The sequence below is a fragment of the Macrotis lagotis genome, chromosome 2 (assembly GCF_037893015.1).
Source record: "Macrotis lagotis isolate mMagLag1 chromosome 2, bilby.v1.9.chrom.fasta, whole genome shotgun sequence".
NCBI lineage: Eukaryota > Metazoa > Chordata > Mammalia > Peramelemorphia > Peramelidae > Macrotis > Macrotis lagotis.
The window spans coordinates 234,934,157-235,207,138 of NC_133659.1; the positions used below are offsets into that span (position 1 = coordinate 234,934,157).

A 272,982-nucleotide genomic window follows, 5' to 3' on the forward strand; every position below is an offset into this window, starting at 1 on the left:
TAAAACTAGCTTGGAAAACAGCAGGGCAAAAAAGCACATAGCTTGAGACAATGTCCCACCCTCACCCTGAAATGCCTGGAACACAGCCCAATTCTAACAAAGTTCAAAATCCAGAAATAGGGACAAATAATGAGAAAACAAAACCTGACTATAAAAAGGTATGATGCTGACAGGGAAGATCAAGATAATAAATTTGGAACACAATGAAGTTAAAATAGCTATTACCTACAGGCTTTGAAGAAAAACAGTGCAAATTATACTCAAGTACAATAGAAAATCTGGAAAATTATTTTAAATTATTTAAAATTTAATTATTAAATTATTTAAAATTTAAATTATTTTAAAAAGTCAAGTCAAGGGGCAGCTAGGTGGCACAGTGGATGAGCACCAGCCTTGGAGTCAGGAGTACCTGAGTTCAAATCTGGCCTCAGACACTTAATAATTACCTAGCTGTGTGGACTTGGGCAAGCCATGTAATCCCATTGCCTTGCAAAAAAAAAAAAAAAAAGAAGAAAAAGAAACAGAAAAAACAAGTCAAAGAGGTAAAGGGAAAATTGAGTAAAGAAATGAGAGTAGGGGAAGAAAATGGTGAAAAGACAATTAACTACCTGGTAAAAAAGACACCAAAGATATAGAAGAAATAACACTTTAAAAATGAAATTTTCCAAATTGAAGAGATGACAAAGAAAATAATTCCCTAAAAATTAGAATTTGGCAATAGGAGTTAATGACCCCATGAGACATCAAGAAGTAAAATCAAAAGAATGAAAATTTTGAAGTATGAAATATCTTGGGACGGCTAGGTGGCACAGTGGATAGAGCACCGGCCCTGGAGTCAGGAGTACCTGAGTTCAAATCTGATCTCAGACACTTAATAATTACCTAGCTGTGTGGCCTTGGGCAAGCCATTTAACCCTATTTGCCTTGCAAAAAACCAAAAAAAAAAAAAAAAGAAATGTTTTATCAGAAAAAACAAGTGTTGTGGAAAATAGATCAAAGAGAGATAATTTAAGAATTATGGATTACCTGAAATCTATGATCAAATGAAGAGCCTAGACATCATATTTCTTTTTTTTTTGCTTATTCCATCAATTTATTTTAGTATTTATAGAACTATACCAAATAATTGTGGTGACAGTGCACCTTATCTTATTTTAAAAGTCCCATTGGGTCTTTCCCCTTTAAAGATAATGCTAGCTCCTGATTTAAAAATAAAAAGTACTAATTTAAATAAAAATTTGCTAAATGGGTAATTTATTCATATTTTATTACTTCCAGTATTTGGTCAAATGCTTTTAGAATCCTGTGTTTTTGAAATTTTATTTAAATAGTTCATTATAGATCCCAATTTATTTTGATGCAACAGCACAAGCTTGATTCAGCAGGTAAGGCTGAACAAATATTTGATTGTAACCATGTTTCCTTGGGCTATGGGCAGCAGCACTGAATTATACAAGTTAACACATTATTCCTTCCATTTCTGGCAAAACTTTTATAGATGAGGCAAAAGGGATAGGCAACTAACTACTAAGAAATGATGGAATAATAGGTAGGTAATTAATGACTGCTAAATCTTGGACTGGCTCTCCTTTTTTCTTGGGTTTCTAAAACTTTCACAGATTTGTTTTCATTCTGTTGCTATTACTAGATCAGGAAGCCAAATTTCCTTCTGTTGCTACTGTTTTTCCTATTGATTTATCTATTTATGTTCACATCCTTTAAGGTTTCTTCCTGAAATTTTGGGCAGTTTTATTTTAGCTTTTCCCCTCTTTTCAGGTTCTATTGGTGCTACAGTATTTTTGGTCCCTTGAGAGCTTTGCAGTGCTAAGGTTCTAGCACTTTGGCCCCTGGAAGGCTTTTGACCCTATGGAGCAGTACCATCTGGTTGTTATAGAACAAGAGAAATTCCTAAAACCTAAAATTAAGTCTTCATGGCACTGGAAAGAGGTATAAGGGATCAGGCTGGGGGTGTATGCTTTGTTGTATGCCTAGATTGTGTTCTTGGATCTGCTAGTGCAGCCTCACTGCCAGTAACATTGGAGATAGGTTAATGAACATTAATTCATTAATTCTTTGAAACTTTTTTTTTGTAAGGCAAACAGGGTTAAGTGGCTTGACCAAGGCCACACAGCTAGGTAATTATTAAGTGTCTGAGACCGAATTTGAACCCAGGTACTCCTGACTCCAGGGTTGGTGCTTTATCCACTACGCCACCTAGCTGCCCCTGAAACTTTCTTTTGACTTTAGGAAAGAAATCTAGAACTATTCCCTCCTTCTCACCCCCTCCAAAAAAAAACCCTATAAAATTGCATATGCTGACTGGATTACAAGATGTTTATCAAAAAATGTAAAAAAGACAGGAAAAGGACTGATCTGTAAAATTATTCATATTAGCTCCTTTTACATTTCAAAGAATTAGAAACTAAGGAGGTGCTCATCAATTTAGGAAAAAACTGAACAAGTCTGGTGTATGAATTTGATGGTATATTATTTTGCTATAAGATACCAATAATTTCAGAGAAAACTGGGAAGATTTCTACAAACTGATGCAAAGTGAAGGGTGTGGAATCAGAACTACTGATTCAATAATAGTGATAGTATGACAAACAATTTTGACTTAAGAACTCTGATCAACAGCAAGACCAATCATAATTCCAAAGGACCAAAGATTTAAACATGCTATCTGCTTCCAGATAGAGAATTGATGGACCCAGAGGAAAGACTGAGGCATTTTTTGGAAATTCTATTAAAGAATTTTTTGGCATGACTATACATATTTATAATGGGTTGGTTTTCTGGTTTACTTAAAAGGGACCAAGGAAGTGGGAGAATTCAGAAATGAAAATAGAATTTAAAAACAAAAAGAATATGTAGATATGATAGAAACAAAATCTAAGAGTTACAAGGGATCTTGCAGGGCATCTAGACACAGCTTTCCAATAAAGAAACCAAATATAGATTCCTTGAAAGAATGTCATAGGTTGGGTGGCTAGGTGGTCCCACTTACCTTGCAAAAAAGATCCCTAAAAAAAAGATGTCATAGGTTTCTCTAGAACACATCTAAGTATTTTGAACTCTTGCTAAAATTTGACAGCTAATGTTAGAGAGTTCTAGCTCTATAAAGTTTGTCAGTCTTCCACTGAAACTAAAACTGTCTTCCTGCTACTTCCCACATTTGGTCCTAGTATTGACATTGAGAGGTTAAGAAAACAAAGGTCTCCCTTTTCTTCCCTTTAACCTTCCAAATATTTGGAAAAATACTAATGGATTCATTTCCTCTAGTTAAGTGGACTTACCTTCTTAGTGTCAAGCACATAGTAGATACTTATAAAAACTTGTTGACTGACATTTTTTTCTTCAAAACATAGAATTCTATAGTAGATATAGTGCCAAGTTTGAAGCAGAGGAGACCTAGATTCACATAAGACTTTGACACTTAATAGCTTTGACTCAGGGCAAAACACTGAGCATCCATATTTTTCCACTGTTGCCATTGCTGATCGCAACTCCCTCCTTTCTTATTTCTCCACTACCATGTACTATATTTTCTCTCTCCTTTCCCTCTGACTCTGCTGTAGGTTAGCTAGGTGGTGCAGCAGACAAATCCCTGGCCCTGGGGCCAAGAGGCCCGGAGCCCCCAAACAATTTTGCTTTTTTAAAGCATTCTTCTCCTTGATAACTTTTCGTACTGTTTCATCCATTTGACCTAAGCTGGTTTTTAGCACGCTATTTTCTTCAGCATTTTTTTGGATTTCCTTGACTAGGCTGCTGACTTCATTTTCATGTTTTTCCTGCATCTCTCTCATTTCTTTTCCCAGTTTTTCTTCTAATTCCCTCATTTGATTTTCAAAGTCTTTTTTGAGCTCTGTCATAGCCTGAGCCCAATTTGCTTTTCTTGCAATCTTTAGATGCAGGAGCTTGTGCTTCCTCATCTTCAGACTGAGTGTTTTGATACTTCTTGGGCTGACAGGCAAAGTATTTCTCAATGGTGTTTCTCTTTTTACTCTGTTTACTCATTTTCCCAGGCTGAGCCTGGTTTTGGGGTGCTTCCTGAGCTTTTAGAACACTACCACAAGGATCTCAGTGTGTGAGACTCTATCCTCCCTCCTGGTCTGTGAATGACCATAAGTGCCCCCCTCTGCCACAGGGCTGAGGTGTGTGTGGGGGGGCTGTTGTTTTATGGGGGGGGGGTCTAGACTGTGATCAGGATCTGAATGTGGTCAGAACCCCAGAGTCTTGTTCCAGGGACAGAGGACAGACCTTGCCAGTCTCTCTTTGCTCCCTCCCTAGGTTCTGCACTCCTGGCCTGGCGGTTCCTGCTTACCAGCTTCTGCTTCCTGTTCCTGGATCTGGGCTGCTGCGGCCATGCTGCTCACTGTGTGCCCTGAGGGCTGGGCTTCACGTGCTCGCTGTGGCAGAGGTCCCCCTGCTGTTCCCCCAAGTTGTGTCTGGTGCTCCCCAGGGTGCAGCTCAGGAGACTCCCCTGTTGCTGTGAGCTGCAGCTCCCAGCGCCCTGGGAGTGAATTTCTTTCACTCTGATGGGCCACCCCTCCAACCCCGGGGAGCAGAGCCTTTCTGCTCCTTTCCAGGTTACCTTGAGTAGGAGAACTTCCTCACTGGGTCCCTCTGTGGGTTCTGTCTCTCAAAAATTAGTTAAGAGTCCTTAGTTTGTAAGTTTTATGAGAGAGCACCTAAGAGATGATCCTCTCTTGTCGTCATCTTGGCTCAGGCCCTTGTATTCTCTATTCTTAACAACATTCCCTTATTCCTATTCTCCTCAACCTAAGGCTCTGAAGTTATCCAATACTTTCTTTAGTCTCAGCTGAAGGGCCACCTCTGCAAGAAACCTTTCCTTATTCTCTTAATCTTGATGCTTTCCCTCTCAGACTACTCCCAATTTATCTTGTGTGTATGTACAGGTGCAATTTTTACATCTGTTTACATGTTTTCTTTCCTTTGATAATGTGAATTCTGAGAGCAGGAACTTTTTTTTTCTTTATCTCTAGTGTGTAGCACAAAGTAGGCATGTAATAAAAACCACATAATCTGTCTTCTCCCATAGGAATGTTAACTCAAAATTCATTCCTTCCCTTCTCCCCACAACATACACTTGGGAGCCAAGAGCCTCCCTTGCCCATTCCTCCTACTTTGCTTCTGCCAATTATCTTTCTCTAGTTCTTTGTTCTATTGAGAGACTCCATTATTATTCACTCACAGACTTAATTTGGTTATATCACAATTCTCCTGGTTTATCAGGATCTCCTAATCCATTTTTGCTCCATCTTATTCTATTTTGATAGATTAATTCACCTGCTTCTTCAATTTCATTTCTTCCTTTAAATTGATTTAATTTTTAGCCTCATGTACTTTTTAACAAAAATCCCTTAACAGTCTTCTTTTTTAAGTTAGTCTATTTTTTAATGATTTCTTGAGACAGTAATAAATGATATTTTTTCCCTTGGTAATTTGGTCTTTCTTATGCTTCTGTTGTTTAGAGCAGAGATGTTAAACAAATTCAAACAGAAATAGAACCTCTAAAAGGATCAAAGGTTCACTGCTGGCCACATATTGACTTGGAAAACCATATACTATCTATGTTCTGAATTTTTATTTTGTTAAACATTTCCCAATAACCAATGATATTTTAGTACTCATTCTAATTTAGTAGTATTTTGGTGTTATCTATGTTAAAGCGTAATTTAAAAATGTTTTAACTAATATTTTCTGCTTCATCTGCATCACAATATCCCCTTCATCTCTCCCCTTACTTCTCCAATATGACAAACAGTATTTTTAGAGGAAAAAGTCAGCATAACTCATCAATACATTGAAAATGTTCACATAGTAAACATTATCTCATTTCTCTTACTTTGAGTCCTTTTTGATCTTTATAATTTGGTTATCATTTACTTTTTTGGTGTCCCTATTTGTACATTGTTGTAGTGAGTTGTAGTGTTTTCTTGGCTCTGTTTACTTCTATATGTATCATCTCATATACATAACATGTTTCTTTAAAGTCATTACACAAATAATTTCTTACAGCACAGCAATGTTCCATTGTATCATGGACCACAATTTGCTTAGCCATTCACCAACTGATGGGCATCTACTGTGCCCGATTCTTAGCTAACACAAAAAGGGCTGCTATAAATATTTTGGAGTACATGAAGGTTTTATCTTCCTTGGGATATAAGTCCAGTAATGGAGTCTCTGGGTCACAGGGTATGGAATTATCAATATTTTAGGTCACTTAGCACTGAGTATGATACTTTGTACATAGTATGCACTCAATAAAATGGGAATAGATGCAGAGAAGGCAAATAGTGATGCAATGGTACAACCTGACTGGTTACAAAAAAATGAGGAAAAAGGATTCAAGAATAGCTAATATGTATAGTTAAACTGCTCAACCACCAGATCAAAATTGTTGAGAAATGAGGAAAAAAAGTGAAACCAGGGCGATGGCCTTGGAGAACAGGGATGTGTGGAGAAATGCAACATCAAGGTAAAGATAAAGAATAGTTTTAGGAAGAACAGAGGAGACTATCTATTTAAAATTTCTCACACAAATAAAAATCAATACAGCTATAAATAACAGACACTCTAGGAATGGAAGGGTTGGGGTGAGTGGAAAAAATTAGCATTCAGTATAAGATTCCACCACTTTAAGATGATTGTTGCTAGGGGCGGCTAGGTGGCGCAGTGGATAAAGCACTGGCCCTGGAGTCAGGAGTACCTGGGTTCAAATCCGGGCTCAGACACTTAATAATTACCTGTGTGGCCTGTGTGGCCTTAGGCAAGCCACTTAACCCCATTGCCTTGAAAAATCTTTAAAAAAAAAAAGATGATTGTTGCTGTTGTTCAGTCTTTTTTTTTTTTTGTCCATTCTTCATGACCCCATTTATGGTTTTCTTGGCAAAGTTCCTGGAGTGGTTTGCCATTTCCATCTCCACCTCATTTTACATATGAGGAAACTGAGACAAACAGGGTAAAATGATTTGCTTAGGATCATACAAGCTAGGCAGTGTCTGAGGCCGGATTTAAACTTAAGAAGATGAATTTTCCGACTTCAGGTCCAGTACTTTTATCTATTGCATCCCTTGGCTGCCCAAGATTACAGAAATACAAAATTAGAATTTGAAAAGCCCTTAGTAACATCTAATTCAACCTCCTAAATTTACAGATGAAGAGACTGTGGTCTAATGAATTAAAGCAAGGCCTCAAAAAGTGAAGTTCTAATTCTGAGAACTGACAAGAATCTACAAGATCAAGAGTCATCCTTAGAGATGTAGGTTCCAAGTCAGATGATAGGATTTTAATCTTGGCTCTGCTTGTCTGGATCTAGTCTTCGGTAAGTCATCACATATTTCTTGGCCTTGATTTCATCTTAAATAAATGAAGAGGTTGGACTAGAGGACAACTTTTAATCTATAATTTTATCAATAATTTATTTTAAAATAAATGCAAGTTCTAAGGGTCTAAAAATTGTTTTAAAATCAGTAGTAAACAAAGAAATACAAATTTAAAAAATTTCCAAGCTGGATCTCATACCATCAATTGGCTAAGATATGAAAAGTCAACATTATCAAAATTGTCAGGAAAAAAAACATTAATACAAAACTGGCTAGTTAGAAAAAAATTGTTAATAAAGAGAAGTTACTAAAGGGTCATGTCATTTGACCTAGAGACAATATACAGAATTTATATATAAATGCATAATATATGAAATTTATATAGCATTTACAATAAAAAGATGTTAATTTCAGCAAGAGGACAGTCATATATATAAATAAATTCATAGCAGTACTTTTGGTAATCATTTTAAAAATTAGTAACATAATGCTTTCAACAATTGGGTAATGTGTATAAAACTAGGGGATATTAAAGTTTAAATATTATTCTATCAAAAATAAAATGCTAAAACTTCAGAGCTATGTAGGAATAACTTGATCAAGTCATGCAGAGTGAAGAATGAAGACCCAGAAGAAAAATATGTACAATATATACATAAAACCCACACTAAAACATAACAAAATTCAGAAATATAAAATTACAGATTTAAACTTTGGAGGAACCTGCAAAGTTCTAAGGAGTTAAACGGCTGAGTTCAGATTAGGTCAGAATCAGGATTAAACCCCAAATCCTTCCACTCCAAAACCAACATCTATTCCATTACTACCAAGTTATAGGTTGCCAAAAATAATGCATGGAACTTAACCAAATGTATTCTGTGGGAGGGTAAAATGTTTGCCTCAGAATAGTTAAAAAGTCTTCTGAGGGCAGGATTGATTTTTAGTTTATGCCTTTCACTGTATTTCCGGCCCTTAAGACAAACTCATGGCTCCTCTTTACCAGGTGAATATATGAAGAATCATGCCACAGGGCAAAAGCAAATAAATAATCAAATAAATAAAAAAAAGATATTTTTCACCTGAAAAGAAAATTTTCTAAAACAAATATACTATAATGATGATGTATCACAACTGTTACTCTTAATAAAGGAAAATTTACCAAATTAATTTCTCAATTTTTATAATATATTCATAAAACAATCATTTTAGATGAAGCATACCACTAAAATTTATAGAATTACTTATGTCAAATAAATTTTATAATTAAAATATGCTATAATTAAATTCTATAATTTTCAATGTTCTTATTCTCTCAATTACAAAAGAAATTCTAAAAACAAAATACATTTTTAAGGCATTTGCCAAGTCAATATATAACTACTTTCAACCTAACACAAAAAGTAATTCATTATGGTGTATATTTTGTGTCACTGAAATTTTCATCAAGCTTGGCATGACTTTATAAAAAATTTCCAAAATAAGAATTTAAAATGAATGAAATGTATAGCTAATATAGTAATTAAAATCATATAAACTATATGTGTGTGTGTATATATATATATATATATATACACACACACACACACACACTTAATACTGATATAAACTATACAGGCTGCTATAGAAAACTATATATAATAAATAGTACATGAATTAACAGTTTACTGAATAAACCAAAATAAACACCCCACTAAAATTACTTAAATTTAACAGTACTGACAAACTGGGTATGGCATATAATTTTATTTCTTACTTATAAATTGGGTGAAAAATTTCACCTTGAAATATAGTGTTTTGTATAAAGAAATTATTTATGAAATGCAAGCCAACAGTCAACATAACCCTTATTTTAGCTAATTTCCCATCTTCTAAAATCCTATTCAGTTTTGAGGCAACAATATTAAAAAAGAATCCTGACAGATTTTGTGCCAAAAGTAATATCTTTTTTTCAAAAGCAATGTTTTTGTTTAATGGGAAAAATCTCTGATTTTTTCTACCTCGATATATTTACTCAATTCAAAAAGGATCAAGACATTCTCTTCAGTTGTTCCTCAATACAACACAAGCATTGCTTTACTATATCTTCAAGACATCTGGTCATCTTTAAAGTTCTGTGAGGATGGAAAAAGTTTCACATTAAAAATAATAATATTCATACTTTTAAAAGGTATCAAAGGACAATGGGGGAAAAACCCCATAAGGAGAAATGGCTAACCTTAGCACAATGCCTTGCACAGAGTAGGTCTTTTAAAAATGTTTGCTGCCTAAGGTAACCTATTAAATTTTCCCCACTTCAGAGAAAGCTCTGTTAATTCATGAATGTATAAGTTTTATACTCATACAACATATGCTCTGTAGTTTAGAAATTATCATTAACTGATATTGACTGTTGCTTTATTCATAATACTATCAGATTCTACTTAGGTTACAATAATCTAAACTATCTATTACATAACTTTGGTCAAAGATTTATTAACTTGCTACTCAAGGTCATTTTACTTCTAAGAAAAATTAGACATTTTATTCAGGAAAAGATGACAATATCTACAAATGATATAAAAATTACAAGTTATCATTGAGAGTATACAGAAACTACATGAAAATATTACCTTCTAAAAATTTTAATATCTCCAATAAAATGGAACTTTAAATTTAAAGACATGATCCTATTTTTTCAGTTTGCTCTTTACTAAGACCCCCAAATATTATTATAGTATAAAAATTCTTCAAAATAGTTTACCTTCATATAAATGCTACATAATGTAAAGCAATAATTTTCATAAAAAGTAAAATTAGTGTTACTGTTGAACTTCAACCAGTGACCTGACAAAACACTAGGCAACCATTTCTCATTCACTGATCTGCAACTACCATAGAATGTTTCCAATGGCTTCCCCCAAATTCTTAAATCAAAATTAACCCATACTATATAACTTTAAATAAATGTAAGTGTAGTTGCAGTGTGCAGGGCAATTGTACTTAATAGAACTAAGCTGTCACATTTCAAAATAGAGATCACTGCATTAAATGCTGACTAGGTTATGATTTTTTGGTACCTAAATGTTATTCCACCCAGAAAATACTTACTTGTCTCAAAAACTGCTTTCCAAGGTAAGTGGTAGCCATGCTGGTTAAATTTCTTTGATTGCCTACTTTGCATCTAATGTAGCCATATAGGTTGGCACCTTGTAGTACCACACCCATGGTGACTACTGCCTGGAAAAGGGAGAAAAATCATTTGATATACTTCTCAAATAATGTTTAAAAAACAACAACTTACCTTCATGTCATGATTACAAGTGGGTTGCTTACAAAACAGAAGGTTACCCAAGAGTTGATTGTGAAAAGAATTAATTGAACATGTAAAAAATTCAGTTATTGACTTGGATTTCCTGATGTTACCATCAATGAAACAACTCATCAAATGTTTACACAGATAATCATACAACAAATGAACAAATTAAGATGAGGATGTCCAGGTGAGACACTGTCTTGTTTTCAGTAGTTTATAACCACTATATTCAGTAAAAATGGATGTAAAGTCTAGTTTCTGTGTTTTCTTCCCTGACCAAAACATCCTTCTTTGAAACTCCCATAACAAAATAGTACCATATGTAAGCTCCTTGAAGGAAGGGCCTTCTTTTTTCTTTTAGTATTCCCACTGCTTAGCACAGAAGTTGGCACATAATAAACAAGTAGTAATGATTCTACATTCATAATATTCAATACCTCAAAGCTAAGAGTTGATTAATCAGTATGATTGGATTACTGAAAGGTAGAAAAAAATTAGGTTTTTTGTTTTGCTCTGTTTTGGAGTGGATTAGTCAGTCATCTTTAAGGGTTATACTTTCAAGCCCTCTCAACAACTATGACTATATGGGATTTATACCAGGAATGCAGAGCTGATTCAATATTAGGAAGCTATTAGCTTAATTAACTGTATCAATAACAAAAGCAACAAAAATTATGATTATCCCATTAGATGCAAAAAAGCTTTATTAAAAACACTGAAAAACACATGAATAATGAAACTTTTCCTTAAAATACTAAGTAGTATTGAGGCAGCTAGGTGGCACAGTGAGTAGAGCACACCAGCCCTGGAGTCAGGAGGACCTGAGTTCAAATCTGACCTCAGACACTTAATAATTGCCTAGCTGTGTGACCATGGGCAAGTCACTTAACCCCATTGCCTTAAATAAATTTAAAAAAAAATGTTAAGTAGTATCTATCTAAAACCATTAGCAAGCATTTTTTGTAATAGGAATAAGCTAGAGGCCTTACCAATAAGATCAGAAGTGAAGCAAAAATGGCCCACTATACTACTTATTATTCAATATTGTACGAAAAATGCTAGCTATAACAATAAGAGTAGAAAAAGGAATGAGGGAGCACTGGCCTTGGAGTCAGGAGTATCCGAGTTCAAATCCGGCCTCAGACACTTAATAATTACCTATCCGTGTGGCCTTGGGCAAGCCACTTAACCCCCTTGCCTTGCAAAAACTAAAAAAAAAAAAAAAAAAACCCAAAAAACAAAAACAAAAAACAAAGAAAAAGGAATGAGAATGGACAAAGTGAAAACAAAACTATTACTCCTTGAAGATGAAATGATGATATGCTTAGAAAATTTTAGATAATCAACTTAAAAACTAGTAGAAATAATTAACAAGTTCGGTAAAGGTACAGCAAAGTGATAGGAATAAAGCCCACATAAATCATCAGTTCTTTATATTACCAAGTCCAGCAGGAAGAGCTAAAAAGGGAAATTCCATTTAAAATAACTGTACACAATATAAAATTATATATATATAATATAAATAATATAAAAATATAAATAATATAAAAATTTGCCAAGACAAACTCACGCAATCATAAAACACTTTCACATAAAGTAGGCTAAAACAAATGAAGAAATATCAATTGTTCATGGGTAAGTTGAGTCAATAGAATAAAATTCTACCAAATTCAGTGCTTACCAATTTAAGTGCTTATTCAGTGCTATGCTAATCAAATAATCAAAAAAATATTTTAGAAAGTTAGAAAAAATTCATCTAGAAAAACAAAAAGATTTGAAATATCAAGGGAATTAATGAAAAAAATGTGAAAGAAGGTAACCTAGTCATACCTGATCTCAAACCATATGGTAATTGGTTATCATCAAAACAATATGGTATTGTCCAAGAAAGAGAGAGTGGTAGATGAGTGAGATAGATTAGATAGATAATGACCAGAGTAATACAGTGTTTAATAATCCAAAGAACCAAGTTATGGGGACAAGAACTCATCATTTGCAAAATTTGCTGGGAAAACTAGAAAACAGATAGAAACTAAGTATAGATCAACCTTTCATATCATAAACTGAGATAAGATCAAAATGACTTCATGAATTAGATCTGAATGGTTATAAGCAAATTAGGGGAGCTTGGTTAATGCTTGCAAACAACTGAATAGAAGTAATTCATATACTACAGTCACCTGGCAACTTCTGCTAAAAATCAGAAGAGATCTTGAAAAATATAATATTCCTAAAGATTGGCAGTCAAGAATAACTTACCTAGATAAACTGAATAGAAATTCTAAAGGGGATAAATGGCCTTTAACAGAATAGAGGATTTCAAGCATTTCTTATGAAAAGAGCAGAGTTGAGTAGGAATCTTTGAAATACAAAGGCAAGAAAGTATAAAGAAACAATGAAAGGTAAATTTATTGGAAGGAGCTGTACACAGTGTTAATACTCTAGTAGGGAGAGAAAAAACAAAGGCTCCTTTAAAACCTTCAAGGCCTTGGGCGGGGGGAGGAGTTTGGTTAAGTCTGTGGTTCAGAAGTGGGAAAAGAGAAAAGAGTGTAAAAGGAAGATAATATAAGAGGGAGGGAAGAAATTTATTATTTCTCTTAGCAAGCTTAAATACATTATAATGCAATTAATTCACTGTTTATTAGAACAGTGTATGTCAGTGATTTGCTGAATTAAAGAAATGATGTGAAGTGGGCTGTTTGAAACAAAAAGAGGTTAAATGACTTACCTATGGTGATATAATTAGTTGGATGAACCCAGTGATTCCTGATTCCAAGTCTATATACTCTAGCTAAATTACCAAAAGCTAAAACAATTCTGTGTATCTCCCTATTCTAAAAACTGGGTGGGACAGAACCTTTGATTATTTATTAGAGTTACAAGATGGGAATAGGTAGCACCCTCACAATGCATATAATGGTTGTTTTTTAAATAGCTACAAAGAAGGCAGAAGCTTTCTTGTTCAAAATGTGATTCACAAAGGATGCAGTTAGGTGACACAGAGGATAGAGCATTGGTCCCAGAGTCAAGATGACCTGAGTTCAAAGCCATTCTCAGACACAATACTTGCTTAACTGTGTGACCTTGGGCAAGTCACTTAACTCCACTGCATTGTAAAAATCAAAATGTGATTCACTTTATCAATACTTACCAACCATTTCAATTTGAAGGAGAAGAGAGCACTAAAGGCAAATATCACCCAAATAATTGGACAGGAAATTAATCCTAACCAAAATATTCGTGACTCAGCTTCTGAGGAGGTCCTTTTCTCTTGATTCAATTCCTAAGAAAGAACTTGAATTCAATAGTGTATTCTGTAGTATTTATTATCAACAAATACAGAACTGATAGGAAACACCTTATCTAAAAAGACAATCATATAAAACAAAGGCATTCAGAACACTACCTGGGGATCTATCACTATAAGAAAGATCAAATGATGATAAGGTAAGTTTGGAAGGTCCTAAGCCATAGCTGTAAAAAGTACAATATAATGTAATTTGCTATTCAAACTCATATCTCTCTAGCCTCAGTTCTTCTCAAACCCTTGACGTTTTTATCCTAAGAGAGTTCTGTGAAAAGAAACCAGAATAGGGGTGGTTAGGTGGCGCAGTGGATAGAGCACTGGCCCTGGAATCAGGAGTACCTGAGTTCAAATCCCACCTCAGACACTTAATAATTACCTAGCTGTGTGGCCTTAGGCACATCACTTAACTCCACTGCCTTGCCAAAAAACAAACAAATAAATAAATAAAAGAAAAAAAAAGAAAAAAGAAAAAAATGACAAAGAATAATAATGAAGAAGTTTACCTTTCGAGCCTCAAACACCCAGTGACTCTTTCCATCATCATCTATATGGTTCCACCAGCGCAAGCCAACCATGAGTCTCCCTGTTATATTCTGCAAGAAAAAAAAATATATTTATATATGTATGTATGTATGAAAAGCTAAGTGTTTCATAGCTGATCATCTTAAACTGCTGTTACTTTGTACATAGTATATTACACTTTGCATCAGCTCATGTAAGATAAGATTTTTCTGAGGGTACCTTGGCTCATCATTTTATAGCTGAATAAAATTCCATCATAACCACATACCACAATTTGTTCAGTCATTCCCCAACTGATGGGCATCTCCTCAATTTCCAATTCCTTGCCATCAGAAAAGAGCTGCTATAAATCTCCATGTCCATATAGGTCCCTTTCTTTTATGCTTTCATCTTTTTTTAGAATACAGGATTGCTAGGTCAAAGGGAAGGCATGGTTTTAGAGTCCTTTGGGCAGAGTTCTAAATTGCTATCTTGAATGACTGAATCAGCTCACAAGTCACCAAGAGTGTATTAATGCCTCATTTTCCCTATATCTCCTACAACATTTATCATTTTCCTTTTCTGTACCTAATAGGTACAAGGTACAACCTTAGAATTGTTTTAAATTGAATTTCTCCAATTTATAGTGAGAACTTTTTTTTTAGCATGGCTATAGATAACATTCCTCATCTGAAAACTGTTCACATCTTTTGATCATTTATCAATTGGGAATGGTTATTTTAATAATTTGACTCAGTTCTCTGTATTTGAGAAATAAACCTCTACCAACTTGTTTCAAAAATATTTTTTTCATAGTTACAATCCCTAACTATATTTTCCTCCATCCTATTTCTCCCCTCCACCATTTATTCCTTTGCCTCTCTCCTTTCACCCTATCTCTCCTCAAAGAGTTTTGTTTCTGACTAGATCCTCCCTCAATCTGCCTTTTGATCACCCTGCCCCACTCCTTCCATTATCCTACTTTCCTGTAGGATAAAATAGATTTCTATATTCAATTGTGTTATTTCCTCTTTGAACCAATTCTGATCAGTAAAGTTCACTCACTCTCCCTCACCTCTACCTTCTTCTACTCCACTGTAAAAGCTTTTTCTTGCTTCTTTTATAATTTACCCTATTCTACCTTCCCCTTTCCCTTTCTCCCAGTACATCCCCTCTCCGATTTTTTTTAATGTATCATCCCTTCAAATACAACTCATACCTGTACTTCTAACTGCCCTAATAATGATAAAATTCATATGAGTTATCAGTATCATCATTTACCTTTTCTCTAAGAGTATACTTGATTTTACTGTTGTAATCCAAGCTCTTTTGCCTTCTGAATATCAATTTCTAAGACCTATGATCCTTTAATAATGTCGAAGCTGCTAAGTCTTGTGCTATCCTGACTGTGGCTCCATGATACTTAAATTGTTTCATTCTGGCTTCTTGCTATATTTTCCCCTTGACCTAGGAGAGCTCTGGAATTTGGCTATGATATTCCCGGAAGTTTCCATTTTGGATTCACTTTCAGAAGGTGATCAATGGATTCTTTTAATTTCTATTTTACTCTCTGTTTCAGAATATCAGGGCAATTTTCCTTGATAACTTCTTAAAAGATGACATCAAGGCTCTTTTTTTTTTTGATCATGACTTTCAGATAACCCAATTTCTTAAATTATCTCTCCTGTAACAGCAACATAGGGGCAATGATCAAGCTTGATGGACTTGCTCATTCCATCAGTGCAACAATCAGGGACAATTTGATGCTCCCTGCAATGGAGAATATCATCTGTTTCCAGAGAAACAACTGTGGAGTTGGACCAAAGACTATTACCTTAAATTTAGGGGGGAAAAAAACTGATATCTTTTTGTCTGATCTTGCTGTCTCTTATACTTTTTGTTTCCTCCTTAAGAATATGGTTTCTCTCTTATCACACTCAATTTGGATCAGTGTATACCATGGAAACGATGTAAAGACTGACAAATTACCTTCTGTGGGGGGTGGGGGAGGGAAATAAGATTAGGGGAAAAACTGTAAAACTCAAAATAAATAAAATCTTTAATAAAAAATAATTTTAAAAAATTATCTCTCCTGGATCTATTTTCTGGGTCAGTTATTTTTCCAATGGCATATTTCAGTCTTCTGTTTTTTTTCCATTCTTTTGGTTTTGATTGATTCCTGATATCTCATAAAGTTTATTAGCTTCTCTTTGCTCAATTCTAATTTTTAAGGAATTTTTTTTTCAGTGAGTTGTAATGCCTTTTCCAATTCTATTTTTTAATTAGTTTTTGTCTTCAATGAATTTTTGTGCCTATTTTTCCATTTGGTCAATTCTGCTCTTTAAGACATATTTCTCCTAAGCAGCTTTTTGTATCTCTTTTGCCATTTGGCTTACTCTGTGCTATTTTCTTTATTTTTTTTTTTTTTGGTCTCCTTTCCATCTCTTTCAAGATTTTCCTTTTCTTTTTGCTCTCATTTTTATTTTCTTATTTATTTACACATTATTAAACATTTTTAAGAGTAAACATAATACCCCCTCCCCCCACAAAAATATAAAACTTCATGAGAAATAAAGTGAGAGAGGAAAAAAAATGCATTTTAGTCTGTTCTGATACTATCAGCTCTATCTCAGGTGGATCAAATTCTTTATCATAAGTCCATCCTAAAAGTTACTTCCATAGTTTTCCACAGTTGTTGCTGACTATAATTCCTTCCATCCATTATAGTTTCTCTCTCCTTTTACTCTGTCCCTCTTCAAAAATGTGCTATGGGACAGCTGAGTGATGCAGTGAACAAAGCACCAGTCCTGGGGTCAAGAGGCCCCAAACCTACATCCCACCCCAGAGACAAAGCAACCACCCAGTCCCTGGTCCTAGACAGGCTACCCAATCCTACCACTTTGCAACAAGTAAAAAAGAAAATGTGTTATATCTGACTATCCTCTTCTATGATGTACCCACTCCTCTATTACCCATATCCCTCCTCTCTTCCCACTGTCCCCCTTCTCTCCTTTTCTTTTAGATGTCTGTATATCCTATAGTGTATGATATTTCCTCCCTGAGTCATTTCCAATGAGAATGAAGGTTCTCATCCCCCCTCGCCTTCCTCCCTTCCATACCATTGCAAAAGCTACATGAAATATCTTTTACATGAGATATCTTAGCCTATTCTACCTCTCCTTTCTCTTTCTCCCAGTACATTTCCCTTTCATGCATTGATTCTATTATTAAAATATATTATACCTTCAAATTCAGCTCTTTCCTGTGCCTTGTCTACATATGATCCTTCTAACTACTCTAATAAATGAGAAGGCTCATATGAGTATTATCAGTATCATCTTTCCATGAAGGAATACATGCAATTCATCATCATTAAGTCCCGCATAATTTACCCTTCTCATCTACTCTCTCTATGCTTCACCTGAGTCCTGTACTTGAAGATCAAACTTTCTGTTCAGCTCTGGTCATTTTAAGAGGAACATTTGAAATTCCCATTTCACTGAAAGTCCACCTTTTCCCTTGGAAGAGGATATTCAGTTTTGTCGGGTAGCTGATTCTTGGTTCCATTCCAAGATCTTTTGCCTTCCAGAATATTATATTCCAAGCCCTACAAGCCCTTAATGTAGATGCTACTAAGTCCTAGGTAATCCTGACTATAGCTCCATGATATTTGAAATGTTTCCTTCTGGCTGCTTATAATATTTTCTCTTTAACTCGGGAGTTCTGGAACTTGGTTAAAATATTACTGGGGGTTGGGTTTTTTTTGGCTCTCTTTCCAAGGGAGATCAGTTGATTCTCTCAATTTCTACTTTACCCTCTGCTTCTAGGATATCAGGGCAATTTTCCTGTAGAAATTCTTTTAAAATGAAGTCAAAGGGGCAGCTAGGTGGCACAGTGGATAGAACACTGGCCCTGGAGTCAGGAGGACCTGAGTTCAAATCTGTTCTCAGAAACTTAATAACTACCTAGCTGTGGGACATTGGACAAGTCACTTAACCCCACTGCCTTGAAAAAACAAAAATGAGGTCAAGGCTCTTTTCCTGATCATGACTTTCAGGTAGCCCAATAATTTTTAAATTATCTTTCCTGGATCTGTTTTCCAGATCAGTTGTTTTTTCAATGAGATATTTCACATTTTCTTCTAGTTTTTCATTCTTTTGGTGTTAAATTGTGACTTGATTTCTCACAAAGTCATCAACTTCCTTTAGCTCCATTCTACATCTGAAGGATTTATTTTCCTCAGAGAGCTTTCTTATCTCCTTTTCCACCCGGTCAATTCTGCATGTGCTCCCTGACCTTGTGCTAGCAACAGGAACAGGGATTTCTACCTTGTATTGAAGTCCACGGAAAGGCTCATGTCCTACTGCTACAAACATGCCCATGTCTTCCCTATCCTGAAAAAAAACTTGCCTGATCTTTCCATACCTGTTAACTACCACCCTACATCTCTTCTGCTCTTTGTGACCCAATTCCTTGAAAAGGTCTTATATAATAGGTGCTTCTACTTTCTCTCTCACTCACTTTTTTAACCCTTTATTTTGTTCTGACCTCCTCATTCCACTGAAACTGTTCTCTCCAAAATTACCAATGATCTCCTAATTGACAAATCAACTGGCCTTTTCTCAATCCCAATTCTTCTTGACTGCTCTGCAGCCTTTGTCACTATTTCTACCTTGATATTCTCTTCTCTCCAATTTTTTGGAACAACAAGTCTCTCCCAGTGATCTCATTAGCTCCCATGGATTTAGTTTCTATCTCTATGCTGATGATCCTCAAATGTATCCTTGCCTATCTGCTGATCTCTAATTTCACATCTCCAACTACTTTTCAGATACTTCAACCTGGCTGCCCAACAGGCAACTTAAGCTCAACATATTCAAAAATAGAACTCTGTCTCTCTCACTAAACCTACCTCATTCTAAACTTCCTTACTACTGGTGAAGTAGTGTAGTAAAGTAAAATAGTGTAGGAAAAGTAAAGAGGGCCCAGGTCAGAGTTCTTGTGGGATGTCCATAGTAATTGGGTATGATCTAGATAAGGATCCAGCAAATTTGATCAAGTAGTCATTAAAAAAAACCCCACAAAATGTTTAAATATTACATTATAAGAAAAACAGATAAGATGATGAGATGTATCCTTAGAACTCTACCATCATTGGAGAACTAAGTAGGGAGTGTATTAAATCTAATTGCATTGCTTTCTTCTTAAGAGAAAGTGAGGTTTGGAGGAAGAACACACTGGGAAAGTGGGGGCTAAGGGAGAAGGATTGGCAAATTATCTCACACAAATGAGGTACACAAAAGGAAGATTTAAAAAAAAGGATGTAATAAGTGAGAGGGAAATAACTGACCTCACTTTCATATAATTTTTATAAAGGTTTCTTTATTTTGTCTACAGGGGAAGAGAACTATGGAAGATAAGGAAGGTGAAAGCCAATCAGAATAAGCACATTGATCTGTTCTCTCCATTTTACAATATTTGCATTTATACTACTCCTCCCATACTTTCCTCTAGTCTTAGAGACAAAGGTGCCTTCTCTTTCTTCCCAGTCTCAAACTCTATTCATTCTCCCTCAAATTCCACATCTTCCTTAAACTTTCCTAATGGCCCACCCACCTACCTAGGTACTCTGAAATTCAAAGAAGGCAGTTTTTCTGGAGTCAGAGGCTTGGGTTCAAACTTCACTTTAATTCATACTTTCAGTGCCTGTTTGACCTTGGCCAAATCATTTGACGTCTTTAAACTCTGGTTTCCTCACCTATAAAATTATGGGACTGAACTAGATAGCTCTTGACATCCTTTCCAGAGAACACTAATGAATTATGAATTTTATCACTCATTTGGTTTTTATACCTCATCTTATACTATTTCAGTCACCTTTTTAAGCAAGCATGTCCTCACCTGAATTAGAATATAAGGCATGGGTCATTCCTTAGCTTCCTATGGCATCTAGAAAATGTCTCACATATAGTAGGTGCTCAAAAGCCCTGTTGAATATTAAGATCTTCTGGAATCTATTTGTAATTATGATGTTTCCTAAATCACCAACATCACTAAAAGCAATTGAAATAATCAGACTGATTCTGTGACTTTAAATTGATCCTATTTTAGTTATCTGACTTTGTTCTGTAACTAATTCATGATTCTTTGTCTCTGAATTAGTTCAGAAATCTTGTATTGAGTTAAGGTTAGAAATCTAGTTCTCCTATAATCACTTTTCTATTCTTATGTCCAGAATACGTATTACCCTTAAAGGAGGGAGGTGTGATTTTAGTATCTTTATACCACCAAGTGTCTGGGGTGTCTGGTCTAGTGTCTTTACACCAAACTATTCTATTCTTCAAGGATATCTGATTTGCAATCCCTCCAAGTGGGCTTGTTATTTCTGTCCCTGTAATTGCAGCTGAATTCAAACAATAAACATTTCTTAGTCACAAAAGGGAGAAGGGAGTTGTTTTTAGCCCTTATTCCCAATTTCCATTCTTATTATATTTTCTTTAGTCTATGAAGCTGGCCTTCCTATTTTTCCCCTACTTTCCAAATTTATAAAAGAAAGTTGTCTTCTTCATTCAGGGTCTTGATTTTGCTGAGGAAGTTGAAATCCTATTAGTAAGTTTGTACTCTACTAATAAACTGTGCTCAAAAGTTTCTGTCTCAGTTTATAACACAACTATGGGGCAAACTTTAAGTTAGTGGTGCTAAATATGGAGTTTTTTTCTGTGTGTCTGAAACAACTAGATCTATCTAGAAGCAGGAAATGAGGTCCTAATCTTCAAAGAAAATCGCTATTTTATTTTTTAAGGCTAGGAAGAGACTCATGTTACAACCAAATATGAAGGGCAGTGTTCAATTAACTATTTCAGTCGTGAAATCCTTTGGGGCTCAAAATATATTGGTGAGATCCATAAATTTTAATCTGGACAAGACAGAAGAAATTTTGGGATAAATAAAGAGAAAATTATGTCTATTTTTATAACAAGAAACATTAACAATATTTTAGATGAAAAAAAATCACCATTCTGGAACATCACATTTCCATGGAAATCTTTGAAAATCACAGCTGAAGGAGTAATGTTCTACTTTATCTCTGCTTTTTTGGTATAATTTAATATGGAAGAATAATTCTAGCAATCAACTCCACCCAAAAAGATCCACAAAAGTCTTAAACTATATTCATTTTGGCAATACATATACTAAAATTGGCAAGTCTCATGTCCCTTGATATTTTATAACAATTCTGCTTTATCAAGATGAAATGAACTCTGAACAATTCAATAGTCCTAAGCTCCTGAGGATAATCCTCCCTCTGACTGGAAAGGGTGGAGAGCAGGCATTGGAGAAATCCTCTCAGATCTTCCACCATTAAAGAAAGGCAACCAGAGATTTCAACTCATCATTTTCCACTGAGCTACTTTCTGAGATTTCATGACCACCAGAAATTCACCATTCCACAAGATAAAATCAACTCTGAAACTTTCACTTTCTCAGATCATTTCCCATAGTGGTAACAGGATTATAGAAAAGTAAACTCCTTCTCCTCCTTCCCTAACTTTTCAGTTTATCTCTTTGAGACTGAAGACTCCCTGAGAGCACAGTCTATTTTATGCCTTTCTTTGTATTCCCAATACTTAACATGATGTCTGACAGGAGTTTAACATTTATTGTTGGATGAAATGTTGACTATTTAAAAATAAGGCATACCTTAACTGTCCAAAAGTCACATGATAATAACAAGATAATTGTCACCATACAGGCAATAAAGCTGCTGCTTAGCAATTCACACAGAAGATAGACAATTATTGCACCGATTCGAAAGAATAAATGGAAAAACGATGCCACAGGGTGTCTGTAAAAAAAAAAAAGCATAATACAAAGTTTATCTATATTACCTTGTAAAGTGAGATAAAAAGAACATTCAAAAGTTTAAAACAGAAGTAATTATTTCAATCATTAAAAAGAACAACATAATATAAAGTATTTGGGCTTAAAGTAGCTAGCTCCTGTTTCAACAAACAATTCAACAAACACTGTAAAAGAGTGAGGATATCTCTTTTCAGCAGTAACATTTCACTGGTATAAGGAATTCTCAATGAAGAAACCACCAATCTACATCAGGAATTGTAATGCAAATTACAATCTTAAAAGAGCAGCCCAGGGTAGTGGTCTCCAAAATGGATCCAGGACCTAAGTGCTATGTAATCAACATATGGATGGTGGGAAGACAGATCACATCCTCTGACCCTCAATGAAATAGCCAATCATCATGGGATTTGTCTCTTAACAAACAATTAACCTATACCCTCTATTGTACAAGTTCCCAATCATCTCTAATATGACTAGATGTTGGTCCCTGAAGTCATGCAAATTGCTCATCCTTCCAAACTTTCCTATTACTTCTGAGAAATCCATTATCCTCTCAGGCATCCAAGTTCTCCTATTCTCAGTGTCATTTTAGATTCCTCTTTTTCCTTTATCCCATATCCATCTATCTCTCAGTTGCCAAATCTTACTATACATCTCTCATATTCCTAGCTCAGGTCTTAATCATTTCTCAACAGGTGTTCTGCCAATAGTCTTACTCTTTTAAAAATAAATTTATTGTTTATTTATTTTGCATTCTTAAAAAAAAGTTCTCTCCCTCCTGTTCCAACCCCACCCATCAAGAAGGCAAGAAATGTGATATCAATTAAAAATGTGATCTCATTCAAAACATTTTCATATTAGTAATGTTAAAAAAAGGCAAGAAAAATATAGTCAGTAAAAAAGTTATGCTTCAATCTATACTCAAGACTTCATCAGTTTTGTCTTTGGAGGGCAACAGTATTTTTCAACATGAGTCTTTTGGAATCATCTGGGATCATCACCACACTGTTGCTATTACTGTGTACAATGTTCACCTGGTTCGGCTCACTTCACTTTGCATCAGTTCAGATGTCATCCCAGGTTTTTCTGAAACTATCCCACTTGTCTTTTCTTACAGTACAGTAAGATTCCAGCACAATCTTTTACTTCCAATTCCTCAATTTCCACTTCTTTGCAATCACAAAAAAAGATCTACTTGGGGGGTGGGGCATATAGACAGGTCTTTTTCCTTTTATCACTTTGGGATACAGCCCTGGTGGTAGTATACCAATGGCTGCCTAACTATATTCACTATCTTCAGTCTCCTTCCTCCCCCCTTCTCCATCACTGATAACAGCTGCCAAAGTGATTTACCTGGTCATCATTCATCTACATAAGAGAGAGTAGTCTGGAGAGTTAACAACAATAGCTAATACCAAAGGGAAGAAATTGGGTCTGGCTCAAAAGTGCTGGAGCTGAAAAGTGACCAGACACCATCTACCAGTGCAGGGTCTTGAGAAGGGCAAGTTAATAAATTTGCAGAAGTGCCTTGGGTCGCCTAGCAGTCTCAAAGTGGAGACTATCTTGCTACAGAAAAAATATACCAGGTCATCCTGTAAAGTTTTCTTTGCCAAGACCCTCTCAAGATAGGTTGTACTCGGGCAATACATGCTTAATGAAAATGGGGAACACGTCTGGACTGCATCAATAATGTCACTCATGTGGGACACATAACGTGATCAAGGCTTCAGTGAAACAGATGGAATTGCTAAATACAATTTCTCAATTCCTCCATTACAGCATTGTTGATTATGCCAAATGCCTTTCTGAAATCCTGCCAGAGAAACTGTTTGCTATTTTGCTAATTTAGGATCTGAAGCCTTACCATGCACCTGGTGCAACAATACAGAGATCACCAAGATGTAATCACACTTGATCATGTTTACCATGGTCGTGTTTCTTCCTTGATTAAAATTAGTTCATATAAATGACAAAAGGGCAAAGATGACAAGAAAGAATTTGTGCATATAGCAATGAGCCTGGATATCTACCTAGGAAACTACAGGGAGGATCACCCAGATGAAGAAACTGAAGAAACCCAGAAAAGTAAGCAGAAAATTACTGCCTTTTTTTTTTTACTGAGACCATGCAGAGTTCTGGAGGTCAAATCCTCTTACCAGAAGGCTACTTCCCAGAAAGTGGCAGAATATTTCCACAAAACAGGGGATGTGTATTTATAACTGATGGATGAAGTTTTCAAGTTGATTTTGGTCAAACTGGGGAACATTTTTGAAGCTTCCAAATGCATGATGAAGACTTTGGGTCAGATATTGTTACCGTGGGTAAACCAATGGGCAAAGGAACAATCACTGTCTTGTATAGTGATAACCCAAGAAAATGCAGAAGCTTTCAGTGCTTCTGAAATGAAATATTTTAAGCTTTATGGAGGAAATTCAGTGTCTTATTCTTGGCTTGGATGTCCTGGATGTTACTGAAAAGGAAGATCTCCAAAGAAATGCCATTCGGGTTGGAAATTACCTGAGTTGCTGAATAATCAAAAGAGCAAAACATTCATTTATAGGGGATATTATCAGGAGCATTGGCTTGTTTATTGAAATTGACTTAGTGAAGTACCAACAGAAAAGGACCCCAGCCACCATAGAAGCATAACATATCATCTACAAGATGAAAGAATAGGAAATACTTATTGGTGCTAATAGTCCCCTTGGGAATGCTCTTAAATTAAAACCACCAATGTGCTTTACAAAAGAAAATGCTAAGTTCATGGTGTAACAACTAGATAAAATTCTATTGGTTTTAGAAGACATGGGACCCAAGACTGAAAGGTTTACTGAAGTAAACTCAAATAGTGCTGGTGACAGCACAAGTCAGTCAGGGTGAAAACAATGAAAGAAACAGATCATACACAGAAAAACATAGGGCCTGGGGAAAGGATTTGAATGTGAAACTCATGGCTGAACACAAATCCAAGGTTTTTCTGCTGCTAACAGCCAGTGTACTTAATGGGGACATGAAGTGATCATTCACTCTGTTGGATTTGTAAATAATCCACTCATGTCATAAGCAAAACCCAACAGTCCATCAAAACAACTGTTCTAGGAAATCTTTAATTGACTTTTATGAATCAGTTCTTGTAAAACTTAAATATATAAGTAAATTTCAAGTATACTGTTCACTTTTTAATGATTAATATTAGAAGACAAAACACCATAAGTTTCTCAGACTTGGAGTTTAAGGGATCTAAATAAAATTTAACTTTTAATAATGAAAAAAAGTGATTTACCCTCAAGTGCAGGTCTTATCATAAGTTTCCCCTATTGATTCTAGGATCAAATGTTACTCTACTTTTATCTCCATATTTTTATTACCAGTTTTATGTTATATATATACACAAACACGCACACATATTGAGAGAGTATGTGATCAAAATTTTTCTTGTTGATAAGGGTGTAAGGTTAAAAAAGTTTGGAGACCACTGATCTTAGAGCACTGAGAGATTGACTTGCTCACCATTCACAGTATTTGTATTTGTCACTATCACAATATTTGTCAGAGATTTGAAAGTAGTCATCTACTTAACTTCAAGGCAGGACTTCTAGCATACCATGTTCTCTCTCATTATGAACAAATTCCAATTTCACAGAAAAATATAGCATTAAAATTTTTTGTATAAATTTTTACATTCATTAAAATTACTACAAAAACTTTAAGAAATGCCATTTACCTAACAAATAATTTCTGAAATTTGAGACCTATAAACTCAGAGACCAATATCCTAAATCCTCAGAATCTTTTTAGACAAAGTTTACCAGAAACATCTTACTTCACTAAAAAGATTAAACAGAATAGACAATTTTAAGATCCTGATAATTTGCAAGTCCATGATTTTTATAACACAATTTCTATATAGCTGTTTTTTATACTTTAATCAATCAAAAAGCATTTATCAAATTTTCAAGTACCTAATTGAGAATTGTGCAGGGCAACAGAGACAAAAATATAAAAATGAAGCAGTTCCTGTCCACTGGGAATACTAACATATTGTAACATATTCACAGTGGTAAAGGCATTAAAAACCAGATGGAAACAGAAAATATATTTTGAAGAGGATACAATCTGGGATGACCCTTGAAAGGAGACAGAGGTTCCAAAAAGTGAAAAGGAAAGAGCATTTTGGGAAGGAGGAACAACTAGTGCAAAAGTAAAAAAGCAGGAGCTGAAATCTTATCAACAAACGACTAAAAAAACTGGCTCAAACAAAAAAAAAATGAGTAAAAGGGAATGAGTAACAGCCTGAAAAGTACGACATACTTTGTCCAAAACTATCCTTTCCTTAAAAAAATCCTCATTTGACTTTAATATGGCCTCAAGATAAAGGCCTCCTTTATCTCTTTTCCCCTCTTCAGCCAAACTTCTAGAAAAAAACTAGTTTCTTAACTTTCTCTCTGCAATCTTTTGCAATTTTACTTTTTGACCTAATCACTAAACTAAAACTGCTCTCCAAAATTATGTCTTAATTTCTTAATAATCTCTTAATGGTAATATCTTAAATTCTTAGCTACTGTCAAATTTTCAGATCTAATGATATTTATCAGTCCTTATTTTTTTTTTATTTGTCTTTTGCATTTGAACTATTGACTACTCTCCACCCCCCCACCCCCCCCACTACTTTTGTAATCTCTCCTTTGAGATCACTCCTATGAGCTGGTTGGTTCATAATTCTTATGATATCCCTTAATTACTTCTCTATACATTTCTTTCTCATGATCAACTAATCAATTTTCATGGGTTTAATTATCACATATATTTAGCTAACACACAATTCTAAATATCTAATTCAGTCTCTTTCTTCCCCGATTTTCATTTTTGAAATCATATTAATCATTTCAAAAAGAATGTCCCAGAAACATCTTTAACTCAGCATTCAAATCTACCAATCAATAAGAATTTATTAATATTACTATTATTTACTATTGAGAAAAATACAATTAGGCACTTAGAATACAAATATCAACAATGAAATAATTCCCTACTTATAAAGGAACTGACATTCCAATAGAGAAATAATTACATATTTTTTTTTGCAGAATAATATAGCTAGCATTTAAATAATGCTTTAAGGTATAAAGCACTTTACAAATTATTACTTTATCTTCACAACAACCTAATCAATAGATGCTATGGAAGTTAAATGATTCTTCCAAAATCAAGAGCTATTAAGTATACAAGATCAAAATTGACTTTAGGCTTCCTAATTCCAGGTCCATAGTTCTATATATACTATGCCATTTTACTTCCCTTTAAAATGAACTACATTTATTAGATACACAAATATAAACACTATAAAAAGAATAAATAAAATGTGTATGGAAGGAAAGCAACAGCAGTTGTAAGGAATCAAGAAAAGTTTCATTTAGAAGGTAGTGTTGTGCTGTATCTTAAAAGAAAAGGATTCCATGAGGTAGAAGTGAGAAGATATTATATTTCCAAACATGGGGAACACCCAGTTCAAAAGAATGAAGAACAGAGATGGAGTTCTGGGTGTGAAAGAGAGAGGTCTGTAAATATAAAATGCAAACAAGGGAAGCAGCAAGCACAGAATTCATCTTTTCTCCCAAAACCCTTTCTTTCTTTCAAAGTTTTGTACTTCTGCCAAAGACATCATGAGTTTTTCTTCTTTTTTGTAAACTAGATCTCCTATCTCAACTTAGCTGGAAGTTACTAAAGGTCTAACCCCATGACTGGTACACAAACTTTGATCTATTCCTTTTCCAGTCTGGGACATTTGCCCCTTCTCAGACAGTCCAGTGGTTCCCAGACTCAGTATAAATATCTAAGCAGTTTTAACCTTATTGAACTCAAGCCAGCTGCACCTTTAACCTCCCCATAGAAGGCATTATAGGTGTTTGCCACTGTCCTGAAAAAACAATTTTTTCCCATCTCCTAGGTTTAAAACTTTGGAGTATCCTCAACACCTCCCTACATTATTCAAACTCTTGTCAAATCTTGTACATCTCTTCTCTCTAGTCACATAGCCATCAATGACTCTCATCTAAGCTGTTGCAGTGGCCTTCTAATTGGTCTCTGTACGTCAAATCATATCTACTGCAATCCATCCTCCACAAACTGGCCACAGTGATTTTCTTTTAAGTGCAAAGTTGGGTATTTCAGTCTTCTACTAAATAAACTCCAGTAGCTCCCTAAACCACTATGATAAAATATAAACTCTTCCACTTTTAAAGCCCTTCACAACTTACCTTACCTTTCCACCTATTTATAAATTTCTACTTTTTGCACACTATTGTCTAGCCAGTCTTTCTTTTTCACACTGTACGCCACCTCCTATCTCCATGACTTTGTTTCTGGAATGCAATTCTTCAACTCCATCTCAGAGACTACCTCTCTCTTCCTTCAAGAGAAAGCTCCAGTACAACAATTACCTGAAGATTTTCTTTCTTTCTCAAACAACTATTATATGCTCCTTCTCTCACCCTACTTTGTATTTAGTTTGTATATATTTATTCTGTGTGTGTGTGTGTGTTGAAATCTCCTTCAAAGTAGACTTTGACTCATTCTCTGTATTTAAATTCCCAGTATCTAGCACATTGTAGGCACTTAATATATACACTTATTTGATAGGAAGCAAATGCTTTGTTCCTGAATTTTGTAAACCAATAATAGTTAAATGCAATATTGGAGCTTCTTTTAAAAAACACTTTTCTGATTTATTAAAGATAGAAAATATTGAGCACATAATTAGCATGCAATAAGGAGAATTATAAAAGTACAGTATGTTTGAGCTGGAAGTGACCTTTAAAATTCATTTAATCCAAATCATTTTACAGATGTAAAAAACAGATGGACTCTAGGGTTTCTTACAACTCTAATCTATAATCCCAAGAACCAGAAAAGTAAAATGATTTGTCCAAAGTCATGGCTACTCACCTGAAAAAACCAAGACTGAAACCAAGGCTTCCTGACTATTAGTACAGTATTTTTTATACTTCACCGAACCCTGACTGAGCATTCCCTGAATCAGGGACATAGCCTTGAGTACTCCTTACACATCTGTCAGCATGATCAAAATCTATCTATATTTTCTCTTCTAATGCAACTTATTATTCATTCTTTTATATAATCAAATCATCTCCTAATTTTTTATACAGATTTTATCATGCCAGATTTTATCAGCAATGCTATTCTCCCCAAATCTAAAATATAAAGTTTTATAAACTAAAAATAATACACAGAAGTATATTTCAATAATCCTTACCCAACCCTCAATGCAACAGAGACCTTCACTATAGGACAGAACTTCCCAAGACACCAATACCACACATATATATTCATACCTGATTTTTGCCTTCTTTGGCTTCCTGGCTGACTCATCATCACTGGCATCAAACAGTGAGACATCTTCAGTGTCATCATTACTGTCCTAAAAGGAAAATGCTCTAACTCAAAATGCAAAGCAACATCAGAATCAAAATTCAACTTTTCATTTATACTAATACTGATGAGACCAATAAATAGTTGACTGCCAAGACAACCACACTTAGTTTTAGGTAGACATAAGAAATGCCTTGGAAGTATGGATTGGAAGGTGACACTGTGGACTGGACCTGGAGTCCATTCAAACTGAAAATTCAAATCTGACCGCAGACACTTACTGTGAGACCTGGGACAAGTCACTTAATCAGCTTCTTCAATTGTAAAATACAGCAAACGAAGTCACACAGTGTTAAACACAACTAAAAAAGAACAATATATTTTGGTCCTCTTTCTCTTGGTTGTCTCACAGACAAGAAATGGTTTATCAGACGATTAAAAGCTTAGAGGAGGAAGTGACTTGGAGGCCAACCTCCTTTTAGATGAAGAAATAAGGCTGAGGCAAGTTAAGTGATTTGCCTAGATCACACTGTTGGGTCTAAATCAGAATTTGAACTCAGGTCTTTCTGATTTTAGGCATAGGATTCTATCCACTGTAACACTTAGTTATTAAACAGGGTGGACCAAAGAGGTGAAGATTACCCCAGTTAACATTTCAATAATCTCCCTCCTTTCAAGAAAGAAAAGTAAGAAACAAGTTAAATTCAGGGCATTTTGTTGATTTACTTTCCCCCACCTTTAGAAAAATGGATTTTATTAAAACAGACTATTAAAAATAAGGCACATATGTTATAGACTGCATGGTCATTTGATATGGCAATGTTCATGATGACCATAAGCAAAAGGAATAACACCAAGACAATTTCAGTTTGGACAGAGGAGAAAGCAGAGAAATGCTGCCAAAACAAAGAAATAGAAATGAAGTAAATGTCCTTCAACTGGGGGAATGGCTTAGCAAACTGTGGTATATGTATGTCATGGAACACTATTGTTCTATTAGAAACCAGGAAGGATGAGAATTCAGGGAAGCCTGGAAAGATTTACATGAACTGATGTTGAGTGAGATGATCAGAACCAGAAAAACACTGTACACCCTAACAGCAACAGGGGGGCGATGATCAACCTTGATGGACTTGCTCGTTCCATCAGTGCAACAGTCAGGGACAATTTGGGGCTGTCTGCAATGGAGAATACCATCTGTATTCAGAGAAAGAACTGTGGAGTTTGAACAAAGACCAAGGGCTATTGACTTTAATTTAGAAAAAAAAACCTGATATTGTCTGATCTTGCTTTTATACTTTATGTTTCTTCCTTAAGGATATGATTTCTCCCTCATCACATTCAATTTGGATCAATGTATACCATGGAAACAATGTAAAGACTGGCAAATTGTCTTCCATGGGGGGGGGAGGAAGTAAGATTAGGAAAAAATTGTAAAGCTCAAAATAAATAAAATATTTAAAAAAGAAAAAGAAAAAAAGAAATGTTGCCAAAAAACCAAAACAAAACCCTAAACTCCCAATTAGATCCTCAAAATTAAATCAACATATGGTTTAATAGAATTAACTACATTGACTTTAGTGCAGAAGTGGGCAAAGGGAAAAACAGTGAAAAGGGAAAAAATTTAATATATTGCTCATGATTAAGAAAAAAAACAATGAGCTGCAGATTACATGGAAGTACCACATTCATAGATCATGAGTACATTCAAGGCTAGAAATGATGAGCACTAAATAACATCATACAAAAAGAAATTAAATATATTTTAAAGCAATTGATGAAAGTTGTCAATGTAGAACTGAATTGGTTTTGGGTCCATAGAAATAATTTAAGAGGGATAACATTTTCCCACTATTATTATTTCTACATTAAATAATAACTGCTTTCAGAATAAGCAATTTTTGTGGTAAACTAGCCTCCACACCAGAGGAGAAAGAACAGATCATGAATAAAGCTTATGTATGTTATTAAGATTATCTAAAGAATATGCTTTAGAGACAGGAATATTTTAGCATATTGAAGATAGGAGTGCCTTAGTTCCAGTTATTCCTCTAACATATTAGCTGTATGTCTCAGGCCACAGGGACTAAAAGTCATTTAATCTCTCTGTGTTCAGGCAATTCTATATTCCAAGAGTAGGCAAATTCTGCATTGATAGCATAGCCTCTCACAAAAAATTCCCTGTGCCAAGGTAGTCACAGGCCCAGTCAAATAATAATGAAAATAATAATTTTTAGTACTAGCCATTATATTAGTATCTAACAATTTAAAATGAAATGGGATCTACTGTGGTCTTTCACTTCATGCTGCCACAGAAAAGCCATAACTAAACCGAAGGACATAAACATGAGTGGTGTAATTAACCACAAATCATTGCACAAGAGTTGACTGCTTAGGAAGAGTGCTATTCCTTAGAAAAATAAAATGTCAAATGCAATGTTGTAGTAAGCTAACACTGGCAATTTACCTGGAACTAATTTCAGCATGAGATGGACCATCTTTTACTAAAGACCCCACAATCATCCTATCTTCTTGACTTCATTTTCTCTTTTACTCTTTCTGTCTAAAACCATTCCTTTCTCACTACACGTTAACAAATAAGCTTAGGTCTCTCATACCCTTAGAAGCCCTGCCTTTCACTCTATTGATCCCCTAAAGATATCACCCTTTATCTTCCTTTAATTCTTATCTTCTAGATTACAGGATCTTAATAACAAGTGTGGACTTTAAAAAATATTTTGTCAATCATATTTCATTAATTGATTTCCTGGTCTCCTCTGTGATCCTAGCTTGTACATTCAAAAATATTATCAAAACAAGGTCGGTACCTATTCTTATTTTAGTTAATAAAAAGTATCTGTGGTTAAAGCACAATTATTGGAACCAGATTTTTTTCCCCAAAAAAACATATTAATGCCTTCGCCAAATGAATATAGGCATTAAATGAGATTATGTTCGGTGCCAGAACCTTAGATTTGAATTCTAAGATCCTGGGGTCAAATTCCGGACCTGCTGTTTATTACCAGAGGGACCTAAGCAAGTCTCTAGAGTTCTCTAGTCCTATTTGTTCGACTGTGAAATGAAGAAGTCGTAATAGATTAAATAAATGGAAGATCCCTTTCAGCTATAAACTTCTGACAGCGCTTTAAAGGTACGAAGATATATTTCATATACATAAAAGGTACATACACGTGTATCTGTATATGCGCAGATACACAAATATATATGTATCTTTAATCACAGAGAGATACACATATATGTGCGTGTGGATGTATATGCATTTATATAATATATATGTGAAGCCATCATTATCATCAAAGCCCGGCTAAGGACTGCCCCCTCCACTCCCCCCAAAAAGTTGATTTCCAGAAGCCGTTACTGAATGCAAATTAGAAAACAGTCGTCTCTTTGTGCGCGCCTTCGCTCCGGGGTCCCCGGAAGTTCCTCTGTTTCCTCGGGGTCATCCCGCCACTGCAGCCCAGCCCTAAGACTATCTGGACCCTCAACTCTTACAGAATAACTCAAAGAACTCTCACCTGATGCAACATGGCCGCTCCCGTGGAGCCAAGTCACTTCCGGGGAGAACGTCACCACAGACGCTACCACACTACCGGGGCGTGTAAGCACGCACGCCCATACGTCGGACCGCCCCAGCCCACGTGCCGTAGGGAAAACAGGAAGGAGAAGGCGGAAGCCGGAAGCGAGAGCGCAGTGATAGGGAGCTGAGCTGTGGAAGAGCGCTTGGGAGAGGCGGCACCGGAAGAGGCGACGCCGGAAGAGGCGGCACCGGAAGAGGAACAGGACTTGCGAAGGGGTGGAGCTCGGCGGCCCCGATTGAGTGCCCCCAGAGCGGTTTAGGCGCTGTGATGAGAGGGGACAACTCTCGAGAACCAGCTCAGTGCAGTGGAGAGGACGCTGGGCCTGGAGTCGGGCAGATTCGTCCTCCTAAGTCCAGTTGGTCTCAGATACTCAGTAGCTGTGACCTTCGGCAAGTAACGTGACCCTATTTGCCTCAGTTTCCATATCTGTAAAATGAGAGGGAAGTGGCAGTGGCTTTGTTGAGAAGCTCTAAATGCGGTTGGGATGAGTCGAACAAGACTGAAAAACCATCACCCCTCAAATGGAGAAACTGGAGGATGGGCCGGAGGGGGAAGGGAGAGCTAGTTGGGAATTAGAATGTGTGGTACGCGCGTTCAGTAGAAAAAGGAACTTTGCGGGTCCTCCTGGAAGGTACCACATCCGGGAGGTGACACTTCCTAGACTTGCAAATGAATTGGATTTGAGTGAGGGCTTGCAGTGCCAAGTCACCAGCCTCACTTTCTCGCTAGGAGCCATTCGGCCCCAAGGGCCAGATATAAATCAGGATATCTGTGTGGGAGACAATCAGGATTAAGTGACTTGCCCAGGTCACATAGTTGTCATATGTCCAGAGTCCTCTTGACTCCAGGGCTGGTGCTCTAACCATTGTACCATCTAACTGACCCATACAGGGAAGGATGACAAAGAGTTATATAAACCGATCCAGAGTGAAAAGAAGCAAAAAAGAAAACTATGCAAATTGACTACAACTGTGCAAATGGAAAGAACACACATATACTGAATTGAAAGTGAATGTGGCAAAATTATAAAGAAATAGGTATAGTTTGAAAAGAGATTGAGGGGCGGCTAGGTGGTGCTAGCGGATAGAGCCCCGGCCCTGGAGGTTGGAGTACCCGAGTTCAAATATGGCCTCAAGACACTTAAAAATTACCTAGTTGTGTGGCCTTGGGCAAGCCACTTAACCCCATTTTGCCTAGCAAAAACCTACAAAGAAAAAAAAGAGTTTGAGAAATCTTTACCAACCCGACTTTTAGAAGAAGGAAGGGAACAAATACTGAGGAAAACTACAGTGATGTAAAAAACAAAAGACCACAATAAAAATTCTTATTTAAAAATATCAAACAAACCAATTCGAGGAAAAAAGCAATGAAAATTTGAAGTTAATTAAAAATATTAAATGCAAATTGTTACTAAAAGTGGGCAAACTATTTCATAACTATTAAAGTACTTTTTGAGTATACCTAAATCCTCTCAGGCTATATAGTACTTAGGGCAATTAGGTGGCACAGTGGATGGAGTGCCAATTCTGGAATCAGGAAGATCTGAGTACTAATCCTCAGATACTTAATAGCTAGGTGATCCTGGGTACGTCACTTAACGTTGTCTCAGTTTCTTCATGGTAAAATGAGTTGGATAAGGTAATGGCAAGTCAATTTAGTATCTTTACCAAGAAAACCCCAGAAAAGGATCACAAAGGGACTGACTGAGCTTAAAACAACCAAAACAAGTACTATAACTGAATGAAAAAATTTGTTTACTACTCAATTGCCAATTTATGAAATTATTAGTTGAATAAGAATTTGAGAACACAAGGGATTTTCTCTGGGTAGAGTGAAGACAAGTTTGCCAGATTCTTTGAGGATTTCCTGGGAAAGGCAAAATGCCAGTAGGGATTAGGTTTCAATCAGTCTAATAAGAGACTGAAAGTACAAAGAAATGAGGTGATATAGAGCTAGACATTAGAATTAGGGATGAAGGGATGCAGGCAGGAGGAGAAAAGGATGGGAAAGGAGAGAGCATTGGAGTGTCAAGGTAACCATGGATTGGAATTGGGAACATTTGAACAAAATGCCCTCAGGGTAGGAGTTTGGGGGTCTAATTTTTTTTTTTAGGTTTTTGCAAGGCAAATGGGGTTAAGTGGCTTGCCCAAGGCCACACAACTAGGTAATTATTAAGTGTCTGAGACCGGATTTGAACCCAGGTCCTCCTGATTCCAGGGCCTGTGCTTTATCCACTGTGCCACCTAGCCGCCCAGGGTCTGATTTTTTTTTTACAGGAGACATACTGATTCTTACCTATGTCAACTTGGGTAAACTAAGTTGACTATTCCCATAATTGCCTCATCTCAAAGTTAGGGTGTTTTGAGGTATCTTGCATATTATCTAGAACTTATCTCAGGCTCATAGACCTTATATGAGCAATTAGAACCAAAGGCCTTATGTATAACCTATCTTTCTGATTTGGCACATATTCACAGGATGTGGTTTTTAATTAATTTTTGAGGGTGTTTATAAGTAACTATTATTTTATCTATGGGGTTCTGTAAGTGACTCAAGGTTCCCCTTTTCAATCTTACATGTGAAAATTAGGAGACAGTCCCTGATCTCAAGGAGCTTAAATTCTTTTTTTTTTTTTTGGCAGCTAAGATAATTGTTGTGTCTGAGATCACATTTGAACTCAGGTCTTCCTGGTTCCAGGGCCAATATTCTATCCACTCTGCCACCTAACTGCCCCAAGCTTAAATTCTAATAGAATATAGGAGGGTTTAACTACTAGACAGAAAGATCCTATGGTCCAATATGGGGAGGCAAAGCAGATGTTGTTATATATTCTTAATGTTATAAAAATCTACTCATGTTGAACCATTTATCAATGCCAAGGACTTAAGTGATAAGAACTTTAATATAATTTAACTAAAATATCCACAGCTGATAAAGAGGCAGGGGCTGTAGCATTATTGAAAGCATTTGCCATTTTTTTCCTCTCCACAAGGATTGTTAAGAAGGCAGTCTGGAAGCAACATGAGTTTGGGGATTAAGGGCCCAGGAAATAAGAACCACATTTGTTTTTATTTATTCCTTTCTGATCTTAGATGGATGAGTAAGAGAGTCCAAACAGATTAGGTTATAATTTTGTGAGTTTCAAAACATCAGAAAAACCATCAAAGATCTTCTATAGCCAGTAACAATAATAGTTGAGTATGGCAAGGAGCTACTTATAAGGAATGTCCTGCTTAACTCATCCCAACATTGATGTGGCAGATGAAATATGTCCTACAAGCAAGAGTAGCTTGTCTATCTTATAAAACATTAGCAGAAATGAATGAGGGATGGGAGATAGGAGGGTATGTAGACAGTGACTGTTCTTCTGGTTTGGGATGTTGTACTTTAGTCCTTACTCTCCTTTCTCAATAAATACCCCTTCCTAAAAGCTAATTGATATTAATTTGTTAAATATTGGGGAGATAATTCTTCAAATGAATGTTGGATTCAGAGGATACCAGTTTCTTTTGGGGGCCCAGAGATTTATTTTATTATTACTTTTTGCTTGTCAGTTCCATTGTTGGTCTTCTTGCCTTTATATTCTCACAACACAATATCTGAAAACAGCAATTTTTGAAGCTATGAGTAATAAGAGAGTCTGGAGACAAATCTTTTCCAGAAACTTAAAGTGATTTGCTCCTAGTATAGAGCCAAGCATAATCAATATGCAGAAATTTTCTTCCTTTTATAAGAGTGGGGATCATATGAGTATCTGTAACCACTTATCCCTGATACATTTTTGAGGTAACATCACTTGTCATTTGAATTAATCAAAGTCATTTCAATTTGGGGCAGCAAGAAGTCAAGTTGATATTCAAGGGACTTGTTCAGACATTAGTGAGTTGGTTTAGAATTGAGAATTTAAGAACATCTGGCACTTTAGTGATCAAAATCTCTAGCAATGCCCCTGAGAAGGAATCAGCTGGGAGGCAGAGAAATCTCCAGCTTCGACCTCATTCTGATGATGCCTCTTAAAGGGATGTTGAACTTTTCACTGGCATCCTAATTTTAGCAGTGCCTCTGGAATACCTAATGCAGTACCTGCTTTGATAGCTGAAGACAAAGCAGAACATTAGGAAAGAAGCACAGCAGAAAAGTCATACCATACTTTGAGGAAAAATCTGGGGGTGGGCTTTAGCAAAAGGACTTGCAGGAGCTACAAATTACCCTTTTGTATCAATGTGCTCAAAGCTTAAGCTCACATTCTCCTGTACACTGCATGGGTGGGAAAGTATGTCATAGATTTTTAAGATGTTTTGTTTTTACTTTATTGCCTATTGCCTACAAATAGGCAGTAGTTCATTCTAAAACTACTTAAATCTGTCTAATTGATGGACTATATCCTTAACAAAAAGCCCTCAATCCCTTCTATACCCTGGAAACCTGAGGGGAATGAATAGAGGTACTCTGGTGATCCAGTGGGGGTCAGGAGAGTAGAAATAATAGCTAACATTTATGCAGCTTTATGTGCCAAGCACTGGGCTAAATACTTGACAAATATCTCATTTGATCCACAACCACCCTGGGAAAAAAAACAAGTTAAATAACTCACCCAGAGTCACTTCAACTAGTGTCTGAGGTCAGATGTGTACAGGAGGTGAAGGGGTGAAGAGGACTTCACCCAGCACTCTATTTACTATACTACCTAGCTGCCCCTAACTCCAGAGCATGCTCTATTTCAGCTTAGTAGATCTTCAGGATCATTGTAGTACATAACCTGACAACAAAATAGTACTCATACCTTCTTTCTTCCTCCATTCCCCCAGAGAGATTATGATGACTACTTTCCTTCCACAGGAGTGGAAGACTTTCTTCCAAAATAATAGTTTAGCTTAGTTAACTTATAAAGCTTAATTACAACATTAAATTACAGGCTTTCAACTAAATTCAAGCCCTAAGCTACCTGGGCCAAGAGATTCAATCACAGAAAACATCTGCTCTAAGCATTCATTTCTGAAGTGTTTTTTTCCCTTTTACTAGCACATAGGAGCATCTTTGAATTCATGGTGGTGAATGAAAAACTCCCCATTATGGAAGGGGAAGTAATAACCATTTATATGTTACCTATATGTGGCACTGTGCTAAGCAGTTTATAAATATCTCATTTGATACTCATAACAATCTTGCAAGATGGCTACTATTATTATTCCCACTTTAAGAAATCAGAAAACTGAGGTATGCAGAAGATTTTGTATTGTTTGTAGAGAGACAAATTATCATTCCAGGGAACCCATCAGTCTTACTGACCTAGCTCTTTCTTCTGTCCTTGATTCAAGAGTAGAATGTCTGTAGCTCATATGAAGATGGCTAGAATTTCCCCACCTCAGAAGACCAATTGCCATGTAATAGTCCTAAACAACTAAAGCTCAAATAATGACAATTTGATTTTATGTTTATTTTAAAGGCAGGATGCTCTTTTTTTGTACTAACATTCAGATAAACGTGTTATGTCCAAATTCAGGGGCTGCAGTTTTCCCTTTCTTCATGAAGTCATCTATAGACAAACCTTTGATCTTCCTGAGCCAGGCTGCTTTGCTTGCTTTATCCGGATTAACTGTCCCAGTAGGTTTCATGTTCTTAAATTCCATCATTTTGGCTTCATTGTATTCTTTCTTTTGTTTCACCGTCAGTAGCATGAACCCTGTATTGACCCGATAGGGATTAGCTGTCACAGTATATGCAGATGGCTTTACTGAGTGATATGAGGACTCTACTGTGCTTCGAATCATCATACGATGAGGTTTGATAATTTGGGTACTAGTCAGGTTAATTGCCCTTTTATGCCCTCTTTCTTCTCCATCCTTAAAGGTTTCACAAGACTTAGGGCGAATGATCATGGGCTGTGGGATGTGAGAACTTATTTTAGAGCTATGTAAGGACTTCTTTAAGTTGGGCTTCAATTTTTGGATTTCAAATGCGATGCTAGTTCTTTTAAAACCTGGAGCAATACTAGAAGATTTCAACTTCTCGATTTGAGCAGCCTGTTCAGCTCTCCCTGGTAGGAGTGACATATCTTTTAAGTCCAGAAATTTATTTGAGGTTTCACGTTGTAGCACGTTAGGTGCCCAAGCATCACGGACACTCGCTCCTGGGATATTAGTGTTATTTGCTGTATAAGCTCTCTGCAAGTAGCTGACATCCAGGAGCTGATCAGGTGATGGAGGCAATGGTAAGCCTAGTTTCTTTACTCTCTGGAGAATTGCTTCTGAAGTTTCAGCAGTTACAGGTTGAGAGATTTGAAAGGTGTCACCTATTTTTCCAAGAAGTGAAATAAAGAAAAAAAGAACTTCATAATTAAGTGAAAAAGTCTTATGTGAAAGTCATTCTAATAACTAAAAACTGAAAGTTGTGTTTGAATTTATATAATTATATAATATTGTCATGAGATTTTATAATAGCAGCTTGTATTGTTATAGTCTTTTAAGGTTTGCAAAACACTTTTAAAATATTTTATGCTTTATCCCATTTTATAGGAGAGAAAGCTGAGGTAGACAGGTTAAGTGGTTTACCCAAAGTCATACATAAGTGTCTGAGATTAATTTTGAATGAGTCTTCCTTACTCTAGTAAAATGAAAGATGTTCCTCAAATTAATCACCTTGGGATTACTAAGAATATAAACTTATTCCGATCATTGAAAAATAAATATCCTAACCATTGTTTTAAATTTCTAGAATACCTCTTTTAGAATTGCCTTCAAGCTGCTTTACAAGCCACAGGAGAACACCAATCTGATGTCTTAAGTAGAGGTGTCAAACATTGTCAAAATACTCCTGAGTGCAAATTAAAAATGTAAATGGGAGATATTCGACAAAATAAAATACAATGGAATATAGTTAATGTTCTTATGTGATTTCTTGGTCAATATGCAACAGCAGGGATCCTTATGTAGTTTATTTGAGTTTGACATCACTGCCTTTAAAGTATTAAAAAAACAAAACGACCTCACTTAACCCATTTTGTTTCACGTCTTATGATTTTTAGGCTTTTCCCAAAAATCAGATCCAGTCTCAAAATATTCTCAAACATCCTCAAAGAATGTTTTGCAGGTTTTGAAAATAAGTCCTACAGTGGAGGTCAAAAGCAGTAGGGAACATTGGGAAAAGTATGTGGCCTCTCAGAATGACTACCTAAAGAATATATGCATTTTGGTGCATAATTTGTGGAATATTTAAAAATAAATTAATTATATTATAGTCAAACCTATAAAACTTCTCTTTTCCTGAATAGAAACTATCTATGAAATAGTTTCTCATGGGAATATCCTAATACTATAAAATGGCAATCTAGGAAGAGCAGGAGAAGATGAGAACATATAAGTGTAACTTGACCAGGAGAAGTATGAAATGCTAAAAAAAAAAAAACCTAAAAGGATCTCTATCTTATCAAACCTTTGAATGAGTTTAAAGGAAGGATTGAAAGATCCTGAATGAAGTCAAAACCAAAAAGTGCAAGTGGAAGCTTCAATTTTTGACACCTAAAATGATACCTGGAATCCAGAACAAGGGCTGCCTACCTTAGAATAATGTGTATAGTCTATTTTAGTTGAACTAGTTAAAAAAACTGAATTTTGATTACCAAGAAGAACGAGTATTAGTTACAAAAAAGTTATAATACCTGGGTAACCATCTTTGCCTCTTTCATCCTCAAAAAAATCTTACTTAGTCCTTCTTTCCCAGCCCCACAATCATCCTTTTAACCCTTCTGTCCTTTGTGGCTACAATAGATCCTTTTTTTCCCCCCTCTCATTCACTTCTTAACCCCTAACTTGGGTTCCAACCTTACTTTTCCTCTAAAACTGTTCTAGTTAGGAATGCATTTTTTACGTGTTTTTTTTTTTTTTTAATGGGATTAAGTGGCTTGCCCAAGGCCACACAGCTGGTAAGTGTCTGAGGTCAGATTTGAACTCAGGTACTCCTGACTCCAAGGCTGGTGCTCTATCCACTGTGCCACCTAGCCACCCAGGAATGAATTTTTTTTGAAGCATACCTTTTTAACTTTATTTTTCTTGTTTATGTGTTTTCTTTTGCAACAATTTGTTTTGCATGATTTCATATGTATAATTGATATCAAATTGCTTGCCTTCTTGAGTGGAGGAAAGAGAAGAGATAATTTACAACTCAAAATTTTCTTTAAATATTAAAAATTTTAAATATAATTGGTAAATGTTTATCAAAATAAAATATATTTTTCAAAAAATTATGTATCTGAATTGTTAGAGGCACCAATTAAATCATAGGTATGACCAAAAAAATTCACAAGGCATCATGCTAGGTGCTAAGATTATCAAGATAAAAATGGAAAACAGTCCCTTTCCTCAAAGGATTTATATTCTTTTGGCAAATAATCTTAAGAGTTCAAAGGGATCATATGTAATCTATCTTTCTATCTAATCATAAATGCCCTCTTCAGTGCCTCTAAATCATCTCATTTCACTGACAAGAAGGTCACTATCTTTTAGAGTGATATATTTCATTTTGAAATAATTCCTGCTATAATATATCAGTTCTAATATATCAGTTCTAATACTTCCTTGTAATGGCCTTGCTTTTGGTCAGAGGCCTGCCTAAAATAAAGTAGAAGGAATCTGCTCCCTCTCCCACTTGGACAGGCTTGCACTCTACTTCCATTTTGATCTGACAATATTTTGTTTAAGTCTACCTAGTAGAAAATATGCTCCTTAAGGTCTAGATTGGTTTCATTTTTGTTTTCATACCCCAGTATCCAACACAGTGCTTAATACATAATAAATACTTAATAAGTGCTTGTTGAATGGCTGAATGAGTTTCTGACTGCATATGCTTTCTAGTCTTCTTACTCTTGACTCTTCTCCATTCAACTGACAGTTACATGAGCACAATACTCCATCATCTCTTGTCTCTACATCTTTGCGCTTCCTGACTACCATATGTGGAATACTTTGCCCTCTCACCTCTTAGTTTTCTTGACTTCCTTCAAGACTCAGTTTAGGGGCAGCTAGGTGGCCCAGTGGATAGACCACCAGCCCTGAAGTCAGGAGTACCTGAGTTCCAATCTGGCCTCAGATACTTAATAATAATTACCTAGCTGTGTGGCCTTGAGCAAGCCACTTAACCCCATTTGCCTTGCAAAAACTAAAAAAAACAAAAACAAAAAAAAACTCAGTTCAAAATTCAATTTCTGCAGAAGGCCTTCCCCAACCCCCAACTACTAAGTGCTCTTTTCTCAAAGATTATCTTCCATATACTTCCATCTACTTCTCTATATACTATTTATTTCTTAATAGCTAAATCTGATGACCTTTTCTCAACTCACTCCTCTTCACCTGTCTGTAGGCTTTTACACCACTAACCGTCTTTATTTTTTTCTCAATACTCTCTTCTAAGTTTTCAGAATATTGCTCTCCTGATTTTCCTACTAACTTGTCTGACCACTCCTCAGTATCCTTTGATTGATTATAATGTTTGCTGATATAGGAGGGACCCACATCCATAAAGCCAAAGACTACCCTCAGGCATACATCACCAAAAGTCCATTTCCTATTTCTGCAAGACAGTGAGAAGGATATCTTTACACAACATTCCTTTCACTATAATCAATATAACGTGTAAGTTATGCTATCATGTATTTGATGATATAATCCTCTTACTAAAACTACTATAACTATTACTACCTCTACTAACTATTCCTCCTTTTTCTTTTTCTCCTCCCTCCCTCCCCCTTCCTTCCTTCCCTCCCTCCCCCTCCTTTCCTCCTTCCTTTCCTTCTTCCTTCCCTTCCCCCTTTTCCCCCTTCCCCCTTCTTCCTCCTTTCCCCTTCCACTATCCCCTTCTTCCGCCTTCCCCCATTTGCCCCTTCTTTCCCCTTCCCTTCCCTTCCCTTCTTTCTGGATCCTCATTTAGGTCATGCCTTCTAACCATTGATGTCCTACTAGATTCTGTGCTGTGCTCTTTTCTCTTTCTCCTTTTATATTATTTACTTGCTGATCTCATCAACTCCATTGGATTTAATTACTATTTCTAATGATTCTCAAAACTATCTATCCTGTGCTGAAAAAGCTTTTGACAAAATACAGCACCCATTCCTATTAAAAACAATAAAGAGTATAGCAATAAATGGACTGTTCCTTAGAAAAATTAGCAGTATCTATCAGAAACCATCAACAAGCATTATATTCAATGGGGAGAAGCTAGAGGCATTCCCAATAATATCAAGGGTGCCCATTTTCACCACTGCTCTTCAATATCACATTAGAAATGTTAACTTCAGCAATTAGAGAAGAACAAGAAATTGAAGGAATTAGAATAGGGAAGGAAGAGACAAAACTCTCACTCTTTGCAGATGACATGATGGTCCACCTAGAGAATCCCAAGAAATCATCCAAAAAACTACTGGAAACAATTAGCAATTTTAGCAAAGTTGCAGGTTATAAAGCAAACCCTCATAAAATCCTCAACTTTTCTATATATGTCTAGCAAGATACAGCAGGAAGAGCTAGCAAGAGAAATCCCATTCAAAGTAACCTCAGACAATATAAAATACCTGAGAGTCTATTTGCCAAGACAGACTCAGAAACTTTTTGAAAACAATTGTAAAACATTTCTCGCACAAATTAAATCAGATTTAAATAACTGGGCAAATATCAACTGCTCATGGATAGGTAGAGCTAATATAAGAAAAATGACAATTCTACCAAAACTAAACTACCTGTTTAGTGACCTACCAATAAAAATTCCAAAAAAAAAATACTTTAATGAGTTAGAAAAAGTTGTAAGTAAATTCATATGGAGAAATAAAAAGTCAAGAATTTCCAGGAATTTAATGAAAACATGCAAAAGAAGGAGGCTTAGCCCTACCTGATCTAAAATTATATTATAAAGCATCAGTCATCAAAACTGTTTGGTCCTGGCTAAGAAATAGAGTGGTGGACCAGTGGAATAGACTAGGTGCGATAGCAGGAAATGATTATAATAATCTGCTGTTTGATAAACCCAAAGAGTGCAGCTATTGGGATAAAAACTCTCTTTGATAAAAAACTGCTGGGAAAACTGGAAGTTAGTATGGAAGAAATTTAGATTAGACCATCACCTCACACCCTTTACCAAGAGAAGATCCAAATGGTTACAGGATTTAGACAAAAAACAATAAGCAAATTAGAAGATCAAGGACTAGTTTACCTGTCAGATCTATGGAAAGGGGAGCAATTTATGACTAAGGAAGAGATGGAGAACATCACCAAAAACAAACTAGATGATTTCAATTGCATTAAATTAAAAAGCTTTTGGACATATAAAACCAATGTAACCAAGATCAAAAGAAATGTAGTAAATTGGGAAACAATCTTTACAACTAATGATTCTGACAAAGGACTCATTTCTAAAATATACAGAGAACTGAGTCATATTTTTAAAACAAAAAGCCATTCCCCAGTTGACAAATGGTCAAAGGATATGCAAAGGCAATTTACAGATGAGGAGATCAAAGCAATCCACAGCCATATGAAAAATTGCTCTAAATCATTAATTATTAGAGAAATGCAAATTAAAGCTTCTCTGAGGTACCACCTCACACCTCTCAGACTGGCCAATGTGACCAGAAAGGATAATGATCATTGTTGGAAGGGTTGTGGGAAATCTGGGACACTGTTACACTGTTGGTGGAGCTGTGAACTCATTCAGCCTTTCTGGAGAGAAATTTAGAACCTCGCCCAAAGGGCAACAAAAATGAGCATACCCTTTGATCTAGCAATGCCACTACTGGGTCTATACCCTGAAGAGATGATGAAACAGGGTAAAAACATCACTTGTACAAAAATGTTCATAACAGCCCTGTTTGTGGTGGCAAAGAATTGTAAATCAAGTAAATGTCCTTCAATTGGGGAATGGCTTAGCAAACTGTGGTATATGTATATCATGGAACACTATTATTCTATTAGAAACCAGGAGGGAGGGGATTTCAGGAAAGCCTGGAGGGATTTGCATGAACTTATGCTGAGTGAGATGAGCAGAACCAGAAAAACACTGTATACTGTAACAGCAACATGGGGGTGATGTTCGACCTTGATGGACTTGCTTGTTCCATCAGTGAAACAGGGACAATTTTGGGCTGTCTGCAATGGAGATACCATCTGTATCCAGATAAAGAGCCATGGAGTTTGAATAAAGTTCAAGGACTATTCCGTTTAATTTAGAAAATAAACCATCTTATTGCCTGATCTTGTTATCTCTTGTACGTTTTGTTTCTTCCTTAAGGATATGATTTTTCTCTCATCACATTCAATTTGGATCAATGTACAACATGGAAACAAAGTAAAGACTGACAGATTGCTTTCTGTGGGGGGTGGAGGGAAGTAAGATTTGGGAAAAAATTGTAAAACTCAAATAAAATCTTTAATAAAAGAAAAAACTATCTGTCCTGCCCTAAACTCTCTACTGACCTCTAATCTTCTATCTGCAATCTTCTGTCAGATATCTCAGATTGGATATCTAGTAAATATCTTGAATTCAACATGTTCAAAACTGAACTCATCTTTCCCTTAGCCTTCTGTCCACCCATGCTTACCCCCTTCACCTTCCATATTTCTGTCAAGGGCAACATCATCCTCCAAGTCTCTCACGCATTCCACCTAGGCATCATTCTCAATTTCTCATTCTCTCTCACCTCTCATGCTGTTGTCTCTATTCAATACCTCCATCGAATCTTTTGTCAAAGCTTTTCAATTTCACTTTTTCAACATCTCTCAAATATGTTTCCTTCTTTGATACTGCCACCATTATGGTGCAGGCCCTTATTACCAGTATTCTTCTGGTAGGTTTGGTGGGTTGTGCCTACTTCAATCTGCCCATTCCAATCTGTGCTACATTCAGTAGCCAAAGTAATTTTTCAAAACTCTAGGAGGACCATATAACTTTTCTATTAAAAAAATTCCAGTAGTTCTCTACCTCTTCCAGGGTGAAATTTTGAAAAATCCTCTAGTTGATATTCAAAGCCCTTTATAACCTGATTCCCACCCCCCCACACACACACACTCTTCTAGTTTTCTTCCTCACAGCTAGGTGGTGCAGTGGATAGAGCACTGATCTTGGAATCTGGAGGATGAGAGTTCAAATCTAACCTCTGACTCTTACTAGCTGTGTGACCTGGGGTAAGACATTTAATCCTGATTACCTCTCATCCAGGGCCATCTCCAGGCAATTCTTATTCATATCTGTTCACTGGACCCAGAAGGCTTTGGAGGAGCAAGTGAGGTGGGTGACTTAGCACAGCCCCTCACTCATTCAAATCCATTTTGCAAGCTTGTCATGACATCACCTCCCTGATGTCTTGCTTTTCTTTGAAAATGATGGACAAACATTACATTACTTCCTGCCACATATTCTTAAGTCCATTAATAATGGTATATTACTATTCACAAACAAGACACTATCTCTTGTCTCTAGCCATTTTCTCTGGCTGTCCCTGATGCCTGGAATATTTTCCCTCCTCATCTCTGTTTAATTGACTTCTTTCAAGTCCCAACTAAAATCCTATCTTCTGAAGGTAACCTTTCTCAACTCCTTTTAATTCTAATGAATTCCCTTTGTAAAATATTTCCTATTTTTATACCTCACTTATTTGTACATATTTATCAGTTCATTTTTCCTATTCTGTTGTTCATTCCCTGAGGGCAAGGATTGACTTTTGACTCTTTTTTGTATGCCCAGCACTTAGCACAATTCCTGACACAGTAGGCACATAATACATGTTTATTAGTGTTTCTGGATAGGTGGATATAGAGGTAAAAATAGAACTCAAGCAAAAGAATCATGGCTAAAGTATATAGCTTTTTATATTGGTTTTAAGACTTACAAAGTGCTTTATGTTATCTCATTTGAACTTCACAACCTCTTTAAAGTTGAGGAAACTGAAACTGGGTTGTCTAAGTAATTTGTCCAGGGTCATAGTGGCTAAAGCAATATTTGAACTCTGGTCTTCCTGACACCAAGTTCAATACTATTGTGCCATCTAGCTACCTAATCCCTATGCCTTGTAACACATTTCTCTGCACTTCTGCATTTTATTTTGCTTCCAATTGTTTATTCTAATTCCTTAGAAACTAAAAGCTTTTTAAGCCTGCTTTCTCTTGAATTAAAAAAGAATTTGGCAATGATGGTCTGAGTAAGTTATGGAGAAAATAGTCAGATTTTCTTAGGAATTGAACTTTTTTAGGATCAGGCTTGGGTTTATGAAAGAAGATACTCTAGAGAAAGGACTTTAAGATTTTTGTAATTCTATAAAACTTAAAAGTTGGGAAGAATTTCAGAAATCACCTATTTCATCATAGAATAAAGCTAAAAGGATTAGATTGAGTTTTAAAGGAGAGGTGAAGAAATTGAGAAGTCATTGGCATGGTAGAGCACTAACTTCTAATGTCTGAATAGTCTGTCTCTGGGAAAAAACCACCAGTGAGGATATTCCTTCTAAACACATTCACACTGGATCTATAAATATACACAAGATACATACAGACACACAGCATATGTTTGTGTATATAGGACATATATCTATTCATATAGGTATATATATGCCTCTATATATACATATATGATTAATCTATGCTTCCTTATTTTGTGTGTGTGTGTGTGTGTGTGTGTGTATATATATACACTTATGTAGAGATTGTTGATATATATCTCAACAAAGCATACATTATCAATCCATACAATACATATGCACTTATGGAGCAATCAATTAACAGTCCATACACAATTCCTTAGCTTGTATAGATTATTGAAATTGTGTGTTATAGGAGGGAAAGGGAATAAACTTTTATATAGTACCCACTATGAGCCAGCTTTTTTGCTAAGCCCTCTACAAACCCTTATGAGATCCTCACAACAACCTTTCAAGGTTTGGTGTTATTATTATCTCCATTTTACAGGTGAGAAAACTGAGGCAAACAAATTAAATCAATTACCCAGGTCATACATCTGGTAAGTGCTTCCTGATTTCAAGCTCAGTGCTCTGTATACTGTGCATCTAGATGCCTTGATGCCCTATAATAGTATCAACCTACTTCTAGTGAGACGCATATTAGGAGTTATCTTCTAAACTTTCTATCTTCTGCCACCTAAGACAAGTTCTCTACATAAGTAGATTATTAAGTGATGTTTGCTGAATTGTAATAAATTTAAGTATATCTATCTTCTTAGTGTTACTGTTTACATTTGCAAAAAGCTGCTAATTTCACATTATACTGATCTGAAGAAAAGAAAAAGACAAAGGTTCGCACAAGAAGTTCTGATACAGATAAAGGCACCAAACAAGAAGTTTGTGTAGCAGTTAGAAAAATATAACAAGAATAGTTGAGAACTAAGGATCTCAATAGTATATGGAAAGAAAAGATTTCTAATGATCTATAAAGAATGTAGTTCTCTGATTGAATGAAAGAAGGGCTTTAAGAGAAAAAAATCAAAGAAATAAACTGTCAGGAAATTGGAGGAAGATATAATAAAAGTAAGAAGAGACCCACATAATACCTTTAAGAGTCTTCCTATTGACAGTAGAGCCATATATGTGAAGAGGAAAAAACTTACCATGCTCCCCACAATGATGATGAGGATCCACAAGTATTAACAGAAGTAAAGTTGTCCAGGATTGGTCTTAGGAAAACAAGTCATATTGATTTGTGTCTCCCTGCTGAGGAATAATAAGGTGGTCCTGTTGTCCTGATATTGTCTTCTGGCAGCATGTTTAATAGCATGTCAAATGTAATGACCACTATTCACTTTAAATTATTCATATAGAGACAGTTATCATTTGATAACTTACAAAAAAATCTGAGAGGCCTTGGTGGAAAGAATATGAATATTTTTTAATTTACTTAAGGAGAATTGTGTAGTGTTATCAGTGCTGCTGATTGAAAACAGGAATTTCAAAAGAGAAAAATATACTTGGGAAATGAGCAACAGGTTAAGATTTCTAGACCTCTGGCCAGATATAGATGTGGCTCAAATGTACTAAATCTCATCTTAAGGTCCTCCTTTTTTTGTCTTTTTCTCATTATGTATCCTCCTAGTTTCATTCAGGCAGATTGCCAAATATAATTTAAAGTATACTTATATCTCGATTTCTCTAAATGTGGTTAGAGAAATCCTACTTGGTGTAAGCAAGCTAATAATTTTAGGTACAAGGGGGAAAAGTACAATCTTGGTTTGGGGGCATTGGCTGTAAGCTAATTACTCAAATGTTATTTGGTGGGGAATATACTAGTGGGAAGACTGATAAGCAACAAGCCTGGATACCTCAATCCCTTAAGGTTACCCCTAGAATCCTGGGGAAGTAGTTATGATTGCATTCTGGAAACACAATCACTTTGGAGTGAACCCCAAAGAGAGGTTATATATAAAAATTATGTATGTATGTATGTACATATATATATATATATATATATATATATTTCACAAAGTGAATAAGAATCACAACATACTGAAGAAAAAAATGTAACCTCTGACTGAGATTGTTCCTTTTACAAGGATGTTGCCATAGAAAATTGGTGGTCTGTAAAGTATTACCCTAAGTTCCCCAGGAGAAACCACATGCTAACTCCTAAAAGAGAAAAGTACAGCTTCCTGTCAGTCTCTTCTGTCAGTCCCAGCAGGGAGCTTATGAAGGGTATAATGCTTTCCCATCGAGGAGCTTACTAAGGGCATACTCTTCCCCTTCCACTGAAAGTGGGAAACTAGGAAACATCAGAAGCAATTACATCAGGAGTGAAAATAATATACTGACAAGACCAGGACCAGAATTAAGAGTGGGTGCACATTGAGAGGACTGATTATCAAAAGTTATCTTGCTTTTCTATGCTATTGATAGTGTTAAGAAATTATAGATTAATGTGATTTTTGTCTAAGCCTAGCAAATTATATATAGTCATGTGAGCTTGTCTAAGCCTATAATTTTGTGACTGGAGATTGAGAGAAAGGGGTAGCCAATCCTGAGAGAAGCAATTTGCCTTGTCCTGAGTCTGTGGAGGAGAGTAATTAGATAGTTTCTGCAGGGTGGGAAGTATAAAACAAAGATTAATTAACGGAATTGAAAGACAAAATAAATGAGATATTAGTATCTTAATTTCCTTGAATAAGTTTAAGTCACCAAGCCTAGATGAACTAAATGCCTTCCAGAATGTAGTTACTGAATCCATGGAATGGAAGAATCCAGGATTGGGGGGCAGAGAAATATTGCTTAAATTTTTTAAGGGAAATTATATTCTTCAATTCTGGGAGAGATTCCACAGTATTTTATTAAAGTGATACAATGTGAGCACTTAAAAAAGAATGCAATGAGAACTCAGAACCAGCACAAATTTATCAAGGACAGATCATGCTCCATTAAACTCCATTAAACATTTCCCTTTTTTGACAATGTTAGTAGAAATACCCAACAAAAATATACCCAGAATTCAGTTATATTAATTTAGACAAAAATAAAACTGATTCTCTGACGGGTGATACTTTGCTGATCTAGGCAGCAACAGAAAGAGAAACAAATGAATATAGGGTCAAGGGAATAAACATTTACAGTGTGTATCAAAAGTAATCCACTGAATCTCAAAACTACACTAAAACTTTTGGAATAACCTCTGTTAAATATTTACTATATATATAAGACACTGTATTTTAAGAATACCCTCTATTAAGCACTTGATATGTATAAATCTTTGCAGGGAAATTATTTTTTTCTTTTTCAAAGATAAATATAGCAGTGCCCTGATAAGTCTAATGGGAGTGAGGGGAATGCTATGAGTATAAATAAGCACTGTATATATAATAAGAGATTGTGATAAATACAAAGGATAATCCCTACGAGGGAGAAATCACTTTTTGGCAAAGAGAGGGACAGTTAGGGAAGACATCATGGAGAAAAAAAAATATATATATACATACATATATATATATATATATACATACATATATATGTATGTATGTATATATATATATAGTTCAGCTTTGAAAGAAACAGGCTTTAAAAGAAAAGAGAATGCAATAATGAATTCTAGATAGGAATATAATGTTATCAAGTTATGTGAGAGAGCAAGAGAAAAATAAGAGTCTGATTTGACTAAAAGAGAATAGATGAAGGGGAATAGCATGAAAAAACCCTGAAATAGAGCTAAGCTCAGAGATTGATTGTATAAGACCTTTAATTCCAGGGATAAGCATTTATATTCTATTCAATTACCTAATCGGGAGCTACTTGTTTTTTTTTTTAATAGTGACATGATCAAAAAGTAAATAAAGAATTTTACTTGAGTAGCTGTGTGATAAATTGATTGCAGATGAGATAAAGTGAAGGCAGGTAGATTAGTTGGGAATCTAGTAAAATAGTCTAGATTACACAATTTTATTTATGTGAATATTATAAGATTATCAGATGCCCTGATATCTATGGCATTCTATTGGCACATCAGTCATTTTGATAAACTGGCGTGTAGTTTTCTGAACAAAGAATGCTTACATATCACTCCTATAAGAAAGCAGGAGTGCCAACTTAAGATGTAATAACTATGTTTTACTAGTTTAAAAACCTAATTAAGGTACTGGTAATTTCTGTTCATTGGTCATGTAAAAGTGAAAAAAATTGTTCATAAAAATATACTATTGCATATCTGGTATTATCAGCATCTGATCTGTTGCACTCACTCTACTTTCCCCCAACTCAGGGAGGGAGGTGTTAGTTGGGGGTGATGAATCTCAAACTTGGAATGAACCTCAAAGGTCAGCTAGTCCAATTATCTTCTCAATAATATATTCAAGGTTATTCAACCTTCATTTCAAGATTTTTAGTGAGGTGGAACCTGCTCCTTCAAAGTCCATTCTATATTTCATAGCTCTAATTGTTAGGATTTTTTCTCCTTTATGATAAATTAGATCAAAAGCATACAGAAAAAGGGGTGGGGTGGGGCAGGCTTTAATTAAGACATTTATAAATATATTAAATATTTAGCTCAGGGATAAGCACATATACCTGGAGTTTCATTCCAAGTTGACATCAAACCATTAATGACTACTTTTTGGATCCAGTTATCCAACAAGTTCTGAATTTACTTAACTACTATGGGGTATCCTGCCATCATGCCTCCAAGGGAGAGACACCATCATCTTTTCCTAAAATTTAGTAAATGACATCTGAATAGTTCCCTCAGTTGGGGGCTGTACTTCTTTTCCTCTCGCTTCTTAACTCTCTTTAGTCAGACGTCACATCTGTTCTTATTCTAAACTTATCTTTCCCCTCAAACCCTTTCCTCTCTCTTAACTTCCCTCTTTTGAGGTACCATCATTAACTTTCAACCTAGTGTTATCCTGGACTCCTCCCTGTCTTTCAACTATCATATTCAAATTATTTTCAAACCTGTAAATTTTACCTTCATAGCATCTCTTACATATGTCCTGTTCTCTCTTCTGACACCCTGGTGCAAGCTCTCATTACCTCATACTTGGATTATTGCAGTAGTCTGCTGCCTGTCACAAATCGCTCCCTATTTCAGTTCATTCTTTACCCAACTGTCAGTGAGCTTCCTAGCTATGTCATTTCCCCTGTTTAATAAACTCCAGTGACTCCCTCTTACTTACAAGATTAAATATAAAATATTCTGCTTGGTATTTAAGTCCTTCATAACCTTTCATGAACCACTCCTTTCTGCCACACTCCACTTTTGTCATATTCTCATACCCAATATACTCCATCCTTTTCCCCATGAACTCTTACACAGTGTCACTGATCATCTTGCTGTTCATTGAACAAGATGCTCTCTATTTTTTTGACTCCAGGAATTTTCCCTGTTTGCCACTCATCTTGGAATACTCTCTCATCTCTACTTCCTTGCTTCCTTCAGGCCTCAACTAAAATCCCAGTTTCTATACAAAGCCTTTCCATAGCCCCCTTAATTTAAGTGCCTTCCCTTTGTTGATTATATCAAAATTTTCCCATGTCTAGTTTGTTTGTACTTGTTCATATATATATTTATTCTTCCACTCGTCTAGGAGTTCCTGGAGATGAGAGACTGTCTTTTACCTTTCATTGTTTATATTTTTTTTAGTTTTTTCCAAGGCAAATGGGGTTAAGTGACTTGCCCAAGGCCACACAGCTAGGTCATTATTAAGTGTCTGAGACCGGATTTGAACCCAGGTACTCCTGACTCCAGGGCTGGTGCTTTATCCACTGCACCACCTAGCTGCCCCCTTTCATTGTTTAACATGATCCCTGTTACATAGCATGAACTTAATAAATTGTTTATTTATTGGCTGACCTAACCAAAAAAGGAGTGGGGTTAGTCTGTAATGACCTGTCCTTGATACAGTCTTGAGGGCTTTTTGTGATTACTACGTCCTTTTCTTGATGTTCACTTAAATATCCCTTAATAATATATTCTAGAAATTTCCCAATTTCCCTAAGATGCCCAAACTTTTAAGCTTTAGAGTGAGTGGGACAAAGGTCCAGGACAGAACCAGGTGGTAGAAAGCAATTCATCATAATGTCTTTTGTGCTCTCTGCTCCTGTAGCAAACTACCCAGCAAAAAAGTGCTTCTTGAAAAAATATTTTTTTCTATACAAAATTATCCCAAACTACCCTTCCTCTATTGATTAGGAGAGTCATCTGTTACAGAGATCCCCTGCTAATTAGGATCTCACCCTTACCCTTATATTTCTCAAGTTTATCATAAGACAAAATTGTGATTTACCTTTGATATCCCTGTTGTTTTTGACTAGCTTATAACATTTTTAAGTGAAAAAAGACAGCATGGGATTTAGATCAAGAAGACCTAGATTTGAATTCTATCTTGCTATTTTTTGTGACCTTTGGCAAATTAATTCATCTTTTTTGGACCTTATCTATAAAATGAAATCTAAGATCCCTTCCTGCTCTGTACTCTATGTTTACCAAAGGCAATCTGTAAAGAATTTTTAACTTGCATATTTAATCTTTAACCATTTCTTGTGAACTGTTTTCTAAATCAATTCTGACAGAAACAGCATTTCTCTGATATACATTGCCTTGCCTTGTATAATCACAATTATTTCCTCCCTACAACAACCCCAAGAAAAAATTAAATATGATATCCCTTTTACAGACAGAAAAATATGGTTATAGAGTGGTTAGGTTACATGCCCATGTACTCACAGAAAGCTAGGCGTAGTTAGGATATAGATTCAAGATGTTTCACAATTATCTTTTTTTTTAAACATTTTTGCTAATATCAGTTCCATTATGGGAAATGACTGTCTGATGTTTCATTTTCTAGTATCATAGCAGCAACCACCTCACCAGAAACTGACACAAATTCAAAATCAGTAACCAACACTTATAGAACATGAAACAATTCTATCATTCTGTGACTGTTTTAATGAACCTTAAAATTCTGGAAAAGTTTTTTTGAATCATCTAGTCTCTTCCTCTCATTGATAGGGTGGAAAACTGAGATCCAAAAGAACTTAAGTGACTCTTATGATGGTACATGACTAACAGATCCAGGACCAGACCATAATTTAGAAAACCATGTTGAACCAAGGGCGGGGGGCTATCAAATTTTGGTGACTTGACAGGGAAAAGGAGGCAGGCAAAAGAAAAAGTAGGATGCAGAGGCACTGGATGATTTGACTTCATACCTTCCCATTCATTCATCTTGTATTCCTTTCTTATAGAGTTCAGGGAAAATTAGGAATATGAGAGCAAGGGTAAATAAGTACAGGAGGAGAGAACTGATATACTATTTCCTACACTGACCTTTAGCAGGGCCTCTTGTTCTTTAAGACCTCAAGGAAATGAAAGGCATGGTAGGGGAGGGAATGGAAGGGAATTTGCAACTCAGATTTTTTTAAAAAGAATATTAAAAATAATAAATTGAAAAAATATTTTAAAAAGAAGATTAAGACTGCTTCTTGACACCAGTTAGAACATGACTTTAAGATTACCTCTCTTCATTCTTTGTTGACTCTACCAATGCAGAAGACAAATAGTGAGTTAAGTCTTGACAGGAAACTTTGGTAAGAATAGATCTTAACTTGGGGGTGGCTAGGTGGTGCAGTGGATAAAGCACTAGCACTGGAGTCAGGAGTACCTGGGTTCAAATCCGGTCTCCAACACTTAAAAATTACCTAGTTGTGTGGCCTTGGGCAAGCCAGTTAACCCCATTTGCCTTGCAAAACCCGAAAAAAAATATATATCTTAACTGAATCATAGTGATAGGGCAGTTAACTAACAAATTCATAGGGCTTTTACCCATTGACTTCTATTATATTCAATATTATATAAAGCTAGGTCTGGAGCATTCTCATTGCTTAACAAGTTCAAGCCATCTAGCTTTCACCTAATGACCTAGCAGGAGACAGAGAGGCTTGTCTTATTCATTTTTCCTCAGTTTTAAAAACTGATTTCATTTCCTAGACCAATCCTGAAGGATTGTTAATTCTAGAGGAGGCTTTAATGTGACTGAGAAATATCTCTGCTTTGTAATAATGTATATGCCCCAAGGAAAAGCTCTACTGGTACTTCCACATTCTTCAAATAAATTTTCAGATGTGTGAGCATGATAAAGTATTTTCATGGGTCTTCCCTTAGAAAATACAGCTTGAGGTTGTTCATTAGGAAAAAGACCACAAAAAGTAACCTAGGTTATATCTCCAACCACATGGTATATGAATCACTAAAACAGACAATTCTATTCTAAGTAGAATGAGGAAAGGTCCTTCAATAAGCAGCAGATTTATCTGGTGAAAATAATTTTACAGCAGCCCCACCATCACCAACTTCCTATAAAGTTAGCCCCTCCCAAGCCTCTCTGTCTTTTTATTCACAAAATCATTTACCAGTATGTTTAGTTTCAGTTTCAAGTTGTATCTTTGGATGACTGGTTTTATGCTCCTCTGCAAGGTCTTCCTCTTTATTCTCTTTGAGATTCTTGATAGTTGATCTACTCCTGTCTGTGTAATACTGCCATTTAACCTTGTCAAACTCGAACATCAGAACGTTGCTCTCTGTATTGATCACCATCCTAAGACCAAAATAACACCTCAAGACAGACACATTTAACAAGGCTTCCAACAAAAGAGAAGAGCAGCAATATGAAGTGAAATTTACAAGATTTGTTCCACTTGAACTTAAAAATCTGAATGAAAATTTCTGAAGTATCTGTTTGGCAGATGTAGTAAGTGGGACCAAACAGTGAATATAGTCAGTTGAAATGATTCACAAGACTATAATTTGAGATGAAAAAGGACATTAGATTTCTAGTTTAATCCTATCATTTTGCAAATGAAGATACTGGTTCCCACAGTAATTAAGAGAGACAGTCTCTTAACCCAAGTCCTTGGACTAAAAATGAAATACTTAGTCATATTAGTCCTTTCTCAAAGATAAGTAAGCATGCTTTGCCTTCATCAAAAATAGGTACATGAGAGGGGTGGAGCCAAGATGGCAGCATGAAGGCAGCATTTCCCGGGAACTCCTCCCCACCCCCAACTCCAAAAGCCAACAAATTATGACTCTAGCCAAAATTTAGAGGGGGCAGAACCCACAGAAAGACTGAGTGATACATTTTCCCAGTCCAAGATAACTTAGAAGTTCCGCAGGAAAGGTGTGGTTTCACCAGGACTGGGGGTTGGAAAAAAGCTGGGGCCTCAGTGCAACCCAGCCCAGCCCAGAGATTACTGGCAACAGCTTGAAGGGGCTGCAAGAGAATTCTGCTACACCAGAATGGGTGTGGAGTGAGGGAGCACCAGCCACAGAACCTGCAGCGAGAATCTGGAGAAAGCAGCCTGCACCCCCAGAGACCATAAGGAAAGTCTGAAGAGATTTCTCTTCTCTCCCTCAGGGTAGGATTCTGCTGCTAGCCTACACTCAGATCCAGGTTGCAATTTGGGCTTCTATACTAAGTAGCCAAGCTGGATGCCTCCTTATGGCTCTAGGGCAGAGGGAAGTAAGGGGGCTATCTACATATCAAGGCACAGGCAAGAGAGTTTAAGACCTTAGAGGAATAAAGGTATCAGTGGGGTGACCACCCCCCCAAAAAAAAACCCAAAGCCTTGGGAGTGCTTTGGATTGATCTTGGGCTGAGGAAATGAGGAAACAGCAGAAAACAGAAGAATCTGAACATAGAGAATTACTTTAGTCCCATAGAAAATCAAAATATACTCAGATGATGACAAAATTGAAGCTTCTGTATCCAAAACCTCTAAGAGAAATAGAAAATGGGCTCAGACTATGGATGAGCTCAAAAAAGACTTTGAAAAGCAATTAAGGTAGGTGGAGGAAAAATTGGAAGGAGAAATGAGAGTGATGCAGGAAAAATCATGAAAACCAGATCAGCAGCTTGGTGAAAGATATATACAAAAAAATACTGTAGAAAATGATATGTTAAAAACCAGTTTAGGCCTAATGGAAAAAAGCAAAACAAAAGGCAAATGAGGAGAAGAATGCCTTAAAAAGCAGAATTGGCCAGCTGGAAAAGGATATAAAAAAAGCTCTCTGAAGTAAATAACTCCTTCAAATGCAGAATGGAATAAAGGAAGCTGATGACTTTGAAAGAAATCAGGAAGAAATAAAACTCTTCCAAAGAAAGTCAAAAATTAGAAGAAAATGTGAAATATCTCATTGGAAAAAAACAACCAACCTCAAAAACAGATCCAGAAGAAACAATTTAAAAATTATTAGGCTGTCTAAAAGTCATAATCAGGAGAAGAGCCTAGACTTCATTTTTCTAGAAATATTACAGCAAAATTGCCCTGAGATCCTAGATGCAGAAGGTAAAGTATAAATTGAGGAAATTCTCTGGTCACCTCCTGAAAGAGATCCCAAAAGAAAAACTTCCAGGACTATTATAGCCAAATTCCAAAACTCCCAAATCAAAGAGAAAATTCTAAAAGCTGCCAGAAACAAATGAGTCAATTACAGAGGTTCCATAGTCAGGATTACACAGGATATGATAGCATCTATATTAAGGGCTCGTAGGGATTGGAATATGATATTCTGGAAGGCAAAAGATCTTGGTTCGCAACCATGAATCAACTACCCAGCAAAACTGAACATACTCTTTCAGGGGAAAAGATGGACTTTCAATGAAACGGGACTTTCAAACTTTCCTATTGAAACAACCAGAGCTGAACAGAAAGTTCGATCTCCAAGTACAGGACTCTGGTGAACCATGGCGGGGAGGGGGGGTGGTGGTGGAAGAGAAGGACTAACCATGAGGAACTTAATGATATTGAATTGTTTGTATTCCTGCATGGGAAGAAGATACTCTTATGAACTCTTATGAACTTTCTCATTTATAAGAGCAGTTAGGAGGAACAAGGCACAGAAAGGAGCTGAATATAATGGCATAATATAGTAAAAAGATGGAGTGAATGGATAATAAAGGAAAGTACTGGGAAGAAAATAAAAGAGAGGAAGAAGAGGCTAAGATATTTCACATAAGAGTCAAGAAAAATCTTTTTCAATGGAGTGGAAAGAGGGAAGGCAAAGGGGAATGAGTGAGCCTTCATTCTTCATTCAGAAATGGCTCAGAGACGAAATAACATACATATTTAATAGGGTAAGGAAATCTATCTTACCCTAGAGAAAAATGAGAAGAAAGGGATGGGATGAGGGGAATGGGGGGGAGGGAAGGGGGGAATAGGTGATAGAAGAGAGGGAAAATCGAGGGAGAGGGTACTCAGATTCAACACACTTTTGGACAGGGCCAGGATGAAAGGAGAGAGAGAATAGAATAAATGAGAGTGGGAGGAATAGAATGGAGGTACAGCTAGTAATAGCAGTTGTGGGAAAAATATTGAAGCAATTTCTCTAGTGGACTTATGATAAAGAAAGCAACTCACCCCAGAGACAGAGCCATTGGAATCTGAACACAGACTGTTTTTTCTCTCTCTATTCTTGTGGTTTCTCATCTTCTTGGGGGGCAGCGGGAGGGGGGGTTATGTTTATTCAGTTTTGATCAATGTATAACATGGAAACAATGTAAGACTATCAGACAGCCTTCTGTGGGGGGAGGGAAGGGAGGATGGGGGAAAATTATAAAATTAAAAACCTTACAAAAAATGATAGGTAGATACTATTGTATATAATTGTAAAACAAATAAAATGTTAAGAATGTGAAAAAAATAGGTACATGGTATATTGGACTTGGGCATTTTCCCAGAAAGCACTAAATATCATAGGTAAGTATTGTGAGTTTTTAACAGTTTAGTTCACAATATTTTTAAATGTCTTTAAGTCTTCAGATGATTGTCAGATGCTTGAGATAGGAACTAGTACTAAATTGGAAAGTGCTGAGTACTAAGGCTCAGAAATATATCCTTGTAGCCTCAGACTGAGGACAGCTGTACTAGTAAATGTTTATGAATTCAAGTATTTGTTAACATTACTGAATCAAGACTAGCATGTGATGGGCTTCTGAAAATTGTTGGACTTGATCAATTAGTGGCAGATCTATTTTTCTTATTCTACTTTTTCATTCTATCTTCTCAAGGGTAAATATTCTGCATTTTTAACAGAAGAGCATATATTTTTGTAAGGCATTACATCACTAAGGTCCCCATTGCTTTATACTATAGAATAGAGAGAAAATTTCTAAAACTTTATTTTTAATATTTGCTGACTGTAGTCATCATCAATTGACTTCAGGTGATATATGTTCAAAAATAATTTTTCTCCCTGGAAAAACTGGAAAGACATCTGGGGAACCATTTATATTGTTATGAAAAGTTCCTTTTGGGAAGTAATGTTTTATCAGTTAAAAGCAAATCATCTTTTAGGATCACAGATTTAGAGGTGCATGGCATCTTAAAGGCCATCCAGTATGATCCCCTCATTTCAGAGGAAAATGAGGCCCAGAGAGATTGTCTTGCCTAGGGTTATACAGAGAGTAAATAATGAAACTGGGTACCAACCAAAATTCTCTGACTACAAATCTACCATTCTTTTCACTGTACCACACAGCTTCCTCTTTACAAATGATAAAAGTTCAGCAAGTTTGTCACAATTTTGTAAGTTTTCATTTGTTGATGGTATTTTGTACATTTCTTGACTCAATTCTCTCAGCATTCCTATTCACTGTAAATGCCTACTCTTCCTACAATTCTTTTCTGATTAGAAGTGAGATTATAGTCACTTAGGACTGGTAGGTAACTAAGTGTATGAAAAATGATAAAGAATTTCTTGGTAATAAATCTACAGTATGGAGGAGAACGGTATTCTGTTCTATAAAGAAACTCCAACCCCCCCCCAAAAAAACAAATCATTTTCCTCCAAATCCAGAAAATCTTAGTAACAGTGATGTTTTTGTCTCCAAATGATTTCTAAGACTTTTTACATATCCTTTCTGACCCTCAAATTCATTATCTCATAATAGTTATAATCAGATCATATCTATACTTAAACTTTTAATAAAAAACCACAAAATTTCATAGTGAGAAAGGACCTCACAATTCATCTATTCCATCCCATTCTGGAAAAATAATCCCTACTTCAACATGCCAGAAAAATGGCTATCATTGGAATCTGAACATAGACTGAAGTACATGTTTTTTTCTCTCACTATTCTTGAGGTTTCTCATCTTCTTGTGGGAGAGGGGGGTTATGTTTACTCTTATAACAAAATTATTGTAATAATATAAAATAAACCAAAATCATACTTGGTAAAAAAAAGAAAAAGAACAATGGCTATCCAACCTTGCTTGGAGACCTCAAATGAAGTGAAGCCCACTTTTTCCCACGGCTGCCCATTCCATTCTGGGAAAAATAATTGTTGGAAAGCTTTTTATGTACTTCAGGTCAATATGTACTTCTACCCAGTTTCTACCCATTGCTCCTAGTTTTATACTTTAGGTCCAAATAGAATAATTCTAATCCTAATCTGTTTTCCAGCTCACCCTCTAAATGTGAATAACTCTAAAGAGTCTATCCTGGGTCATTGTTTTCTTCCCTCTAAACTCTCTTTTGGTGAGCTCAGCTATTCCCTCAAGGGATTACTTCTACCCACATTCCTCCCCCAATTTATATAGAGAGCTCCAGTCTCCCCAAAAATTTAGTCTCACAGCTAGTATTGCCTGATGGACATCTACAATAGAATATACTGTCAGAACCTCAAACTTTAACTTATCAGCCTTCTACCCCATCCAAACTTACCTTTCCTTTCAAAGATCTTTTTTAAATTAATAACATTGCCCCTTAATATCTATGTTTGATCCTCCAGAAGTCTCTTTAGTTCTTCCTTCTTTGTCACTCCCTATATCCATTTAGTTGCCAATTTTCATTAATTCTACCACTGCAGTATCACTTTCATCAATCCCCTTATTAGCAAATTGAAGGAAAGTTTCCCAGATTTCATTAATATTTGATAATGTGTCCAAATTATTGTGCTAGACTCTGAGGGAATACAAAGATGAAACAAGACATATTCTCTGCTCTCATGGAGCTTACAATCTAATGGGGGATAAAAATGTAAATAAATAACTAATATTTGGAAAAATATAATTAGTGCAAAGGAGAGATCCAGAAAAAAGTGCTGTGAAAAGTCTGAAAAGAGATGAATAGAATCATCCAAAATAGAATTGCTTACCTACCACCCACCTGTTGTCCTCAGTAAAGAAGGACAGCACTGGGTCACCTTTGCTATTGGCTTTAATCACCCTCAGACAGGACCCATTCAAGAAATTATATATGCGAATATTCCCATCAGCACAGCCACTGATTACCCGGAGATAGAGAAAGGCCACGCAGAGCACCTCCCTAAAAATTAAATAAAACAATGAGGATAATCCATTCTCTAGGAAGACAGCTGTATATAAAATATTTTAAAATAAGGAATGTAAAGAAATTATTTCCTCCCTCTTTTCCTTTCCTTTTACCTCCTTTCCTTTCTTTTACCTCTTACAATGAAGGTAAGTGTCTAGATGTGCTTTGGGTTGATTAATGTGGCAACAGAAAAGATAAAGGTTTGCTGGTGCCAACTATTCCTTCAGGAAATTAGGCACCTAGTGCCCCAACTAAGACATAGATTATATATAGCAATGAGAAGCACTGACTTCTTTCTCTCTACAAACCCTATTGGTTGGAAAGAGAATAAAAGGAGTATGTGGAGAGGTTAGGAAATTTAACTTTATCCCTACACCAATATACAAGGTCAAATAGGTTTAAAGAAAGAATTCTTAGCCTGGAAGGGAGGAGGCCATTAGTTGAATAAACCTAAGACAGGTATATGCAAGAGTTTTTTGGATCACAATAAGGAAAAACAAAGGAACCACATTGAGAAGTTGTTGCTTTTGCTTCTGAAAATTTCTTAAGGTTAAGAGCAAGTCCTCCTGTAACTTGTCCAATTTTGGACTTGGAATCAGGAGATCTGGTTTTATATCCAATCCTGGTTCTTCTGCTTATTGACTATAACCTTGGACAAATCATTCTGTCTCTCTGGATTTCAGTTTCAACATCTCCCAAATCAATCAATCAAAAAATCATTCTTAATATGTGCCAAGAGCAATTGAGTGGTACAGTAGATAGAGAGCCAGACCTGGAGTTAGGAAGACTCATCTGGTCTAACTCACAAGCTATGTGGCCCTGGGCTCATCACTTAACACTATGTGCCTCAGTTTGCTCATCTGTAAAGTGAGATGGAGAAGGAAATAGCATGCCATGCACTAGGTTTGCAAGAAAACTCCAAATGAGGTCACAAAAAGTTGGACACAACTGAAATTACTGAACAAAACACCAAAGAACTTAGACTTAACACATGAAAATGACTTCACAGGAGTAAAATTCTTTGAGATGAAAAGCTGTTTTTAATATCTTTTTTTTCATGAAGACATATGGCTTGATGTCTTCACGTGATATATTTGGTTCAATACCCTCTTTAATTTGAAAGTCAAACTTAAGATATTTTAAGAGGGATTTTAATTGATTTAGCATTAAGATTAAGTACCTCTCTTAAGAATGTCATATTTCATTTGGATTACTTTTGGAATTTTTGTGTTGTTGGCATGTTTTGTTTTAATGTGAAGTAGTTTCCATGTGGATATTAAATATCCCTAACAGTCTCACTATTCTTGAATCTATTTTTTATATCTGAAGTACATGTTTAAACTGTTAACATAGAACTGTGTCAAATGTTTTGCCATAATCAACAAAGATAATATAAATATTAAGGCATTTTTAGCAACTTGCTTAATAATTACTTAACAAAAACAAGTTGCTTCTTATATTTCTGGGACTTTTGAGCCAATTCTCTTTACTCCTCAGTCCCTGTTATTATTTTCTTCTACATGTTTATAGATACTTTTGATGATACAAGTTGTGACTACTTTATATAGAGCACATAAATAAGTGCTGTATTTGATGGGTTACTGACTTCTCTTTTAAGAATATAGCAAAGTAAGGGCAGCTAGGTGGTGCAGTGGATAGAGCACCAGCCCTGGAGTCAGGAGTACCTGAGTTCAAATGTGACCTCAGACACTTAATAATTACCTAGCTGTGTGGCCTTGGGCAAGCCACTTAACCCCATTTGCCTTGCAAAAGCTAAAAAAAAAAAAAAAGAATATAGCAAAGTGATCTGCCAGTAATTAATATTCCAATGTGAAACACTTGAGTCAATAATTAATAATCTTATTTGGCCACATAACTTTCATTTGATAACTTATTGGAACTGTTATATCATTCATAATATTAAAGATGCACAAGTTTTTTGTTTCTTATTTGATAAAATTTACATTTTCCTTGTATTGGACTTTTTGGGACTTCACCAAAAAATCATCTATACCCTTTTTCATTGGGGATTCATTTTCACTCCTGAATTCTTTACTTCCCAAGATTCTGTAGTAAATTATATTGATTTGAATTGCTTATTTTGTTATTTATGCTGCTCTAACTACTTTTTAAATTTGTTTTTAATATTTATTTTCAAATGTTAATTAAGGAAATCTAGAATTTCTGATATGCTTTTGATTTCTAGATATTTCCCCACATATTTATTTTTGTTGCTTTTAGTTGAGAGTCAAGTTTTCAACTATATGTACCAAATCGTCATTAATCTAATTTTCATCTGCCTCTCTGAAACTTTCTTCAACAGCTCTTCCAAGTTGTTTCTGACATGTTCATATTAGATATCTATCTTTAGAGAATTTCCTTTTCTTCTGTGATTTTTAACATGGCAATGTCCACTTGCTGGGTACAAGGACTAAAATGTTTTTATGCTTTCTGCCAAATACTGTCACAGAATATTTTTCATTTTTTCCAATTTTTAAAAAAATTACTCTGCTTTAAAATAATTGTTTTCCTACTTGAATTCACAGAGTCAAACTCAAAAAGAGCTTTTCAAAATTTTTTAAAATTATGCCTGTTTTTGTAATTTGTTTTGTTTTTAGTATAATTTCTACTGTTTGTATTTTTGAGAATTTTCAATGATTTTAGAGTCTTTAACTTTTCACTTTTTAGATTTTAGTAGCCTCAATTTCATTTGAGCTTAGGTATCAAATCATTTTTATAATTACTGTACATTGGTCAATAATACACTGATGTTTCAAGCTGAGACTATAAAAAAGACCTATAAATATTATCATGTATTTCTAATTTCCCTCTTTTTTGTTTTAATAGCTCTTCGATTTCATCTAATGTAGGCCTTGGAATCAAATTGTTTTTGATGTAGTGAGTCATAGAAATATTTTTATTACAGAGAGGAAGGGGCTAATCCATTCAGTGATATTTTCAGAACTCACTTGGCCAGCAGTTCAGAGTTCCTGCCATACTTTTACAACTACCATGGTGGTTTCACAATGTGCACAAGTTCACTAGTGTCTATCACCCTGGTCAGCATTTTCTTTTTTCTGCTATTGTCTACCTGCTCTCATTATAATTACAGTGGATAATTAATTGAGGTTTTAATGGTGATGGTGAGGATGATAATATGAAAATGTTTGTATCACACAAGTGAGGGACATAGACAAACATTCTAGATTGGATGTCCATGTAATACAGACAACAAATCTGAGAGCTTTGGAGTTGGTGAAGCTATCCAAAAAGGATCATGTCAACGTTTTGAGAAATTAAGACACAAGGATCAGAGTTTCACTATGAACCAGAACAAGAATTCTTTAGAGAATGCCAGTGACCCTGACTTTAAAAGATTCCAAAATTTCTGTGGTCTTCCTGTTTTATATTAGGTAAATCCTAATCTCCTCTGTTAGGATTTTTTAAAAAATGAGTTTTATTGATATTTTATATTTCTTACAGCACCATGGTTATCTTAAGTATCTCCCTTTCATTTTCTGTCCCCAGAGAGCTCTTCCATATGTCAAATATTATTTTAAGAGAGGAATAAAAAAGGAAACACAATTGATACATTGAAAAAGTCTGAAAACATGTACTATGTATAAAATCTGGCTCCTCACATCTATTCAGTTTAGTTATTTGATCCTTTTTTTGGTAAATTTTATTTTATTTTATTTTAAACTTAAATGCAGAATGAGAAAAGAAAAAACCCATAGCAGACCATAAGAAATAAATTTCCATTTCAAGAAAATTTTTATAATATTACACATTGGTTTTTAAAACTGGCCAACTTTTCCTTACTTCTTTATTGGTTTTCTTTTGTTCTCTATTGTGTACTTTATACTTTATTTTTCCTTCTCCCCCTCACCCCAACAGCCTAAGGAAGGCTACAATTAAGCATGGATAATAATGTTTGTTCTTCATTTTTGAAGAAGACCACATTAGGGAGATGATGCTATGACAAGCACATGAAGGATCTGAGTGAGGGAATGCTGTTCTAAGTCACCAGCCTTACTTTCTCCTCCAGTCATCTGGATCCAGTGACCAGATATGAATCAGGATGACTGGAGATGGCCCTGGATGCAAGTTAAGTGACTTGCCCAAGGTCACACAGCTAGTAAGAGGCAAGTGTTTGAAACTGAATTCAACCCTCCATCCTCCTGAGTCCAAGGCTAGTGCTCTGTCTCTGTTACACCTAGCTGCCCTAAGCAAAGATAGATAGATTAGATAGATAGATAAATAGATAGATAGATATTATATACAATATTAATCTCTCTATATATACATACATGTATAGAAAAATGTTAAAATTTATCAACGTTCACATATACTCATACACATAGGTATAAGACCGTACTATGCTTATTTCCTTCTATCATTTGTTTCTCTGAAGATGAATAGCATCTTCATAAATCCAAGTCTTTTCATATTTTTCTAAATCAACTAGCTCATCATTTCCCACATCATAGAAATATTCCAACCCAATCACATCCTATCTGAGATTACCTGTAAGTTCCCCCCCAGTTTTCTGCATTCCTTCTGTTCTTGACTATATAGTTTTTATATACACAAATAAACTTTAATTCAAAATATTTGAAATTATTCTTTTTACATTTCAACACCTTATAGTTTTGTGTACCTCTTTCATTTTTCTTATAGTAAATAAATTTCTTATAATAAATAAATAAATAAAATAAAATCTTATAATATTTTTAAGGTGTTATGCTGCTGAATCTTTTTTTTACATGTTTTTCCCCTTGGTTTATTTGAAATCCCTTGCTTTTTATTATTTTTCTAACTTGGTAAAATAATTTTATAATAATTTAATTGGAGTGACATTGAAAAAAATAGATAAGTAAAATTGACATTTTTAAAGTTATACTGACTTTACCTACTCATGAACAAGAAATATTGCTTCAATTATTTAGATCTGAGTCCAAAGTGTTTTATGTTTATGTCATATCATTCCTGCATCTATTTTAGCAGGTATATACTCAGATATTTTATACTATTTAGGTATTTTAAATGGTTTAAAACAATATTGAATGATATTTCTCTTATATAGTGTAGTTTCTCTTTTTCACTTATTTGATTAAATCTATTTTAACTTTAACTTTGTATAATATCAGGATTATGATTCTTGCTTTTTTTAACATACTAAATTCAACTCTTGCCCTTTATATTTGTATGGATTTCTCATTTTTGTAATGTTTTCTGAAAGCCACATATTGTTGAATTCAAACTTTTAATCTGCTATACATTTCCATTTTATGGGTAAATTCATCCCTTTCACATTCTAAGCTACAGTTACTTGTATATTTTTCTGCTTCCTTTTTTCCTCTACAATTAGTCCTTCGGTACAGAAAAGGACCACACCAAGCAATCAAATGATTGCACAGTTTTGTTTATGTTTGCTCTGCAAGGCATCTTTCTCTTTTGCGTTTATCAGAATCTATCTACCCCTTGGCCTGATTGATAGGAAACAGGACTATTGGAGATGGTCTAGTTGCTCTAGGAGTTTCTTGCTCTGGAATTGATTTCATCTGGAGACAGAATGAGACTACCAGGTACATCCTATCCTGTTTCTTGATGGTCTAATATTTAGCAAATTCTTTCCTCTCGAATCTTCCATTTTTTAATTGTGAGCTCATCAGTATATTATAATTACCAATAACTTTGACATTAGGACAATGTCAATTTGCCCTTCATAGGACTATACTGCTCTGCTAGTACACTCCCTAGAGCTTAATCTCACAGGAACTGAGATGCTTTCCAAGGCACAGGCCCCTATCTCAGGATGGGGCTGGGGGAAAGCCATTCCAGGGTGGATCTGCTCCTCAAAAGGAAAAGAGAACTCTTTCCAAGGCTTCTCCAGGAACAGTGGAGTTACCTCACTGGACACCTTATAGCACCACCCATCATTCCGGATTGAGGACAATGGAGATCATTGCCTATTCTCACTTATCTCTCAGGACCAACTGACCCATGTCCACTATCCTTCCTCCCCAGGATTCAAATAAATTAACAACTGATTCTCTGCCCTAATGACCATTTTAAGTATACAAAAAGATATACCAAATGGTAGTTTAATATTTCAATCATTTACTACTAAAATAAGAAAAATGAAAGAGGTACACAAAACTAGATCATTATATTATAGTAAGTAATTGTGTCTTTATGGATTGAAAGCAGTCATATGACCACAGCAGTTAATGTTGGAACATATGTAGAACTATCCTTTTTTTTCCTTCTACTTCCATGGCTTCCAATATGGGAGATAAAATAACTCTTGAAATCTGTATTTCTATTGGTTTATTGCATCCCAGCTTCCTATTGGATTCACCATTCAGGGAACACCAATGCACTCATAATTTCTTGGGGGGATTTTGGGTGTAATATAAAGTGAAAACAAATGACAGTTTGTCCCCCTGGTTGTTTGGCAATTTTTTCTCCTTACATTATATTTCTGTTTACTGAAATGAGGGAATTAAATGTGGTATTTCATCAAAGGTATAAGGAGTTTTAAGAAATGAATAAATAAATATTACAAGCATAGTTTCATCAAATCTTTTTTCACCTATGGACAGACTGAGCATTACTAGGGCACTTAGAAAACATAGTTGCACAGATGAAGGTTAAAAAGGAGAAAGGAATGTAAATTTGTGATTTTTACATAGGGCAACTGCCCAGACGCTTATCTTAGAGAGAACCCTGATTACAAGTGCCATTTTAACAATCTGTTTACCAAACAACATAAAATTAGGATTCAATTCGGCCAAACCAATGTGAACTGGATGAATCCCACTACTGTTTCCTCTTATCCTTCTCACTTTATTTATCCTATCCCTTCTTTCTCCTCTCCTTTACTTCTACTCTCTACTTTGTCCTCCTATTCCATTACCTAACCAGCCCTCTCAAGAGTGCCTTTTTTTAAGAGTCCTCTCCCTTCACCCTATCTCCTTGCCCACTTGTTTCTGAATTTAGAGAATTTTTATGTCCTTCTAAATATATGTATATGTGTGTAAATGTTTAGTTTATATTTTTTCTGGATGTTTTATATCAAAATTTCTCTTAAGTTTGAGGGTTTTTGTCATAAAAATCCTAGAAAGTCTTTAAAGTTTGTTAATTTTTTTCCATTTTTCCCCCATTCAGGGTTATGTTTAACTCTGCTGGGTAACTTGGTTATAACTCTTTTGCTTTGAGTCTATAGTATTCCAAGATCCATAAACTTTCAACATAGTAACTACTAGGTCTTGTGTAATCATTATTGTAGCTCCATGATATTTAAATTGTTCTTTTCTTGGTACTTCCAATATTTTCTCCTTAACCTGGGAGTTTTCACACTTGACTATGATATTCCTATAGGTTTTCTTCCTGGGATCTCTTTCAGGTAGTTATTAGAGGATTTTTTTTTCCTATTTCTACTTTGCCTTCTTGTTCTATAACTTCAGGGCAATTTTCCTCAATCATTTCTTGTAATATTGTATCAATATTCTTTTTATCACAATTCTTAGATAGTCCACTATTCTTTTTTTTTGGCAAGGCAATGGGGTTAAGTGACTTGCCCAAGGTCACACAGCTAGGCAATTATTCAGTGTCTGAGACTGGATTTGAGATCAGGTCGTTCTGACTCCAGGGCTGATGCTTGCGCCACCTAGCTGCCCCAATAGTCCACTGTTTTTATATAATTTGTTCTTGATCTGTTCTCCAGATCAGTTTCATTTTCTCTTCCATTTTTTCATTCTTTTGATTTTGTTTTATGATTTCTTGTTTTCTTAGAATGTCATTAACTTTCCCTTGCCCAATTCTAGTTTACAAGGAATTTTTTCCCTTAAGTTTTTTTATTATTGTCTTTGATGAAGCATTTCAATCTTAAGTCATCAAAATTAGCTACAATTGCCTCTAGTTCTTAAGAAAACATAATCTACCAGTACCAGTGAAAGGTAGATGATCTGTTTTTCTTCTAATTATTTTGAACTGATCTTTAATATTAAAGTAATTGTGAAATGTGTTATACAGTCTAAGTTTTCCATTTTTCCCAAGAGTTTGAAAAAATAGAGTTTTTCCCTAGGTAATTTGTGGGGTTTTTAGGTTATTGAATTATATTGGTGCAGAATCTTCTTTGTCTAATCCATTCCATTGATTTATTTATTCTTTAACCAATACTAGATGGTTTTGATGACTTATATTTTGAGGATTAAAAGTGCTATTCCCCCTTTGTCCCTTCTTTTCATCATTAGGAGGATAAGCTTTTAGTTTTAGTTATCATTTCTATAGGAGTTTTTATTTCTGATTTATCAATTACCCCCTAAATTTTAATATCTCCTATTTTGTGCTTATTTGTTTTGTTAATTTTCTATTTTTTTAAATTACACATTCAGTTCACTAATAATCTCTACTTTATTAAGTATGTATTTAAGGTTATATTTTCTTTCTGAGGAGTGATTTAGCTACATACAAGAAATTTTGGATTATTATCTTTTTTTTATAAAGTTAGTTTCTATGACTTGTTCTTTGACTCTTTCATTTTAAGTTTTCTTAAGTCTCCCTTTGAGTCTGTAGTTTTCTTTGTGACCCCAAACCAATTTTTATTTTTATTGAATTATGGTCTGTAAAGGATACATTAGTGATTGTTGCTTTTTAATATTTGCTTGCAATATCTCTGTACCCTACTTGGTCTATTTTTTAAAAAGTTCTAAGGAGTATATATGAATATGGATAAACACATCCATACATATTTGTGCATTTATCCTTTTGCTTTTTCATTTAGAAGATATCATATGTCTTTTAACTCAGATCTCTCCAGCAATTTATTTAGTTCTATATTTTATCTTTTGTTAATCTTTCTGTTAGATTTATCCAAAACTATAAAAGGATATTTAAGTCTCCTATCACTACTGTATTACTGTCTATATCTTCTTGAAACTGATAATATTTTTTTTTACGAATTTGAATGCTAAGGTACTTGGAGTGTATATATTTATTGCTGATATAGCTGTATTGCCCATGTTTTTATTCAGCAAAATATAATTTATCACTTTTTATATTTTTAATATTTGTTTCTGTTTTTTCAGATAGCATGATGACAACTCCCACCTATTTGGATTCACTTAATGCATGGTAAATTTCTTTCTACATCCACTTAGTTATATTTTGTGTATTCTTTTCTTTTAATGTGTTTAATATAAGCAACAAATTGTAGGACTTTGTTTTCTTATACAATCTGTCACTTTTTATATCACTGGATTATTCAATCCATTTATATTTAAGAGATAAGATCTGCTTCTAATATTGATATTCCCCCCTTTTCTTCCTTCAATTATTTACTTCAACTTTTTTTAAGAGTCCAGTCCCTCTGATTCTTTCCCCTTTATTCCTAATCTTTTCTTCTTTTTGTAAACTTGGGAGGTTTGATTAATTTTTTTTCTCTCCTGCCTTTATCTGACTATATAATTCTTTCCCCTCTTTTTCCCCTCTCAGTCAAGTAGATTCTTCCTTCCTCTTCTCATTTTCAACTAGCCCCATTCATTAGTTTTCTAAATTTCGTTTTAAAAACCCCTTTCCAAAAAAGTTTCCCCCCACCTCATTTTCTTTCTTCTATCTCCTCTACTTCTAATTTCTCTAGACCCTCAATTTGGGTTAACTGTTATTATCTGGTCACTCTCTTTTCTCTGAATTCTTCATGCTATCAATGCTTCTAAAATATCTATTCTAGGCTTTTCTCTTTAGGTGTTTTCTGCCACTACCTTGTATGAATTGCCACGTGAATTTTCCTTTTCCCTTGTGTCTTACTTCCAGAACAATGTCAGTTATTGAAGATGTTGATGAGAATATTGAACCTCCACCATCAATGTCCCTGATTTTTTTTAGCCTATTACTGATCTATAAACTTCCTCTGGTTACACTTTTTCCTCCACACTTGCCTCAAAATCTTCTCCAAAGGTTTATGCTCTCCTTCCCCTTCAGGTGTCAATTGTCCTCAGGAGTTCTAACTCCCCATCCTCCCAAAGTAGACTTTTCAAGCCTTAAATCCTCTAGGCCTCAACCAACATAAAATCCTCATCTACCTTTATGGACCATTTCTCTATACCCATAGAAGCATTCATCAGAAGAACCCTTTCCTATCACCAAAGTAAGGCTTCCTTCCTCTTCTTTAATCTTTTCCTTTCCTCAATTCTTCCTGAAGTTATTCTCTTTCTGCTTATAGTAGTCACTTTCCCTTCATTGCCAGTCTTTGATTTGACTCTGGCACATCACATATCCTCTCTATCTCCCTGCTCCTTGACCCCACTTTCACATTCTATCCCATAATATCTCATCCATTCTTTCACTGATACCTCTACCACATTTCCCCCTTCATTTCTGTCTCATGTACATTTAGAAAGAAGTTTCTTAGTGGTCTCCCTGTTTTACTCTAGTGCTGTTGCTCTCTCTGCTACATTTATTCAGTCCTGCATTTTTATTGTTTAGGGTATTTGAGAAGCAAATAATCTCTTTCAAAATTTCTTATTGTTGAATATTAATCTTTTTATATATAATTAAGCTCATATTTGAAGAGTAGGTCACCCTGAGCAGGATCCTGAGCTCCGTTGTCTTTCAGCACATTTCCATTTTTCTCCTATGTTTTCTAGTGGGTGAAGAATAGTTTTGTTTTATCTAAAGGTTTTGTCCTTCATGTTGAAGCTCTTTCCTCCTGTTTGTTTACAGAACTTGTTTATGAATTTAATTGCTAATTTAATCACTACTTGTCTTGCAGCTTATGGGTTTTCTTTTTTCTGCAGATGATTTATGAATTCTTTCAAATGTAATTTCATTTTCTATATTTAGACATTCTGGGAAGTTCTCATTTATTATTGCTTTCATTATAGTGTTAAGATTTTTGTCCTGTTTTATTCTTCCAGGAGACCTTTGATCCTCTGTTATCTCTATGCATTCTATCTTTTAAATCAGAATGCTTTACTTGCCTGAAAAGCATGTTTTCTTTTATTGGTTTTGTTTTTGCTCCCCTTCTAGATTGTACTTTCTTTCAATATCTTTGAATTCTCAATCTATTATTTTGTCTTTTATTATTTTGGTACAGAGCCTTGCCATTGTAACATATTTTTCTATTTTTCCCATTGTTTTTGCTGTTCAAGTCATAAATTCAGTTTTCATTTTTCTTTTGAATCACTCAGGAAAAGTGTGATGTAATTCCTTGCTCTCCTCAAATTTTTCTAGGTCTTCTTTCTTATCAAATATTTTCTTTATTTTGAATTATTTATTTATAGATGTCCAAAATAATTTACTAGATTTGGAGCCCTTATTTCCTTATGTTATTACTCTTTTTCCTGATGATTTACTTTATTTTCAAAGTCTTTGAATTTTATCTTCCTGAAATCTTTGTTAATTTCAGCCCCTCCCTATTTAACTCCCTTCTTTTTGAGATTTTGTTAGGCTATGGATCTCAGTGTCTCAGCCTCCTCCACATGAGACAATTCACATTGAGTGGTCAGAACTGACTCTAGGTGGATGCTTTATTCTGGCAATTTAATACTGTTTCCCTCACTCCTCTGCTCCTCACCACCCCAGCTAGTTTCCTTGTCTACTCCCTCTCTTCCTTAGTTCTTTGACCTGGCTTCTGCAGTAGAGTTGGTACGCTGAATGGTTGTCTGCCTCAGCACTGGATTTGCTGTAACTACTGCACTGACACTTTAGAGTATAGTACTGCTGGTTTTACAAGGTTTTGACTCTCAACAAACCTACTGCTCCATAAGACATTTCATTCCACTTTTGGACTTAGGGGGAATTTCTTTTTACACAAAGTCTAAGTCTGACTTTCTCCAGTCATCATCCACTGCTCTTAGTTGCACAACTATGATTTAAATGGTCATAAATAGCTATTCTCCCTCTCCCTCCCCACTGCCAGTCTTCTCTTTCTTAAGATTAACATTTTTATTACCTTTAACCAGTCTTCATATGGCATAAAGTAGTACCAAGAGCCAAACACATTGCTACATATACAATCTGACCAGGGCAGAAAGCAGTGGGAATATCATATCTCTAGTCTGGGACACTTTGACTCTTTTAATGTAACCCAAGATAACATTAGCTTTTTATGGAGTATATATCACATTTGTATCACATATTGAGCCTACAGTACACTAAAACTTCTAAAAACTGTTTAGTGTCCAGTGCAGATAGGGTGAACTTTCAGCAGACCCCATAATGTGGAAAAGCTCTGGGAAAAGGTCTTTCATTCAGATCCTGGCTTCCTTCACAAAGTTTGAACTATAGTCTGCTACCTACCTTGGATGTTTGAACGCAATGAGGCATCGCTCATATTTCCCCACCATGCTCCAGCCCATAACAAAACCATCGTTGCTTCCTGTCAGGAGATGCCACTCATCAAAACACAGGCACTTAATTGGTCCTTCATGGCCATTGAGAGTCTATAATGAAACATTTCACTTTTTTTAGTTTTGTCTCTGACCATACTACAAACCTACAAAGGGCCGTGACCATATCGGTTCTACTAAATGTATCACAAATAAAAAATTCATGAAAATCATTGTGATTACCATAAGCACAGGGCAAGGAAACCTGAGGTGAAGTCCCCTTTCTTTCAGTTATATAAACTTGGGTAAAATTTTCTTAAGGCCTCAATTTTCTTATCTGGAAAATGGGGTTAATAATGCTTGCTTTTATATATTTCCTAGAATTTTAAGGAAGATGATTTATAACCTGCAAAATGTTATAGATATAACATAATTAATAATTACTGCTTTACTGGGGCTCATAACCCTAGCCATAATATTTTAAACTCTGTCAGACAGCTACATGCTCCCTTTTCAATAATCCTTATTTCACATTTCTTGAAGTAGAATGATCAGAGAGTAGAACTCTTGCTATTTCATTCATGGTAGGCCTGCTGATTGCCATCTAGGGATTATCACCAATTCTTTGAGTATACACCAAATCCTTAAACATAGGACTTAACCAAGAAGCAGACAGTCATAGAATCCCAAAATGTCAGCTTTCTACCCTTTAGCGAACATCTTTTCCAGTCTCCTATTTGACAGAAGATGATATTAAACAACTCAGACAAAAGAAATGACTTGTCAAAAAGAGGAACTAGGATTGGAACCCAGTGCTCAAGTTCTGTACTCTTTTTCACTATACCATGGTTCACAATATTAATTGTAAAAATGGTATCACACAATTATATGGTTGTAAGAGTTAGGGGTAGTTAAAAAATACTTTAGACTTAAGAAGTTTTTAACTTTTTTGTGTGTCATGTACCCCTGTGGCCTATGAGTACCTTCTCAGATTCTTTTTTAAATGTATAGAATACACTATATAGAAATGCAAAGGAAATAAATTCTATTAAATTCAGTTATTTTTTTAAGTTAAAAGAAAAGAAGTTCCTAGGACTCTAGGTTAAGAATCTTTGGTTTAATTCAACTCCACTTTACATATAAAGTTCATTTCTTAAAAAAACAGAACTTAAACCCAGGTCTTCTTATGCCACATCCATGGATCCTTCTAATACACTTTCTGTGGCCTTTCATTTTTTACAATCCTGGATCTATACAAGAGAAGGAAGTTCAATCTGATTACAGCAAATTATAAATGTTAAATTTATTAGAATATGGTATTAAGAAGACCAGTATCAAAGACTCACTATTAATGTGGAACAATAAAGCAACCTCTACCAAATAGTCACTACATCTATCAGTTTTCACAAACTTAAGTGTTGGCCACAAGAACCTCTCGCTCCTCCTCCTTTTATTCCAGCTGACCCTAGAGAGTTGAAGAAAGAAGAGATTCAATACAACCCCAACACTAGTACTCCAAAGATACTGGAAAAAAATAAGAGGATTGCCTCTTATACACTAAATAATAAATCCTCTATGAAGAATTTTAGGGAAAAATTTTAGGTCAAGAGTCAAAAAGTAGGCTAAGGCATAAAAAGACTAAACATCTGCAATGATGAAATCAAGTGCAGTCAGCAAGAGTTTATTAATGGCCGACTCTATGTCAGACACTGTATTAAGTGCTGGGAAAATAAAGAATGGCAAAAAGAAGTCCCTCCTCTTGAGGAATCCATAAACACCCATCTACTATAGTGACAATAGATGACTAGGATCACCACTGCCCCTTCACTACATTTAAAAAAGAATGATCTTTTTATTTTATTCACCTTCATTTCCAAATATATTCCCCTATTTACCTACCAAGAGGTAGGTTCTTTATAACAAAGAATTAAAATGAAATTGGGGAGGGGGCAATTTAGTAAACTAACAAATTTCCACCTGTATGATAATGTTTCACAACCATGGATTACCACATCACTAAAGATGGAAGAAATATGCCTTTTCTTCTTTTTTTTTTCTCCAAGGACAAACTTGGTCATTATATTGTTCAGCTTCATTTTTGGTAAATACTACATTTTTATTCCTTTAAATTTAAAGCTCCCCATATCCTCTCCTCACTAATCATTTGACTTTTGCTCTATCCTCAGAGAGAGTTCTGCCTATTTTAATGATCAGGAGCTGAAGGTTTTTGCATTTATAAATGCAATTAGCCCATGATTTTCCCTTTTTTCCTATGACCTCATCCATCCAAATGAGAGGTAAGTTTACTTTCCATCCTTTTGGGCTGCCTTTTGGGACTTTATTGTTTGATTTATAATAAGTGGGGGAGCCACAGGGTTTAATTTTGTCCACCCTTGTACCCTGTGGGAATGGCTCCTCTATATAGAGAAGGAATTAGTATTATGCAAATAGAGCTCTGTGATGAATATGAGAAGGAAACGAGAAAAAAAGCCTGGATTACCTTGGCCCTTTAACCTCAACAAGATCCTCTCTACTCCCCCCCCCCCCATTGTCCCTGATGGGCACACATTACCTTAACCAGTGTCGCTGTTGCTAAATGCCATACTTTAACCAGGCCTTGTCCACAGCCACTAACAATGTGAGTACTGCTAATCTTGACAGTCATGACAGAATCCTTATGTTTAAAAGTCTTTAAGCATCTCCCTGTGTCCATGTCCCACACTGAAAAGAAAAGAGGAAAAGGGGACCATAGTCAAATTTGCTCTCTTTATCTGGTCTGCACTTGTGAGTTTTATTGGTTATATATAGGTCAGTCATCCCCTGTGTTTGACATCTCTGTTCCATGGATAATTTTATGAAATTAGCTGGTTTCACTAGCTCAAATCCATAAGAAAAACCTTGGTCTTTTAAAATCACAACCAGTCTCATGTCTTGTTCTCTTTTTTTTCATCTTTCTTAACAAATTCCTCAAACCTGAAGGGCAAACTTGGTTTTGAAATAGCCCTCTATGGAAATATTAAAGAATTGAATATTTTTTGCATTGAGATTCAACATATTATCAATAATGTAAAGCTGTAAAAAGTAGAATGAAATATATAATCTAGAAAATATACAATCACAAAAGAAGATGACCAGTCATGTAGCCAAAGTGCAGGATCTTATACGGATGACATGAATACTGCATTGATACATTTTAAAATATTTAGAGGCAGGAATTCTTAACATTTTTGTGTCACAAACCCATTTGGAAGTTTGGTAAAGCCCGTGAATTCTTTATAATGATGCTAAAATTCTTTAATACTTAAATAAGTTTACAAAGGAAACCAATTACACAGAAATAAAACTGTAATTCTTTTTCCCATCCAAGTTCATGGATCCCTTGAAATCTACCCATAAACCCTTTCATTTACCCCATGCTAAGAATCCCTAATCTATAAGAATGCATTCAGGTTACTATAAGCACCCTCTATGAAGAATTTATAAGAGAACCTAACCTGGAATAATAAAATAAGAAGGCATGCGTAGCTGAAAGGAATAACTACACAATTGAGAGTAGGAATCCTTTAAAATTTTAGGGAATATGTTTTCAGTTAGTTTTTGAAATAACAATTATCTCAGTAATTCTTGAAAACAGACAAGGTTGAAGCATCATTATAAATCAAGCTCAAATTCTCATGATGTCAGGATGATATTCCTGACACTATAGCAGAACTGAGTTCAGTCCCTCTTCTTCCTTCAACCAAAGTTCCTCATGAAATAGAATGATGAACCAAGAGTCAAGATAGATCTGAAGTAAAATCTAACCTCATATACTTTCAAGATATGTGACCCTAAGCAAGTCATTTAATCTGTCTGCCTCAGTTTCCCTAGGTATATGATGGGGAAAAAAAGCATCTGTATCCCATGGTTGTTAAGAGGATAAAATGAAATATTTATAAGGTTTTTTGCAAACTTTAAAGTGATTTATTATTATTATTATTATTATTGTTATTTGTAAACCAAAAATATTTTTAAATGTTTTCAACTGCACAATGAAATTCTTGAGTACTACCTCAAGGACTACTCCCCTCAAATACGTGAGGCAACCAGACTAGCTACGTCCATGATCCCTCAGAGTTTTGGGACAATACCCACTCAAAACCATAGCTCATAATCTTCATCAAACATGTTTATTTTTTTCTCTAATTTATTCAAAGCAAACGAATTTGGTGTCATAGCATAGCATTCCCCCCTATAAATCTAGGTCAGACTCTTTTCTAAATACACTATCAGCAGGGAATGAACATCCATGGGAATTATGCATAAAACATGAAGAACACAAGGATCCAGCCCACATGTGAGAGTGAGAGAACCTAGCTGCACTCTTTGGGATTTTATCATGTCTTTGCAAATCTCATCATTCTTCAAGTTCACTTCAGCCTTCAGGCATGAAGGACAAATAGAGGTTTTTGCATTTGATCCTAGGACTGATGAAAACTGATAAAGTTAATTGAAGAGGGGAATAACATAATCAGATCTGTGCTTTTAAGATCATTTTGACAACTGAGTAGAAGTGGCAAGTAAACTTTGACTGCACCCCCACTGCTACTAGGGCAATCCTACAATACCTCCTTTATCATCTCACCCCAGAAGCCCTTTCAGACCTTTTCATTCCTCTCCAAATTTTCTGTGACTTCACCTCCAATCCACGCCCTTCTCTCAGCTGAGAAACGTGTCATATTTTACAGAAAATATTGAGAACCATTTGCTGTGAATTCCCTCTCTTTATCATCTCCTATTATTCTGATACTTTCTGCCACTTTCTCTTTCTTACTTAAGCTAACCCCTCTACTAGTTCAAGAGATTCTATTCTATCCTGTCTCCTCCCATACATTGTCCCCTGTAGCATCTACAGTCTTTCACTTTCACTTTCAATCTCGCCATGTCTACTGGTTCATTTCCTATTGCCCACAGACATGCTCATGCCTCCCCATTCTGGAAAAATATCTACTCAACCCTTCTATTTCTGCTAACTTTTGTCTAATATCTCTTTTTCCTTTTGTAGCTATCCTCCTCAAAGAGGCTGTCTACAATAGATGTTTTTATTTTATCTCCTCTTATTCTCTTTTTTAGCTCTCTGTAATCTGGCTTCTGATCTTATCATTCCATCAAAATTCCCCCTCCAAAATTACTAATAATCCTTTATTGCCACATCCAATGGCCTTTTCTTTGTCTCTGCAGAATTTGATATTGCTGATCATTCTCTCCTCCTTGACGCTCTTTTGAGTTGGTTTTCAGTATTCTTCTCTCTCTCCTACTTCTCCTCCTCCATTTAACTGCAACTTATCTCCTTTGCTCAATTCTCCTCCAAATCACACCCTCTAATTGTAGTGTCCCAGACCTGGGTCCTCTTTACTACTTCACTTGATGATTTTATCAGCTCACTCTACCTATTATGCCCCAAACTCTCTGCTGACCTCCTGTCTCTCACTTTCAACTGTTTTTCATACATTTCAAACTGAATTTCCAGCAGACATCTTAAATTCATATTTCAAAAACGGAACTCTTTTACTCCCTAAATCCTCCCCCCACACCCACCTGCAAAATTCTCCTAGACCCTCAGTCTCATAACCTGGATTTCATCTTGGATTCCTCACTATCTCTCACCCCTCATATCTAATCTATTGCTAAGACCTGTTGATTTCACCCTTGCAACACCTCTTGAATAAGCCAACATATCTCCTCTGACTCTGCTACCACTCTAGTGTAGACCTTCATCACCTCACATTTGGATTACTGCAACAGCTTGCTGGTGGGTCAGCCTGCCTCACCTGTCCTGCTCCAATTTATCTTTCATTCAGTCTCTAAAGTGATTTTCCTAAAGCCAGACTCTTATCTCCAGGAGCAAATATAAAACATTCTGCTTGACATTCAAAGACCTTCATTAGCTAGCTCCCTCTTATGTCTTACTTCCTGACACACACTCTTCAATCCAGTGACAGTGGGCTCCATACTGTTTTACAAATAAAACCCTCTGGGTCCAGGCATTGTTTGTGGTTGTCTCCCATGCCTGGAATACTCTCCCTCTTTCACTCAGACTTTTGACTTCTGTGACTTCCTTTAAGTCCCAATTAAAATTCTTCTTCAAGATACCTTCCCAACCCTCTTAACTCCATTATTTCCTATCTATCCAGTATATAACTTGCTCTGTATATATTTGTTTACATATTGTCTCTCCATTAGATTGAGCTCCTTGAGGACGGAGACAATGTTTTGCCTCTTTTTTTGCATCCCCAGTGCTTAGTACAGAGCCTGGCACATCATTGTTTGCTCATTGATTGATTGAGACCAACCAACAGGCTACTGAATTAGTACAAGTGTGAGTTAATGTGAGCCTTCAAAAGGGTATTGATGGTGACAGAGGAGAGAAGATACTAAGAACATACAAAACATACATACCTGGGATATTACAAATGCAAAATTGTCAGGCCTTGGCATAAATTAGATAAGAGAATGAGACAGTGAGGATGATACTTAGGTGGCAAACCTGAATGATCTGGTGATACCTTCAACAATAATAAGGAAATTAGAAAGAGGGGAAAATTCTGGGGGGAAAAGATAGTCATAGATTCTATGGGAATATTCAGTTTAAGTTACCTAATAAACAGTTGGAAATATGAGACTGAAAGTGAGCTGAAAGGTTAGAGTGAGAAATGAAGATTTGAGAATCAGCAGCATAGAGATGATAGTTGAATCCATGAGGGTTGATGAAATAGAATGGAAGGAGAAGAGAAAAGGGTATAGGACAGAACCCTGTGGGGCATGTATACTTAGGGGGCACTGTTTGAATTGCTCTGACAAAGAAGGTTGAAAAGGAGAAGTCAGACAGGTAAGAGGAGAACTGAGAGAGTAATATCCTGAAAACCTAAAGACAAAAGAGTATGAAGGAAGATTGAAAAGTTTTTTTGAGAATTTTTATTAGAAAAGGACATTAGATTTGACAATTAAAAGATTGTTAGCAACTCTGGAGGTGGAGAGTGAGAAAGAATAGAAATGTTTGGAAATGCCATTGTGATGTATTTAAATGAATCAATTAAGATGGATTGACTTTGCAGTGAGATATGTAACATAAATTTGTAATGGATCCAATAATGATCCACCCCCAGCTTTTGCTGAGCCTTTTGCAAATAGGGGCAAAGGCAAGTGGATGTTGGGAAAACTCCAGGCTAGGGACTTGTAAGAGAAGAGGACAAATGGTTCACTTCTAAGTCAAGATGGCTAGAGGAGGGAGAGAATAGCTAGTGAAGAAATTTGAAACTGAGAGTTGGAGAAGTAGAATGATAAAATACAAGGAAATTTCAGAATTGTGGGAATTTGTAGGAAATGACAATGCCAAGATTGGACTTAGTTCTATGTGTAATTGTAATTTGTCAGTTGTAGACTTTGGCATATTCTTTCAGTCTTGGTAACTATCCCCAAAAATCCCTTCATGAATTGACCTTTGTTGAGTAGTTGCTTCTACTGCTAACATGGCTTGTGCTAACATAATTTGCTCTGCTTAGTGTTCCTATCCTCAGCCAGATTTACTCAACAATAGCAGTCAGTTGGTAATAATTTATATAGTGCCTATTATGTGCCGGGCACTATGCTAAGAGCTTGGGGTACAAAGAAAGGTAAAAGACAGTCCTTGCTTTAAAGGAAGACAAGGTACAATGGAAGTAACTATGCACAAACAACCTACAAACAGGTAACTTGGAAACAATCAGTAGAAAGAAGCTGTTACAATTAAAGGGGATCAGGAAAAGCTTCTTGTTGAAGCTTTTTTTAAAATGTCAAATTTTAGCTGGACTTGAAGGAAGCCAGTAGGTGAAAATGAAAAGAGAGAACATTCCATTCATAGGATATAGCCAGTAAATATGACCACATTCCAGAAATGGACTATTGGTTTTGTGGAACAGCCAAGAGACCAGTATCACTGGATCAAATGGAGAGGAGGAGGAAAAGAATAATGCATAACAAGACTGGAAAGGTGGTGGTGGTGAACAAGTTATAAAGATATTTGAACACCAAAGAGAAGATCTGTTTAATCTTGGAAGTGATAGGGAATCATAGGAATTTATTGACTAGAAGAGTGGTGACAGACCTTTGTCCGATCTGTGACTTAAAGATCATTCTGACATCTGAGCAGAGATGTACTGGCATGGATTGAGACTTGTAGCAGGTAGACCAAACTTTCAAGCTATTGTAGTAGTTCAGGTATAAAATGATGAAGGCCTGAACCAGAGTTGGGGCAGTGTCAGAGAAGAGAAGGAAATATATGCGAGAGATTATGAAAGTCAAATTCAAAAGTCTTGGCAACAGGTTGGATATGAGGAGTGAGAAAAAGAGTGACAAGTTGAGGGTGCTATGTAAATTGTGAGCCTGGATGACTGGGAAGATCGTGGTACCCCAGACAATAATAAGGAATTTGGGAAGGGGAAGACTTAGTGAGATGGGTAAATCAGTAGTAGCCATCACTTACAGATTCAAATTTAGCTCAAGCAGAATAGGGAGGGTTAAGGATATATAAAACTCATGGTAAGGATAAGAGTATTTTTAAAATAAGTAAGGCAAAAGGTAGCATAGAAGGATAGGGAATTAAATCAAAGAAGGAAATTTGGGAATGGAATAGTCTGAAGATGATGCCATCATCTAAGTTATGAGCACAGTTGTGAGTAGTTGGAGCAGGGTGAGATGAGAAAGTTGAGAGATGAGAAAGTTGATGAACTGGAACATGTGGAGGAGAATGGACATGAGTCCTCTTCGTTCTGAAACATACTTTACCTAGATAAGGTGAATTCTGGAAAGAAAAGAACATACGGGGGTATAGGAATGGAAACTGAGTTTCCTTTCTTATAATAGGATGAAGAATAATGATACTATTTTAAAAGAGATTTGCACCATCTTGGAGATTTCCTGTCTATATAAGGAATGCTGATAAAAATAACCTTAGAAAAATATATTTCGTACAGGAACAACTGACTTTGGGAACTCTTATAACCCCAAGATTTGCCCAATTCCCTTATTTCCATTTTGCCATGAAATGTCACTGATTCTTCTATATTCTAAAATGAACCTAAAAAGCTATAAAATCCCAAGCTATATCTCTTTTTTTATTTTCTTTATTTTTTAATTTAATATTTATTCTCATTTTGTACAATTAATGTTATTTTTACATTAGTAAAATATTCTTGTTTAAGAGTAAACAAGATACCCCTCCCCCATAAATATAGACTTGCTTCAGCAATAAAGGGGAGAGAAAAAAAATTAAAATTAAAAAAAATAATAGTAATAATTGTAGGTATGGCCAGGTGGCTAAATGAACGGAGCACCAGCCCTGGAACCACGAGCACCCGAGCCCACATCCGGCCCCGTACACCCAACAATCACCCAACAATCACCCAGCCATGTGACATGCAAGCCACCCGATCCCCACTGCCCTGCAGAAACCAAAAAAACTCAGACACCCAAGGATCACCCTGCTATGCGGCCCCAGGCAAGCCACCCAGTCCCATTTGCCCTGCACCCCCCCCAAAAAATAATAATATTAAAAAATGTGCTTCAGTCTTTGTTCTACCACCAATAACTCTGTTGTGCATGGATCACATTCTTTATGATTAGTCCATGGCAAAAGTTACTCCATAATTTTCCAACGTTGCCATTGCTGATCGTAACTCCCTCCTTTGGTATTTCTCCACTACCATGTACTATATTTTCTGTCTCCTTTCACTCTGACTCTGCTGTAGGGTCACTGAGTGGCGCAGCAGACAGATCCCTGGTCCTGGGGCCAAGAAGCCCTGAGCCCCAATACCACCCCTTAGGCCCAGAATCTACCTGGCCCTGTGGTCCTGGACAGGCCATCCAATCCCAGCCCCTTGCAATATGTAAAAAAGAAAATGTGTTATATCTGAACACTCTCCCCCCATGGTCCATCCTCTCCTCCATCACTCACAACCCCCCTTTCCCCCTGTTGCCCCCTCTCCTTACTCCGAATGCCTATACCCTACTGAGTATATATGCTGTTTCCTCTCCTAGCCACCTCTGATGAGAGCAAAGGTTCCCTCATTCCCCCTTGCCTTCCCCCTTCCATATCATTGCAATAGCTCATTATAATAAAGAAAAGTCTTATTATATGAAATATCTTGGCCTATTCCCCCTCTCCTTTTGATTTCCCCCATTATATTTCCCTTTTTTCCTATTAACTCCATTTTTACACCATATTTTATCTTCGAATTCAGCTTTCTCCTGTGCTTCAACTAGAAAAGCTCCCTCTACCTGCTCTATTAGCTGAGAAGGTTCATATGAGTGTCATTTTTCTATACAGGAATACATGCAGTTCATCATCATTAAGTCACTCATATTTTCCCCTTCTCCTCCAATCTCTATGCTTCACCCGAGTCCTGTATCTGAAGATCAAACCTTCTGTTCAGTTCTGGCCATTTGAAATTCCCCTGGTTCATTGAAAGTCCATCTTTTTCCCTAGAAGAGGACATTCAGCCTTGCTGGGTAGTTGATTCTCGGTTGCATTCCAAGCTCTTTTGCCTTCTGATATATTGTATTCCAAGCCCTACGAGCTTCCAATGTAGTTGCTGCTAAGTCCTGTGTGATCCTGACTGCAGCTCCATGGTATTTGAATTGTGTCCTTCTGGCTGCTTGTAATATTTTCTCCTTGACTTGGGAGTTCTGGAACTTGGCTATAATATTCCTAGGGGTTGGTTTTTTGGGATCTCTTTCTCAGGGGGATTGGTGGATTCACTCCATTTCTATTTTGCCCTCTGCTTCTAGGATATCAGGGCAATTTTCCTGTAGTAATTCTTTGAAAATGATGTCAAGGCTCTTTTCCTGATCATGACTTTCAGGTATTCCAATAATTTTTAAATTATCTTTCCTAAGTCTGTTTTCCATATCAGTTGTTTTTTCAATGAGATATTTCACATTTTCTTCTAATTTTTCATTTTTTTGGTTTTGAAGTATTGATTCCTGATTTCTGGCAAATTCATCAGTCTCCCTAAATTCTATTCTTTGTCTGAAGGATTTGTTCTCCTCAGAGAGTTTTCTTATCTCTTTTTCCATCTGGCCCATTCTGCTTTTTAAAGCATTCTTCTCCTCCATAACTTTTTGAACTGTTTTATCCATTTGACCTAAGCTGGTTTTTAGCATGCTATTGTCTTCAGCATTTTTTTGGATTTCCTTGACTAAGCTGCTGACTTCATTTTCATGTTTGTCCTGCATCTCTCTCATTTCTTTTCCCAGTTTTTCTTCTAACTCCCTCATTTGATTTTCAAAGTCTTTTTTGAGTTCTGTCATAGCCTGAGCCCAATTTCTGTTTTTCTTGGAGCCTTTAGATGCAGGAGCTTGTGCTTCCTCATCTTCAGACTAAGTGTTTTGATCCTTCTTGGGCTCATTTGCAAAATATTTCTCAATAGTGTTCCTCTTTTTTCTCTGCTTGATCATTTTTTCCCATCCTGCGCCTGTTTTGGGGTGCTTCCTGATCTTTTGGGACACTCCCACAAGGGTCTCAGTGTGTAAGGCTCTGTCCTCCCTCCTGGTCTGTGAATGACCATAAGCGCCCCCCTCTGCCATGGGGCTGAGGTGGGGGGGGGGGCCCTGCTGCTCTTCCAGGGGGGCCTAGACTGCAATCAGGATCTGAATGTGGTCAGAGCCCCAGAGTCCTGTTCCTGGGGCTGAGGACAAAGCTCTGCAGTCTCTCTCTCTCCACTCCCCTCCCTCAGCTCAATGGGCTCATGCCCTGGGGACTCCTGCTTACCGGCTCTGCCAGCTTCTGTTTCCTGGATTTGGGCTGCTGAAAGACCAAGCTGCTGGCTGTATACCCTGAGGGCTGGGCTCCACGTGCTCACTCTGACAGAGGGCCCCGCTCTTCCCCCACTTTGTGCCCTTGCTCCCCAAGGTGCAGCTCAGGAGACTTCCCCACTGCTGTGAGCCTCGGCTCCCAGCTCCCTGGGGCTGCCTCCGGGAGGCTGAAGTTCTTTGGCTCTGGTGGGCCACCCCTCTGGTGGGCCACCCCTCCAACCCTGGGGAACAGAGCCTTTCTGCTCTTTTCCAGGTTACCTTGAGTAGGAGAACTGCCTCCCTGGGTCCCTCTGTGGGTTCTGTCTCTTGAAAGTTTACTTAGATTCCTTAGCTTATGAGTTTTATCAGAGAGAGCCTAAGACTAGATCCTTTATTGTAGCCATCTTGGCTCCACCACCCCCCCCCCCCAAGCTATATCTCTTAGCTGAAATCTCTCCTAGGTCAAATTGTCTTACTTAATGCACTAAAAAAGTTATTTTCATTTATTTCTGGCTATTCATTTCTTGACACCATGCATTCAAGCTTATAGATTGTATGGAGGTTGAAATTTTCCCTAGGCTCTCATGGAACCTAGTCTGAAAACTCACACAAAGCCAAGGTATTCAAAGAGACATTAATGTGAATACTGAGCTCAAGAATTGGCAAAGGTCTCATGGTATCGAGGTAGACTGTGAGCCAGATACAGAATGTGTTGAAAAGGAAGAAAAAAGTGACAAAAGATGTCAGCAATAAGGATTTGGAGAGAGCGGCAGAGCAAAGATGGTGGAGTATAAGTAGGGGCTCCCATGAACACTTCCCCAAACTACTCCAAATACTTTAAAATAATTATTCTAACCAAATTCTAGCGTGGTAGAACCCACAAAAGGACTAAATGAAACAATTTTCCAGCCTGAGACAACTTAGAAGATCTTCAGGAAGGGTCTATTGCACTAGAGTTAGAAAGGGCCTGCAGGACAGCCTGAGCAGAGTTTGCTGCTTACAGCAGATCAGGGACCCTCCCCACAGTTTCAGGGAAGAAAAGAGAGTTTGTTACCCACTGACCAGAGCACAGACCAGGAGAGCAGTCATAACCTCTCACGGGATCTTTGAAAATCTGAGAACTTGCAGGTCCCTGGAAGGTATTTCCAGAAACAACTGCAAAAACCCTTAAAAGTTTGAGAATATGTCCTTCACCCTGGAAGCAAAGCTTCACCTCAACAAAGTTAAAATCAAATCATAGACTGGGGAAATAATCAGACAACAGACAAAAAGATCCAACCATAGACAATTACTTTGAGCCTGAAGAGGATCAAAATATACACTCTGAAGATAACAATCAGGTCAAAATTCAAAGCTTCCAAGAAAAATATGAATTGGCCTCAGGCTATGGAAGAACTCAAAAAGATTTTGAAAATCAAGTAAGGGAGATAAGAAAAATTGGGGAGAGAAATGAATGTTGTGAAAAAAAAAATCATGAAAGCCAAGTCAGTAGCTTGGTGATGGAGATACAGAAAAGTAGTAAAGAAACTAGCATCGTAAAAAACAGTTTGGTCAAGTGGAATAAACAGTCCAAAAGGCCACTGAGGAGAGGAATACCTTAAAAGGCAAAATTGACCAAATGGAAAAGGAAATACAAAGAAAATAATTCCTTCAAATGTAGAAGCTGATGACTTTGTGAGAAATCAAAAAACAATAAAACAAAACCAAAAGAATGAAAAACTAGAAGAAAATGTGAAATATCTCATTGGAAAGCAATTGACCTGGAAAACAGAGCCAGAAAAGATAATTTTAAAATTATTAGACTACTTGAAAGTCATGACCAAAAAATAAAGCCTAGATATAATTTTTTCAAGAAATTATCCAGGAAAATTGCACTGAAAACTATCCTAGAGGGGCGGCTAGGTGGTGCAGTGGATAGAGCACTGGCTCTGGAGTTAGGAGGACCTGAGTTCAAATCCGGCCTCAGACACTTAATAATTACCTATCTGTGTGGCATTGGGCAAGCAACTTAACCCCATTGCCTTGCAAAAAAAAAAACCTAAAAAAAAAGAAAAAAATATTCTAGAAGCAGTGAGTGAAAAAGAAATTGAAAGAATCCATTTTTCACTTCCTGAAAGAGATCCCAAAATAAAAATTGCCAGGAATATTATAGCCAAGTTTATGAATTCCCAAGTCAAGGAGAAAATATTGCATGCAGTCAGAAACAAACAATTCAAATATCATGAAGCAACACAATCAGAATTATACAAGATGTAGCAGCTTCTACATTAAAGGCTTATAGAGTTTGGAATATGATATTCCAGAAAATAAAAGAGATTGGATTACAGCCAAGAATCAATTATCCAACACAACTCAACATACTCTTTCAGGGGAAAAGATGAACATTCAATGAAATAAGGGGCTTTCAAACTTTCCAGATGAAATGACTAAAGTTAAATAGAAAAAATTGTTCTTCAAGTACAGGACTCGGCCCTGGTGTCAGGAGTACCTGAGTTCAAATCCAGCCTCAGACACTTAATAGTTACCTAGCTGTGTGGCCTTGGGCAAGCCACTTAACCACTTTGCCTTTCAAAAATCTAAAACAAACAAACAAACAAACAAGTACAGGACTCAGGTGAAGCATAGAAAGGGTATATAGAAAGAGCAAATTATGAGGCATTTAATGATATTGAACTTCTTGTATTCCTGCATGGTAAGATGATACTGATGATTCATGTGAACCTTCTCATTTATTAGGGCACATAGGAGGACCATATTTATAGACAAGGTAAAGGAGAGAGTTGAATTTGAAGGTAGAATATATTAAAACATGGAGTTAATGGACGAGAAGGGAATGTACTGCAAGATAGGGAAAGGAGAGGTAGAGTGGGGTAAAAGATATAAGAAAAAGCTTTTGTAATGGAGTAGAAGAGAGGGGAAGGTGAGGGGGAGTGAATGAACCTTCACCCTTCATCAGAAGTGGCTCAGAGAAGAAATAACAAACACACTCAATTCAGTATAGAAATATATCTTAGCCTAGAGGAAAATAGGAGAGGAAAGAGATGGGAGAAAGGGGAAAGGGGGAGGGAATGGGGGTGTAGATAATAGAGAGAATAGATTGTGGGAGAGGCTTGTGAAGAGGTAATGGGTGAAAGGAGAGAGAGAATAGAATAAATGGGGGTGTCAGAGAATAGAATGGAGGGAAATAAAGCAAGTTAAAGCAACTGTGGGGAAAATATTGAAGCAATTTCTCTGATGGACTTATAATAAAGAATGCTATTCACCTTAAAGAAAGATGTGTTGGTGTCTGAAATCAGACTGAAGCTCACTCTTTTTTTCCTACACTTTATTTTTCTCCGGGGTTTTCTTTCTTCGTAGGGTGGGGATTATGTTTATTTTTGCAACATGACTATTGTGGTAATGTGTTAAATGATTACACATTTTTAACCTACAACAAGTAACTAACTTGCTCAATGAGGGGAGTGGGATAGGAGAAAGGGAGACAATTTGAAACACAGGCTTTTAGAAGTGAATGTTGAGGCTTGCTTTTGTAGCTGTAATAAAAAAAAATAAGGATAAAAAAATAAAAACACAAAAGAAATAGAAGAAATATAATTCAAATAACAAAAACTGTCTAAACATAGAAATTTCACCAATAATTCTTTACTATTTCTTATTTTTCTAATGCAAATGGATAAAAATTAAAAACAAACAAACAAAAAAGAAATACTATGGAAATGTTTAGCCCATCTCTCTAGGATCTTGCTCCTATCATTAATCAATGTAGTTCTATTAGCGCTGAGTAGTTAAGATGCACCATATGTCTTAGGCCCATAAATAGCTTTCAGGGCATCATGAAAGTACTTTGGTTTGTTACTATCTGCATAAAACTGAATTTGACCTGCCTTCTTACTGCGTCAAGAGTCCTGAATCTTCATAAGCTTCACTTATACTTTACTTTTAATTTTTTTTTAGTTTTTTTGCAAGGCAATAGGGTTAAGTGGCTTGCCCAAAGCCATACAGCTAGGTAATTATTAAGTGTCTGATGTCAGATTTGAACTCAAGTACTCCTGACTCCAGAGCTGGTGGTCTATCCATTGTGCCACCTAGCCACCCCCTGTACTTTACTTTTGATGAAATTAAATGCTTCCTTCTTACAAATAGATGAATTGTCTTGCAAGAGAATCTTGTAGCATTCTTTCTTTTTATTTACAGCTTCTGTATTTCCCTGTCATTTTCAAAAATCCAGTCTTGATGTGTGCGAATGTTGTGACCCAGATGAACAATGCAGGACTGTACACCAAATCTCCAAAAACTGCCCACTTCTTTTTTTCTGCTCCACTGTTGCCAACTGTGCATTACCTTAACTTTCCCTCCAAGTTAACATCAAACTGTTCTCACTGAGAGAAGCACTCTGAACTCTTGACATTAATTCTTCTAGTAGTCACTTTGCTTTGGGACCACCACTTTGGTTGAATGTGAATATTTATCTTGAAGAGGATGAGTCCATGATCAGTCCAGAACTCTAAACCACACATTGCCTTCATCACTCTCATATCCTGTCTTTCTCTTCTCCTTACAATCACATCATCTTTTAGATGCTAATGTTTGCTATGAGAGTGCAACCAGTTTTATTGCATTTAGGTAAATGGAAGTCATTGTGATGAGAAGGTCATGAGATGTGCAATTCTTCAGTAGTAGATGACCATTGCTATTGCCTTTTCCAACTCCATTCCTTCCAAAGACTGCCTCCACCATATCTGGTATTCTGAGCCTATTCTTACATTAACATCATTCAGAATTATAAGCTTTTGGTATATTGATAATACGTGTCTCCAGATCTTCATAAAATTTTTCTTTGACTTCACTAGGGTTCATTGCATTGGGAACATAGACACTGATGATGGTAGCATGGTAGTTTCTTTCAAGTAGCAATTTCATTGTCATGAGCCTGTAATTCACAGATTTTGGTAGGCATTCATGTTTGTTGACTACATTAGTTTTGATTGCAAAACCTACCCCAGTTTCACTTTACTCCCTTTCACTGCAACCACTGCAGAAAAACATGTATCCAGCTCTGACTTCAGTAAGATGGCCTTCATTTGCCAGTCTAGCTTCATTCAGGATTGCTATTTGGATATGAAACCTGTTGAGTTCTCTTGCAACAAGAGTGTTTGTTTTTCAGGTCTATTGGATCTTGTACTCTCTATGAATGCATCTCCATGCACTGATAAGTGGAATGTTCTTTGATGAAGTTTTTGTAAATTTTTTTGTGTTTCAACCACAGAATGGGATTCCCGCCTGCCATGGTAATCAGGCTAGGGTTGGGTAAACAGACAACTTTTAGGACACATTTTCTAAACCCTTTTTCACACCAGGAAGTGAGCAGTATGTGATCTAAGCTTAAAAGGGTTGCTCAGACACCAAGGGGACTGCTGAGTTCTACTGTTAGTTCCAGTGAGAAAATGACCCTATGACGTGGGTTACCTATATGCAGGGTTGTGACTACAGCTCCCAGTGTATCCACACCTGGTACTTTATTACTTGCCTGAGTGATTTCTTTTGATCCATGAGTAAATTGGATTTAAGTGAGGAGGAGCTACATGAAATCATTGGCCTCACTGTCTCTTCCACAGTCATCATATGCTTGGGGTAGACACCCTAGCAACTCATTGATGGATTTGAGATTCCTCAGTTACCCTCAACCTGGTTTAGCCTGAATGCTGAAATGATTTATCAGAATGTGGCTACTGTGCATGCTACAGCAATTTGTAGTCATAATTGAAAGATGGACATTAACTTGGTAGCCTGATTAGGGGAGGAGTAGTCAGAAACAAAACTATTTTGAGGAGAGAAAGGATGAAAGGAGAGAGAGAATAGTATAAATAGGTGGTGGGAGAAAGAGAAAGGGGAAATAAAGGTAGCACTAGTAACTGTGAAAAGAATTTTTTTTTACTTTTTAAAAATTAATTTATTTTTCCAATTATATGTAATGATAGTTTTTAACCATTCATTTTTGTAAAGTTTTTTTCCCTCCCATCCTTCCCTCCCCCTACCCTAAGATAACAAGTAATCTGATATAGATTATACATGCATAGTCATATTTCACATATTTCCATATTTGTCATGCTGTGAAAGAAGAATCAGAATGAAAGGGAAAAGCCATGAAAAGGAAAAAACAAATTTAAAAAAAGTGAAAATAGCATGCTTTGATCTACATTTAGATTCCATAGTTCTTTCTTTGGATGTGGATGACTTAGCCCAACTCTTCTGAAAAAATCCTAACAAAATGATAAAAGGAGCTAGAATTAAACAGTAGTGCAATAAAAACCAAAGTGGAAAAATCAGGAATCTCCTCCTTCTGTCAGTAAGTCAATACATGTTTATTAAGTGCCTACCATTTGACATCTAGATATCACAGAGTACCAGACCCAGAGTCAGGAAGACTTTTTGTGAGTTCAAATTTAGCCTCAGACTTTTGCTAGTTTTGTGACCTTTGTGACCCTGTTTGCCTCAGGTTCCTCAGTCATAAAGAAGAGCTAAAGAACAAAATGTTGGTAATCTGCCAAGAAAACCACAAATAGATCATGAAGGGTCAAAAACTGGGAGCAGCTAGGTAGTACAATGGATAGAGCACTGGCCTGGAGTCAGGAGGACCTGAGTTCAAATTTGACCTCAGACACTTAATACTTAGCTGTGTGACCTTGGGCAAGTCACTTAACCCCATTGCCTTGACAGAAACAAAAAAACAAAAAACAAAAAATCAAACACAACTGAAATGACCAAACAAAAACAACAAAGTACATTCTATATACTGTGCTATCCCCCATCAGGGGATACAAAGAAAGATAAAAATCTCCACACTCAAGAAGGTCACAGTCTAATGGGTAATAGCAAGCAAACAAATTTGTACAATTGAGCTATATACAGGATAAATAGAAGATAACTAAGAAAGTAGATGATATTAAGAGGGAAGTAAGAAGGATTGTGTAAAATTTCCTAGAGTGAATAAGATTTTAGTTGAGAATTGAAAGAAGCCATAGAAGTGAAGAGGCAGAGATGGAGGGAGAACATCCCATTCGTGGGAGGGACAGCCAGTGAAAATGTTCCAGAGTCCAGAGATGGAATGTCTTGTGTCTTATTTGTGGAACAGCCAGGAGAACAGATTAATTAGTGGAGGGTGCAGAAGTTGTTAGAAGGGCAGTAAACTGTAAGAAGACTCAGAAGCATGTGGGATAAGTTGTGAAAGGCTTTGACACTGGAAGTAATTGGGAGCCACTGAAATTTATTGACTTTATAAGGGTAAGCGAGTTGACTGGCACATTAGGAAAAATACATTGGTGGCGTGGGGACAAAGACTAGTGGCAGACAGACCTTTGTAATAGTCCAAGTTTGAGGTAATGAGGACCTACAATAGGGTAGTGACAGTATCAGAAGAGAAGTAGTATTTGAGAGATATTGCAAAGTTGAAATCAATAGACTTTGGCAACAGATTTTATATAGGGATTGGGATTGGAATGGCATGAGGAATAATGAAGAATCAATGATGAAACTTAAGTATCAAGCCTGGGTTATTGGGAAGATGGTGGTATCCCAAACAGTAATAGGGTCATTTGGAAGGAGAGGAGGTTTTTTGTGGGAAAGCTAATAAGTTCAATTTTAGACATGTTGAGTTCAAGATGTCTACTGGACTTCCAGTTTAAGATATCTGAAAGGTAAAACTGGAAATATCAGCAGAAAGGTTTGGACTGGATACAAATCATTAGACTGAGATGGTAATTGAATATATAGAAGTTGATGAGATTACCAAGTGAAGTAATATAGAAAGAGAAGAGAAGAGATCCAGGACAGAGATTTGTGGAACATAGATGTGTGACCTAGATGAGGATCCAGCAAAGAAAACTGAAGAGCAGTCAAATAGTAGGAGGAAAAGCAGGAGGTGAGTATCAAAAAGAAGAAAGTAACTGAGAGGGTCAAAGGCAGCAGAGAGGTCAAGAAGAGTAAGGATTGAGAAAGACCTTGAATTTGGCAATTAGGACTTCATTGGTAATGGGATAAAGCAGTTTTTGTTAAGTCTTGACATTAGTAGGAAGAATGTAAGGAGTTTAGAAGAAAGTGAGAGGAGAGGAAGTGAAGACATATACTGAGGTTATCCTTCTCAAGGAATTTAGCCTCAAAAGGAATTAGAAATAGAGGATAGTGAGGATGGTAAAACTACATAAATATAGAGGTAGAAATCTTCTGGTACTCGGGTCAGAGATGCAGTAGGGGAGCCAGAACTATATGAATACAATTACAAAACACTCCTCACCCAAATAATGTCAGATCTAAACAGTCGTAAAAATATCAGTTTCTCATGGATAGACTTAATGTAACAAAAATGACAATTCTACTAAAATAATTTATTTATCTAGTAATATACCAATCAAATTACCAAAAAATCTACTTTATAGAGCTAGAAAAATAATAACAAAATTTATCTGGAAGAACAAAACAACAAGAATATCAAAGATGTTAACAAGAAAAACAATGCATAGTAATAATGCCTAATCTGTACTAGATCTAACGCTATATTATAAAGTGACAGTCATCAAAACTATTTGGTACTGGATAAGATTAGTGGAATAGATTAGGTCAGGGCTGTCCAAAATGCAGCCTTCAGGATGCATGCTGCCCACTGGGTGATTTTATGTGACCTATCTGTGGATTTACTAAATGCTTTAGTAAAAAAAAAAACCAAGTTACTGCAGAGCTGGCACTAAAATGGCAAATCAAAATTATTGTCTATTATTTCAATAAAAAAAACATTTAAAAATAAGGTTGAACAGCCTTGGGCTAGGTAACAAAAGACACATAACCATAGTAATATAACCATAGTAAATAACTATAGTAATCTACTATTTGATAAACCCAGAAAATACAGCTTCCGACTTAGCCCAACTCTTCTGAAAAATTTTTAACAAAATGAAAAAAAGGAGCTAGAATTAAACAGTAGTTCAATAAAAACCAAAGGCTCACAATTTGACAAAAACTGCTGGAAAAACCAGAAAATAGTATGACAGAAACTACATTTAAACCCAACGTCTCACATCTTATTCCAAGATAAGGTAAAAGTGGGAGCATGATTTAGACATAAAGGGTGATACCATAAATTAATTAAAAGATCAAGGAATTGTTTACCTGTCAAATCTCTGTAGAGGGGAAGAATTTATACAAGAAACAGAGCAACATTATGAGATACAAAATGGATAATTTTGATTGAATTAAATTAAAATCTTCTATATTAAGTAGAATATGATGTTCTTGGAAGGCAAAACAGCTTGGAATACAACAAGAATCAACTACCCAGCAAAATTGGACATACTTTTTCAGGGGAAAAGATGTACATTCAATGAAATAGGGGACTTTCAAACTTTTATGAAGAAACAACCAGAGCTGAACAGAAAATTTGATCATCAAATATGAGACTCAATTGAAGTATAAAAAGATAAACAGGAAAGGCAAATCATAAGGACTCTAATAATGTTAAAATGTTTATATTCCTGGATGGGAAGATGATACTGACAATTCAAATAAACTTTCTCATTTTAGGACAGTTAGAAGGAGCATATATAGACAAGACATAAGTGGGTATTGAATTTGAAAGGATAATATATTAAATATAATATATAATGTAATAATATGATATAATATAAAAATAATATATTAAATAGATAGAGTTAATGGGTTAGAGAGGAATGGAGAAAGGGAAAGAGGAAGGTAGAATGTTTCACATAAAAGAGACAAGAAAAACTTTTGTAGTGGAGTCGAAGAGGGGAGGAGTTGAAGGGGAGTGAATAAGCCTTGCTCTCATCAGAATTGACTCAGTGAAGAAATAACATACATACTCAATAGAGTATAAATATTATCTTATCCTAGAGGAAAGTAGGGGAGAAAGGGGGCAGAAGTGGGTGGATGGGTGGGGGAGGGGGGCATAGGTTATAGAAGGGAGGGAAGATTGTGGGAAGGGGAAAATACAGTCAGCAATAGCAATTGGGGGAAAATAATGAAACAAGTTTTTAAAATTTATTTACACATTACTAAAATATTCTTGTTGTAAGAGTAAAAATAATCCCCCTGCCCCCACAAAACTATAAAATCTCATGAGAAATAAAGTGAAAGAAAGAGAAAAATTATGCTTCAATCTATGTTCTGATACCAGCTTTGTCTCTGGGGTGGATTGCATTCTTTATCATAAGTCCATCAAAGAAGTTACTTCCATATTTTTCCACAGCTGCTGTTGCCTTCCCATTACCATTTATTATATTTTCTCTCTCCTTTCACTCTGTCCCTCTTCAAAAATGTGATGTGGGTCAGCCAAGTGGCACAATGGACAGAACACAGGTGCCGGGGCCAAGAGGCCCCAAGCCCACATCCCACCACAGATAACCAGCAACCACAGCCCCCTGGTCCCAGATAGGCTACCCAAAACCACTGCCTTGCAAAAAGCAAGTGTTATATCTGAATATCCTCTCCCATGATCTACCCTCTCCTCTATCACCTACAGCCCCCTCCCCTCCCCCTATCCCCTTTCTCTCCTTTTTCTTCTAGATTTCTATACTCTATTGAGTATGTATGCTATTTCTTCTCTGAGCCATTTCCAATGAGAATGAAGGCTCCCTCATTCCCCTTCACTCCCCCCGCCACTTCCATACCATTGCAAAAGCTACATGAAATATCTTAGCATATTCTACCTCTCCTTTCTCTTACTCCCAGTACATTTCCCTTTCACCCATTGATACCATTTTTACAATTTTTATATCTTCAAATTCAACTCTTTCCTGGGCCTCTTCTATAAAAGCTCCTTCTACCTACTCTATTAGATGAGGAAATTCATATGAGTATTATCAGTATCACATTTCCATGCAGGAATACATTCAGTTTAACATCATTAAGTCTCTCATAATTTACATTTCTCATCCATTCTCTCTGTGCTTCACCTGAGTCCTGTACTTGAAGATCAAAGTTTCTGTTTAGCTCTCGTCACTTCAACAGGAATATTTGAAATTCCCCTGTTTCACTTAAAGTCCATCTTTTCCCCTGGAAGAGGACTTCAATTTTGCTGGATAGTTGATTCTTGGTTGCATTTCAGGCTCGTTTGCCTTCTGGAATATTATATTCCAAGCCCTGTGAGCCTTTTATGTAGATGCTGCTAAGTCCTGTGTGATCCTGATTGAAGCTCCATGATATTTGAATTGTTTTCTTTTGGCTGCTTGTAATATTTTCTCTTTGACTTGAGAGTTCTGGAACTTGGCTATAATATTCCTAGGGCTTATTTTTTTGGATCTCTTTCAGGAGGAGATTGGTGGATTCTTTCATTTTCTATTTTGCCTCTGCTTCTAGGATATCAGGAAAATTTTACTGTAGAAATTCTTTAAAAATGAAGTCTAGGCTCTTTTCCTGATCGTGACTTTCAGGTAGCCCAATAATTTTTAAATTGTCTCTTTGGATTTGTTTTCCAGATCAGTTGTTTTTTCAGTGAGATAGTTCACATTTTCTTGTAGTTTTTTTTTATTTTTTTGGTGTTAAATTATTACATCTTGATTCCTCACGAAGTCATTGGCTTCCTTTAGCTCCATTCTATATTTGAATGATTTTTTTCCCCAGAGAGCTTTCTTATCTCCTTTTCCATCTGGCCAATTCTGCTTTTTGAGCAATTCTTCTCCTCAATATCTTTTTTGTATTGTTGTATCCATTTGACCTAAACTGATCTTTAACATATTGTTTTCTTCAGCATTTTTTTTGGATCTCCTTGACTAAGCTGAAGGCTTGGTTTTAATATTTTGCCTGCATCTCTCTCATTTCTCTTCCCAATTTTTCCTCTCCCCTTGATTTTCAAAATCTTTATTGACTTCTTTCATAGCCTGAGCCCAACTTCTATATTTCTTGGAGTCTTTAGATGTAGAAGGCTGGACTTTTTCATCTTCTGAATGTGTATTTTGATCCTTCTTAGGACCAAAGTAATTGTCTATGGTCAGGTTCCTTTTTTTCTGCTTACTCATTTCCCCAGCCTGTCCCCTGGTTTTAGGGTGCTTCCTGAACTTTTGAGTATTATTTGGACATCAGTTTCTTCAAGGTCTGACAGCTCTGACTGCTCTCCTATCTGTGCTCTGGTCTGTGGATGACCACAGGCACACCCCTCTGTCCCAGGGTTGGGAGGAGCATCCCTGCTCTATGACAGTATGGGGGCCCAGAATGTGACCAGGATCTGAATATGTACAAAGCCCCAGTGTCCTGTCCCATGGACAGAAGAGAAACCTCAACAGTATCTCCTCACTCCCTTACCTTCTGTGGGCTGAGTGCTTTGGAAGCAGCTGCCAGGTGGGTCCCTGCTAGGTGGCTCTATGGACTTGCTTCTTTTGCCTAAGATCTGGGCTGTGTTGAGGGCTGTGGCCATGCTGAGGAGAGGCATAGTTCCAAATTGCTCTCCAGAATGGTTGGATCAGTTTACAACTCCACCAACAATGCATTAGTGTTCCAATTTTCTCAAATCGCCTCCAACATTTATCATTTTCCTTTTCTGTCATTTTAGCCATTCTGTTAGGTGCAGGGTGGTACCACAGAGTTGTCTTAATTTGTAAATCACTAATTAAAAGTAATTTAGAGGATATTTTCATATGACTATAATTAATCTCATCTGAAAACTACTTTTCATATCTTTTGACTATTTACCAATTGGAGAACGTCTTGTATTCTTTTAAATTTGAGACAATTCTCCATATATTTTAGAAATGAGACCTTTCTCAGAAACACTGGCATTTCCCAGTTTCCCAGTTTCCTTCTAATTTTGGTTCCATTGGTTTTATTTGTACAAAAGAATTTTAATTTAATGTAATTAAAATTATCCATTTTACATTTCATAATGTTTTCTCTCTTGTTTGGTCATAAATTCTTCCCCCTCTTCATAGATCTGAAAGGCAAATGATTCTTTGCTCTTCTAATTGACTTATGATATCACCCTTATGTCTAAATCATGTTCCCATTTTGACTATGTCTTGGGCTAGGGTATGAAATGTTGGGTCTATGCCTAGTTTCTGCCATACTATTTTCCATTTTTCCCAGCTGTTATCAAATAGTAAGTTCTTTTTTTGTTTGTTTTGTTTTTTACCAAGCAATGGGGTTGAGTAACTTGCCCAAGGTCACACAGCTAGGTAATTAGTAAGTGTCTGAGGTCATATTTGAACTCAGGTTATTCTGACTCCAGGGCTGGTGCTCTATCCACTGCGCTACCTAGCTGCCCTGTACTTAATCTATTTCACTGAACCACAGTATCAAATAGTTTGGATGACTGTCACTTTATAATATAATTTTAGATCTTGTATAGCTGTCACCTTACTTTGCATTGTTTCCCCATTAATTTCCATGATATTCTTGATGTTTTGTTCTTCCAGATAAATTTTGTTATTTTTGTTATTTGTTTGTTTGGTAAGGCACTGGATAAGTAAATGAATTTAGGTAGAATTGTCATTTTTTTATTATATTAGATCAGTCTATCCATGAGCAATTTTTATTTTTCCAATTGTTTAGATCTGACTGTGTGAAAAGTATTTTGTAATTGTAGTCATATAGTTTCTTGGTTTGTCTTAGCAAGTAGACTCCCAAATATTTAATATTTTCTATAGTTGTTTTGAAAGAAATTTTTCTATTTCTTGCTGTTGGGCTTTGTTGGTAATATATAAAAATGCTGATGTTTTATATAAATGTTAATGAGATTCACTTGGAGGAAAGTCTAGAACTCAAAGGAAAAGATTTTTTTTTAAAAAGCAGGATTGAAGAGGAAATAATGCTTCCAGACTTCAAATGTTAATGAGATTCACTTAGAGGAACAAAAGATCTGATATTTGTCCTTTGTTCTTGAAGAAGACTCTGATATCAAGGAGGTGATATCATGGTAAACACATGGATTGGATTTGAGGGGATGCTGTGCTGACCCACCAGCCTTACTTTCTCCTCCAGAGCTGTGTCAGGTCAACTATGAATCAGAGCAACTGGAGATGACCCTGGATCAGAGGCAATCAGGGTTGAGTGACTTGCCCAAGGTCACATTACTAAGTGTCAAGTGTCAGATTTGAATTCCCATCCTTCTGACTCCAAGGCCACTGGAGGTGGTGCCACCTACCTGCCAACAAAAGGTTTAAATCTCAGAGGAAAAGATTTTTTAAAAGCAGGAATGGAGAGGGAATAATACTTCCAGATTTCATATTGTATTGCAAAGTAGTTTTCAATAAAACTATTTAGTACTTGCTATTATAAAAGAGAAAAATACATCACTGGGGAAAAATCAGAAACTGAATTCATTGTTCAAAAAAGAGTCTAAGTTACTTAGGGTAAATTTTTCATATTTTACAACTCTGAGAAAACTGGAAAGCAGTTTGGCAGCAATTAATTTCAGACCAACTCCTTAAACTATATATATATATATATATATAGGTATATATATATATATATATGTATATATATATATATATACCTATATATATATATATATACACACATATAAATTTTCAATTTAATATATATTCAAATGGATACATGAGCTAGTATTAAAAGTCACACCATTAAAAAATATTGTAGCCTTTAATACTAATGTATACCCTCTTCTCCTTGATACTCCACTCTGTGGGTTTTGGGGATACTATTCTCTCCTGGTTCTTCTTCAGCCTATCAAATCTTCTCTGCTGGATTGTCATAGAACTCATACCTCTTACCCTAAGTGTCCTATATGTTTCTGTCCTGGGCCCTCTTTTATTTTCCCTCTAATTCATTTAGTAATCTCACCAGCTTCCATGGATTTAATTACTATCTCTATATTGATAATTCTCATTTCTATCTATTCTGTCCTAATTTCTCTCAAGCTAGATGACCAATAGACAAATTAATATGTCCAATATTGAATTCATTGTTTTCTTCTAAACACTCTCCTCTTCTAAACTTTCCTATTGCTATCATAAGCTATACCATCCTCCTAGTCCCTTAGGTTTGCAACCTAGGTATCATCCTTGACTCATTTGTTCTCATTCCCCACATCTAATCTATTGCTAAGGTCTTTTGATTTCACATTTACATCTCCTGAATATGCCTCCTCTTCTGTGATATTATTGCCACCCTGGTGCAGGCCCTCATTGCTTCATGCTTGAATTAATGTAGCAGATTGCTAATGCCTGTCTTGAATCTTTCATCACTCCAATTCATTCTTCATTCAGTTGTCAAAGTGATTTTGCTAAAGCTTCAGTCTGACCATGTCATATCCTCACCCTACCCCAGCCAAAAGCTGCAGTGACTCCCTATCTCTCCAAGATTAAATACAACCTTCTACATAACCTTCTCGTCCTTCCTCTGCTTTTCTAGTCTTTTACTTTACACTACACCACTTTAATCTAATGACACTATTCTTGCAATTCTTTGAAAGGATGCTCCATTTCTCAGCTCTGGACATATTCACTGGTTGCCCCACATGCTTGGAATGCTCTTCCTCCTCATTTCTGCCTACAGACTCCCTTGCTTTCTTCAGTTCCTGACTAAGGTTCAGGTTCTTCAACAGGAAGCCTTTTCCAACCCCTCAATTCTAATGCCTTCCCTCTTTTAATTGTTTCTGATTGTTTCTATATATAGCTTGTAAGTATATATTTTTTTGGTTGTTTTCCTCTTTAGATTGTGAGCTCCTTCTGGCCAGAGACTACCTTTACTTTCTTTTTTGCACTTTCTATCACAACACAAATCCTGGTACACAGCAGAATCTTTTTTTTTTGTTTTTTGCAAGGCAATGGGGTTAAGTGACTTGCCCAAGGTCACATAGCTAAGTAATTATTATTAAGTGTCTGAGGCCAAATTTGAACTCAGGTCTTCCTGACTCCAGGTCAGCGCTCTCTCTAATCACTGTGCCACCTAGCTGCCCTACAGAATGTTAATGTTTATTGACTGATTGTATGCCTATAGATGTATAAAATGGAATATTACTATGATCTAAGAAATAATGACTAAGATGTCCACTGAAATGCAAATAGAAAGATGTATAAAGTGAAGAAAGCAGAAACAAGAAAACAATATTCACAATTACTAAAACAATGTAAATGGAAAGAAAAAACATCAAATAAACTGAATTCTTTGTAATCATTATCACTAAGCTTCCCAGAAGAACTGAGAAAATGTATCTCTCTACCTTCTTTGCAAATTATGAATGAAAAACATTGCATATCCTTTCAGATTTAGTTGCTGTGTTGGGTTCATTGATTTTCCCAAACTACTTTTCTCTTTCTTTATTTTAAAAGAATAAAAATGGAGGTGATAAAAAACCAAGAGATATTAATAAATATTCTAAAAAAAGATCAAATTCATGTCTTTCCTATAAAAGGGATCCTAGACTAGAGCTCAGCCTACAAAAATTACAATTCTTGGACTCTAAATTAAAATTATTAATTAGTTAATTTAAATTTTTTTAAAAATCTGTTTTTGATAAACTCAACAGTAAAGGCTTCAGAAAGAGTGAGACTTAGTGGAACAAAAATTGAGTTTGAGTCAGGAGACTTGATTTCAAGTCTTACTCTGGTATTTCCTTGATGTGAGCCCTAGGACCAATAATAATTCTGGTTTTCAACTTTCTCACTCCTTAATAAGGGGGAGATAGACTCTAATATCTCTTCTAGAACTAAAACTATGATTATCTCTTAGTATCTGCCATAAATCCCAACCTCAGAGGCCTAATGCTAATGCTCATGCTTCTGTCATTCATTTCCTGTTAAGTTCCCAAGTACTGCCTTGCTATCCCTGGGTCTATGATTTTAATCTGACACCTCCAGTCCTTCCTATTTTATCCTTCAAAATGGCCATAGCAATGACCATTTGGGCAAGTTGGGGAAAGGGGAAATTAGAAATGAAAATGCACATTGTAAGATGTAGTCCTAATTGTATATGACATGCACATAGCTGTACCAACTATGATGCAAAAGAGGATGATAAATAACTCCAAGATCCAACTCTAAGATTTTGATTCTATGAATCTATAGCACCTTGTTTTACAATGTTATAATTCACATACCAAATAATATGGCATGCTATAATTGTCTATGTCTGACTTCTCTTCCTACTAAAATAAAATGTAAACTCCATGAAAATAAGGACTTTTTTAATTTTAGCTTTGTGCCTCTCCCAGTCCTTCCACAAAATACTGCACAAAATTATTGCTTAATTGATATCTGTTGAACCAATCAATCATTGAGAAAATGAAAGATGATAATGTAGGAAGAATCTGAACAAATATGATAGATCTGAAACTTGGAAAAAAATTAAAGATCAACTTAAAATATGCATTTCTGACCTTTCACCTGACAATCCTTTGATCCTGATACGAGTTTGTTCTCATATAAATCTAAGCAAGTGATAGTGCCTGTATGGCCATTAAAGATTTTTGTACAAAGCCCAGATCGTATGTTCCAGTATCTGCAGAAATCAAGCCAAAAAAAAGAATATTTTAATGTTTTTACAGGAAAATATTCACTACATTTTTTTTAAGGCTGATAGTTTGACAGAGCCCTTGAATTATCAATAACACATTTGACTTGAGAAGAATCTGATTTTCATACAACAATTGTAAAACTACAAATTTTCTTTTAAGAAGCTAATATGTTGTGTAAATTCTTGCAATATTGTTGATAGGTGGATAAGAAAAAGTATTATTAACTTTATTCTTGAAGTAAAATGAATGGACTCGTCTAATGAGTCAACCATAGAATACATTAAACACAACCACAAATACATTAAATGTGAAACCAGAAAAATCCTCCTGATACTATTAACTTAGATATTCTATGGCAAGTTGCTTAACCTCTCTGGATCTCAATTTACTCATTTGTTTAAAAAAAGGGTTAGATGAGCTTATCACCCTCAGTTCTATGATCATATGTCCTTTCACATTCCCCTGACAGAATCTGAGGTCAGCACTACTGTCCTCTCATACTGAAATGGAAAGGATATTTAGCTTTTAATCAAAAGACCTGATTTCTTTCAGGATGAGAGGTGGGGGGGGAACTTCATTTTTATTTTTTTCAATTTAATGTAAACAAAAAAATTTAATATTTGCTTTTTAAAAATTTTAAGTCCCTCCCTCTATTCTACCTTCATTGAGAAGGTAAATAATTTGATATAGATTACTCATTGCATTACTCCATATTAGTCATGTTGCAAAAAAAAGTACAGATGCTAAAAACAAGAATGATAAAGAAAGGTAAAAAAGTATGTTTTACTACATTAAGATTCCATCAGTTTTTTCTCTGGAAGTGGATAGCATTTTTCATCATGAGTCTTTTGGAATTGTTTTAGATCATTACATTGTTAAGAATTGTTAAGTCATTCATATCAGTTCATCATAAAATAATGCTGTTACTGTATACAATGTTCTCCTGGCACTGCTCATTTCACTTTGATCAGTACATGAAAGTAGAAGACCTGGTTTCTATTCTCAGATCTTCTACTAACTGTCAATGTGATCTTCAAAAAATCTTTCTGGGCTTGAGTTCCCTCATCTGTAAAACAATTATAATAATATTTTTATCATTTATTGTAAATATTCATTGGGACTCATATGAAATAATGCATAGGAAAGTGCAGCCTAGCTATTAAGTACTATGCAAGTGAAAAAAGCTATTGCTATTCAGCTAAAAGGTGGAAATCCAATTTTTCCTATTTGATGTTTTCAAGATACTCACTATTTGGCTATACCTCAGTGTATCAATGAGTAAACTGCAATTCCTTATAATTCCTTAAAAGCTTACTATAATTCACTTTAAGTTATTCTAGTTTTCTGGAAGAATAAATATCTTTCTTGTCACCAAATTTGCCACCAAGGATTGACTTGGACATAGAATCATTCTTGGTTTTTATTATCACTGGGATCACTTACCTGATACTCAAATCATGGCTTCCACTCAGTAGAAAAGATTCTTCCTCACAGAGTATTAGTGCCCAAATGCTCCCTGAATGTCCTTGGAAATAAGTGGGCACCTTCTTTATATGATTGATATCAAGAAGCAATATCTTCCTGTGGATAGTCATCGCAACAAATTCTCCACCACAAAAGTGAATAACTCTGGAGCTGTCCCACCTTGATTTAAAGAGAAAAAAAAAAACACCATCATCTGTAAATGAGATTATATAGCACTACAAAGATTGTCTAGGAGAATGGAAGTACTTGGGAAGTACCTGATTTCAAAGCAAAGAATTTGAGCAATGAAACAATTGGGGAAAATCTATGCCTTACCCTAAGATTATGGATCACCAAGCAGAAGACAAATGCTATTGTGTGTTGAAGACTGTCTAACAAGAACTGCTGTAGCCTTACCCATCAGAAGCAAGCAGAAAAAACTAGCCTCAAAAATCTGATGAAAGCAGAAGCAGTTCATTTCCATGTTTCAAGCATGCCATCTGCCCCCTACCTTTTTACAACTATTCTTCTCTATTGCTTCTATCCCTCCCCACCTCTGCAATGTTACAAAGTCTACAAAGGAAATAATTATTTTTATACATCTGAAAAGGTATTTTACAGATCTGAAGTTGTAGTAAAAAATAAAGTGAAAAATACCTAAAGAGTCATCCATCCTACTTGCTAAGCAAGAAGATTGTTTTCTGTCTTTCCTAAAACTTGACCTTCTAAGTATATGATTTGAACATTTATCATGATAATAGTGGCAGTTAAATACAAAACTCATTTGAGTATCACAGCAACTCTGTAAAGCAATTATTACAGTATTATTGTGAAGTATTACTCATTTTACAAATAAGTAAGTTAAATTATTACATCTTGATTCCTCACGAAGTCATTGGCTTCCTTTAGCTCCATTCTATATTTGAATGATTTTTTTCCCCAGAGAGCTTTCTTATCTCCTTTTCCATCTGGCCAATTCTGCTTTTTGAGCAATTCTTCTCCTCAATATCTTTTTTGTATTGTTGTATCCATTTGACCTAAACTGATCTTTAACATATTGTTTTCTTCAGCATTTTTTTTGGATCTCCTTGACTAAGCTGAAGGCTTGGTTTTAATATTTTGCCTGCATCTCTCTCATTTCTCTTCCCAATTTTTCCTCTCCCCTTGATTTTCAAAATCTTTATTGACTTCTTTCATAGCCTGAGCCCAACTTCTATATTTCTTGGAGTCTTTAGATGTAGAAGGCTGGACTTTTTCATCTTCTGAATGTGTATTTTGATCCTTCTTAGGACCAAAGTAATTGTCTATGGTCAGGTTCCTTTTTTTCTGCTTACTCATTTCCCCAGCCTGTCCCCTGGTTTTAGGGTGCTTCCTGAACTTTTGAGTATTATTTGGACATCAGTTTCTTCAAGGTCTGACAGCTCTGACTGCTCTCCTATCTGTGCTCTGGTCTGTGGATGACCACAGGCACACCCCTCTGTCCCAGGGTTGGGAGGAGCATCCCTGCTCTATGACAGTATGGGGGCCCAGAATGTGACCAGGATCTGAATATGTACAAAGCCCCAGTGTCCTGTCCCATGGACAGAAGAGAAACCTCAACAGTATCTCCTCACTCCCTTACCTTCTGTGGGCTGAGTGCTTTGGAAGCAGCTGCCAGGTGGGTCCCTGCTAGGTGGCTCTATGGACTTGCTTCTTTTGCCTAAGATCTGGGCTGTGTTGAGGGCTGTGGCCATGCTGAGGAGAGGCATAGTTCCAAATTGCTCTCCAGAATGGTTGGATCAGTTTACAACTCCACCAACAATGCATTAGTGTTCCAATTTTCTCAAATCGCCTCCAACATTTATCATTTTCCTTTTCTGTCATTTTAGCCATTCTGTTAGGTGCAGGGTGGTACCACAGAGTTGTCTTAATTTGTAAATCGCTAATTAAAAGTAATTTAGAGGATATTTTCATATGACTATAATTAATCTCATCTGAAAACTACTTTTCATATCTTTTGACTATTTACCAATTGGAGAACGTCTTGTATTCTTTTAAATTTGAGACAATTCTCCATATATTTTAGAAATGAGACCTTTCTCAGAAACACTGGCATTTCCCAGTTTCCCAGTTTCCTTCTAATTTTGGTTCCATTGGTTTTATTTGTACAAAAGAATTTTAATTTAATGTAATTAAAATTATCCATTTTACATTTCATAATGTTTTCTCTCTTGTTTGGTCATAAATTCTTCCCCCTCTTCATAGATCTGAAAGGCAAATGATTCTTTGCTCTCCTAATTGACTTATGATATCACCCTTATGTCTAAATCATGTTCCCATTTTGACTATGTCTTGGGCTAGGGTATGAAATGTTGGGTCTATGCCTAGTTTCTGCCATACTATTTTCCATTTTTCCCAGCTGTTATCAAATAGTAAGTTCTTTTTTTGTTTGTTTTGTTTTTTACCAAGCAATGGGGTTGAGTAACTTGCCCAAGGTCACACAGCTAGGTAATTAGTAAGTGTCTGAGGTCATATTTGAACTCAGGTTATTCTGACTCCAGGGCTGGTGCTCTATCCACTGCGCTACCTAGCTGCCCTGTACTTAATCTATTTCACTGAACCACAGTATCAAATAGTTTGGATGACTGTCACTTTATAATATAATTTTAGATCTTGTATAGCTGTCACCTTACTTTGCATTGTTTCCCCATTAATTTCCATGATATTCTTGATGTTTTGTTCTTCCAGATAAATTTTGTTATTTTTGTTATTTGTTTGTTTGGTAAGGCACTGGATAAGTAAATGAATTTAGGTAGAATTGTCATTTTTTTATTATATTAGATCAGTCTATCCATGAGCAATTTTTATTTTTCCAATTGTTTAGATCTGACTGTGTGAAAAGTATTTTGTAATTGTAGTCATATAGTTTCTTGGTTTGTCTTAGCAAGTAGACTCCCAAATATTTAATATTTTCTATAGTTGTTTTGAAAGAAATTTTTCTATTTCTTGCTGTTGGGCTTTGTTGGTAATATATAAAAATGCTGATGTTTTATATAAATGTTAATGAGATTCACTTGGAGGAAAGTCTAGAACTCAAAGGAAAAGATTTTTTTTTAAAAAGCAGGATTGAAGAGGAAATAATGCTTCCAGACTTCAAATGTTAATGAGATTCACTTAGAGGAACAAAAGATCTGATATTTGTCCTTTGTTCTTGAAGAAGACTCTGATATCAAGGAGGTGATATCATGGTAAACACATGGATTGGATTTGAGGGGATGCTGTGCTGACCCACCAGCCTTACTTTCTCCTCCAGAGCTGTGTCAGGTCAACTATGAATCAGAGCAACTGGAGATGACCCTGGATCAGAGGCAATCAGGGTTGAGTGACTTGCCCAAGGTCACATTACTAAGTGTCAAGTGTCAGATTTGAATTCCCATCCTTCTGACTCCAAGGCCACTGGAGGTGGTGCCACCTACCTGCCAACAAAAGGTTTAAATCTCAGAGGAAAAGATTTTTTAAAAGCAGGAATGGAGAGGGAATAATACTTCCAGATTTCATATTGTATTGCAAAGTAGTTTTCAATAAAACTATTTAGTACTTGCTATTATAAAAGAGAAAAATACATCACTGGGGAAAAATCAGAAACTGAATTCATTGTTCAAAAAAGAGTCTAAGTTACTTAGGGTAAATTTTTCATATTTTACAACTCTGAGAAAACTGGAAAGCAGTTTGGCAGCAATTAATTTCAGACCAACTCCTTAAACTGTATATATATATATATATATATATATATATATATATATATATACACACATATAAATTTTCAATTTAATATATATTCAAATGGATACATGAGCTAGTATTAAAAGTCACACCATTAAAAAATATTGTAGCCTTTAATACTAATGTATACCCTCTTCTCCTTGATACTCCACTCTGTGGGTTTTGGGGATACTATTCTCTCCTGGTTCTTCTTCAGCCTATCAAATCTTCTCTGCTGGATTGTCATAGAACTCATACCTCTTACCCTAAGTGTCCTATATGTTTCTGTCCTGGGCCCTCTTTTATTTTCCCTCTAATTCATTTAGTAATCTCACCAGCTTCCATGGATTTAATTACTATCTCTATATTGATAATTCTCATTTCTATCTATTCTGTCCTAATTTCTCTCAAGCTAGATGACCAATAGACAAATTAATATGTCCAATATTGAATTCATTGTTTTCTTCTAAACACTCTCCTCTTCTAAACTTTCCTATTGCTATCATAAGCTATACCATCCTCCTAGTCCCTTAGGTTTGCAACCTAGGTATCATCCTTGACTCATTTGTTCTCATTCCCCACATCTAATCTATTGCTAAGGTCTTTTGATTTCACATTTACATCTCCTGAATATGCCTCCTCTTCTGTGATATTATTGCCACCCTGGTGCAGGCCCTCATTGCTTCATGCTTGAATTAATGTAGCAGATTGCTAATGCCTGTCTTGAATCTTTCATCACTCCAATTCATTCTTCATTCAGTTGTCAAAGTGATTTTGCTAAAGCTTCAGTCTGACCATGTCATATCCTCACCCTACCCCAGCCAAAAGCTGCAGTGACTCCCTATCTCTCCAAGATTAAATACAACCTTCTACATAACCTTCTCGTCCTTCCTCTGCTTTTCTAGTCTTTTACTTTACACTACACCACTTTAATCTAATGACACTATTCTTGCAATTCTTTGAAAGGATGCTCCATTTCTCAGCTCTGGACATATTCACTGGTTGCCCCACATGCTTGGAATGCTCTTCCTCCTCATTTCTGCCTACAGACTCCCTTGCTTTCTTCAGTTCCTGACTAAGGTTCAGGTTCTTCAACAGGAAGCCTTTTCCAACCCCTCAATTCTAATGCCTTCCCTCTTTTAATTGTTTCTGATTGTTTCTATATATAGCTTGTAAGTATATATTTTTTTGGTTGTTTTCCTCTTTAGATTGTGAGCTCCTTCTGGCCAGAGACTACCTTTACTTTCTTTTTTGCACTTTCTATCACAACACAAATCCTGGTACACAGCAGAATCTTTTTTTTTTGTTTTTTGCAAGGCAATGGGGTTAAGTGACTTGCCCAAGGTCACATAGCTAAGTAATTATTATTAAGTGTCTGAGGCCAAATTTGAACTCAGGTCTTCCTGACTCCAGGTCAGCGCTCTCTCTAATCACTGTGCCACCTAGCTGCCCTACAGAATGTTAATGTTTATTGACTGATTGTATGCCTATAGATGTATAAAATGGAATATTACTATGATCTAAGAAATAATGACTAAGATGTCCACTGAAATGCAAATAGAAAGATGTATAAAGTGAAGAAAGCAGAAACAAGAAAACAATATTCACAATTACTAAAACAATGTAAATGGAAAGAAAAAACATCAAATAAACTGAATTCTTTGTAATCATTATCACTAAGCTTCCCAGAAGAACTGAGAAAATGTATCTCTCTACCTTCTTTGCAAATTATGAATGAAAAACATTGCATATCCTTTCAGATTTAGTTGCTGTGTTGGGTTCATTGATTTTCCCAAACTACTTTTCTCTTTCTTTATTTTAAAAGAATAAAAATGGAGGTGATAAAAAACCAAGAGATATTAATAAATATTCTAAAAAAAGATCAAATTCATGTCTTTCCTATAAAAGGGATCCTAGACTAGAGCTCAGCCTACAAAAATTACAATTCTTGGACTCTAAATTAAAATTATTAATTAGTTAATTTAAATTTTTTTAAAAATCTGTTTTTGATAAACTCAACAGTAAAGGCTTCAGAAAGAGTGAGACTTAGTGGAACAAAAATTGAGTTTGAGTCAGGAGACTTGATTTCAAGTCTTACTCTGGTATTTCCTTGATGTGAGCCCTAGGACCAATAATAATTCTGGTTTTCAACTTTCTCACTCCTTAATAAGGGGGAGATAGACTCTAATATCTCTTCTAGAACTAAAACTATGATTATCTCTTAGTATCTGCCATAAATCCCAACCTCAGAGGCCTAATGCTAATGCTCATGCTTCTGTCATTCATTTCCTGTTAAGTTCCCAAGTACTGCCTTGCTATCCCTGGGTCTATGATTTTAATCTGACACCTCCAGTCCTTCCTATTTTATCCTTCAAAATGGCCATAGCAATGACCATTTGGGCAAGTTGGGGAAAGGGGAAATTAGAAATGAAAATGCACATTGTAAGATGTAGTCCTAATTGTATATGACATGCACATAGCTGTACCAACTATGATGCAAAAGAGGATGATAAATAACTCCAAGATCCAACTCTAAGATTTTGATTCTATGAATCTATAGCACCTTGTTTTACAATGTTATAATTCACATACCAAATAATATGGCATGCTATAATTGTCTATGTCTGACTTCTCTTCCTACTAAAATAAAATGTAAACTCCATGAAAATAAGGACTTTTTTAATTTTAGCTGTGCCTCTCCCAAAAAAAGGAGCTAGAATTAAACAGTAGTTCAATAAAAACCAAAGGCTCACAATTTGACAAAAACTGCTGGAAAAACCAGAAAATAGTATGACAGAAACTACATTTAAACCCAACGTCTCACATCTTATTCCAAGATAAGGTAAAAGTGGGAGCATGATTTAGACATAAAGGGTGATACCATAAATTAATTAAAAGATCAAGGAATTGTTTACCTGTCAAATCTCTGTAGAGGGGAAGAATTTATACAAGAAACAGAGCAACATTATGAGATACAAAATGGATAATTTTGATTGAATTAAATTAAAATCTTCTATATTAAGTAGAATATGATGTTCTTGGAAGGCAAAACAGCTTGGAATACAACAAGAATCAACTACCCAGCAAAATTGAACATACTTTTTCAGGGGAAAAGATGTACATTCAATGAAATAGGGGACTTTCAAACTTTTATGAAGAAACAACCAGAGCTGAACAGAAAATTTGATCATCAAATATGAGACTCAATTGAAGTATAAAAAGATAAACAGGAAAGGCAAATCATAAGGACTCTAATAATGTTAAAATGTTTATATTCCTGGATGGGAAGATGATACTGACAATTCAAATAAACTTTCTCATTTTAGGACAGTTAGAAGGAGCATATATAGACAAGACATAAGTGGGTATTGAATTTGAAAGGATAATATATTAAATATAATATATAATGTAATAATATGATATAATATAAAAATAATATATTAAATAGATAGAGTTAATGGGTTAGAGAGGAATGGAGAAAGGGAAAGAGGAAGGTAGAATGTTTCACATAAAAGAGACAAGAAAAACTTTTGTAGTGGAGTCGAAGAGGGGAGGAGTTGAAGGGGAGTGAATAAGCCTTACTCTCATCAGAATTGACTCAGTGAAGAAATAACATACATACTCAATAGAGTATAAATATTATCTTATCCTAGAGGAAAGTAGGGGAGAAAGGGGGCAGAAGTGGGTGGATGGGTGGGGGAGGGGGGCATAGGTTATAGAAGGGAGGGAAGATTGTGGGAAGGGGAAAATACAGTCAGCAATAGCAATTGGGGGAAAATAATGAAACAAGTTTTTAAAATTTATTTACACATTACTAAAATATTCTTGTTGTAAGAGTAAAAATAATCCCCCTGCCCCCACAAAACTATAAAATCTCATGAGAAATAAAGTGAAAGAAAGAGAAAAATTATGCTTCAATCTATGTTCTGATACCAGCTTTGTCTCTGGGGTGGATTGCATTCTTTATCATAAGTCCATCAAAGAAGTTACTTCCATATTTTTCCACAGCTGCTGTTGCCTTCCCATTACCATTTATTATATTTTCTCTCTCCTTTCACTCTGTCCCTCTTCAAAAATGTGATGTGGGTCAGCCAGGTGGCACAATGGACAGAACACAGGTGCCGGGGCCAAGAGGCCCCAAGCCCACATCCCACCACAGATAACCAGCAACCACAGCCCCCTGGTCCCAGATAGGCTACCCAAAACCACTGCCTTGCAAAAAGCAAGTGTTATATCTGAATATCCTCTCCCATGATCTACCCTCTCCTCTATCACCTACAGCCCCCTCCCCTCCCCCTATCCCCTTTCTCTCCTTTTTCTTCTAGATTTCTATACTCTATTGAGTATGTATGCTATTTCTTCTCTGAGCCATTTCCAATGAGAATGAAGGCTCCCTCATTCCCCTTCACTCCCCCCGCCACTTCCATACCATTGCAAAAGCTACATGAAATATCTTAGCATATTCTACCTCTCCTTTCTCTTACTCCCAGTACATTTCCCTTTCACCCATTGATACCATTTTTACAATTTTTATATCTTCAAATTCAACTCTTTCCTGGGCCTCTTCTATAAAAGCTCCTTCTACCTACTCTATTAGATGAGGAAATTCATATGAGTATTATCAGTATCACATTTCCATGCAGGAATACATTCAGTTTAACATCATTAAGTCTCTCATAATTTACATTTCTCATCCATTCTCTCTGTGCTTCACCTGAGTCCTGTACTTGAAGATCAAAGTTTCTGTTTAGCTCTCGTCACTTCAACAGGAATATTTGAAATTCCCCTGTTTCACTTAAAGTCCATCTTTTCCCCTGGAAGAGGACTTCAATTTTTGCTGGATAGTTGATTCTTGGTTGCATTTCAGGCTCGTTTGCCTTCTGGAATATTATATTCCAAGCCCTGTGAGCCTTTTATGTAGATGCTGCTAAGTCCTGTGTGATCCTGATTGAAGCTCCATGATATTTGAATTGTTTTCTTTTGGCTGCTTGTAATATTTTCTCTTTGACTTGAGAGTTCTGGAACTTGGCTATAATATTCCTAGGGCTTATTTTTTTGGATCTCTTTCAGGAGGAGATTGGTGGATTCTTTCATTTTCTATTTTGCCTCTGCTTCTAGGATATCAGGAAAATTTTACTGTAGAAATTCTTTAAAAATGAAGTCTAGGCTCTTTTCCTGATCGTGACTTTCAGGTAGCCCAATAATTTTTAAATTGTCTCTTTGGATTTGTTTTCCAGATCAGTTGTTTTTTCAGTGAGATAGTTCACATTTTCTTGTAGTTTTTTTTACTTTTTTGGTGTTAAATTATTACATCTTGATTCCTCACGAAGTCATTGGCTTCCTTTAGCTCCATTCTATATTTGAATGATTTTTTTCCCCAGAGAGCTTTCTTATCTCCTTTTCCATCTGGCCAATTCTGCTTTTTGAGCAATTCTTCTCCTCAATATCTTTTTTGTATTGTTGTATCCATTTGACCTAAACTGATCTTTAACATATTGTTTTCTTCAGCATTTTTTTTGGATCTCCTTGACTAAGCTGAAGGCTTGGTTTTAATATTTTGCCTGCATCTCTCTCATTTCTCTTCCCAATTTTTCCTCTCCCCTTGATTTTCAAAATCTTTATTGACTTCTTTCATAGCCTGAGCCCAACTTCTATATTTCTTGGAGTCTTTAGATGTAGAAGGCTGGACTTTTTCATCTTCTGAATGTGTATTTTGATCCTTCTTAGGACCAAAGTAATTGTCTATGGTCAGGTTCCTTTTTTTCTGCTTACTCATTTCCCCAGCCTGTCCCCTGGTTTTAGGGTGCTTCCTGAACTTTTTGAGTATTATTTGGACATCAGTTTCTTCAAGGTCTGACAGCTCTGACTGCTCTCCTATCTGTGCTCTGGTCTGTGGATGACCACAGGCACACCCCTCTGTCCCAGGGTTGGGAGGAGCATCCCTGCTCTATGACAGTATGGGGGCCCAGAATGTGACCAGGATCTGAATATGTACAAAGCCCCAGTGTCCTGTCCCATGGACAGAAGAGAAACCTCAACAGTATCTCCTCACTCCCTTACCTTCTGTGGGCTGAGTGCTTTGGAAGCAGCTGCCAGGTGGGTCCCTGCTAGGTGGCTCTATGGACTTGCTTCTTTTGCCTAAGATCTGGGCTGTGTTGAGGGCTGTGGCCATGCTGAGGAGAGGCATAGTTCCAAATTGCTCTCCAGAATGGTTGGATCAGTTTACAACTCCACCAACAATGCATTAGTGTTCCAATTTTCTCAAATCGCCTCCAACATTTATCATTTTCCTTTTCTGTCATTTTAGCCATTCTGTTAGGTGCAGGGTGGTACCACAGAGTTGTCTTAATTTGTAAATCGCTAATTAAAAGTAATTTAGAGGATATTTTCATATGACTATAATTAATCTCATCTGAAAACTACTTTTCATATCTTTTGACTATTTACCAATTGGAGAACGTCTTGTATTCTTTTAAATTTGAGACAATTCTCCATATATTTTAGAAATGAGACCTTTCTCAGAAACACTGGCATTTCCCAGTTTCCCAGTTTCCTTCTAATTTTGGTTCCATTGGTTTTATTTGTACAAAAGAATTTTAATTTAATGTAATTAAAATTATCCATTTTACATTTCATAATGTTTTCTCTCTTGTTTGGTCATAAATTCTTCCCCCTCTTCATAGATCTGAAAGGCAAATGATTCTTTGCTCTCCTAATTGACTTATGATATCACCCTTATGTCTAAATCATGTTCCCATTTTGACTATGTCTTGGGCTAGGGTATGAAATGTTGGGTCTATGCCTAGTTTCTGCCATACTATTTTCCATTTTTCCCAGCTGTTATCAAATAGTAAGTTCTTTTTTTGTTTGTTTTGTTTTTTACCAAGCAATGGGGTTGAGTAACTTGCCCAAGGTCACACAGCTAGGTAATTAGTAAGTGTCTGAGGTCATATTTGAACTCAGGTTATTCTGACTCCAGGGCTGGTGCTCTATCCACTGCGCTACCTAGCTGCCCTGTACTTAATCTATTTCACTGAACCACAGTATCAAATAGTTTGGATGACTGTCACTTTATAATATAATTTTAGATCTTGTATAGCTGTCACCTTACTTTGCATTGTTTCCCCATTAATTTCCATGATATTCTTGATGTTTTGTTCTTCCAGATAAATTTTGTTATTTTTGTTATTTGTTTGTTTGGTAAGGCACTGGATAAGTAAATGAATTTAGGTAGAATTGTCATTTTTTTATTATATTAGATCAGTCTATCCATGAGCAATTTTTATTTTTCCAATTGTTTAGATCTGACTGTGTGAAAAGTATTTTGTAATTGTAGTCATATAGTTTCTTGGTTTGTCTTAGCAAGTAGACTCCCAAATATTTAATATTTTCTATAGTTGTTTTGAAAGAAATTTTTCTATTTCTTGCTGTTGGGCTTTGTTGGTAATATATAAAAATGCTGATGTTTTATATAAATGTTAATGAGATTCACTTGGAGGAAAGTCTAGAACTCAAAGGAAAAGATTTTTTTTTAAAAAGCAGGATTGAAGAGGAAATAATGCTTCCAGACTTCAAATGTTAATGAGATTCACTTAGAGGAACAAAAGATCTGATATTTGTCCTTTGTTCTTGAAGAAGACTCTGATATCAAGGAGGTGATATCATGGTAAACACATGGATTGGATTTGAGGGGATGCTGTGCTGACCCACCAGCCTTACTTTCTCCTCCAGAGCTGTGTCAGGTCAACTATGAATCAGAGCAACTGGAGATGACCCTGGATCAGAGGCAATCAGGGTTGAGTGACTTGCCCAAGGTCACATTACTAAGTGTCAAGTGTCAGATTTGAATTCCCATCCTTCTGACTCCAAGGCCACTGGAGGTGGTGCCACCTACCTGCCAACAAAAGGTTTAAATCTCAGAGGAAAAGATTTTTTAAAAGCAGGAATGGAGAGGGAATAATACTTCCAGATTTCATATTGTATTGCAAAGTAGTTTTCAATAAAACTATTTAGTACTTGCTATTATAAAAGAGAAAAATACATCACTGGGGAAAAATCAGAAACTGAATTCATTGTTCAAAAAAGAGTCTAAGTTACTTAGGGTAAATTTTTCATATTTTACAACTCTGAGAAAACTGGAAAGCAGTTTGGCAGCAATTAATTTCAGACCAACTCCTTAAACTGTATATATATATATATATATATATATATATATATATATATATATACACACATATAAATTTTCAATTTAATATATATTCAAATGGATACATGAGCTAGTATTAAAAGTCACACCATTAAAAAATATTGTAGCCTTTAATACTAATGTATACCCTCTTCTCCTTGATACTCCACTCTGTGGGTTTTGGGGATACTATTCTCTCCTGGTTCTTCTTCAGCCTATCAAATCTTCTCTGCTGGATTGTCATAGAACTCATACCTCTTACCCTAAGTGTCCTATATGTTTCTGTCCTGGGCCCTCTTTTATTTTCCCTCTAATTCATTTAGTAATCTCACCAGCTTCCATGGATTTAATTACTATCTCTATATTGATAATTCTCATTTCTATCTATTCTGTCCTAATTTCTCTCAAGCTAGATGACCAATAGACAAATTAATATGTCCAATATTGAATTCATTGTTTTCTTCTAAACACTCTCCTCTTCTAAACTTTCCTATTGCTATCATAAGCTATACCATCCTCCTAGTCCCTTAGGTTTGCAACCTAGGTATCATCCTTGACTCATTTGTTCTCATTCCCCACATCTAATCTATTGCTAAGGTCTTTTGATTTCACATTTACATCTCCTGAATATGCCTCCTCTTCTGTGATATTATTGCCACCCTGGTGCAGGCCCTCATTGCTTCATGCTTGAATTAATGTAGCAGATTGCTAATGCCTGTCTTGAATCTTTCATCACTCCAATTCATTCTTCATTCAGTTGTCAAAGTGATTTTGCTAAAGCTTCAGTCTGACCATGTCATATCCTCACCCTACCCCAGCCAAAAGCTGCAGTGACTCCCTATCTCTCCAAGATTAAATACAACCTTCTACATAACCTTCTCGTCCTTCCTCTGCTTTTCTAGTCTTTTACTTTACACTACACCACTTTAATCTAATGACACTATTCTTGCAATTCTTTGAAAGGATGCTCCATTTCTCAGCTCTGGACATATTCACTGGTTGCCCCACATGCTTGGAATGCTCTTCCTCCTCATTTCTGCCTACAGACTCCCTTGCTTTCTTCAGTTCCTGACTAAGGTTCAGGTTCTTCAACAGGAAGCCTTTTCCAACCCCTCAATTCTAATGCCTTCCCTCTTTTAATTGTTTCTGATTGTTTCTATATATAGCTTGTAAGTATATATTTTTTTGGTTGTTTTCCTCTTTAGATTGTGAGCTCCTTCTGGCCAGAGACTACCTTTACTTTCTTTTTTGCACTTTCTATCACAACACAAATCCTGGTACACAGCAGAATCTTTTTTTTTTGTTTTTTGCAAGGCAATGGGGTTAAGTGACTTGCCCAAGGTCACATAGCTAAGTAATTATTATTAAGTGTCTGAGGCCAAATTTGAACTCAGGTCTTCCTGACTCCAGGTCAGCGCTCTCTCTAATCACTGTGCCACCTAGCTGCCCTACAGAATGTTAATGTTTATTGACTGATTGTATGCCTATAGATGTATAAAATGGAATATTACTATGATCTAAGAAATAATGACTAAGATGTCCACTGAAATGCAAATAGAAAGATGTATAAAGTGAAGAAAGCAGAAACAAGAAAACAATATTCACAATTACTAAAACAATGTAAATGGAAAGAAAAAACATCAAATAAACTGAATTCTTTGTAATCATTATCACTAAGCTTCCCAGAAGAACTGAGAAAATGTATCTCTCTACCTTCTTTGCAAATTATGAATGAAAAACATTGCATATCCTTTCAGATTTAGTTGCTGTGTTGGGTTCATTGATTTTCCCAAACTACTTTTCTCTTTCTTTATTTTAAAAGAATAAAAATGGAGGTGATAAAAAACCAAGAGATATTAATAAATATTCTAAAAAAAGATCAAATTCATGTCTTTCCTATAAAAGGGATCCTAGACTAGAGCTCAGCCTACAAAAATTACAATTCTTGGACTCTAAATTAAAATTATTAATTAGTTAATTTAAATTTTTTTAAAAATCTGTTTTTGATAAACTCAACAGTAAAGGCTTCAGAAAGAGTGAGACTTAGTGGAACAAAAATTGAGTTTGAGTCAGGAGACTTGATTTCAAGTCTTACTCTGGTATTTCCTTGATGTGAGCCCTAGGACCAATAATAATTCTGGTTTTCAACTTTCTCACTCCTTAATAAGGGGGAGATAGACTCTAATATCTCTTCTAGAACTAAAACTATGATTATCTCTTAGTATCTGCCATAAATCCCAACCTCAGAGGCCTAATGCTAATGCTCATGCTTCTGTCATTCATTTCCTGTTAAGTTCCCAAGTACTGCCTTGCTATCCCTGGGTCTATGATTTTAATCTGACACCTCCAGTCCTTCCTATTTTATCCTTCAAAATGGCCATAGCAATGACCATTTGGGCAAGTTGGGGAAAGGGGAAATTAGAAATGAAAATGCACATTGTAAGATGTAGTCCTAATTGTATATGACATGCACATAGCTGTACCAACTATGATGCAAAAGAGGATGATAAATAACTCCAAGATCCAACTCTAAGATTTTGATTCTATGAATCTATAGCACCTTGTTTTACAATGTTATAATTCACATACCAAATAATATGGCATGCTATAATTGTCTATGTCTGACTTCTCTTCCTACTAAAATAAAATGTAAACTCCATGAAAATAAGGACTTTTTTAATTTTAGCTTTGTGCCTCTCCCAGTCCTTCCACAAAATACTGCACAAAATTATTGCTTAATTGATATCTGTTGAACCAATCAATCATTGAGAAAATGAAAGATGATAATGTAGGAAGAATCTGAACAAATATGATAGATCTGAAACTTGGAAAAAAATTAAAGATCAACTTAAAATATGCATTTCTGACCTTTCACCTGACAATCCTTTGATCCTGATACGAGTTTGTTCTCATATAAATCTAAGCAAGTGATAGTGCCTGTATGGCCATTAAAGATTTTTGTACAAAGCCCAGATCGTATGTTCCAGTATCTGCAGAAATCAAGCCAAAAAAAAAGAATATTTTAATGTTTTTACAGGAAAATATTCACTACATTTTTTTTAAGGCTGATAGTTTGACAGAGCCCTTGAATTATCAATAACACATTTGACTTGAGAAGAATCTGATTTTCATACAACAATTGTAAAACTACAAATTTTCTTTTAAGAAGCTAATATGTTGTGTAAATTCTTGCAATATTGTTGATAGGTGGATAAGAAAAAGTATTATTAACTTTATTCTTGAAGTAAAATGAATGGACTCGTCTAATGAGTCAACCATAGAATACATTAAACACAACCACAAATACATTAAATGTGAAACCAGAAAAATCCTCCTGATACTATTAACTTAGATATTCTATGGCAAGTTGCTTAACCTCTCTGGATCTCAATTTACTCATTTGTTTAAAAAAAGGGTTAGATGAGCTTATCACCCTCAGTTCTATGATCATATGTCCTTTCACATTCCCCTGACAGAATCTGAGGTCAGCACTACTGTCCTCTCATACTGAAATGGAAAGGATATTTAGCTTTTAATCAAAAGACCTGATTTCTTTCAGGATGAGAGGTGGGGGGGGAACTTCATTTTTATTTTTTTCAATTTAATGTAAACAAAAAAATTTAATATTTGCTTTTTAAAAATTTTAAGTCCCTCCCTCTATTCTACCTTCATTGAGAAGGTAAATAATTTGATATAGATTACTCATTGCATTACTCCATATTAGTCATGTTGCAAAAAAAAGTACAGATGCTAAAAACAAGAATGATAAAGAAAGGTAAAAAAGTATGTTTTACTACATTAAGATTCCATCAGTTTTTTCTCTGGAAGTGGATAGCATTTTTCATCATGAGTCTTTTGGAATTGTTTTAGATCATTACATTGTTGAGAATTGTTAAGTCATTCATATCAGTTCATCATAAAATAATGCTGTTACTGTATACAATGTTCTCCTGGCACTGCTCATTTCACTTTGATCAGTACATGAAAGTAGAAGACCTGGTTTCTATTCTCAGATCTTCTACTAACTGTCAATGTGATCTTCAAAAAATCTTTCTGGGCTTGAGTTCCCTCATCTGTAAAACAATTATAATAATATTTTTATCATTTATTGTAAATATTCACTGGGACTCATATGAAATAATGCATAGGAAAGTGCAGCCTAGCTATTAAGTACTATGCAAGTGAAAAAAGCTATTGCTATTCAGCTAAAAGGTGGAAATCCAATTTTTCCTATTTGATGTTTTCAAGATACTCACTATTTGGCTATACCTCAGTGTATCAATGAGTAAACTGCAATTCCTTATAATTCCTTAAAAGCTTACTATAATTCACTTTAAGTTATTCTAGTTTTCTGGAAGAATAAATATCTTTCTTGTCACCAAATTTGCCACCAAGGATTGACTTGGACATAGAATCATTCTTGGTTTTTATTATCACTGGGATCACTTACCTGATACTCAAATCATGGCTTCCACTCAGTAGAAAAGATTCTTCCTCACAGAGTATTAGTGCCCAAATGCTCCCTGAATGTCCTTGGAAATAAGTGGGCACCTTCTTTATATGATTGATATCAAGAAGCAATATCTTCCTGTGGATAGTCATCGCAACAAATTCTCCACCACAAAAGTGAATAACTCTGGAGCTGTCCCACCTTGATTTAAAGAGAAAAAAAAAACACCATCATCTGTAAATGAGATTATATAGCACTACAAAGATTGTCTAGGAGAATGGAAGTACTTGGGAAGTACCTGATTTCAAAGCAAAGAATTTGAGCAATGAAACAATTGGGGAAAATCTATGCCTTACCCTAAGATTATGGATCACCAAGCAGAAGACAAATGCTATTGTGTGTTGAAGACTGTCTAACAAGAACTGCTGTAGCCTTACCCATCAGAAGCAAGCAGAAAAAACTAGCCTCAAAAATCTGATGGAAGCAGAAGCAGTTCATTTCCATGTTTCAAGCATGCCATCTGCCCCCTACCTTTTTACAACTATTCTTCTCTATTGCTTCTATCCCTCCCCACCTCTGCAATGTTACAAAGTCTACAAAGGAAATAATTATTTTTATACATCTGAAAAGGTATTTTACAGATCTGAAGTTGTAGTAAAAAATAAAGTGAAAAATACCTAAAGAGTCATCCATCCTACTTGCTAAGCAAGAAGATTGTTTTCTGTCTTTCCTAAAACTTGACCTTCTAAGTATATGATTTGAACATTTATCATGATAATAGTGGCAGTTAAATACAAAACTCATTTGAGTATCACAGCAACTCTGTAAAGCAATTATTACAGTATTATTGTGAAGTATTACTCATTTTACAAATAAGTAAACTGAACCTCAAATGGGTTAAATAATTTGTTAATAGTAAAACAACTAAACTGTGTCAAAGCAGTATTCAAATCCAGGTCTTCTTATCTAGAAGTCCAGCATCTAATCCACTATGTAGTACTGCTTTTCAAAGAAGCCAATTTCATTGTGGAAAACAAGAACTTGATCTGAAGAAGGTAATAGGAGGGAATTATAAATGGAATTTAGTATTCACATTAAAAGAGGAAAAATGAACAAAGGAAAAAGAGCAGGAGTAAGAAGCAGACAAGTTAAGCAGGGGAAAGTTGGGTATAGCTACCCTGGTGCTAGGGAAATGAGAAGAGTGACCCTTTTGGAGTTCAAAAACCCTATAAGGAGTTTGTCTCAGTTTCTCCAGTGAAGTTGACTGTGAAAACTATAACATGAAAATTTAGGAAGAATTGTATATAGAATGTTCCATGATTGTCTTTGTGCCACAGTCAAATCAATGGTAAATGCTGATAAGTCTCCCTTCTAGAAGAAAAGTTTAAGAGGTTTGAGGAACTTCTTTGTACTCTCCAGTTATTAGGGACAATAATGAAAATTATTGAAATTATTGAAGAATGGAAGAATGGATTAAATGTAAAGACAAAGAAGGATCTAAAAAGGCAGTCCAAGAAGAGAAAAAAAGCTCTCAAAAATGAAATTCTAAAGGAGAAGGAAAAAAATTCTGAGGAGGAAAGGGGGGGGTTATTAAGCATTTATTACATTCTTTTTATGTTTCAGATACTGCACTAGACCCTGGTGATACTAAAACAAAAATGAAGATGTTCCTGTCCTTGAAAAGCTTATAGCTCCAAACATTATCACCAATTTTTATAATACATTCTTGTCTGAAATATAGATTTATAACCATTGTAAATATATGACCTTCCTCCCCAGGAAAATGCATTTTTTTCTCAGCTAATATGCATATGTTAGTTTTTGAAAAGTTCTGAGTTTGAGAAACTACTTAAATTCTCATTCAAGGCTTGTTTGTTTGTATCTATTCTTGAATTTAATACTTTTAGTTACTTTCCCTTCCTTTTGTTATAATGTTTTTTCTTGCCTGCATTTCTAAAGTGCTTCATGCTTAAGTCTTATGTGTGTGTGTGTGTATATATATATATATATAATATATATATTTCTACTTTATATCTCCCAAGAAATCATAGTGTTTATAGTTGCTTGGATTCAAAGGATATTGAAAGAATATATTCTGCCTGAATACCTACCTGTCAGAAAGAATTCGTATGTTATATTTGCCACAAAAGACGTTTTTCTCTTCCATTTCTACAGTTTCAGTTTCCTGACCCTGGTATGCTGTCCATATATTATACTCAATCTAATAAAGGAAAAATTAAAGATCAAAAGCAGGTTAAGACTTTTAGGTTCCTTTACTCAGTCTTTACTGTTACAAGAACATACCACATTGATGGTCCATACTGATTGAATTGCAAAGGGCTTGTTCAACTTTAGGTAAAGCTCCAAAAGGGCCCACTGAGGGTACTGTGGTTTTCCTAAATGGGATCAGACTAAACAGCTAATAATTCTCCTAAACAAAGAACCACAGAATGTCCTTAAGACTATCTATTAATTGTATTAACCTGATTACCTAGTTTCTCCTTTAACGATTTCATATGGAGCTATCATTCATGAATTTATAGAAATAAGTGGTGCTCAAATAATTTTATAAAGAATCTCAGATTTCTCTTTGTAATGTCCCTGGATAAAAATCAATGGGTTTCATCTTTATAGTTAAACAATATTTTCTGACTTTTGTGTACTATTAATGCAAAGTTATTTTTTGAGAACCTACCCATTTCAGGTTCAAAAATATCTGCAATAATGCTCAGAGCCCCTATCCACTGAAATTACCACCCAGAGTTCCTTTCTTTCTCTTGACCCTTGGTTGCCTTGCAAAAAGGGTTAATAGGTCTTTGCTGCAACTCATCAGTTTTGCCTTATTGCACATATCTACAAGCTAGGAAATAAACTATATATATATATGGCTATCAGTAAACATTAAAGGTCTCAATTCTCAGTGTTGGTGCTGGCAATGTCTCTCACCATTGAGTGGATGTTTTCCAGGGTTTTGAAGTTATAACATTCCAGATAAAAACTGGTCTACTGTACTACATAGCTACACTAAACCCTCCAGTCTGTTGTCATCAAGAATGGAAAAAATCAACTCATTGATCTGTTATGGAATTACCACATTGCCCTCAAGTCAATCTGTCAAAGACACAAGAAACTGTTAATAACACCCAGGCAGGATGGGACATAGACCTTAATGGGAGAGCTATGCATCTTTTTCCACACTTCTCACTTTCTTTCTTTCCTTCTCTCTGTCTTTACATGCATCTTCCTATTCAATTTCACACCAGTCTGACTGCCCAATCTTATGGTGTTTAGGCACTGAAACTAAGGCAAAAGTGTCCACTAATAGCAACTGCTGGAAAACACATTTCAGGGAAAACTGGGCTATGTCCCCAAGTAAATCTTTTCATATTAAGTGAATTAAGTACATTAGTACCTCTGTAAATATGCTTGCATAAATTAGTTATTGTTTAACAATTACAGGTAAATATCTCAACAGGAAAGAACTCATGAAGTCCACATCATCCACAATAGAATTACATGCACTAATAGTGAATATATGCATAAAATACATATCAAATAAAATAATACTGCCCAAAATATATCAAATATAATTCTTATTTATAACTATAATTCACAGCCTCACACAACAGGTATAGGCCTTAACTATACAAATAATTTATGAAGAATCACGATATGTACACAAATGTAAGAAATGAAGCATATTATTGATCAATAAATAGATCATAGGTAAAGCACAATATTATTGCGTAATTTCTTTATCCCAATTTCTTTCTCTGTCCTTCATTGTCTATTTTTTAACCTTGTAGTAATTGCTCCTGAGTTTTTTAATGCAAGTTCATACTAATCTATGAGGACAATCTCATTATGTTTATTTATCAAATATCATTTAGGTCACTAGCTAAATATTTCTGGTACATCTATAGAGAGGTATCATCAACTCTGCTTCTTTGGTATTTAACAGACTTCCTATAAGATTAGACAAACTTAATCCTGAATTTTTGGAAGACCCAGGTTAGTTATCAATGTCTCTCACTTCTATAAGTGCCTTTTGTTTCCATAAGGACTACTGATTAGGCAGAAATATGACTGTCTCTGAATTCCTACTATACTTGAACAGCTCTTAAAGCCTCCTCCTCTTCCCCCATCTCCACCAAAGTACTAGGACAGATTTTTTTCATTTTCTTGTAGTAAGTCTTTATCTTTTTTTATGTCTTGGCAATCTGAGAAAATCTCAGAATGAATTTTTATATTATTTTATTTTTCCAATTACATGGTAAATATTTATGTAAATGTAGATCCTTTTTCCTTTTTTATGATCTCTTTGACAAACAGACCAAAGAGTGGTATTTCTGTATCAAAGAGAATACACAGTTTGTTCTCCTTTTGGGCATAGTTCCAAATTGCTCACCTGAATGGTTAAATCAGTTCACAACTTCACCAACAATATATTAGTATTCCAATTTTTCCACATTCTTTTCAATTTTTACTATTTTCCTTTTCTCTCATATTAGTCAGTCTGATAAGTGTAAAGTGGTACCTCAAAGTTGTAATTAGGATTCTCTAATCAATAGTCATATAAAGCATTTTTTCATATGATAGCTTTGTTTTCTTCATGTGAAAATGAATGGCTTGTATTCTTATAATTTTGACTTTGTTCTTTATGTATTTGAGAAATGAGACCTTTACCTAGAACATTTGCTTTAAAATGTTCTCCCAGCTTTCTGCAATTTTGATTGCATTGATTTTGTTTGTGCAAAAAAATTGAATTTAATATAATCAAAATTATCCATTTTACATCTCAAAATGTACTCTGTTATTTAGTAATGGATTCTTCCCTTCTCCATAGATCTGATAGATAAACTATTCCTTGTTCTCCTGTTGGTTTATGGTAACAGTCTTTATGACTAAACCATATACCCATTTTGAACTTATCTTGGTATACAGTGTAAGATGTTGGTCTATAGCTAGTTTCCATCATACTATTTTCTAGCTTTCTAAGTGGTTTTTGTCAAATAATGAGTTCTTATCCCAAAAGCTAGCATATATAGAAAACACTAAGTTACTATAGTCATTTACTCCTATGTCTTGTGTACCTAAATCCATTCCATTGATCTACCACTTTATTTCTTAGCCAGTACCAGATATTTTTGATGATTGTTACTTTATAATGTAATTTGAGATCTAGCTTCCTTTGCATTTTTTCATTAATTCCCTTTATATTTTTGGTCTTTTGTTCTTCCAAATGCATTTTGTGAATTTTTTCTAGCTCTATAAAAGAGATTTGGGGAATTTTGTTTGGTTGGTATAACACTGAATAAGTACATTAATTTAGATGGAATTATCACTTTTATTATGTTGGCTTAGCCTATCCAGGAACAACTAATATTTTTTCCAGTTGTTTAAAGCTGACTTTAATTGTATGAAAAGTGTTTTATAATTGTGTTCTTATAGTTCCTGGGTTTGTCTTGACAGGTAGATTCCTAAGTATTTTACACTATAATTATTTTAAATGGAACTGAAACAGGGACTCTGAACAGAAAGAAATGTAATCTTTTTGAAGTTTTTCTTTACTGCAGGAGTTATTTTCCATTCTGTATTGTCTCTGCAATCTTTATTTACTAAGCCACTTGGACTTTTTAGTCATGTCCTTTGGGGCAGGAGAAGGCATAGTATGTAGAATGCTACTCATACTCAGTGACTGCTGTCCTAACAACATCTTGGGGACTCCACCTGTGGCATACACATTAGAGAATACCTGGAGTCAGGTGCTAAATTACCTGGAAATGTATTTGAGCAAAGATCCACCCCAGCAGAAGCCTTTTTTTCTACTTGACTTCTGACCACCTTGTTGTGTTATTTTTTCTTCTTCTTCTTCCTTTCTCTAAGCTGTATCAATATGATCTAGCCCACGCTGCTAGAACAATATTGTCCCAGCTCCATGCAGCTGGATTTATGTTGATCTAAGCTTCTTTTCTTTTCCTTTTTTTCTGCTACTATGGCTTCTTCTCCTTTCTACTTTTCATTTCTCTAAATTGACTCCTTGTGGATCTAAGCCCAGTCACAGCTTGTGACTATTTCTTTTCCACTTCCTCTTTATCCTTTCTTAAATATCTTTGCTGTTAGCTTTTAGGAAATTTGTAGTATCTTATAAACCATTTATGTAACCTTTGGATTAAAGTCTAAGCCTTTCTTTCCTTCCTGAGTCAGAGATTGGAGATCTCTTCACAAAAATGAACCCACATAAATCTAGCTTTAAATTCTTTTTTTCCTAAAGTCCATTTTCTCCCATCTTCAGAACTTTCTTCTTTTGGGCCTGGTCTTTGCTATTAATATATAGAAAGTTATAATTTATGTGAGTTTATTTTATATCCTGTGGTTTTTCCTAAGTTGTTCATTATTTCAAGTAGTTTTTTAGTTGATTTTCTAGAATTCTCTTAAGTACACCATCTGCAAAGAGTTAATCATTTTGTTTCCTGATTGCTTGTTCAACTGTCTCCATGGTCTTGGACACCAAAAGTAAAGAATCCATTAATAAATAATACTTAAGTCACACTTGTTCAACATTTTACCTTGACCTAATAGCAGCTGGGCTGCAAACACTTGTAAAAAAATGCAACATGGGGTGGCTAGGTGGTGCAATGGATAGAGCACAGGCCCTGGAGTCAGGAGTACCTGGTTTCAAATCCAGCCTCAGACACTTAATAATTACCTAGCTGTGTGGCCTTGGGGAAGCCACTTAACCCCATTTGCCTTGCAAAAACCTAAAAAAAAAAGAATGCAACACCCCATACCTAACCCCCTTTTCCTCTTCCTAGCACCAGAATATAAAGAGGAAAAGCCTGAACAAGGATCTCTGGAGAAAGAAAATTCAAAGATTTTGAGCATAAGCAAATTAACTATGTAAAATAGTAATAATGTTTGTCCATTTTTCAAAGAAGACCATAACATCAGGGAGGTGATGCTATGACAAGTGAATTGAATTTGAGTAAGAGTATGCTATGGTAAGCCACCAGCCTCACTCTCCTCCAAACTCACCTGGGTCCAGTGACCAGATATAAATCAGGATCACTGAGATAGCCCTGGATGCCAGGCAATCAGGATGAAGTTACTTGATCACACAGCTAATAAATATCAAGTGTCTGTGGCCAGATTTGAATTCCTGTCTTCCTGGCTCCAAGGCCAGTGCTCTATCCACTGAGCCATTTAGCTGCCCTGTGGAAAACAATAACAAATGAAGGAAGTATGCCCTCAAAATCTGTCAATTAAGTTCAAACCAGTTAAGCCAGAACTAATGCTCTTCCTTTTGTAGGTAGTTATCCCCTGAGACATTAATTTATTGTTAATGGAGTTGTGAATGGATCCAACCAGTCTGAAGAGCAATTTGGAACTCTAGCCAAATATGCATATCCTTTGATCTAACAATAGAACTTACTAGATCTATATCCCAGAGAAATAAAAAAAAAATTTAAAAGTGAAAGGACAGGGGTGGCTAGGTAGTACAGTGGATAGAGCATCAGTCCTGGAGCCAGGAGTACCTGAGTTCAAATGGGGCCTCAGACACTTAATAATTAATTACCTGAGTGGTCTTGGGCAAGCCACTTAACACCATTTGCTTTGCAAAAACCTAAAAAAGGGGGGGGGAGGACATATATAATGTACAAAAGTGTTCCTACCAGCTCTTTTTATGATGGCAAAGAATTGGAAATTGAGGGCATTCCCCATTTATTGGGGAAAGGTTGAGCAAGTTGTAGTATATGACTGTGATAAATACTATTGTGTTATAAAAAAAAAAAAACAATGAGCAGAATGCTTTCAGAAAAACCTGGGAAGATTTACATGAACCAGTGCAAAGTAAAGAAAGCAGAACTAGAACAGTGAATACAGTAACAGCCTTATTGTATGATGATTACTTAAAAATGATTTAGCTAGTCTCAGTATTACAATGATTACAATGAATCCAAAAGACTCATGATGAAAACATTATTCAATTTCAAAGAACTAATGGAGTCTAAATGCAGATGAAAGCATGCTATTTTTAAAATTTTTTTCATTTTTCCTCAGGTTTTTTTGTATGTGTTTTCTTTTGCAACATAACTAATATGAAAATGTTTTGCATGACTGCTCAAGGTAACATATCACACTGCTCGCCATCTCAAGGTGGTAGAGGAAATTGAGAGAGGGAATTTGGAATTCAAAATTTTAAAAACTGAATGTTAAAAATGTTTACATGTAATTGGAAAAATATTTTTAAAAGGCATGACAATCCCTACATGCCCATGAACTGGCTTCCCATCAAACCTTTTTGTACATGTAGGAATCACTGTCCACCTTCTTCCCTGAACTATTTCCAGCACCACTTCCAAACACCCTTTGAAGATAAGATCTACTCTACTTCCTGCCTCCAAGACCCTCTTGAGATTAAGACATACTGACTTCCTGACCAAATTTCCACATTTCCACTTGCTCCTACCTCTTCTGAAGCAAGCTTTCTTGAACTTCACAAAGTGAAACATCACCATCTTTTACACATGGAATATGGAGAGAGGACCTATAGATTTTATCTCTTGACTCTCTCAAAAGACCTCCCTCTAATGCTTTTATATACCTAACCTCATTCCTCAATGCCTAGCACTTTCCATTATCATATATGCACATCTCAGTGATTTTTAACCCCTAAGGCAATTTTACAAACCTCATTCCAAATCTAAATTCATTTGCTCCCTAATGCCTATCCTTCCTCAATAAATTCAGTGTCTACCTCATATTCCTTTTCTTCTGGAAAGCTAAATGGAACATTGGACTGAGTGCTAGTTCTGGAATCAAAAAGAAATGAATTCAAATCCAGCCTCAAACTAGTTATGTGATTCTGGGCTTATTTCTCTTAGCCTCAGTCTCCTCATCTATAAAATGAGGATAATGATAGTGCTATCTCCCAGAGTTGTTGTGAGGCTCAGATGAGATAATAGCACATAATGATAATTCATGTTTCTTTCTTTCCTTCTTTTCTAGCTTCTGCCCTTATACTAGAGAATTTCATTATACCTATTTATACTTTCTTCAAATATTCATAATTTCCCGGTTCTACTCAGTACTAAAGATCTATTCTTCCATCTCAGCTATAAACAGAATTTTTCATTTCATGGATCTTGTTTTCAACATGAAGTCTTCCATGCTCCAAAATTCTTTTATCTATTTCTCAATGCTTTATGTACTCTAACCCAGTTATTTATTCTCAAAGTAATATCTTTTATTCCTTTTTTGCATTAATTCTTTTCCCCAGCTCAACTAACTAGTGAACCAACTCAACTCTACATTTTCTTCTACTATCTTCATTTCTTGTCCTATCATAGAAAATACTTTCCTTGCTATGTACCAGACATGAATTGTTCCTACCATCCACCTCCTTTTTTTCCTATTTATATGTTGCTGAATGAAGCTGGACCATATTGCCCGCAATAACTCTGGTGAGGGTCTGGACATGAATTTCTGAGAGTCAGGTCAGGTAGACAAACATATCCAACACAAAATATTGGGAAGTGAAAATCTATCAACTTTATTTTTGAAAACTCAGACTTTTTATAGCAAAAATTTATCTCAGGAATGACAGGTTAAAAGAGACCCAGTTTTATAAGTTCCTGGGTAAATTTACAGTATTTGTTCTTAGGAAGAATGCATGCTTCTCTATCAAAGAAACCTTTTACAACCATCCTGGAGCCACAGATTATCCTAGGTCAGGGTTCACTGGTGAGCCAATGGATTCATACAATGAGCAATAATCCATACATACCTTTGATGAAGAAGATCACCAAGGATATATGAATATCATTTCCTGGGGCTGGCCCTCTACAGGAACAAATCAAGATATCTTGATGATTGGGTTCACAGCAAATTTATGCTATCTAACCTTAACTGAGCCCTTTCTGCACCAAGGCAAATATTTTCCTTTTACCTAATTGATTGATATGCTTCTCCTCATGATAGCTATTCTAAAGCTTCTTATATATCCAAGTCTCCCAAGGCATCCCTTTTCCTCTGACTTTTTCAGTGAAGGACCTTGCCTCATATTTCACTGAAATAATTCAGCAAGAGCTCTACTTCTTCCCTCCTCTGCATCTCATTTCATTCTGATATCTTCCATCTCTATCTCCACTCTAGTTTTGAATAAAGAATTGTCTCTTCCCCTTGCAAAAACCAAATTATCTACATGTATCCTTGATACCATGTCTCACCAACTTCTATAGTAGACTACCTGCACTAGTATCCCCACTCTTGACTTCACTGTCTTACTCTTCATATTTCCTTCCTTGTGGCATACAAACATGTACTTGTTTCCCACATCCTTAAAAAAAAAACCTCACTTGATCTTACCATCCATCAACTCTAGTGGTCATTCTATATCTCTTCTCTCTTTCATAAAAAAACTTGAGAAAGCCATCTATAATGGGTACTTTCACTTCTTCTCTTACCCTCTTCTAGACCCTGAGTAACATGACTTTAGAAGCCATCATCATCATGCACCTGAAACTAGTGCTGAACCCAAAGAGTGAGACAGAGACAAAATTTGATAAGTTTGGAGATCTTTAATTTCCCAGGGACTGCCTGGGAATGAAGAGTACCCAAATCAGACAGTACCTGAGTGTTCAGGGGATAGGGTTTTTATAGTGTTTTTTTGGGGGGGGTACTGAGAGCAAGCAGGATACAGAAGCAAAGACAGCAGTTAGATATATTGTCTTGTCATGCTGCTACAAATGTATGTAAACATATGGCTCAGTATAGCTAGGGGACTAGATAGAGTGGGAAAGGGTCAGGGTCTTTGTATTATGTCTGAACATGTTTCCTGAGACAGAGGGAGTCGCCTATTCACAGACTTCCCACAGGTTTGAGGGAATGAAATTTACTATCTTATGGTTCCAGCCACATCTGGGGAAGGGGAGGCAGTCCTGGGAGTAAGCAGGAATTTTACAGATACAGCAAGATAATTAGGCTAAAAGGGTGCTTTGTGAATCTTAGACAAATTTATGGTATATATCTGTGACTCCCAGAGTCAAGCATTTGGGTCCTGTGGATTATTTTCAGACCCAAAGACACCTAGCCAAATTTATATTTCTAAGGAGTTTCTCAGGGCCCAGAAGGATGTCAGGGACCCCTTCTATACAGGGATTACACAAATATTGATATTATACTTCACTAGCAAAGATGATGTCATTTCCTACATAGTCACCAATCCTCATCATAGATCAGGAAGAATTATCCTATACCACCACACACTAAATCTTTGCCCCAAGAGAAACCTTTGAGGAACTGTCCTGCTAATTCTGTGGGGACTTGTTAGACACTCACCTCCACTTTTGTCATCAGAAAGTAAACCCCACTCACAACACAACTTGGTCCTCTCTGCCCTTCCTGAATTGAAGTAATGAAATTAGCATTGAGTGTTGTACTTATACTTCAATAAATATCTATATCCAGTGGACCTACCTTTTGTCATTGCACAAGCTAGTACTCACTGGTATCTTCTGCTGGTGGGCTATCACTCCTCCTGACAGTCATTGTCTCTAGTACCTACATTTGATGTCTGTTGCTGTCTATGACCCATATCTCTGTCTGCTGCTCTATGAGCATCAACTTGTAGGGCTAGGCTTGTGCCAGTCAGGACAACTTCTACTTCTAAGACCCAATATTTTGGATAGAAAAATGCTCCTCAGGCCAGAGTGTTGTCTTCTTCACAAAGCCCTCAAAAATAAAGCCTCATAGAGCATTATAGTTCAAATTTTAGGAGTAGAAACTTTTAAAATGAAATAACACCCCAATAGCCCTCAGCTAATTAAATGGAATAAAACTGATACAATATAAAATTCTCCTATTGATTTTAAACAAAATGGCAGCTGGAGAATAGTCTTTGCCCTGGGTAAGTGTATCATATCTGTAAATTGCTGAAGTCTGAAAGGGGTAGATTTTATATATATAATAAGTTTTTTATGTATTATTAGTTTCCCATTTGCCATGTATCTAAGGATATATGAGAGGTAGAAAAGAACACAATTATGATGTTTTCACTAGGATTTTAGATAGGAGGTAAAAAAGAACCATAGCTATATAATTAAAGACAATTTGCTAGGATTAAATCTAATCTCTATTCTCAACTAGTAAATGTATTTTATATATATATTTATATTGCATGTTAATTAATTGTATTGCATTACATTATTCATTATATAATGCCTGTTATGCATTATTACCTAAGGCAAAAACAAAGAATCAATGTTTTAGAATGGGAATGGAATTTTGAGGTTATTTTGTATCTCCTCCTCCATCTCTTTTTTCTTAACTCCCTATCTCACTCAGGTTGGAAATACAGAAGCATGGGCCTGATCCCACCATGGATCAGGATGGGAATCTTGACCTATTCTATTTCTGACCTCAGTCAATTTGTCCTTTCTTAGGCAGCCTGGTGCCTCCACTCCCAGGGACTTAACATATTGGTGCTGGACTTAGTATAGTTATCTGACCTGTTTAATGTAGTTTAACTTGGAACTTATAAGTGAGAGTTATCCACTCACATCAGTTTACCTGGTATCAAAGATTACAGACATGTACCACCATCCCTGGTTTGTTTTACTTATAATAAAACTCAAAACACAAAGACTTGTCCCTGAATACACATTGTATTATTAAATGGAAAAAAATTAGGATTTAAATTCAGTTCTTCTGACTCCAAATCCAATGCTCTTTCCATGGCAGTTTTTAAAACTTATTTAATGCATAACTGGTATTACTAACATTTTCATTACTCAGAAGGTAGGAGAAAATTTAGGATTATTAGAGAATAGTTAATTTCCCTTGAAACTATATAACTCATTTAAATATTCTGCAAGAACCTGGCTGAAGCAAAAGAACATTTAATGGAACAATATGATAATACCATGGAAATTGAACAGATTTGAGATGTTTTCACCAACTATCCCTATATGAATCTAGTGGAGATTCTGAGTCAAAACTCAATCAATTGTCTTCCACCATTTTACACAATAGGACAAGGATATATAAATTCAAAATCATGGATTAGCAGACACCTTTAATTCTTGACTCAGCTTAGTAAAGATAACTGTTCACTTCATATTAGAAATACTGAGACTTCTAGTTATGATCCAGTCACCATTATGTTTCAGAAAGGATGCTGGAGTCCAGGAATGTCATGCTAGCTCAGTGTACAGTATTTTTTTCTCCATTCTGCCAGCACTCTCAGATCTGTTACTGTTGTTTTATCCTATTTATTGATTGTCTCTACTGTTGCCATTCCTCCATTTCCCATGTCAGTTTGCCTTTTGTTATTTGTACACTAAAAGAGTACCTATACAACATTGTATATAAGAGTGATTTCATGTTAACAATAATAGTATAGCATTTACATAGCTCCCTAAAGTCTGCAAATAGTTTACATTTATTATGTATCATCTTACATTTGATCCCAACAACCTTGTGAGGTAGGTGCAATGATCAACATCCTCATTTTACAATTGAGAAAAGTGAGGCATACATAGATTAAATGATTTACCCAAGATCATATAACTAATAAATATCTGAAATTCTAGGTAAACCAAGGTCTTCTTGATTCCAAGCACTGGCCTTGGAGTCAGGAGTACCTAGGTTCCAATCCAGGCTCAGACACTTAATAATTACCTAGCTGTGTGGCCTTGGGCAAGCCACTTAACCCCATTGCCTTGCAAAAAAAAGATGAATTATTTCTCATTTAGTTTGTACTTATCCCTAATATTATTAACTCTAGTAAATTGCATATATATAGTAAATACTTAATAAACATTTATTAAATAAATGAACTAATAAACAAGTAACTTTTCACTTGTATAGACAAGTAACTTCTTGTGGACTTACCAGCCTAGGGCCTCTGTTTTGGAGGCTAAGAAGAATCTTACTTTTATGTTAGCATTATGTTAGCTTCTCTTCTTAGCTATCTTTTGCTGCTTTAAATCCTACCTCCAATATGCATTAATTGTGTGAAATTGCACAAATACTTTAACTCTCTGAGCCTGAGTTCCCTCCTCTATAAAATGGCAACAATAATGTTTGTCCCACAGAGTTATTGTGTGATTCAAATAAGATATACATACATACATATATATGTGTGTGTGTGTGTGTGTGTGTGTGCATATATATAGTAGTTATATATATATATATATATATGTATTTTTTTAAACATTTACTTAATATTCTGATTTAATTACCTCATTTAACAAATAAAGAATCAAGTGCATGGAAGTAAAGTTTAAATTCAGAGAACTAGCTAGTGGCAATAACAAATATCAATTATACTAACTAATTCCAGCATTTTTCTAATTCACTCCATTGCTTCCATTGCCTCCCCATAGAAATTATTAATACAGTTTTTGATGACAAAATGAAATACCAAACAAATATCTCAACCAAATGTCACACACCCTTGATTTCAGTTTCAATTTTGAAGTTTTTTGACGGATGACTTTATCATCTTCATCTGCCTTGGGAACTGGAATTCCTAGTATATTGGCATAGTTATAGTACATCCTTTTAGAATAGGTCTCCTGAAATGAGAACAAAATAGCTTACCTTTAGCATCAACATTTTCTTACGGCATAGTAAAGACATTCAGCACATAGCAGTCAATTGTCTGAAATAGTATTTTCAAAACTGGCCTAGAAAAGATTATTAATGGATCTAAACAATTAGAAAATTATCAATTGCTCATGTATAGGCTGAATTTATGTAAGAAAAATGACAATTCAACCTAAATTAACTTATTTTGTGCCTTCCCAATCAAACTACCAAAAAAATTATTATATGGAGCTAGAAAAAATAGCAACAAAATTCATCTGGAAGACCAAAATGACAAGAATATCAAGGTAATTAGTAGAGGGAAATGCAAAGGAAGGTGACTTTACCAGACCTAAACCTAAATCATCCAAACTTTTTGGTATGGGCTAAGAAATGAGTGGCAGATACGTGGAATGGATTAGGTACAAAAGAAACCATAGTAAATAGCTATAATACTGTTTGATAAACCCAAAGACTCCATCTTATGAAATAAGAATTCATTATTTGACAATAACTGCTAGGAAAACTGGAAAATAGTATGGTAGAAACTATGCATAGACCAGTATCTCACACCTTATATCAAGACAAGGTTGAAATGAAAACATTATTCAGACATAAAGGGTGATACCATAAGCCAATTAGGAGAGCAAGGAATGGTTTATCTGTCACATCAAAATGGAGTGGGAAGAATTTATAACCAAACAAGTGACAGAAAACACTGTAAAATACAAAATGGATAATTTTGATTTCATTGAGTTAAAAAAAGTTTTTGTACAAACATAACCAATGAACCAAGATTAGAAGGAAAGCACAGTTGGGAAACAATTTTTAAAGTCAATGATAAAGGTCTCATTTCTAAAATACATAGAGAACTGAGTCAAATTTATAAGAATAAAAGTCATTCCCTGATTAATAAATAGTCAAAGAATATGAACAGGCAGTATTCAGATGAAATCAAAGCTGTTCTATAATCATGTAAAAAACATGCTCTAAATCATTATTGATTAGAGAATTGCAAATTAAACCAACTCTGAGATACTACTTTGCAAATTGGCTTATATGACAGAAAAGGAAAATGATAAATTTGTAAGAAACCTGAGATACTCATGCATTGTTGGTAGAGTTGTGAACTGATCCAAGCATTCTGGAATTAATTTGGAACTATACCAAAAGGGCTAGAAAACTGTGAATACCCTTTGATCCAACAATACCACTCCTAGGTTTGTATCCGAAGAATTGCCCATCAATGGGAAATGGCTGAACAAATTGTGGTATATGAATGTGATGGAACATTACTGGTCTGTAAGAAATCATGAGCAGGCAGATTTCAGAAAAACCTGGAAATATTTGCATGAAGAAGACAGCAGAACCAGGAGAACATTCTACACATTAACAGCAACATTGTGTGATGATCAACTATGACAGACTTGGCTCTTCTCAAGGACAATTCCAAAAGACTTATGATGGAAAATGCCATCTACATCAGAGAAAGAGTTATGGAGTCTAAATGCAGACCAAAGCACACTATTTTCAGTTTTTTAAAAAATTTGTTGTATGGCTTTTCTTTCTCATATTTTCCCTTTTGTTCTGATTATTCTTTTATAAAATTATTAATATGGAAATATATTTAACATGATTTTACATGTATAACCTATATCAGATTACTTGCTGACTTGGGGAGAGAGGAGAGAAGAAAACCATGAATCTCAAAATCTTACCAACAAAGTGAATGTTGAAAACCATGTATACATGTAATTGGAAAAAATAAAAAGAAATTTAAAAAAGAAAAAAAATTACTGTATGGGAACCTCACCCTAATCCAGGGTTACTTCTTCATACTTAAGTTCTTTTGAAAGCCATTTTCAGGTAACCAAGAGTGAATTTTCCAAAGTTTTAGATTACAATCAAGAGTTAAAAAAAATTATAAAATATTTTAGCTTCAAAAGCAAACTATATAGCTTATAAAGATCAAATACATACCATATGAAACTGATTTAGTGAGCATTTTACCCTCTTATTTTTTCCTTCTATCTCAAAGAGTTAATAATTTCTGTGAGGTTTCTGAGGACTAAGGAAATCTGTCCACCAATTATCAAGACTTACTGATACAGGGTCACTCTAAGATGATGACAGTTATGATGGTCAAATTGAATTTTTTAAAAAAAAGATCATTTTTGAACATACTTCTGACCTTTCTTGTTAGCCATAATATTATAAGGCATAGCATCTAGCAGACAGTTGATATGAAGAAAGAAGTCCCAGCATGTCCCCTCCCTGATAATTGACTTATAGTAAAGAATATTAAACATCGGTCCAGCTCTTCCCCCACAACATCTGAAGTACCTTAAGAAGTGTGATCTCATTTTTAACAAGTTGATGTGCTGCTTTATCTGTGTTGACCTGATGCACCAGCAGAGACCAGTGCCGGCTTACAAGAAGACATCTGTTCAGTGTTTTATTGTCTAGAAACCCTGAAAGATAGGATAGCTTTGTTAATCCCAAATTGGATCAAGCCAGGCTAATTCTTGAGGAGTTGGATTGATTGCAATTATCTACAAAGTGGGTCATCGACCTACCTAAAATGTATTTAGAGATGTAGACAGGCAAGTATCGGATGAAGTCTCTACCCTTGCTAATCTCTGGTAACTGCTGCCTGTAGTCGAGATGGGATGTCAAGTGGACAGTAAAATGTTCATCTTCCATAGCCCTATCTGCTCTCTTGGAGAATATTTCCTTATCCAGCAGAAGTTGAGCATCTAGAAGTAAGCCAGAAGAAAAAGTCATTGTTTTCTGCTCAATGGGACAGTATCAAAGGAATTTCGTTACTGAATTTTCCCATACTTTCTAGTTGTTTCCTGTCTTACCTGGGCTTGGGGTAATAAATATGTGAAGAAATATCTTTTGGAAGGCCAAATGCTTTATAATAAGATACTTCTTATTAGAAGTATACATGATAGGAACAGTTTCCAAAACTCTGTTTTGATTTCTAACATATATTGACAATGTAACATCATTTAAGCAATGTGAACCCAATTGAAGATTTAACATTGTTATCCAGTCCTTAATATGTAATGATATACAAATCCTATACCTGTTTCATTTTTTCATTTCTATAGTTCATTGTCATCATTCCATGACATGTAGGTCATATGTGTGCTTTTCTGTCAGTCTGTATAGCTTAGCCTCTGTCCAATACAGCAAAGTACTGTGCTTTTATATGTCTTTCTATGTATAAAGTATGGTGAAAAAAACTAGGAGTTTAATAAATTCTTCAGACAACATGCTCTACTAGTACATCTCTTCTCCTCATTCTCATTATTTCTTCCTGGTCTTCTTTACTAGCTCCATATCCTTTTCCTAACCTCTGAATATGATTCTTCCCTAAGATTGGGTTCTTGACCTTATTCCTCTTCTTAATATTTTCTTTTCTCCTAGTTATTTTAGGTAGTCAATTTTTTCCCATTCTAAGATTCAGTTCCCTCATCTGTAAAATTAGGGAATTGAACTAGATAGGTAGACTTGATTAAAATCCAAAATTCTGTGATTTTAAGCATATTTACTCCAATTGTTTAAACTGCAAACTTTATGCAGATTACTACCAAATCTCTTTCCTGGCCTGACTTCTTTTCTGAGCAACAGATCTACACTTACAAATGTCCACATGACAGAGTACATTTGCATCAGAATTTTGACAGAAAAAATGTTCATTGTCAATCATTAATACTTGGTCAAAGTAATGTTATCTCTTGAGAAAGTCAGGAAAGTGTGTCAGAGTACCCATAGCAACAAAATTATCAGAATAAAAATGTTTCTAAAATCTACCAGTGGCTGAGAATCAGATTCTGTTTGAGACCTTTACATAAACAATAGCTGAGCTAAGCTTTTTTTTTTTTACATTGGGATTTTAGTAGAGTCACAGTTTATTTTGAGAATTAGTCATGAAAGCTGCCAAAAAATGTAATATAAAATAGATTGTAATTGTAGCAAGTATAAGAGGACAAAGGGAATTTTTCAATGGCCTGAATAGAATGTTTGACGTTTCTTTTTATGTCAGTACCAAGGAACTGATATATGAATATAAAGGAGGCATTAGGAGAAAGTTCATTTTATAAGTTCAAAGCAAAAAGATCCTACATTAGCAAATGAGAGACCATCTGTCTTCTAAGGTCTAGAAACATTCAGAATTATTATACTATCTGATATTGTTTATTAGTTATGTGAGTATAAATGATATCCACCAGACGGAACCTAGAGAATATTTCAGGCATTATGAAATTGTAGGCAAGAAAGCAATGTAGTGCTTTCAGCACTGGAACAATCAAAGAAAATAAAGTTGAATTTCTGAATGATCAGATGTTTAAGCAAATGATACCTGAAAAGGCAATATAGATTTTTGCAAGGTTGTAAAATATAGACTTATTCAAGTATAGCCATTTAATGACAACTCATTAAAACATATATTTGCTTAGCATTTTATATATCTAATCAAAAATTCTTTAAATGAAAATGGAAGGAAGAAAGCTGTTTATGTATATCTTTGTCAAAATGCATACCATGAGCACTAGAACCTAGAAAAATAGTAAGAAAAAAAATAGTAAGAAAAGCAGTAATTAGAAAGAGCAAATCATGGGGTGGCTAGGTGGTGCAGTAGATAGAGCACCAGTCTTGGAGTCAGGAGAACTTGAGTTCAAATCTGACCTCAGACACTTAATAATTACTCAGCTGTGTGACCTTGGGTAAGTCACTTAACCCCATTGCCTTGTTAAAAAAACAAAAAATAAATTTAAAAAATTTTAAAAAATAGTAAATCAACAAGAAGAGGACTTCCAGGAAGAAAGAAGTCAAGGTGGAAAGAGATAGAATAAGAAATGAAAAAAAAAAGCAAACCAAAAGAATCTTTTTTTAAAAAAAAAGGTTTTTCCCCAAAACATTTAAAGAAATGAACATAGAAAATAAGAATTCTGACATAATGGTAAAAAATATTTGGCTGAAAAAAAGGATTCAAAAATTCTAGAAGAAAATATATTGAAATAATTCCAATAGAAGCACCTGAAATGAACATAGAATTTCTTCCAAACACATTGGAATGGATACTGAATAAAAGCATTAAAGAAGGAAAAGGAAAAAATATCATAAGAGGAAATCAATAAGCATTTATTAAGTGCTTATTAGGGTGCAAGTCTAATGGACAAAGATGAAATAGTCCTTGCCCTTAAGGAGCATACAATCTAACTGGGGAGACAACTTGTGGGTACTTAATAACTTTGAAACACAAATAAAAGAATTGAGAGGGGGAAAAAAAGATAGCCAAAGGTCAACAATCAGAAGGGGCTCTATAATGATGAATTGTTGACATTCTAATGGAGAGGGGAAGTTTTAAAAGATCTTTCAGAAACCTAATGTCACAAGGAGTCATAGTGATAGTCAATTGTGATAGAAGACCAATAAATAATTTTGTTATGTTTTGAAGATGTTGTAGGAAAAAAGAGTAGGGAAATCACTCAGTCAACATACACATACAGGGTTTGATGTAGAAATATATTCAACTTAACAGGGAGACATAGGAACAGGAAGAGGGTAAAAGGAAATGTAAGAGGAATGTAAGATACAGTAGGAAATTCATTATAAGCAAAACAAGCTTTAAGTTTGGAAAGGAGGTAGTAAGAAGAAGGTTAAAAGGAGAGGGAAAAAGAAGGTAATAAATTGAATAAACAGGGACCAAGGAGTATAGAGAAGAAAAAGAATCAGAAAATTGAACGCAGGGAAATAAACAATTAATCATCATAATGGGAAATGAGAACAGCGATAAATGGAAGAGCTCAGCAAAAGGAATTAGAAAAATCCAAAAATAAGTTGTTTATAAAAACACACTTGGAACATAAAAACTCATTACAAAGTTAAAATATAGGGTTAAAGCAAAAATTTCTCGTGCCTCAGATGAGCACAAAAAAACAAGGTAGAAATTCTAATTTCAGGCAAGGCAACAGCAAAAATAGATAATTCCAAAAGATGAAAAGGGACACTACATTTTGTTGAAAAGTAATATAAATAATTAGGGCAATTAGTTGGTTCAGTGTATAGAGTGCTGAGTCTGGAGTCAGGAAAAGTCATCTTCCTAAGTTCAAATCTGTCCTTAGTTGTTTTACCCTGGGAAAGTCACTTAACCATTTTTCCTTACTATTCAGTCTATAAAATGAGCTGGAGAAGAAAATGACAAACCACTCTAGTATCTTTGCCACAAAAAAATATAAATGAAAAGACAGCCAACAATTAGAAGCATAGACAGTAAGTTGAATTAAATACCTAACACATACTCTAATGGCATAATTTCTAAATACTTAAAGGAAAAAACTAAATGAAGGGAAAAGAAATAAATAATAAAACAATTGCAGGGGCACTTTAATTTATTTATATTTGGTCTTTTTGTTTATTTTATATTATTACAATAATCTTGTGAGAGTGATCATAAATCCTCTTCACCCCAAAAAAGATGAGAAAAATTAAGAACAATAGGGGGGGGTGTACTTCAGTCTGTTCAGATTTCAGTGCCTCTGTCTCTGGGATGAGTTGCTTTCTCCATCATAGCCACCAGAGAAGTTGCTTCAGTCTTTTTCCCACAGTTGCTATCACTAATTGTATTTCCCTCTACTCTATTCCTCCCCACTCTTGTCTATTCCATTGTCTCTCTTTCATCCTGTCCCTGTTCAGAAGTGTGTTGTATCTGAGTACCCTCTCCCACAATCTTTCCTCTCTTCTATCACATATACCCCCCTTCCCTCCCCCTCATTCTCCCTTATCCCACCCCTTTCCTCTCATTTTTCTCTAGAGTAAGATAGATTTCCATACTCTATTAAGTGTATGTTATTTCCTCTCTGAGCCATTTCTGATGAGAATGAAGGCTCATTCACTCCCCCTTGCCTTCCCCTGTTCCACTCCAGTGAAAAAAGCTTTTTCTTGACTCTTATGTGAAATATTTTTCAGCTCCTTCCCATCCCTTGTCTATATATGCTCCTTCTAACTTCCCTTATAAATTAGAAGGTTCATATGAGTTATCAGTATCTTCTTCCCACGTAGGAATACAAGCAGTTCAACACTATGAAGTTCCTCATAATTAGTCCTTCTCGCCCACCTCTTCTATGGTTCCCCTGAGTCCTCTATTTGGATATCAAACTTTCTATTCACTCTGGTTGTTTCAGTAGGAAAGTTTAAAAGTTTCCTGTTTCATTGAAAGTTCATCTTTTCCTCTGAAAGAGGATGTTCAATTTTGCTGGATAGTTTATTCTCAGTTGTAAACATAGATCTTTTGCCTTCTGGAATATCATTCCAAGCCCTACAAGCTCTTAATGGAGATACTGCCAGATTCTGTGTAATCCTGACTATAGAGCCACAGTACTTGGATTGCTTGTTTCTGACAGCTTTTAGTATTTTCTCTTTGACTTTGGAGTTTTGGAGTTTGGCTGTAGTATTCCTGGAAGTTTTTCTTTTGGGATCTCTTTCAGAGGGTGATTGAGGTGAATTCCCTCAATTTCTATTTTATCCTCTGCTTCTAGGATCTCAGGGCAATTTTTCTGTATTATTTCTTTAAAAATGAAGTCTAGGCTCTTTTCCTGTCATGACTTTCAGGTAGCCCAATAATTTTTAAATTAGCTCTTTTGGATCTTGGGTAAGTTAAGGTCAGCTTTTCCAAGGAATTTTTTCACATTTTCACATTTTCTTCTAATTTTTTTGGTTTTTTGGAATAGTTTTATTTCTTCCTGAGCTCTTGCAAAGTCATCAGCTTCCTTTAGCTCCACTCTGCATTCGGAGGAGTTATTTTCCTTCAGAGAGCTTTTTTATCTCCTTTTCCAGCTGACCAGTTCTACTTTTTTAAAGCATTCTTCTCCTCATTTGCCTTTTGCATTGCTTTTTTTCCATTTGGCCTAAACTGGTTTTTAATATGTTATTTTCTTCAGTATTTTTTTGTATTTCTTTCACCAAGTTGCTGACTTGTTTTTCATGATTTATCTGCATTGCTCTCATTTCTTATCCCAATTTTTCTTCTACCTCCCTTAACTGCTTTTCAAAGTCTTTTTTTTAGGTAATCCATAGCCTGAGCCCATTTTCTTTTTCTCTTAGAGGTTTTAGATACAAAACCTTTGATTTTTGTCATCATCTGAGTATGTATTTTCATCCTCCATGGGACCAAAGTAATTTTCTATGGTTAGATTCTTCTTCTTCTGTTGTTTGCTCATTTCCTCAGCTTATGATTGATTTACCTAACCTACAAGGCTTTGGGGGGTTTGGGGACAACCCACAGGGACCTTAATTCCTCCAAGGTCTTATGAAAGGCTCTGACTGTGCTCTTGCCTGTGTTCAAACCCTCCCCTTTGCCCTGGAGCTGTGAGGATGGTCCCTGCTCAGCTATGGTGGTATCTGTGGGGGCCCAGACTACAATCTGAATCTGAGTGTGGGCAAACAGCTGAGTACTGCCCCAGATTGAGCAGAGAGACCTGTGCAGTCTCCCTTGACCTCCCCCCCCCTTACCATCTATGGGCTGAGAGCTCTGGACATGCTGGGTGACCCTGTTGACTTCCACTGCAGGTTCTCACCACAGGGCTGCTCTGAGGCCAGAACTCTGCTCTGTACTCACTCTGGTGCATCAGAGTTCTCTCACCACCCCTTCTGGCTGTCTTGGATGATCCCTGGGCCAAGAGGTCTGGAAACTGCCTCTCTGCCATGGACCCAGGCACTGGGCCAGGCTGTGCTGCACTACAACTATCCTGTGGCTTTTCCAGTCTCCAGTCCTGTTGGAACAGACCTTTCCTGTGGAACTAAGTTGTCTTGGACAGGGTAATTGTATTACTTGGTCTTTCTACGGGTTCTGCCCCCTCTAAATTTTGGCTTGAGACATAATTTGATGGCTTTGGAGTTTTTGGGGGAACTAGTTTCCAGGAATTCCTGCCTTCACACTGCCATCGTGGCTCTACCACCATTTATATTTGTTTTAAATAAATATAAACAAAATAAAGTTAAGGATCTGAATAGAATTTTAGAAAAATTAGATTTTTTAGATTGATAGTGATTATTGAATGGAAACAGAAAAGAGAATAAGGTATTTTTCAGCTGTGTATGGCCCTTTACAAAAACTGATCATGGCTTTGGATGTAAAAAGCTCACAGATGCTGTAAAGCCAAACTATGGTACTCATCCTTTACAATCACAATGCAAAATAATTATATTATCTAAATGGAAAAATTTTAAAAATTCACTGATGACTAAATAACTTAATCCTAATAAATTTGTGGACCAAAGAACAAATCATTGAAACAATATATTGTTTCATAAAAGATAATAATGACTATGAAAAAATCCAGAATTTTGGGGATGTAGCCAAAACACTGCTCATTTGTAATTCTTAGGAGAAAATTTATATCTTTAAAATTTTATTAACAAAAGTTAGAAAGAACCAATTGATTAATTAGTTGAGAATGCAACTGGAATATTAATAAATAAATAAAATTAATAAATTTTAAAACTTCAAATAAATACCAAAATAACAATCCTGAAAAATTAAATAACTTGACAACATTGAAAACTTGGAAGTGCTTTTTAAAAATAAAACTCATGAACTATTAGCCAATATGATTAAAAATAAGAAGCCCAAATTACCATTATAAAAAAAAGAAAAAAGGCAAATTCACAACAAATGAAAACAAAGTATATCATTAGAAAGTAACTTAAATGAAATGGTAGAATATTTACAAAAATATAAAATACCCCAAAATACCCCTAAAATAAGAACTAGAACCCAATTTCAGAGGAAGGATTTGAAACCATAAGTGAATTTCTAAAAAAGAAAAAACAAACATCAGAACCAGATGGATTCATAAGTGAATTTTATTAAACATTTACAGATTAATTAATTCCAACATTATATAAATTACTTTGCAAAATCAAAAAAAAAAAAGAAGAAAGAAATCCTTCCTTCAATGACAAATAGTCTTGATACATAGAAATTCAGGTTTTGGTTTGTTTTGTTTTGGATGTATCAGTTACTTTTATTTCATGAATAAAAGTGTCATTTCACATTAACTAAATTGCTCCAATGTTTGAGGAAAGGAACAACCTTACCTTAAAAAATCTCTGTGCCTGAAATCAGAAAGGAGAAAATTAAGAACTTGCAGAAGGAACCAAATCTCACCATCCACAAACAGCATCTCCTCTTCAAAACTGTGATCTCAATTATACCTGCTCCAACATTGCCCTCTAAGAAGAGAGGTGAGGAGTGGTTAGAAGTGATCTCTAGTTTAATATTCCCTGAAGTAGTTGTGCTTTGTGTATATTTTAATATGAGATCATTGTATTATTAGTCGTTTTACATTCTTATAAGAAACCCTTCATAGTCAGAGTAATTTGTAACATAAAAACAAAACATAAAAAAAATTTCTACAGCAGGTAGGCAGCACAGTGGATAGAGCACAGGCCCTGAAGTCAGAAGTACCTGAGTTCAAATCCCACCTCAGACATTTAATAATTGCCTGGCTGCAAGTCCCTTAACCCCATTGCCTTAAATAAAAAAAAAAGTTTTCTACAAAAAGATTTCTACAAAATCATATGGCATAATTATTTTAAGGAAGACACTAGTAACTAAATGCCTCAAAGAGAACATGAACTAAGTTATAAAGGAAACTGGGAAATCCAAAAAGTCTAGAGAAGACATAAGGAACAGCTTTTGTCAAAGTACAGAAAAGAGGAATATGTCATATGTGAGGAAAAGTAAGATGGTATATATATATAAAAATATATATATATATGTATATATATACATATATATATACACAGATTGTAAGAGATCAGAAAATTGTCAAAGGCCATAATAACTAAAAATTTTCTTTCTTATTCTAAAAGTTTTAGAGAGCTAGTTGTATCAGACTTATGCTTTAGGAATATCACTTTGACAAGGTATGGAAGATGGAGTAGAGAAGGGAAAACCAGGGACATCAGTTAGGAAGGTATTGCAAAAGTCAAAGAAAGAAAAATAAGGGCCTGAATTAGGGTAATGACTGTGTGAGCGAAAACAAGGGGAGATAGGAAAGAAATATTGTGGAGGAAGAACAAACAAGATTAACAGTGATTGAATATTTGGTGTAAGGGAGAGAGGAATCAGGATGTGAACTTGGGTGAATAGAAGGATGGTTTTGCCTTGACTAGAAATAAGAAAACTGGGGAAAAGAGTGGGTTTGAACCTTTTCATAGTATCACAAAAAGTATCTATCTAAAACCAAAAGTAAGCATCATTTTCAATGGGGATACACTAAAATCTTTTCTAATAACTATAAACATAGAACAAGGATGTTCTTCTGGTTCTGCTCACTTTATAAACCATCTGGTATTGTTTAAAAAAATATAGAAGGGAGCAGCTACGTATCTCAGTGGATAGAGCACCAGCCCTGTAGTCAGGAGAACCCGAGTTCAAATAGGGCCTCAGACACTCAATGATTATCTAGTTATGTGACCTTGGGCAAGTCACTTAACCCCATTGCCTTGCCAAAAAAATAGAAAAACAGATCACTGGAAGACACAATGGAAGATATTATCAAAGCAAAGGAACTCAATAAACCAATACAGTACAAAAAATGAAAAAATGAATTACTTTGGGGGGAAAATACCCCCTTTGTCTAATTAAAAACTACTGGAAAATAGGGGAAAATTTGACAGAAGTTAAACTTATACCAACATCTTACACTATATTGCATAATATATTCTAAATGTATACAAGACCTTAATAACAAAAGATCACATAGTTAAAGTTAAGAAGAAAAATATCATAAATTTCTCCCAATTGTACATACACACATTAACAGAAATATTGTATGATGCTTGGCTATGATGGACTTTATCTTCTCAGCAGCACAATAATCAAAGACAATTCTAAGGGACTTGTGATGGAAAATACCATTCACATTCAGAGAAGGAATATGGAGTCTGAATATAGACCAAAGTATACTATTTTCACTTTTAAAAATTTTGTTTTATGTTTTTTTCTCTCATTTTTCCCCTTTTATTCTGACTCTTCTTTCACAATATGATTAATATAGAAATGTGTTTAACATGGTTGTGCATGTATAATATATAGGATAACTCACTATCTAAAGGAAGGGGCAGAGAAGAGAGGAAGGGAGAAAAATGTGGAACTCAAAACCTTATTTAAAAATGATTGTTCTCCAGAACTTTCACATTTTGCTGTGGTTGTTGTGACCAAATGACCAAGAAAACCCCAAATGGGATCATAGAGTCAGCTACAACTGAAATGACTAAACAACAAAATGATGGTTTACCTGGAAACTCCTAAAGAATCATCAGAGTTCTTAAATGAAATATTAAGATACAGCAAAGTTCTAAGGATACAAAATAAATCTTCCAAAAACCCCTCCTTCCTATATATCAACAAAATTCAAGACATAATAGTAGAAAGTGTAATTCCATTTCAAATGCATAAAATATCTGGAAATCAATCTCCAAAAGCACAAAGGCTTATTTTGATTCAAGATACAACTACAAGATACTCCTTAAAGAAATAATTTAAAAATAATTAAAATTATGTAAGACCATGTTAGTATAATAAAAGTTAACAATACAAATGAAGTTAATTTGTACTTTTAAAGTCAAAACAATAAAATAACCACAGGAATATGTGGTAGAACCTGATAAAGTAATAATAAAATTCATTTATAAAAAGTTAAAAGTTCTAAAATATCAAGAGAAAGAAGAAAAAGAAGTAGAAAAAAGGGAAATATAACTTCCAGACCTCAGTCTATATTATAAACCATTTGGTAAGACCAAATGGAAGATATTATCAGAACAATGGAACTCAATAAACCAATGTGATAAAAAAGAAAAAATGAATTAACCTGGGTGGGGGGGGTAACCTCTTTAATTAAAAACTACTGGAAAATAGGAAAAAATTGGCAGAAATTAAGCTTATACAAAATCTTATACTATATTACACAATATATTCTAAATGTATACAAGATCTTATTATTAAAAGATCATACCAGTTAAAATTTAGAAGAAAAATATCATACATTTCTCCCAACTATATGTAAAAGATGTATTCTTAATCAGAGAGAGAGGTAATTACATTAGATAAAATGAGTAACTTTAAATACTTGAAAAGCTTATATGATTAGATGCCTGAAAAACTTAAATGAAGTTGAAAGGTTTCTATAAAAACAAATGAATTCCGGGGCAGCTAGATGGAGCAGTGAATAAAGCCAGCCTCAGACACTTAATAATTACCTAGCAATGTGACCTTTAGCAAGTCACTTAACCCCACTGCCTTGCAAAAAACTAAAAAAAAAATTAATTCCTCTACAATAAGAAAGAAAGCAGTCAATTGGGGAAGAGGAAAATTGTTTTAGATATAAGGTAAAAGAAGAGCTATTGACAAATAATAAATATAAAAAGACCCTTTCCCAAAAAATAAAATTTCAAAGAATATGAACAAATGGTTCTCAAGAGAATTATAAATTATTAACAAGCATGAGAAAAAATACTCAAAATAATTGATGAGATAAATGCAAATCAAACTACCCTTACATCTAGCAAATTAGCAGTGACAAAAGTTTCAAAAAATGTTGGAGGGGATATGGGGAAAATAAGTGTACTAATGAATTGTTAGGGGAAATATGAATTAGTGCAACCATTTGGAAAAGCAATTTGTAATTTAAACTTATAAAAATATAAATGATTAAAATGTCTTTATCTTTTGACCAGAGATTCCACAGAGATTACAATGATGTCAATGAAAAAAGACCCCATATATACCAAAATATTTATGATAGCACTTTTTGTGTTAGTAAACAACCAGAAACAAAAAAAATCTCAATTGGGGATAATTAAACAAATTATAGTACATTATTGTAATGGAATATTACTTTGCTTTTAGAAACTTCTGTGAGACAAGCAGAAAATATGAGAGAAATGTAGAAAGATTTGTATGAACTTCTACAGTGAAGTAAGCAGAGCCAAGAAAACATTTTTCACAATGACTACAACAGTGTAACTGAAAGACGATATCCCAACACAAAAATGAAAGTGAATGTTGCAAAACCAGAAAAGACAAATATGACCCCACAGAATAGATATGAAAATATACCTCTCCTCTTCTGAGTCAGGACTGACTCAGCTCAGGTTGTTTAAGTTCAATATTGGAATAAAATGAGACACTCATAGGATGTTCAATAGTTTTAAAAAGAAATTTGCTTAACCATAGCAGAAAGATATTCAACAAGGTTAGGCATATAGAATCCCTTGGATTATTCAGCTGAATGTTTACATTGTGATCCATCAACTAATCATATAAGAGTCCCATTTCTTGATGACTTTATACTCAAGTGATGAGAAAGTGATATAAACAGTCTGAGCCCTTACACTCTTAGGCAAACAATTTTTTAGAAAAGTCTCCAATACCTTTAAAGGAAAACATAGCTTAACCTGCATGGAGGAGGAGTTAGGTTCCACCCTTAAAATATTCTAGAGAACCTATCCACTACTTAAATGGAGGTAGCACTAGAGAAAAACTAAAAGAAAAACAAACATGGTGATTTTCCTTAAGGAAATAGAATCTCAAGTCTAAAAGACCAAGTCCACATTTAGGTAATGCCAAAGTTCTGCAATTCATAATGGGACACAATATAAAATGATGACCCTAAGCAGCGGCAGCACCAGGGGAAAAAAGGAACTGTAACAATGATAAAACTGCATACATGGACAATAATCCTTGTCATAGGTTCAGGAAGAATTGTCTTATTCCATTATACTTATTATTATTATACTTACTATCATTATTATTATACTCATTCTTACTACCACTTACTATTCTGTGGCACATCAGCCAAGATCCCCTCTCCCTTAGGAAACAATGGAGATGGGAGGGAAATACACAATCTTTGCCTCATGAGAACCCTGTGAAGAACTGCCCCCCTTTTCTGTAGGATTGATTATGTAGTTTCACTTCACCTTTTTACCAGAAAGCCAAAACCTCCCAGCAGTATCAACCCTTCATCTTCTAAGATCAGCAATGTGGACAAGTTTTATATTACAGTGACCCTTCCTTTTTTACCACTGCATATGCCAGTACCCACTTTTCTCCATATTTAAACACTTCTCAATGTTGCCTGTCAATACTGGGGTCCATAACTCTGCCCACTTATCTATGGTACACTATTATCATCTGCCCAGAAGGTTTCCATTTCTGCCCATTGTTTGCTACTGTCTGTTGCTACTGGAGCTTCTAGAACTGTGCTTTTAGAAACTTGCTTGCTCTGCTACCCTCTATGTTGGGCCAAGAAATTGTCACTACTAGGACTTAGTCTTCTGCCCTATTTTGGAAAGTCTATTTGCTATAGACCTGTCTCTGCCCCACCATTGCAGGCCTGAATTGTATTCTATCTTCTGCTCAATCCATCAGTCAAGCATCTGAGAGCCCCTCTAGCTTTTGCTTACTGTTTTGTATACAAATGATGATGAAGTGATGAAAACAGTCTGAATCCCTATTCTATTTGATCCAAATCAACTGCTTAGGAATATCTCGATATTTTTAAATAGTTTTTTTCATAATTACATGTCAAGAAAAATTTTAACACTTATTTTTACAAGATTTTAAGTTCCAAATTTTTCTCCCTCCTTTCTTCTCCTCCCCTCTTTCAAAAATGATAGGCAACTTGATAAAGGTTATACATATATTATCATGTAAAACATGTTTCCATGTTAGTCAGTTGTGAAAGAAAAAACACATCAAAGGAGGAAAAACATGAAAAAGAATAGAATAAGTAAAAATATGCATAAGTAAAAAATATGCTTTGATTCAGAGTCCATCAAGTTTTTATATAAATGTGGATAGCATTTTCCTTCCTGAGTCCTTTATAGTTGTCTTGGATCATTGTGCTGCTGAGAAGAGCTGAGACATCTATAGTTGATCATCACAGAGTATTACTGACACCATATGCAATTCTTTTATAAATAGTGATAGTGTTACTAAAAATAACCATCCTCAGTGCTAATATTTAGCATAATAAAATAATAAATTAAAAATCATGGTAAATAATATTTCAAAATTATAACAAATTGTAATACTTATTTGACAACACTGGATTTCATCAATATGGACATTTCCATTTCTATTCAGTCAAAACCTGGCAGGAAACAATGACATTTCTTTTGGAATTTTGGAAAATACCATTAAACATACTTTAACCCATCACCTAGGTTTTATTTAGTACTTTTGTGTTACATCTTTTCATTTTATAACCTCTTTCTGAAAGATTTTTAAGTATTTGGAATCAAAATTATTGGAAGCAAGGTGTTCCCTCAGCTTGCCACCCCAGGGAGCACCAAGCACAATTTCTTCTCAATGTTCCTTGTCACAACTGGGATCCATAACTCTGCCCACTATCTATGGTATACTATTATCATCTGCCCAGAAGGTTTGCATCTCTGCTCATTGTTTGCTACTGGAGGATCATCAAGGAGACTTCTGCCAGAGCAAGCATGAAGCCCAGGACAGCCTGGCCCTCCTCAATGCAGACATGGCACAGCCCAGATCCCAGGAAACAGAAGCAGACCTGTGGAGCCATCCAGCAGGAGCTGCCCACAAATGTTCCATGAGCACTAAGCCTACAGAAGGTAAGGGAATAGAGACCACCAAGATCTGTTCTCTCTCTGTCCCTGGAACAGGACTCTGTGGTTTTGACCATATTCAGACTCTGGTTGCAGTCTGGGGCCCCAGAGGGGTGAGCTTGTGGTCATTCAACAGACCAGGAGAGTACTGAGAGCCTCACATATTAAGGTCCTTGCAGGGGGTGTCTTAATAAAACTCAAAAGCTCAAGGAGGCTGGGGAAATGAGTAAAAAAGAAAAAAAAGAACCTGACCATATACAATTACTTTTGGTTCCATGGAGGACCAAAATACACACTCTGAAGATGAGAAAGTTCAAGCTTCTTTGCATCTAAAGACTCCAAGAAATGTAGAAGTTGGGGTCAGGCTATGACAGAGCTCAAAAAAAGATTTTGAAAATTAAGTAAGGGAGGTAGAAGAAAAATTGAGAAAAGGAATGAGAGAGAGATGCAGGAAAAACAGGAAAATGAAGTCAGCAGCTTAGTCAAGGAGATCCAAAAAATGCTGAAGAAAATAACATTAAAAACCAGTTTAGGACAAATTGCTTTCTGTGTGTGGGGGGAGGAAGTGAGATTGAGGGGAAAATTGTAAAACTCAAAATAAATAAAATGTTTAATTAAAAAAAACAGTTTATGTCAAATGGATAAAACAGTTCAAAAAGTTATGGGGGAGGGGTGGCTAGGTGGCATAGTGGATAAAGCACCAGCCTTGGAGTCAGGAGTACCTGGGTTCAAATCCAGTCTCAGACAGTTAATAATTACCTAGCTGTGTGGCCTTGGGCAAGCCACTTAACCCCATTTGCCTTGCAAAAAAAAAACCAAAAAAAAAGTTATGGAAGAGAAGAATGCTTTAAAAAGCAAAATTGGCCAGATGGAAAAGGAGATAAAAATGCTGAGAAAAATCCTTCAGATGTAGAATAGAGCTAAAGGAGACTGATGACTTTGTGAGAAATCAAGACAATAAATAATTCAGCACCAAAAGAATGAAGAACTAGAAGAAAATGTGAAATGTCTCATTGAAAAAATAACTGATCTGGAAAAACAGATCCAGGAAAGATAATCTTAAAATTATTGGATTACTTGAAAATCATGATCAGGAAAAGAACATTGACCTCATTTTTAAAGAATTTCTACAGGAAAATTGCTCTGATAGCCTAGAAGCAGAGGATAAAATAGAAATTGAGAGAATCCACCAATCTATCCCAGAAAGAGATTAAAAAAAAACCCAGAAATATTATAGCCAAGTTCCAGAACTCCCAAGTCAAAGAGAAAATATTACAAACAGCCAGAAGGAAACAATTCAAATATTGTGGAGTTACAGTAAGGATTACCCAGGATTTAACAGCATCCACATTAAGGGCTCATAGGACTTGGAATATAATATTCCAGAAGGCAAAAGATCTCAGAATGCAACTGAGAATCAACCACCCAGCAAAACTGAACATCCTCTTCCAAGGGAAAAGATGTACTTTCAATGAAACAGAGGAATTTCAAATGTTCCTGTTGAAATGACCAGAGTTGAACAGATCTTCAAGTACAGAACTCAGGTGAACCATAGAGAGAGTGGATGAGAAGGGTAAATTATGAGGGACTTAATGATGATGAACTTTGTGTATTCCTGCATGGAAAGGTGATACTGATAATACTCATATGAACATTCTCATTTAATAGAGCAGGTAGAAGGAGCTTTTATAGATGAAGCACAGGAGAGAGTTGAATTTGAAGATATGAAAATTGTAAAAATGGAGTCAATGGGTGAAAGGGAAATGTACTGGGAGTAAGAGAAAGGAGAGGTAGAATATGCTAAGATATTTCATGTAGCTTTTTGCAATGTTATGGAAGGGGGGGAGGCGAGGGGAATGAGGGACCCTTCATTCTCATTGGAAATGACTCAGAGAGGAAACAGCATATACATTCAATAGGGTATAGACACCTAGAAGAAAAAGGAGAGAAGGGGGACAGGGGAAGGTAGGGGGGGATGTGGGTGACAGAGGAGAGGGTAGATAATAGAAGAGGATAGTCAGATATAACACATTTTCTTTTTTTACTTTTTGCAAGGTGGTGGGATTTGGTGGCCTGTCAGGGACCACAGGGTCAGGTGGTTTCTGGGTCTCTGGAATGGATAGCCTCTTGGCCCCAGGGCTAGTACTCTGTTTGCTGCGCCACTTGGCTGCCCCACAGCTTATTTTTGAAGAGGGACAGAGTGAAAGGAGAGAGAAAATATAATAGATGGTAGTAAGGAGGAATAGATGGAGGGAAGTACAATCAGAAACAGCAACTGTGGAAAAATATGGAAGTAATTTCTATGCTGGACTTATGATAAAAATGTGATCCACCTGAGACAGAGTTGATGGTATTAGAAGACAGACTGAAATATATTTTTCTCTCTTTTATTTCTCATGAGATTTATATTTTGTGGGGGAGGGGTATTATGTTTACTCTTAAACAAAAATATTTTAGTAATGTGTAAATAAATTAAAAGAAAATTTTTAAAAAGAAGAAAGTTGTCTAGAAAAACAGACTGGAACCCAAGTCTTCCTGGCTTCAAAGGTTTCTCACTAAGTGATGACAGACATAAAAACTGCTGCCACATATTGCCTACAGCACTCCCATGGGATCAAACCATATTAAAATGTATTTCCACCTGAAAAAAAAAGAAATTTTCCAGCAGCAGCAGCTGCTTGTCAAAAACCAATTTCTGAAAAAGCCTTATTTATACTTTGTGTAAATTTTTTTAATCATGACAACAGTTAAGGTGAAGCCTAGTTCATCTGGCATTGCAGAGCCACTAATTTGATTCAACCTCTATACAGATGCATCTCATATCCATCTTCTTCATTTTCAATTGTTCCAAACAGAGTAGACCCCTTTATTGCAATTTGCCTAAATCAGGGTTGTCCAAAATGCTGTTTGCAAGCCACATGCAGCGAAGAGGGCGACTTTATGCAGCTAGCCTAGGGATTTACTAAATACTTTATTAAACAAAGCCAAGCTACCTCAGAACTCTCACTAAAATTCCAAACAAAATATATTGTCTATTATTTCAATAAGCTTTTTTTTAGGTTTTTGCAAGGCAAATGGGGTTAAGTGGCTTGCCCAAGGCCACACAGCTAGGTAATTATTAAGTGTCTGAGACCAGATTTGAACCCAGGTACTCCTGACTCCAGGGCCAGTACTTTATCCACTGCACCACCTAGCCACCCCTCAATAAACTTTTAAAAGTAAGGTTGAAGGGGGGGGCGGAGCCAAGATGGCGACTTGAAGGGATCAGGTCTTAGGAGCTCTCTGATAAAAACTCATGAACTAAGGACTCTAACTAAACTTTCGAGAGACAGAACCCACAAAGGGACTCAGTGAGGCAGTTGTCCTACTCAAGGTAACCTGGAAAAGAGCAGAAAGGCTCTGCTCCCCAGGGTTGGAGGGGTGGCCCGCCAGAGGGGTGGCCCGCCAGAGCCAAAGAACTTCAGCCTCCCGGAGGCAGCCCCAGGGAGCTGGGAGCCAAGGCTCACAGCAGCGGGGAAGTCTCCTGAGCTGCACCCTGGGGAGCACGGGCACAAAGTGGGGGAACAGCGGGGCCCTCTGCCAGAACGAGCACATGGAGCCCAGCCCACAGGGCACACAGCCAGCAGCTTGGTCTTTCAGCAGCCCAAATCCAGGAAACAGAAGCTGGCAGAGCCAGTAAGCAGGAGCCTCCAGGGCATGAGCCCATTGAGCTGAGGGAGGGGAGTGAAGAGAGAGAGAGACTGCGGAGCTTTGTCCTCTGCTTCTGGAACAGGACTCTGGGGCTCTGACCACATTCAGATCCTGATCCCAGTCTAGGCCCCCCCCATAGAACAACAGCCCCCCCCCTCGGCCCCATGGCAGAGGGGGATGCTTATGTCTATTCACAGACCAGGAGGGAGGACAGAACCTCACACACTGAGACCCTTGTGGGAGTGTCCCAAAAGCTCAGGAAGCACCCCAAAAAACAGGCTTAGGCTGGGAAAATGAACAAGCAAAGAAATAAGAGGAAGACCATTGAGAAATATTTTGCAAATGAGCCCAAGAAGGATCAAAATACTCAGTCTGAAGATGAGGAAGCACAAGCTCCTGCATCTAAAGACTCCAAGAAAAACAGAAATTGGGCTCAGGCTATGATAGAGCTCAAAAAAGACTTTGAAAATCAAATGAGGGAGTTGGAAGAAAAACTGGGAAAAGAAAGGAGAGAGATGCAGGAAAAACATGAAAATGAAGTCAGCAGCTTAGTCAAGGAAATCCAAAAAAATGCTGAAGAAAATAGCATGCTAAAAAACAGCTTAGGTCAAATGGATAAAACAGTTCAAAAAGTTATTGAGGAGAAGAATGCTTTAAAAAGCAAAATTGGCCAGATGAAAAAAGAGATAAGAAAACTCTCAGAGGAGAATAAATCCTTCAGACAAAGAATGGAATTCAGGGAGATTGATGAATTTACCAGAAATCAGGAATCAATACTTCAAAACCAAAAAAGTGAAAAATTAGAAGAAAATGTGAAATATCTCATTGAAAAAACAACTGATATGGAAAACAGACTTAGGAAAGATAATTTGAAAATTATTGGAATACCTGAAAGTCATGATCAGGAAAAGAGCCTTGACATTATTTTCAAAGAATTACTACAGGAAAATTGCCCTGATATTCTAGAAGCAGGGGGCAAAAAAGAAATGGAGAGAATCCACTGATCACCCTGAGAAAGAGATCCCAAAAAACCAACCCCTAGGAATATTATAGCCAAGTTCCAGAACTCCCAAGTCAAAGAGAAAATATTACAAGCAGCCAGAAGGACACAGTTCAAATATCATGGAACTGCAGTCAGGATCACACAGGACTTAGCAGCAACTACATTGGAAGCTCGTAGGGCTTGGAATACAATATACTGGAAGGCAAAAGAGCTTAGAATGCAGCCAAGAATGAACTATCCAGCAAGGCTGAATGTCCTCTTCCAGGGAAAAAGATGGACTTTCAATGAACCAGGGGAATTTCAAAGGTTCCTTTTGGAATGGCCAGAGCTGAACAGAAGGTTTGATCTTCAGATACAGGACTCAGGTGAAGCATGGAGATTGGATGAGAGGGGGGAAATATGAGGGACTTAATGAGGATGAACTGCATGTATAGAAAAATGATACTGATAATATTCATATGAACCATCTCAGTTGATAGAGCAGGTAGAGGGAGCTTTTATAGTTGAAGCACAGGAGAAAGCTGAATTTGAAGATAAAATATGGTGTAAAAATGGAGTCAATAGGAAAAAAAGGGAAATGGAAAGGGAGAAAGAAAAAGGAGAGGGGGAATAGTCCAAGATATTTCACATAATAAGATTTTTTTATTACAATGAGCTATTGCAATGATATGGAAGGGGGAGGCAAGGGGGAATGAGGGAACCTTTGCTCTCATCAGAGATGGCTAGGAGAGGAAACAGCAAATATAGTCAATGGGGTATAGACATCTGGAGTAAGAAAGAGGGGAGAGCAGGGGGAAGGGGTGGGGATGTGAATAAAGGAGGAGAGGATAGACCATGGGGGGACAGTGTTCAGATATAACACATTTTCTTTTTTACTTCTTGCAAGGGGCTGGGATTGGATGGCCTGCCCAGGACCATAGGGCCAGGTGGATTCTGGGCCTAAGGGGTGGTATGGGGGCTCAGGGCTTCTTGGCCCCAGGACCAGGGATCTGTCTGCTGCGCCACTCAGTGACCCTGAAACCCAGCCCTCAGGGCACACAGTGAGTAGCATGTCCACAGCAGCCCAGATCCAGGAACAGGAAGCAGAAGCTGGTAAGCAGGAACCCCCAGGGCATAAGTGCAGAGCCTAGGGAAGGAGGGAAGAGAGACTGGTGAGGTCTGTCCTCTGTCCCTGAAACAAGACTCTGGGGTTCTGACCACATTCAGATCCTGATCACAGTCTAGGCCCATAGAAGAGCAGGGCCCCCCCACACCTCAGCACTGTGGAAGAGGGGGCACTTATGGCCATTCACAGACTAGGAGGGAGGACAGTGCCTCACACACTGAGATCCTTGTGGGAGTGTCCCAAAAGCTCAGGAAGCACCCCAAAACCAGGCTCAGGCTGGGAAAGTGAGTAAGCAAAGAAAAAAGAGGAACACAATTGAGAAATATTTTGCCTGTGATCCCAATAAGGATTAAAACACTCAATCTGAAAAATGAGGAAGCACAAGCTCCTGCATCTAAAGACTCCAAGAAAAATAGAAATTGGGCTCAGGCTATGACAGAGCTCAAAAAAGACTTTGAAAATAAAATGAGGGAGATAGAGGAAAAATTGGGAAAAGGAATGAGAGAGATGCAGGAAAAACATGAAAATGAAGTCAGCAGCTTAGTCAAGGAGATCCAAAAAAATACTGAAGAAAATAGCATACTAAAAACTAGCTTAGGTCAAATGGATAAAATAGTTCAAAAAAGTTATTGAGGAAAAGAATGTTTTAAAAAGCAGAACTGGCCAGATGGAAAAGGAGATAAGAAAGCTCTCTGAGGAAAACAAATCCTTCAGACAAAGAATAGAACTCAGGGAGATTGCTGATTTTACAAGAAATCAGGACTCAATACTTCAAAAACCAAAAGAATGAAAAATTAGAAGAAAATGTGAAACATCTCATTGAAAAAACAACAGATATGTAAAACAGATTTAGGAAAGATAATTTAAAAAATTATTGCAATACCTGAAAGTCATGACCAGGAAAAGAGCCTTAACATCATTTTCAAAGAATTATTACAGGAAAATTGCCCTGATATCCTAGAAGCAGAGGGCAAAATAGAAATGGAGAGAATCCATCGATCTCTCTGAGAAAGAGATCCAAAAAAACAACCCCCAAGAATATTATAGCCAAGTTCCAGAACTCCGAAGTCAAAGAGAAAATATTACAAGCAGCCAGGAGGACATAATTCAAATATCGTGGAGTTACAGTCAGGATCACACAGGACTTAGCAGCAACTACATTAAAAGCTCGTAGGGCTTGGAATACAATATTCCAGAAGGCAAAAGAGCTTAGAATGCAACTAAGAATCAACTACCCAGCAAAACTGAATGTCCTCTTCCAGGGAAAAAGATGGACTTTTAATGAACCAGGGGAATTTCAAATGTTCCTGTTGGAATGGCCAGAACTGAACAGAAGGCTTGATGTTCAAATACAGGATTCAGGTGAAGCATAGAGAGTGGAGGAGAAGATGAAAATAAAAGGAACTTAATGATGATGAACTACATGTATTCCTGTATAGAAAAAATGATACTGATAATACTCATATGAACCTTCTCATTTAATAGAGCAGGTAGAAGGAGCTTTTATAGATGAAGCACAGGAGAAAGCTGAATTTGAAGATATATTGTGGTGTAAAAATAGAGTCAGTAGATAAAAGGGAAATATAACGGGAGAAAGAAAAAGGAGAGGAGGAATAGGCTAAGATATCTCATATAATAAGATTTTTCTTTATTACAATGAGCTATTGCAATGATATAGAAGGGGGAAGGCGAGGGGGAATGAGGGAATCTTTGCTCTCATCAGAGGTGACTAGGAGAGGAAACAGCATATATACTCAATGAGGTATAGACATCCATAGTAAGAAGGAGAGAAGGGGGTACAGGGGAAAGGGGGGAATGTGAGTGATGAAGGAGAGGATGGACCATGGGGGTAGAGTGGTCAGATATAACACATTTTCTTTTTTACTTTTTGCAAGGGACTGGGATTGGATGGCCTGTCTAGGACCATAGGGTATGGTGGATTCTGGGTAAGGAGTGGTATGTGGACTTGGGGCCTCTTGACCCCAGGGCCGGGGATCTGTCTGCTGCACCATTCAACTACCCTACAGCAGAGACAGAGTGAAAGGAGAGAGAAAATATAGTTCATGGTAGTAGAGAAGTATGAGTGGAGGAAGTTGCGATCAGCAATGGCAATGGTGGAAAAATATGGAAGTAACTTTTATAATGGATGTATCCTAAAGAATGTGATCCACCCACAACAGAGCTGGTGGTGTTGGAATACAGACTGAAGCACATTTTTTATTATTATTATTTTCTGGGGGGTGTTGCAGGGCAAATGGGACTGGGTGGCCTGCCTGGGGCCGCACAGCTGGGTGATTGTTGGGTGTCTGAGGCTAGATTTGGACCTGGATGCTCCTGGCTCAAGGGCCAGTCATCTGTCTGCCACCCAGTTGCCCCTACTATTATTATTACTATTTTATTTTATTTTGGGTCTTTTTTTTTTGGTTTTTGTAGGGCAATGGGGTTGGGGTAGCTTGCATGGGGTCACACAGCTGGGTGACAGTTGGGTGTCTGGGGCCAGATTTGGGCTCTGGTGCTCCTAGCTTCAGGGCCAGTGCTCTGTCTGTTGCACCACCTGGCCATACCTACAATTGTTATTATTATTATTATTATTATTATTATTATTATTATTATTATTATTATTATTATTATTTAAATTTATTTTTTTCTCTCCCCTTTATCACTTATGTGGGTCTATATTTTCTTGGGGGGAGGGGGTATTATGTTTACTCTTAAACAAGAATTTTTTAGTAATGTATAAAAAATTATTTGTACAAAATAAGAATAAATTAAAAAAACTTTTTAAAAATTTTTTTAAATAGCAAAAAAAAGAATGAAGGACAATTTCAATTGGGGAATGGCTTAACAAACTGTGATATATATGATATATATATATATATATATATATATATATATATATATATATATGTCATGGAACACTATTGTTCTATTAGAAACCAGGGAATATGGGAATTCGGGGAAGCCTGGAAGGATTTGCTTGAACTGATACTGAGCAAGATAATCAGAACCAGAAAAACATTGTAAACCCTAACAGCAACATGAGGGTGATGATCAACCTTGATGGACTTGCTCATTCCATCAACAATCAGGGACAATTTGGGGGTATCTGTGATGGAGAATACTATCTGTATCCAGAGAAAGAATTGTGAAGTTTGAACATAGACCAAAGGCTATTACCTTCATTTTAGGGGAAAAAAAGTTATCTTATTATGTAATTTTGCTATCTCTTATACTTTACTTTTCTTCATAGGATATGATTTCTCTCTCATCACATTCAACTGTGATCAATATATACCATGGAAACAATGTAAAGACTAACAGACTGCCTTCTGTGGGGGGGGGGGGAAGGAAGCAAGAATAGAGGAAAATTGTAAAACTCAAAATAAATAAAATCTTTCTTTTAAAAGAATGAAAGACAAACAGCAGCAGCAGCAACAATTGATATACTCATTTCTGAAGTTTGCACCAATTTTAGAAACATTTGTCCTCCATTTAAAAAAAAATGAACCAAGTTTGTAAAGCATACCTCAACCAATCTCTAGGAAATCCTAAAGATACTTCACAATCTGTGATATACAAATACTATTTCATTGTTGATTGTCACATGGATTAGGCTTAGCTCTTTATCTGGAAGTAATGTCTTTGAAAGTCAGAACCATACCATATACTTCTTTTACATCTGAACAGTTCAGATTGTTGACTACATAGTAGGAGGTTAGTAAATTCCCACTGAATAATTAAAATCTAATCATAGATACAGTGTCTTACATAAAGAAATAGAAAATAGAATGGCCTGTGAGAGTGGTGACAATGATGAAAATGAACCCCTCTAGATTTCCTTCAGATCTTCTGCTACGCTGTATATTTCCCATTCAAAACCTCTCACCTCCTACTCTGAGAAGTCTCCTCCCTGTAAAGTTCTTATCATCTGAGCTCCAGTGACTTTCCCATAAGTCCTATGTGTTCATTTTCTCTGAAATATCCATCTCACCACTAAAATTGAAGTCTTCTGTCTGGCCCTTGTCATCAAAGAAACTTTGGCTTTTTGAGGTTCTGTTAAGAGAAAAGGTGTGGGGCACAGAGTAGGAGGTCTCCAAGTTGTGATGGAATTCCTTAAGGTTGTCTGGAAAGGCAACATCTGAGTCCTCTTCTAAATTCGCTGAAAGAACAAAATAAAAGTTAGGTTACTGTAACATTGAAACAGTGAACAGTGTCTCTGAATTCTGCTACTTGCCTAAAGTTCCGCAGTTTTTCTGGTACTACAGAGATGCCACTTCAATAATGTAGTTTCATCTCTATTCTTCTTACTTTCACTTAAGTCACCTGATTCTCCAACACTTAAGCAAATGTTTTGAAAAGAGAACTGTCTCATTTTTCTATTTCTATCCCCAGCACATAGAACAGTATCTGACATATAATATGCTTTCCCCAATTTTCTCTCTCCTAATCTATTGGCTCCTACATTACTGCTTTACAAACTTGAATTTCCACCTTCCTTTAAAGAAAAACATTTGATTCCATAATCTCAACTTGTCCTCATTTCACCTTTTTTACACAGCCAAAGACCTAGAAAATGCTATTTATATCTATTGCCTCCTCTTTTTCACCTACTTCCTTCACAATCCTTCACAATTCATCCATGACATCACCAAACAGAACTTGTTCTCCCCAAGGCTGTCAATGATTTAATTGCTATATCCTTTCATAGTCCTTATTCTTTTTGACTCCTCTGCAGCATTTGATTCTATTGATAATCATCTTATCTTAAACAATCTCTCTTGCTTGGAGAAACTGTTCTCTCTTGGTTTTCTTCCTTTCTGTCTGGTTATTCCTTTTCAATTTCCTTTGCTAGATCATCATCCATGTTCATGAGTATATTTGTAGGTTTCTTTCTATTTTCCAGTGATTTCAGTAGCTCCTATGTGTTAGGCTATTATTTCTAAGCAGATGACTTCCAGATGTTAATAAACAACCAGTATCTCTTCTGATTTCTAGTTCTCCTTCATCAACTGTTTAGCGAAAAACCTCCAACTGAGTGTTGCCATAGATATCCCAAATAAACATTTACAAAATTTATTTCTTTCCTCCCACCCATACTATATTCTAACCCTAACATCCAAATTTCTGCTGAGGACACAACTGTCTTTCCACTCATCAAAATTCTCAGCATTGGTGCCTTCCTTATATCTTATAGCAAATTAGTTGATGACTTATTGTCATTCTGTTTCTCTGTGCCTCAAATTCTTACTCTTGTATTCTAAAATCTCTAACTTTTTTCAAAACTCAGCTTAAATGCCACCTCCTACAGGAAATCCATCTTAATGTACAACCAATTGCTGGAAATTGCAAAGGTTTTTTTTTTCTTTTCTGTGTATATGTATCACTTACCCTCTATAAAATATGAGCTTGTTAAAACCAACAGCTTTCATTTTTTATATTGTCAATGCTAATAAGGTACTAAATAAATCTTTACTGAATGAATAAATGGAATCAATTGTTCTTGGTATGTCAATATAAAACCATATCAGCCTTTGATCTCCATGAAAATGATGTGTGAGAGAACAAGTAGGGCATGCTGATTGACAGGACTAGCTAAGGAATATAGACTGGGATTAGTAACTTTCTAATATTTCAAAACTGTATGTTCAGATTGGTCCAACCCTATGTCACCTAAAAAAATGAGCTTTTCCCCCTAGTATTAAGATATTTGTGAGACCTCCACTTGCTTTATGATTCCACATATGCTTAACCAAACCTTGTAGTTTAAAAGGAAGAATCCAAAATCTTTTGTCAGAATATTTTCAAAGCATAAAAACAGGAAGTTTGTTTTATGTTTAGCATAAGTTTATGTATATTTCAAACAAATAGCATTAAACTTGAGAATAAGAGAACTCTGAAGTTCAAAGCTTACCTATAACATTTACTGTGAAACCTTGTAAATATCATTTAACATTTCTGACTTTCAATTTCCATTTGAAAAATAAGGATAATAATATTTGTAGCATCTATCTCATGGCACTTTCAAGAGGATCAATTGAATCCATATATGTAAAGTACTTTTCAAATCTTAAATGTCAATTATTATTAATTTTATAAGGTTTAATCAGAGTTTTCAAGAAAACAATTGAGAAAGGATACTTTAAGCATTTATTATAAAATAAGGATTATCAGTCTCACTGGTTCCTACATGTATTTATGGGTCTGTAAAAGGATCCACAGAGGTAAACTGAACTCAGTGACATATGCACACCTTGAGAAAAATGAATTGTATCAGCCATCAATTATTTTAAATTGAATTTTGTTTTAATTTCAGCTCCAAATTTTCGCCCTCCCATCTTTTCCCTCACATTGAGAAAGCAAGAAAAAGAAACTTATAAACAGTATATAGTCAAGCAAAACATGGCAATCATGTTCCAAAAAATATGCCTCAATCTGCACTCTTAAGTCCATCACCTCTCTATCTGGATGTAGCATCTTTCATCATGAGTCTTCTAGAATTGCAGTTGGTCCATGGATTAATACAGAGTTACTAAGTCTTTCAAAGTTGTTTGTCATTAAAATATTGTCCCTCTAATATAAATTTGCTCCTGGGTCTGCTCATTTCACTTTGCATGATTTCACCCAAATACTTCCAGATTCTCTGAAACCATCACATACTGTGATTTCTTATAATACAATAATATTCCATCACATTCATAACTTGTTGAATTATTCCTCAATCATGAATTTTTATATCACATAATATTTAAGTTACTCTGTAGTTTGGAGGATGACTACTAGAAGATTTTTTAAACCTTTCTAGATTGTAAAATTCCATATCTACTCATACATGAAAGAAGTTATATTAGTATTTGTTGACTGAGGAAGAAAAAAGATGACAAAATTACAATGAATTTAGTATCACTGTTTATTTAATTATATTAACAAAAATCTATTTTCTTTCCTCCAACATCCTCCTTCACCCTAGTTTAAGAAAAAAAGCAAAATAACAAAGCAAAATATCCCTATGTTGGCCATGTCTCAAAATATGTATCTCATTCAGCATTCTAAGTCTGACATTTTTCTCCCAGGAGAGGGCAGCACATTCCATTATCAGTTCTCTAGAATCACAATTGGTTATTGTATTGATCAAATTCTTAAATCTCTCAAAGTCTTTATAATGTTGGTGTTATTATAGAAATTGTTCTCCTAATTTTGCTCACTTCACTGAAACTATCATTCTCATTATTTCCTACTGTAAAAGAGAATATTCATTTGCATTCATGTACCAGTCAATGTATTAAGTGCTTACTTTGAGCCAAGGATGTAGGCTAAGTGCTAGGGATACAAAGAAAGGTAAAAAAGTATCCCTGCCCTCAAGGAGTTCATATTCTAATAAAGGAAAAAAGAAGCACACAACTATGTTCATAGATGCTATGCAGAGAATTGAAGGCAATCTCAGTGGGGAAGCACTAGTAGTAAGGGGACTAGGAAAAAGTGGGATATTATCTGAGATAAATGATAGGGAAGTCAGAAAGCTAAGACAGAGGGCACTTAATTATTGAAAAACTGATGCTAGGCACAAGCAAGGAAAACAGTTATCAGTGGAAATACAGGAAAGAGTTTGGTTATGATGAAATTTAAAAGCCAAGAGAAAGTGTCATATTTGACCATCAAGATAACAGGAAGTCATTGGAGTTTATTAAATAAGGGAGTAATGTGATCATATCTGTACTATAATAAAATCATTTTGATAGATAAGTGGAAGATAGGAGATTTGAGGCATGGAGACTAACCAGCAGGCTGCTGCAATACGGTTCAGAAGGACTAGGATAGTGGCAGTATAAAAAGAGAGAAGGGGATGTGTCTAGAAGATATTAAAAGAACAGAAATAATAGGATCCAACAACAGATTAGATATGGGAGTTGAGAGACAGTGAGCTGTTAAGGATAACACAAGTTGTAAGCCTAAATGACTGGGAGGATGATGACATCTTCTGCAGTAATAAAGTTCAGAAGAGCAGAGTATAGAGATAAAGACAATGAGTTCAATTTTAGACATATTTTAGTTTAAGACATTTATGGTTCAAGCTAGTTCAAGATGTCTAAAAACTGCAAATGGATATTCAAACCTGGAGTGCAGAAAAGGGATTATAGCTGGTAAACCCAAACATCATCTATATAAATATGATTGATAAAACCATGACAGCTGATGAGATTATTAAATAAAATAATAAAGAAAAGGAAGAGGAAAAGGCCCAGGGCAGAGTTTTGAAGGTTGCCTAGTGCCTGTGATGGAGAAAAGAAGAAAAAGTGATCTATAATGTTAAAGGATGGAGTAAGATCAAGAGAGATAAGAACTGAAGAAAAAGTCATTAGATGGGGGGGGTTAAGAGATCATTAATTAATATAGAGAGACCAGTTTTTTAATTGTTTTTATTGAATTTTACCATTTCCCCCCCAATCTCTCTTCCCTCCCCCATCCCCCTATAGAAGTCAGTCTGATAGTCTTTACATTGTTTCCACGGTATACATTGATCAAAATTGAATGTGTTGAAAGAGAAATCATATCCTTAAAGGAAAAATAAAATATGAGATAGCAAAATTATATAATAAGATACCTTTTTAAAATTAAAGGTAATAGTCTTTGGTCTTTTTTTAAACTCAATTCTTTCTCTGGATACAGATGGTATTCTCCATCGCAGATACCCTAAAATTGTCTCTGATTATTGCACTGATGAAGTGAGCAAGTCCATTAAGATTGATCAACAACCCTAAGTTGCTGTTAGGGTGTACAGTGTTCTTCTAGAGAACATTTTTTTTAAATAATGAAGTCAGATGCCAGATTGCAAAGAGTTAAGAAGAAAATTAAAACAAAAGTAGTATCGGTACCTACTGTAGATGGCCTTCTCAAGTTAGCTATAAAAGAGATAATAGCCAGTGGAGAAGGTTGGATCACATGAGAGTTTTTTGAGAATGAGGAGGCATAGGCATGATTTTTTAGGTAATAAAGAAGTAGCCAGTAGACAAGAAGCAAATAAAGATTATTATTTAGAAAGTGGGGATAATAGATGGGACAATCTTCAGGAGAAAACAGGAGGAATAGGTTCACTTTTGCATCTAGAAGGGGTTGGCTTTGGCAAAGAGATAGGCTGCCTCTTCTTGTGAAACAAAGATGAAGAAGGAAATAGGGGAAAGCACCTGAGTGATGAGGTGAGGAACAGGGAAGAAGAGGAAAATGGCCCCAATTTTTTACAATGAAACATGAGGCAATATGTTCTTAGCTGAGAATTTGGAACTCTGAAGAGGGGCAGACCTAAGAAGGGATGACAACTTTTGAAAAACTGCTGTGGTGAGTTGGGTAATGAATCAACTGGAATGTCTAAAAAGGATTGACTTGCCATGATGAGAGAGTCCAGTTGAAATAATGTAACAAACTATTCAATACTTGTGAGGCAGGCAAAGGCTGAGGACACAGTGAAGACTGGGTTTGGAGTTGCAAGGGAGAGAGAGAGAGAGACAGAGACAGAGACAGAGAGAGACAGAGACAGAGACAGAGAGGAAATTAAAACAGATTATGATTAGATAGAAGAATTGAAAACTTCATGAACACTTGTGAATAACAGCAAGATCTGTTGGTATTTGAGGTGAGGTGAAAGGAAATTGGTAAACTAAGAAATTGTGAAATTAAAATGTTTGAGAGAACATCAATGTGTATATTTGGGTTTACTCTCCAGTTATAATCTCTCTCCTGCACTCCAGGTTTGAATATCCAATTGCCTTTTATATATCTTGAACTGGTTTGAACCATAAATGTCTTAAACATGTCTAAAACTGAATTCATTGTCTTTCTCACTAAACTCTCTGCTCTTCTGAACTTTTTTATTTCTAAAGAGGATGTCATTATCCTCCCAGTCACTAGGCTTACAACCTAGTATGGAAGCAAGGGATGAGGAGGAAGGACTATGCACCAAGCACTGGATTCATTTAGGAAGGAAAAAGAGTGTCCTGGACGTCTATTAAAAATGCTTTCAAAATCTTGATTGAATGATAAATATGAATTGCATAAACCTCAAAGAAAGAGAGGTTACTACTTGTAGGGAGGAAACCATGTAATGAGTTAAAGTGCAATCAATACTGGTTACCCAAGAAACTATTTCATCGTGATAAAGCCATCTCACCAAGAAGATGAAGGGAGGGGGACAGCTGGGTGGCACAGTGAATAGAGTACTAGCCCTGGAATCAGGAAGAACTGAATTCAAATCCTGCCTTAGATACTTAAAAATTGCCTAGCTGTGTGAGCTTGAGCAAGTCACTTAAGCCCATTGCCTTGGGAAAAAAAAAGAACATGAAGGGAATGGTATTGGAAAATGTATAAAATGAAATCCAATTTGTAATCTGTTGAGCAGGCATTCCTGTCACAGTGTAAAGGTGAGATAGCTTTAGAATGGGAGATTGGGGTACTGGGTTAGAGAAGATGGAAATAAGGGAGCTGTTAGTAGCAAATATATAATGAGGTATGAACAATGAAGATCAGGGGCTATATAGTATTCTTGGGATTTTTCATTGGGGTATTTCCTTTTCCACTTAGCATTCTTATTTTAGGAATAGTTTTCTTTTTTTATAAAATTTCATTGATTTTTTTTTTTTGTTTTTCACATCATTACTGCTTTCCTCAGTATTTTTTCCCTTTCTCCTTCCAGAGAATCATCATATATAAGAAAAGGTATTTTTTTAAAGACAAAAAGAATAAGAGGGGGAAATCAGCAGAACAGATTAATCCATTGGAAAACTTGAAAACATGAACAACTTTCTATCTCTATGAAGAGGTAGGTTGGAGGCAGCTTCTCCTATCTCTTTGAGGCCTGATTGATATTTATAATTTAATTATAATTATTTTTTATTTTTGTTGTCATTCTTTCCATTTATATTTCTTGAAATTACTGTGTATATGTTATATTGACTCTGCTTACTTCACCCAGTATCAGTTCATTTGGATGCTTCTTTGTATTAATCACAAACATTTCTTATAGTAAAGTAATATTCCATTATATTCATGTACCATGATTTTTTTAGCCATTCCTAATTGATGAGTATCTACTTTGTTTCCAATTCTTTACTATCACAAAAAGTGCTGCTGTAAATATTTTGGGGTACATGTGTCCTTTTTTCCTTTAGCAATGGATGCATTTCTTGAAATACAAATTCAATAATGGAGTCCCTAGTGAAAAGTGTATAGATATTATAATCACTATTATCTACATAATTCCAAATTATTTTCCAAAATGGTTGTAACATGTCAAAGCTCCATGAACAATATATGAGCGTCAGGGGCGACTAGGTGGTGCAGTGAATAAAGCACTGGCCCTGGAGTCAGGAGTACCTGGGCTCAAATCTGGCGTCAGACACTTAATAATTACCTAGCTGTGTGGCCTTGGCCAAACCACTTAACCCAATTTGCCTTGCAAAAAAAAAAAAACAACTAAAAAAAAGACCCTAATATATGAGCGTGTCTATCTTTCCATAACCCCTTCAATATTGAATATTGCCATTATTTTGTAATTTTGCCAAAATTCAGGGTGTGAGATGAAACCTCATGTTGTTTTGATTTGCATCTTTCTTATTATTAATGATTTTGAGCATTTTTTCCATGAATTGTGAATACTTTCCAGTTTTTTTGAGAATTGTTTGTTCGTATCCTTTGATCATTTATCTATTGGGGAATAGTTATAAATCTTATATATATCTTGGATACAAAATGTAGGCATATACATATACGCATACACATATGCATGCACATACATATACATATACACATACATATGCATATACATATACTACACGTACACATACACGTACTTGTACATGTACAGAAATTTTTCCATTTCAAGTAATCAAAATTTTACATTATCTTTGATAATTACATCTCTCTTTCTTAAGAATATATCTCCTACCTATGCCCATGAGAAGAATATGATCTTCTAATTTTTAATAGTATGATTTTGAATATTAAGGTCACTTAGAATGTATTGTGAAATTTTGTATAAGGAATATGTCTAAGCCTAATTTCTGCCAATCTGCTTCCCAGTTTTTCTCACTGTTTTTTAATAGGGAGTTTTTCCCTAGATAATTTATATTTTTCATTTTCATTGTGACAATTCTCTGGAAGAAGGAGGAAGAGGGATGCTGGAGAACACTATGATAATATGAAAGAAAAAGGAAAGGCTTGGTTTTTCAGATTACATTATATTTATTAAACAATGGGTTATCAAACTAGTGTTTCTGAATCTCTCTTGTCTAGTCTATTCCATTGATCTCTCTATTCTTTAAGTAATATTAGGATGATAGTTGCTTTATAATGCCATTTGAGGTTGGAAAGTGCCTTCTTTTGTCCTTTTTATCATTTGTTTTAATTTTATAGAAACTTTATTTTTCCAAATGAATTTGGTTATAATTTTATCAAGTTGTAAAAAGTATCCCCTTGGCAATTTTACTGGTATAGCTTTAAAATGTAAATTAACTTAAGAAGTGTTGTAATTTTTATTTTGTTTGCATAATCTAACCATAAGCACCTAATATTCCTCCAGGTACTTATTGTTCTTTAGTTATTTAATGAATATGTTATTGATTTGATTTGTGCTCTCTTATTTTTAATTAGATCAGCTAAAAGTTTATAAATTTTAGACTTTTTAAAGTACCAGCTTTTAATTTTATTTATATTTTCAATGGTTTTACTCATCAGAACACATTACTCTATTCCTTCCTATGTTTTCCATTGAATGCAGAATAGTCTTGGGTTATCCAAATTTTTGGATGGGCTTTGGATGTCCTGATGACTTGAAGAACTTCTTTCTAAATGAACTGTATTTAACTACTATATATCTTAGGATTTGCAGCTCCACCCCCCCCCCCTCGGAAGTGATCAGTGGATTCTTTCAAATGGAATTTCATTTTCTATGTTCAGATGTTCCTGGGACGTTCTCTTCTATTATTCCCTTCATCATTCTATTAAGGTTTTGTGGTACTGCAGTGTTCTTTTGGAAGACCCATGTTCTTTTGGTTGCTTCTATACATACTTTCTTTGATAGTATGTTTTCTATATTTTCTTTTAATGTTCATATACTTTGCTTTTCTTATTCTGGGATTTCCTTCATTTCTGTATACTTATATTTCAAATCTATTGTTTTCTCTTTTATTTCTTTGGTGAGACTTGACATTTCAGATTCCAAGTTTTCTATTCTGTTCGTCATTTTTACTTTGGAGGACAAAAATTTTGCTCCCAAAATTTTTGTTTTTAATTATTCAGGAATAGTATATTACGTTCTCTAATTCCACAGGGTCCTCTATCCTGTGTTGGATCATTTTCCTTAATTTCATGGTATTTATTCAAAGTTGGCCAAACTCATTTACTAAATCTGAAAATCATATAAATATATGTTGTTACTGTTGTTACTCTTTTTCCTATTGATTTATTTTTGTTTACGTTCAAGGTTTTTACGTTTTCTTCTGAAATTTTCGGTACTTTCAATCTCCCCCTCCCCCTCTCCCTCTTATTTTCCTTACCATTTATTTTCTGATTCCCTCTCCCCTAATTGTGCTTTCCTTGGGAACTGGATCATAGAGCAGCTAGGTGGTACAGTGGAGAGGATCAGAGTTTAAATCCAGCCTTGAATACTTGACTCTTACTAGCTATGTGACCTTGAGCAAGTCACTTAATTCTGATTGCCTTGCATCCTGAGTCATCTCCAGTTGTCCTAATTCATATCTGGCCACAGGACTCAGATGTTCCGGAGGAGAAAGTGAGGCTGGTAACTTAGCACAGCCCCCTCCCCCCCCCACTCAAATCCAGTTCATGTGTTTTTCACCTCCCTGATGTCCTGGTCTTTGAAAATGAAGGACAAGGGTGGCCAGGTGGCGCAGTGCATAAAGCACTGGGCCTGGAGTCAGGAGTATCTGGGTTCAAATCTGGTCTCAGACACTTAATAATTACCTAGTTGTGTGGCCTTGGGCAAGCCACTTAACCCCATTGCCTTGAAAAAAAATGAAGGACAAACATTATTATTGTCTCAGACTTCCAGCACTCTGAGCAGTTTATGGGTTCCCAGACTAGGGCTCTGTGCCTAATGACTTTTGGGTGATCAGAACTAACCCCAATTGGTTGCTATGTTCTTCCCACAGGCTTGATGAAATATTTCACAGCCCCCAAACTCAGTGTCTTGCCCTGCTTTTTTTCATTCTTCAGTTCTCTGGCCTGCTTTGGCAATTCAGAGTTCTGTAGTGCTGGTGCTTTCAGACTGAAATTCCCTGAAGGCTTTGTTCCTCAAAGTCTAGATGTCAAGATACAAATAAATTTCCATAGCCTGAAGTCAGAGTCCCCACAACACTTATAAGAGGTGGAGAAGCATGTCTGGGTGAGTCTTATTGTTAGCTTGTGTTGTGTCCTTGGGTCTGAAGGCATAGCCTGACTCAACCATTGCTGGGACATGGGGTTGAGGGGGTGGCAGGTGAGGCAGAGCAAAGGATGGAATGCATACATCTGGCATCTACTTAGTGTATGCACCAGATGCAGGGATCAACCCTTTGCAATCAGAGGTGAAGCTCAGCTCTACCTCACCTGCTGCTCCCTCACTACAAGTCCCTGCCTCACTGCTGGCAGTGTGGGAGATGGAAGGAGGAAATGAAAAAGTTGCTAGATGAGCTTAGATCTGGTAGCATCAATGCATGGATTTATAGGAAGGGACATCTTTTGGATTCTGGTTGTGCTAAACTAGAAAGCAAACTGAAGTTGCTGTGTGTTTGGCTCATAATTTCTATTTTGGAGAGGTTGTGGGGATCAAAGAAAAAGTCTTCCTTCTTGTTGCTCATGTGATGAAATTTTCTTTCATTATTTTCAGAACAATGGTCACAACTTTCAGGTAGTCCAATGAGTATTAAATGATCTCTTCTTGATATGTTTTCTGATCACTGCCCCACCCCCTCCTCCTAGTATAAGATTCCTGACCTGGGTTTGGATCTAAGCAACTAACCTGTGGGGTTTCCCCATTTGGAGTTTGAGTAGACTTCTAATCATTATCAGCTAGGTAGAAAGCTATGCTGGTCCAATGGCTAAAGTCTAGGTTTCCCTTTGATCTGGAATTCCTGATCTGGTTATTCCACTGCAGTCTTTAGACTGTGCTGGAGGTTGGAAATGAAACTGTACTCTCCTTCTGAGGTCAGAACTTGCTCTTTGATCAGTACACAACCTAAAGCCCACAAGTGCTCTTATTCTGTATCACCATCCAGCCTGTGCTGGATCTATGATCTGGAATTAAATGATGAGTGGCAGAGTTTCCAGTGGACATTCCTTTACCCCCTCCCTCCCCCCAAAAAGTTTAGTTTTTCTTTACTGAATCAGGGGATCTTTTGCCCTGGTTTCTAGGTTTTACTTGCTCAAAAATCCACTGAGAAAAAGAACTCCTTAAAAAAGCAGAATTGGACAAATGGAAATGGAAGCGCAAAAGCTCACTGATGAAAATAATTGTTTAAAAATTAGAATTGGGTGGGGCGGCTAGGTGGCACAGTGGATAGAGCACAGGCCATAGGGTCAGGAGTACCTGGGTTCAAATCCAGCCTCAGACACTTAATAATTACCTAGCTGTGTGGCCTTGAGCAAGCCACTTGACCCCATTTTCCTTGCAAAAATAAAAATAAATACATCAAAAGAGAAAAATAAAAAAGTCGTCATGATATCAAAGAAATAGTCCATGTTCTCACATGAAATTGTGAAGTTTTTAAATATTCAAAAATATATTAGTAAATTACACATTCAAATTTCTGACATAAAAAGAAAACTATGTTATGACATAACTATTCCTATTATGAAACAGAAAGAATTCTATTTATTTCAGTAGTCAAAACTTTCCTAAAACAGAAATTACATTGGATTTGACTCCTCAAATAAAGACTGAAAATTATCAACAAGTCAACCTAGACTTTTCTCATATCAATTGACCCAAAAGATTTTTAAGAAATGTTTTTATACATATTATTTGACATATAATTATAAATCCCTGGATCCTTAATCTTCTTCTTCATTATCACTGTCAGTTACATAAACTTGCTGATTGTAGAGAGAGTAGATGCAGATGTTACATACATTCCCTAATATTCTAATGTCCATTTGAAGAATGTAAATATTCCTCCCCACTATTGGCTATGGTTGTTATAGTAAAAAGGCCCATCCAGGATCTCACAGCTGTAAGAATCTTCACTGTGTAAACATTCATCTGGTAATCTCTGAAGCAATAATCTGCATTTAAAGCAGAAAACATGACCTCATGCTTTTGGTTTGTATTTTCATAATAGTTAAGGCGTTGAACTATAAAAATTTCCATAGCTAAAGGGAAGATGACTATAAGAACACATGCTTGATGGGAAGTAGTGAAGTTTAGGTAAGAAGTAAAAGTGATAAAAGGAGAATAGAGATTTTGTACCACATAATGTGGTTGGGTGACCAATGGGAGGGAGTTGATAGACATGAGGATGTGGTACACTGAGGTACAGGTGCACTTTGGGGACAAAAAAGAAATGATGGGGGTTAATACTTGGAGGGAGAGTTGAATGATAGAGGTTCAAATCTGGCATGAACATTAACTTGCACTAGTTGGATTTCTACAAGTACTCTTCAAAGAGACTGGAGTTGGTTTCTTTATAGAGTATTTGACTCCTGAATGCAGACATTAAGTGTCCATTTGAATGTGTCCAACAAAGCTCTGTAATGTAATGTTAAATAAAGAGAAAAGTTTGGAGCTGGGATAACCACCTAAGGAGTCCTGGCAAGGCTTGATTGGAAGAATGTAAAAGTGATTGCATGCTGAACTGGAGGCATAGGTAGCTAGATAGTAATTGCGGCTTTACCTAGTTTCTTCTTGATTTTATATGTTAATTTTTCCATTGAGTTCTGATCTTTTTGTCATGAATAACTGAGTCTTTCAATTCATAAAATATCCATTTTAAAAAAATCAGGCTTATACTCAGCTTAGCTGGATATGATATTCTTGGTTGTAAGCCCAACTTCTTTGTTCTGTGAAATATAATATCTAAGTCCTTCAGTCTTTTAATATGGAAGCTCCTAATTCTTGTGTAAACCTGACTGTAACTCTACAATATTTAAATTTTTTTCTCTTCTTATGATATTTTCTCCTTAACTTGGGAGCTTTGAATATTCTTGTAGGCTAAAATATTCCTATAAGTTTTCATCTTCTAAGCAGAATTCAATGGATTCTTTTTTCCTATTTCAATTTTACCCTCTTGTTAGTACTTAAGGGCAATTTTCCTTAATAATTTCTTGTAATATCATATCTAGATTCTTTTTCTAGTCATAACTTTTAGGGAGTCTGATAATTCTTATGTCATCTTTCCTCTAAATCAACTTCCTAAGTCAGTTGTTTTTCTAATGAGATGTTTCATATTCTCTTCTATTTTTTTCAATTTGATTTTGTTTCAGTATTTCTTGGTGTATTATAACGTAATTGACTTCTTGTTTCTAATATTCTAGTATTAAATTTTTGGATCTATTTTTCTAATGTTGACTTTTTACACAATTTTCTTGATTTTCTTAGATTGCTAATTATTTTTTCTCTAGTTTCCTCCTCAGACTTACTCATTTGATTTTTAAAGTCCTTTTTAAGCTCTTCCAAGAAGTCTTTTGGGGATTATGACTATTTGACATTTTTCTGTGTTTTATTGTTTGTTTTTTAGCCTTACTAGCCTTATCTGAGTATGAGCCCAGATCTCTATCCCCATAGTCAAGGCAACTAGATGGCACAATGGATACAGCACTGGCCTTGGAGTCAAGGGGACAAGAATTCAAATCCAGATTCAAACACTTGATACTCACTATCTGTGAGACCTTGGGTAAGTCACTTAACCATGGTTGCATCACATCTAGGGCTATCTCTAGTCTAGCCACAGATCCAGATGGCTCTGTGACTTAGCACAGCACTCCCTCACTTAAATTCAATTCATGTACTTGTCATAGCACCACCTCCCTGAAGTCATGGTCCTCTTTGAGAATGAAAGACAAACATCATCATCCTCATAGTAGCACTCTATGGTCAAATTCTTTCTTCTTTGCTTACTTATTATTATTATTATTATCATTATTGTTGTTGTTTTAGGGCTTTACTCATTGTTTGGTCCCTGAATTTATTCAGAATAACTACAAATAGCAATTGTTTCTGTTTTGGCCAGAAATCCTGAGGGTCTTCTCCCAAATTGATATGAGAATGGAGGGAGGAGGGGACAATATAATGAGGTTCCTTGTTTCTTTTCTTTTCTACCAGCTTTAATACCTGTAATAAATACCCCGAGTGTATCTCAATTTTTTCCTCTTTTGGAAGTGGTTATTCTTGGCCTCTTTGTCTCCTCTCCCCCTTTCCTAACCTTAAATAACTAAATGGGCATTGCCTTAGTCAAACTGTGACCTTGGAAAGACCTAGCTTTAAAAAGCCAAGGTCTCCCACTGTATCCAGGACCATGTCCAGTTCTCCTGATCCACATCTGGCCACAGATCCCCTATGGCTCCAGAGGAGAAAGCAAGGTTGGTGGCTTTGCACAGAACCCCTCCCTTAACTCTAATTCATTTGAATGTCATGGCATCACTTCCCTGACTTCATGGTCTTCTTAAAAAAATGAAGAACAAACATAGAAGCTTATAATTATAGTCAAGTTCTAGTCTGACTTCAGGTTTTATACTAAGTTCTGTCTGGAAATTCAATCTGTGGTACTCCTCTACACATCTGAACCACTACTTGGGCTCTGTAATCCCAATCCACATTGTCTGTGAGAAGAAAGTTCTGTGGCAGAGGCTACCACCTGGCCCTAGGACTTTTTGGTTGTTGATTCTGAAGTATCTGTCTACATGTAGTTGTACTTCAATTGGGTTAGGCCTCTACCCTGGAGGTCAGGTTCTCCTGAGGTCCTCACAAATTGTTTTAGGACAACTGCTTTATCCCAACTTTTAATATTTCAGCTGCTCAAATTTTCCTTTGAGGAAACATTTTATTATGTTTGGAGAGAATTTCAGAGAGCCCTGTGCTTCCTGTCTCACAACACCATCTTCTCAGAATCTTCTCCTAAACTTAATTTTTAAAAATAAATGTAAAAGGAACTGAAAACTGATTAATTCTATGATCACTCATTTTCCAGAGGGCTCAAGATGAAATGTAATACACCTTCTGATTGAGATGAAAGAATCTGGGTGCAGATTAAGACATTTTTTGACCATGGCCAAAGAAGGAATTTATTTTGCTTGACCATATAAGTTGGTTAAAAAAAAAAGGTTAGTTGTCTTCTGGGAGGGGAAAAATATTGGAAATAGAGAAGATGATATCTGTTCATTCAAAAAATCAAATCATTTGTGGGGAAATGCAGATGAAGTTGAATGTGGCTACATTAACTGAGAAAATTTTTTTGCAACAAGTTTTTCTGATAAATGTCTTATTTTGGACAGCTAGGTGGTGCAGTAGATAGAATACAGACCTGGAGTCAAGAGGACCTGAGTTCAAGTCTGAACTCAGACACTTAATAATTGCCTAACTGTGTGATCTTGGGCAACTCACTTAACTACATTGCCTTAAATAAATAACAATTTTAAAAAATAAAAAAGTTTTATTTCTAAGACACATAAATAACTATAATTTATAAGAATAAGAGTCATTAATATGGGGAAAATTGAAACATTAATGCATAGTTGAGGGAATTGTGAACTGATCCAACCATTGCTATAAAACTGCATACTCTTTAATCTAGCAATACCACTCCTAGACCCACATGTACAAAAATATTTATAGTAGCTCTTTCTGTGGTGGTAAAGAATTGGATATTGGGGGCATGCCCATCAATTGCGGAATGGCTAAGCAAATTGTGGGATATGAATGTAATAGAATATTATATGCTATCAGAAATGATAAGTAGGCAGATTTCAGAGAAATCTGGAAAGTCTTACATGAACTGATGCTGAGTGAAATGAACAGAACCAGGAGAATATTGTACATAGTAACAACAACATTGTGTGATGATCGACTAATATTAATTAGCCTTGCACAGAAATATTATTATCCAAGACAATTCTAAAAGACTGGTGATGGAAAATGCTAACCACATCAAGAGAAAGAACTATGGAGTCTAAATACAAATCTAAAAACATACTATTCTCACTTCTTTTTTTCTTTCTGTGGTTTTTCTCTTTTGTCCTGATTCTTCTTTCATGACATGGAAATATGTTTTTTTATCATGACATGGAAATATGTTTAACGTGATTGTACACATATAATCTATATCACATTGCTTACTGTCTTAGGCAGGGGAGAGGGAAAGGGAAGAGAGAAAGAAAAATTTGAAACTCAAAATCTTACAAAAAAGAATGTCAGAAACTCTGCATGTAATTGGAAAAAATAAAGAAAAAAGTTTAAAGAATAAGAGCCATTCCCCAATTGATAAGGAATAAACAGTTTTCAAAGGATAAAATCTAAGTTATCAGTAGCCAAATTGCAAAGTGTTTCAAATCAGTAATGATTAAAGAAGTGTAAATTAGAACAACTCAGTGATTCCACCTTATATTCCTCACCTGGCAAAACTGACAGTAAAAGAAAATAGGAAATGTTGAAGGTCTTGGGAAGACAGGCACATTGATTTATTATTGGTATTCTGGTAAGCAATTTGGAATGTTGATACAGTTATGCCAACTCTAGGCTGAATTGATAATTTATGAAATTATGAAATGAGGCCAGGAACATTTGGTTCTTTGGGCACTTTCTGGGAAAGCCTATGATGACAGTGAGAAATGAGAATGCAATCATACTTCAAAAAGGCATAGGGATATAGACAAGTAGCAAAAGGGTTACAGAGGCAGATGGTATAGAAATGGGATGGAATAGTGAAGGAAGGCAGGGAACATGGAAAAGAAAATGGAGATGGGGAGAGATACAGATAATCAAGCTCATTAAAACAGATTAGATTTGGGAGTACTATGTAGCATGGGTTCTCTGGAGATAAAAGAGTGTGCAGTAGGGGTTAAGGTCTTATTTTTATAGTTTTGTGGGGGCGACATTAATTGTGCTCCTTGGGTTAGTTCATTAACATATCCAAATCATCTCAAAGTTGTTGGTAAAACTTTAAAGGTAACATATACACATTATCTCAAAATTGTCATTATCTTTTGTTATTTCACTGGACTAGAACTTGTCTGAAATAACTATATCATAGGGTCAAAAATAATAGGATGCAATTTGCAAATGATGCTCTTTGATCTGTGATATGATTTGTAGATGACTTCCAGGTTCTCCTTTGTAAATCTTATTTCCTGTAATTGCCCTTTATGCTGGCTATTTTATAAACTTACTATACTGACAAAAAGGGAGGGGAGTGGTCAGGAGCACCAGAACAAAATACATTTTGACACATAGGCCTATATCCCAAAGAGATAGCAAAAAAAGAAAAGAACCTTTATGTACAAAATATTTATAGAACCTCTTTTCATAATCACAAAGAACTAGAAATTAAGGAGTTTCCCATTAATTGAGTAATGATAAATAGTTTAGTTTCAGAAAAACTTGGAAAATATTTACAAATTAATGTAGAACAAAATGAGCAGAAGCATAACAATTTATATAATATTAAAAAAAACTCTGAAAGACTGACAAACTTTGATCACTGCAATTACCAACAAGATTCTGAAAGATAGATAATGAAGAATGCTACCCACTTTCTGGCAGAGAAGTGACGGATTCAAAATGAAAAATATATTTTACATAGCAAATATTAGATATGTCTTGTTTGACTGTGTTATTTATATATGTCATAAAGACTATATGTTATAAAGGCTTTCTTCCTTTTTTTAAAGAAGGGCAGTTGGATAAAGAAAATAAATGCTTATTAATTTAAAAAATAAATTGATAAAAACTCTTATTTAAATAGTATCTTAAGGGATACAAAAGCATTTTCCTTGCAACAAATCTAGAAGGTAGGTAGCTCAAGTATTATCATCACCATTTTACAGATAAAAAAGTGAGGCTAAGATAGGTAACATCTAAGGAGTCTAAGCATAGAAACCTACCTAAAGAATTTATTAGGGTCAGCTAGGTGGCACAGTGGATAGAGCATCAGTCCTGGAGTCAGGAGGATCTGAGTTCAAATGTTACCTCAGACACTTAATTACGTAACTGTGTGACCTTCTGCAAAGCACTTAACCCCATTGCCTTGCCAAAAAAAAACTTAAGAATTCATTAGCTGTCACCTTGCATGAGTCACATACCCTTTCTCATTTTTGCTTTCCTTATTTTTTAAATGAGGGGGGTTGGACTCAATGGCTTGTAAGCTCACTTCAACCTTTAAATCCATGAGCCTATGTTTGGTTTTAATACTCCTTAAAGTAAGTGGTTTTAGTTTTATTTAGTACTATTAGTAGCTTAGTAGATAATAATAATAGTAATTCATTAACAAAGTAGATTGTTAAAGGAAGGTTTCAGCCTTATTAACAAAGTATAATCAAAAGAGTGCTAGCACTAGCTTTATTAATGACTTCACCTTTCTGTCCTTGGCAGTCAATGGAGATAATACTCTACATACTTTCCAGGACTGTTTTGAGTAAAGTTCTATACAAGTGTAAGCTGATATTATTATTATTATTATTATTATTATTATTATTATTACTATTATTATCATCATCATCTTACATTTATATGATGTTTTTATAATTTTCAAAATGTTTTCACATTCATCTGATAGAATGTAGGTTTCTTGAAGGCAAAGACTTTCATTTTTTTCTGTATCCAAGCCCTTAACTCTATCAGCACTTAGTGTTGATTACCTGATTATCATATTTCATGTTTCATCATATCATGTTTCTCATAATTAGTATGAGACAATAGTGCTAAGATTGCTGGAGATCTGGTTTCATAGTATGAGACAATAGTGCTAAGATTGCTGGAGATCTGGTTTCATAGCCTGGTTCTGACATGTAAAACTGGGAAACTCAAATCCTCTCTCAACATCTGTTTCCTTCCCCACCAAATACTATGTGAAATTTGCATGGTCTCCCCCTTCTGCTGTGAGGTTCAAAGAGAATGGACATTTGTAACAGCAGAGTGTCAAGAGAAAGGAAACTACTCTTGTTTCTCCAAGGAAAGGGTGGATAAGGGTGCCGTTTTCTATTCTCTGCCTATACAGGATCAAATGCCAGGTGGAAGGTGTTCCTGGCGATTCCTAGGTTATACTTTATTCCTTTTCAGAAGCCAGGGATCCCGAGAGACCCTTCTGACCTTGATCCCCAAGCCCTGTGCTTTTCCCTATCTTGTTTACCTTCACCTGTCCTCAGCTGTCTCCCAATGAGAAATCGGATCACGCTGGTAGCAATGAACAATAACTGGCTGTCACACATCTGTAGGAGGAGCAGGGTGTAATGGACCTTCGATCGGCAGGAACAGTTTCCAAACCATCGCAGAGTGTCCAGCATCGAGTCTTTCACCTTTTCATCCACTTTTTTTATGATGGGGCATGTGATTTTATGGCCAGGTTTCCGGTTGATAATGGCCCGGCTCCTGAAATAGGTGAAATCCTTGCCCTGAGATGATCTGAGTACTTTCTCGAAATAGTCCAGCAATTCCAAGCTTTTCAGCTGCTTCAGAACTCTTACAAGAAACTGCTGCTGGGATCTCTCGCTAATCCTACGAAACCACTCCCGGGTAGAGAAAATTTTCCAAGTCAAAACACAAGTCTCACATTTTTGGCAGATCGGCAGGCTCTCCACTTTCTGCTCACAACGGAGATTTGGGGCAAAGTCAAGCCTAAATTCCAGTTTCTCCATGACCTGCGTCGGGTACTTTAATTTGATTCTTTCTGCTTCACTGACACTACTTGACAAGCTCAGTGGAAGAGAATTCTTTGATAATTGCCCCAATAGATTTTTTTCCATTATGAAACCTGTCCCAAAGAAATAGTCAGCTCGAAGTACATCTCATTCACTGTTAGGGGTTGTTGCCCACAGAAGTCTCTTAATTGTATTCAACTCCTAGGATACATAGCTTTACCGTAAACCTCCTAGAATGAGTTCTAACTGCTTTTCCTGCTTTGACACAAGGTAAAAAAGATTCTCCTGTTCCCTCGGCTTGAAGATTTTTCATTTAGATGTTAGAAGTTATGCTACAAGAAGAGAGCTTGCTATCTATCTTAAGTCATTACTGATGATAATTGCTCAAAACATGACTAAAGAGGAAGTATGGTACCATGGATTTGTGTCTTAGCATCTAGAACCTTCTTGCCTTGGCAACCTCAGAATTAATGTTAATTAAAATCCTTTAGGTCCTACTAACCTCAGTTTTATACTTTATCTTATTCTATCTTAACCTGTCAAAAGATATACATTAGACAAGAACAAAAGCAAGGGATTCTACTAAGTGACCTTTAAAAGGACCATTTGAGATTAACTAGAACCAAGATAAACTAGGTAAACTTTTAAGATAAACTCAGCCAGTTCTAGTTTATCTCAAAAGTTACCTAGTTTATATTAGTTCTAGTTAAGTAGTAGTATTTTTTTTTGAAGTTCACAATTTTTAGAGTTCACAGGGGTCAACTCTAGGATGAAGTAGTATTCCCCAGTGGGAGGGAAACTTCAAAAAAATACATTTAAAATGTCTAATCTTTATTTTCTGTCATAATGTTAAAAAATGACAGAAAATAAAGATTAGACATTTTTAAGTTTTATTCTCTATAGTCTTACCTCTAACCTATGGGTGGTGGCCAATGAGATAATGACCACCTCTGAACCAGCAAAGAATGGATCTTTTATGTAAAAACAGAGAACAGGAAAAATTATTAACCTCTATTGAGGCCTGACCATGAAGGCTGCACATTATTGAGTTGCCCAGTGTTCCTCAAAGACTGTTACCCTTGTACAATACTATCTGATCTCTTGTTTCTTCCTGGCAGCATAAGTCTCCCATTGTTCTCCTTGGTTTGTAATCAACATAGAGGGAGATACCCAGGAGACTTAATTTTTTGCTAAGTTGGCAAGGTGATTGATATGAAGTTTGAGTACTCTCCAAAGAAATCAATCTTTTATCAGAAACATAATTTTGAGAAACTTATACTTTTTGACACCCATTTTTGTTACCAAGTCAAAACTTTCTACAAGCAGAAGTGATCCCATTCCAGGCTGTCTTTCCAAGCAGATCACCCCAACTATCTCAAAAATTTTCAACAAAATTTTCAAAAAACCAAGCAGCAATTGCTGCCAATTAAAGAAAAATTCAATTCTCAATACTCTCATAAAACATTGTCTCAGCTTGTAGCTCATTTCCCACAAGATTTGTTTAGTATCCCCAAGAGGCCAGGACAACCTAACCTTGTCCCATATTTAAAATTAAGTCTTCCTGTATCAGGGAACTCAGCTTGTAGCTAGGACCCACAAATTCCTTAGAGAAAGAAAGAGGTAGTTCTCATGCCAAATGAGAACTATGCCCACTTCCTTTGATGTATCCAATGATGATCTTCCATCTCTAGACAATTAGATGATTTCTGCTCTGTTCCTTGTCCTATACATTCTAATACTGTATTGTATGCTTAATTTGGGAATCTCTTGGCCAGAGGCAGGGCTTTTAAATCCATCCTTAATTATGAGGCTGCATGCCTCTTATAATAAATGATATATTAAAGAAGAATTGCCTCAGTTTTTTATGATAAATTTTAATCAAGACAGCTTCTTCCATCTATGGACTTTCAGTTCAGTCTCTATTCACCTAATAAGTTCAGGACTGATCAAGACTTAATAGTCTTCTCAGACCTATTCCTTCAAACATCCAATCAAATCCTATGACATCTGACTGTAATCCACCTTAAAACATTGTCCACATTACAACATTATGAGTTGACCAGCTATGATGGATGCAAGCTCCTCTCAGCAGTTCAGAGATCTAAGATAATCCTAGAGACCTGTTAAGGACAATGCCACCCTTATTTGGGGGGGGGGGGAATCCATACAATCTGAATGGATACTATGTTTATTTTTTAAAATAAGTGTCATTTTATTTCATGTCTTTGGAGGCAATCTGAGAGTCACACAACTAGTACATGTCTGAGGCTACATCTGAACTCACATCTTTCTGATTCTGGGACTGGAGTTCTCTTCACTGTGCCACCTGTCTGCCCTAATGATGTTTGTCCTTCATTCTCTAAGAAGATCATGACATCAGGGAGGTGATTCTATGACAAGCACATGAATTGGATTTGAGTGAGGGGGTGCTGTACTAACTCCAGTCTAAGACTGTATTTGACCTCCTACTGACTCCAAGGCCAGTGATCTATCCACTGTGCTACCTTGTCAAAGTGGATAGAGCACTGACCTTGGAATCAATTTCAGGCACTTGACTCTTACTAGTTGTATGATCCTGGGCAAGTCACTTAACCCTGACTGCCTCACATCCAGGGTCATCTCCAGTCATCCCTATTGATATCTGGCCACTGGAGGAGATGGCTCTGGAGGAGAAAGCAAAGCTGATGACTTAGCACAGCATCTCCCTCATTCAATTCCAATTCATGTGCTTGTCATGGCATCAACTCCCTAATGTTGTGGTCGTCTTCAAAAATGAAGGCCAAACATCATTACCTTAAATATGCATAGGAGTAGTCATACTCAAATCTCTGAGTAGGCAGTTTCTGGAAATCAGTTAGGAGCAGGCTGACCCCTTTCAGGGATAAAATAAACCTTTCCCCAACAAATTTCAGAACCTTTGATTTGAATCCTAACTTTGAGATTTACTACCTTTGTGACCTTAGACAAGTCACTTTATCTCCCTGGGTCTCAGTTTCCTAATCTCTAACCTGAATGCGTGGAAGTAAATGATCTCAAAAGTCCCTTCCATAGGTCCATATTAGTCTGTGATCTTCCTATAACAGAAAGTGTCCTGGAAAAATCTAGATTCAGTCACTCTAAGTCTATAACAGGAACATTATCCTAAATCCTATCCATGCAATTTAGGTTAGCTTTTCCTTAAAAGGTATAGAGAACACTTCTAAATAACATGACCAACAAAATGGAAAAGTAGATACCTTTTCAGATTTTCAAAACATCTCAAACCTCTCCTGAATAAAAAAAAAGATTTAAATCTATAGCTCTCCACCAAAGATAAAGCAATTTCAGCAATCTCCAGAAGACACTGAGACCTCAGATAAGATAAAAATCCAGTGAAGCAATGGCAGAGAAGTATTGCAAGATAAAGGAAAGTGAATCATCACCTCACAATGCAGAGAATCCTACTGCTGTCCAAGAAAGCATGGAACCACAAAACAGTGTCAATGAATGAGTTAAAAGAGAAGAACTGAAAAAGTAGAACTTATCTAGAGCATAGTAGAAATAATAGACAGGAAGAGAAAAACTTGAATCCAGTGTACCGAGTCTCAGCAAAATAATAAAAGAAAGGGTAATAGACTGGAAATGTAAGTACTTGGAAGTGAAGGAGAGAAACAAACAGAAATAATATTAAAAGAAAGCATAACAGAAACAAAACATTCATCTTGAAAGCAGGATGTGTAGAGATAACTCAAGGATCAGAAATCTTGGGTTTTTTGCAAGGCAATGGGTATTAAGAAACTTGCCCAAGGTAACACGGCTAGGTAATTATTAAGTGACTGAGGTCATATTTGAACTCAGGTCCTGACCAGTGCTCTATCCACTGAGCCACCTAGCTGCCTCTTAAGATCATAAATCTTCCAGAAGAACAGCAATTTTGACAACTTTACCATGAAATCAGATTGTTTTTAGGAATAAGTGTCTTGGAAATGAGAAAAAGCTGATTTTAGAATTTTGCTTTCATTTAAATAAATTTAATTTAAAACTTCCAGGTTTAAATGTCATTGTAATGTTTATGTGCTATTACACGAAAGCATGATCTTTGGAAAAGGTAAATGAAAAACTAAACGAAACTAAAATGTTGAAAGAAATTTAATTTGACTCATTTTTCTATGAAAAGATGAGTCATTTGAAATAATTTTTATAATTTCAACAAGTGTGTGTCTCAAATATTCAAGAATCTCTATTTTAATTAGAAAGTGATTTAAATTATTAAAATTGTATGAAAATAAATTTTTACTTTTCAGTGCAACATTTTCTCTTATAGTTGAGAGCAAAAAAGTATCATTTAACTGGAATTTGCTGAAATTCAGTGTAACACAACAGGAAAAGAAACATATAATGAAATTAATGTTCCAGGTTTTTAATTCTTATTTATTAGGACATTTTGCTGAATCGTGCATGAAAAAGTTCAGCATTTTTTGATAGTATATACCTATATGAACATTTAAATGAACATTTTTCATCCATATGAAAATTGCATTATCACAAAAGCTTATTGATAAAAAAGTTTCTGACAAAAAATGCCAAATTTCTAGCAAATAATAATAAATTAATTTTCAATCTCCTTATAGTTAAATGCTTTGTAATTATTTTGAATCTAGTCATTTTGTATACATGTGTATAAAAAATAAATATCTGTAAATATATATGAATAGTGGAAATAAATTATCAAATTAATAACAGTATTTTATTAAAATTAGTTATAGCTAATTATAACTGATTATGGCTCACTCAGTTTCTTCTTCTATGATAGGGACATTTAACTATTGTATTTCCTCTTCTGTTATTCTGGAGAGTTTATATTTTTATTTTAGCAAATATCCATCTATTTTACTTAGATTGTCAGTTTTACTGAAAAAAATAATTGGGGAAAATAACTCCTGATAATTTTTATAATGCTATCTTCATTGATGGTACATTCACTCTTAATTTTTGATATTGATAGTTTGGTATTCTTTTTTCCTTGATCAAATTAAGCCATAATTTATCTATTTTATTGATTTTCCCTCATAAAAACAAACTTTTACCTTTATTCATTTATTTGATTTCAATTTTATTAATCTCTCCTTTTTTTCAGGATTTCTATTTTACTACTTAATTAAGGATTATTAAGTTTTCTAATTTTTTAGTTGCATGTCCAGTTGTTGATCTTCTTTTTCTGCTTTTTTATTGAAGTACACATTTAGAGATATAACCTAAATGTGGCAGCATATCAAATTCTGGCAAGTTGTCACATTGTTGTTATTTCCTTTAATGAAATTATTGATTGTTTCTCTGATTTGTTCTTTGACCTACTCATTCTTTGGGATTAGATTAGTTTCCAATTAACTTTTAATTTATGTTTCTAATGTAACAATTACATCACTGAATGAAATTTTTATTTCATTATTGTACCAAAGGGGCACATTTAATATCATTGCTTTTCTGCATTTGTTTGTGAGATCTTTATTCCCTAATATATGATCAGTTTTACTGAAAATTATATGTACAGCTGAGAAAAAGGTTTATTCCTTTCTATTCCATTCAATTTTCTCCAGAAAGCTATCATATTTAACTTTTAAAAAACTCTATTCATTTTTTTTAAATTCTTTCTCATTTATTTTATCTATTTTATGCTGGCTCTAAGATGGGAAAATTAAGGTACCCCATTAGTATAATTTTTCTGTCTTTTTCATTTTTAACTTTTAATTTTTCCTTTAAGCATTTGGATATTATGTTATTTAGTTCATTTATTTTTTAATATTTATATTACTTTATTTTCTATGGTACCTTTTGGCAAGATGTAGTTTTACTGAAGCTAGGAAGTGCAGAATCTAAAGCACCAGGCTTGAAGTCAGGAGTGGACTCAGTCATTTACTAATTGGATGATCCTGGCAAGTCACATAACATGTATTTGACTCAGTTCCACAGCTGTAAAATGGAGACACACTGGAGAAGGAAATGGCAAACTACTCCAAGAAGTTTCCCAAGAAAATACCAAGACAAAGTCATGTAGTCACATACAATCAGACATGACTGAACAATAAGTTTCCCTGCTTATCTCTTTTGATTATAATTTTTTTTTTACTTAACCTGAGATCATGATTGCTATCCCTGCCTTTTTTAAACTTTAGCTGAAGCATAGATTCTATTCTAGGACCTTATTTTAACCCTGTATGTGTCTTTCTGTTTCAAGTAACCTGTATGTGTCTTCCTGTTTCTTGTAAACACCATATCATTGGATTGTGTTTTCTAATCTATTCTGCTATGTCTGTTTTATGCTGAGTTCATTCTTAATCACAATTATGACTGTTAACTCTGCATTTCCCTCAAATTATTTTCTTTTATTATCCTTTCTCTCTCTTTTAACTGTCTCTCTCCTATGTCCCACTACCTTCTTTAATCTACCAGCCCCTTTTTTTCATTCTCTTCCCTCCTACTTACTTATTGCATAAGATAAATGTCTCTACCAAACAGTGGCTGTTGTCTAATTATATGTCCTTTTAATATCATTTCCCTTTGTTTTGTCTTCTTCCAGATATCACATTTCAGTATATTTATATTATCTTCTATTGTTATTTCTTTGGATTCATTGGGAAGACTCACTACTGTGAATTCAAGGTTTTCTATTCTAATTATTTCAATTGTGCAGCCCATATATTCTGACATTTTTCTCTTCCAAATTTTTTCTTTGAGGAATCTTACTTTTTTTTAACCATTTTGAAAAATCTTCCTGTGCTCTCTTGAAATCCACAGAATTCATCAAATGTTGATTCAATGACTTTCATCTTACAATTTAATGAGGTTTGTGATATTTTGGTTATTTCAGTTCTCTTAATTTTACAATCGTGTGCTCTTAATTGAAGTTTTTAATTAAATTTTCTTCCTTTTGAGAAATGTTACAAAGATAGAAATGACAAGACTGAACCAATTATCTGATAAGAATGAGGGGATAGCAATGAGAGGAAAGGGAAGAGTGAAATATGACTCCTAGTTTGTGAACCTGTGTGTAATAGACAAGTTGGCAAAATGAAAAAGTTTTTAGGGGTGAGCTCCATCTATTGAATTTAACATAGCTACAGGACACTTAGCTCAATCTATTGAGTTTAACATGACTACAGGACATTTAGTTCAAGATGTCCTATAAGCAGTTGGAAGATAAGCATAGTTAGAAAAGAAGTTAAGACTAGACAGATCTGAGAATCATCTGCATAGAGATAATAACTAACACAATAGGAGATGGTAAGATCTACAAGTGAAACAGAGAAGAATAAGGGGAAAGGATTCAGTACAAACCCTAAGGGTCACATAAATGCACAAAAAGTGATGATTTCAATGAAGGTCCAGCAAAAGAGACTTATAAGGATGGGTCCTACAGATAGGAAGAGAATCTAGAGATAATCAAGAAAAAGGTGATTGATATTATTAAAGGCTGAAGGGAGGTCAAGAAGTATGAGGAATACGTTAAAGGCCTTTTGATTTGGCAATTGAGAACATTAGTAACTTTGGAGTTAGCAGTTTCAGATGAATGTTACAGTTGGAAGCTATATTGAAAGGAGTCTAAAAGAGAGTTAGAGAAAAGGATATGTAGGAATTCTTAAGTAGTTTAAGATTTTATATTTATTTAAGATTTGAATGTGAGACAATAGCTAGCTGTAATGGATGAATCAAATGAGAATTTTTTGAGGATGGGGGAATATGGGCTGATCACAGTTAACAGGGAAGCATGCAGAAGAAGCACGCAGATAAGAAGCATGAAAGATAAAAGGAATGGAGATTAGAGAGGGAACAATCCACTGGGGAAAATAATGGAATACAACTACTTGTCCATGTAGTTCTTTGCCTTGGAAAGGAGAAAAGCCATCTCTTCTTATAAGACAAAATGAATATAATAGCATAAATCATAGATCATTTCATGAATTATATGGTCAAATGGATTCAAAATTTAGACATAAAGGATCATATCATAAGTCAATTAAGAAAACAAGGAATGTTTATCTGTCAGATCTTGGAGAGGGGAGGAGTTTATAAATAAACAAGAGATAAATAACAAGAGATAACATTATATTAAAAAGTTTTGCACAAATAAAACCAATGCAACCAAGATTAGAAGGAATGTAGAAAGCTGGGAAACAATTTTCATGGCTAGTGTTTCTGAGAAAAGACTCATTTCTAAATTATGTAAAGAACTGAGTCAAATTTATAAGACTATAAGTCATTTCCCAATGATAAATAAAGGATATGAACTGGAAATTTTCAGATGAAGAAATTAAAGCTATCTATAGTTATATGAAAAAACACTCTAAAACACTATTGATTTAATATGCATTATTAAAGAACTCTGAGGTACCACCTCATGCTTATAAGACTGGCTAAAATGACAAAAATGGAAAATGATCAAGGTTGGAGGGGATAGGGGAAAACTGGGACACTAATTCACTGTTGGTGGAGTTGTGAACTTATCCAACCACTATAAAGAGTAATTTGGAACTATACCTAAAGACCATTAAAACCATGTATATACCCTTTGATCCAGCAATACCACTGCTAGGTCTGTATTTCAAAGTGATCATGAAAAAGTGGGGAAAAAATCCGCATGTCTAAGATATGTATAGCAATTCTTTTTGTAGGAAAAGAATTAAAAAACAAGAGAATACATGAAGTGGGGAATGGTCAAACAAATTATGGTATATGAATATGATGGAGTACTATCTTTTTGTAAGAATTCATGAAAAGGGAGCAGCTGGGGTGCAGGAGATAGAGCATGGACTCTGGAGTCAGGAGGACCTGAGTTCAAATCTAACCTCAGACTCTTAATAATTACCTGGCTAGTTTCTAAAGCCAGGTGCCTTCACATCTTGTTTCTCAACCCAGGTACTCTTGACTTCCTAAAATGTGATGAAGGAGTTGGAGATTCTGCAAAAAATCGGTCCTAGAATTCAATTAAGCTAGACACATAGTGGAGGGGAGTGGAATCAAAGCAAAGAGAAACAGATGCCACTGTTCTGTATGTAAGGCTCCCTGGAAGCCAGATGTTGACTCAGAAGCATATTCCTATGAGATGACAGGGAATCACAAGACAGAGTGTGAGAAATTCAGGGGCAGACTGAGGGAGAGTCATGAAGGTGAAGATGAAGAACACCTAAGGCACTCTTCAATATGACTTGGATCCTCCACAATTACTTTGAAGGTGACTTGGTAGAAGACACCAAGAGGCACAAGTATATAAGAGAAATTGACTGTTACCAGCCCTCCAGGTTGTGAAGAAAGTAAAGAAGGATTTAATATCTAAAATTGGTACAAACATTAATCCTCTGCTGATCCAGCTCTGGAAGGCTGTACATGAAATCATTCATCCTACAAACTTATATATACAACTACCAACCTGTCAAGTACTTTGCTTTGAACAATGGACTTCACCTTCATTTACTTTTTATTTATGATACACAGGACCAGAAAATCATTCCTATTTTCTTCAATTCTAGAAGATAAATAAAGTTCATCACATTCCAACTGAGTCCCACCATGAATCAGATATGAACTGAGAAGAGGGAGGTATCAACAACAGATGACCAATATCATGAGGACAGATTTGCAGCATCTTCTCTCTCTGTCTGGTTCAGTCATAAGAGGGGGAGGTTCACAATAACCCAGTTTTTCTCCACTCAACATCTCTCCTTCTTGACCCTGACCCTGGTGCAGGATGGGGATCAGCTAGGGCCTGGGTGTATGTGTGGAGGGTGGTGGGGAGGAGTCCTAACCTACAAATATTTCCCAGAGCTGAGGTCTAGCAAGCCTTGAGCTTGGCACAATAATCCTTTGACTCTGGAATGATCTTATCCTCTAGGAAAATGTATTGTTTCTTTCGCTATCAGTAACTTGTAGGAACTTACCTTTGTGTTTCACTTGTGTGTGAATTTCTTTTACCAGTGAGGCCTTAACTGATTACCTTCTGGGAAGGGGGAGGTGTCTTAGTCAACCTGTGGTCTCACTTATGCTCCGGGGGTGGTGATGTCTTACTTGTGCTTGGATGAGGTAGGGAGGCGTTGGCTTGGTCAATTGTATGGGGAATTCTTGTCATTTTGTGTCTAACCATAAACTCTCACCTATTTCTCATCAAGGTCACCCTCATAACTCAGGTTACACCTGAACGTGAGGATGGGGTGGATCTCACTTGTGTGATTGCCCTAGGAAAGATCCCACCTCTGTGGTGGCAGTAGGTGGGAATAACTCATCTGCCCCCAGGAATGAATAGAGGAAGTAGGACATGAGTTCCAGGTCCACTTTCTAGATTTCAAAAAAAGGAAAAATCTTTAGTGAAGTCCACCAGCATATATAATGCCAAATAAGTGAGTTTTAAGATGAGACTATTGTGTATATAACTTACCTTTGTAATGTTGATTTCCTTATATCCCCTGCCAAAAATCCCAGTCTTAATAAATGCTAAAGTACATAGCAATAGCTTGACCTTGTACTACAAAACAACTTTAATCCATAAAAATGCCAGGTATATCCCAAGAAATATAAATCTCCTCTTAAATACTTCTAGATTCAATGTGACTGGTTTTGTGGGGTGATAAGGATCCAATTTCACAGTCCAAGACCCCATCCAGGATAACATCCTTGCTAGTTATACCAGAGTCAGATTTTCAAGAACAAAATATTTAATTAAAGGATAAAGCAACAAATAACAAGGGGATAAAAATGGAAAAAAATATTCTCTGTACCCATTCACAAAGGGGAATTACAGTCTAATTTTAATTTAATCCCTCTAATTTCCCAACTTTGTTGTATGATAACACCATTTTGATATTAACTGTCCCAAGTTATGCATGCAATATTTTCTGATTCTCAGATTCTTAGGAGTCCTTTGGCGTAGGAAGGAGAATGTTTGAAATCTCTTGCCTCAAGTCTGTAGTCATGACCATGATCCCAGATGGTATGGCAAGTTCAGAATACCATGTTTGATGCCCCAAATGTTACTCTGTCCTGACCTTAGTTCTGCATATTGCACTCTCTCAACCTCTTGCCATACTTTTAAATCATCTCCCTTGCAGAGCCTCTTCACAAAGTTCTTTTCTAGTGACATCACACAAAGTCCTCTGCATAATATTCTTTTGGCTCTAAGCACTATTAGAAGTAAAGTCCTTAGATAATTCCGTTATCTCACAGTTTTAAATATATATATATATGTATATTCTATATATATATATATACATATATATATATATATATAAAATATATAGATAGATAGTCTCTGCAAAGCCCACCAAGTGTATGAATGTTTCTATAAGCATTTATCATAAGCATTAATTAAATGGCATTTTGAGTATCACCGGCAATTATTCCAGATTACATAGCAAATACATAAACATAATATATAATATATACATCAAAATTGCATGAGATAGACCCAATATATAGGATACACTCAGAAACAGAATCCATAGCAGACATAGGAAAAATTATAAATACTAGGCCAAATATATTGGCCACATGTAGTATATAACAAATGATAAGGTTACACATATGTAACCAATGCACATCTTCTGTTTTTATATATGTAAACTTTCTCCTTACTCCTTCGTGTCTCAGAATGATCACTGACCAGATTTTTCTCAGCCTTCTGTGGTACTTATTTTGTACTCTCATTGTAATCAGATTTCCTGGCCTATTATCTCTGAAAATCAAATACTCCCCTATCTGACCATAATCTTTTCTTTATTTTTTTAATAAATTAATTTTTTGTTACATTTTAAGTTCTGAACTGTCTCCCTCCCCACCTCACCCTCTGCAGTAGACAAGGCTGCCATTTATAGTTTATTTGAGTATTATAGTGCTATGAATAATTGGGCTGTTCACAGTTATTCTTTGAACAATATTGCTATAATATTCTCTTGGTTCTGCTCACTTCACTTTTCATCATTTTTTTTTTAGGTTTTTGCAAGGCAGATGGGGTTAAGTGGCTTGCCCCAGGCCACACAGCTAGGCAATTATTAAGTGTCTGAGGCCAGATTTGAGCCCAGGTACTCCTGACTCCAAGGCCGGTGCTTTATACACTACGCCACCTAGCCGCCCCACTTTTCATCATTTCTTGCAAGTCTATGTTTTCCTATAATTAGTCATCTCATCATTTCTTACTACATAGTCATATGTCATCATAATCATATACTACAACTTGCTTAGCTATTCCCCAATTGATGGATATCCCCTGAATTTTCAGTTCTTTGCCACCACAGAAAGCTGTTATAAATGTTTTGGAACATATAGGTTCTTCTCCTTTTTCCCTGATTACCTTGAGAAATACGCTTAATATTGATATTGTCATTTTATAATTCTGGACAAAATTCCAGATTATTCTCCAAAATGGTTAGATAAGTCCACCACCATCAATTCTAACACCAGTGTATTAATATCCCAATTTCTTCACATCCCCTCCAACATTTGCCATTTTCCCCCCTTCTATCATTTTAATCAATCTAATAGGTGTGAAATGACGTCTCAAAACTCTTTTAATTTGCATTTCTCTAAATCAATAATGATTTAGACCATTTTTATTTGAACTTTCTTTTTTTTAGGGTTTTTTTTTTTGCAAGGCAATGGGGTTAAAGTGGCTTGCCCAAGGCCACACAGCTAGGTAATTATTAAGTGTCTGAGGTCAAATTTGAACTCAGGTCCTCCTGACTCCAGGGCTGGTGCTACTTAGCTGCGCCAAGACCTTTCTTTTTACCTCTCTTTATGCTTCACCTCTCCTAAGCCTAGAATGTGTATATCTGTTTTGTTTTTTTAACCATCATTAGGAACTCCATTTACTCTATTTCTCAGAACTTTTTCAGGCCATTTGGTCACTTTTCTCCCTCTACAATTTCAACACAATAATTTAGTCATTTGAACTCTACACTGACCTTTGTTCTTAAATATCACATCCTCTGTCATCTTTTTACCCACCTTCTCTTGTCAAACTGCCATATCATATTTTTTAAACTGTTTGTATCCCGAAGTTTTGTCTCAGGCCCTCTTTATTTTCTATGCTCTCTCTTTCTGTAACTTTCCCACTTCCCATGGTCCCAGTTTCTCCAGGGTTTTATTTCTGAATCATAAAGTAGTATTTAATTGCTTTGTATCTATTTATAATTATTAACTTTACATTTATACTATTATATATATATAATACATACTTAACTCCCTTATTAGAATGTCCCTGAATGAGTGATTTTTTTTATTATAGTTTGGTCTATAAAGAATGTATTAACTTTTTCTGCCTTTTTATAGCTACATGCAATATTTAAATTTTTGCAAAAATTTCATGAGGTACTGAGAATAAAATTTATTCTTTTGCAATTCAATTTGGGAAATGCCAAAAATTTTAACTCTAGTTTCATCAATAATTTGTTCATTTCTATATGTTCCCTTTTGCTTATTTTTGTACTGGATTTGTCCAAAACTGAAATATTGAAGTCTCCTATATCTATTATGTTACTGTATATATTTGTTCATGGTCCAGTTAATGTTTCTTTCATGAATTTGCATGAAAAGACATATGTGGAATGTATAAGTTTATTCCTGACATTGTTCTTATTGTATATAATTCCTTTTACTATAATACAGTTTCCCTATTTAAAAAAATAATTACCTAGCTGTGTGACATTGGGCAAGTCACTTAAACCCATTGCCTTGCAAAAACAAATGAAAAAAGTCATGAAAATCCTGGAAATACTTACATAAAGTGATGCTGAGTGAAGTGAGCAGAACCAAGTGAAATATTGTACATATTAATAGCAACATTGTATGATGATCACCTATTATGAATTTAGCTCCTCTCAGTAGTTCAGTGATCAAAAACAATTCTAGACTTGTGATGGAAAATGCCATCCACATCAAGAGAAAAAAATTGTGGAGTCTGAATGCAGATCAAAGTGTACATATGCATAATATTTTCACTTTTTAAAACTTGTTTTATGTTTTTTCTTTTTTCCTTGGGGTTTTTCCCTTTAGTTCTGATTCTTCTTTCACAATATGACTAATATAGAAATATGTTGAACATTATTGTACATATGTAATCTTAATCAGATTACTTGCTATCATGGGGAAAAGGTAGGGAATAGAGGGAGATAGAAAAATGTGGCACTCAAAAGCTTACAAAAATATAAATGTTGAAAGCTAACTATCTTTGCATATAATTGAAAAAATAAAATAAACATTAAAAACAAAATTTTAAAGAGTCAAAAAAAGTAGTAACATAAGACATTAAATGATGTGAGAAGAGAAATAAGGGAGAATAGGGAGCCCTTGGCAAATGACTTCTATTTTTTCAGTAATAAAAATAGTTAATATTTATATAGTGCTTACTGTGTGCCAAGAATTGTGTCAAGCATTTTAAAATTATTATTACAATTTTCTTTTTATAGATGAGGAAACTGAGGTAATGAGCTAAGTGACTTATCCAGGGATACATACTTAGTAAGAATGAGAGGCCAAATTTGAATTCAAATATGCTTGACTCCAGATGTGGCACCAGATGTGCCACCTAGCTGCCCAAGTAAAATATGAGGGAATGTTCTCACCTTAGAGAGTAGGGGGAGGGGAACCATAAGAGGTTTGAGGAAGGATAGCAAGTTTTGGAAGATTAATTATGGTGAGTGGGATAGTGAATTAATTAGTGAGACATAAAAGGATCACCTCACAGCAGTGAAGGCCTAACTGAGGCTCTTTATCTTAGATTTGTAGTCAAAGAAGAAAGAGTTCTTAGGAAATGGTCTAAATTTTTGCAGTGAACTATAAGGCAAGGTAATCAGCTGAGAGGTGGAGGTAGGAAGGACTTAAAGGCAAGAGGACTAACTCAGAAGCTATTATAGTGATGCCATTAATCCAGGTGCAATATCACAATGATTTTGCCTGGGTTTTAATATTTAGGATAGAGATGAGAAAAAGACAAGAGACTGGTCTCAAAGGAATAATGAGTAAAGTTTGGTGACTAAATGTATTTAAGGAATGTAGTCATATGATAGTCTCAATAGCAGTTACACATAATAACCAAGATCCTATCTAATCTTCAAGTATGATCTAAATGACCCTCAATCCCAAATTTATTCTTTTGCCCACATCCTTATAGTTCACAAAACTCTCTTTAAGAGAGAATCATGGAAGGAAGCTTTTTTTGACCAAACTTCCTTGTCTCCTGGCAAATTATGATAGGGAGAAGGTGGAAAAGTGCTGGCACTGAATTCTTCATTGGAATAAAGAACAGATCCCTTAATGATAAAGGTTGAGGGCTACTTGCTGTCCCATGATTTTGAGTTCTGGTCTTGTGATCATAGGCAAACTATTTCTCCTTTGGAATTCAAATTTTCACTGCTGGAAAAATGGCAGAATTATACTAAATGTTCTCTAAGGACTCCTCCAGCCAAATAGTTTGGGATTCAGAATGAGTAATGAGATCTAAGTTCATCTTACCAATCATTTTTTCAATGTTCACCTATATATTTATAATTTGCAAATTTACCGAAGCATCAAAGATGATGATGGAGTAGGGAGAAAAAAAAGATAAAAAGACTTGGCAATTGATGGTCACAATCCAACTTAGTTATAGGTATTTAGATAGTAACAGAGACCACAAAGAGAAGGAGGAAGTAAACAGTTTAGAAGAGCATTAAAGAGAAAGGACAGTAAATGATCACAGTACGGGAGAAAGAGAAGAAACCAAAAACAATATGGTGATCCTTAGAAGTAATACAGGTAAAAGAAAAGTAATATTTCAAGTCATCATCCTTCCAACTAATAAGGCAGATCATAATACCAATATAGAAGACTATTTGCTTTGGCCAAACAATTCTCTACCTGAAGTCCAACTCTTAGCCATATTCTATAGTTCTTCAAATATTAAATTATAGTTCTTCAAATATCAAATGTTAAATATAGTTCTTCAGATAAAAGTATATGAAAGTCCAGGGTATTAAAAAGCTTTGACTTTTTTTATTGTTTTTTGAATTTTACAATTTTCCCCCAATCTTGCTTCCCTCCCCCCACCCACCACAGAATGCAATCTGATAGTCTTTACATTTTTTCCATGCAATTCATTGATTAAAATTGAATGTGTCAAGAAAGAAATCATATCCTTAAGGAAAAAATAAAATATAAGAGATAGCAAAATTACATAATAAGATAATTTTTTTTAGATTGAAGGTTAATAGTCTTTGGTCTTTGTTTAAACTGCACAATTCTTTCTTTGGATACAGATGGTATTCTCCATTGCAGGTACTCTAAAATTGTCTCTGATTGTTGCACTGATGGAGCAAGCCCATTAAGATTAATCATTAACTCCATGTTGCCATTGCAGTGTACAATGTTCCTCTGGTTCTGCTCATCTCACTCCAAATCAGTTCATGCAAATCCTTCCAAGCTTCTCTGAATTCCCCATCCCTCCTGGTTTCTAATAGAACAATAATGTTTCATGAAGTAAATAATACCACAATTTGTTCAGCCATTCCCCAGTTGAAGGACATTCACTCAATTTCCAATTCTTTGCTACCACAAACAGGGCTATTATGAATATTTTTGTACTAGTGATGTTTTTACCCTTTTCCATGATCTCTTCAGGGTATAGACCCAGTAGTGCTACTGCTGGATCAAAGTGTATGCACATTTTTATTGCCCTTTGGGCATAATTCCAAATTGTTCTCCAGAAAGGCTGGATGAAAAAAACTCTGACATCTAAAAGAATAATTAGGAAATTATTTAGCCACATCACAAAAGGATTCTTAAATTGTTAGGATTCCCAGAATCTTCAGTTTTTTAAATACTGAACATCTCTGGTAAAAAGTAAAGTGTTTTCAGAGGTTTCCTCCATTGTTTTTTAATAGATGATCAACTATTTAATAGACTTGGAAGGGCTAAGAAATGTTAAAGCAGGTTTGGAAAAGCCTAGGGTAGTATAGTAGGGTAGTATAGTACCCTCTGAGTAAGAAGCCCTGAGTTTGAATTCTTCATCTAACACATTACCAACATGGCCCCCTTAGACTAATCATTGATTTTCTCTTCAGTTTTCTCAAAATTTATAAAATGAGGGAGTTGAGTTAGATGGTGTCTGAGATCTCTTTCAACTCTAGATCTGTGACTCTATAATTGCTTATCTATTAAGGGTCTCTGATCCACTAGGAAAAAGAAACTGAGAGCTACAGAACCATTTAATTTATTCTCTTGGAAAAATATGAAATATTCAAATTCAATAAAAAAACATAAACAACTACTTGTTAAGGGAAAGAATCAAATAAAGTACAAGAAATTTATACTTTCATCATTCTCTCTTCCTGAAATTCCTTCCCCCTATTGTCCCTCTCTCATCATTTCTACCCTTTTCTTTATATTAAAAGTATTCTTTTTTTTTTATGGTCTAGTTCAATTGCTTCTTGATCCATAAAATCTTTCCCTGTTGCACCAGCCTTCAGCTGAGTCCCTAAAGCAATACTATTCTTTATATACTACTCTTTTGCCTTGTATAACTCCCCATGTAAGGTACTCCTTCATAATAGGATTTGAGTCTCCAAAAGACAGCTATTTCTTTGTTCTAGTGTACACTGTGAGCCTAAGAACTATATGATTCATTGCTCCCCTCTGACTCAGGGAAGTGTTCATGCTTTGTTTAAAAAATTTCAGGATGCTAATATCTTGTCAGCACATTAAATCTTCATAGAATCATAGGATCATATATTTAGAGTAGAAAGAAACCTTGAGGGTCATTGAGTCCAACTATCTTGTTTTACAGATGAGGAAACTGAGACTCAGAAAAGTTAAATGACTTAATCAGGGTCATACTGAAGTAAATAAATGTGTGAGTCAGGATATGAAACCAGGTCAACCTGACTCCAAGATCAGAGTTCTGTTCACTGTCCCACACTATCAATTCATAATATTGTTTTTAACTTTTTGTGCATATGATGTGTCTCTCTGCCTCAACTGACCTAGACCCTCTGGAGTCAAAACTATATCTAATAACTCTTTGTTCTCCTAGGACCAAATACATAGATGTACTTAATGATGTGTACTATATGTATAGTTTTTCTTTTTTCCAAAGTGTCTTGAAGTAACTACAGCATATTACTATAGCTATGAAAACCACTAGATGGTATTTGAAATTTAAGCCACAACTGTTCATTCAGCTGGGACTGTATAGTACCCAGTTTTTAATCAAGTGGAACCTGGGTTCTGTGCTTTGAATTTAAGGATTATAGCTTAATTTTTCTCATATACCTCATGGATATTTTTGGCTCAATTATTCCCACCCATTTGAGATCCTTGGCTTGCTTCCCTTGTGAGTTAAGTCCCAAAGTATGCATATGCATATGCTTGGCTTCTAAGTTAAATGGAATTTCCTACAGGGAAATTTAAAATAAAATTCAAAAAATAAAATTGTGTTGATAGATGAAGTGACTGAACGCAGCCCCTAGTGAATGTGGGAGGACCACACTACATATTTTTAGACTTTCTCAGTTGTGCTTACTCTCAAAGATTCACATTGCAAATTTCTCTCATATTTTAGCCACTCTTTTCTCTCTTATTAAATATATTTAATCTATGGTATTAAAAAACATAATGATTAGAAAGAAAAGTAAGGAAAGTCCTAGTATAGCTATAAATGTGATCACTACTGCTTCTTGTCTCTATTTAGGATTACCTCTATCCAGTTATTATCCCTTAAGTTACTACCCCTACTCACAATGCCATCTCCTGTACAAAAGGAAGGAGAAAGTCAACAAAATTAATAATTAATAGGAAAGTGGACCATAGACTGAAATTTTAAAAAAAAATGTTTGATGTCTATATAACTATTTACATTGTACACAGAGTATTGGTTAATGAATAGATGTCAACCTAGAAAGAATTTTACAGTACCATGTCACAAAGACTCTGCACTTAGGCATGGCATATTCTTTTTATTAAAGACTTAGAATAAATACAAGCACAAACAAAAAAAATTGGTAAATGAACTGAAACTGGTAAAGAGAGTCTCAGTTCCTGATTTAGGACATTGTGTCAATGCCAGGCTCTGCCCCATTCTTTATTCTTGAATGAGAGGTTATGGGTCCTGATCCTACCTCTGATGCCTTCTGGGTGATGTTACCCTGTCCTTCTGCAATTCTTGATAAACCCTAGTACCTCCTGCCTTTTTTCTGGCCTGATAAAGAAAGCTTGCTTTCTGATTCAATCCCTGTCCCTATCCTCTGCCTCAATTTCCTAGAGGTTCCATAAGTACATTGCCCTCAACGTTATCCCTACCTCCATTTTCCACTGTTACCCATCAGAGATTAGCTTTAGTCCTTGATTTGGGTCTAAATATCAGAAATCCTGCTGCTTCAGGATACCCGGAGGGCCCCATGGCTTCCATTGCCCAAGTGCCTCTTTTTTATTCCCATATCCTTCATTATTCAACTACTAGAAGTTGGCTTTGTCTCCACCTGTGACTTGAACAGGTGAGGACCCCAGATCTCATTGATTTTAACAAAGGATTTACCAATGACATGATCACACTGGTTTCATACCCCACTAAAGAGGCCCCTTATCAATATACCCACAGTCTCCTACTGTCTGCTTGTAAAATCCTGGATGATGTTGTTGTTATTTGTCCTTTGTTCTTGAAGAAGGGTCAAATATGGATCAGGACAACTGGAGAGAGCCCTGTATGCAGTAGGACACCTTGACCTTTTAAGTTAGATCTTTCCCAGGTCTCAGTTTGACATAGGTAATACTCAGTGATTAAGGAGATGAGGCAAAGAGGCCTTTGAATAACCACTTTTACCTGGTCAAAAAAAATCAAACTAGGAGGTCAAGACCTTCAAGGTTAGAGATTATTCTTCTTTACTTCAGTCCTGGATGTAAGAAGGAACTTATTAAAACTTTGCTTTTTTACTTTTGCTGGAGTGTCTCAGAGAAATAGACTTAACTATAACCTTTCTAGAGGTCTCAAGGGCGATCTTGTGGAAGAATTATTCATGCTCCAGGGAAATAAATTTTTGGCTCAACATAAGGAAGAACTTTTAGCAATCAAAGCTGTCCAATAACCAAAGGTTACGTTTGAGGTAGCAAATTCTTTGTCATAAATACAATAAAGGAGATCTTGGGGAAGGCATATCACCTTTATTATATGAACTATTTTCAATAATTAACATGTACATTTTTAGCCTGAATCAAATATGTTTTAGTAATTATTCAAAGTACTTAGCTTAATATGACTGAGCCCTCAGGAAATACAAGTTTAAAATGCCAAAAGGATTAAGAAAAGTGTCAGGGAATTTGCCGTGTAGAACAATGCAGCTGAGAATAGGTAGAACAAACCAATTTATTCCTGTTTTTCTCCTATTTCTATGATTTTTAATGTTGGAGAACACCAACAACATTTGTTACATAATCATTCTTGAAGAACTACTCACTGTCTCCAGTCTGTGTTTGGTAGAGGAGTTTGACTTGAACCCCAGGAGCTTCTGCTGAAGAAGCTAAAGAAATTCCTGGCAAAGAAAGTAAGTTTTCTTCATTGTCACTCAATTTAATGATCTGTATTGAACTATCCTTTTTTGAAAGCCAGAATGCAAAGTGGACTGGCTCAGTAAAGTCACAGTTAAACCTGTGAATCAGAACTATAGTTTCAAACTCAATTCCATAAAAGGAGAGAGTGCTCCCTACGTAGTTCAAATAGATCCCAAGCCTCTGGTACTGACCAACCTCCAAAGGAGTCTCAGAGCCATTGTGCCAGGCACTAAACTCCTTCCCATTCCAGTGGATACTCCAAGAAAAGCTATTCCCTGAGATACAACTAGTACTCTCTGAACCCTTCCGGTCTATGCTTCTATTTGTTACACCAAGATAAACACCTGCTCCTTTGAGCTCCAGTTCAAAATAATATTGATCTAAGTACAGACTCTGCCTGGATAGCACTTGTCGCCAGTGTTCAAATCTACTAGGATGGTCTGGGTATGGGTGCTCCCAGGGAGAGGTATTTGTGACCTTGTGATTGTCCTCCTGGAGCCGGAGATACCTATGAGCTGTATCAGGATCAAATGTGATAGGGTAGGCATCTAAAGAAACACAAGAGAGAGTGATTAACAAGATAGAAACATCAAAGAGATATATCTTTCATCTAGTTGGTCACAGACACAAAATATAATACAGTGTTCTCTGTTCTCTAATAAGGTCCATACTCAAGTTATGGTTTCACCAAACAACATTGAAAAAAAAATAGAAGATGAACAGGTATTCATTTGCTTCCCAATTTCTAGGGTTTTGACAGTTAAACCATTTGTTAAATATGAAAAGTGGGTCAACAGCTGCTTGTTGATGAAAAGCTAGGAAGAGATTTCATTTATTTTTGTTTAAAAAAAAGATGACTGTGGAAAATATCTCTATTAATTCTTTGAGACAGAACCAAGTATCCCAAAATTTCCCTAGTTCATAGACTTTGAGCAGTGAGAGTAAACAACTTTAAGGGTTCAATAACTGGCCAAAACTTTCTGTAGAGCCTGCTAAGATCCAATTCTTCAAATCTGAAATTTACCATATTTAGCAAAATAAGTTCCATTTTTATTAAGACAGTTTCACTCACTACTCAGAAAAAAAAATAATCTTTTTCTACAAAAGGTAATTCTTATTGCTTGACATAACTATTACATAAACTTCACAACAGGGAGAGAGAGGGAGAAAAACACAAAGATGGGAGAAGAGATTTCATTTTGGACATGGAAAACAATAACCCAAAAGATCAAACCCCAGTACAAAATCCACTAATAAGTTTGAATGGGCTGGACAAGGTTCATTATTAAAAACTAATGATGAGGGGCAGCTAAGGTAGCACAGACCCTGGAGACAGGAGTACCTGAGTTCAAATTTGGCCTCAGACACTTAATAATTGCCTAGCTGTGTGACCTTGGGCAAGTCACTTAACCCCATTGCTTTAAATAAATAAAATTTAAATAAAACTAATGATGACCAGTAGATCTAATTTCATATTGGGAAAAATTTGAGAAAAATATAAATTGGGGGATGCCACACAAGAAAAATTTTTATTAATTTTAGAAGATAAACACTAATAAATATTCAATTTATGCAATTTTAAAATCAAGAATGGGGAAATTTTTTATTTTATAAGTAAAATCATGTTTATGTGTATATGTGTATATATATATATATATATATATATATATATATATATTCCATATGATAGTTGGTACTAATATTCAGTTCCAAAGTCTCACTATGGTATGGAAGTGATACCATATTCTTCAAAATCTAAGTATGCTTTAAGCTCTAGCAATCTTTATTTAAAAATTCATTTAATTTTTATTAATTCCCTTTGTATTTATATAACATTCATTTCCATATATACATACATTCATATATAGTCATATATGAATGTATGTATGTGTATAAAAATCTCCTTGGCTCCTTCTAAGTAGATATTTCCTTATTACAAAGGAATAAGGGAGGAATCAACAAAATAAACATCACACCATTCACATCTGACATTAAATTCACTATTTCACATTTAAGTCCTCCAGCTCTTTTTTGTTTTGTTTTGTTTTTTTTAGTTTTTGCAAAGCAACGGGGTTAAGTGGCTTGCCCAAGGCCACACAGCTAGGTAATTATTAAGTGTCTGAGGCTGGATTTGAACTTAGGTACTCCTGACTCCAGGGCAGGGGCTCTATCCACTGTACCACCTAGCCACCTAGTCACACACCCCCCCCCCAACTCTTTAATGAAGGTATAGGGAACATTTTTTCAAATCTTCTCCAAGGTCATAGCTGCTCATTATGTCACGCATTCAGTTTTCTTGGTCTTGTTCTTTCTGCTTACTGCTGGGAAGAGCCAGAGGAATTTATAGCCCAACTCTCCTTGCCGCAGTTCCCATTTCACAATGCTAGTCTATGTAAAGTTTAACCATATCAAGTTCTAGTTAAAACAAGTTGTTCAAACTCTCCTAAAAGCTTGTTGATGTGGCATAGTTTTAATTACAACTTCCTCATCCTAAGAGACTTTCCTGGATAATATTGAAAGAATTTTTTGCTATGGTTCAGGTTCACAGTCCCCATTTCTCCAGTTGCAAGTCAAAACTGATATGGTGAGCCCTCTGTCTGAAAATTCCAATGATGGTAGACCTTTACCCACTGCTAATTTGTCACTTTCATAAAACAATAAAAATCCAAAAAGCACAATTTTCATAGGCATTCTACAATCTCTGGGTAACTGAATTGTTTCCAAGTTCTGATAAAAAATCAAGGGTTTTGAGTGTGGGCTTAATATGGGCACTGCTGTAAGGGCTGGCCTAGTAAGTGTAAACAGGCTCATGAATATGATGGCCACATGGTGGCTCCCTTTCTTCAGTGATTCTCTAATAGCCCTAAGATCAAATACAAACTATTTTGTTGAGCATTTAAAGTCCTTCACAATCTGCCTCTGACATACATTTTCAGGCTTTGCACTAATTATCCCTCAAGACTGAAATACATCCTCACCTTCATTTTCAGAATTCCTAGTTTCCTTTAAAGGAATTAATTCAAATGCTACTCAATCCCCCTAGTTCTTATTTCTTCTCCCTGAAATTACCATGCATATGTTTTATATATACTTATATGTGTGTAGTTCCATATCTGTAATGAGTGCTTCTGGGATTTAGAGTTTTTTCTACATAGAAAGAAAAATAAAGGTTAATAAGAAGGAACCCAAGGAAGTTTGGGGACTTTATAGTTCAGTGGTGAAGAGTAAGACCCTGGCAGGACATGAGACAGCAATGAGAGCTGTTTGCAATGGAAGCTCCCTGGTTGCCAGAAATAAATATAATTATGAGCAGTTAAGCCTTGTCTGGTTCATTGATCTACTTAAGGAATGATCTGCCTGGACAGAATTTACTGTTTGCCTGAATATACCAGCCTCACAACTATTGAGAACAAACAAATTTATCTACTTAATGTCTTATATCGCATTAGAGAAGAAGGGATAAAAAAGAAAGAGGAAGAAAAGAAGGAAGTAGAAAGAGTTGGAAGAGAAAGAGAAAAAACCCAAGATAAACCCACAGGAAACCAGAGGAAATGAAAAAGGAAAGACAGGCAAAGATAATTACATACACACACATAGTCACACAGACACACAAAGAGACAGTAAGAACCACATTTATACATAGTGAAAGTCAAAAAGATTAGCTTTCATTCATCAAAAAAAAAATACTAAAGTGGCACAATAGATAGAGCACTGGCCTTGGTGTCAGGAAGACAGGAAGATAGCCTTAGATTCTTGATGCTTTACTAGCTATATGACCTCAAATAAGTCACTTAACCCTGGTCATGAAGGACGAATATCAGGATATGACCTCAGAATTAGAATGGACCTATGAAGTCATTTAGTTATACCTCACTGTCCAAATCAGAAGTTTCTTTTGTTCTATAGGTTATAGTTCCCACACCCCAGTAATAAGGAACTCACTTTCTAATAATGCAATCTATTATATTTCTGACAGTTCAAATTGTTAAAATTTGTTAGAACTGGAAGGCACTTTAAAATCCTTAAAGGCTTACTAAACTGTAGATCAATCAGTTTGTTTATAATTTTTTTTAGGTTTTTGCAAGGCAAATGGGGTTAAGTGGCTTGCCCAAGGCCACACAGCTAGGTAATTATTAAGTGTCTGAGGCTGGATTTGAACTCAGGTACTCCTGACTCAGGGCCGGTGCTCTATCTACTGTGCCATCTAACCGTCCTGTATATAAAATTTAATCAAATTTAAATGAAGCTTTTGATAAAGTATTTCAAGCTGTTCTTAAGGAAAAATGAGAGTAGAACAGGAGTATCCAAAGAAGAGATTGTATAAACCGAGGTGATTATTATGATTCTAAGACCTGTGAAGTCAACACAATTTCACTAACCTCACCTATTATCACCCAATATTCCCCCACTTTAAAGCCTTCTCTTAATGCTCCTTCCCAAACTCCCCAATCACTTCCTTTATGTGTTAGTTGTCAATACCTTGGGATGATTATAATGACTCAAGCATCTACATCAACTGGAAATCCTCTCCTTTTCTTAGCATGCTTACAGCCTGCTACTCAGATGATCTCATGGCCACAGCTAGCAGTCATTGCCTGGCTCTGGACTCCTAGGCAGTTGGTAGTGAATAAGAACCTCCCTTTCCTCCCTTTTGCTTTTGATATGATGGAGTAAGTTGCATAGGATGAGTGGGCATCGAGGTGCTGTGATGCACATTGCAGAAATCATTTTTCCCAAACCATCACTCTTTTTCTGTCAAAGACTCCACATCCTTCCAGTCACCAGTTACATGTAATTCTTCCAGTAGAATTCTAATCTACAATATTATGACTATAGATTTTAAAAATTTGAGAAGCATGTTGTTTGATACAACTTACATTTGAGAAGATCAGGTCTGCTGCTAGGTTCAGATAACGAAGTCCAGTATTTGTGGGGCAAAACTGTAGACATTTGTGTGCTGATCTCATACTCCTCTGGAAAAAAGAACATATGCCTGTTAGTTGGATTGTCAGGAGAACCTTAGAAACCTAACTTCCCTGGATAGTTACTTTCCCTGTACTGCTAATGATTCACATTTTAATGGAATGAGGCATGTTCAGTGGGGAAACTTTTAGGGGAGTTATTTTTCTTAAAAGCAAAATAATTTGCCAAAGATCCTAAAGTTTTTTTTTTTTTGATTTGGATAAAGTAGAGGGTTAGTTTGAGGTACACATCTTCGGATACAGCATCAGAACACTAAGAAGTTAGTTTTAGCAAGTGGTAGGCAATGGAAGGCAAGTCACAAGTCACTTAACTTCTCAGGAACCTCAAGCCATTCTATAAATCTATAATTTTGTTATTATTTACAGATATCCTTTGGTAAAATTATACACTAGGAGATCCCCATCATAAAAAGAGAAATTATCAGTGAATGCTGATGATGTTTTGTCCTTTGAACTCAAAGAAAACCATGATATCAGGGAGGTGATGCCATAACAGCCATACGAATTTGATTTGAGTGAGGAGTGCTGTGCTAAGTTACCAGCCTCACTTTCTCCTCCAGTGTCATTTGAGTCCAATGGTCAGATATGAATCAGGGAGATTGGAAATGGTCCTGGATTTGAGGCAATCAGAACTAGGTGACTTGCCCAAGGTCACACAGCTAGTAAGTGTCAAGTGTCTGAGGTCATATTCGAACTCCTGTCCTTACTCCAAGGCCAGTGCTCTATCCGGTGTAGCACTTAGCTGACCATCAATGAAGCAAGAATCGAGTAGCTACCCTTCCCTACTCCTTTCTCCCATGGCTTTATCTATTTAAAAAAAAAGGAATGTTTAAGTGGTCCTATTTTTAATACATCTATGGTCCTTGAAATTTCTTAGAAGAATTGAGACAAGTTAAATGAATGCTGTCCTTAGATTTCATTTCTTTTGCTGTCATAGTAAGATAAAGTTTGTGTAAATATATTGACATTCTTCTGTATGGGTATGTGTGCTCAGGAAAATCAGGCATAACAACCCACAATGAGATTATTTATTAATTATATGGCATTTTCCCTACTATTAACTAAAAGGATGAAGAATTTGATATATGCTTTGCTTTGTTTTATATTTCAGCAAAATAATTTGTGAGAGGAAAGTAGATATAGAAGGAACTGGGACAATTATATGGTTGAATGTCTTCTTGCTCCATTCATTTAGGTGATATGCTTTGTTATTAAACAGTCTCTATAAAGAGATTATGTACTGATCCTATATATATATATATAGTGCCTATACTTTGCAGCCTCCAGTAAGGAAACCAGAAGGAATGTCAAGGAAATTGAATCTTGGTGATTGTACAATCTATTTAGACTAACAGAAGACATAGAGAACATTCTTTTAATTAATAAGTTGCTATTTTAAAAGTAGGAGAAGGTGTAGTGTCTAATATTAGATTAGTAACTGGAGAAAACAAAAAGTGTTAGCTAAACATTATATTCTTATATTAAAATAAGGTCAGAACAGATAATCTCTAAGGTCACTTTCAGATCTGAAATTAAATAAATCTGTGAACATGTGCTGAATTTCACTGTTACTTATATAAACACGAGTAAGTCATTTAATATCTCAGTGCTCTAGCAGCTCTCTGTAATTATAGACTAGTTACTGAGCTGCATTAGTGAAGTGAGTTTCCATTGAAATTGGAAGTTCCCCCTATGGATAGAATCATTGGTCTAGACAAAAGACAAAAATCCAGGCAGGCTAGAAGTACTATAGACAAAGACATATCTTGACTAGTATCTTCTTTCTCTTTTTCCCTTTCTACTCTATCCTTTTTCCTACTTGCTTCCTTTTCTCCCTATCTCTGTCTCTCTGTCTCTCTGCCCCCCACACACACACACACACAGAAACACAAACACAAACCAAGTCAGGAGAGATTTTACCTTCTTTAGCAAACTCTTCCAGTTTTCCCTTGTAGTTCTGCAGAGATTCGATTAACTGTCCTGTGCAGTCTATGATCATCTTTTGGATGCCAGTAAGTTTTTCCTTTAATCCAATGTGAACACTGGGGAACAAACTATCCTCAATATTCTTCTTAAATTTGTAGTATTCCTACAGATAGGGACAAAAGAAAGATCAAACAAAAGATATTTTGTCTCAATTACCTATTGGATTTAACTTCTAGAAGTTGGATGGAGTTAATCTACATGAGGAAATTTAGAAGTTAAATAACTTCCATGGTTACATAGCTATGAGCCTCTCTTAACTGTTACTATTTCTCTAGAAGTGTGGGAGAAGCAGATAAAAGTACCCTCCCCAGATAACCCCCAGAGACTTACTTCCACAAATATCCTGAAGTTGATAGCTTCTAGTGAACCTCCTGGCTAATCTTGTCTTACCAAATCCTGTTATTGACCATGAACTTCTTTGGTCTTTTTCTCACACAGACCCTTTTCTCCTTAGAAACAGCCCTACTTTAGGCATGATAACTCTGTCTTACTCTGTATCAACCATTTTGCCCAGGGTAAATGACCTCTAATGAAATGCAAGACAAGTAGAAGATAGTTTCCTACAATATATCTCTTTCCCCTTTCATTGGTACAAAGTTATAGGATTCCTTCCAAAGCTCTAATTCTCCCCATTGGATCTGACAGGCAACTTTCTTTGATTTAATATAGCTATGCTAAGATGATCTCCTGTAACTATTAACACAGATTTTTCTTCAACAAGTATACTACTCTTTTTGGCATAAAAAAATGACTGTTTTATGAATAGCCATCTTTCTTTATTTCACATGACACCTGAAGAATGTCTAGCCAATGAATACTGCTCTAAAAATTTGAATAAGGCAATGTTCACCACAATCTTTGCCATTGAGGGGTGGGGAGTAGGAAGAGAATGGAAGGAAATTATGTAACTTATAAATATGTATATGCATATGGATGAATGTTGAAAAACTTTCATAACATGTAATTGAAAAATAAAACAAAATATCAATTGAGGAAAAAGTGGTATAAAGGAACACTTACTCCTAGCTTACTGTAGAGGTTTTCTGCCTTGGTTATCTATCCTGACTGACCAGAATAAAGGTTTCTTGCTTCATTCTTTTGCTATTAACTGACCCTCAAGGACCCAGATTAGTAAGTACTGACTTTCTTGGCTCCTTCCAAATTTCATCTTCATAAGACCAGCACTTTTTAAAAACTATATCACATTTAAATTTGAGGTATACTGGAACAAACATTTTTCATAACAAAATTCTCAAAGGAAAGAAAAATATGGAATATTACTGAAGCTGCCAAAATAAAATGTTATAAAGTATTTTACTTGATCAAATTACCACTGAAAGTTTCAATATCCATTCAATATCTATTCAATAATTCATAAATCTAGAAATTATATTGACAATCATTGGGAGTGATACAGTTTGATTCATTATAATGAACATATGTGCTCACTGAGCAAGCTCTCTTTTTTGAAAAATTTGAATATGGGAGTTACTTCACTTATTTTTAAAATATAATTTTTTATTTTAAAAAATACTTGCCAATTAAAATTTAAAAAGTTTAACTTTATGCTGGCGAGGTGGCGCAGTAGATAGAGCACCGGCCTTGGAGTCAGGAGTACCTGGGTTCAAATCCAACCTCAGACATTTAATAATTACCTAGCCATGTGGCCTTGGGCAAGCCACTTAACCTCATTGCCTTGAAAAATCTAAAAAAAAAAATTAACTTTAAAAAAATTTGAGTTCCAAATTCTCTCTCCTTTCCCCTCTCCCACCCATTGAGAAGGTAAACAATATAGCCATTACACATGTAAAGATATGAAAATGTATTTCCATATAGGCCATGTTGCAAAAGAAAAGCAAACAAGAAAATTCCATCTTGAAAAAAATAAGAAAAATAAATACAGTGCTTGCCCTTAAAGAACTCACGATTTAATGATGGAAATAACAAGCAAGCACAAATCTGTACAAACAAGCTATATATAGGATTACTATATCATATGGTTTTATATATATATATATATATATATATATATATATATATATATTGTGTGTGTGTGTGTGTGTGTGTGTGTGTGTGTGTGTAGGAAATAGTAGAAGAAAAGCACTATAATTAAGAATAGAAAAATCTGAAAACAATGTTACAAGAAATTAGTCAGGAAAATTGCCTTGAAGTTCTAGAACAAGAAGATAAAGTAGAAATAGAATAAAATTTACCATTCCCTATCAGAAAGAGATCTCAGGAGGAAAACTTACAGAACTGTCACCAAGTTTCAAAAGCCCCAGGATAAGAAGAAAATATTAGAAGCAATCCAGAATAAATAAGAGGAAAATATTAAAGACTAATTATAAAACATTCATTAAATTCAAACTGTTTACTTATGTATATATGAAAATTTTATCAGTATTCTTAAAAACTGTCATCATTACATAAGGTAGTTTTAAAGAAAGGTTGGGGCTGAGTTGTATATGATGGGATGAATTCTAAAAAACAAAAGAGGGTAGGAAAAGGTAAAGGGGAACAATTATATTATAAAAATGGGGCACGAAAGGAAGAACCAAGGGGCGGCTAGGTGGCGCAGTGGATAAAGCACTGGCCCTGGAGTCAGGAGTACCTGGGTTCAAATCCGGTCTCAGACACTTAATAATTACCTAGCTGTGTGGCCTTGGGAAAGCCACTTAACCCTATTTGCCTTGCAAAAACCTTAAAAAAAAAGGAAGAACCAATACAGAGGAGGCAAGTAGGGGTGGATGACTGGTAATGTTGGAACCTCACTCTCATTTGAGTTGAAGAAGAAACAGCACATACATCCATACATCTGGAAGGATGAAGAAGTCTTCTGAACAAGGAAAGGGGTGAGATAATTGGGACACAATGGGAGAAGGACTTTTTGTAAAGTGAGGGGAGAAGATAAGCTTACAGGGATAAAGTAAAAAAGAGAGGCAGAGAAAGAAAATAGTGAGTAAAAATAAAATGGAGGGAAATTCACAAATAGTTTTCATAACTTTAAATATAAGTGGTATGTTTATGGCCCCTCTCTTTGTGTTGGCAAAGAACCAAAACTTGCAAGGATCCCCATCAATTTGGAATGACTTAACAAGTTGTGGTATAGTGAAATAATACCATTGCCATAAGAAATGATAGGTTTAATGATCTTATAAAGACATAGAAAGACATGTATAAAATGATAAAAAGCAAAGTGAGCAGAACTGAGAAAACATTGCATACAGTAACAGCAACATTGTTTTATGACTTTGAGTCATTTTGATCATTATAAATATACAAATTAAAAAGAAAGAACATATGAAGAAAGATACTATCTATAATCCAGAGAAAGAACTAATAAATGGAAGTATGTATGAAACAATTATACATATGTGTATGTATCTAATAGTAGACTTGTGTAGAGTGGAGTAGGAGGAGAGAAGAAGAGAGAAAAAAAGAAAAAAAGGAAATTTACATGAAAATTTTACTGGGTTTGTTTACTGAGTCAAAACATGTCATGGTCAGAGCAGCACTTTAGAAGTCACTTTGAAGACTGAATAGAGCTTTCATTAGAGAGAGATTTGTGGCAGGCAGATAAATTAGTAGACTATTGCAGCATTCCATATGTAAAATATTGAGGGGCTATAAAAGGAAATTGGTCATAGTTCCCTTCCTCCCAAAAAGACTTCAAAATAGATTTTAAGCATCAAATAGGTAGAAAAAATGAGAAAAGAAATTAGAATGATGCAAGAAAATTATGAAAAACGTCAATAGTTTGATAGAAGAGACGCAAAAAATGGAGAAAATAATACCTTAAAAAAGCCAGAATTGGCCAAATGGCAAAATAAGCACAAACAATCCAATGAGGAGGGGCTTCTTAAAAATCAGAATTGATCAAATGGAAAAAAGAGGTGCAAAATCTCATCAAAGAAAATACTTCCTTAAAATTAGAATTGGGCAAGATGCTAATGGCTCCAATGAGACATCAAAAAAACAATAAAACAAGGTGGTGCAGTAGATAGAAGCACAGAATCTGGAGTCAAGAATACCCGAGTTCAAATCCAGCCTCAGATACTTAATAATTACCTAGCCGTGTGACCTTGGGCAAGTCACTTAACCCTATTGTCTTGCCAAAAAAACCCAATAAAACAAAATTAAAAGAAAGGAAAAAAGAAAATATGAGATATTTCATTAGAAAAAATTGATTTAAAAAAGTGCTTAGAAATCAAATTTCAAGAAATTATCAAAGAAAACTGCCCTGATCACCCAGAAATATAAATGGAAATATAAGTGGAAAAAATCTATTCATCTCCCCAAAAAAAGATATACCAAAATTAAAACTAACAGGAATATTATAGCCAAATTCCAGAACAGCCAGATTAGAGAGAACATACTACAAGCAACCATAAAGAAACAATTCATATATCATAGAACTATAATCAGGATAGATAATATAACATCTAGCTTCCCTATTGTAGGATCAGAGGGCTGAGAATATGATATTCCAGAGGGCAAAGAAACTAGGATTACAAACAAGAATCACCTATCCAGCAAAACTGGGTATAATCATGCAGAGGGAAAAAAATATATTCATTGAAATAGAAGAATTTCAAGAACTCCTGATAAAAGACCAGAGTTAAATAGAAAATTTGACTTTCAAATATAAGATTCAAGAAAAGCATAAGTAGATAAACATAAAATAGAAATCATTAGGAATTCAAAAAGGTTAAACTATTAAACAAGATAATACCTGTAACTACTAAGAACTTTCTCATTATTAGGACAGTTAAAAGGAGTATCCATAGACTAAGGACACAGGTGTGAGTTGACTATAATGAGATGTTTTGAAAAAATAAAATTAAGGGATGAGAAAAAAAGAAAGCACTGGGAGAAGGGGGAAGAGAGATGTATAATGGTATAGATTACCTTATATAAAACAGACATGAAGAATTTTAAGAATGGAAGGGAATGGGGCAGCTAGGTGGTACAATAGATAGAGCACCCACCCTAGAGTCATCCAGCCTCAGACACTTAATAATTGCCTAGCTGTATGACCTTGGGCAAGTCACTTAACCTCATTGCCTTAAATAAATAAAAAATAAATTAAGAATAAAGAATGGAAGGGAAGATGAAGGGATAATGCTTAAATTTTAATCTCATTAGAATTCATTCAAAGGGGGAAAACACATTCAGTTCAGTGTAGAAATCTATCTTCTACTGGGAAGGAGGATAAAAGAAGGGGAGAGGGGATTAATAGAAAGAAGGATAGATTAGAGGAGGTGGTGGTCAGAAGAAAAACAGACTTTTGAGGAGGGATAGGGTGAGAGGAAACAGAGAAAGACAAGGAAGTAAAAATAAAAGACTATAGCAGAATCTTTTATTCTTCAGCTGATGATAAAAAAAGCAGGAAAGGCAATCATGATCTTAAAGCAAAAGCAAAAATAAATCTAATAAAAAAAAAGATGAATAAGGAAACTACATCTACTAAAAGACAATGAAGTAATATCAATACTTAACATATATACACCAAATGGTACAGCATCCAAATTCTTAAAAGTTAAAATAACAAGAGGAAACAGATTGTAAAACAATACCAGTGAGAGACCTCAACTTTCTCCTCTCAGAACTAGATAAATCTAACCAAAAAAAGAAAAAGAAAAAACTTAAGGAGTTGAATAGAACTTTAGAAAAGCTAGATATGATAAACCTCTGGGATAAGTCAGGCAGCTAGGAGTCAAGGAGGACCTGAATTCAAATCTAGCCTCAGAACCTAATAATTACCTAGCTGTGTGACCTTGGGCAAGTCACTTAACCCCATTGCCTTGCAAAAAACGAATAAACAATGAAAGTAAGATATCTCTTTTTCAGTGGTACATAGCACCTACACATGTATTAAGGCATAAGAATCTCCAGCCAAATTCCAGAAAAACAAAAATATTAAATGCATCTTTTTCAGATCATAGTACAATAAAAATTACATTCAACAAAGGGCCATGAAAACAGACTAAAAATTAATTGGAAACTAAATAATCTAATCCTAAAGAATGAGTAAGTCAAAGAATACATTATAGAAACAATAATTTCATTAAAGAGAATGACAACCATGAGACAGTTGCAGTTCAAGTAGTGTTTAGGGGAATAAAGGCATACATTGATAAAACAGGAAAAGTAGAGCAATGAATTGGGCATGAAACCAAAATAAAAATTAGAAAAAGAACAAATAAATACCTAATTAAACACCAAATTGTACATAGTGAAAATCAAAGGAGAGATGAATAAAATTTAAAGAAAGAAAACAATTGAACTAATAAAGAAAACTAGGAACTGGTTTTATGGAAAAAAAAGTAAGCCATTGGTTAATTTGATTTTGAAAAGAGGAAAAGAAAATTACAGCTTCAAAAATAAAAGGTAGAATTCAGCAACAATAGACAGGAAATTAAAACAATTTTAGGAGCTATTTTGCCAAACTGTATGCCACTAAATGTAACAATCTAAATGAAATGGATAAATATTTACAAAAATATAAATTGCCCAAGATAAACAGAAAAAGAAATGGAATACTTAAATAATCCTATCTTAGAAAAGGAAATTGAACAAGTCATCAAAAAATTCCAGGGCCAGATGGATTCACAAGTGACTTCTACCAAATATTTAAAGAACAATTAATTCCAATAATATATATAAACTATTTGAAAAACTAGGCAAAAGAGTCCTCCAAATTCCTTTTATGACATAAAGATGTACTGATACCTAATACAGAGAGAGCCAAAACAGAGAACAAAAAAACCATAGTCCAATTTTTCCTAATTAATATTGAGGCAAAATTTTTAAATAAAATAAAAATATTTTATTCATTCAAATAAATATTATTCATTTAAATTTTATTTAATTTAAATTTTTTAAATAACATTAACAAAGAAATTACAGTAATACAAATATCGAATATAATGATCAGGTGCTATTTATATCAAGAATGCAAAACTGATTTTGAAAATTATGTTTAATTGACCATTTCAATAATAAAATCAATATAAATCATATGATTATCTCAATAGAGGTAAAAATAACAGTAAGAGAGTGCTCTAACTGTAGCCTTTCAGAATTGCCCTCAGGGAGAAAGGAAGGCTAATAACTTGTCCAACCTTTTATCTCTCCCACACTGCCATACCTCCAAAAAAAGGACGTCATTGGTGATGTTGCCCATCCTTTCTAGCACATGCCTGCTGTTTTCCAACTCTGCATACTTGCTTTCTAGGTGTTTCTTGATGCCACTGGTCTGACTTAGAGCAATCTGTTCCTTCTCTTCCAGAAACAGAAATACATCTTCCTGGGCCTTCCTGACTGCTACATGGAGTTTTCCAAATTGCTCTTCTGCCACAGCTTTTACCTCAGAGACTGATACCTGGAGGGACCAGGAAAAAAATAAACATTTTAAGTATGCCCTTTAAGGAAATTTGATGTACAAAACTGCAAATTTCACCCACAAAAAAATTGCAATTGAGGATTATTTTTTGTGCAATATAAAAGGAAACTAAATTATATACAAGGATTCATTATAGAGTCCCTTTAAAAATTCAAATTTCCTAATGCATTTATTACTAGATCATTACCAATGGACTGGGCCATTTTTGTCTTACCACTGGAGGAGAGACTGAGGTTAAAGACTTTGTACAGCTCTGCCTCACTTAAATCTAATTCATATACAATTCAAGACAGCACTCTTGTGATGTCACTGGTCCTCTTTCAGAACAACAAAAGTAAACCACAACCATTGGACAGAGAGGCCCAAATATTTATATTTCCATTGTGATTAAGGTTTGATAACCCAGATTCAAGGGGCAGTTTACGAGGAGTGGAGAAGAACAGAATAAGAGGGGTCTACTACCTGAAAAACAGGTTCATTGGGAGAAATTAGTCTTTGCAGGCTCTAATATATGAGTCAGGCAATCTGTCTCTGGGAAATAAGGCAGTTACTATAGAATTAAACTACTAAGATCAGCAACAAAAATGTCTCAATGCAAAGTTGATGACTAATAAACCTAAAGCTCCTTCCTTCTGGCATATAGATGGGATTAATATCAGACTCAGGAAGAGCAGAACTGACTAGTTGAACTTAAGCTTCTTCAGCTGAAAAGGTTAAAGGTGTGACGGCACGAGGAATTCACTGACTATATTATGCATCCAAGACATTGAATCATTAACTGATAAACTGGTATTCTTTAAAATTCATTCTTTTGTGCTTTTGGGAAGTATTAGATGTACACAAAGAAAATGTTATCAATAACATATTTTTCAAATAAATAGAAGAATAAATAATTTCAGAAAGGGTATTGTAACAGCCAGAATTTAACAAAGGGTAAACTGAAGCAATTATCCAAATAAGTTATCCTTTATTAGCAAGGGCATGTCACCTGGTAACAAAGGCTAGCCTCCATTTGAGCCAAAACAATCAGGTAGGCAGTGTGTTTTATATCTTGGTGTGTCCTCCTTTTGAGTGACCCGACCATTTGGGCCTCCCCTAGAAATAAATGTAAAGCATCCCTGATTGATCGACATTAAATGAAGAGGTGGGTGAATAGTTTTCAGCTTCTCCCTATTACTTCATCATGGGAGTGGGGGAGACGAATATATTACAAAACACAAGGATGTCAAACTACCTTCTCTTTGAGGCATAAACCAAAGCAAGGGACCCTGCCCAAGTTAATTAAGGACAGATGCCTTGGAGGCTGGCATATTCTATTATTTCCATTAAAAGAAAGTTGGGGTGGCACAGTGGATAAAGCACCGACCCTGGAGTCAGGAGGACCTGAATTCAAATTTGACCTCAAACACATAATAATTGCCTAACTGTGTGACCTTGGGCAAGTCATTTAACCCCACTGCCTTGTAAAAGCTAAAAAAATATTTTAGAGTACGAGTAGTAGACAGCTATGTGATGTATAATATAAACAGACAAGAACAAAATTAGGAAGACCTTCCTCAACTTTTGCAAATACCATTTGCTATTTCCTTTTCATTTTGTATATAGCTTGACGCTACAAATTTGTTTGCTTGTTATCACACCCATTATACTGAGAGCTCTTTGAAGGCAGGAATTATCTTTTGACTTTCTCTGTATTGGGTGCTTAGTACAATGACTGAAACATGAACAGAGTTTAGCATTGTCATCAATAATACTTTTAATAAAGACCAGGGATGAAATCTAATCTCTAACATGTACTAAGTGACTATCATTTCACATTTTCCTGCTTTAGATCATTCTAAGGCTGTAATATAAATTAGAGAGGAGTTGCCTGTCTATATAGAAAGATTTTTCATACCAAAGAACTTCCCTCACTGATGAAATCACAGATCTGTTTCCCTAACACTCCATCTCCCCTCTCCCCCCACAAAAAATATATAGTTCAGACTATTATAAGAAGTAAATGACCATCTGTTGTCATGAATGACTGTAATTAGGATTAGATTTTCATATAATACAAGCAACTTTCTAGTTTTCTCTTTTCCTTAGGTTTTGCTTCCTTAAGTTTTGTTGTTGTTCAATTGTTTTTCATTGTGTCCAACTCTTTATAACCATCTTTGGTGTTTCTTGGCAAAGATGTTTCTTGGCCATTTCCTTCTCCAGTTCATTTTACAGATGATGAAACTGAGGCAAACAGAGTTAAGTGACTTGACCTGGGTCACATAGGAAGTACTTGAAGCCAGATTTCAACATAGGAAGATGAGTTGTCTTGATGCCAGGCCTAGTCCTCTATCCAGCATAGTTTAATCTTTATCAGCTACACATCATTAACATTTATTCACTTTAAAACAAACAAATAAACAAAGGTCTGGCATCTTATTTGTAAAAACCAGTGGTTCCCTTTGATTCTACTATCCTCACCTGGCTGGGCAGCTAGGTGATGCAGTGGATAGAGCACTGACCTTGGGGTCAGAAGGACAGGGGTTCGAATCCAGCCTCAGATAGGTACTAGGTGTGCTATCTTGGGCAAGTCACTTAACCCTGATTGCCTGGTATCCAGGATCATCTTTCTCTCTCTGTCTCTCTTGATACCTTTTCTACTTTGTGTTTCCCTTGTTAAATATTTGAGCAGATGTCTTTCTTGAGGTATAGATATAGATATAGATATAGATATAGATATAGATATAGATATAGATATAGATATAGATATAGACTTGGAAGTGACTGTCCTAGAAATGTGAGAAAAAAGGGGGCTAATTGTCCTCATTAGGGGACAGACTTCCTAGAACTAAACCTTTGTTTGGACTAAATGCCTAGGTCCAAAGTTAAGAGAGGTCCATAGGGAAAGGAAGAGAGTACAGATACCCCAATGCCTTGGGCTCACCATCAGTCCCGTATTTTTAGACCAAAATATTCAAAGTACTTTTTCATAATAGTATTAAAAATGGAAGAAGAGTGGGCGGCTAGGTGGCGCAGTGGATAGAGCACCAGCCCTGGATTCAGGACTACCTGAGTTCAAATCCGGCCTCAGACACTTAATAATTACTTAGCTGTGTGACCTTGGGCAAGCCACTTAACCCTATTGCCTTGCAAAAAAAACTTCAAAATATGGAAGAAGAAAGTTCCTTCTTGATTAGGGAAAAAAAAATATGCTATGGAATGGAATGGAATATTATTGTACAAATAGAAAATTGAGCCCAAGGAATTCAAAGAAATATGGGAAGACAGATGAACAATTGTAGAGTATAATTTGCAGAATTAGGGGGACAATATACACAATGACTCAAAAATCTAAATAAAAAAATTTAAAAGCAGACAAATTTAGATTAACAATTAACAAATTTAGATGCAACAATTAACCTCAGTCCAAAAAAACAATTAATAAAATTCATTTCCTTTGTCTTGGTAGTGTCTACTTCTTTAGTAAACTTACAAGTTCAAGATGTTACATAACCTATTAGATATATATTTGTCAATTTTTCCTTCTTTTTATTGCATTTTTTCTTTTTTAATAATATTTTATTTTCCCCACTTACATATCAAGACAATTTTAGCATTAATATTTATAAAATTTTGAGTTCAAAATTTTTCCTCCTCATTTCTTGCCCTCCCCCTTCTGAAAATGGTAGGCAATTTGATAGAGATTATATATGTACTATCATGTAAAGCATATTTCCACATTAATCACAGTTGTGAGAGAAGAAATGGCTCAAAGGGGGAAAAACATGAAAAAAATAAAGTAAGTGAAAAAAGTATACTTCAATCCACATTCAGTTTTTTATCTGGATGGGGATAGCATTTTTCTTCCTGAGTTCTTTATACATACCTAAGATTATTGTATTGCTGAGAAAAGCTGGGTCATTCATAGTTAATCATCACACAAAATTGCTGATATTGTGTATAATGTTTTCCTGATTCTGGTCATATCACTTTGCATCATTTCATACAAGTCTTCCCAGGTTTTTCTGAAATCTTCTTGTTCATCATTTCTTATTGATGGGCATCCCCTTAATTTCCAATATTTTGCCACCATGAAAAGGGCTGCTATATTTTTACACATGGAGGTCCTTTTCCTTTTTTAATCATCTCTTTTAGATACAAATCTAGTAGCAGTATTGCTGAATCAAAGGATATGCCCAGCTTGGTTACTCTTTGGGAAGAGTTTCAAGTTATTCTCCAGAATGGTTGGATCACAATACATTTAGTCTGCCAAGTTTACCACATCCTCTTCAATATTTATTAATTTCCATTTTTTTCATATTACCCAATCTGACAGATGTGAAGTGGTACCTCAGAGTTGTTTTTTCTTTATTTTTTGTAATTTTTATTTAAGGCAATGGGGTCAAGTGACTTGTCCAAGGTCATACACCTAGGTAATTATTAAATGTCTGAGGCTGGATTTGAACTCAGGTCCTCCTGACTCCAGGGCCGGTGCTCTATCCATAGTACCATATAGTTGCCTCTCAGAGTTGTTTTAATTTGCATTTCTCTGATCTAAAGCAATTTGAAGTGCTTCTTTGCTTCTTCATATGCCTATAAATAACTGACTTCATCTGAAAACCACATTTTTCTATCCTTTGAACATTTTTATATGTTTATATATGTTTTTATAAATTTGACCTAGTTCTCTATTTGTTGAGAAATGAAACCATAATCAGAGTCACATGCTATAAAATTGTTTCCCAACTTCCTGCTTTCCTTCTAATCTTGATTTCAATGGTTTTGTTTATGCAAAAACTTTTTAATTTAATATTAAAATTAACTATTTTATATTTGTAATGCTCTCTATCTATCTATCTCTTGTGTGGTCATGAACCTGTAACTTAAAAATTTGGATGCTGGGGTGGCTAGGTGGTGCATTGGACAAAGCCCTGGAGTCAGGAGTACCTGGGTGGTTCAAATCCAGTCTGAGACACTTAATAATTACCTAGCTGTATGGCCTTGGGCAAGCCACTTAACCCCATTTGCCTTGCAAACACCTAAAAAAAAGAATTTGGATGCTATACTATTTTCACTTTTTAAAATTTGTTTGATATATTTTTTCCTTCTCATGATTTTCACCCTTTTGTTCTGATTTTTCTTTCACAACATGAGTAATATGGAATTATATTTAACATGGTTGTACATGTATAACCTCCACTTCTTTAATATTGCAGCTGCTCAGTTCACTGACTGTGGCTCCCCAATATTTGAATTGTTTCTTTCTAGTCATTTGCAGCATTTGAACTGGTAACTGAGGCCATGGGATATTTCTGCATTTCCTTGGGGCTACTCTGAAGCCAAAGGAGATCTAGCCACTGGAGGCTGCCTGTTTGCCTAGGGCTATGGTGAAGCATGAGACAGTTTTCATAGCTGAAGTTTGCCCACTCCCCTGGCTATGCTGAGGCATGTGGTAGGTCCTCATGTTGACTTTTGCTTCTCTACCTCACTGGAGCTCAGAATCTCCCACTGGTTTGCTGAGGTGGGGTTTGCTGCTTACTTGTCATGATGTTTCTTATCCTGGACAGGGCTCCCCTTTTATTTGAGTGAAACAGACTTTTCTTGCCTATCTTCCAAGTTTCTTGGGCTAAAAGATTGCTTCACCCCATTTTTGGCTATATCTGTTGATCCAGAATTTGTTTGGGGATAGTATTTTATGGTTGTTTGGAGTTGAATATGAGAGAGTTATTATGATTTACTCCTTACTCTGCCATCTTGGTTCTGCCCATTCCTTTTTTTTTACTGGAAATATGCCTTCTCATTCTATCTCCCTCCTTTCCATTGTGAAAGGAAGAAAAACAAAACTCTTGTTACAAAAACATTTAGTAAAACAAAACAAAGTCTCCAATTGGTCATATCAAAAAAAATTCTCTCAATCTGCAGTACATGTTCATCACCTCTCAGACAGGAGGTATAGAATGTATGTTTCTTTTTTCATTTTTTTATTTTTTTAATTTTAGAAGGGTTTTATTTAGTTTGAGTTTTACAATTTTTCCCCCAATCTTGCTTCCCTCCCCCAACCCACCACAGAAGGCAGTTTGCCAGTCTTTACATAATTTCCTTAGTATTCATTGATCTAAGTTGAATATGATGAGAGAGAAAGATCATATCCTTAAGGAAGAAACATATAGTATGAGATATAGCAGGATTGCATGATAAGACTTTTTTTAAATTAAAGGTAGTCCTTGGTCTTTGTTCAAACTCCACAATTCTTTCTTAGGATACAGTTGGCATTCCCTGTCACAGATACCCCAAAATTGTGCCTTATTGTTGCCCTATTGGTATAAGCAAGTCCATTAAGGTTGATCATCAGTCCCATGTTGCTATTAGGGTGTATAATGTTCTTCTGGCTCTGCTCATCTCACTCAGCCTCAGTTTGTGCAAATCCTTCCAGGCTTCCCTTAAATTCCCATCCCTCCTGGTTTCTAATAGAAAAATAGTGTTCCATCAGGGACATATACCACAGTTTATTAAGCCATTCCCCAATTGATGGACATTCCCTCAATTTCCATTTCTTTGCCACGTAAACAGTTGCTATGAACATTTTTATACAGGTGATGTTTTTACTTTTTTTCATAATCTCTTCAGGGTATAGACCCAGTAGTGGTATTGTTAGATCAAAGAGTATGCACATTTTTATTACCCTTTGGGCATAATACCAAATTGCTCTCCAGAAAGGTTGGATGAATTACAGCTCCACCAACAATGTATTAGTGTCCCAGATTTCCAACATCCCTTCCAACAATGATCATTCCCCTTTCTAGTCATATTGGCCAGTCTGAGAGGTGTGAGGTGGTACCTCAGAAATGTTTTAATTTGCATTTCTCTAATAATTAGTGATTTAGAGCAATTTTTCATATGATTATGGATTGCTTTGATTTCCCCATCTGTAAATTGCCTTTGCATATCCTTTGACGACTTGTCTATTTGGGAATGACTTGTCTTTTTTTTAATTTGACTCAGTTCTCTGAATATTTTAGAGATGAGTTCTTTGTCAAAAACACTAGTCATAAAAATTTTTTCCCAATTTACTATATTTCTTTTGATCTTGGTTACAAGATTGTGCAAAATCTTTTTAAATTTAATGCAATCAAAATTATCTAGTTTATTTTTAATGATGTTCTCCATCTCTTCCTTAGTCATAAACTGCTTCCCTTTCCATAGATCTGACAGATAAACTAGTCCTTGATCTCCTAGCTTGCTTATAATATTGCTTTTTATGTCTAGTTCCTGTATCCATTTTGATCTTACCTTGGTATAGGGCATGAGGTATTGGTCTAATCTAAGGTTCTGCCATACTAACTTCCAGTTTTCCCAACAGTCTACCCAATTTTACCACAAGGAATGAGTTCAATTACTTTTTTTTTAGTTTTTGCAAGGCAATGGGGTTAAGTGGCTTGCTCAAAGCCACACAGCTAGGTAACTATTAAGTGTCTGAGGCTAGATTTGAACTCAGGTACTCCTGACTCCAGGGCCGGTACTCTAACCACTTCGCAACCTAGCTGCCCCATTCAATTACTTTAAAAAATACAACATGCTGTTGTATTGTTTGGGTAAACACATATGAAAGTAATCCTTTTTCTTGGCCAAAGAATGATATTCTTGCCGGTCGCTTATGCTGTCTCATCCAAAACAACAAAATCATTCCTTAAGCCTATTCTCCATCTTTTGATGAAACTTCAGTGAAACTTGTTTCTTTAATGTCAAGTTGGCTTTGTCTCAAAAGAATTTTATGAGTGAGCTGGAAGGTTCATGCTATCTATCTTTGTCCAAGGACAGAAGGTTGAGTTATTTCTAATGCTGAAGGCTGACTCAGATATTCCAAATCTGCCTGTCTTGACTGCTAATAGTCACTATTTCTCACTCACTATTTCTAGTGAGATTTATGAGGCAAAAGTAAAGGTATCAAGGGCAGGTTGATTTGGAGGGATAATGGGAAACTGAGAGAAAGATCAGGTAGAGAGGTGAGTGCTATTTTGAACCTGAAGTCAAACTCAAGATCTTTGAGATTTTCATGATTCCAAAGTGTATTATCATATTTTTAAAATGGAACAAATGTTAAGAAAATGTATCTAGTTTTTAAAGTTATTGCTGGAATATGATGGACTATTTTGGCTTTTTATATAATAATGAAGACACTGCCATATTCTTTATGTGTGTATGCTTGGGAAACTAATAGATCTTCTCCACAAGACAGCCAGCAATGATTAATTGCAATTCTTTGATCAATAAAGAATAAGGAAGCAAAAGCAGTGAGATTATGGTAAACGATTCAAGGAGCCATTTGATATAAGCAGAATAGCTTCCTTTGTTAACTGACTGCTGTCCAAGCTTTTCCAGTTTCATGCCACTCATGTTTTCTCTGCTATTATCTTGTATGCTGTGCATCCCAGGCATAGCTGCTCCCACTTGTCAAAAAAAAACAACTGTTTTTCGTTGTATTCTGCTTTTGAACTGGTTGCAAAAAAAACCAAACCAACCTAACATTGAACTCTTTGGCTTTTCTTTCCTCTATAACAATTGCCTCTTGTCAGCAAGATGTTTATTTTTCCAGTAGCATAATGATAACAGCATTTCCCCTTTCCACTCTGACATCATCAATCCATTTTATAGTAAGCTGGAATGTTTACATTGATGATATGAAATACTACGGGTGCAACGGTATCCTGGCTGTGACTGGGAATGAGACCATGGAAACATTTCTGACCTGCAGGATCCCACAGCTGCATCCTGATTTTTCTATCTTCCAAATTCATTTCTTTTGTTAAAAAGTCAATATAAATTGTTTCTAGGTAAGGGTTTTCAAGATTGTCATATGGTGATCAAAGATATCTTTCTAACAGACATTATGAGCTGGAGCTAGTACTTCAGCCCAACTATCCAGCACCGAGTGCTCCCTGCAGTCCCAGACCCTAAAAGCAGAGGAACTGCAGGAAATGGAGGGGGGGAGAGGAAATCCTGCAAAATTCAAGAGGAGATGAATGGGTGAGGAGTGGGGGTGGGGGTGGGAGGGGGAGTCCAGAAAAATGAGAGGAGAGGACAGGGCAGACCAACTTGCTCAAGTGCTCGAGTCTCTCTACAGAGGTTCTTGAGGGTAAATTTAATAATTTTCTTAGCAAAGTTCAAAATTGCCTCCCAAATGACTGGACCAGTTCACAACATCTTTTACCACAAGCCTTTCTACACCTGTCATTTTTATTTTTTGTCAGCTGTGGAATATAATGTAGAACTTCAAAGTTGTTTTAATTTGCATTTCCAAATTTATGGTTTGGTATTTAATAATTTTTCTCAAATAAAGGAGAGGGTTCAAAGAGTAGGGACATGAACTGGAAAATTTTGTAGTATTAAAAACAAAAAATGTGGATCATATTTCTTTAAAATAGCAAAAAATAGAATTAAGGGTTAAAAAAGATAATCTCTAAATTTCCTTTTTGGTCTAACATTCTATGCTTCTTTGATTCCAAATAATAGAAGGAGACAGAGGTGTGAGAGACGTGGAAGAAGAAACTTCAAAAATTATCAACTGACAATTATGGGGTGAAGGAGAGAAAAGAGTCAAAGATAATGCCATGGTTTGTAAGCCTGGACGGTGATGCTGTCTAAAACAAATAGAGAAATTCAGAAAAAGAATGAGTTTCAAAAGACAAATTGTGATTTTGACATGTTGAATTTGTGATAGCTATGTTACATTAAGTTTGTAATGTTCAATAGCTATTTGATGATAAAGGAGTAAAATTCAGGAGAGAGCTAAAGGACTGGATATATAGATCTGAGTTATTTGTATAGAGATGATGCGAACTGAGGAAGCCACCAAGTGAGAGAGTATACAAAGGGGAGTATCCAGGACAGACCTTGAAAAATAACTGCAATTAGGGGGTAGGTTATGGAGAGGGAAAAGAAGAAGTCATTTATGTGGGAAAAGGACACAGAAAGAATCCAGAAGAGGATATATCAAATGTTCATCAAAAAAATGATTCAGAAAATGCCTTATGATTTGAGAATTAGCAGATCATTGACACTTTAAATAGTTTTAACTGAGGATAATGAGGAAAGCCCACTGACTAATGTAAAGTATAGATTAGAGGGAAAGGGGGAAGGGGGAAGGAGTGGTAATTTTCATCAGCCTCTACCTAGAAGTACAAAACCTCTGCTCTGAGTGAAATCAAAGCCAGAAATGATCCAGGGGCAAAGGGTAGTAGGGACATGGAGGAGCTGGGGTGGAAGTCGAGGTGAGATTCTACAATAATAGCTGCAAATTCTTGGTTTGAGTTGGTTTGGAACGGTCTGTTCTACGGCAAACTATTAGGAACAACAGCAGTGAGAACAGTGAGAACATAACCCATCTTCATATAACTTCCCTTAACTCTCCTCCAAAAAATAAATGAGTGAATGAGTAAATAAATGGATAAAAACTTGTCTCTATCACTACCTACACTTCCTAGCCTCTTATTCTTTACTCACCCTTTACAAATTGACTTCTGATCTCTTCACTTAACTAAAAATATTCTCTCCAAAATTACTAATGATCTTTCAGTTTCCAAATATGATAGTCTTTTCTCTATCCTTATTCTTGTCACCCAATTTACTGCAACTTATACTGCTGACCACCCTCACTTCCTGGTTATTTACTCTCTCTCTCTCTCTCTCTCTCTCTCTCTCTCTCTCTCTCTCTCTCATGTTTTTGTGCTATTTCTCTCTTTGTGCTCCTAATTGTCCACTCTTTTTTTTTTTTGGCTGACTCATCATCTCACCAATCATGGATGTTCCCCAAGGTTCTGTCCTAGGCCTTTTTTCTTTTCTATTCTTTTGGTGACCCCATCATCTAATAGGTTTAACTAATAAGAGGGTCAATACCCTATACATATGTTATTTCATTTTGTTCTCACAATCACTCTGAGGTAGGTGCACCCACATAAATGCTTCATAGCCCTTTCTCTATTGAATTTCAATCACATATCATTATCAAAAATTTTGAATTGAATGTCCTGAAAACATCTCAAATACAGTATGTCCAAATCTTTGCCCCTAAACTCACCCTTCTTAACTTCTATGTCCCTTGAAGGCATTGTCATTCCAATCTCCCAGGTTCATAACCTTGGCATTATCCTTGGTTTCCATTCTCCCTTACTAAATATTTCCAGTTGCAAAATCTTGCCATTTCTACCTTTAGAACATCTCTCCAATCCAATCTCTTCTCCCTAATCACAGAGCTACAACCTTATTTCAGGCCCTCATAACCTGCTTCAAGGGCTTCTCCAATTCATTCACACAGCCCCAAAAGTGATTTTCCTTAAACATTGATCTGAACATAGCACTTAGTAAATTGTTTTAGATTTTTAACTGCCTCTAGGATAAAATGGAAAACCTTGTGTTTGGTTCTTAAACTCCTTTACAACAGGGCCCTAATGGAATGCATTACTTCACCTCTACCTAACAATTCATCTCTTCTGTTTAAGAAGCATCACCTTCTACACCTTCTAATATTCCCTGCTGCTAATGCCCTCACTCTTAAACTATTTTATGTAATTTGTATGAAGTAATAGAGGGTCAGTCATGAAACTAAGAGACTTGTGTTCAATCCTGCCTGATCCATGAAAACTGTACAACCTTGGAAAAATCACAACATTCCTCACCCTGGATTTCCTTATTCTAATAAAGTAACATCTAATCTCTATATAATTATTCAGTATATATTTAATATATGTTCTTGCTATTTCTATGATTACAATATAAACTCCTGAAATCTGGGATTATTTCATTCTTTGTAACCTTTTAGACTCTAGTAGTATCTGGGGTATAGTAAGATTATAGGGGCAGCTAGGTGGCACAGTGGATAGAGCACCAGCCCTGGAGTCAGGAGTACCTGAGTTCAAATCTGGCCTCAGACACTTAATAATTACCTAGCTGTGTGGCCTTGGGCAAGCCACTTAACCCCATTTGCCTTGCAAAACCTAAAAAAAAGATTATAATAGTCTTTACAAAAATGTTTGATTGTTTCATACAATATGATTGTGTTTCACACAATATGAAGCCAGAACTTCCCTGGGGTCATTCCACAGTCCTCTAAGGAACCCCAGCTTTCCCTTTGGAGATAACTGCTCTAGTCAACTGAGTGCTTAATTCTAACATCCACTATCCTGAAATACTAAAAATAAAAAATAATGAGAGAATCTTTCTTGGATATGGAAACTTTCCATTAGGGACTTTCTCAGTCCAAGAAACTGATCTGTTTGAGACTGCATATGACCAAAACTTCTTTTAAGAATTTTGGCCAGAATTCTCAGATGAAGAAATTAAAACTATCTACAGTCATATAAAAAAAATGCTCTGAATCATTATTGATTAGAGAAGTGAAAATTAAAACAATTCTGAGGTATCACCTCACACCTATCAGATTGGTCAATATGACTAAAGAGGAAAATGTTTAATATTGGAGGGGATAGGGGAAAACGGATGCTGATGCATTGTTGGTGGAATTGTGAACTGATTTAACTTTTCTGAGAGCATTTTGGAATTATGCCCAAAGGGCAATAAAACTGTGCATACCCTTTGATAGAGCAATACCACTACTAGTTCTGTATCCTGAAGAGATCACAAAAAAGGGTAAAAGTCCCACATGTACAAAAATATTCATAGCAGTTCTTTTCATAGTAGCAAAAGATTAGAAATTGAGGGAATGCCCATCATTTGGGGAATGGCTGAACAAATTGTGGTGTATGAATGTGTTCTATAAGAAATCATGGAAAGACTTGCACAAATTGATGCTAAGAAAAACATAATACACTGAAGAATATTATACATTGAAGAACATTATACACTAACAACAACATTGAATGATGATCAATTATGATAGATTTGTTCATTTCAGCAGTACAATAATCAAAGACAATTCTAAAAGAATTGGAAAATACCATCCATATCAGAGAAGGAATTATAGAGTTTAGGACCAAAGCTTAGTATCTTCAATTTTTAAAAGTTGTCTTATGTATTGTCATTTTTCTCTCTAATAATTTTCCTCTCATTTAGATTTGATTCTTCTTTTACAACATGTTTAATATGGATCTATGTTTATTAATATGGGTCTAGTCTATACATGTACAGCATATATTAGATTGCTTTCTGTCAGAGGAAAGGGTGAGGGAAAAGAGGGAAGGAGGTAATGTAAAACTTAGAACCTTGCAAAGAAAAAGACTGGTAAAAACTAATGTTGCATGTGGTTGGAAAAACAAAAAAAATATTAAAATTAAAAAATATAATAAAATAATTGTTAAAAAAAAGTTTTGCCAGACAGAGGTGTCATCAAAGTTTACCTGAACCATTCTTACCAAAATTGATTTGTTGTCAGCTTGTAGTCTGGTAATGACATTTTCAGTTGCTTTGATCTTCCTGTCAAAGTTCTGCTGAGCCTGCTGAAGTTCAGCCTATTAGAAGAAAAAGAGAATTTATCTCTGGAGGGTCTCTGCTCTTTACCTATGAGAAGAGGAGTTACTGTCTAACATAATTTCTGGGAAATAACTTCAATCATACTGTTGAGTAAGCTTGTCTTCCTATAAATTGAATGTACAAAGTGCGGAGACCCAATAACCAGGAGCCATTGAACAAATTCAGAAGGGTTCAGAAATAAATGTATCAGGTGGTGCTGAACTTTCCTCTTTTTATTTCCCCACTGGGGCTAATGACTCACAAATCTCGAGCTTTATTATTCTGGAATTTCTAAAAAGAGACTTTTATCTAATTTCATCTCATGCTTAGAGTTAATGAATCATTTTTTGAGAGAACTGAGCTGTTTGAAAGGGGGGAAATGCTTCTTAAATTTACCACTTTTTAAAATTGTACACCATTATCCTTTCCCAAAGTAGATATGTAATAAATGCTCTTAAAAACTGAGATAAATAAACATTAACAGATTGCCTTCTGTAGGGGTGGAGGAAAGGAAGTGAGATTAGGGGAAAAATTGTAAAATTCAAAATAAATAAAATAAAATAAACAGATAAACTTAATTTACCCAGCTGTGAGAATGAAAAGAAAAATAAGCCTAGAAACTTAATAACAAATGTCCATATAGAAAACTTTAGGTCATTATGTGCTAATGAAATTCAAAGGTAAGGATTAATTTTTATCTGCCATTATATCCAGAAAATGTTTTCAAAGTTTCAATATACCAGCAGAGTATAATGGCTAGCAAGTCAAGCAAGCAAGTCTCAGAGTGGAATGCCTTATCATCCCTAAAGACATTGAAGCCTTAGGAGAAGACCAACAGCCTCAGTGATTAACCAGAAGAAAATGCTTCCTTGATAAAGTGTCAAGTAGTGGAATGCTCAACTTTTAATTAGAAAGACCTGGATTGAAAGCCTACCTCATAAACTTAATTATTCAGGTTCTCAGTTTATCCTTTGGTAGTCTGGTTAAAACACTTCTTAGAATGATGTCTTCAAATACATAAAATAAAAAAAATGTAGGATTATAAAGGAAATAAATTCTATTGAAATAAAAATGTATTTTTCCAAATCAATTTGTGGTCCCCCTGAAATCTAGCTATCAACCCAAGGTTAAGAATCCCTGGAATAAATGATTTCTTAATGTGCCTTCCATCTTTAAACCCATTGACACTCAATCTATGTCTTAATAGGAGATCCTGGGCATACTACCAGCTCTTTGGTGAATAAACTCATTATCAAAAGCAGAGGCAATCTAATTGTTTTTTAATATCTGAAATGTCTGAAATTCTAAATGCAAACACCTCACCAAGTGAGTGTAATGTCAGGTGGCAGTGTATTCTAATATATGAATTATATATTTGAGGAAATCCTCCCTCCACCAAGGGATTTCCCTCTAGCTTCTACTCTTTCCCTTAGTTCATTCAATCCAACTCTTTATCTCAAAGCTAAATCTCACTTGGAAATCATCAAATGCTGCATAGCAAATATAGTATCTTTCCTGGGAAGAGTATCTCTTCTGTTTGATGAATTTTTTTTCTTCTTTCCTGTTTCCAAATTGGTTCCTTCCTCTCCCCGCACCAATATGTAACATCCTATACAGTAGACTGTATCATTTTTATCTTTGCATCTCCAGCACCTATCACATAATAGGTATTTAATGAATGTCTATTGTATTGACTTATATTTCCTTTTAGTTCAGGGATCAAAAACTGAGACTGGGGAGAAATTAGTGCTGAGCATCTCCCAAGTCCAAATTCAATTAATTCCCTAAATTCAGAAGATTTGGGAGAAGTGAATGACATCACCAACAGAGAGAATGGAAGTTATAATTCACTGACATATGGAATATATTTCCAGAATAGTTCAAAGCAACACTGAATCAAAAGTGGTTACCAAACTAAACTATCCAAGAAAATATTAATTTCCCTGACTTTATTCCATGCTCCATGAAGGAAGGGGGAAAAACCATAAATTTACTAATGCCTCCTCTGTCCAAGTATCATCTTAAGTACTAGCACATCTCTTTTTTAGAAAAGATATTATCTCATTTAATATTGATCATTGGTCAAAAATAAGATTTTGTAATGTCTATAAAAGACAGATAAAGCCACAATATTAACATTATTGACTTGGTTTTCAGCCTAGACCAATAGCCCCAAAGGGACAAGTTCAAGTACATAAATATAAAAAGAATAAATATAAGGAATAGAAATTGGACCTGTAACTGCATTAGTATACAGAACTTCAAGATAGGTAATAATCACATGAATGTTATATTAAGACTAAGAGTAGAGCTGTAACTAGAGCAAGATGATTATCCTAGGAGGTGATAATCCTATTCCTACATACATACAGAGTATCTGAGAAAATCCGAGAGTTTGTGAGGCATCATGACCCAGGGTAGTCACCCTTTGCCAAATGACCACTACCTTTCTTCAGACCCAGAGAGAGATAATCCAAGATTCTGAAGTCAAGAATCTTGGGAATATCTATATCCTTCAGATATCCATTCCTACTTCCAGCCAAGTCCTGTAAGCCACTATCCTAGGAAGCAAACCCTGTTTCCTAAAGGAACTGGAAACTACTTCTATAGGTTCTACAACTATAGTAACTGAAGATCCAAAAAAGAAAGGAATTGTCCTAAGTCTTTGATGGTTTATTATCAAAAATGAATATGATGCATCAGTGGAAGTGATATTAAAATGATTAATTACCATCTGCTTTACTGCTGCACCCTGAGGCCCATATAACTGGACTTACAGTTAAAACTTATATATTTTATCCTCTATTAGAAAGTGAGTTCCTTCAGAGCAAAAATCGTCTTGTTTTTCTGGTGTAGAATAGAATTGGCTTAGTGCCAATTTATACATTGCAAGCATTAAATAAATGCTCTTTCATTCAATCTATGTATGAAAATCAGTTGCACATTCCTATTAAAATAAAATATCAATAAAAGACTGGTATTTTATAGGCAACACAAATTCAGATACTAAAATCAGTTTCAAAGAGCAAAGATTATCTCTCTTATTCTTTAGCTTAGGGACATACTAAAACATCATTGCCTGTATAAAAAGTCAGTTTCCATAACAGATGAGGAAAAGGCAAAATAGAAACTAATTGACTCATTTTCTCCTGACTCATATCTTTCTTTTTTGTTTGAGGAAAGATTTTTTTATGTAAATTTTTCTGGATTGACAAAGTAGCCTTTCTGAAATGAATAGATTTAGCATCACTATAAATATTTTAGGGAGAAAGAAGGGGAAAAAATAAGAGATGAGGGGATTATTTTCTTTAATTGTCCTTCTAATACTTAGCATTTAATGAAAGTAATAATTTTTTAGAAGCTAGGGAAAAACAACTGCATGTTCTAAAATGGTCATAAGAATTTTATAGCTAGGGTATATCTTAGAAATCTCCTAAACTAACCCCTTCATCTTATAAATGAGAGAACAGAGGCTCAGAAAAATGAAATGACTTTGCCCAAGGTTACACCACTAGCTAGCAGAAGAGATAAGAAGAATTAGGCCTCTTGAATCTTTCCACTATATCATGCTCTTTCAATTATACTTGTGTTCTTTCCATTATACCATTTATGTCACAGTTGCTGCTTTTATATTTGTTGTTGTTGAGTCATTTTTCAAGTCTATTTAACAGGGTTTGTTTATATATATGAGATAACAGTTTAACTAAATTTTTTCAGCTTTTATGACATTGAAGGAAACATGATAGAGTATGTCTTTCCTTTAACTTTTAAGACCTAAGAGGAATGTATAAGGTTACAATATGTGAAAGAATTTTTTCTCTGTCAACTCTGACATAATTTTGTTGATAGGAGGACTTGAATAAGTTGTTCAGATTTATTTTTGTGTCTGGAACCTAAATCTATGATAATTCATAATAATAAAACCTAGGTGTATCTTACCTCCATAATTTCTGTGTTGTGGTACATAAATGTCAGCAGCAGTCACTTACCTACTACATAAAATCAGAAAGGAGATATTTCTAATGTAGTGTGATATAGAGCAAAGAGACCTGTGTTTGAATTTTAGTTAAGGTTTAGTAATATAATTCCTCTAAGCTTCAATTTCCTTATTTGTAAAATGGAGGTAATAATAGTTCTAATATCCACATCTCAGAGCTATTGGTAATGAAAAGTACTTTGAAAACCATAAAGGGCTATAAAAATGAGATACTCTTACAAATGTGACTCATATAATAGTACATGCTTTCTGAATTGTTTACTAACACATACATCTTACAATTTTTAGAAAAATATATAAAAAGCCTTAACAGACTGTTAGATACAAATCCTACAGGAAAGATATAGTGATCTATTTTAAACAACTTCCTTTTTTGGAGTCTGAAAGAATGGGGGGTGAGAGAAGTAGGATGGAAGAAGGCTTCTGATATGGGTTTTTTCTTTTCAGAATAGCTGAGGATAGAGAAAATGATTAATACACAGAAAATTAAAATAAGTAATTAATTTTTTAAATATTTACTTTTAAAAACTCAAGTAAGAACAAATTTAAAAGTAAACTAAGTGTGGAAAACCCTAGATGCCTAGTTCATGCCCCACTCTTGATCCTCCCTATGAATATATATATATATATATATATATAAAATGACCCCACCCCAAGAACCCTGAGCAGCTCACCTGCTTTTCCCTCCTGACTGCCCCTAGGGAGAGAATAGGGTGGCCCCTGTGGTATTCCTTAGCACATTCTTCACAGATGCATTGTTGCTCCAGAGAGCAAAACCAAACAAGTTGGCCCTGGTGGGCTGAGCACTTATGTGGGTCTGTATCTCTTACTGGCTTGGTCAACTGATGACTGTAGAGCTTGCTGTTCTCATGATGGGGCCGAACGTGATCTTCACAGTAATTCACCATACAGGTCAAGCAGGACTTCACTGCCCTCACTTTCCTCTCCAGGCAGAAGTCACAAGTGATCTCAGTCTCCCCACTACTAATAGCTCCCAGCTCTGGAATCCTTTCTTCCTTTTCAGAACCAGCCAGTATCTCCTCCAGTCTTCTTCTAAGTTCATTTCCAGAACTCCATATGTTCCCTTTATCCTCTTCCTCTTCATGGCTTTCTGTCTCAGTAAAAGCTTTGAGCAGTGCTGGTGTCCGAGGAGTGGACTGGATTACTGGAGCTATTCTATCTAATTCTGCCATTTGAAAGGGTCTCAATACAGAAACTTTCCTCTTCAGCGTGTCAGAGAAGGAACTGAACGAGAAATCAAGGAACTGAACCACGCCTAGATGATTGCAGCTGTTACTGCGACTTTAACTGTTTCCTCTCCTCCAGAAAACCGGTTTACTAATTACATTATTCTTAGCCAGGACAAGAGCCAACAGCCAGCTACATGTTGCCTGGGTTAGGTTACTTAGTATATAGGTCAAAGCTAGCTCAGAACCACTCCTCCTCAGTCTCAAGCCTCTCCTGTATTCCTCCCTGAAACCTTGCCAGATCTCTTGCATCACAGAGCTATTTAGCATAATCTGTTTTATCTTTTTTTTCCAGCTACTCTGCCAAAGAAAGTGTGTGCTCTATTAACGAAAGTCACTCTGTCAAGATTTACTAAATTCTTATCTAGAGTCCCACGACTCTACTATGTCCAAGTCACCCTCTAAATTTCAGTTGCCTTGAACCCAAAAAAGGGAGATTTGATGAAATTTGTTCCCACCATCCCAGGATACACAGAATCAAAATCCTGGAACTTCAAGCAACCTAAGAATAAATTAGGAAGGAAAAAGAATAAATTAGGAGGCAAGCATATCCCCAGCTGAGATTAATGATAAAAAAAAGGACCCATGCCTAAATATTTATTTTTGTGGTAGCTAAGAATTGAAAACAAAGCGAATGCCTTTTGATTAGAGATTGATTAAACAAATTGTATAGGATAGATGCAGGATGCTCACTCTTAGTGGTTTGCTTAAACTGGTAGATCAGGTTGCCAGAGCAAAAGTACTCTTTAGGATTTTAAGAATAAACTTAAGGAGGTGGGAGTTTTCTCTAGGACTATGTTTTACTCACAAGCTACCAATCTATGGGGTTTTCCTCACTATTTATTGTCAGTTAATATCATCCACTATCATTTAATAAATTACTATAATTTGTTTTTTACAAAGGGATATTTACTAGGAAACTACCATCAGTCACTCTCTCCTTTATACATTTCCATCTGTGGGAAAAGTTGACATCAATTTTTGTCTCCCTTGGCAGAATTCATTTCTGAATATGTCAACAAATGAATAATCTTGCTTGTAGAATGTAACATCTCAGCTAACTGTTGTGATGAGTTGAGTAGGTCAGTTCTTAAGATTAAATTTGACTATTGCTGCAATCATCTCCAGTGTTGAAGGGACTGACTTTTGATGATTCTTCTGACTTTCAAAGCACACAAAAACATAACATTACCTTTTTTGTTTATGATATTCATCTCCCAAGATCAGGAAAAAAATACAATAGTCAAAAGAAACAGAGTTGCGATGCACTCATAGGCATCTGTATATTAGGATATTAGGGATATTAGGGGAGAGAAAATAGGAAAGGTGCTCCCTCTTCTGGCAGTTCACAGTATTTCATTACCGGGAAAGTTCATCAGTCTGAACTTCTTGTGTAAAATTCAGTTCTGTCTTGGCAACGGATTGAAAACTTTTAGCCACATCACTGGAAGAGGATAGGCAAATTAGCAATTACCTACATCAATTCTGAAGCAAGTTCACTAAACCTACATAGAGACTACTGTAAATTTTCTAAAGGTTGGATCTTCATTTACCAAAATACAAATAAATGTAATGGAATATTATTATATTGCAATAAACATATTGAATACAAGGAAGTATGTGAAAACATATAAACTCCTGCCAAATGAAATAAGCAATCAAAAAAACAATATGCATGGACTTCTGCCATTTAAATAGACACAATTTTAAAAAAACAATTGAAATTGATGTTGTAAGATTATTATGTCTTATACACTTCCCTCAGTTTCTTTGCAGAAATGGTAGACTATTGCAATGAAACATTGAATATAATATTGAACTTTGTCAGTATATTGACAATAACTTTCCTAAACTTTTTTCTTTTACCTTTTTCTTCTTTGTTATGATAACACTGGGAAAGGGTAAATAGGGAGATTTAGATGATGTAAATACAAAAGATAGCAATAAAATTAATTCTAAAAATAATTAGGAGGCTGTGTGAAATAGTTGATAGATGTTGAAGATGAAACCAGAAAGACCAGGGTCAGACCCAACTCAGACATATACTAGCTTTGTGAATACGGGCAAGTCACTTGACTTCTTTAAGTTTCTTTTTCCTTATCTATACAAAGGGTTATATCACAAACCTCAGAGCTTTTGAGGATCAAACAGGATAATTAATATATGTGTAAAGGAATGGTTCTTGGAAACTATCATAGAAAAAGGGCCAATAATGAGATGTTTAACTGGAAAAAATGTGCCCAATGCCAGGATGCCTTTTTATGAGGTACAAATTAGTCCCTTCAATGAATCAGAAAGGTAAAAGCTAGATCATTAAGTCCAGGATTTCCTCAATTTCAGAGGAATCCATTGTGATTAAAAAAATATTTAAAGAGTTAACTGATTCCATACAGTTGTCAATCACAAAAATCAACCTGCAGAAATAGTTAGCTACAGATTTTATCTACTCTCATAGATCAGGTTTAGCTCTATGAAAAAAATCTAGAGCACTCTCATGTGGAATGTAAATATATAAGTAGCATAAAAATGGAATTTTACAGGAGAGGAAGATAAAGGTATATATGTTTGGAAAAAAAATAACAGGGCAGAAATAAAACAGCTAAACCCAAGGCTTCTATGAGACCATGACTGGAAGAGAGACTTTCTGGGAAGCTTTCTGGAAAGGGTTCAGCCCTTCACAAACAGAGGTGAGGCTCAACTCAGCCTCCCCTGCCACCCCCTCACTACAGGTCCCTGAATTATCTCACTTTTATTTTAATCATTCCCTCCACTCCTCCACCTCCATATATACCCATGGACACATAAACATTTCCCTTCAGAAATATGTTAAATTCAAAAGTGGATTTATAAAAAAGGTTGGTTGGGGAAAGGGTAGGGAATTGGTTTATAATAAGCTTGAATGTTAAAGGATTAACAAGAAAGGAAGAAAGTAAAATATGGGATGGGGCAGGGGTAAGTAGAAGAGAACTGCAACCATGGAGAAATGAGTTATTTCACTTGTAAGATCATAACTGTCAGGATAGTTCCCCTTCTATCACTTTTTTCTCATTTGTATAGTTGTGGAAACAAGGAGAAGAAAAAGTTCAATTTGCCGATGGATACTTGTGGGCAATAGAATTTATAAATACAGAGATACAAACAGTTGTAATTGAGCTAGCCTGTATTAGTGAGAATTAGCCCAACTTTTGCACACAAAGCTGTTTGTCCTCCAGGCAGTTAGAATCCTATTTTTATAATATGCTGAATTGTAAATTGAGTTGTTTACTTCCACTTTTCCCTGAGTCAAAAACAGATATAAGGTTAAAGGAGAAGACTAAGAAGACAAAGGCTAAGACAGACTGAGACAGAGAGAGAGAGAGAGAGAGAGAGAGAGAGAGAGAGAGAGAGAGAGAGAGAGAGAGATTTACGAAAATAGAAAGAGAAAAGGGAAAAAGTGCAGGGACATAAAGCACTTTAGTTTTTGTTTTTTTTCAAGGCAATGGGGTTAAGTGGCTTGCCCGAGGTCACATTGCTAGGTAATCATTAAGTGTCTGAGGTCAAATTTGAACTTAGGTACTCCTGACTCCAGGGCCGGTGCTCTATCCACACTGTGCCACCTAGCTGCCCCTAAAGCTCTTGAGTTTTAAAGAAAATAATAAAACTATGCTGACTAGATCTATTACAAAATCTCAACTGTTTCTTCACTGTAACAGAGCAACTGGTCTCCCTTCACTGAAGCAGCTTTTCCAAACCATTCATCCTTCCCAAGCCTCCCACCATATGTGCTTCACTTTGCTCTTAGCTAATGATCTTGTCTTCCTACTTTACTGAAAATATTGTTCATTTGTTGAGTTCCCACTTCTTATTTCATATTATTCAGATATTTTCTTCTTCACCCAATAGAACTGACCTTTTCACCAAGTCAAACCATTTATATACACTCATGATGTTTTCCCATCTTCTCAGAAGATTGCTCCCTCTCTATTCTTCCTACTACCTTTATTTTTCCCTATCTACTAACTCCTTCTCTGCTAGATACAGATACTATAATCTTAAATTTCCCCCCACCTTAAATGTTCCTCTATTATCTCACCAACCCTAGTGGTGAGATATCATATCTCCTCCCCTTGTCAGAAAAAAACTTTTTTAAAAAAAGCAGAGGTGGAAACAAGATGGCAGAGTAAAAGAAGCATGCAGCTGAGCTATCCCAACTTTCCCTCCAAACAACTTCAAAATGGTGCCTCAAATAATATTCTGGAGTGGAAGAGCCAACAAAATATCAAGGTGATAGTTTTCCCAGCTCAAGATAACTCAAAAGCCTGAAAGGAGAGATCTGTTCCATGGACCTGGGGTTTCTACATAGAGAGAGGGTGCAAGAGTAAGTTGGTTATGTTGGAATGATGTAAAAAAAATTATGGGCAAGAAAAAGAAATGTTCTAGAAAAAAAGAATGAAGAAAATTATCTCACATAAAAGAAATGACTTTTAAAGTAGAGGGGAAATGTTGGAGGTAGGGCAGGCCACACAAGTGTAATTGCACCTAAAATGGTCAAAAGGGGTGTGTATGTGTGTGTGTGTGTGTATGTCTGTGTGTGTGTCTGTGTGTCTGTGTGTCTGTGTATGTCTGTGTATGTATGTGTCTATATGTGCACATATTCAACATGTATGCATTTGGTGATCATAACTTAGAATGAAAATGAGATGAAATTACTTGTAAAATGGAAGCAGATAGAAGAAACAGGTTAGATTTACAAGGGAATTCTACTGAACAATTAAGGAACAATTAATCAAAAACTATATAAACTATTTGAAAAAATAAAGAAATATATCATTATTAATTACACAATATGATTTTGATACTTAAATCAGGAAGAGCAAATGCAGAAAAAGAAAAACTATAGCCCAGTTTCCTTAAGGAATATAAATGCAAAAAGTTTAAATAAAATATCAGGTAGATATAGGTCAGGAGCTCTTTTCATGGCCAAAAAAAGGACTACAGAGCCAAAGGGAAATGATTCATACTGTTTATTTGTAGCAAATGATTCATACTGTTTATTTGTAACAGTGAACAGAAGAAGCTACCGCATACAAAACCATGTCAACTGCATTTATATGTATGTATGTGTGTATAGTTAACCATAATTTTCTTAGGCTAAAAATGAAATAACAAAAAGTTAGTTTTATACATGAAGTTTTATTCTCTAGGATCTTACCATACCCATGGATGGATGGTATCATTAAAGAAACCAACCAAGAGCTTAATGAAGAAATAATATTTGTAGAAATCTCACAAAAGATCATAGAACTTTGGTGGCCAACCAATCAGCTTACACATTAGTATATAAGGTTTTCATTGATTTCATGATTCTCTAACCCATCCTTAAGGGTCTGTTTTGTGCAGGAACTGGCAAAGATCCAATTAGCAACAGGACCACTATCTTCTCTTCTGACTTGATATTTTATGTTGCTATCAGATATGATATAGACATATAAAACACTGGGATTTCTCTCTTTCCAAAATGTCAGGAGTATAAGAATTTATTTGGTCTCTCATAAAGATAAACTGACCAGTTTTTGCCTTCTCAGGAAAGTCTTTACTCTGATTATTTACACAACTGTGAAAGCCCAAACTTGCAGATGTAATTAGAGGGGGACTAGGCTGTTTCACATAGACAGAACCTGTCTTCAAATTTATAACTGGAGAGACACAGACCCTGAGGAGGGCAGAGGCTAACATTCAGACATACAATTCTCAATTTGAAACTGATAAGACAAATTTTTATTAGAAATATAGAATAAAGAGTATCAGACAGACTATATATAAATGTTTAGACACACATACACACATAGATAGATAGATAGATAGATAGATAGATAGATAGATAGATAGATATCTAGAAAGAGATAAGGGAATAGAACAAAACCAATCCTGAGGATTATATAAATCTTAAGGAATAAACAAGTTGTATAATCATGACTAAGGGAATTCACATCAGGACCCCAATATGTAATTCAAATCTGAATAAATATGGCTTTATTTAAACACTGCCCTTTGGATTACCTTATGTCACAAATATCTGAAGGACTTTCTTCATTGCCAGAGATGAACATTGCATCCAAAGACCACAACAACAATATAATGGGCAATATCTACAAAGAACAAAAAGGAATATACTGAACAAAGTAAGCAAGAACATCTTCCAATGGTGGGCAAGTCCAGCCCACCACTAACTCAAAAAATCATGACACAAAGTATATGCAGTAGATATTTCAGTGTGCAATTCAGGGCTCAAGCAGTGTGGGTTGCAAGTGCTAGGTCACGCTGCAAACTGACAAAGCAAGAGGTAAGACCCTCAACTGAGCACTTTACATGATGCTGCACAGTAAAAAGTGTTCAGATTGATGGCTACAGTGGTACCCACCCCATGCATGCCATGTGTTCCCATAATCACCATCTGGTCCAAGTTGAAAGGCAAATACAGCCAACACTGGAAACCACAAATCCAGAGGGCCCCCGTGGAATAGGATTTATACCACAGGTACAGTTAGGGTTATTGTTGACCTCACTCAACAGCCTGGAAGACCACTTGTTCTTGTCCTCAGCAGGCCCTGCATCATTCCTCAGGAAATCCTTAAGACCCAAAGCCCTGATGACATCTTTGCTGTCTTTACTCCCTCCTTGTCGAAGCAGGGTAAACTGTTGTTCTGGGGGCTACTGTTGCCATAGTTCAAGTAGTACCCTATTACTTTTCTCAGCTAATTTATCAGGGTCTGTCTTTTTCCATGAAACCCACTCACATCTGTGTGTATGTGACTGGGCCCTTACCCCTCCCCACCATTGAATTTTGCTTCCCCCATTATTTGCTTGGATCTGTCCCCCATGGGACTCACCCCCTTCCTTTGCCTCACCACTTTGGCCTCACCTAGATTGACAACCATCTGGGTAAGGGCCAATATCAACTGATTCACATGTTGAGCAAAGATAGCAACTGGGGTCGAAACAGGGCTTTGGGTGCAATCTGTAGGAGGAGATCTTGCATAGAGGATGATAAAGGGTTGCTCATCTGACTCATTGGTTTGTATGTTGTAAATAACATTTTTCATGCCCATCTCCCAGAGTACTTGTTGCAATTTGACATAAATGCCACTTAATCACCACCTGGGAGATGTCCATCATGCTGTCATGATCCCTTCTAAGAAGGAGAGATACCTGGAGTGTGCATTCTGCAGCATTTGCTTGAGGCAGCCAGCCATTCCATCTCCTGATGGGAAGATTCCATCCACTCCCAGATCCCACAGACACAACAACTGGTGGACTATGGGTTCTGTATGTTTCTGCCTGAATCAGGATCCCAACTCCACCAATTCAGCCTGTACATAGGGGCACTTGGCCATATGTTCCACAACCTGAGGGAGAGATTGGGGTGGGGAGATTGGGAGTGTGTTATTTCCCTGTACCTGAGGTTTCTGGGATTTGAGTTTGGACTGGATGAGCACTGAAAGCAGTCCATCCTCCTCCTCCTCATTGGAGTCAATTAAATTGATGCCTCCATCAAGAGATCCCCAGTAAGGACCACTGACAGAACAGTGGTCACCGAGTAGCACATACTGGTTTCCAGCCACCCCTTTATTCTCCTCTCAGCATCCATACTGACCTCAAACAAATCCTGCCAACTATGACAATTGTAGGTCAGGAGCTCTTTACCTAGCAGGGTTCAGAATCTGGACAGATTGAAAAAGAGTTGTGGGACTTGAAAGGAGATAATTCATACTGTTTATTCATAGCAGTGATGACAGGAAGCTACAACATACAAAACCATGACATCTCTACACAGAGCACCACATACATAGGGAAATAGAACAAAAACAACTCTGAGGATTGCATAAGTTTTAAGGAATAAACAGTTGTATAGTCATGACTAAGGGAATTCATATTCATACCCAATGGGATTCTCATCTGGCTAAATATGGCTTGCTTTAGTACATGACATACATTATATCACAAAAATCAATCATGATGATTTGGTGGTATTTATACCAATAATTCAGAGCTGACTCAATATTAAGAAAACTATAAACACAATTGACCATATCAATAACAAAAATATAAATTTGAAGTCCTGGGGCGGCTAGGTGGCATAGTGGATAAAGCACTGGCCTTGGAGTCAGGAGTGCCTGGGTTCAAATCCGATCTCAGACACTTAATAATTACCTAGCTGTGTGGCCTTGGGCAAGCCACTTAACCCCATTTGCGTTGCCAAAAAAAAAACACCTAAATAAATAAATACATTTGATGTCCTTCTTTTCCTGTTAATGAATAGCAATCAAGGGTTACCTAGAATCTGGAAATGACAACCCTAATAATAATAATAATAATAATAATAATAATAATATAAGGGAGTAGATTTTAGCCTGGTATACCTCTTAAGGAGAGCAGAGGAGCCAATGTCTGATCCCTAACTTCCTTCCTCCTTGAAGAAGAACTGAAGAAGATGCTAGAGATATATCTAGTTATCTCTCGCTGTGAATCATCCATGGCACCTTTATGTTAGATGTGTAGGACAACTTTGTTCCCCCCCCAAAAAAAATGGCAAAATAACCAGCCCTTCCTTTCTAGAAGGTCATAGTCTAATGGGAATGGTAATATATAAACAATTCTATACAAACAAGATATATACAGTCTAAATTGGAGATGATCTTAAAGGAAACATACCAGCATTAAGAAGGATCACAAAAGGAGCTTTTTATAGAAAGTAGGATTTACAAAAAGTGAAATTTTAGCTGGGAACAGAAAAAAAACCAGGGAAGTTAGGAGGCAGAGGTGGGAAGGGCGAGAATTCTAGGCTTGGGGATCAGCAAGTGAAAATACTCAAAGTTGGGGTGGCTAGGTGGCCTAGTGGATAAAGCACAGGCCTTGGAGTCAAGAGTACCTGGGTTCAAATCCGCTCTCAGACACTTAATAATGACCTAGCTGTGTGGCCTTGGGCAAGCCACTTAACTCCATTTGCCTTGCAAAAATCTAAAAAAACAAAAACAAAAAACAGAAAATACTCAAAGTTGAGAGGTGATAGGTCATGTGTGAGAAATAGTAAGAAGGCTAGTGACATTGGATTGCATAGTACATCAACGGAAGGAAGGGAGGGAGGGAGGGAGGGAGGGAGGGAAGGAAGGAAGGAAGGAAGGAAGGAAGGAAGGAAGGAAGGAAGGAAGGAAGGAAGGAGAGAGAAGGGAGAAAGGAACTGAAAAAAACAGGGCTATGACTTGTCCAGAGTCACACACCCAGTAAAGTGTCTGATGCCAAATTTGAATTAAGGAAGATGAATCTCCCTGACTCCAGGTTCAGGACTCTATCCACTCCACCACCTAGCTGCTCCAGAAATGCCGGGATTGGGCATTAGATATGACATCAAGAGAGAGTGAGTTAAAGATGACATCTAGGTTACAAGGCTGGGAGTCTAAAAGGATGGTGATGTCTTCTCATATAACAAGGAAAGTAGAAAGTATAGAGGGTTTAGACAGGAAAGATAATATGTCTGGTTTTAGATACATTGAGTTTAAGACATCTAAAAAGCATCCAACCTGAAATGTCTAATAATAGACAATTGGAGATTCAAGACTGCAGGTCAGCAGAGTGATTAGGATTGGAAAAGTAGATTTGAGAATCATGAGCATACATATAATAATTAAATTTACTGGAGCTTATGAAATCATCGAGTGAAATAGTATATAAAGAAAAGAGAAACAGGGTCTCTAGTTTTAGCAGGTGTGACCTGGATGAAAATCCAGCAAAAGAGATTAAGGAGCAGCCTGAACAATATGAAGAGAAACAGGAGAAAGTAGTCCTGAAAATCTGGAGAGAACAGAGTATCAAGGAGATGGTATTTGACAATGTCAAAGCCTTCAAAATGGTTAAGAAGGAAGCGAATTAAGAAGAGGCCATTGGATTTGGCAATTAGTAGGTCACTGATAAATTTGGAAAGACCAGTTTTGGTTCAATGATCAAGTCTGGACAGACTTTAGGGAGTTAAAAAGAAAGTGAGGTGAAAGGAAGTGGAGGGACCAATTGTAAGTGGCCTTCTCAAGGAGTTTAGCTGAGAAAGAGGACAGATATAGGACAACAGCAAGTGGGTATGGATAAAACAAGATTAGAATAAAACAAAATAATTATTTTTCATCTTACAAAAAAGGAAAGTTAGGTAGTCTTAGCAGAGGAAAGATTTCTTATTAAAAAATATGACATTGAATGTTCTATCTCCTGTACCAGAAATGGTCATGCTGCTGGTTTGCCAGCCATAAGCCTGGGGGAGGAGTGAGTTGATTATTTTTACCCTGTTTCTGTACCTAAGACATGACTTTGAGCTGTGTCAATAGCCTGACCCTTTAGTTTCCTGAGTCAATTAAGACTACAGGTCAACAACCTCTTCCTTTTAAGGAAAAGAAATAGTCCAGCCCACATGTCAGGGCATCTTGTCAAATATTCTTACAACATTCCACTCCACCTTGGCAACAAGATCCTAAAAGGTCTTCTAGAGGACTTTCAAGTACTAGAGCCAATATGGACAACTCATCTCAGGGATTCCAAACACCTGGTACAGGCACATTGGAAGAGGAAAAGAACCACTAAATCAAAAAGATAGTGGGAAAATCAAAAGACAAGCAGTGTGTCAGTCCCTTGATGAAGTGACAGAATATAGCAGAATAAACACCCAAAATCTCAAACTTTGCCTCCTCACTTTAGAAGGATCCAGTCCTGGATCCAAGCCATCTGATTCATGTAGCGAGTGATGACAATCTTTGAAGTTCACAATGGATCTTCCAATGTAAGGAAATGATGAGAAATAAGAATATCCAGGAATATTATGTGGATATAGTGAAAATAGAGCCACTTAACTACATAATCACTAATTCTTATAAGTTGCTAGAGATGGTCATCTGTACTAAGCTGCCTAAAATGTCATTAATTCTCTTTCAACTAGCCTGTACCAGTACCAGAGTTAATGTAAAGAGCTGCCATGTATCTCCATCCACTTAGTGATCCCTAAGTCTTTCTGATTTTAGGTCCAGCACTAGAGAGACAATGACAGAGACAGAGACAGAGACAGAGAGAGAGAGAGAGAGAGAGAGAGAGAGAGAGAGAGAGAGGCAGAGAGAGAGAATTCATAATTCTAGAGTAACTTTTCATTTTATCCTTTAATTTTAATAGGTCAGAGCAATTTTCTTTTATGATCTCTTAAAATAGTATGTCCAAATTTTTGCTTTTACTGGGTTTTAGGTAGTTGACTTATTCTAATTTTCTCTCCTTGACCTTTTTCCAGACCAGGTTTTTAAATTTTCAATAATAAAATTTTATTAATAACCTTAAATTTTTCTTATTTTTTCAGTGTTTTGGCTTTATTTTAATAGTTCTCATTGTCTCATTGAGATATTAACTTATGTTTGAGTCATCCTAATTCTCAAAGAGTTTGTAACTTGGGTAAGGTTTTATACTTATACTAAGGTATTTATTCTCTTTCCAAGTTCTTTTACCAAAACTCTTACAACTTTGAAAATAACAACACTCCTGCTTTATTTTTTTCTAGAAATTCTAGCTGATCTTGTAGCTATGTATAGTAATTGTGATTTTTGAAATGTAATACTTGATGTTCTATTTATAAATGATAGGAATCAATATGGGAATCACTTAGGTTAAGTGGTCCTAATGACTACAAGCATAGAAACAATAGCAGAGAGCCCGTATTTTTCCATTGCTCTGACTCATTCTGATTCTGTGCCAAACATAAATAATCTCAATTCCTGATAAGACAAGGCTCCAACTCTCACTCCTGAAGTTCCTGATTATCAATTCACACTCTTACACAATTCCTGACCTAATTAGAAAACTTGTACATTGAAGTTGGGTATTCACAGGTGATCCTAGAAGTTTCCCCTACCCTGATTAGGAATTCTGGTACAGATTACCTTTCCCAACCAAATCTACCTTTAAGATATGACTTCTTGTTTAGATTCTTTTCTGTGTAAATATTCCTATCAAATCTTTTCAGGCCTCCTTGACATGAGTGGGCCCCTGGCCCTTGAAAATTCATGCTTATACCAACTTACTGAGTGCCAATTTTCTGTGAAATTTTGAATCTGGGTCCTTGTTCAAACCAGAATGGTTAAGCCAAATGCAGCACTAAGTTGTGTTTTTATTTGAAGTTTTTCTTGTTAATTTTTTTTGTCTGAAAATGACCTGTAGGTTCTTTTTAAAAAATTAGATTATTTTGATTAGCAAAAATGTTTATTTTCTCCTTCCATCCCCAAATCTCCCTACCCCCCAACTGAGTAAAACAACAACAGAAACAATAGCAATAACAGCAACACAAAACCTATTACAAAATTTTCTCACTGGCCTGTCCAAAAAAATATATGTCTCATTTCCTTTCCCAGTCCTTTGGATTTACATTAGGAAGTAAATAGAAGGTTTTATCCTTAGTTCTCTGGAATTATGTTTGGTGATTACACTGATCAGAATTCCTAATTATTTCAAAATTGTGTTTACCATTGTACAAAACATTCTCCTGGTCCTGTGTACCTGACTGAATTTGCTCATATAAGTCTTCTCAGGTTTGTCTGAAATCATCTTCATCATTTCTTATAGTACAAAAGCATTCCATCATATTTATATGCTCTAATTTGTTCAGTCATTTCTCAAATGATAGATACTCCCACATATTTCTATCTTTGACTCCTCAAAAATCTATAGTTTTTAAAGTACAAGAACAAATTCTTCACTTGATTTACCTTTGCTCTAATTCTCCCCCCCCCCAATTTAACCCACAGTTGGATAGAGAGTGAAATGTATCTCTCTATATATCTAACTATGGGCATATGTATTCTTCCCTCTTTTGACTAGTTTAAAAAAGAGTTCAAATACTGTCTGCTCCCTACAACCCTTCCTCCTTATTTGTCTATTTGTGCAACTTGATTATGTGAGATAATTTTCCCTAACCTTCCCTACTCCTAGACCCCAAGTGTATTACTCTTCCCCTCTCTTTCTATTTTCTTAAAATCATCAAAATATAATATAACTACTTCTAGGTCTTGCCTAATTAGACTCCCTCTATGACCCCTGATGATGACTAGGTTCAGAGGGGACACATGTATCATCTCCCCATTTTAGAATATAAGCTATCACTGTTTAATTCTTTATCATTGTTTATTTGTGTTTACATTTTTGTGTTTTTTTTTTAATTCCTGTGTTGAACTTTGAAGTTCCTACACAGCCCTGACCTTTTCATAGGAAGTGCTTGGAATTCTTCTATTTCATTAAAGATCTAGTCTTTCACTTTGTCAGATTATATTCAGTTTTACTAGGTAAGCATTTCTTAGCTATAAGAATACATTGGAATTTGGAAAAAATTGGAAAAAACCACAAGAGTTATGAGTAGATTCTTACCCTTTTAACTCTGCCTATTATTATTATTATTATTATTATTATTATTATTATTATTATTATTATTATTGTTATTATAGATTTTTGTAAGGCAATGGGGTTAAGTGGCTTGCCCAAGACCACACAGCTAGGTTATTAAGTGTCTGATGTCGGACTTGAACTCAGGTAATCCTGACTCCAGGGTCGGTGCTCTATCCACTGCACCACCTAGCTGCCCTCTGCCTTTTTATTCTAGAATATCGGGGCAGTTTTCTTTAAGATTTTTTTAAAATATGATATCTAGTCTCTTTTTAAAGACATGGGATCCAGGTAATCCAATGATTCATTTTTTTCCACGAACTGTTTTCTAGGGCAATCGTTTTTGTTATTTGTTTTGCTACTTTATATTTTATTCTTTTTTATTTTATTTTGCAAAAGTAAGTTTCAATATTTGCTTTCAAAACCTTGAATTCCATTTCTCTCCTTTCTTCCTACTCCACTCACCCCACTGAGAAAGCAAGTTACTTGGTGTAGATTAAAAATGTGTAGCTAGAATAACATTTATCACAATGGTCATGTTGTAAAAGTAAACATAACACACACACACACACACACACACACACACGCATACACACACAGAAAGAAAGAAAGAGAAACCTTAAGAAAAATAAAATGATGTGGGGAAAAGGTATGCTTCAGTCTGTATTCAGACAGCATCAGCTCTGTCTTTGGGATGGATAGAATTTTTTTGTCATAAGTCCATCAAAGGTGAGGAAACTAGGGGGTACAGAGAGCATCTGCCCTGTAGTCAGGAGGACCTGAGTTCAAATCTGGCCTCAGATACTTATTAATTACCTAGCTGTGTGACCTTGGACAAATCACTTAATCCCATTGCCTTGCAAAAAGTAAAAAAAAAACTATCAGAGAAATTACTTCAAAAATTTTCCCACAATTGCTATTACTAGCTATATTCCCTCCATCCTATTTCACCCACTCCCATTTATTCCATTCTCTCTATCCTTTCATGCTGTCCCTCCTTAAAAGTGTATTGCATCTGACTTCCTGCTCCCAAGATCTTCCTTCTCTTCTATTATTTTCATCTTCCCCTTCCACCCCGCTGTCATCTTTCTCCATCCCTTTCTTCTCCTATTTTGCTCTAGGATAAGATAGATTTCTTTTGCCAATTAAGTATATATGTTATTCCCTCTCTGAGTCACATCTGTAGAGAGTAAGGCTCACTCACCCCCCTCTTACCTTCCCTCTCTTCCACTCCACTGCAAAAGCTTTTTCTTGGAAATAACTTTCCCCCTTTTACCTCTCCTTTCCCTTTCACTCCTATTAACTCCATCTTTTTAATATATTCTACCTTCAAATTCAACTCCCTCCTGTACGTTGTCCAGACATGCTCCTTCTAATTTCCCTCATAAATGAGATGATTCAAATGAGTCATCAGTATTATCTTCCCATGCATGAATATATGCAGTTCAATATCATTAAGTCCCTCATGATTTGCTCTTCCCATCCACCCTTTCTATGCTTCATCTGAGTCCTATACCTGAAGATCAAATTTTCTGTTCAGTTCTTGTCATTTCATCAGGAAAGTTTGTAAGTCCCCTGTTTCATTGAATGTCCATCTTTTCCCCTGAAAGAGTATATTCAGTTTTCCTGGGAAGTTAATTCTTGGTTGTAATCCAAGCTCTTTTGCCTTTCAGAATATCATATTCCAAGCCCTACAAGCCCTTAGTGTAGAGGTTGCAAATCTTGTGTTATCCTGATTATAGCTCCACAATATTTGAATTATTTCTTTCTGGATGCTTGTAATATTTTTCCCTTTACTTGGCAGTCCTACTTGGGAGTCCTTGACTATAATATTCTTGGCAGTTTTCATTTTGAGATCTTTTTCAGGGGGTAAATGATAGATGCTTTCAATTTCTATTTTACCCTCTGCTTCTAGGATATAAGGGCAGTTTTCCTGTAGAATTTCTTGAAAAAAAAATGAGGTCTAGGCTCTTTTAATGGTTAAAATTTTCAGATATTTCAATAACTTTTAAATTACCTCTTCTGAATCTTTTTTCCAGATCAGGTGTTTTTCCAATGAGATATTTCACATTTTCTTCTAGTTTTTAATTCTTTTTGGGTTTTTTTAGGTTTTTTTGCAAGGTAATGGGGTTAAGTGGCTTGCCCAAGGCCACACAGCTAGGTAATTATTAAGTATCTGAGGCCAGATCTGAACTCAGGTACTCCTGACTCCAGGGCCTGTGCTCTTATCCACAGTGCCACCTAGCTACCCCTTTTGGTTTTGTTTTACTGTTTCTTGATTTCTCACAAAGTCATCAGCTTCCCTTAGCTTCATTTTGCATTTTAAGGAATTATTTTCTTCAGAGAACTTTTGTACTCCTTTTCCACCTGGCCAACTCTACTTCTTCTCATTGGCCTTTTGGAGCCTTTTTTCCATTTCACCCAAACTGGTTTTTAAGAGTTATTTTCTTCAAAGTTTTTTGGTAATTCCTTCACCAAGCTGCTGACTTATTTTTCATGATTTTCCTGCATTGTTTTCATTTCTCTTCCAAATTTTTCCTCTGCCTCCCCTTTCTTGAGCTCTTCCATAGCCTGAGACTAATTCATATATTCTTGGAGGTTTTTGATATAGGAGCTTTGACTTTGTTATCTTCTGAATGTATATTTTGTTCCTCCAAAGAACCAAAGTTATTGTCAATGGTTGGATTTGTTTTCTTCTGTCATTTGCTCATTTCCCCAGCCTATTTTTAACTCTTTGTTAGGGTGGGACTCTGCTTCCAGGGTGGAAGACACACTGTACCAAGCTTTTGAGGGTTTTGGCAACTGTTTTCAAGGACAACCCCAGGAATCTGCAAATTTTCAATTTCTCCAAGGTCTCATGATAGGCTTTGACTATTTGCCTGGTCTGTGCTCTGTCTGAGGATGACCACAAGCACTCCTTTCTAACCTTGAACCATTAGGAGAGTCCCTGCTCTGCTGCAGGCCATAAGCTCCGCTGTGCTTCTTCTCCTTTTCCTGAGATTGAGACCTCAAACTGAGACCTGGATCTGAGTATGGGCAAAGCCACAGAGTCCTGACTCAGGAATAGCAAAGAGACTTCTGCAGTCTCCACTGACACCCTTACCATCTGTGAAGCAGTCATTCCTTGAAGGATGACTTTCCAGGTCTGGTCTAGGACCCTTCATGCACATCTTCCAAGTTGTCTTGAGCTGAAAAATTGTTTCACTCTAGAATTTGGTTAAAGTAATTATTTAAAGATCTTTGAGAACTCAAGAGAATTCCTGCCTTTACTCTGCCATCTTGGCTCAGCCCCCCCCCATTCTTTTTTTTAGGTGCCAATTTTAAATACTTTATTTTCCAGGACAAAGAATTGCATTTCCACTTTTTTTTGCAATACTGATAAAGTGCAGTGTTGTTCACTTCTCCCTCTGCACACATTCAAGTATTCAGAATGCCCAGATTTATACAGTAACTTAAATGTTACTTTTAAACTGGCTACTGCCGTAGCTAAAATTTGAGTCCTTCAATTTTTGGAAAGTTGTGTGGAATGCTCTTTCTTCTGCTTTGTTTAATCGACTTCTTCAATGGTGGGTCCAGAAGAAGCACCTCCGGATGGGGCTGCTCCACCCCCTGGGAACCCACCAGGTATTCCTCCTGGCATGCCTCCTGGCATTCCCCCTGCACTCTGGTACAGCTTAGTAATAATGGGGTTGCAGACTTTCTCCAATTCTTTTTGCTGATGCTCAAATTCTTCCTTCTCATTTGTCTGGTTCTTATCCAGCCAGTTGATTATTTCATTGCATTTGTCAAGAATCTTCTGTTTGTCTTCATCACCAATTTTCCCTTGCATTTTTCATCCTCTACAGTAGCCTTCATGTTGAAAGCGTAAGATTCAAGGGAAATTTTGGAGGACATCTTGTCTCTCTGCTTCTCATCCTCAGCCTTGTATTTCTCAGCTTCCTGAACCATACGCTCAATGTCTTCTTTGCCCAGACAACCTTTGTCATTGGTGATGGTGATCTTGTTCTCCTTGCCTGTGCTCTTATCCACAGCAGAAACATTGAGAATGCCATTTGCATCAATGTTGAATGTCACTTCAATTTGAGGAACACCCCTGGGTGCTGGAGGAATTCCTGTGAGCTCAAACTTGCCAAGCAGGTTGTTATCCTTTGTCATAGCTCTTTCACCTTTATAAGCCTGAATAAGCACACCAGGCTGGTTGTCCGAATAGGTGGTGAAGGTCTGTGTCTGCTTGGTGGGAATGGTGGTATTACGTTTGATCAGAACTGTCATCACACCACCAGCAGTTTCAATTCCAAGGGAAAGAGGAGTGACATCCAAAAGCAACAAGTCCTGCACATTCTCAGACTTATCTCCTGACAGAATGGCAGCCTGGACAGCTGCACCATAAGCAACAGCCTCATCAGGAGCTCTTGTTGAGTTCCTTGCCATTGAAGAAGTCTTGCAGAAGCTTCTGGATTTTGGGAATGCGAGTGGAACCACCCACCAGAACGATGTCATGAACCTGTGATTTATCTAGCTTAGCATCTCTTAATGCCTTTTCCACAGGGTCCAGGGTGCCACAGAAAAGATCAGCATTCAGCTCCTCAAAACGGGCTCGGGTGATTGATGTGTAGAAGTTGATACCTTCATAGAGGGAGTCAATCTCAATACTGGCCTGGGTACTGGAAGAGAGGGTACATTTTGCATGTTCACAAGCAGTGCTGAGATGGCGAACAGCCCTCTTGTTCTCACTGATGTCTTCCTTGTGTTTTCACTTGAACTCAGCAATGAAATGGTTGACCATACGGTTGTCAAAGTCCTTTCCACCCAAGTGGGTGTCCCCAGCTGTGGACTTGACCTCAGAGATGCCATCTTCAATGGTAAGAATGGAGACATCAAAAGTACCACCTTCAAGGTCAAAGATCAACACATTTCTCTTGGCACCAACTTTTTTGTCCAAGCCATAAGCAATAGCAGCAGAAGTTGGCTCATTGATGATATGGGGCACATTGAGACCAGCGATGGTTCCAGCATCTTTGGTGGCCTGACATTGGGAATCGTTGAAATAGGCAGGTACTGTGACCACAGCATTCGTGACAGTCTTCCCAAGGTAAGCTTCAGCAATTTCTTTCATCTTAGTCAAGACCATTGAAGATACTTCTTCTGGGTAGAAACTTTTGGTCTCCCCTTTATACTCCACTTGGACCTTAGGTCTGCCTGCATCATTCACCACCATGAAAGGCCAATGCTTCATGTCTGACTGCACAACTGCATCATCAAATCTTCGACCAATCAGACGTTTGGCATCAAACACCGTGTTGGTGGGGTTCATTGCAACTTGATTCTTTGTGGCATCACCAATTAAACGTTCTGTGTCAGTGAAGGCAATGTAGCTTGGGGTGGTCCTGTTTCCTTGGTCATTGGCAATGATCTCCACTTTCCCATGTTGGAAAGCTCCCACACAGGAGTAAGTGGTGCCGAGATCAATGCCAACTGCGGGTCCCTTCGACATGGTTACTGGGGAGTCGGAGGTCGTCGCTGACCACACTGGAGGAGAAAAAGGGCTGCTGCTGCGCTGAATAGCCCCCCCATTCTTTTTTAAGAGAGTTTTGTCTTCATTTTAATATCTAATGTTGTTTCATGAAATCATTACTTTCTTTTTCAAGCAGTCTCATTTTTAATGGATTTTTTGCTTTAGCAAAGTTGTATAATTCTTGTGACAAACTAATGTACAATTGTTTCTTTCATAATTCTAATTTCTTTTGTAATTTTTTCCTCTACCACTCTCATTTCATTAATAAAGACATTTTAAACTCTTTTTTTTAAACAAGCTTCATCTCTTTCAGGAATTCTAGTTGAATTTGTTCCCAAACTGGTTTTTCTTTGAGATTTTACTTGTAAATATTCTGAGTCATTCTCTTCTGGAACATATACATATATATATGCATATATACATACATATGTATGTACATACATACACATGTATATAATATATGTATGTATATTATGCATATCTACATATATAGTTATTTATTTGCTTATCCTTGCAACTTACTTCATGACTTCAGACTTGATTTTAGGACTGGGCTCTGTGAACTTCAGTAAGAAAAATCTGGGTTGGAACTATTGCTTTCTTGGAATACTTAGTATTCCAAAATCTCACAGACAACTCAGGTTCAGGATCTGAAAGTTTTCAGATATCCCAAAGTGGTTTGATGCAGGGCAAATTACAGTGAGTCATTTTCCCATCCATCCTTGGTATATAGAGAGACAGAGAAGCCTATGGACAGTGGGGACGGATTTTGTTTTGGAACATACCATGTATGGCATACTGCAGCACTTAGGCAGAATTTGTGTCTCTCTATGCCAACCAGGGATGGAAAAATGACTCACTGTAACTTTTTCTTGAATTTCTACATCAGAATTCAATCTGGTGCATTTTCTATACTCTTTAGAAGAGTTTGGAGTGGGAAGTGAGAGTTTCTCAAAGTATCACTTCCTACTATTCTCCCAGATGATTACTTACTGATTGACTCCCTGACAATATCCAGAAACATTCCTTATAGCCTTAGACATCTCCTCAGATTTGTTTTTTCATGTTCCTGAAGATGAATTTCTTCTCTTCTCAGAACATCTTTTTCAGACTCTACTTTTGTCTTAGGCTATACCTAAATGGAATCTTTACCCTTCTCCTTGATCGTGGGAACCTTAGAGAGTATACACCTTCCCCCAACCTTTTCTTTCCAGACAACTGGGCTTCAGTGGGATGATATTCACCTCTTGTGACCCATGAAGCCATAGATATCAGTACCTTTAGTCACTGGGTCATCTGACCCCATAGCTAGAAGCTGTGGTGACTTTAGTCAAGCAGTGAAATTGTATTCAGTGACATCTAGTAGAGCAGCATCTTGCAGCAATTCTCAGAACAAGGTCAATGGGATTAGGTTTGAGATTATTTGTGACCCTGAAGCATCAGAGGACTGAGTCGGCCCTTTTCACACATGTTCCCCATGTAAAGACCTTTCTATTTATGAATTGTGTATTCATTATTCACACTACCACTATATATATTTACGGAAGAATTGATTAGGAGGGTATTGTTTTTGTTTCTCTTGTTCTTACTATGCAATTTCAGAAAATTATCTTTTTTTGAATCAGTTGTGGTTTTTAACTAAAAACAATGATGAGGACCCAAAAGCTATGATTTTAGAAATGCAGAAGCACTAAGGTGGTGTTAACAGGGAGAAACAAGCCAGGATTATGGGAACGCTCTGTAGGTTGCCACATAAGTGATTTGCACAAGATTACAGAACTACTAAATGACTCAAAAGGGATTAGAATCCAGGTCTCCTGTTTCTAAATGCAACATTCTTTTCACTGGTCCATTATCTAGCCCCTAAAATGTCATGGATTGATCAAAGGAAGAAGGATAATTATGAAATGTTGGGAGAAAGAGCTGAGTGAAGGGACAGTGATGGACATAAATAATGTGATGTTCTTGGAGCTGCAGAGAATAGTTTCTGATCTGAATGTAGAGGACCTGTTATGATGAGGGATAGGAAGGGGTGGCTCTTATACCCCTAAGGATTCTTTGGTGTTTATCATGGACACCCATCCCAGTGAAGGGCAACAAGATGTACAGGAGGACTGAAGCTGAAGGGTGCCTACCACAAAGATGGGGAAGTCTCTACTCTCCCAATCTTATGGTCTGTGGATAATCTTTTTTCTCGCCCCCTTGTGAATGTTTGAAGATGAGTAGCCACCTCCAAATAGCAAGCATCCTTAACTAGCTAGTTCCCTTACTTTCCCTGGGGCTCATAGGTAGTGAGGCAGAGACAGTAGCTGCTGTGAACTATCCTGAAGTGACCCAGGCTGGCTGGGTGTTTGCAGGAACTCTCTCTCTCTCTCTCTCTGATTGCTGGAAGTACTCCCTTCCCTTCCCAAAACTGAATGAAGTTGTTGGGAGAGAGTTTCAAAGCTACACAGGGTGTAGCTGACAATTAAAAAATTTGCATGCTGCTATAATAATGTCCAAAAGTTTCTATTGCCTCAGAGACTGAACCATTTATAGCGAGCACTCCCTAGTTAGTTATAAGCACTCATATTATATTTCTAAGACTTAAGTAATCATTTTCTCCTTAAATTGTTAACAGCAACATGGGGACAATGATCAATCTTGATGGACTCACTCATTCCATCAGTGCAACAACCAGGGACAATTTGGGGCTCTCTGCAATGGAGAATACCATCTGTATCCAGAGAAAGAACTGTGGAGTTTGAACAAAGACCAAGGACTATTACCTTAAATTTAGAAAAAAAACTGATATCTTATTGTCTGATCTCCTGATCTCTTATACTTTAGGTTTCTTCCTTAAGGATATGATTTCTTTCTCATCACAGTCAATTTGGCTCAGTGTATACCATGGAAACAATGTAAAGACTGGCAAATAGCTTTCTGTGGGGGTGGGGGTGAGGGAAGTAAGATTAGGGGAAAATTGTAAAACTCAAAATAAAATCTTTAATTTAAAAAAAGTTTCAGTTTTTTTAATCAGGACAATTGACCTGACCTTTCACTTTGAATTGACATTGTATTTATTTGCTATCATAAATTCAGAACCAGAAGTGCCTCAGATATCTAGTCCAATCCTTTCTTTTAAAGATGAAGAAAATGAATGGCCAGAGAAATTGTATCATGTAGTAGTGGACCTGGAATTCAAATCCAACCCCTCTACCTTCTTTTTTCCCATGAATTACTCGAGTCCATGAAAAGTCAACTAGAGATTTTTTTGAATCTTCAGAGTCCAAGCCCATATACATACCTGTTTCAAATGAGGGCTTCAACTTGACATCAGGTAGTAATAAATATGTAAAAAAAAAAGCATGAATGCAATCAATGCCTATAAGAAAAATTGAAGAAAGGGATACAAATAGAGTAACTTTGTTACTATCTTCTTTTTTATAAGGAAAAACTTTTTTAAAAAATTATTTATTTTTTAAACTTAAATTTGGGGTAGAGATGCAATCCATATCCAGAGAAAGAACTATGAAATCTAAATGCAGATCAAAGCATACTATTTTCACTGTTTTAAATTTTTTTCCTATCATATGGTTTTTCCCTTTTGTTCTGATTCTTCTTTCACAGCATGACTAATATGGAAATATGTGTAAATTGATTGTGCATGTATAACTTATGGCGGGGAAGGAAGGGATAGAAGGGATAAAACTTCATAAAATGAATGTTGAAAACTATATCTACATATAATTGGAAAAATGAATTAATTTTAAAAAGACTTGAATGAAAATGAAAAGAGAAAAGTACTGAAGGATGATTCTTCAGAACTGAACAGATAAAACATTATATATATATAAACCATTGCTAAGCACTTAGTGATACAAAGTGGCTAGAATAGTTAACTTTATATTACATGATCTAGAATGAGAATAATACATACATATAACTATGATATATAATATTAAAGAAATAGTTTAGAACATTGCAAATTAATAGTTAAGGGAAATTTAAGAATAAAGCATAAGAATAAAACAAGATAGGGGCTTAGTTAGCATTTGGGTTGAGATTTAGAGGATGGATATGAATTCAGTAGGCCAAGGGGGCAAGGGAGGACATTCTGATCATTAGAAATGATTATAAGGAAAGATACAAAGATATTTTGGAGTCAGAGTATCAAATTTGAATCAGAATCCATGGAGGAGAATAATGAGGTAAAGCTAGAAAGGTAAGAGAGTACAACACTATTAAAGGCCTTAAATGAATACCACCAGAAAATATTTCAACTTTACTTCATAGGCAATAAGGAGCCCGAAGATTTTTGAGACTGAAGTTAGAATGTGAGAGATTGTGTCACAGACAGAAAAGGTGAATTTAGGAGGAATAGTTTTAGGAGAAATGATTGGATTTTGATATTTAATTCCATAGATGTTTATTAAAGAATTGTATTAGGTTCTAGAGATACTTAGACAAAAACTAAACAATCCTTACCTTCAAGTAGCTTACATGCTATGGAAGAATTTATTTTATTCATAGTCATTTGGTAGAGGAGATCAAACCAAAAATGCATGACTCTCTGTCAAGGCTGTGGAAGTGTTTCATTACATAAGGATGAGTCAGTCACAAATTGTTTGACCAAAGTATTGCCCATGAGACACATGAATCATGTGATCCAAAACACAAACTTAAGTGAACTCTAAACAAATCCTGGGTGTAGTAATCTAAAATAAGAATCTTTAGGTTGGATTCAGGACCTGGGGGAGCCCAAAAGTCCTGGTGGCCATCTACTGGAATTACCAGGGTCAGGTGACATTCTAGCAGTAGACAACCTCTAATCACATAAAGTTGTATGTTAACAGTATAATAATCTTTCTGAACAAGATATTTATTTCTATTCCATTTCAAATTGCTTTTCAGAATGGTTGAACGAACTTGCATATCCACCAACAGAATATTAGTGTACCTATTTTTTCCTCATCCCCTCCAGCAATCTTCTGGGTGTTAATTTGGCAGAGCTGCTTTAAAATGCATTTATCTAATTTTTAATGATTTAGAGCAATTTTTCATTTGGTTGTTGATAATTTTCATTTGTTATTCTGAAAACTGTCTATTCACATGCGACCATTTATTAATTGGGGAATGGCTTATTCTTACAAATATGACTTAATTCCCTATATAGTTTAGAAATTTGACCTTTATCAGAGAAACTTGTTACAGAGATTTTTTTATTTGCTTATTTTCTGCTTTCTTCCAACTTTAGTTGCATTGACTTTATGGGAAAAACTTTTTAATATGATGTAATCAAAATTATCCATTTTACCTTCCATGATCTTCCCTATCTCTTGTATGGCCATGAGTTCTTCCCCTGTCATATTTCTGAAAAGAAATTTCTTCCATGCTCTACTAATTTGTCTGAGCTATCAACAACTATGTTTTTATCTAAATCAGGTACATACTTTTAGCTTATCTTGGCATATAGAATGAGATGTTCCATTTCAGTTTTTCCAGTTGTTTTGTCAAATAATGAATTTCTGTCCCAAAAACTGGTATCTTTGGATCTATCAAAAACTAGGTTGCTGTGCTCATTTTCTTCTGTGTATTGTATATTTAATCTATCCTACTGATCAGTCTCTCTTATTCCCAGTACCAAATTGTTTTGATAATTACAGCTTTTAAGCATAGTTTAAAATCTGGTACTGCTAGTCTGCCTTCCTTCAGGTTGGTGTGGATATATGTTTGTGATTTTTTTTATATTCTTGATCTTTCATTCCTCCACATGAATACTATTTTTTCTAACTCTATGAAGTAATTCTTTGGTAGTTTAATGATATGGTATGTCATCAAATGTGTAAATAGTTTAAGTAGTATTATTTTTATTCTATTGGTTCAACCTAGCCATGAGCACTTACCATTTCTCCATTTATTTAGATCTGCATTTATGTGAAGAATGTTTTATAATTGTGTTCATATAGTTCCTGTGTGAATCTTGTCAAGTAGATTTCCAAGTAGTTTCTATTTTACGTGATTATTTCAAATGAATTTTCTCTTTTTAGCTCATACCTCTGGAGTTTCTTGGTAATATATAGAAATATTGATGATAAGTGGTTTATTTTATACCCTATAACTTTTTGCTGAAGCTGTTAAATTTTTCAATTAATTTTTAGTTGACTCCCTAGGATTCTCTAAATAAACAATTATATCATCAGCAAATAATCTTATTTCCTCATTGCTTATATTTCAATACTTTTTTCCCTTATCCATCTAGTACAATATGGAATAGCAATAGTGAAAAGGGACATTCTTTTTTTTCACCCCTGCTCTTACTGGAAAGACTTCCAGTTTATTTGCTATCTCTTAGTATAAGATAGATACTATATGTCATTTTCAGGAAAGCTTCATTTATTCCTTTTGACAGGGATAAGTGTATTTTTTTCAAAATTTTTTTGTAATTCTTGATTTTATACAACTCTTTTATTATTTATTTATTGTTAGATTTATCTGGTTTTGAAAAAGGTATATTGAGATTTCTCTCTATTAAAAAAAAATCTTTGTTATTGATGTATGACCAGCTATGTTTATTGTTTTCTTAATGCTGAACCAGCCTTAAATTCCTGGTATAAATTTAGCTTGGTTTTAGTATATAATCTTTGTGATATATTGCTGTAATCATCTTGCTAGTATTTTATTTAAAATTTTTACATCAATGGGGAAATTGTTCTCTAATTTTCTTTCTCTGTTTTTGCTCTTCCTGGTTTAAGTTTCAAAATAATTTTTATTTTTATTTTTCAAACAGTTTATATAGTATTAGAATTAATTGTTCTTTCTTTGCTAGAATTTGTGTAAATTCTTATAGTTCTGGGTTCTTTTTCTTTAATGAGTTCACTTATGGTTTGTTCAATTTCTTTCTCTAACATAGTTATTTAAGTATTCTACTTCCTTCTTTGTTAATTTGGGCAATTTATGTTGTTGTTCAGTCATTTCAATCTTGTCCAGTTCTTCCTGACTCCATTTGGGTTTTCTTGACCAAGATACTGGTGTGGTTTTTCATTTCCTTCTCCAGCTCATACAGATGAGGAACTGAGGTAGACAATATGTTAAAACAATTTGTCCAAAGTTGCACAGTTACTGTCTGAGGTCAGATTTGAACTCACAGGAATACATCTTCTTCTTAATTCCAAGCCCAGCACTCTATACACTATGCCACCTACCTGTCCTAATTTATATATTTGTAAATATTTATCCATTTCATTAAGATTGTCACTTTTGTTGGCATATATAGTGATTGGCAAAATAATTCTTAATAATTGCTTTTATTTTGTCTTAATGAATTCATCCTTTTCATTTCTGATATTGATCATTTGATTTTGTTCTTTATTTTTAAATCAAATTAGCCAATAGTTTATCTAATTACTGATTTTAGATAAGCATGCTACCTCCTGTCAGAGAAATAATGGACCTAAGTCTTAAGATGCAAAAATTAGACAAACATTTTTTGGACATTGCAAATGTATTGTTGTTTTTTTTTTGTCTGACTGTGCTCATTTGTTAAAAGGATTATTTTTCTTTTATTATTTGATGTGGAGAATTTGGGGATTAGAAGGAAAGCAAAGTTAGTGTTTCCCCATGAAGAAAACAGAAAAGTAAAAGGGAATTAAAGAAATTTTTCAAATGCACAGAAGAAAGTTCAGAAGAAAACAAATAGCTTTGAAATTAACATATTGAATTCATAATATATTTTTAAAAGCAAAGTAAATGTAATAGAAATTGCATTTTCACATAAAGTTCTCTTTTTCTCTTCTATTTTGTATGTGGAAATTCTTTTTGGTACTCATTAAATTCAGGATTAAAAAACTGAAATTTAAAAACAAAATGGATTCCACTGAAGTTCTATTATACTTAACTTACCAAGAGATGAGGGTAATGATATATATGATATGTTTGGGGTACTGGGTTGTAAGAGAGAGAAAGAGGAGAGACTTTGTATTGGAAATGATGTCCGTTCAAGGAAGATCTGGCACCAGAAATCAAAAAAATGGCAAATGGAGCTAAGAATGAGAGCAATGGACTTTGTTCCCATTGGCTTCCAAAGTAAGAAGGTAAAAGCATTTTCTCTTTCCTCTTCTGTCTGCTGAAATAGAGATATTTTCACTAGAGTTTTCTATCTTCTTCATATACAACTTTAATGTTTGGAGGATTTTTTTTGTTTCTTTGTTAAAGCTTGATTCATTTAGATAGGTTTTTCTGCATTGAGCATGATTATATGCCTTCTGAGTGTGCTAAGGGGAGGGGATGTTCCAAATAGTTTTTTATATTTCACAGAATATTTAGAATAGAAACCCACTCCTGGCTTGTTGGTCAAGAGTCTTTCATTTTCTATATTTCCTAGCTAAACTTCTAAAAGCAGAATTGAGATAGAACCTGGGTCCTTCTGTCCACCTCTTTTATTTTATGAAAGACAAACACACACACACACACACACACACACACACACACACACACAAGTGAATGGGATAAAATCTGAGATTTCTTCAGTAGAATATTATAGATTAGAAATAGTTGAACTGTATGTTATGTCTCTTCTGCCTCTCCTCCCCTGGCAAGCAACTTAATGTTACCTTGACTGAAATGTAAAGAGTAAAATTGACCCTGTCTTATCTGAATTGCAGTCCAGATGTTTTACATTCCTCCTCCTGGAAAGGGGGTGAGGAGAGAAACCTGTCTCTGAATTATATGCTTTTTCTTTAGATTAGTTTATGCACTTAGATTGTAAAGACCACATTACTAACTAATGAGGATGGGTCAATGGGGGGGGGTCGTGTTAGAATTTTATTTAAGTGGGTAAATTTGTCCCACACATAAACAATCACAATACTCTCTGAGACAAAGAAAACGAGAGAGACTAAGGAAAGGCAGGGGAAATGAAAAGGGGGGCTCAAGTTTAAAATCCTTTTTAGGCTGGCCCAAGAAGTAGAAACAGAATAGTATCTGAGATTTTGACTGCTACCCCTTTCTGGCAGTGTTCAAGAGGAGAAAGAAAGTTGGACCTCCAATGAGATCTAGGGTCTACACAGATTCCCTATATTTGTTTGTTTTTATCTATCAGATTCCTACAACTTTGATTTGTGTATATGTGGCAAATTCAACAATTACTGAAGGTAGATGGTACTACACCTTAAGTCAGCCTCAGACTCTTAATTGCTGTGTTATTCAGGTTAATCGCTTAACTTGTCTGTTTCTTCATTTGTAAAATGGGAATTTAAAAGATAGTTGCTAATAATTAAAGCACTTACTTCACAGTATTGTTAAGAATGTAAAATGTGATAATATTTGAAAGGTGCTTGGCCAATCTTAAAGTGCTATATAAATGCTAACTATATTATTATCATTATTGTTGTTGTTGTTGTTTCTTGTAGATTAACCATAATTATCTCTACTATAAAGTGAATATAATCTATGGAAGTGTCAAGTTTTTGTAAGTCTAGGGGAACTGAATGATGGCAAAAAATATTTTGACTTGGTTAGAACTTGGTCACATTTATCCACATGCCCTTAGATTCACTCAATTTATAATAAACTATTCTTGAAGGTTTGGTAATGGTAATAAATTTCACAGAAAATTGCATTGTCATAAATAAATTGTATGTCATAAATAAAAAATATAGGGGCAGCTATGTGGGGCAGTGGACAGAGCCCTGGTCCTGGAGTCAGGAGGACTTGAGTTCAAATCTGACCATGGGGACACTTAATAACTACCTAGCTGTCACTTGAGCAAGTCACTTAACCCCATTGCCTTGCCAAAAACAAACAAAACAAAAAATAAAAGGTTTGAACACAAAGTTCCATGCTACATAATCAATATTATATAAAAATGGGCTTCATTTGTCCTTTTAGATGATCCAGGAGAAAAGTAACTGTGGGGGTGGAAGAAAAAGTTCATTGTTATTTTCTTTTTAAATCTTACTGAGTAGATAATTCTTTCTGCTCAGTCTCCCATCATAATTCACCTAAGGGAAATCATGGGAACCAAGAAGCTCTAGCTGCTAATGCCCTTTAAGAAATGATAATAGCAAAAGTAGCCAGGGTTTAGGCTTGCAGGCATGTCCCAAGGGATGTGCCCTAGTTCAGCAAATCAGAAGCTTTCCTGTGATAATCAAAAAATAAAATAAATGCATCTAGAATAGGAAGATACAAACCAGGGAAACCTTTTATCATGAAATAGCTTTGTAAGACACTGACATCTAAACTCTATATAAACTTTTTAATGAGGAAGTCATTGCCTATATATATAGATATACATATACATATATGTATGTATACATATATGTATATATATGCATGTGTGTATAATATATATATATGATTAAAGAATGTGAGAGAAATTCTCAAAGAAAGAAAGAATCAAACAAGAATTGCCCAGTATGAGAAAGCATGAGTAACATGCTATCTCCACCTACACCATGAGAGGCCGTTCCCCACATCCTCGACATCACAGATGCATTGAATTAGCAGAGTAAACTTGTTGAAGTTTAGACGTGCTCTTGGGGGAAGGTTGTGGGAAGAGATAGAGAAAAAGTAAATGGGAACGGTCCATGGCAGTAAAAAGGAATTTCTGAGACGCTATAAACCCTATCCCCAGCCAATTTAGAAATTTCCTATGGGCTTCAACAAATAGCATCCACCTTTGCATTCAGTGAAATATATCTCAACCCACTTCCCCTTTCCTCTTCGCGGTTTTAGAGAACTTTGTCGAAAGCTTTTCTTTATTGAATTTAAATTTGCTCCACTGTAATGTCCATCATTTGCTCCTAGATATGAATTTCTGCGGTCAAGTAGAACTCTGGCTTAGATCCTGTGAGCCTATATCGAATCCTGCTTCCAGGTGACAGTCCTTTAGATATTTAAAGAGCCTTATTGTTTGGTTCCGTTAGGTTGAGGTCAGTGGGATTTAGAAAACCAAGTGATACTCAGCAGGACTATCTATGTGTCTTTCTCCTGGGGGCTCTCCTTCCAGTTCAATCCCGCAGAGAGAATTTGGGAGTAGATGTGAACATAGGATTGATTAAACCAACCACAGAGAAGCTAAAGCTTCCTGGATTCCTAGAGGCCAGAGGAAGAGGCCCGGGCGAAGAGAGGAGAACGGGTGAAGATGGTTTACTATTCTGTTGTGCTGGGGCTAGGCACAGCAGACGGTATCTTCCCATCTTTGGGAGTTTGCTACTTTTGTCTAGCTGTCCCTCGGGCTTAGCGGTGAGTGGGTGGGGATTGTGTGTCTGAGGGAACATGGGGTTCCCCCAAACCAGGTGGATCCCGAGTGAAACAGCTATCCTGATCCACGTCCCTAAAGCTCGCTGTGATCTGTACGCAATCTGGAGATAACGCGAAGGATTTCTATCATCTTTAAGCCCCTCCTGTGAACAAAGCCCTCTTCTGGGTGGTGTCTTTGGATGTGGCCGAACTTCATTTTTTTTTAGGGTTTTTTTTTTTTGCAAGGCCATGGGGTTAAGTGACTTGCCCAAGGCTACACAGCTAGGTCATTATTAAGTGTCTGAGGCTGGATTTGAACTCTCTAGGGCCGGTGCTCTATCCACTGCACCACCTAGCCACCCCAAATATGGCGGAACTTCTAAGCAATTTCTAGACTATGAAGATGAGGGTGGAGAGGAGGTGGAGCTTCCATGAGATCTAGCTTGCCCTAGTGGCTGCCGAGAGAGAGAGAGAGAGATTCTTGAGCCTCTGGGTTGTAGTAGTTGATCATTGTTTTTTAGGTTTTTGCAAGGCAAATGGGGTTAAGTGACTTGCCCAAGGCCACACAGCTAGGTAATTATTAAGTGACTGAGACCGGATTTGAACCCAGGTACTCCTGACTGCAAGGCCGGTGCTTTATCCACTATGCCACCTAGCCACCCCAGTCGATCATTTTTTAAAAAACATTTAAACCACCAATTCCTTTCAGCATGAGATATAAACAGTAGGAAAGGACAAATTAAGGTCTTAACTTTTTCTACCAAGTAAGGGTTGAAGAACCTATAAAACTAGCTCTGTCTTCTTGAATTAACCTATTCAAGAGTATGCTCACTTTCTTAAGGCAAGCTTTGAAATTTGGAGAAAGACTAGGGGTTTGGTGGATAGAAATCTTTCATATAAAAGGCACTAGTAGTCAATGGTATGTGTTTTATAAAGTTCAAGGAGATATTCTAGAAATTAAAGAACAATCCAGAAAGGGCATCTCAGGCTGAAACTATGTAAATTGAATGAGAACTACTGTGTCGGGGGTAGGAACTGAGATCCCAATCAAGTGATAGACGCTTGGACTCTGAAAGCAAAAAGATCTAGAACTGGTCCAAACATCTTTCTGTTGATGAGGAAACTGAGTCTCAGAAATGTGAAGTGATTTGAAGAAGGAAGCTAATAAATAACAGAGCCAGAGATGGAATTCAGGAGTTGAATTTCTAACTCCTCTAGTACTGAATTCATGCTGCAGGAGCCCACAATTTACTTAGGTCCTACCTTGTCCTGGTCTCTGGAACCAAGGCAGAAAGATAGATAGTTAGCAGATTGATTTTACTCTATAGTTTCTTTCTCTATAATATCAAATCCTCCTCAAAGCCCTCTTCACATTATAATTATGCTAATTCCTAAGATTTATGAAGGATCATACCTCACATCTTAATCCATCAACATCCAGAATCTTCCATCTTTTATCTCTTTCAAAGTTGCGGCCAAGATGGTGGAGAGAAGACAGGCACAGTTCTAAAGTCTCCTGATCTCTTCCCCATCTATCACATGAAACAAACCTCTTAAAAGAAAGCCGAACCGGGAAACCCAGAAAGAAAGGCCAGGAGAGGAAGATCTACCTCAGGATTTGTCTCCTGCAGCAGCCTTGGCTGAGTACCGGCAGGTGAGTCTGGGCTCCAAGGGAGACACAGCCTGGGATCAGCCAGATTAACAGCTGAATTGGAACCTGGAGTCTAAGGGCCCGAGAGCCGGACCTGCTGGATCAGTGGTGGGGCTGGTTGAAAGGAGCTTGGGTCCACAGGGAAGCAGCGGCACTGGTATTGGTGCTGCCCCCCCTGGATCTCGGGGACCAGGCTGGAGGAAGAGTTCTGGTGCAGGAGAACGGCAGACACCATCCCTAGGCTTCTCAGGTCTGAGAAACTCTGAGGGCATGCCTCCATTGCACAGAGGCCTCTCCTCAAATAAAAGCAAATTACTTCTGCCTCAGGCCCAGGTGTGTGAGGAGAAGAACCAGCCCAGCTGAGGAATCACCTCAGCCCAGGGTAAAGCCCACCATTGATTGAAGGCAAAAGAATTCAATAGTTCCAACTCCTGCCTTTGGGCAGAGGGAGAAGGCCTCCCAACCAAGTCACAGACACCCCAGAGGGGGCAACCAGCACCTCCTACTGGCCAGCCAGAACAACTGCACTCAGTAAAGCCTTCAGCGATCTCAAGCCCAGGTGAACCAGCCCCCCCCCCCAACTCAAGGTCTTAGCATAATGAACAAGGGTCAGCAGAAAGGTGGATCCACAGAAAAATTCCTGAAAGGGAAAGACCCTAACTCAGAGAGACCTGGAACCTCTGAGGAGAATACAATCTGGTCTCCAGCACAGAAAGACTTCCTTGAAGAAATAAGGAAGGAGCTTAAAAATTGGGGAGAGACAATTAATACCTTAGAAAGTACAATTGGACAAACACAAAAGGAGAATAAATCTCTCAGATCATCAATTGGACAATTACAAAATGAGAGTAATTCTCTCAGATCCTCGAATGAGCAAATGCAAAAAGAAATTAATTCTCTCAAAACCTCAATTGGTCAAACAGAAAGCTCTTTCAAAAGTAGAATTGACCAATTGGAAAAGGAGTTGCAAAAGGTTAATGAAGAAAACTCCTCTCCCCAAAAAATAATGGAGTCTACAGAAACTAATGACCCCATGCAACAGCAAGAGTCAGATAAACAAAATCAAAAAATAGAAAGAATAGAAGCAAATGTAAAATACCTCATCAACAAAACCACTGACCTCGAGAATAGATTGAGGAGGGGCAACCTGAAAATTATACGACTTCCTGAAAACATTGAAGAGAAAAAAAAAAGCCTGGACTTAATATTACAGGATCTAGTGATGGAAAACTGCCCTGATATCATGGAATCGGAGGGCAAAGTAGTTATTGAAAGAGTACATCGATCCCCACCAGAAAAAGATCCTAAAATGAAAACACCAAGGAATGTTGTGGACAAACTCCAGAACTATCAGATAAAAGAGAAAATCCTGCAAGCAGCCAGAAAGAAACAATTTAAAGGATCATGCAGGACCTGGCTGCATCAACTTTAAGGGATCGAAGGGCCTGGAATGAGATATTTTGAAGATCAAGGGAGCTTGGAATGCAGCCAAGAATCTACTTTCCTGCAAAGCTGAGCCTTCTCTTCCAGGGAAAAAATGGACATTTAATGAAATGGAAGAATTCCAAAATTTTCTGATGAAAAGACCAGAGCTAAACAGAAAAATTGGACATCAAACAGGAAGGTAAAGAGACACATGAAAAGGTAAAAAAAAAAAAAGGGGGGGGGGGGTAAAAGGAAAAAAATGCAATCCAGTAAATTGAAACTGGCTATATTCCAGCATGGGGGGGGGGGGGGAGAGACTCTCATAAATCCTGAGAAATGTAACTCTAACAGAGAGAATATACCTAGCCAGAAATGATGGACATCCATGACCTATCCATGAGACTGATATCTAATGGGATGTAACTAGCTTTAACCCCACTTGGGAGAAAGACTCTAATAACTCTCAGGAATTTTGACACTATTCAATAGAATATACTGAACTAGAAGGGACAGACACTCAGAATTTTCTATGACCTAGATAGAATGATCTAAAAAATACACTACCTCCCTAAAAAAGGCGGACAGGAAGGAGATGGGAGGAGGGAGGGGATTGAATGGGACAAATCTCATTACACTAAGAGGTACAAAAAACCTATGGTAATAGAGGGGAAGAATGGAGTAGAGGAGAAACACCTGAACCTTCTTCTCATCAGACTTGGCTTAAAGTCAACCTACACATACTCAGTTAACTTATAAAATATCTAACCTTTCAAGTATTAAAAGGGGAAAAGGGGAGGGGGGATGGAGAAAGGGAAAGGGAGTGGGGGAAATAAGGGGAAATAACAAAAGGAAGGGAAGGGAAAAGGGAAAAAGGGAAAGGGGAAAGAAAGGGGAGGGTGTGATATAGGAGGGCAAATACACTGAAGGGGTGGTATTCAAAAACAAAATACTGGGGAATATGGATAAAAAGGGGGGAAAGGGGGAAAATACAAACAGAGGGAAGATAGCACAGAGGGTAATAAAGAATAAGTAATCATAACCTTGAATGTGAATGGAATGAACTCTCTCTTAAAATGTAAGCAAATATCAGACTGGATTAAAAACCAGAATCCTACAATATACTGCTTACAAGAAACTCATTTGAAGCAGAGAGATACATATAGAGTAAAGGTAAAAGGTTGGAGAAAAATATATTTTGCTTCAGCTGAAGTAAAAAAGAGCAAGGGTAGCAATCCTTATCTCAGAGAAAACAGCAGCAAAAATAGATAGCGTTAAAAGAGATAAGGAAGGAAACTTTTTCCTCCGAAAAGGTACCATAGACAATAAAGTCATTTCAATATTGAATATATATGCACCCAGTGGTACAGCACCCAAATTCTTAGAGGAGAAGCTGAAAGAATTACAGGAAGACATAGACAGCAAAACTCTACTAGTGGGAGACCTCAACCTCCTACTATCAGATCTAGATAAATCAAATCATAAAACAACCAAGAAAGAAATTAGGGAGGTAAATAGATTGTTAGAAAAATTAGATATGGTAGGCTTATGGAGGAAACTGAATGGGGATAGAAAGGAATATACCTTTTTCTCTGCAGTACATAGAACTTGTACAAAAATTGATCATGTACTAGGACATAAAAACCTAATGATCAACTGCAGAAAGGCAGAAATAGTGAATACATCTTTCTAAGATCACAATGCAATAAAAGCCATATGCAATACTGGGCCAAGAAGATATAGATCCAGAACAAATTGGAAACTGAATAACCTCATTTTAAAAAATGAGTGGACCAAAAAACAAATTATAGAAAGAATGAACCATTTTATCCTAGATAATGATAATGATGAAACAACATACCAAAACCTATGGGATTCATTCAAAGCAACTCTCAGGGGATATATTATAGCTCTAAATGCTTATATGAATAAATTGGAGAAAGAGGAAATCAATGAACTAAACATGCAACTAAAAAAATTAGAGAAAGAACAAATCAAATATCCCCAATCAAATACCAAATTAGAAATTCTAAAAATTAAAGGAGAAATTAATAAAATCGAAAGTAAAAAAACTATTGAATTAATAAATAAAACCAAAATTTGGTATTATGAAAAAACCAATAAAATTGATAAACCTCTGGTCAATTTGATTAAAAAAAAAGAAAGAAGAAAACCAAATTGCTAGTATTATAAATGAAAAGGTGAACTCACCACCAATGAGGAGGAAATAAAAGTAATCATTCAAAATTATTTTGCCCAAATCTATGCCAACAAATTTGATAATCTAAGTGAAATGGATGAATATTTACAAAAATATAAGTTGCCCAGGTTAAATGAAGAAGAGATTAAATACCTAAACAACCCTATCTCAGGAAAAGAAATTCAACAAGCCATTATTGAACTCCCTAAAAAAAAATCTCCAAGGCCAGATGGATTCACAAGTGAATTCTACCAAACATTTAAGGAACAATTGGTTCCAATCCTATATAAACTCTTTGGAAAAATAGGGAAAGATGGAACTCTGCCTAACTCTTTCTATGAGACCAACATGGTACTGGTACCTAAACCAGAAAGAGTTAAAACAGAGAAAGAAAATTATAGACCTATTTCCCTGATGAATATAGATGCAAAAATCCTAAATAAAATCTTAGCAAAATGACTACAACAAGTCATCACTAGGATAATACATTATGATCAAGTAGGATTCATTCCTGGAATGCAGGGATGGTTCAATATTAGGAAAACTGTTAGTATACTCAATTATATCAACAGCAAACCTATCAGAAATCATATGATCATATCAATAGATGCTGAAAAAGCTCTTGAAAAAATACAGCATCCATTCCTATTAAAAACACTAGAGAGTGTAGGAATAAATGGACTGTTCCTTAAAATAATTAGCAGTATCTATCTGAAACCATCAACAAGCATTATATTCAATGGGGAGAGGCTAGAGGCATTCCCAATAAGATCAGGGGTCAAACAAGGGTGCCCATTATCACCACTACTATTCAATATTGTATTAGAAATGTTAGCATCAGCCATTAGAGAAGAAAAAGAAATTGAAGGAATTAGAATTGAGAAGGAAGAGACAAAACTCTCACTCTTCACAGATGACATGATGGTCTACCTAGAGAATCCCAAGAAATCATCTAAAAACTACTGGAAACAATTAGAAATTTTAGCAAAGTTGCAGGTTATAAAATAAACCCTCATAAATCCTCAACTTTTCTATATATGTCTAGCAAGAAACAGCAGGAAGAACTAGAAAGAGAAATTCCATTAAAAGTAACCTCAGACAGTATAAAATATTTGGGAGTCTATTTGGCAAGACAGACTCAGAATCTTTTTGAAAACAATTATAAAACACTTCTCACACAAATTAAATCAGATTTAAATAACTGGGCAAATATCAACTGCTCATGGATAAGGAGAGCTAATATAATAAAAATTACAATTCTACCAAAACTAAACTGTTTAGTGCCCTACCAATCAAAATTCCAAAAAATTACTTTAATGAGTTAGAAAAAATTGTAAGTAAATTCATATGGAGAAATAAAAAGTCAAGAATTGCCAGGAGCTTAATGAAAAAAAATGCAAACGAAGGTGGCTTATTACTACCCGATCTAAAATTATATTATAAAGCATCAGTCATCAAAACTGTTTGGTATTAGCTAAGAAATAGAGTGGTGGACCAGTGGAATAGACTAGGTGTAAAAGCAGGAGAGGATTATAGTAA

At 35.7% G+C, this 272,982-nt stretch overlaps 3 protein-coding genes, 1 long non-coding RNA gene and 3 pseudogenes across 6 annotated transcripts; 2 read left to right on the forward strand and 5 right to left on the reverse strand.

Moving 5' to 3' along the window:
• Positions 1-4,183: 4,183 nt before the first annotated feature.
• TVP23C (trans-golgi network vesicle protein 23 homolog C) lies at positions 4,184-33,333 on the reverse strand. 2 transcript variants are annotated; one of them, XM_074225186.1, is made up of 7 exons: positions 33,241-33,333; positions 29,668-29,753; positions 22,154-22,298; positions 14,455-14,544; positions 13,796-13,927; positions 10,440-10,568; positions 4,184-9,463 (listed from the first exon to the last, which is right to left on the reverse strand). In XM_074225186.1, exons 1-7 carry the CDS (start codon positions 33,250-33,252, stop codon positions 9,437-9,439), a joined length of 621 nt encoding a protein of 206 aa, XP_074081287.1. In that variant the 5' UTR covers positions 33,253-33,333; the 3' UTR covers positions 4,184-9,436. The 2 variants fall into 2 exon arrangements, with proteins under 2 accessions (XP_074081287.1, XP_074081288.1); XM_074225187.1 differs by lacking the exon at positions 29,668-29,753 and having other exon boundaries at positions 33,241-33,315.
• On the forward strand, positions 23,948-25,195 carry LOC141514386 (ethanolamine-phosphate phospho-lyase pseudogene; annotated as a pseudogene).
• Positions 33,334-38,521: 5,188 nt separating the features above from the next.
• On the reverse strand, positions 38,522-183,195 carry FBXW10B (F-box and WD repeat domain containing 10B). The gene is made up of 13 exons (XM_074225191.1): positions 181,908-183,195; positions 162,581-162,748; positions 138,709-138,888; positions 138,476-138,603; positions 136,000-136,122; positions 123,655-123,764; positions 121,544-121,744; positions 119,962-120,083; positions 76,998-77,146; positions 74,397-74,539; positions 61,926-62,084; positions 56,168-56,352; positions 38,522-39,595 (listed from the first exon to the last, which is right to left on the reverse strand). Exons 1-13 carry the CDS (start codon positions 182,518-182,520, stop codon positions 38,778-38,780), a joined length of 3,099 nt encoding a protein of 1,032 aa, XP_074081292.1. The 5' UTR covers positions 182,521-183,195; the 3' UTR covers positions 38,522-38,777.
• On the forward strand, positions 71,185-219,115 carry LOC141514395 (uncharacterized). 2 transcript variants are annotated; one of them, XR_012476021.1, is made up of 7 exons: positions 71,185-71,231; positions 76,612-76,722; positions 144,713-144,961; positions 152,599-152,797; positions 169,271-169,396; positions 176,307-176,462; positions 217,210-219,115. It is a non-coding gene; the product is annotated as an uncharacterized LOC141514395 (long non-coding RNA). The 2 variants fall into 2 exon arrangements; XR_012476020.1 differs by lacking the exons at positions 144,713-144,961; positions 152,599-152,797.
• Positions 193,693-236,234, reverse strand: TRIM16 (tripartite motif containing 16). Its single transcript, XM_074225170.1, has 6 exons — positions 235,435-236,234; positions 230,667-230,762; positions 217,069-217,302; positions 209,853-210,021; positions 207,828-207,923; positions 193,693-203,498 (listed from the first exon to the last, which is right to left on the reverse strand). The coding sequence occupies exons 1-6, from the start codon at positions 235,951-235,953 to the stop codon at positions 202,849-202,851; spliced, it is 1,764 nt and encodes a 587-aa protein (XP_074081271.1). The 5' UTR covers positions 235,954-236,234; the 3' UTR covers positions 193,693-202,848.
• On the reverse strand, positions 223,357-226,181 carry LOC141510874 (ras-related protein Rab-6A pseudogene; annotated as a pseudogene).
• A 16,739-nt stretch (positions 236,235-252,973) lies between the features above and the next one.
• LOC141514379 (heat shock cognate 71 kDa protein pseudogene) lies at positions 252,974-255,008 on the reverse strand (annotated as a pseudogene).
• Positions 255,009-272,982: the final 17,974 nt, after the last annotated feature.

What these genes read in the sequence shown, in the direction of transcription:
- TVP23C (XM_074225186.1), bottom strand. An exon ending in CCAAAGAAGGCAAAAATCAG is followed by an intron (nt 22,299 to 29,667) that starts GTATGAATATAT and finishes TTTTTTTTACAG; the next exon opens with ACACCCTGTGGCATCGTTTT. An exon ending in CCTTCAAATTGAAATGGTTG is followed by an intron (nt 10,569 to 13,795) that starts GTAAGTATTGAT and finishes TCCCTTTTCCAG; the next exon opens with GCAGTAGTCACCATGGGTGT.
- FBXW10B (XM_074225191.1), bottom strand. Translation starts at nt 182,520, where the DNA reads ATGGAAAAAAATCTATTGGGGCAATTATCAAAGAATTCTCTTCCACTG. An exon ending in ATACGAATTCTTTCTGACAG is followed by an intron (nt 121,745 to 123,654) that starts GTAGGTATTCAG and finishes CTTTAAATCAAG; the next exon opens with GTGGGACAGCTCCAGAGTTA. An exon ending in ATTGCGTTCAAACATCCAAG is followed by an intron (nt 62,085 to 74,396) that starts GTAGGTAGCAGA and finishes TTTAATTTTTAG; the next exon opens with GGAGGTGCTCTGCGTGGCCT.
- TRIM16 (XM_074225170.1), bottom strand. Translation starts at nt 235,953, where the DNA reads ATGGCAGAATTAGATAGAATAGCTCCAGTAATCCAGTCCACTCCTCGG. An exon ending in CTGACAACAAATCAATTTTG is followed by an intron (nt 217,303 to 230,666) that starts GTAAGAATGGTT and finishes TGGTCCCTCCAG; the next exon opens with GTATCAGTCTCTGAGGTAAA. An exon ending in ATGACGTCCTTTTTTTGGAG is followed by an intron (nt 210,022 to 217,068) that starts GTATGGCAGTGT and finishes CCCTATCTGTAG; the next exon opens with GAATACTACAAATTTAAGAA.